This window comes from Podarcis muralis, chromosome 1 (assembly GCF_964188315.1).
Source record: "Podarcis muralis chromosome 1, rPodMur119.hap1.1, whole genome shotgun sequence".
NCBI lineage: Eukaryota > Metazoa > Chordata > Lepidosauria > Squamata > Lacertidae > Podarcis > Podarcis muralis.
In genome coordinates this window covers 19,899,959-20,188,316 of record NC_135655.1, presented here as the reverse complement: position 1 = coordinate 20,188,316, position 288,358 = coordinate 19,899,959, and the positions used below count along the sequence as shown (strand labels likewise).

Here is a 288,358-nt window from a genome sequence, read left to right as displayed (position 1 = left end):
AGTTTCTGGGAATCGCAAGTGCTGTTGTGCTCAGGTCCAGAATGCAGGCTTCCCCCAGACATCTGGTCAGTCACTGTGAGGACAGAATGCTTAACTGGATAGATCACTGGCCTGATCCAACAAGCTCATCCTATGTTTTAATATTCCATGAAGTCCTGTGCCATGGTAAATAAATGTGTTCATCTTTCAGGTGACGCAAGACTCTTGGTTGCTTTTGCTTCTTTATGCCTACTTCTCATTCCTTTATTATTATTTTGAAGGTCCAAAGTGCACAACACTGGCTACGATGAGATAATGTCTCATAGAAAATATTACCGCATCCGTTGTTGTTAGACAAATAGTGGTTGATATTCTACTAATAAGGCTTACTAACAATTGGGAAGTGTGTGTTAAGGACCAGTGCTGAAATGCATCTGACAGTCCATTGGATGTGCATTGCCGGATGTCCACAGATGTCCTTCGTGCCCCCAGGAGAATCCTAATAGCCCTATCAATATGGGACAAATGGACTCTGAAGTCGCCTGCCGTGTGTTCCCACACTTAATAAGCTGTGAAACCTACTTTCGCAATGCCAAAAGGAATTAATGGATCTGCCATGACAGCCTCTCGAAGCTCTTAAGAAGGCAAGCCCTTTTTATTTTTTTTAACTTGTGGAATGTAGAGAAAGATAGAACCAGTCAGAGGAGAGATGTGTCTGAGTAACTGAGATTGCAGTGATTGAGGGCCGGGGATTGCACAGTTGGCTTACCTTCCTGGCACGGAATGGAACAATTATCAAATTCCGAAAGGATTAGACCCTTTGGCTAAACAAGCAAGTGGGATATTCCAAAGGGGTGAGGGTGCAATTTCCCCATATATTTTTTGATACTTTATTTAGAAAGAAAGAAGAAAAAGAACAATACATCAGTACAGAGGTGCATCTGGTGCCTTCATTATACAGTTTTTAGCGAATGCTAAAAAATGCTTTTTATTCTGACTTTCAACACTTGAGGTTAAAACTTGATGTTTCTAAGACCCACCTGCCTCCTTTTTATGGTTGTGAGTTGCTTTGAATTGTTTTAAATATTATTTTTAATGCTGTATCCCACCCTGGGACCATACAGTGAAGGGCTGGTAATTAATTAATTAATTAATTAATTGCTGAGTAATAGATCTACAGATTATGATCTGTACAAATGAAGCTATTCAACAAGCTAAAGCAATTTGCACCAATCATTGATGAAAGATATCCACCAATTGTTTAATTATATATATTTTCGTATCCCACCTTTTCCTCCAAGGAGCTCCAAGGTGGCCTACATGGTTCTCCCTCTCCTTGTTCAGTCTCCACAACCCTGTGAGGTAGGTTAAGCTGAGAGATAGTGAATAGCCCAAGGTCACCCCATGAGCTTCATGACCGGGTGCAGATTTGAATCCTAGTCTCCTAGGTTCTAGTCCAACACTAACCACAATACCGCTCTTTCTCTCAGTGGCATCTTTCCACATTAACTTGAGACATTCCCAGAGTACTTTGGAGAGTCCTTACTCTTCTTGGCTCAGTTGTAAATGGATTCATCTAGTTTCTCCAGCTTAACCATAGGGATTCAGTCCACCATAATCAATAGCTGCCATTACCTTGTCTGAGATATAGCATAGGGCAAGTCTGGGATTGCTATAGAAGCAATGCACATCTAGGACGAGCCAAATATCTAGGAATGACAGCTGCATTCAGTTTTGCCCCTAGAACTGGACACCAGTTGGCCGACAAGAAAGACTGTATATCAGGTCCTCCCTTAAAGAGGGCATGTATTGCGGTGAGACCTGGACAACCGACACCCTGTGTTGTGGGTGGGAACATTTGGTAAGCCACAACACCCAGTTGGTAGGTCCCTCGAAGCTGGGTACAATCTGGCCAATGGGATGCAGTCCAAACGGTTCGATGCACGTGACCCAGAGCGTCCTCTTTCGGCACATGCATTCGGAACACCCACCCACCTCTCCCGACTTTTAGGGCTTGTTGCGCTTGACCTTGCTATGCTGTCATGTGTCGTCTGTCATTGGGACAGGGGCACGGCAGGAATTTTCCCCACTTGGCTGATTGGCTGTTGCCATTTGGGTTTCGCCTGCCACGTAGCAAATCGTCACAACTTGTAAGGTTGCAGATAGGCTCTGGTTCAGGTGACAGGGATGGGAGAACGCTCTCGCCATCCCTATGTGAAGGGTATTCCGTTAAAGGAATCCAGGGACTCAATGGTTTGGTCAACCCCTGAGAGGGGATTGTGCCCATGCCTGAGTCCAGGGGGACATTTGGGTGGTGGAGATAGCCCGTGCCCAGTTTTCCGCTTATCCAGGTGTTCACCCTTGGCTGACCTATGCTGGAACCCTGGGTCAGTGCTACCTGCATGGCAGGGAGCTAGTCGAACCAGAGCCTATGCAACCAGTCACTTTCTGTAATCAATAAAGTTGTGGCCTAAATTCTGCCAAAAACCAAACCAAAAATTTGAGTCAAGTGTGAATTTATTTGGGGGGGAGGTTTCTGGGTCTGAACATGCAATTAATTTTGGCAATTTAGCACAGACATTCCTATCTCTCATACAGGGCAACATTAATTTAGAGCTCCAGATGCACATAGCTGAATTGGGGCCTTTTGCTTGTTGCAGTCAGTAGTCCAAACTACTAATCTATTATGCTTCCACTCCACAAAGGTTGGTATTACCTTTCTCAATTATCAACATGTTTGAAACGTTTCTATGATGCTTGCCAGAGGAGTGGGAAGTTGAAGGCAACTTTGGCAAGAGTTTGTTTCCTATGGAGGAAAGCACTGTGGAGATGTTTGTTGTCTTTATAATAACCTGTCTATCTCTGCAAACGGACAGATTGAGAACAGAAACGTCAAGAGTCCAGTAGCAGACACAGCTGGCTCTGAAACAATTCAGGTTCCTTCAAATCCAATGGGCTTTTTGGAGTCTAGCAGGAAGTCTAGGTCTAGGTGTGCTGAAACAAGCACACGGGTGTTTTCCTATTTATAGGCAAAAGGTGGAAAGAGGAATTAACATTAAATAAGGGGAAATGGAGCTTGTTGCACCACTGCCCACCAGCTCTTAAGAATTTGTAAGTGTGGTGCATTTAGGTAATTTTAGACATGGTCTCATTGTGTGTAGTACTTCACTCACTTCAAGACAGCCATGCAGCACTGGGGGGGGGGGACCACTCCTGCTCAATCTGTTGAGTGTGGCCCTGGCCGTTCACCCAAAAGCCCTGCCCCAATGGCACTGCCATTGTAGTCCTCACCTCCAGGTGATGGACTACAGCTCCCATCATTCCCAGCATAGCCAATAGTCAGGAGCCGAAGTTTAAAAACAGCTACAGGACAGGATGGTGGCAACACCTGGTCTATAGCAAAGCCTAAAAGAAAACCCATTTCTACCATTTACGTAACACAGCAGCATGGCTCCCAAGACCGCCATATGCCATAAAGGATTTTTATGTCAACATCACATAATAATGCTTAGTTTTTTAAACTGAAGCTCAATTTTGTGAGGGTTATTTAAAAAAACAACGAAAACAAACTAGAAGTCCCATCCTCCTATCTACTAAGAAGTAAGTCCCACTATTTCAGCGGGGCTTAGCTAGTCAAAATTAGTTGACCTTACTTAAATATTGTTGAAATTAATGGAACAAGTCAGTCACAACTTAGGCTGAAGCAAAAGGGAACGGGAACACTTCCCTCTCCACAGGAAATAACGCCTCCCTTTCAGAATTCCCTCCCCGCAGACTGACTTATTTATTTATTAGATCTGTATACCACCCATCAGCAAAAGGCCTCAGGGCGATTCACAAGATAAAAACCACCAGATAAAAGCACAAATAAATAGTAACAGAAACAACGAAACAATAACCCAGGGCAGAAAGCTTTCATACCTTCAGCATGTTTTGCCCTCACTCTCAATGAGCTTTGCCTCGTCATAAAGCCAAATCTGATGCCATAGCAAGCTTATACTATTCATAGGATCCCCGGCAGGCTGGAAATACTATCTGTAGAAGGAAGATACAGTTTTTTAAACAAGCAAGCAAACAAACAAAACACAACAGTATCAAAGCAAGTACTGAGGGTTAGTGAACAGCATCTTAAAGTTAAGCAGTCAAGGGAGGGAATTGAACACCTGACCAGGGCCAGCCCTGTCATTAGATAATGTGAGGCAGCTGCTTCAAGGCAGCAAATGCTGGGGGTCAAGGAGCAGCAATGAGGTACTGAAGGATGGAGCCGTGTGTGCTGCGCAGTCTGCCCCCAGTTTCCTAAACCAGCTGCTGTTCACAGCTCACTGCCCTATTGCCAAAACTGAAGTGAGAATTAGCTGACTGTCCAATTGGCTTCTGTACATTTACCGATAGTGGCAGGGGGTATCTTGACCAAAATGCCTTAGGTTGGCCCTCCTCCTGGAAAGGTAAAAGGTAAAGGACCCCTGGACGGTTAAGTCCAGTCAAAGGCGACGATGGGGTGCGGCGCTCATCAGTCGTGCTGGCCACATGACCTGGAAAGGTGTCTGTGGACAAACTCCTAAAAATAAGCCCTCCCTTTAACAGACACACACACACACACACCAACTGCAAACTTTATATTGTTCCACTGACCTGGGTATCACTGGTTTTCTATGGGCATGGTCTAAAAAGCAAAATCGGCCACCTTTATGTTTCTCCTGAGAAAAGAAAGAGAGTTAGATTTAAGTCTGTCTGAAAAACCACAGTGAAAAAGATGCTTGCATAAATAAAGATTTTTATTATTATCTTCTGCTTTAATTTTTTTTTTACAAAAATCACATCAGAGCATACAGTACTTAGTCCAGCACAGTGAAGTGACCACACTGGGCTGCCAAATTAGTTTATCAATATCCTGGGAGTGATTTGGGTGTTATTTATTCCTGCTATGAAGTCAAATGTCAGTGACTTCATCATGCCAAAAGCAGCTGCGTTAAAAGGGGTGGGTGTGGAAGTGTGTAACAGTCTCAACGACAGAGGGAGGAGCTGCTTCAGTACTCTTCGGAAACCACAAGAAAACACCTCAGAAACATTCACAAAGGCACTCCGCAGCCAGCCCCAGTGCTCCCAGAGCTACCCAAGTCTTTGCTAGAAAGGTATGTACTTCTGCTTCTCTCTGACTTCATAACTTTGTTAACGGTGGAATTTCCCCAAAAGTTTTCTTAGCTCCCAGTTGCAGTTACTAATGAACTTTTCTTTTTCTGTGTTACAAAATTTTATTTAGAAACATTGGAAGCTGTCTCATCCCAAGTTAGACCACGGGTCCATGAAGGTTTTAGACAGGGAGCACTCTACATCTCTACCTGGAGATGGCAGGGATCAAACCGGAGACCTTGCGCATGCAAAGCAGATGCTGTACCACTGAGCTACAGCCTTTCCTCAGTGTGTCCCTTTGTTCCCAAAGGGCTTGTTATTTCTACTTACTGCATTGCAGTGACAGCTTTTATCGATGAATGCAATTACTTGTTGGGAGCCAACATGCACACAGACGCACACACAGTCCCTTTGCCTCTGACACAATGGATGTGCACACACAGCTGATTTTGATAGTATTAAAATTAGGGTGCCAAGGCAGGACTTGCCAGTGGGTTACATAAATGTCCGAGGCATGGGTCACTAAAGTTACAATTCTAAACGCGATTGTAAAAGGCAGTGAGGCCCACTGAACACAGGGGGACTTACTTCTGAGTAAGCAGGCACAGGATTGCTCTGCTAGCTACTAAGGGGTCATTGGCTGGTGATGGCAGCCAGTTTCAAGGAGTTGTGGACCCTTCATGTTTGGGATGATGCATGTAGAATGATGATCTTTAACTGCTGGATCAGGACCCATATGGGTTGTCCCTGCAGCATTGCCAGGACCATTTCCTTTTGTTGTGCTTTTGTTTTTTGTTTTTTCAAATGAGAGAGACAAGAGGAGGAAAACAGAGAGATAAAAGTGTAAAAATAATTGAAATGGCTCCCAAGTTGCAGGCTGCAAAGATGGATCCTAGCTTTGAAAAGGCTGCAGAAGGCAGTTATGGTTATGAAAAGAAACAACAGTTATCTGGTTCCTAGTGCAATTGCCTTGTTGTAGGAAATGTGACATAGGGAATAGACATGAGCAGAAATACCCTAGCATGCGTACTTGGGAGTAAGTCTCATTGACCTCACTGGAACTTAGCTCTGAATAAAAATGCAAAAGAACATGTTATGAAACAAAGTGACAACTAGGTAGAGAACTTTATTTCTCTGTATATGCATATATAAATGTCTCTGGGTTGGTGGACTAATATGTTTTATTAATATATTTGCAAGTTGGCAATAGCACTAGTACATGCGTCTGAGCAGGTGAGCAACTAAATTTCATGAATATATTTGCAAGTTTGTAGTAGTAACAGCAGTACTACTAGTAGTAGATGTATCTGGGCAGGTGGGCTAATAAATTTTATGAAGTTTGCAGTTGTAGTAGTATTAATGGCAGGGGCAGAAGCAATAGCGCTGGAACTCCAGACCATCACTTCATTTGCCTGCAACATACGTGTTTCGTGTAGGGCAGCTGTGTGACAAATTACAGTGGTGCTTGCTCCCCAATGCAATCTACAGAAACTAGTCCTACCTGGTCTCAGAACATTAGGTGTCCTGTGAGCTTTCCCCAAGTCCCATTCCTTAACTCATAATTCCCCTTCCCTGAATTGCACTCATCTTGCTTTATTGGCCGAGGGAGCCGGCGTACAGCTTCCAGGTCATGTGGCCAGCATGACTAAGCCGTTTCTGGCGAACCAGAGCAGCGCACGGAAACGCCGTTTACCTTCCCACCGGAGCAGTACCTCTTTATCTACTTGCACTTTGATGTGCTTTTGAACTGCTAGGTTGGCAGGAGCAGGGACAGAGCAATGGGAGCTCACCCTGTCGCGGGGATTCGAACTGCCAACCTTCTGATCGGCAAGTCGTAGGCTCTGTGGTTTAACCCACAGCGCCACCCGCGTCCCATGCAAAGTAGCATTTACTTAAAAGATGAAGAACCTGTGGCCCTCCAGATGTTGTTGAACTCCAGCTCCAACCAGCATGGTCAATTGTCAGGATAGTAGGCATTGTAGCACAGCAGAGGGCCACAGGTTCTCTACTCCAATTTTTAATTGCTAGAAGGAAAAACAAAATCAAATGAACAAAAATCCCACACTGATATAAAGAAATGGAAGGAGGGGGACACAGGGCCCATGAGACAAGATGAAGCAACCACCTCAGGCAACAGGGTCCACTGTGGGCAGCAGATCCTGATGTCAATCTCTTCTCTGTTCCTGATGTAGATCTTCCCTACACCCCATGTTCTTTGGTGGGGAGGCATCATTTTGGAGGTCCGCCTCAGGTACTGAAATGTCTTTGGCTGGCCTGGTGGGAGTGGGCATAAATACTCCATTAAATCTGTAATGCATGTTCAGCTGCAAAGAACCTATTAAGCTGCAGATAACCTTTTATGTAAGGAAAAAACTCCTACGTAAAAGCTTCTCTTTCCTGAGGGAATCTGCAGGAAGAAATAGATAGGGTTTGTTTTCCTGGCAGCTTTGTCTTCTATTGGGAGTATGGGACATGTGCTCAAGCTTGATTACGAAAAGGATCATAGAACTGTAGAGTTAGTACAATTCCCTGAAAAGCAACAATCATAGCTAAAGAATTCCGTTTAAAATCCAATCTCTGCTGAAAAACCTCCAGTGGTGGAGGGTTCACCACCTTTCAAGGTGGTCCATTCTACTGGTCCCAGCTGGGAGATTCTGGAATCAGACAGTTGATGAGAAGAAGGACAGTTTCAATTGACCTCAAATCTCACTGGAATTCAAGAGGCAGCCTTATATCAGGCCAGAACATTGTTGCACCTAACTCAACACTGTCTGCATTGACTGGCAGTGGTTCTCCAGGGCTTCAGAAGGGACTTTCACTGTCCTAGTTGAAGATGCCAGGGCAGTGAAGTTAGGAGGTTAGGTGTTATCCACCTAAGTCATTCCATCAATGCAAGCATTTCAACTTGCACAACAGAGCAACATTTGTTCTGCAAGTTCCTCCAACCTTCTACAGCAGAGGGCAAGGAGACGAGTGGGGGAAGTTCCATTGTAGAAGTGGAAACTCTTCCATTGATTGAATGAGTTAGCTGGATACTGCTCTCTGTCTGCAAAACATGTGAGATATGGTCCATGCCGCTGAGATATGGTCCTTATATTTAGTTATCTCTTCCCAAAGGTTTTATTTTTTTAAGTTGCAAAAACCCACTTTTATTCAAATTTCCAAAAGGTGTGTTTTAAACACAAAGGTATTTTTTAAACCACATGGAAACTGTGGACACGGGTAGGAGGAAAATTGTTTCACTTCACCCTTAAAGGCAAAGCTACTTAATTTGCACATTCCAAACCAATACATTGAAACACAACCATCTTTCAAAATTTCCACATCGGTGAATTTTGCAGTGCAGGTCTCCAGCCAAGTAGTGTGTATAAAAATGCATATACTAAGATAAAATGTGCATAAAAATAAAAATAGTAGGGAAAATATTAATATACAAAAGTACATTATATTAGTGAAAATTTCTTTGCAAAAATGTATATAGGGCAAAATTTAATTTTAAAATTTATATATTGTGAGAAACTTTCATTGAAATGTCAATGAAGAGAGAGAGAGCTGTACACTGCCCTGAGATCTTTTGATAAAGGGTGGTATATAAATTGAATAAATTGTGTGTTTTCAGTTCTCCACATTTCTGCATCAGTTTGTAATATATCACAAACAGATGTAGAAATGTGGAGCACTGAATAGTGGAAAAATGAGAAACTGAGAGCAACTGAAATTGACAGATTTGCCCAGTCCTAATGGTGGATGTGTTCTGTTTTGTTAGTTCCCAAAGACTGCAGAGGTACCTGCCATTAGGCCTTGCTTCCACTTCCTGTAGGTGGGCTCACTTGGGCTGTGTTCATCTTATTTCAGTCCCATTTGTATACTACCCATACAAATGTATCCCAGAGCAGTTCACAATGAGAATTTACAAGTAAAGGTAAAGGTAAAGGGATCCCTGACCATTAGGTCCAGTCGTGGCCGACTCTGGGGTTGCGGCGCTCATCTCGCTTTATTGGCCAAGGGAGCCGGCGTACAGCTTCCGGGTCATGTGGCCAGCATGACTAAGCTGCTTCTGGTGAACCAGAGCAGCGCACGGAAACACTGTTTACCTTCCCGCCGGAGCGGTATCTATTTATCTACTTGCACTTTGACATGCTTTCAAACTGCTAAGTTGGCAAGGGCAGGGACCCAGCAAGGGGAGCTCACCCCATCGTGGGGATTCGAACCACCAACCTTCTGATCTGCAAGACCTAGGCTTTGTGGTTTAACCCACAGCGCTACCCGCGTACTACAATGCAATTAAACAACTGCATTCAGCAGTGGGCTGGTCCACTGTCCTTCAGACCTTGTGGGGGACCGGAAATTATTTTTTTGGGGGGGAATGAATGAATTCCTATGCCCCACAAATAATCCAGAGATGCATTTTAAATAAAGCACACATTCTACTCATGTAAAAACACCAGGCAGGCCCCACAAATAACCCAGAGATGCATTTTAAATAAAAGGACACATTCTACTCATGTAAAAACATGCTGATTCCTGGACGGTCCGCGGGCTGGATTTAGAAGGCGATTGGGCCGGATCCGCCCCCGGGCTTTAGTTTGCCTACCCGTGGCATAAAGCACAGTTAAAATTAAAGCACTTTCCAAAGTCATCACAAGCCTCAGACCACAGAATGGGCAACTCGGTTACTGCCCTTTAAATATAATTTCCTTTCCCCTCGGATCTTAAACGCCTGCAGCAGAAACACTTGACGCAATCAGCAAAAACATGTTTCATAAACACAGGAGGCAAAAAGTGCTGTTTTGGAAACCTCGGGTTGTACCTTGGAAGCCTCTTCTCCTAATTCCAGATGTGAAGATGTAATGATAAGGAAGAGCACTTCCTATGTTCTCAAGTATGGAAATGCCAGCAGGCCTAAGAGCATTCAGTGAAATTAGTACCAACAAGCCCTACTTTAACATCCCAGCAATGCAAGATACAGTGGTACCTCGAGTTAAGGACTTAATTCCTTCTGGAGGTCCGTTCTTAACCTGAACCTGTTCTTAACCTGAGGTACCACTTTAGCTAATGGGGCCTTCCGCTGCCGCCGTGCCAACAGAGCACGATTTCTGTTCTCATCCTGAAGCAAAGTTCTTAACCTGAGGTACTATTTCTGGGTTAGCAGACTCTGTAACCTGAAGCATCTGTAACCTGAGGTACCACTGTATTGAGACAGGTGGTAGGGATTATGCAAACTCAAGGACATTGTCTCCTGCCAAAGTAGCTCATTCACTTCAGTTGGCTGATCAATGAGCAGGCTGGGTGCTGCTGAGCTGACTTAGCTCCTTGATGTGAGTGATCTTAGAATAATCATAGAATCATAGAATCATAGAGTTGGAAGAGACCACAAGGGCCATCGAGTCCAACCCCCTGCCAAGCAGGAAACACCATCAGAGCACTCCTGACATATGGTTGTCAAGCTTCTGCTTAAAGACCTCCAAAGACGGAGACTCCACCACACTCCTTGGCAGCAAATTCCACTGTTGAACAGCTCTTACTGTCAGGAAGTTCTTCCTAATGTTTAGGTGGAATCTTCTTTCTTGTAGTTTGGATACATTGCTCCGTGTCCGCTTCTCTGGAGCAGCAGAAAACAACCTTTCTCCCTCCTCTATGTGACATCCTTTTATATATTTGAACATGGCTATCATATCACCCCTTAACCTCCTCTTCTCCAGGCTAAACATGCCCAGCTCCCTTAGCCGTTCCTCATAAGGCATCGTTTCCAGGCCTTTGACCATTTTGGTTGCCCTCCTCTGGACACGTTCCAGTTTGTCAGTGTCCTTCTTGAACTGTGGTGCCCAGAACTGGACACATTACTCCAGGTGAGGTCTGACCAGAGCAGAATACAGTGGCACTATTACTTCCCTTGATCTAGATGCTATACTCCTATAGCACCAGGTGTTTCACTCTGTAAAATAATAATAAAAAGTTGGATTTTCTGAGCCTGGGGATCAACAGGAACCCAGAAGTTGAGCAGGGAAAACATGGGAGCAGAATGTTTTGTTATGATGTTATGCAATTGCCTCGTGAAAAGTATGTGAATCTAGCATGGTTCTTGCCCCGGCCGCCGCCCCTGTCGCTGCCACCCCAAATAGCCAGTTTGGAAACAGCATCCAAGAAGTCTCTCCAAAGAAACTTGTTGATGAGACATCTCCATTCCTTTCTCCTCCATGCCAGACAAATGATGTCATGGTGACTTATAGCACCTTCAATCAAATGTTTGCATTCTGGAAGTGAATGCAAATATAATCAATTATGCTTACAAGTGAGCCAGTCTTTCACCTGTCCTAGGTAGCATTCACCAGTGGAAAAAAGAAAATTTGGTACTCCGCTCTTGTGCCCTTAACAGCAGCTTGACATGCAGAAATCAGCACAGGAAGCTTTTAAATGCATGGACATAAACATTCTCACTTGGCAATATGTGCACACCAAGCAGCTATTAAAGACACAGGAACAATACAAAAAATGGTCAACACCACCCCTTGGCAGATGTGTCCAAATACTTTCCCTAGATTCCAACTTTAGGCTCTTTAGGGAGTGTAGATTGCTAATGGGAGGCAATGTAATATTATCTGAGTGTAGAACCCAAACCGTTGTCTTGGCTCTTTAGCAGAAAATATTGGGAGTCTTGCTCAGAAAGTTTGTTTTGGAGTTGAGGTGCTTCCAGGGCTGAAGGCTCTGAGCCATAACCAGGCTTCACACCTGTGCAAACCAATGAACGTAACTTTCTCCTTGAGATTACTAATGGGAGCTGAATACAATAGAGACCCTCTGGTTAATGCTGGCCAGTGGAAGATGTCAAAGGACAGACAACATTCTTTCGCTTAGAGACTCTAACAGGCTGGCGTGTGTGACTTTAGGCAGGAAACAAGAGGCAGATGTTTGTTCTGCTTTTTGCCACAAGCTGAATCTCTCTGGCAGAAGAATGCAAGTTGTAACCGGGAAATTCTGCTTCGTCTACCTGACCACTCCATTCTCCACCTCCTGAAGGAGGGTTTTCTATCTCTGGCTTTTAATTTCATGTGATGACTTATCAAGTAGCACTTATTTGGGGAGGGGCAGCCTGCCGCACAGGGGAAAATGCTCACAAAACTGCACTGAGAAGGGGCATGCTCCCTGCCAATTTCAGGCAATAAAGTGGCGTAGGTCATATCCTGCAAAAGAGAAAATGATGAGTTCCCCTTAACCTCGGCATAGCTCATTCCCCCTATGAAGCTGGTGATTAAGAGCTTAGCTTGTGATGAGAAGCCTAATATGTGAAGCACCATCCATAAGTTGCTTCACTCAGTTCTGGCACCTCTCAGGTGGGCACCATTGCCATTCTAGGAGAATGATGGAGGTGTTCATGGTGAGTTCCGGCACCTCTTTTTCTAGAAAAATAGCACTGGTTCTAAGTATTAAAAAGCAAAGCCCCAAGTTGCTTTGTTCCATTCTTTTTTACTCAGCTCACTCTTGAAAAGCATGTTTTTTTAAAACTTCAGAACATGTCTTTTTATCATGGACTATTTCTAAAGCATGTTTTACAGTACAAAGTGCTTTACAGTCCTTGTTTCCATTCGGCCTCCTTTACAGGAAAGCCACTCCCGAAATACGGAGGGGGGGTTGCGGGCTCACGCCCCATTCTCACCCTCGCGGGGCTGGCTGCAGCCCCGCAAGACTTGGGGAATCCCAGGATTCATTAGCATTCATCATTCACCGTGCCAGCCAATCGGCTGGTGGCGGGGGCGGGACTAGTAGGGGGCATTTAAGGTCGGGGGAACCCCATGCTCACCCCTTTCTTTTCTTTCAGCAGCTGCGGTTTCCCACCCTCCTGCCCTTTAGGTTTTCATTTGGACTTTGCTATGGGCTTTGGCTGGTCGCCGCAAGGGGCCTGGTAGGAGTTCTTCCATTTGGCTAATTGGCATTATTTTGGAAGCCACTTGGTTTTTTCGCCTACCTCGTAGCAAAACGTCACAACACCTTTGGTTTTGGCGGTTAGGCATTGGCAGGGGTATTATTATGCAAATGAGTTGGGGGGGAGGAACGCCATCACCTCCCCCAAATGCTGAAGGGTAGTTCGTTAAAGGACTCCGGGGGGTGTCACCTTGTCGGAAACCTATGGAGGCTAGGGCCTAAAGCGCGCTCCCGAGCGGTAACCCCTCGGGGAGCGCCTAGGGATGTGCATCTCGGGGGCTCTCCCTGTTGGTGCTTAACCCTTCCCGGTTATACCGGTTAGTCTGATAGGGCCAATGCCTAAAGCCAATACCGCTCTTACCTGTAATCAATAAAGTTGTGGCCATTTTTCGCCCATTAACCTAAATTCTGGTGTCCTGTGTCTTTATTTATTCCATCTGTGGGAGGGGGCGGGAATCGCCACGCAATGATGCTTTGTATTTACTCCCAATGCAATCAGAGAAGGGGTTTTCCTCAGGAGGAAAGAGGTAACTCTCACTCCTCAACTGCTATAGTCTTGATAATTATCTGCCCCTCCTGTTGATTAAAAAAATCTGCAGGGTAACTATAATAGGCCCTGACATTTGAGAAAAATTGAGACTTAAGGAAAATGGCAGTGGCTTTGCTTAGTGTTACATGCAGTCAGGACACATATGTGTATCTATCCATGTATAAAACTTGGAGCTCATTCCAACTCTCCTGCCACTCCCCCCCCCCCATTAAATCCCTAGAACTTTCCCTTCCCATCCAACTAAGTTCACTTTTCAGCTTGCCAGCCTGATTTCTTCATGCAAATCCAGGATTGTGATGTGGCACTACAAAGCCTCCAATGGGGCATGCGTGATGACAGCCTTACATTTTTATGTATATAGGAAGATACACACACACATACTCATTCATTCATTCATTCATTCATTCTCATTTGTATTAGGGCAGGGGTCAAATCCAGCCCTATCAAGTGAAGCCACCAAGTTACCGTATTTTTCCGTGTATAAGACTAGGTTTTCCCCCTAAAAATAATGTCAAAAATTAGGGGGCATTTTATACTCTGTGCCACCTCCCCCCATTTTCTTAAATCTGAGTCCCCCAAAATAGGGGGTGTCATAGATGGAAAAATATGGTATATGGCTTCACTAGGCGATGAAACAAATGTATGGAGGGCAAGGTTATAAGGATGACTATGTACTTCCTGAAGTATCAGAGGCAGCCTGCTGGGGAACAACAGCAGGAGAGGGCTGTTGTCTTCCCATCGTCTTTGTGGGCTTCCCAGAAGCATCTAGTTGGCCAATGCAGGAAAGAGGATGCTGGGCAGGCCTTTGGTCTAATCCAACAGGGCTCTCCTTATTTCCTTATCCTTGGTATCTGCAAAGGGTGAGTGAACTGCCTCTGCCTTTGGACACTCCCCGCTCCTCCAGACATTAGAAATACATTAAACTGGATGACGTGAAGGGAAGCAAAATGGCAGGCAGACAAGTCCTACAAGTCACAGGGGAAATTGCCCTCTTTGATAAAGATCTCCGGCGCAGACAGACATTTTTCTGGCACGCTGTCAGAAAGGTACGTTATGTGGTCATTTGGATGGCCACATAATTGTATTGTACAAGAAACCCACTGCCTACAGTATTCAATTTATCTTTTGAGCTAGTTGCATGGCAGCTTCATCAGACGATGCCAGTGGCATCTCTGCAGTTTACTGCTTCTTTCCTGACGCAGGCAAAAACTATTCTGCTTGTTAAAAAGAGATCAGGAATTATTTTCATCAGATGAAGCTGACGTTGCTTTCCATTAGGATCAAGACTGTTTTATTCTTTTAAAAAAACAACCCCAGAAAAGACCCAGAAACATAAACAACCTAGTTGTTTAAAGGAGCACAGGCTCCTTTATTTTTATTTTATTTTTCTTAGAGGTTTCTGAAATCCTTGCTGCAAAATAGTGAATGGTGTTGCGTTCTGACCTACAGGCCTTCAATAACCTGATTGTACGATTGCCTTTATACTGAATAAATCCAGTGGTACATGTAGTCCAATATTGTCTACATCAGGACTGCAGAGCCTTAAAAAGCGTGGCCAGTGGCCAGGGATGATGGCAGGTGTTGTCCAACAATAACTGGCAAGCATTGTGCTAAGAAAGGGCAGCTTAGGAGGACTATGAATCTCGTCAACCCTTAAGATTATCTAAACCAGGCATAGGCAAACTCAGCCCTCCAGATGTTTTGGGACTACAATTCCCATCATCCCTGAACACTGGTCCTGTTAGCTAGGGATCATGGGAGTTGTAGTCCCAAAACATCTGGAGTGCCGAGTTTGCCTATGCCTGATCCAAACCATGATTCAACATCATGAGAATGAGCTCATATGCTTTCCCCTACCCTCTCCCCTGACATGGACATGAGGCCAAGTTTGGATGCTTTTGTTTCTCTTTTAGATCAACTGCAGCTTGTTGTGTTGTCCAAACATGGACAATGTGGTTAAACCTTAACTACAACTCATCTTCAAACCACTGTTGAACTCACCAAATATAAATAAGCACAGGCATTTATACATTTACAAGCATAGGAAAGCCTTGTCCATACATAGTTATACTTCCTTCTGCTAGCTTCTACTTTCTTTCTTTTTAAAACATTTTTATTTGGTTTTACAAATATAATTTTATAACAATCCATATACATATCCATATATGGAGATTCTCTGAATCTCGAGACTTCCCCCATCCCCTTCATGGGTCCTATTGCCAACATTTGAAACTGCATATTATTCCTTAATCTATATTTTATATCAATCCATTGTCAGGAGCTTGTCCTACACTTCGAGTAGGACCCTGGCAGAGACACATGCCCTACTGGCATGTTCTCTCCCTCCTAGTCAATCGTTCGGGAGCTTCAAAAGCTATCTTCAGCCCGGACATCACAGCGACCAATGCCAACAGACATCGGCACACTTAAGGATCCGCAGAGTCTTCACAGCTTGTGTGACAGACCTCAGCAACTCAGCATTTTGGCTAATCTACTTTATTTACATATAAACACACACGGAGCACTGCAACATGGCTCCCTCTCTCTCTAGCATCAGACAGCAAAGAGAAAAAGAACAAAGGACAATAGTCCCACTTCACAGTAACACACTAACACAAACATCCTGTCTCCGTCACTTCCCACTTTGTGGAGTCAAAATATACGCCGTCATGTGATAGACAAAAATCCCATGACTGCAATCACGGAGCAGGAATTCTAACATCCATATCATCCATAACATTTGTTACATTACAAATGAGATTAAAATCCTGCTAATGTTTCCATCTGCGTGCAATGGTGTCCTAAGTATATTATGAATTTTTCCCATTCTTTTTAAAAGTTTTTGTCCTCTTGGTTCCTGAGCTTTCCAGTCAGCTTTGCCATTTCGGCATAGTCCATCAGCTTAGTTTGCCATTCCTCTCTGGTAGGGACTCTTTCTTCTTTCCATCTCTGGGCTAGTAATATCCGTGGGCTGTTGTCCCATACATAAATAATTCCTAAAAGAAAAGCTTCTGGGTTTTTTTTAACAAAAGTGATTTTAAACATTTTTTCATTTCATTATATATCATTTCCCAGAAAGCTTTCATTACCTTACACAACAATCACATATGATAAAAAGTATCTTCTCTTTTTTTACATTTCTAGCAAGTATTTGTACTAGTTCTATACATTCTTGCTAACTTACTAGGAGTCAAATACCACCGGTACATCATTTTCATATAGTTTTCTTTCAGCGTACAACATGCCGTAAATTTCAAATCTGTTTTCCATATCCTTTCCCAGTCTGCCATCTGGATATTATGTCCCAAATCCTTTGCCCAGTGTATCATTACAGATTTAACCTGTTCATCTTTTGTATGCCACTCAAAGAGCAAACTGTACATTTTCGACAACAATTTAATGTTATTTTCTAACCGCTCTTTTTGAAATCTTGATATCTCGTAACTAAAGCCTTTCTGGTTATCCATCTTAAAAATATCATTTAATTGGTGAAACTGTAACCACTCTGTTAATAACTCCCTTATCTCCTCATAACTAGCTAGCTTCTACTTTCTTATCTTTACTGCCTTCCCTCGCCCTTAACCCTTAAAGCAATCGCAACTGCACACATGTTGTTCGGTCCTTTTCTCACAGTTATCTTGCAAACACAATCTTCAGATTCCAACCTTCACTTGCTCATTCTTTCTCACGCCCATTTCAACTTTCTTTAATTCCTTCATAATTTTATTCTTCTGCAGTCAAGGCCTGCCACAGCTTTAATGTTTCAACTGCAACATCAGTTCTTATCCACCTAGGACATATGATCCAATCCTGTTTTCTCCCCGTTCAGTGAGTCCCAGATGTTTTCCCCACAGTAGCTATGCTCTGCCTTCCTTATTTTGCCTAAATAATGCTCTTAAGGTTCAATCAGGGCCGGATGTAGGTTTGATGAGGCCCTAAGCTACTGAAGGTAATGGGGCCCTTTATATGTCCAGCTGTCCTTTGTCAACAACAAATTGTCGCTGTTTTTTTGTGTTTGAATATATGCTGTATGCTAATTTATGGACCTAATAGGTATCTAAAGCCATTTGCACATAACAAAATATGTATTTTATCAAAGTAATTGTTGAACTGATATACAATTAAGAAGTATATTAATAGTGAAATACAATTAAGAAGAAGTATATTAATAGTGAAATAATTACCAGTGATATTTTAGGGATCAGGCTAGCAGGCAGGGCTCATTACTTACACCATAGGAGCCTACACAACACAAAACACTGTTGTTGTATGTAGGTTTTATTTGTTTTTTATCTTATATTTTGGAAATGTACATCCGGCGGTTTTTTCCTTTAATTTTTTTCGGAGGCCCCCAAGAGAGTGGGGCCCTAAGCTATAGCTTGTTTAGCTTATACGCAAATCTAGCACTGGGTTCAATTCAGTAGCATAGTAACATTTTTGGTATCCCAAGTTCTCTGTGTGTCAGACATGTATGTTGTGGGTCAATAAAGAGGTATCCTAATCAAGTAATAATAGATAAGGCCAGGCTTTTACTGCCAAACTTTATCTGAGTTACTTACTTGATGCTTCCTGTGACGCCATCTTACCTTAGGGATACCTGCTGTGGATTAATCCCCTGGACCAGCCTGAACTATGGGGAATTACACAGCTCCTAGGAATACGTTGCTAAATTGAATGGAATTGGCATGAGAAGATTTGGCCTGTTCTCAGACAGGTATTGGGTAATCTGATCGTCACGATGCTTCCGATTCCTTGTGAACCTTTTGTAAGTGAGGTGGGAGGAAGAAGAGTGATACATCTCACACTGTGGTGTTTATAGTTATATCCACATTACTTAGCCCCCAAAGAATGACCATCAACGAGTGCTGATATCTATCATTCGAAAAGCCCTGTGGCTTCACATCTGTGCCCGTGGCTGAGAGAAAAGCACAGGCAATGGAGCTGAAAACTTGAAGCACCAAATCATGAGATTGCTCCCAGAAAAATGCACTGAAAGAAAGTCATCAAAATCCATTCCATTCCTATACTGGCTTGATTAGAATGAACAAAATTGCATCGTTATTTTTTTGAGAAGGTGAGGGGGATCTGATTCCACACCATAATAACACTCGTCAGAAAATAAACAACAGGTAGCATTTAACAGGAAGCCACAGTGCAGCGGCAAAGCTATGCAAGGAATCCAGAGCATGCCTGGTTCAGCCCCTGGCATTTCCAGCTGAAAAGTAGCTGGGAAAGGACTCTGCTCAGTTCCCTGGAGAGCTGCTGCCAGTCAGAGCAGACAGAACTGGGAGAGATGGGTCAGCACAAATCTCCTTTTAAGTTGTAATATTCCAAGCTTGTGATACCACCCTCCCCCACCTTGCTGTGGCAAAGCACCATAGCAAGTGTGCCAACATCACCTCATTACTCCCACTTCATCCAAAGCTCTTGCACTCCTCTAATACAGTGGTACCTCAGGTTACATACGCTTCAGGTTACATACGCTTCAGGTTACACACTCCGCTAACCTAGAAATAGTGCTTCAGGTTAAGAACGTTGCTTCAGGGTAAGAACAGAAATCGGGCTCCGGCGGCGCGGCGGCAGCAGGAGGCCCCATTAGCTAAAGTGGTGCTTCAGGTTAAGAACAGTTTCAGGTTAAGTACGGACTTCCGGAACGAATTAAGTACTTAACCCGAGGTACCACTGTAAATTTAACCTCCTCCTTCCTCTAGCCTGCTATTTGCCCTGGAAAGGAGGCTATTGTGGGTGCAAGTAGCAGATTTCTTCTTGGCTTTATAGCAGCTTAGGTGGTAACTTCTTAGGGGAAGTGGCAAGCGGGGAAAGGGATTAGATCCATTTTCTCCTGTGTTATGGTCTTATTTCAGAATTGGGGTGACCTTTTGCTGTTACTCCTTTTAAAAAAAATATCAATGTAACTACTATCAGATATATCCCATAATGTCCAGTTTGGCCTGAATGCTTTGATCAGTTTTTAAATCTTGCTTCCTTTCTGGGGATCCGGGCCAAAAAAATTTGTAGGTGGACAGAAAGAAATCCCCTCCACAGTTAGCTGATGCCAGGAAGTGCAGCGTATTGATGGGCTGAGCTGCCGTCGGCACGCAATTGTGCACTGACCTTTGCCTCCCCCACAACAGCTTTCAGAACTGTTGTGATGATAAATGGGACTCCCATATGGCTAGGCATGGCTCCAGGAAACAAAAAACAAACAGAACAGTGAGGCGAAGCCTGTTAATTACATACACTGGATCTGTGCTAGCAAGGTCTGTGAAGGCACGATGAAAGGCATGCATGCAGCCTTTAAGGAACTACTAGGATTAAATCTTATGACATGTTTAGGGACCTTTGGCCCTCCAGATATTGCTGAACTACAACTCCCATCAGCCCCAGCAAGCATGGCGAATGGCCAGGGATGACGGGACGAGGAGCTGCGCAAGGAGGTGGAAACTGGCCTGATTTAAATACTCAAGAGTGGACCAGAGTGAGACCTACAGCTCAGTCTGGTCCACCCCCAGGGGCAGAGCCAGTCAAGTAGCCCTCCCACAATTGGCCAATTTGGGGGCAGGCTGCAATCCACTTCCCCGGCTAGCGTGAGGATCATTTTAAGTGTCACACCATCCCACAATGCCGGGTCGGTTAAGCAGACATCTGAACAAGACTTTATCCGTCAGTTTGATTCCATGGGTTTAAGACTCAGTCCCATTCCTAGCCTAAAGTTAGCAAAGCAAAGCTGGATTTGTACAATGGGGCAGGTGGGAGTTGGGAATTCAGCAAGATCTTAAGGGTCGTGTGTTAGCTACCTCTGGTCTAAGTGATTCATGTATAATCATACAAATAAATCACGGGCTGTACTTTGGCATTAACTCTCACCCTTGTTTAGGAGCTAGCCATTTTTGTGCATATATTCATCATGAAGAAGTAGCCGGTGCCAGTGGCGTAGCGTAGGGGGTGCAGGGGGGGCCAGCCGCACCGGGCGCAACATCTGGGGGTTAGGGTTAGGGGGCGCAAATCCACGGGTTAGGGGGCGCAAATTCACGGGTTAGGGGGTGCAAATTACTTGCGTTGCTCTGGGTGCTGACAACCCACGCTACGCCACTGGCCGGTGCATCCTTGAGAAAGCAAGAGAAAACAACTGCTCTGACATCCTCCCACACTTGCCAGGTGTCTTCTTTCTAAGCAGGTGAAGTTTCTGCTTCTCATTAAACCCGCAATAGTATTCATTTTCACAAGGAATCGCCATGATGAGATGAGATGAGAAAGAGCAAAGAGGGCTACTGGATAAGTGCATCACACAGGGTCAGAGGCATTCTTTTCATGCAACCCTCTAGTTTTATTGGGATTCTTTGCTAAATATTTATAAGAATATCATAAGAGCCTTGTGAGATTAGGCCAAAAGCCCACCTATTCCGACATCCTGCTTTCAAAGTGGCCAGCCCACCAGCAGAATTTGTCATTCCCAGATGGAGATACAGTGGTACCTCTGGTTAAGAACTTAATTCCTTCTGGAGGTCCGTTCTTAACCTGAACCTGTTCTTAACCTGAGGTACCACTTTAGCTAATGGGGCCTCTTCCTGCCGCCACACGATTTCTGTTCTCATCCTGAAGCAAAGTTCTTAACCTGAGGTACTATTTCTGGGTTAGCCGAGTCTGTAACCTGAAGCGTCTGTAACCCGAGGTACCACAGCTATCTTGGCAAGCAGCCATCTCCTTATCCTCCATGAATCTGTCTAACCCCCTCCTATAGGCACCCATAGGTGCCAACTCCCAGGAGCCCAGCTCATTCCCCACCTCCTAATGTACAGAACGATCAGGGGTCAGAGAAAGCTGAGCATGGAGGGGCTTCAGTGGCCAGCGCCTCCTCCTTTTGCCGTGGAGGAGAAAGAGCGAGGAAGCAGCCTCCAGCCAGTAGCAGCAACAGTAGGAACAAGAGGAGGCCAAGCGTGGAACCGGGTGTGGCTTCAACAGTCAGCGGTTCCTCCTCCTGCTGCTGTTGCATAAGGGAAAGATGGGAGAAGCATCCACTGGCTGGTGGCAGTGGCAGGAGGAGGAGGAGGCCAAGTGCAAGAAAGGAGGAGCTGTTAGCCATTTAAGCTGCACTCCTGCCACGTTCAACTCCACCACCTTGCTATGGTTTTGCCTGTCACTGTATTCTGGGCTGATGAGGAATTTATCCTTCAGACTAATTGAGCCTGTCTGTGGGTTTTGCCCTCCTCATAGTAATTGTCACACCATGGGCAGATTAGGCATTGGGTGTAGCCTTAGTCATGATCAGAGGGGAGGTTGTAGGCCTCTGCCTGCCCCTCCAAGGGAACGGGGTATCCTGTTAAAGGGACCCAGGAGAAGGTGCTTCTGTCCAAGAAGGTCTTCTGCCCAGGCAGGTGCTAGGGCCACAGGGTCCCAGCGATCCTGATGAGGTCACTCCTATTTGTTGTATGTATGTCGTAGGACCCCCTTCCCTCAGAATCAATAAAATGGTGGCCTAATTTGAACCAAAGAACGTTGTCTTGTGTGGTCTTGTCAGGGTGGCAGGCCCTCGGCGCCTGGGCACACAAAACTTGTTACTATAAGCAGCCAGTAACTGCCCCTGCTAAAAGGTTGAAAGGACAGGCTTTTTATAGACTCAGTACACTTAAATGATGTAATGGCAGGAACACTCCACTTAACATTGTCGGCACCTTTTTTTGGTTGCCCTGAACAAAACTAACCTCACAACTCAGCTGGAGTTGAGTAAACATACAGGGGTTAGCCTGGGAGTCCTTCCCTCTCAGCTTGTTTTGTTTTGCTTTTTTATATTCTAACTGCTTCTTTTGGGGTTGTGTTTGTCAATTTTAATATAAACACATACAGGGAAAAGGCATAATGACACGAGAGAAGACAAGTATCGAATGAGAAAAGCAATATCTGTTTGCTGGTGTGGAAACTGGTTACTCCTGAATTCACTTCAGCCATCCTCATGTTGAAACAACAGATAATAGAAACTGAGAGGTGATTTGTCATCTATATTAGTAACAAAATGGAGGACATGTGGTTGATCCTATACTTATGAATTAAAAACTCATTCTTGGGGCACCAATCCTTACATTCCCAAAACCTTGGGTTGTATCCCATGTACATGAATGTTCAATCAGTGCAAGGATTTCAGCTTGTGCAACAAGATGTTGGTCCCCCCCTCTTCTCCCCCCACATGTCCCCTAAATCTGTTGCTCCAACTCTCTGGAGCAGATTTAGGGAGGGAGGGAGCATGGGGGAGGGAGAGACCCAGGGGAAGAGGAAGGGGTGGGGGCAGTCTGCCCTGGGTGCCATCACTGAGGGAGGCGACATTTGGTGTGCTGCCCACCCACGACTCCCAAGCCTACCCCGAGCCATTGAGGGAAGGGCCAGAGCTGCGCCACTTTGCCAGCGTCCTTCCCCCCTTCCCCCTTCTTTTTGACAGCTCAGAGGAGGCTTGGGAGTCACGGGGGGCGGCGCACCGTTGCCCCCCGCTCCTGGGCTGCTTCCGGGGGGAAGCCTCCCCCGAGCTGTCAAAAGGAAGAGGGAATGAGCGTCTCCACCCCCATCTTTCTGCCTGGACACTGAGGTCCAGTGCCGAGGGCCTTCTGGTGGTTCCCTCACTGCGAGAAGCAAAGCTACAGGGAACCAGGCAGAGGGCCTTCTCGGTAGTGGCACCCGCCCTGTGGAACACCCTCCCACAAGATGTCAAAGAGAAAAACAACTACCAGACTTTTAGAAGACATCTGAAGGCAGCCCTGTTTAGGTAAGCTTTTAATGTTTAATAGACTATTGTATTTTAGTGTTCTGTTGGAAGCTGCCCAGAGTGGCTGGGGAAACCCAGCCATATGGGCGGCGTATAAATAAATTATGATGATGATGATGATGAAGGAAGGCTGCTGGGAAAGCGGTGCAGCTCCCTCCCACTCCCCCCCCCCCAGGAAGCAGCCCGCCATGGGCAGCTCGCTCCACCACCCACGGGTGGCTCTCTCTGCCCCCATGGGTGTCTTGCCCCCAGGACACTTGCCACGGTGTCCCCCTTGGATGCTCCCCTCCCCCATGGTCCCACCCCTGGGTGCACAGCGGCTAGCTCCGCCTCTGGAGAGACCACCATTATGCAAGCTGAAATCTTTGCACTGACGGGACACATTTGTTGAACCCAACACACTTTGCACACAAATAAGCTATCGGGTATCTTAGGGGAACCCCGAGGTATGCAGAAGAACTAAAGGTATTTAGGGGAGAAAATCCCCCAGCTACCAAAAACAGTGAAGAGTTTTCAGTTGTCTGTGCAGGAACGTCCAGGCAAACCTGCCCTTTTCCAGAATGCTGGACTGCATCCCACACCCAATTCTTGGTGTGTGAAAGCATCCTGCCATTATGTGGTCGATGCAGTTGGGCTGCATGGAACTGCCAAAGGAGCCTCCTTCCATTTCCTTTGTCCTTGTTATGTTGCCATAAATAGGTGAGAGAGGAGAGCATCTCGTGCACACGACAGCTGTCTTTGTTTTGCTACTAATAAATTTGTCCACTGTTAGTTGCCCCCAAATCAACAGAGATCGCATGCAATGTGTTTCTTTGGCTTTAGTTTTAGTAAGCAGCATTAAAAAAAAGAAAAAAGTATGTGCCGCTTAGTTTTATGTACTGTTTAAAAATCCACAAAGTTTTTCCAGTTACCAAAAGGAATTAAATTGAAATATTTGACTAGGGGGGGGGGAGGGGGGTTGCAAGCTGCTGGGACTGTTTAAATGCTTGGGTAAATCTGTTTGTTTTAGAAGGAGACAAGATGCAAAGGGATCCTGGGATCCTGTGCATTTAATATTTGTGCAGAAGACAGAATTTCAGCAGGTGAAACTTGTCAAATAAGGGCAAGGAATGCTGCAATTATTGTAATTTTCTCTTCCATGCAATAATGAACAGCAGCAGAGTAACCCTGCCTGCTTTGCATCCATCCTCTCTGGTTACTTTTATAGCCTGTGTGATTCCCTAAAACCTCTCTCTCTGCCTGCCTGTTTTTAACTGTCTGCTTGTACTTTCTTTTCTGTCTGGTTAATGGCAGAGACAGACTTATATCGACAATCGGTTCAAGGTGCTGTTAACACCCTTTGATACCACTTTTTAAGGCACATGTGACTGCAGCATGGTAGCAAATAGAAACTTGCTTTACTATTTTGACCAGGAGCACTTTTTCGGAGTGAGAGTGCAACCCAAAATCGTGGCACCCAAAATGGCTGCAGTGATCCTTTGTGAAAAAACAGGATGTCCCATTTTTTTCTGGGGCACTTTGCAGGTATGAAATTATTTACATTGTCAGCTCTGGGCAGCTGTGAAGTGGAGAGACTTCTAAATGCCACAATCGAAGGCGCAAACCAGAAGTCCATTGGAAAGGAATTATGTGTCTTTGGGGCCACCATCAATAAGGTCCTGCCTATTTTGTGCTCCAACCTAACTGATGGTGGACACTCAAGAAGAGCATATGGGCAGGATTAAATGGGTGAAGTTGGCCCACTGCTAATCTGGACCCCAGTTGTTTGGGGCTTTAAAGCTTAAGGCCAGAACTCTGAATTGCACCCAAAATTGGGCAAAAAACTTGGCTGCCTGCTATTCACTTTTCCTGGCAATGCCTCTCTCTTTCCAGCTTCTGGGAAAGGAAGTGCCCTCAAGGCCACTTAACATTCTCCCACCTAAAGCAAGCATCCAAGGGATGTTTCACTCCCCAAAAGAAGGAAGAAGTAGTGACAGCATTGTTAGCTAAATGGCTGTAGCACAGCAGCTTTTGATTCACAGCTATGTGCAAGCGTGCCTTCCTGAAAATGGTGTCTTCCGTATGTTTTGTTCTACAAATCCCATCTACAGGCATATCTAGGGTCCCTTGTGCCCTTGGCAAGGAGCTGTATTGCTGCCCTGCCCCTGGAAAAAAATCACTTTACCACACATCTTTACCATAATAAATTATAATAATTGTTGTTTAGTCATTTAGTCATGTCCGACTCTTCGTGACCCCATGGACCAGAGCACTCCAGGCACTCCTGTCTTCCACTGCCTCCCGCAGTTTGGTCAAACTCATGTTGGTAGCTTCGAGAACACTATCCAACCATCTCGTCCTCTGTCGTCCCCTTCTCCTTGTGCCCTCCATCTTTCCCAACATCAGGGTCTTTTCCAGGCAGTCTTCTCTTCTCATGAGGTGGCCAAAGTATTGGAGCCTCAGCTTCAGGATCTGTCCTTCCAGTGAGCACTCAGGGCTGATTTCCTTAAGAATGGATACGTTTGATCTTCTTGCAGTCCATGGGACTCTCAAGAGTCTTCTCCAGCACCATAATTCAAAAGCATCAATTCTTCGGTGATCAGCCTTCTTTATGGTCCAGCTCTCACATAAAGAAGGCTGATTAGTATAATAATAATAAATTTTTATTTATACCCCGCCCTTCTCGGTTCAGAAAATCGGGCTCAGGGCGGCTAGCAACAAATTTAAAACACTTAACTGATGCAACAGAAAACAGCATAAAATACAGTATAAAACATGAATAACAATAAATTCAGAATTCAAAAATCAATTTAGGGGGGAAATCCATCCAATAAACATTAGATAATCACCAGGGCTAGCTGGCTAAATTAGTCCTATTTGGGCCAGCGAGGAGACCAGGGGTGAATTAACTGTGGGATCCCAGAGCGGGTAATCTTCATAAAAAGGGGAGGGGAGAGAAGGAAGGGGAGTAAAAGATCAGGCTAAGTTCAAATTGAAAGCCACTTCTCCTGTGTTTGATCTCGTTGTGGCAGTGGTGGTGTGTCACCACACATCACACACCCCATTAGTCTCATAAGTGATTTTTCTGCCTTGCCCCCCCCCCCAGGCCTGCACTGCCAGCAGGGGCTAGTTTCTCCCACCCCTCGGTTAGCCGCTGCTTCCATCAGCCCCAGCCAGCCTGCTTAGGGAAGGCCATTGCAGTACATTTAAAAAGGTTGTCTCAAGGCTTGATCACAGTGTTCTCTTTTTGATAGATGCCTGTCCCTTTCCGACGTTGACTGCTGGCTGGGAGTGTGTCACCTATGCACAACACATCGCCGTGTGGGGACCTAGCCTACAAACCCTGATCAATCTCAAATGTCTCGGCGCTAGCAGTCCCGCAACAAAATGCATCTTTCATCTTAGCAGCAGTTTTTCATCTTTTTAATGAGCTGCCCAGCCTGGCTGTAACGCAGCGCTTTCCTCAATCTGTTCTGATGGGGTCCCCTAGCCTTCCACAGCAGATTGGGGGTGGTGCAAGGTGTCTGCAGCGGGGTGTGTGTGTGGAGGACTCCTGTTGCACTGGTGGAAATCCTTGCACTGGCTTCTGCTAGTTGATTATGCACCCCAAAAGCCAGCTTGGTGTAGTGATTAAGAGAGGTAGTCTCGTAATCTGGTGAACTGGGTTCGCTTCCCCGCTCCTCCACATGCAGCTGCTGGGTGACCTTGGGCCAGTCACACTTCTTTGAAGTCTCTCAGCCCCATTCACCTCACAGAGTGTTTGTTGTGTGGGGGGGAGGAGAATGTTAGCCGCTTTGAGACTCCTTAGGGTAGTGATAAAGCGGGATATCAAATCCAAACTCTTCTTCTCCTCTTCTTCAAAAATCTGGCCCTTGGTTTTTAATTGCATATTGAGCTTCTGCATATTGCGCCAAAGACTGGTCTAAATTTACCTCCTTGTTTTCCAGCCCCCACGTGGACCACTGTCATGGCCGAAAACAACACAGCTCTTTATGGTGTCACAACTGCCTGGAACTCTGGGGTGAGCCAGTCTGCTTGGCACAACACGACAAACAACTCCTCCTGCGGCTGGCCGCAGGAATGGAACTGGCTGCTCGAAATCCAGCCAGTGTTCCTCTGGTTTCTTGCCACCGTGGGAATTGTGGAGAACATCTTTGTCCTCAGTGTCTTTTGCTTCCACAAGAGCCGCTGCACGGTGGCCGAAGTTTACTTGGCAAACTTAGCAGCCGCTGACCTCCTCCTCCTCTGTGGTTTGCCTTTCTGGGCAATCACGATAAGCAATAACTTCCATTGGGTGTTTGGGCTGCCCCTCTGCAAAGCCGTCAATGCCATCGTTTCTATGAACTTCTACTCCAGCATTTACTTCCTGGTGATGGTGAGCATTGATCGCTACCTGGCCTTGGTGAAAACAATGTCTCTGGGACGCCTGCGCCGGCCTTCTTGTGCAAAGTGGAACTGCCTCGCCATTTGGGTCTCTGCGCTGTTCTTGAGCTTTCCTGCTCTCCTCTTTTGATCGTTCAACTATGACGAAGAAAACAATGTCACCGCCTGCGTTCTGAAATATCCATCAGTTGTGCAATGGACAGTGATCACAAACACTTTGCTGAACACAGTGGGCTTTTTGATGCCTCTCTGCATCATAACCTACTGCACATCGCAAATCATCCATGCTTTACAAAACAGCACGTTTCAAAAGATCAGAGCTATCCAGACAGAGAAGAAAGCCACTACCTTGGTTCTCTTTGTCCTTCTTCTCTTCATTGTCTGCTGGCTTCCTTTCCAGATCACCACGTTCTTGGATACATTGGTTCACACTGGGGTTATTCTTGATTGTGGGGCTGAACAAGCCAATGACGTGGCTAGCCAGATCGCCGCCTACTGCAGCTTCAGCAACAGCTGCCTTAACCCAATTTTGTTTGTCCTGGTAGGCAAACACTTCCGAAGGAAATCCAAGGAGGTCTACTGTGGAATGCTCCAGAGAAGACCTAGTGCAGCACCATCCATCCAGACAGTGACAACCCTGGAAACTCTCCGAACATCCTTTTCAGTCGAAAACCACCGGAAAAAGTCTGCTGTTAATTTGCGATAGCGCCACTTGCTTGTTACCATAAGGAAAAAACACACATAAAATGTTGAATGTAGCAGGCTTAAACAGAGAGTTTGATATGGTGCCCACATTTTGAACCAGGTGGATTAATTCATTGCTGAGGAAACTTTGGAGAAAACAGATATCAGATGTAAAGTTTGCATTGACACCTGCTCCAGCCAATGAATGAATGCTATTTTTATTTCTAGGACTGAATTCTGTATACATATACATTTGCACTTCCAGGAGCGATCTGTCTTGGGCCTTCTTCTATCATTTGAACTTGTGCAATTGCACAAGGGAGTGATTTTGGTGTGTCATTGATCCAAATCTTGGTCCTTGGTGCTATCCTGCTTCTCTTGGTACCTACACTATTCAGATCTGCAACACAGAGACCTCATTCAGATGTGATATTTGTGCAGGGGAAAATATGCATGGCTATTATTGAAATGAGATTCTAGGGCTCATTCAAAGAACAGCACCCCATTGCTCCTGGCTGGGAGAGTTATAGACAGCAAAAAGCCCCAGAAGTGTATCTTGGTGCAAAGTTAGGACATTCTGTCCTGATACACCCCATGCTTTTGTCCTGGGACATTTGCACATTTGTGCCATGGACACGGCAGCCATTGACTGCTGCAGGAGTGGGGGGACCTGTAGCACTTATTATATTGTTGGATTCAAAATCCCCTTAGTCCCAGCTAGATTAGGCAATGGTCACGGGTGTTGTAGTTCAACAACCACAAAAGATTGCCTCCTCTATACAGATGAAAAGCTGAGTTCACAGAAATGCACCAGTGCATCAAGACCAGTTTCTCCTCCGTAAGTTCCTTGTAACATGGGGGAAAGGATATAGAGTAGGGGATAAGAGAGTCAACTGATTAAAATATTGCACCCACTGACCACGTGGAATTAGGCAAGCCACAATTCTCTTCATCATAGTCCTGTCCCCCATTCACCCCATCTAAAATATGAGGATAATAAGCTGCCCTGTCTTACAGGGTTGATCTGAGAGAATGTATGGGAAATGCTTTGCCGTTTCTGAAGTGCTATGTAGATGGCAATTGTCACATGCCACCCCAGTCTCTGTGAGAAATCCCACAGGTTCCAGGCGAGGGATTAGCCAAAGTTGAGTTTCCTTGTAATGAGGGATTACACACATTGTGGTGTATTTAGGATATAGGATTTATTTGCACACATGTATAACCTGAGCCTAAGGTGGAGGGGCTCACAGCATTAACTCCCCAAAAGGTTTTGCTTCTCCCATAGTCAAAGCCTAGGAATTAAACACAAATCAAGCATGGCTCTGGCTCAGCTTCTCAGGCTGCAGCCTGCTCTCAGCTCAGCTCAGCCACAACTCTGGCTCTTCAAAACAAAACAAAACAGGGCAAGTGCATTTTAAAATCGCATAGGATTTTAGACACAAGCTGAACTTCAAAATAAATGAGAATGTTCTCCAAAATGTGCATATGTACGATTATATCATCAGGACATTTGCTGTGTGGTATTGTAAAATGCGTTCTTCTACAAAATAAAACCTTTGTGCAGCTTAAACTGGAAGTCCATCATTTATTTTGTTACTGCAGCAGATTGGAGAAAAGGGTGATTAGTTCAGCAGTGAAATGCAAAGGGACAGCAGAGTGTTGCTGTTTTTCCTCATTTCCTCGCAGTTGTGCTCTTGTTCAGGAACCACCAGCCACACCCTATTCTAGGAATTTTCACCTCACTTCAGATTTCCATCTTTCTGCTCACAACTGACAACCATCACTACTGAGCATGCTCAGTCCTCACTGGGATGAGAGAGGGAGGCATTGCTCACTTAGGGTGTTCTTTACATGATTTATTGCAAACCTCAGGTTGAGCATGATGGGACAAAAAATTGGGCATTGAGGAGTGAGAAATGTCCCTATTTTCATCTGGGGAATGCTGGAGGTTTAGGCCATTGGCACTCACCACTTGAGTTTGTTGGGAATTCCATTCCACCCTTGCTGCAGATATGTGGGATTGTTACATTTCACATGTTTGTTCACATTCCAGCACGGAGTGTTGGAGTCCCATGAGCAGAACATCCGTTCTGTATTGCTTTTGTTTTCTCTCTCCCCGAGAAGAACGACAAGGAGAGAGGCCATGTTTTCTTTGTCATGATTTATGTATAATAAATGCATAGTTTAGTATCGTATCCACGGCTCAAGCCTGACCTGTTGTGTGTTTACTCTGCTGAGTAATGTGTGCTCTTGCATGCACAGCAGCTTGAGTTGCGGACACATGTCGGAGGAGGATAACTCATGGATCTCCACAGTGGCAAGGCTGAGAAGGAAGATACTCTGGCTGGGGCCAAGCCAGCAGGCTTTCCATCCCATGGTTCCGACAGAGTTTGCTATTATCGAGATAGAGGTTGTGCTGCTATAGGGAACAATGTTACACACTAATAGCTTGAATTTGTTATTAGGGGGAATGATGTTCAGACTGTGCCTCAACAGTGGGAGTCAGTAATGCTCCTGAATACCAGTTGCTGCAAACTGCAGAATGGGATGTCTGGATCCTGCCTTTGGGCTTCCCTGGCAGCTGGTTAGCCACTGTGACAACAGGAGGTTGGATAACATGGACCATTGGCCTGATCCAGCAGTGTTCTTCTTAGGTTTTCAGGACTTGGCTTTGTTAATCTCATGCACTACCTGAGGACCAAATGAGACAGGACAGCAGCAGCTGCATGAGTGTAAATACAGAGCTGACCTAGTCACGTAAAACGAGAAGGATAGGAGTCTCTGCACCATAGCACCATAGAAGGACAGATTTTGCACCCGTTGTTTCTTTGGCCCAGCATCAGGCATTATGTGAGTTTTATAGTGGGAAAATATTCCCAGTAATTCTCCCCTTCCCTCGTGAAAACCCCAGGCACAGCTGAAACATTTCAGCCATGATTCTTATGCAGTGAATGTTCCCGGCTAGGAATGCTTTATTCCAAAGGAGGCCAGAAGTCTTCTCAACTAAGACAGGTTGTTTTTCTGCAAATATCTTTGAACCTGGAATAATTGCTAAGCGCAAGAATGTTAACAGTCAGTGTTGGTGATGGGGAGACATGGCAAGCCTTCTCACGAAGGCCTCCTCTTCAGCCAGGCTTGCCTTGTATGAGTTGTTAAGTGGGATGAAGCGATTGCATCAATCACGAATCCATCCTGCAGCCAGAAGACTTACGACTAGAACACGGTGGTATTGCCACCATAGCTCTTAAGGATAAGCATCATTCTGAGAACTGAAAAGGTGAGTTGGATTTTTCCCATAGTCAAAGCTGTTGCTTGTGCAGTGGTAGTCAGTCACCTTGTGCTGGAGGTTTCCATGATGCACGACAGAAATCGCTTCAAAACAAGTGTTTTTCCAAAGTTTTAAAGGAACCTGTCCCAGATCCATGTGACTGCATGACTTCTATGGGACATGTTCTAGGCTGCACACATTTCATGTAGAGGCCTTTTGCTCTGTGTGAACTGAGACTACATTCAAGAGCACATCCAGTGCTTACCGGAAGCTGGAAGCTGGATGAGCACACAATTTGCAAGCAGAAGGTCCGAGATTCAGCCCCTGTCATCACCACGTAAGACTGGGAAGGACTCCTTTGCTTTTATCCCTTCAGGCAGAAGAAAAAGATTCTAACAATCCTTAAAGAGGACTTTATTGATAACCTCCAGTCACACTCCTGTTTTCAGGCTCTCTTCCTCCTTCTACCTCTTTCTTCAGTTATTGGTTACCACTAAGGACAAACTTCTCAACACTCAATGCACCACTGTATGTAGGGAAACTGAGAAGGAAGCTCCTTTCTCTGCTCTCCATCACTTTAAGTGCTGCCACAATTCTGCAGGTGGGATTTAATTACGTGCCAGCAAATTCAGGTTGGGCAATTATTGTTGGTTGGGAAGCCTTGTGCTTCTCCTGCAAAACTCCTCTTCCTTAGGACTTCAGACTTTATGCTATAAGAAAAATTACAGGTAAATGTGTGGGTTAACACTTGTTTTGACATGGTGTCACCTAAACTCCCAGCAAACAGATCAGGATGAATGCTCAATAAACAGGTTGTCTGGAAGTGCCCTGCGTGTGGATGGGCTATGTGACTGGAGCTCTCCTTTGCACAGGAAATCATCCCTAACTGGGGCTACAAGGGTAGTAACTCAGAGTAAACTTTCCTTCCAACCTGTAGAAGACCTGTCAAACTTGCATCTCTTTCCTTGCATACAAGCTTGCTCCCCACGAACTCAGCAGAGGACCAATGACCTCCCATTCAGCATCACCAGATTCAGCATTTGCCATCTGCGGGAGTTGTCATCTTTCATGGTTGCACCATTCAGTCTCTCAGAGTTCAAGTAAAGTTGAAGTGCTCAGAAGTCACACAAGCCCAGAGCCTGGTGCCACTTCGCTGTTTATCGCCTTCATTGAGTTGCTTACATTCCTGCCGTGCTGAGATCCCTCCCGTCTGTTCTTTCCCCTGGATTTCTTGTTCTGTATGAAAGCTGCTGAGGGACTTTCATGGGGGAAGTTGCTCATTTTTGCAACCAGGTTTTCTGCATGCTTGGCTTTTACAAACGGCTGTCTCAATAGGGTGGCCATTGAAGGAGATTAACAAAATGGAGAACGGCACTTTGTCATAAGCCCCTAGAGCAGGGTTCAGCAAACGTTTTCAGCAGGGTGCCGGTCCACTGTCCCTCAGACCTTGTGAAGGACTGGACTATACTTTGGGCAGGGTGAATGAACTATTTTCGCCCACCCGCAAAGAGGCCTGAAGATGCTTCTCTTCACGTGTCCCAGTTGTCGTCCCAATAGCCTCAGTTGGGCTTCTCCAGCCAGCCAGCCGCCGTTGCGGGGTAGGAGGCTTGGTTGGCTGGCAAAGACAGAAGTAGCAGCCCTGGCGGAGGAGCTGTGGTCGGAGGTTAGGATATTGTTCTGTTCCACCTTTAGAACACGCATGTGGAGTTGTTGTATGTCACATGTCTGTTTACTTCCAGCACAGCCTGCTAGGAACTTCCGTTGTATATAGCTTTTGCTTATGCTGTTTGCTTGGACACGAAGGGAAGCAGTCATGTTTTTCCTTTGTCCTGTTGCTGAATAAAATCCTTGTAAATATGCTTACATATGCCTCTGTCTGCCCTTGCAAAGTGTTCTTATCTCTGCTGGCTTGATTGCTCAGTCTCTAAAGGTCTCTGAGGCTTGAGTCGCAGTGTTGATGATGTTCTGAGAACTGGAGTTCGCCCGGCTGCTGGTCAGTGGGCTGGAGCCAGCTGGGGGCCCACCAATTGCCCCTGTCTCCCCGGCGCATCCCAACAGGGGAACCGGGGCGTCGCATGAGCTTTTACCCACCACCTGCTGCTGCTGCTGCTGCCCCATAGGCACCACAGAGAAGAAGACAGAGCCGCCCACCAACCTGCAAGTGGTGGCCGGAGCCACCGCAACAACCAGCCTGAATGCCATGGGAGGAATGAAGGAGGGAGGGAGAGAGACAGGCAGGAGGTGACAAAGAAAGTGTGCGAGGAAGTGGTGTGGAGAAGGGGCACGGAGAAGGAAGGAAGGAAGGAAGGAAGGAAGGAAGGAAGGAAGGAAGGAAGGAAGGAAGGAAGGGCGAACTGAGGGAAGAGGAGGAGGAGGAGGAGGAGGAGGAAAACGCAGCAGCAGCCAGCAACTGGCATCACACGCCCCCTTCACCGCCCTGCTGAGGCAGGCAGGCGGGCAAGCCGACTCCCGCCTTCGATGGCGCCCGGGGTGGGACAAGATTGCTCCGTCCCTGAGGAGAAAAGCACCGCCGTGTGAGGGAGAGGGAAAGAACATGTACGCTGGCGATCCATGTGGCAATTCCCAGACCATCTGCGGGCTGGATCTAGAAGGCAATTGGGCCTGATCCAGCCCGTGAGCCTTAGTTTGCCTACCCATGTCCTTGAGCATAAACCAAGGTGGAAATGTTTCTATGATGGCTTTTCAGACAACTTCCTTCCTTCCTCTCTTCCTTCCTGATCACCCCCTCATAGCTTCAGCAAGCGCAGGTCTGAAGCAGCAGTCAGTCATGGCTTCCATTCTCTCAGTGCATCCTCCTCCAGCCAGCACCAAGATGGTTCTGCCTCTCATGGCCTCCACCAGGGGTTCTATCTATTTCCTCCATCATCTTCCCAGCAGCCTTTGCAGAAAAACAACCCTTTCGCATCCAGCATCCCCCCTGTCTCTCTGTGGCCTCTATTTCAAAAGCCTCCTGGAAAAGGCACTTTTTTCACACACCCTGCAATCTTGGCAGCCTCCCCTTTTCTTGTCTGATGCTGAATGTTTCACCTTTTGTCCAGGTAATGACTCTGCTATCGCTTGTATTTGTTCTTGGATGGGACCTCTCAAAGTCTAGCTCTTGGGGAAGCTGGCTTGACTTCAAACCCCATGTTCACTAGTTTCAGAAATTATGAGCAGAATCTGGCACCTAAGAATTTTAGGAGATCCTGGCTCCCTGCAAACCCATAGCAGTACCTATATGCTTTCCATCAAAAGGTACCATTTTTTTCGCCCTATAGGACGCACTGGCCCATAGGACACACCTCATTTTTTGGGGGGGGGGGGTGAATTTAAAAAAATTATTCCCCCCCAGCCCCCAGAACAGGCTGCCGCCCGCAAGACTTGCGAGCCCGCGGGAACTCCCCCGGGGCGTGCAAGGCTTGCGGAGACCTGTGCGAAGCACGGGGCGTCCTCCGGAGGGCGCCCCGTGCTCCGGGCTGCAGGCTGCTGCCCGCAAGCCTTGCGAGCCTGCGGGAACTCCCACCGGGCTTGCAAGGCTTGCGGATAGCTTCCTGAAGCCTGGAGAGCGAGAGGGGTCGGTGCGCACTGACGCCTCTCGCTCTCCAGGCTTCAGCGAAAGCCTGCATTCGCCCCATAGGACGCACACACATTTCCCCTTCATTTTTGGAGGGGAAAAAGTGCGTCCTATAGGGCAAAAAATACGGTAAATAGCGACTACAGGGGGTGACATTTTGGTCATCTAGCACTGTGGTTCTGATATGATTCAGCAGACACGTATACTGCTGTCCCACCTGCAGAATATTGAACGCTAGATCTCCTGTTGTTATGCCTGAATTTTTTTTGCCCTAAGACCAGAATCACTGAGACATGGAGGAAATGAGGCACAGAGTGCTGAAGTTAAAGCCTTTTGCAACTTGCACATGGAAAACCCTTTTGGACGGAATTGAGGAATGTGAGCAGAAAATCCCTCTGATGTGCGATACTCATTCTCAGTGAGTCATCTGTGAGCAACAAGCTGCCCTGCTCAGCTAGAATGCTTCTGTCTGTGACCATGATGAATGAATCCACAATTCTCATTCCATTTCTTTAAAAATAAAATAAAAAAGCACAAAGACAGAAGGAAAAGGAGTTGCAATACTGGAATAATATTTTTTTTTATGGACTAGATAAATGAATCCTCCTCCAGTTTCTGGCATTCTTCTGAACTGGGATCTGAAAATCAACTCTCGCTCAGGCTGACTGAATAGTCTTTCCTTATATAGCTGCAATGGGAAAACCTGCAACCACGATCAGGCTATCCTGAACCTTCTTTCCTCTCTGGACCCCTTGTCTGTGTTGCTGCTCATTTCCCTCTTTCTCTCTGACCTTAAGGCACACATACGGGAACAATAAACTTCAAAGGGAGACTGTAACATGAAACTGCTGCATTACAATTCATCAAAGGACTCAGTGTTATTACTGACAGACTGAAACAGCTCAAAGCTTTCATTTAAATGTTAAAATAACACTTCATGTGCTCATTGGCTCTCCAATGCCAGAATGTCTGTGTTATCAACAACTGTGTTTTGTTTTGGTGAATAGCAATTGCTACTAATATAATTATCACTGTCTGTGCTTTTTTTTGCATTTTGTTTCCTTCTGACCTCAGTATTTCCAGCCCCAGCCCCATGTATGTATGCCTACAGCTCAGGATAATGTGTCATTGATGAAGTGGACCATAGTACACTAAGAAATGCGTCAATCTATTATTATCAAATGACTAACAAAATAATTGTTAGTTTTTTGATAATCAAAGACTAACAATAGAATCCTTAGTCTTTTAATAACCAAAGACTAACAAAAGGGGTTATTAGTTAGACTAATATTATTTTGCTGCTTTCCCATGCATACTTGTGTTTCTGTGTCTGAGACGAGGGGGGAATGCCGGTAAGTTGGCGGCCTCCATTTAGTGAGCGCCGAAAGATTAAGAAAAAGTTTCCTTGCCCTGAAAAACCAAGAAGCAGGCAAGATCATTACGCCATCTGGTTTGATAAGGAAAAATGATAAACAGAAAAGTTTGAGTGGATTTCGTAGCCCGCAATCACCATCTTAGATTCTCTCTGCTTTTCCCATCCCCTTTTAAAAATTTTGTGTTGTGTCTTTTACATTGCAATTCCATGGGTAGGAACTACCTTTTTATTTTTTTTACAGATAGATATTTATTGATTTTTCAAAAAAAGAAAACACAAAGTAACAAAGGAGAAGAGCCACACGCCACAAACAGAAAAAGAAGAAACTACAACAGAACACAAAAAAGATAAACAATATTCACAATAAAGAAGTTTTCACCTACAGTTTTACATTGTCGTCTTTTTCTGGGCTTCCTTCAGCTCGTCCGTAAATCTTCCGTGATAAAAATCATAATTACGCATTACCTAGTTTGTATTGTCATTAAACATTTCTCTTCCTCCCTTTTCATTAAACAATAACTCTTAGTCTTTCACAGTGCTTCTCTGAATCCCCTTAGCGTTATTTGTCCTTTGCTAATATGTTCCAGGTAGTCTACATATTTTCCCCATTCCTTGATAAACTTTTGGTCTCTTAGGTGTCTAATCTTTCCCGTCAATCTGTCCAGATCCGCGTAGTCTAATAACTTTATTCTCCACTCCTCTATTGTTGGCATCTCCTGTTTTTTCCACTTTTTGGCTAGGGTTATCCTTGCTGCTGTGACTGCGTAATATACAAATTTGTGGTCTTTCTTTTTTATTTCACTCCCTAATATCCCTAACAAGAAAATTTCAGGTTTTTTAATAAACGTATACTTTAACACCTTCTTTAACTCGTTATATACTTTCCCCCAAAATTCTCTCACTCTCCCACACTCCCACCACATGTGGTAAAAGGAGCCCTCCTTCTCTTGGCATTTCCAGCATTTGCTATCTACTTTGTACATTTTCGATAGTTTCACAGGTGTTATATACCACCTGTAGAACATCTTCATAATGTTCTCTTTCACCGTTATACATGCCGTAAAGTCCAGACCTTCCTTCCACAGCTTCTCCCAATCCTCAAATTGTATGTTATGGCCCACGTCTTTAGCCCATCGAATCATCACTGTTTTAACTTCCTCATCTCCCACATTCCAATCCAACAGCATCTTATACATTTTAGATATTATTTTCACATCATTGTTTATAATTTCCATCTGGAATTTTGATTCTTTATCTGCATACCCTCTGTCTTTAATCTCTTTTCTAAATATCTCATTAACTTGGAAGTGATGGAGCCAATCATATACGTACTCCTTGACCTGCTCATATGGCTTTAGTTTCCATTTCCCATCTTCTTTCATCAACAATTGACCATATGTTGCCCAGTCAGTTCTCATATTAATTTTCTTAACACTCATCACTTCTAGGGGTGAGAGCCAGTGCGGGATTTTAGGTTCTAATATGTTTTTATACCTTTCCCATGTTTCAATAAGTGGCCCTCTAAAGATATGGTTCTCGAACCCCTTATGTACTTTCCTCTTGCCACACCATAAGTAGGCATGCCAGCCGAACCTATTGTTGAAGCCCTCTAAATCGAGTAGCTCCTTATTCACTACCTTTTTAATCTTTGTGCAGCTGCTTAGAAACATGTAGATGGATTTATAAATGAATAACAATTCTCACGCTCATTTATAAGTACTGCTCCTAGTTTCCTTTCTCCACTTTACAACTGTAAAAAAAGGTAAAGGGACCTCTGACCATTAGGTCTAGTCGCTGACGACTCTGGGGTTGCGGCGCTCATATTGCTTTATTGGCCGAGGGAGCCGGCGTACAGCTTCCGGGAAATGTGGCCAGCATGACTAAGCTGCTTCTGTCAAACCAGAGCAGCCCATGGAAACAGCGTTTACCTTCCCACCAGAGCGGTACCTATTTATCTACTTGCACTTTGATGTGCTTTTGAACTGCTAGGTTGGCAGGAGCAGGGACTGAGCAACGGGAGCTCACCCTGTTGCGGGGATTCGAACCGCCGACCTTCTGATCTGTAAGCCCTAGGCTCTGTGTTTTAAACCACAGAGCCCTTAACATCCAATACAAGATGAGAGGGCTTTCAGCCATGTTCTCTGGGATGCAGTGCATAGCTGTCAACTTACAGATTTGAAAATAAGGGACCAGCAGCCAAAATAAGGGACCTGCAGCCTCACCTGTTCCAGGCACTCCAGTCTTCCTGTCCTCCTGCAGTCTGGTCAAACTCATGCTGGGTAGCTTCGAGAACACTGTCCAACCAACTTTGTAACCAGAGGTTCAACTGAATAGAATCTGAATCACATGCACCACAAGGCCTATGCAGCCTCAACTTAAGATGGCTCCCTGGCCTGGCTTTGCACTGCAAAGTTTGCAGCAGCACGAGCAACAAAATGGCGTCCAGCATTCAAAAAACTCCTCAGCTTGCATTAACTAGCCACACACAAGGCATGCAAGCTCCACCCCCAGCCGTTCTTAGACTTCTTATTGGGTGAGCAGCACAGCCAAGCAACACAGTTGGAGCCTCCCTCCTCCCTGGCCGGCAGGGAGGGAGGGAGAGGAGCTGCTTCCTTTGAAATTTAAGGGACATCATTTAAGGGACATTTAAGGGACATCCTTCAATAAGGGACAGCAGCGGGACATGGCACTGGAATAAGGGACTGCCCCTTCAAATAAGGGACACTTGACAGCTATGATGCAGTGGGAAAGCAGCTGGCCAGCAAACCTACTTTAATGTGCCTCTGTCCAAAAGTAAATGCAAATACTCTCCCCAGCCTCGTTACATTATCACTCTAAGATTTTGGCGCTCTTCCTAGTGTGCAGAGTGGTCCTGCCGGCACCACGGCTTGTGAGCGCCTGTTTCCAAGCTAGTGGGTCACCTGCTCCTCTCGCTGCCACAAATCCTCAGATAATAAAAGGTTTAGCTTTGGCATGTCAGTCACTGTAAGTTCACACAAATTGAAGTCGGCGGAGCTAGGCTTGCTTGTACCGGCAGAGTCTCTGTCAAAGAACAGAGGCAGCAATGCACTTTATACCGTAGTTCATTAGTGTTTTAAGGCAGCCGTCTGATTTGAAAAGGGCTAGTTAGACCAAGCATGAAATCAGTATGGAAAGAGTGGGAAAGGAGCCCAGATTACCTAGCATTTTCCATCATTGCTTTGGCTTCTTGTTGTGTTCTGGACACACTGTGTCTTTCTGAGAAAAGACCATTGAAGCTGAATAAAGAAGCAATGGGTGTTGACTGTTGTGAGGAACTATAATTTGAGCCTCCCCCACCTCCCGGAGTCAAATCAAAAGTGACTGTGGTGAAATAGAAAAAGAGGCAGAGATCATTTCTTTGCAGAGCTCGCAATGCCAGTGTTGGTAAAGTGTTAAGAGAGTCTCATTTAGACCAGGGTGGAATCTACACACATATAAAAAACGCTTTGAAAATGCCTTTGTTTAAAAAAAAAAAAACTGTTTTGAAAAATACACTGAATTTGCCATAGCGCACCATTGCCATCTAGTGTCATGTTTGTAGACTGCATTTTACAACACATTTGTAAACATTTTATTTGCAGCTGTATAGCTGAGTCTCAGGTGTGGGGAAACCTTTGGTACTCCAGATTGTTGCTGAACTACAACCCCCATCATCCCTAGCCATGAGCTATGTGGCTGATGGGAGTTGTAGTTCAGCTCCCCATGCTTGATATAAATAGTGGGGCACTAATCCGTAGTAGATGGCATGATGGGGTGCAGCCTCTCACCGGACCAACAGGCCTGTAACTTTCAGGAATCTCTTGGGATCACTTTTTAAAAATTGTGTTACACAGACTATTTTCCAGTTCTGAAGCTCATGGACAAGTTACGTTTTTTGTTTTTGTTTGTTCACGTTTCAGTTCTTTGAGAACTCTCACAGGGAGGTAATCTGCTAACATCTGCAGATCAAACTGAGTCAAGAAAGTTGGCCCACTATGCACGACTCGTCCCATTTCATGATTCACAGCAGAATATGGATTGGAAAGGAAGAATAAGATGTTATTGTAACAGGGAAGCAAGCCAGCCCTGTTTTGCCAAACATAATTAAAAATGCTCTGTACACGTAGCTGTCATTTCACTCTGCAGACTCCTGCTTTGACATAGCCATTCATATAGCAGACTAAAATAAATAAGCAAATGTCCTTTGCCCAAAAGTGTATGGAAGTAAGTGTCCCAACATATTTAAGTCAATGAAATAAATCTATACAAGGTTGGTTCATCAGCAGGAATGCCAAGCACAGAATGACTGGCTCACTACAAGAAGTGCTCACAGAATGAATTACTCATGAGCAGGCTCATGCATTGTTGCAATGCAAGCAGAGACTCATGGGAAAACAGCGAAGAGGCTCCATCCAGAATAAAGCCAATCTGGAGGAACTGCAGTGAGGAATGGACTGCTCTGCAAATGCAAACAACAGCTCAGATCAAGGGAAGTAATAGTACCACTCTATTCTGCCTTGGTCAGACCACACCTGGAATCCTGTGTCCAATTCTGGGCACCACAATTTAAGAAGGATATTGACAAGCTGGAACGTGTGCAGAGGAGGGCAGCCAAATTGATCAAGGGTCTGGAAAGTGGAAACTAAGCCTTACAAGGAATGCTTGAAGGAGCTGGGTATGTTTAGCCTGGAAAAGAGGATATGTAATAGCCATCTTCCAATATCTTAAGGGCTGTCACATGGAAGAAGGAGCATGCTTGTTGTTCGACAGTGGAACAGACTCCCACGAGAGGTGGTGGATTAGCCAGTGTGGTGTAGTGCTTAAGAGCAGTAGATTCGTAATCTGGTGAACTGGGTTTGCATCTCCGCTCCTCCACATGCAGCTGCTGGGTGACCTTGGGCTAGTCACACTTTTCTCTCAGTCTCTCAGCCTCACTCACCTCAGACTGTTTGTTGTGGGGGAGGAAGGGAAAGGAGATTGTTAGCCGCTTTGAGACTCCTCAGGGTAGTGATGAAGTGGGATATCAAATCCAAACTCTTCTTCTTCTTCTTCCAACCTTGGAGGTTTTTAGCAGAGGTTGGATGGTCCCCTGTCATGGATGCTTTAGCTGAGATTCCTGCATTGCAGGGGTTGGACTAGATGGCCCTTGGGTCCCTTCTATGATTCTATGAGTTCAGCAACCATGACCTTTGGAGATTCAGAGTTAACGCTTTTCGTATGCTTATCACTGCTGTGTGAGGGAGATCATTTTCATTTAACTTTAATATGTTTCTTCATATTGTTGTTGGAGAGGGTTCCAGAAGTCGGTTTGAGTATAGGGAGGCTTGAGCCAAGGAAACGGTTACTGAGCGCCCTCTACTGACTAGAACCATTAGCTGTCAAGGGAAAAAATGGAAATCAAAGTTTCTTAGCGGCACGACGGGTGCCAGATCTGAGGGCTGTTTGCTGTAGAAACCTTGCCACTTTAGGGTTGTGGAAATTGTAGGGATTCCACAGGGAAACTGTTGTGTAAGACACGTACAAGAGCGACAAAGAACTCCTCAAAATTAGGATACAAATATTGGTACAGTATTTTCATTTCATTTCCTCATTTGAACTTCCAGCCTGCTCTTTGTACACGTGATCAGGGTGGGTTACGGAAGTGTATTGAAAGCATCGTAAAATAGCTTGTACAGTGGTACCTCAGGTTACATACGCTTCAGGTTACATATGCTTCAGGTTACAGACTCCGCCAACCCAGAAATATTACCTCAGGTTAAGAACTTTGCTTCAGGATGAGAACAGAAATCGTGTTCCGGCGGCGCGGCGGCAGCAGGAGGCCCCATTAGCTAAAGTGGTGCTTCAGGTTAAGAACAGTTTCAGGTTAAGAACGGACCTCCGGAACGAATTAAGTACTTAACCTGAAGTACCACTGTACATTAAAGGTAAAGGTACCCCTGCCCATACGGGCCAGTCTTGACAGACTCTAGGGTTGTGCGCCCATCTCACTCAAGAGGCCGAGGGCCAGCGCTGTCCGAAGACACTTCCGGGTCACGTGGCCAGCGTGACAAAGCTGCATCTGGCAACTCCGTTTACCTTCCCGCCAGTAAGCGGTCCCTATTTATCTACTTGCACCCGGGGGTGCTTTCGAACTGCTAGGTTGGCAGGCGCTGGGACCGAGTGACGGGAGCACACCCTGCCGCGGGGATTCGAACCACCGACCTTTCGATCAGCAAGCCCTAGGCGCTGAGGCTTTTACCCACAGCGCCACCCACGTCCCTACCACTGTACATTAAAGAACAACAAAAAACAGCAAATTGAGAAGAGTTGGAAAGGTCCACAAAAGCAATCTAATATAACTCCCTGCAATGCAGGAATCTTTTGCCCAACATGGGGCTCAAATCCACAACCCTGAGAGTAAGAGTTTCCTGCTGTAGTGACTGAGCTATGGATCAAATAGCACAGACAAGAGAGGGAAGTGGGGTGTGGGGTGTGGGGCTCTTTAGCTAAATGAACCGGTCTTTCTGCTTCCAGCCCCCAATGTGCTTCTACAGCAATTCTGAGGCGTTTGGAGCTTACACTTCACAAGAAGCAGCATCGACGAACAAACCTCGGCTCGGATGACGACGTGAACGATTCTGAAGCAAATTGCCTTTGAAGGCCCACTCTCTGGATGTCAGCACGGATCGTCATATTAAATGGTACACGGAGCTTGAGGATATGCTGTGCGGACTGCACTAGGGGATGCAGGGAAACACGATCCACCACAATTGCCTCCTGTCAACCCAGCAGTTGGGTTAGGCCAAACAGACAGGGCCCAGTTCAAGCTTCAATGCCGAGGAAACGTCGTCCCCCCCCCAAAAAAAAATGACTGTTTTTTGCAATCCTTGTGGCTTGCATTGCCCTTTTTAAAACAAATAAAGTTGGAATCTGCCACCTCGGTGGTCCCATTCTCGGGGAAGAAGTTGCAGGATACAAATTTAGGAATTGTTTTGGTTTGGATCAGTTGCCCGAGCAAAAGTTAGTCAGCTCACACCAATGAGGCATACACACCAACTCCTCTTTATTGTAGACTCCCACCATTTAAATGAAAAGTGTCTCCTGATTTTCACAGATTTCCCCATCATATCCCAGGCCTTTACTGAAGGTTCCCCAAGAAAGGCTTTTGGGGTACATGGGCGCTTTCATGGAGAGTAAAATAAAAAGCCCAACTCTAATCTATCATCATCATCATCATCATCATCATCATTATACCACCCTCAGGTGGCATATAAATTTAATAAATACCCACAGGTCTCAGGGCAGTTCACAGCATAAAACCACAATATAAAAACACAAAATATATAATCAAAATCAAAACAGTATCTATCAACACACTTTAACTTACCCTGAAGTTCAGCACTCTGGATAACTGCTTTAGCATTTTAGTGGCTGTCTTCAGGCAATGAAAACTGGTTATTCCTGAAAGGTGTAAATTTGTAGTGCCTGTTTTTAAGCGCAAGACATGGGAGGCCATAAGTAAGCGCAGCGATGAAGCTTTACTCTCTCTGTTAATCATATCCCCATGTTGTGTGCATTCCCCCCCCCAAAAAATGTAAAAAAATCAAATGACTTATGGGTGATCACCTCAGACGCTTGAGTGCAATTAACTGGATCAGACATGTCTACCTTAATTTCTCATTGATAACTAGCAGCTGTGTGATCACAAGGGGATGTGGAAACTCAGTGGTGTCTTACAGTGTCTTGTTTACACATTCCTGCCACCATCTGACGGTGCAGTCATGGGCCAAGGCACACATGTGGGATCCAGCCAATACTGCAATGTGCTAGTCCTTTGGGCACATTGTGGGCCTGGACTTCACAGTATACAGTGGTGCCTCGCAAGACGAAAATAATCAGTTCCGCGAGTCTCTTCGTCTAGCGGTTTTTTCGTCTTGCGAAGCAACCCTATTAGCGGCTTAGCGCTATTAGCAGTTTAGCGGCTTAGCGGCTATTAAAGGCTTAGCGGCTTAGAAAAAGGGGGGGAGCGAAAAAAATCGCAAGACTCATAGGGAAAGCAACTCAAAAACGGAAAACCCTTTCGTCTAGCGGGTTTTTCGTCTTGCGAGGCATTCGTCTTGCAGGGCACCACTGTATTTGGGAATCTGGTATTTGGGGTGACTTTTGCTAAGAGTCAAAGGGCTGGTTTTGGTTTCCTTATCATAAAATCGTAGCATTCCTGCTGATTTGGATGCTACCAAAGGGGGGGGGGGAGATTGGCCATGCGCATCAGACCTTTTTACAGTTCCAATGATAAGTCGACACAAGAAAACCCACACAAAACATCAGTTTAGACTGTTTATTTTGATGACAGCAGCTGACAAAAATCATGAATTAATTGCATCGAACAGAACACCGTATTTGTGTAAGGCCTTTACTAATCGATATACATCAAAATTGGTACCAAGAAACTATGCTGGAAGCATAGCTGGGGGTGGGGGGAACTACAGTGTTTGAAGCCAAAGAAAAAGAAAAAGAGGAAAAAGGACTACAACAGCTCTCTTCCAGAGTAGCTTCTAGTTTTCATGATTCTACTGTTTGGTTTTGCATTATTATTATTATTTTTACAATATCAGGCTATATACAAAATTATACCACACAAAGAGAAGTACATGTGTACTAATGAGTTCAACTTGATTTCAAAATGTAAACATAAACCAGCATTTGCAAAAAGTTCCATTTCCTGTCAGAATCATAAGCTGTAGAAGGCTGGTGATGGACGAGGCATGGTTATAAACAACAGCAATCCAAGAGAACGTATACCCGCATGTTTGTCACTGTTGAAAAATACTCTATTGCTATGAGGCCTGGCATGTTTCACATGTAAAACAGATTTCTACTAACTTAACTGCATCTTGCTATTTTACAAATACAGTACGTAGAAAAAGAATGAGGCATCCCATTGGCAGGCTGTCTAGCTCAAGTCCGTTTCCAAGAGATTCGGCTACTTTACATCAGTTGCTGCTGATATATGGAGCTTCAACGATGCAGCTTACGGTTTCTAAAGTTCACTAAATGGTGGTTAATGCAACGTAATATTAACCCAAAATCAAAAGAACACCAGCTCACAGCAAAGCGTTAGGGACAGGCAAGCAAGATAGCATATGACACAGAGAGGGAGGGAAAATAGCAAAGAACTAGCCTGTGAAGTAGTTGAAGAAGCTGAAGGGATGGTTGACTGAAAGTGTCAAAGGCAGGAAGCAAACAAGAGCGTCATGATAGTGGCCCACTTTCAAAGTGTTAATTCCTGCCTTGAGCTGAACGTGGTGCCGTAACCCATTCTACCAGCCCTGCAAGCCAAAGGGAAACCTTTTCTGTGGCACCTTTCTCATAGTCATGGAAGACTGTGGTGGCAGTTGGGTTTTAGAAGGAAAAGTGGGATTTCTAGCTAGGAAAGCATGTTCACAGGATACCACAACTGTGTGCAAACGATGCCTGAGCAAAACTGGGACGACTGTGCAAGACTTTTGATGTGAACTCATTGGAGAAGAGCCATAGCTCAGCAAAAGGACATCTGCTTTGAATGCAGAAGGTCCCAGTTATTGGCATCTCCACTCTTTGAAAGCTAGATGGACTTGGTATGAGGCAGCTTCCTATGTTCCTCTGCCATTGCGATACAGACGCTCCCACAGATCATCTATGTGAAGCAACTAGGTTTAATTGTACATATTATTTTACACCGACATAGAACACCTTGCCTTCTGCAAAGTAGCAAGTTGCAAAACGTTAGTAATTTGGTTCTTAAATGTTCCAGAAAAAAATATGTTCTTGACACTTCCTTCTGTTGATCAAGGGAAACAGACAGGGTATCAGCTGTGATCAGCATCTGTCAGAAGGGCGTAGACACGTATTGCAACCTGCCTGAATCAGGACACTGAATACACAACAATGGTTGCACGAGTTAACCACTCCAAACCAGCTGCATTGGGATCTAAATGCAAGGGCTTGCTTGTAGCTTCTTTTCCTCTAGAGAAGTTTTCAAAAGTTGGTTCAAAATCTGTTTCTACAACTAGATCGGCACCCAGTGGGCCACTACCATGCTAAAATCTCATTGACTCATTACCAGTTTTCCTTCTCATCTTGCAGACATTAGACTACCACGAAGACTTTGGCACAGTTGGCTAGAGGCTAACAACGGAGCTCCGATGGAAAGCTTATCGAGTTGAATCAGCACAAATTAGGTTTCAACCATGGTCCTTCTGCATTTGACCATTTGTGTCACACAGTCAAGAGATCAAGGACAGATCTAGACCAAGTGGCACCACTTATTTAAAATGTGTACTTTACAGCCAGCGTAGATTAATGCATCTTCTTTTGCCTTTTCTGCACAGCACTGTATTGAGAAATGTGGGGTATTCTTATTGGCTGGACATGTTAAAGTAGGTTTATGACGGGATGATTTGGTAAGCCTGTTTACTGCACGAGAAGCCTGTAAGTGCCACTGTTCCTTTATCTTCTGTGCATGTGATGGAAGAGCAGATAAAGCACCTGCAAGGGTCAGCAAACTTTTTCAGCCGGGGGGGCCAGTCCACTGTCCCTTAGACCTTGTGGGGGGCCAGACTATTTTTTTTTGGGGGGGGGGAATGAACAAATTCCTATGCCCCACAGATAACCCAGAGATGCATTTTAAATAAAAGGACACATTCTACTCATGTAAAAACACACTGATTCCTGAACCATCTGCGGGCCGGATTTGGAAGGTGACTGGGCCGGATCCGGCCCCCGGGCCTTAGTTTGCCTACCCATGACCTAAAGGGAAACTGGCAAATAAGAAACAGCATTGCTTTGCCTTTGCAAAAAAGGCATCACAATACACAAAGCGCAACAGGCTGAATAATAATAACTGTAAACATTGTATTGGTTATTTCCTAACGCAAAGGTCTAGCCCAGTATGTGCAATATATACAGTTCATATGTACGGTACAGACAATAAAATGTTTACAGTTATTATTGTTCAGCCTCTTGCGCTTTGTGTATTGTGATAAGTGTATTTGCATAGCAAGGTATTGAATTTGTTTTGCAAAAAAGGCAGCAACACACCAACATGCTATTTCTGCAATAAATATCAATTAGCATTTTGATTTAAGTCCTTCGTAGTAATGTCTGCTTGTTAATGGAAGTACTCCCAACAAAGCAGGCAGTCTGATTCTTCTTATGCACTGTGGGTCTAATCTTTAAGTTGTTCTAGGTCCAGCCATCTATATCAATTACTACCATTCTTTAAGCTGCAAAATACTGCCAACAGTGCACTCAGGACAAGTGAAACTGTGTTTATTCCCAGCACATCAGTAAATGTATTGACTTTACTTCTTCTCAACTCATTGTCATCATGTTAACATAGCAATCAGCAATGTGAAGTGGAGAAAGATTACTTTGCATTAAGTGCTGTTAGACAAGGTGCTCAGAACATCCATCCTAATAGCTTGGTGAAGTTCTTAAGTATCTTAGGTTAGGGATGGGCAATATTTTGAACCAAAAATAAATAATCCAGGGTCATAGTGTCAAATGGCATGCATACAGAGCCATGAATGCAGGGGAAAATACTGCAGGAAGCCGTGGCTGTTATATTGGCCACGGTATCCCAAAGGAAAGAAAGATGGGGAATGAATGCTTTAAACACTTGTAGGCCAATGTCAGAAATAAAAATACTAGCCTCAGAAGGGTGGGGTAGATTGCAATTTCCCTTGTGCACTAGAGCAGGGGTGAGGAACCAAAATATCTGGAGGGTCAAAGATTTCCTACCCCTGGTTTAGAGACAGCTGATTGTAATGTTACTGATTAGCTTACTGGTGGTTGTTCTTTGCTCTATTAGCACCTATCTCCAAATATCTCACTCATTCACTCAAACACTAGCTGGCTACCTCTGCCCAGAGGACCTTTATTCAAAGGTATACATTGCTTCTAAACTATGTTAAGAAAGCAGCTTTTAAATGACAGCAATTTATTTCATTGCTGAATGTCTCCATGAAGAACCCCAAAATGCAGAGTTTATTTTGAAGAAACTGCAGTTGCCACTGTGTGTCAGAAAGAAGCTTAATATGAATCTGCATACCCTTCTCAGGGCACAATATTTCTGAGCTCTGTTTCCAATGAAAAAGTGTACACAAATTAGGATTTGGAATCAATTAAGAAAATTAGGATAACAGTAGAACAGCAGCTTGTCAAATCAATCAAAAAATATTCTGATATCTGAACAAGTTTTAAATAACTTTGCTGTGAAAATTGGAAAAAATGACTACCAAGATGTAACTTGCATAGCATTTAAACTGAATGATGAACTCGTGTCAACATATACAAGTCCCAATATTCCTTTCACAGGACACCTTTCCCCACAAACTGTATTGTCTCTGTGTGTATTCAGAACCAACCGCTCACTAGACCCCTTTCTCCTATGCAGCAATCTGAATAACTGCAAGCATTGCAATCCATTTTTAATGTCATTGATGATCTTGTAGTGTTCTGCCCCTTTAAGTGATTTGCATAAGTTTTAAAACTACGTAAGGACAAAATGCACATTTATTAACAACTATTTTAAAAAGGCAATGTACAGGCAAAATTCTTTAAAGTGCAACACAACAGAACATGTCTGCAACATTCAGATTGCTCAAATCTCCACAAAAGGAGGAATTCATTATGAAGGGGAAACAATTAGTGTCCACAGTTGTCTGAAAACAATTTTATGACCAGGCATCAAGACAGATTGTCCTTGTTGCTAAGTGCCACATGTGAGACACTCACAATTAGCAAAATAATTGAAATCCCCTTTTCCTTTTAGTATCCTGTAGTGTCCATGTCTCACGCCAGACATCAACCCTGTTACAGAAGGGCACTAATGTAACCCTTTGCTTTTTTAAACATATTTCAACCATGGTTGGGGAAGCCCTCTATATACATGTAGACTGATAAGTATGGGAAGTGTGGTTGCTTCAAAAGAAGGACAAAAATACCCTGCCAACAACAAATATCAAGATACCGAGGAGGACATAGCGCCCAGTCTAAAGCCAGCATTTTCCTGGATTTGGCCGTAATATTTTTTTTTGAAGGTGCCACTCCATTTGGCACTGACCAAACTTGCTTTCAGGTTTTGCCATCAAATTGCTTTCCAATCTCTTGTGTTCCTGAGATAAGCATAGTAAAAGGATACGTCCCATCTAAAGCTGCCATGAGGATAAACGATTTACGCTTCCAGTTTCCCAGTGTCTGTACGTCAAACACACTTAAAGCTATCAGTCCTCTCCAAGCCGCCACTTCTGGGACTCTTCCTGGCGCACGTCGGGCCTGATTTGGTTTCTCATGCCGCCCAACACATTGGACGTTGCCTCCGTTGCCATTATGAGAGGTTTCACCACAGTTGGCGGGATCTGGCGGAGGACACCTCCCACTGCTCCAGTGACTCCTCTGTTCTCATGTTCTCGAGCAGCAGTTTCATAGATGGTATGCGCCGTATCTGTAATCCCCTTAAGAGAGTCCCAGACACACAAAACAGAGTGTTAAGAACTGCATCATCTCCCTTTAGTGAAGTAAACTGCTTGGGGGAGGAGGGGCGGTGGGTTGGGTCATCAGTCTTTATAAGCCCCAGAATCCCTCTCAATTACATCCCATTATTCTCCGCAATGAAACAGGGAAGCCCTTCCCACAGAGCAGCAAAACGGTGAATTCAGTTCTTGCAGACCCACACTGGCTAAGTAGCTTGATGCCCACGTGAGTCAACTAAGCTCCAGAAGCTGGTTTCAAAGCGAGTGGATACAACCAGCGGTGAAATGCAGTGTGTGGCCTGCTGGGCTGCACATTGGGCAGAGAAACAAAATGTCAAGCATGGATTTAAATCTGTTCCTAGTTGGATTACCAAAACTTGACCAGGAAAAGAGAGCAATCCTGAATCACAAAATAACACTACAAGAAATTGAGGGTGCCATTCAGAACATGCAACTAGGCAAATCTCCAGGCCCAGATGGGCTTACCTCCAAGTATTATAAGATACTGAAAGACTTTTTGACACAACCACTAATGGAGGTATGCAACCAGATTTTGGAGGGGAAAAAGGCACCGGAATCGTGGAAAGAAGCTTTCATCACATTGATTCCTAAAGTGGAAACTGAAAAGACTCAACTTAAGAACTACCGTCCCATCTCACTTCTAAATGTGGATTACAAAATTTTTGCAGACATTTTGGCAAGCAGATTTAAAAAAGTACTAAATGAAGTTATTCACAAGGATCAGGCAGGCTTCCTCCCAGGAAGACATTTGTTTGATAATACTAGGAATATTATTGACATTTTGGAACTATTGCAAACTAATATTAATACTAAAGCAGTGTTAATTTTTATAGATGCAGAGAAGGCCTTTGACAACATTTCTTGGAAGTTCATGAAGAAAAATTTGGAAGGGATGGGAGTGGGACGGGGGTTTGAAAATGGAATACAGGCAATTTACTCAGAGCAGAAAGCTAAATTGATAGTTAATAATGTGGTGACAGAAGAGTTTAAAATTGAAAAAGGAACACGACAAGGTTGCCCTCTATCCCCTCTGTTATTTATTTCTGTCCTGGAGGTGCTTTTGAACATGATTAGGGAAGACCGGTTGGTACAAGGAATACAGGTCGGAGTGAAACAATTTAAACTGAAGGCCTTTGCAGATGATTTGGTTTTAACATTACAGGAGCCAGAATCTAGTACGAAGAGAGTGTTAGAATTAATCCATGAATTTGGTTGGGTGGCGGGGTTTAAATTGAACAAGCAGAAAACTAAGGTTTTGGAGAAAAATTTGACACCCCTGGAAACAGAGAGGTTTCAGAAAGAGACAGAACTAAATGTGGTTAAAAAGGTGAAATACCTAGGGGTAAATTTGTCTGCTAAAAATTTGAATTTATTTAAAGACAACTATGAAAAATGTTGGTCAGAAATTAAAAAAGATTTAGAGATTTGGTCAAGATTGAAACTTTCCTTGTTGGGAAGAATTGCAGCTATAAAAATGAATGTATTGCCAAAGATGTTATTTTTGTTTCAGACCCTACAGATCGTGGACAGAGTGGAATGTTTTGGAAAGTGGTAGAAGGATATTTCTAAGTTTGTCTGGCAGGGCAAAAAGCCCCAAATAAAATTTAAAATACTAACCGATGCAAAAGAAAGAGGGGGGGGTGTTTGCCCTGCCAGATTTAAGGTTATATTATGAAGCTGCGGCTTTCTGCTGGATGAAAGATTGGTTATTACTTGAGAACACTGATGTCCTAGATCTGGAAGGGTTTAATAATGCGTTTGGATGGCATGCATATCTGTGGTACGACAAGGTAAAGGTTCATAAAATGTTTAAAAACCATATTGTCAGGAAAGCAATATTTATGGTCTGGACAAAATACAAGGACTTACTAGAAGGTAAGACTCCGAGGTGGTTATCACCAGCGGAGGCCAAGGTCCGAAAGAGACCCAATATGGAGGCTGGTTGGCCTAAATATTGGGAAATAATAGAAAAAATTGGAGACAACTGGAGGTTGCAGAGCTTTGAAAAACTAAAGAATAAGGTGCAAGATTGGCTTCATTATGCTCAAATCCAAGAGGTTTTAAAGTTGGATAAAAAAATAGGATTCCAGGTGGAAAAATCGAAATTAGAGACAGAACTGTTGGAACCTAAGACTAAGGTACTTTCGAAAATGTATAACTTGCTGCTTAAATGGAACACTCAGGATGAGACAGTGAAATCAGCCATGATAAAATGGGCTCAGGATATTGGGTACAACATTATGTTTGAAGACTGGGAAAGGTTATGGACCACTGGAATAAAATTCACGGCATGTAGTGCCCTGAAAGAAAACATTATGAAAATGATATATAGGTGGTACATGACCCCAGTCAAACTTGCTAAGATATATCATCTGTCTGATAACAAATGTTGGAAATGTAAGGAGGCTGAAGGGACATTCTTTCACCTCTGGTGGACTTGTCCAAAAGTGAAGGCCTTCTGGGAAATGATATATAATGAGCTAAAAAAGGTATTTAGGTATACCTTTCCCAAGAAACCAGAGGCCTTCCTACTGGGCATTGTCGGCCAGAAGGTGTTAAAGAAGGATAGAACATTTTTTATGTACGCAACTACAGCAGCAAGAATACTTATTGCAAAGCACTGGAAGACACAAGATCTACCCACGTTGGAAGAGTGGCAGATGCAATTGATGGACTACATGGAACTGGCTGAAATGACTGGCAGAATCCGAGACTTGGGAGAAGAGGCGGTGGAGGAGGACTGGAAAAAATTTAAGGACTATTTACAAAAATACTATAAGTTGTATGAATGTTAAAAACTGCACGATTTGGAAGTTTGGGCTTCAGCGATTAGATTTTTGAAACAGGAAATTAAGTTAAAAGCAAGAAAAGGATGAAATTTAAAGTATTACTAAGGGTGATTTAAGGTACAAGTAACTGACAAAGAGTATTTTAAATTTAAAACATTTGAAAGGTACAAATTAAGATGTGAAAAAAGGTAATAATTTGCTGACATTTTTATGGTAAAGAATGCATGGTAGGGGAGATGTGAGGAAGTCCGATTGGTTATGTAAAAATATTTCTGAAATTGGAATTTTTTCTTTTTTCTGTATTTGTTTTCTTTATTTCTTCTTTGTGAAATCTATATTCTTGTTTGTGTATTTGAAAATGTAATAAAATTTTTTTTTTTAAAAAAAATAAATAAATCTGTTCCTAGTCATTGGAAAGAAACCAACGACAGAGCAATCAGAGCCAGCAGTGGTTAGGGGTTCCAGCACGCCACAAAGGGCAGCTGAAATGCCACATTCCACAGGTGCCAAGCAACTGCAACCCTCTCTTGGGTGTCCACCTGAGAAACCAACATGGAGAAAATACCAGTCCCCTAAGGAGAATTAAAATTATTGTGCAGAAAAATGAGGGATATACAGCCTCATTAAAGCCATACCAATATCCTAAAAATAGCACTCAATACCCATTCCGAAGGCATCTCTCCCTGCCTCTGTGAATGCAATGCAGACGGCAAGAAGGCAATGGTAACGCTCCTTACCTCTTTTACAACGCTGTATGCTTTGGCCACACCTTCACGAAGGTCCACAGGTTGATGAGCCAGGCGGTAGCGAGAAAGTCGTTTGATCTTCTTTGTCTCAATTAAACTAGGCCCGGGGGAAACCATGTCATAAGCTGTTTCTGCAGCTGCCTAAGTATCAATTTCAATAAATAAATCAAAAACACATTCTCTAACCACGTGTGGCGAGCCAGTAAAAACCTAGATATGGCCATAATATCCAATTATCTGTACATTATGATAAGCCTCCTAGCTTTTTAAAACACAAGCCAATGCTAAATATTAAGAATACATTCTCATCTCCCAGGGCTCCTTGTAATCTATCTATCCACTCCTTCTGGTTCCCAACATACACTAGGGCATGGTCCAAAAAAGAGCAAATTATGGCGTTCAAAGGGACCAATTAGAGCACACCTTCATTTTCTCCCAACTAAGTTAATTATTGACATTCATTTCTGTAGGGATATAATATTTCTTGGGGGTATTACTGTGGTGTGGATAAAATCAGTATTTTATTTCCAACCCTACGCTACCTGGGCTCTGCTGACACGATTCCCACGGAGAGCTGCAATACACAATCCCAGAGTCTCCTTACAGTATATAACCCCTCCTCTCTCACACAATGCCTGCTCCATCTACAGATATTTTGCCAACAATGAATAGACATGACTTCCAAAAGCAAATAAAACAGATTTCAGCATTCAGGCCTAACTCTTTAAAATGCTATTCCAAATACCAAGCTACCGAAACATCACAGGCCACACCTTCCCTCCTCTTAATTAAGGATGAAACAAGAGAGATCTCAGTTGGCTATGTATTTGTAGGCTTTAGTTGACTTCTGAAACCATTTCCCAAAATCTTGTTTGCTTCAAATAAAATTAGACCTCCTTTGCCTATCCCCATCGATAAAGGGAAAACATACCTGTATGGTCTGAACCATTCTGTTTGTCAGTTCCAATGCTGCCATTGCAGTAGATGTACCAAAAGAAGCTGCACCTCTCTGAAAGCCTCTTACAATGCGGCCGTCTTTTCGGTATTGTTCTATTGGTAACCACACCAAGTCTTTTAGACCCTGCACTGTAATTAAAGATAGCATGCCATGGATAGTCGCTAAGGAAAAATATTCATTCATATGAATGTATGTGCATAGAATAAAAAACAGAGAGGCTTAAAAAATACTGCAGGAACGTACCTAATTGAACTAATGAATGCATTGGCCCGACTCCTCCTAGAATACCCGGTAGCTGGTTTTTCTTGATGTCGTTAATCCATTCTGAGATGGCGTAAGAAAAAAGCTTATCCACACCTAGCAACCTGTGTGCGCACAAAAGTAACATTTTGTTACCTAAAGAATGATAGGAAGGTATGACGGAGAGACTACGTCACTTTTTGCTATTAAGATCTGTGAATTACTTTGGCCAGTTACCAACCAAATAGTTCTGCTAGAGCAAGCACCGTTGGCTGCACTACAGAACTTCCTTCCCTCTCCATGTGCACCTCTAAATATGTTTTGGGGTTCCCCCAGCTCTCTGGGGCAATTTAGGGGGCACACAGGGGTTTCACAGAGACAGGAGAGGGAAAGTTCAGCTTTGCAGCCCAATGTGCTTGAACTAGTGAGATTGTTGTTTGTCTTTCCTTCACAGTAAACACAGGGCAGGAGCCACCTTACCAGCCCCGTCAGCAGAAGTCCTGCACAAAGACTTCCACCCTCTTGCTTTCCTCCCTCTGTGCACCCCGCCCCCATTGTCTTAGTGGTTTCAAGAGAACCCGCAGAACGGTGCACAGGGGGAGGAGAGGGGGGATAGTTCTGTATAGCAAGTTGTAATGCTTGTACAGATAGAACCATTGGAAGAGTGCAACACTGAACTTCACCCACCATTACAATGCTCGGTGTTGGTTTTCCTGGAACGGACAGCCTAACACACAGCAACTCCATTAGAACAACTGGAGAAACTTACCCATGTCTATAGCAAAGCCTCTTCAGTTTCAATTCTGAGCAGTTTAACTGAGCAAGCCCAATCAGAATCCCAGCTAATGTACCCTGAAAGTTAAAAGCGTCAAACAGTTCATAAGCAGCAAATAAACACCAAAGTATTCTTGACTGCTAACTGTATTTATAAGTTGCCTCCCAAAATAAAGTCCCTGGGTGTTGTATAGAAACGGAAAGGAAATGCTAGAATAAGAATTCACAATAAGCTTCAGAAAGTTGATTGGAGCAAAAGTCAAACACAAAATATAATAAAAACGGAATAAAATACAACCAAAAGAATAGAAGCTGGCATCACCATCAAGTTACATGAGGTTAGAAGCCCCCAACCATAACAACAGGGACTAAAGTACATCTTAAATGGCCTGGGATAACAAAGGCAGTCTAGGCCTGGCATTGAAAGGACAACTTTAGCTTTCCTAGAGTAAGTATTCCACAGCCATCACTATGAGCGGCCACCAATAAAATTATGCCTTTTTTGCAGTTAGGTATGTAAGTTTTACCAAAAGGTCTTTCACTACTACCTACTGCAGAATGCCATCTGAAATTTGATGGCATATTGGGTTCTGTATGCTTTAATGAAAGTTAAACATTAATGCAAGTTGCCTGCAGTGAACAAGAATCTCCTCCAGGTGACAAAGCAGAAAGTTGGTGATTTTTTCTTTTAAACCACAAATGACCCTCAAAATGGATGTGTGGGCGAATGGACTGGTAAGAATCTTTGCAGGCTACCAGCTCTTCTGGACTTATTTGCAAGACCGTAAGTTTAGCAATCTTTTGATTTATTTGAAGATTTTGAGCATAAATGTATCATCTTTCCAAAATAAAGAACTACTGAATGTGACACTCCAAAAGGCTAATTTTATCAACAAAAGTCAACAAACCTGATCCATAGAAACATGCTTGCCATGGTAATCAAGACGTATTGGAACTTCTGATGTAAATCGAAATTCTCTAAAAGGAAAAATACGTTGATAACATGCTACACAGAAACAAAAACACATTTGGAAGATTGGGATCAACAGATAAAACCTAAGATGGTAAAAAGTAAAACTAACATCCCTGGGCTCCATATTTTTTTTTAGGATCACTAAATTTGCTAAATCCCCAACTTTCTAGGGGATTTAAAAGTTGCCAGACGTACTGGTCATCTTAATCTCACAAGATCCAGTCTCATACTTCTATTCTTTTTGATAATGTTTATACTCAGAAAAGTCACCTTTGGGAAAATTAAAGTGCAGTTCTACCATGCAGCATTTTTAAGAATGCAGTCATACCTTGGATCTTGAATGACTTAGTTGCTGAACGTTTGGCTCCCAAACTACTGAAAACCGGAGGTGTGTTCTGGTTTCTGAACTTTTTTAGGAAGCCAAACGTCCAACGGGGCTTCTGAGGCTTCCAATTGGCTGCAGGAGATTCCTGCAGCCAATCAGAAGCCGCGCTTTGGTTTCTGAACACTTTGGAAGTCAAACAAACTTCCGAAACCGATTCTGTTCGACTTCCAAGGTACGACGGTACTACATGCAAGCAAGGCTTGGTCCTGTGAAGGAAACTTTCCTACTATCTTTTTAGTTTAGCATCAGATGAAAACAGTCACATAATATACACTGTGGGGGAAGTATGACTATGATGAGCTTAAACATCAGGTGGGCAACCTTTTTACCCCCAGGAGCTACTTTCCAGTGGATGGGACCAGACTCAGTAGTGAGTGTGGCTTAGGCTGAAATCCCCCGCGCCCCTTTTTACGTTAATGAGTGTTTCTTTAATACACACATCCTTCCCAACCTTACACAGAAGGCACAAAGACAAACAACTACCCCCTTACATGCAGGTGCATTTACGTGCGCACACGCAGTCTTCCCACTTCTCTCTTTTTCACCCACTAATCACTCACTATCAATGCAGGCAAGATCAGGGATGCTATTAACAGGGCAAGGACCGTGATCTTTACCCCACTTCCCATGGATAGCCTTACATATGCAGGAGGTTCCTTATATATACATGCATATATGCTTTGCTACACATATAGGGTTCTGGACTGGGGCTACAGATGGAAGAAGTCCACTGATTATAAAATAGATGCTTCTGGACTGCAGAAATTAAGAGTTTACCAAATGAGTGAAATAAGAGGTAACTGTAACTTCTCTAGACTAGAGCATCTCATGGATCTAAGGTGGTGGTAGGGGGGGAATCTGTGGTCCTCCAGATGTTGCTCAACTACAGCTCCCATCATTATTGCCCATTGGTCATGCATGCTGTGGCTGATGGGAGCCGGAGTCCAACAACACCTGAAGCCGCCTGTGATCTACCTCTCAAGGTACCTGAAAAAGATTGGCTGGTCACTGAATGGTGCCTCTTCGTGTGCAAAATTATGGTCATCCCCATTGAGCATATCCACAGAATCGACACTTCCGTTCTGGCTCGCTCGCTTGTGTAAGGAGAAAGAAATGACTGGACTTGGCTCTTTGAAACTGCTGTGGTGCCTGGGCAAGGTACATGTCACTTCTGCACCAGGAGGCTTCTTAACTGCAAACAGATAAATAAATGAATGCTGAAATCTAAGGCTGCCTGCCAATGAAAGAGTTATTTGTTTGTAGCTCTGCTGTCCATGTATATGTTTCTATGAATTCAATACCAAAAAAAAAAAAAAGGACAAATTATTTACCCTCGGGATCTGGAGTCATTAGGACTTCTACTTCTGTAGACAGGCTAGTGAAAAAATCCTTCAAGAAAAACAGGGCATCCTGAAACATAAAAGTAGCATATAAATCACAAAGAACTGAAACCGCCTTATATACCAGGGGTGGATAAATTGTGGCCCTCCAGATGTTACTGAAATACAACTCCCATTGCCTTTTGGTGATTGGCTATGCTGCCTGTGACTGATGGGAGTTGTAGTTCAGCAACGTCAGGATAGACACAGCTTGACCATCCCTGTTAAGACACTTCTTTGAGTTCAACAGAAGGAAGGGTTTAGAGAAAGTGTTTTCGCATTTTTATATATATCACACATGCCTATAATAAGCCAGCCATGATAAAAAGGGGAATGCAGAGAAAAGGAATGGATGATTCTGACACAGGCTGGCTCGATTCTCAATGGCTCCCATCAACATCTATGGGTGAGAGTAAATGAGCTGCCAGCCAGGCAAGTTGAGAAAGAGCAAAACAGGCCCTCACGCAGCTGCTGTCTCCATGAGTGGCAGGGTTAAGTCGAGTTGCAGTGGTTTCCCATGAGCCCCTTTTACTTTCTCCTATGCTTTCCATTCATATTGAGGAAAATAAAAGTGCTGCATGTAGAAGCACTGTTGCAATGAAGGCAAAAGATCCTTACCGCCTGTCAGTGAGTGGACCACACAAGCAGGTGCAAAGATACACTGTGCACAAGGCGCAAAAATACACACTGAACATACATACATCCCTGGAGGAACCTCCATCCATAAATACCCTGCCCACCATGATTATGAGATTTTCTCCAATGATTAACAAAAACATTTTGGCTAGAAGTTGTTTTGGGTTACCTTTGGCAAAAGAAAACAACCAATAAATTCAATAAATAGCAACAACAACCATCTGTACTTCATAAATGGTTCTCTTTCTTCCACCGAAGCAAGCTACTTATGCAATAACGGTAACTTTGCACAACTATAGTTGCAAACTTAATCAAATCACAACTTTGCAATTCACACCCAAAAAATGTTTACAACAGATTATAGGAACGAGTGATTAAGGAATCATTACACTGCATAAATTCTCTCTATATATATTTTCCTAAGAAGTGTTGCTTGCTAAACCAACCTGGTCAATGTTGAGACGAAGTGGCATTAATGACACTCGCAAACAACACTCCTGGGGCGATCTGCCCGACTCTGGACGAACATGCAAAGCTTTGACCGTCAACTGAAATAACAAGTGAAGAGAGAAAGAAAAGCTGAATAAAAATGAACGTATATTTGTGAATTGTTCTGAGAGCATACATAAAAGATAAAGAATCTTTACAGCAGAATCATTACTGATATGTTTATAACTGGGTGTTTTGAACTTGTGTCAAAATTGCTGTCACTCAAATTCAATGCAACATGTAGTAAAAGTTGTGTATGCGAATTTTTATGGACTGTTTTTCAAGCCCCAGTGGAGGTCAGACACAACTTTAGTGGAACACATACTTCTACACTACATGTGGACGCCGCATCTATTCTCAGCCCCATCATTTCCACATTTAGCAAGTTGTTACACGGCCTTACCATATTAGAATGTGCCTTCCTAGGCATCTCCTTACTGCAGTAGAGGTAGAGAAATTTATTCATCTGTGATGTAGCCAAGCGATCTCTGATCTCAAGATCTTGAACCACAAACACTTGACGAGACACGGGTTGCTCCAGCAGGTTGACCTCACACTCTGCTTCGCCAGATGGATATACCTCATGCTGGAATTTGACCTTATAACCAGGAAAGGGAAAAGGCAAGAACTCTATTAAGACGCCCCCCTGTAGCATTTGCAATGCTTCTTGATACAGAGTTGTCACTTATAAGTTCAGGTGGCTTCAGTGGCAAGGAGTGCCTGTTTCCAGCTGTGGCCCATTCACCAGCTTATGGCCATTCTACTCTCTGCCCTTTCTATGTTCAAAAGGTCCAAGTATATACTGCTATGGCTCACAAAAAGGTCCTCAGATTTTAGAGCCTGAGGAAAAGGTCACATTGCCTCTGTATTTTTGTAATGCTTCATATCCTATGCATGCCAAACAAATGGGCAAATACGGTCCCCAACAGTTGTATTGGTCCCAGCAATAAAGAACAACTGTCGCCATTTCAGTTATTCTTACCTTACTTAACTGTATTTCCATCAAGAAATCTGGGTTCCTTCCTCTTCCACCACAGACTGTGTTGCGCCCATGCCTTGTTGGTGTGTGAGAAGGAGAGCTCTGAGGACTACTGGAATAGGAGAAAGGGTATTATTTTTCCATTTAAACGCTAAGTTTGGCTTGCAACAACTGTTTCAGTGCTCAACTGGTCATCTTTTGGTGCTGTATTACAGTGGTACCTTGGAAGTCGAACAGAATCCGTTCTGGAAGTCCGTTCAGCTTCTGAAATGTTTCGACTTCCAAAGCACGGCTTCTGATTGGCTGCAGGAATCTGCTGCAGCCAATCGGAAGCCTCAGAAGCCCCATCCGACGTTCGGCTTCCAAAAGAAAAACTTCCGGTTTTTGATCGTTTGGAAGCCGGAACGTTCGACTCCCACAGCGTTTGGGAGCCGAGGTACGACTGTATTATTATAACTTTTATTCTCAGTGTATTCTCAACACTACTCTGACATTTTGTAAGGCGAGGATTTTTATAAATGTTTCTATAAATAGTAAACAAACTGAAGAGTAAAAAAAAGAAAAGAAAATCAACTTACTGCCACTGTTAACCAGATTGAATTTTCCTCTTCAAAATAACTCAATAGACAAGCATTCTATAAGTATTAGGAAAATGTAAAGTGGCTTTTAAAAAAACTAACCTTTCAGAATACACTCACTGAAAGTACATTGCCTGCTTTCACCACCTTAGATTTGACCAACAATTAATCACATGATTCAAGGGAATGGCAGCCAGGAAGAAAAAAACACACACATTTGAGTGCATACTTTTAAGCTGCCATTTCCACTTGCTCAGATGGAGCTCCAGGGGAAACTGAATAAGATGGTGTCCTGACACAGATAAATAATAGCCATTTTATTTATTACAATTATTAATATCCTGCTTTTAGGATACAAGATCTCCCAAGACAGCATATAGGAAATCGTAAACCATGTTGGGGGGGGGGGGGATAAAAGCTGCAATAAACGGTATCATTTTTTAAAAAAACCCAGTTCCTCGCAGAACACCCTGTCTGAAGGTGTGGAGGAGGGGAAAGTCTACCTGGAACTAAGCTAAAGCAGTCCCCCCCCCCTTTATGCACTAGCTTAGCGAGTTTCATGTTCTGAAGACAAATGCATCTTTTTCCTATGTAAGAAGGTAATAAACAATTTTCTGCCATGTTTAGGAAATGGAAAGCAGAGAAAAGCAATGGAGTATTCTGAGGGAGAGTAAATGAGAAAGGGCAAAACAACCCCTCACTTAGACACGGGGTTCAGATTTATGTTTTGAAGACAAATGCATCTTTTCCCTATGGTATGAATTTAATAAACTAATACCAGAAGTACTTACATGTAACTCTTAGCTGGAGATGTAGGGGGTGCATTTCCAAAGTCCTTTCCCCCATAAAGGTGCCAAATGAGTGAGATTTCTTTCACAACGTAGCGCACCAAGGGGATAGGAAATCTCAACGGACCTTTGTTTGTGTCTGCCTTCTTTACTGGCAGACTGAAATGGTTCTCTTTTATCAGGATCGCATCATCAACCATCGTTTTCACTACTGGCTCTTCTACTTTATCCTAAAAAGTTACAGGATATTAAGTGCATGCACATTAAATGCTATTTTTTTAAAAAAATAATAATCATCCATTTGTTGTTGTTTTTCTGTGGCAAAACTATAAATATTGCTTGGCTCCGAGTTGTTAGGTTTACTGCAGGTTTGTAAATAGGCACTTGCCTGTGGCCAGTGGCAAGAAAGAACGGCTTTCAAAATGACCAATTCTGCTAATTAAAAGGTAGCTGGAGACTAACACAGGTAAAATTTGGGGGCTAGCATTTTCTATTGATTTAGCTTGACTCTGCTTTAATCAAACAGAAGGGCTCCTTTCCTTTGCCCAAAGATAACTTCTAATTCTAACATTAAAAATACTGAAAACAGCACTTCTAATGCATATATAATACATAGGAGCAGACCTCATGCTATATTTTGCACAAAATGGCAACTACCCATTTCTCTATATACAGTGGTGCCCCGCAAGACGAATGCCTCTCAAGACGAAAAACCCGCTAGACGAAAGGGTTTTCCGTTTTTTGATGCGCTTCGCAAGACGATTTTCCCTATGGGCTTGCTTCGCAAGATGTTTCCGTCTTGCGAGTCTTGCGATTTTTTTCGCTCCCCCCCCCTTTTCTAAGCCGCTAATAGCCTTTTAGCCGCTAATCCGCTAAGCCTTTAATAGCCGCTAAGCCGCTAATAGCGCTAATCCGCTAATAGGGTTGCTTCGCAAGACGAAAAAACCGCTAGATGAAGAGACTCGCGGAACGGATTATTTTCGTCTTGCGAGGCACCACTGTATACAGCATGCTGGAGTTATTGCCCAATTTCAGCAACTGCCTTTAAGGTTGTTTAGCAATTACGTTATCAACCTGCTCTGCATGGATTTGTCATGTCACATTCCAAAAGGCTGACCCAGTGAGAAGCTCTCCAGATCCAACACAGACTGTCTTCATGCAACAGCTGTTAACCAAATCAGTTAACCTATGAGTTTTAAAAGGTCCCCCCCCCCCCCACTTTGATTTCTTATTAACATTAGGTTTTTCTTACAGAGACAACAGCTTTCGGTGCAAAAAGAATACAGAAGTCATCGTTTTCGGAAGGTACATCTCCTATCGCTTCATTAATCATATGGGGAGTGAATGAAGCATAAGTAGGACTTGGCTGCTGAGAGAGGTTCCCACTTTCATCAGGAAACAGGAAGAGATCTGAGCAAGTTGGTGCTGGCGTTTGTGCCTTTTCATCCAAAACTCCTGGGAGAAGAGAAACAAGACACTTCTATCAAGATTAAGCAGGTGAAGTACGAGAAGAAGGCATTTAACATAGGGTTGCCAGATTTCAAAAAGTGAAAGTCTGGACAGAAAAAGTTTTGCCCAAAGTTGTTCAGCTTTTCTTTGGGCAAATCTGCAAAAACCGTTTTTGAGCTACTTTTAGGAAAAATCAGCAAAAACAGCACTGCCCACAGATTTTCATGGACATATTTCTGACTTCCACCCAGACACTGCTAGAGATAGCAATATTCCGCATATGTCTGGGAAATTCCAGATGTATGGCAACCCTAATTTAACAGGATTGATTTGAAATACTGTATTTAAACGGCATCTCTTTAAAAACAGAAAAAACCTGGAAAGATCTACCATTAGCTTGTGGCTTAGAGGGGGAAGTAAATTGCTGGGTTTCAATCTCTTCCATAGCATCACTCATTAAATCCCGTAAAATCTGTTGGTCAGCTTCTGCCAGGATTGGACCTTGGGATGATGGCCGGCTAGAGAAATCTGCCTGGAAGATAAGAAATACACCAATCTAAACTGATAAAGGAAATACAGTGCAGTTCTTGATAAATATCTGTAGCTAAGATGCATGCTAGCTTAGTTTGTTACAAGAGTGTTGTTTCTCAACTTTGCAAAAGTGATCTAGACCAGTGATGGTGAACCTTTTAGAGACCGAGTGCCCAAACTGCCTGTATATCTCACTTTTTTCTGTGTTTCGCGTTTCTTCTTTATGACTGCTGTTGTAATAAATAATCCTTCATAAAAGTTATTGCATTACATTCTTCATTAAATTATCTTTCCGTTGATATATAATTTTATGATATAACTCAGTGCTTTTTTTCCTAAAAAATGTTTAGGGGTAGTCTCATTTTGACTCAATAAAATCATCACCGGGGGGGAAATAAATACAGTTCAAATCAGGAAAAATAAATACAGTGGTACTTCAGTTTTCAAACAGCTTAGTTCTCGAACTACTTGGAACCTGTACACTTCAAACCCAGAAATGAGTGTTCTGGTTTTGGAACTTTTTTCAGAAGCCAAACGTGCTCTGTTCTGAGTATAACTTCCATTTTGAGTGCCACACTTCTGTTCTCCTAGTGAGGGAAGGCAGGCTGGGTGGCAAAGTGAGCAGGCACATGTCGCCCTCCAGCGCTGGGTCCCTCTGCCGCCGCCACAACAGCAACCACCCCCTCCTCCAGCTCTGGCGGCCCCGGCACTGTGGGGGGGAAGGCTGGGTCAGTGTGGCAAGCGAGCAGGCAAGGGATGTTGCCGTCACCCTCCCCACCCCCCCAGCCTGCTCCTGCTTGCAGGCAAGTAGGAGTGGGATTGGGCTGCTCCACTAGGCAGCGTTGCTGCTTGCACGGGAACAGGAGCTGATCGGGGCTGCTCAGCTGGGGAGGTGCAGGCTCTGTCACACTTTGTTGAGGGGTTCACGGCTGCACTCCCCTCAAGGGAGAAGTTTAAAGGTGCCCCCACCTCCGCATTAGATCCCCTGCAACCCCATGAAGCCAGCCAGGTTGAATAGTTGCTGGGGTTGGGGAAGATGGAGGCAGCCTGGAAGCTGCATCTGAGAGCCCCTGCACCACCTGAAGGCAACCAGGCGCTTCTCAGCTGAGCTGCCCAATCCTGCTCCTACTTGCGTGCAAGCAGGTGTGGAGGCGGGGATCTCTCAGTGTGAAGCCTCCACTCGACTTCTGAAAGATCCCTGCCTCCACTCCCCATGAGCCCTCTCCTCCTCCCCCCTACCCCCAGCACGGAAGCTACGGCCCTGCTGGGATGATGGCGCGCGTGCCCAATGAGATGGCTCTGAGTGCCCTCTCTGGCACGCGTGCCATACTTTCGCCACCACTGATCTAGACAGTAAAAACATTGATTCAATGCTCCGGGTCCAGAGGTTAGCTATTAATAATCAACCCTCGTAGTAGCCAGTGCCCTCAGTGCACCAACCCATCCACATGGGAACCAATGTTAGGTTATTTCTTTTCAAGCGAAACAAATTAACTGAAATTGTGATTGCTACCCCTATATGACAGATTTCAGAATATTTGCAAAACCACTGCTGGCTACCAATACAAGTTTGGTGAGGGCATAATGACACCTGAAAGCTAGCCCAGTCCATGCAAGGTAAGACATAGCCTATTGTGAATTAGTAGGGATAATAATCTTTTTCTTCTTCTCCAAAAGCTCTGTGTAATTAACAGTTTTCACAACTGTGGACAAAGCTAAGCCATAAAAAGTTATGGTGAATGGAAACAGGAGAGAGAGAGAGAGATGCCTTTTCATACCTTAACATTTTGCTTGGTCACTCCACAAGTATTCTCCATATTCGCAGGCGGATTCAGATCACCGTAACTTGCAATATACTGGATAAGATTCATTAACGCAGCACAGGAATCTGAGCACGTTCTAATGTGGATCACATCACTGGAACAATGGAGTTCAAAACGTGGCTTACTCTAAACAGACAATAATTCAAAATCATGTCCGACACCAGCAGAAGATGCACTTTTCTTAAGTCAGTCCTGAATGTACGATCAAGGAACCAGACATATGTGTTTAGAAAATGACCCAGTATGTTTAAGAGCCAAAGTCAATTTCAATCACACTTTTTTGAACAAGTATCTCAAAGGCCAAAGCTTTATTATACTATTACTTAAAAAAACACACACACACTCCAAAACTTAAACCAGACATAATTTAGCTTTTATATTTTAACTCAATTCCTTACTCTCTCTCCATCAGATCCAGGTTTCACTGCCCTTATAGTCAGTTCTAAGAGTCCCATGTCCATAACTCGAACATAATCTGAAGAAAACAAAATAATTATCTGCTAAACTCCTGAATTGCTGCTTATGCCTCATATTTAAGCCCTCAAATGCCTTCATGATGATGGATTGTTTTACGACTGAAACTCAAGCCCTTTCTAAACTACAGAAAATGAGTAGACAGCGCCCCCACCCTAGCTATGATTCTATCTGTTGTTTTTGTTTTTTTGTCTTATGAATGGGAATGATTTTAGAATGACTATTTTAGTGGCCAATTTTGGCTTGTGCTTCCATGGACAACTTTACAGTTGTCCAGCAATAAATCCAGAATTCATTAATATACTGGGATGCAGTTTGGCTATTTTATTCTAATATGTTGACCATAACTAGACAAGAAGCACATGCATGGGAAATTCAAAATGACAAAGCTTCTTTCCTCCATCATGCTACATCAGACAATCATGTCCAGCTCAGCTAACAGTTGCTTAACATAAAAACACCTTTTAATATCCTTACTAGATACTTGGAATTGTATGAATCCCTTTAAAAGCTGAAATGCACTTACCTCTTTGGAGGTTCACTGCAACATTACACTTGTCAGACAGATGCAAAGCAGCCTCATCCAAGATTATCCTATAACAAAAAGGATGTTTTTTAAAGGAATTACATTTTCCAACAATTTTGTAAGTGTTGAAAGAAATATAAGTTAAATGTGGGATTTGTTAAAGTTCTTAACAAACTTTACCTGAGAGTAGAAGATGATTTATCCAGTGCCACACTACTTGAAATGCTAAATGTTTCAACGGTAAGAAGTGATCTAGTTGGCAAAAACAGAGGCCTACCCAAAAATAAAAATAAATAAATTATTTGAAACATATTTGGAAAGCAAGTAGTTCAGAAATTCAAGTGACCATAAATAAACTTGACAAACTGAATATTAAAGCAACTGGTTCAGGACAACAGTTGACTTAATAGGCTGATTCAAACACTTCATTTGTTTAGCTTACCTATAATTCAGGGCACAACTCCAGAGATGGACGTGGAAAGTTGTAACAGAAGCTGGAGGATTATATCCCAACACAGGCTCATCAGAAATGTTCAAAAAATACAAAATCTACAATTACAAAAGTGTAAAGATAGGCCCACTGTATTCTAATCAAGTAAGGTAACATCAGCTGTCACTGAAAGATTTTGCAGACTATATAAAAAGGAGAAGTGATGGATAATATATTTATTGTAAAGGCATATTTTACTCAGAAGGATGGGGATTCCCAGTTATACAGGACTGAGCCACACAAAGCAAGCCTACAGCAACTGCAATACTCAGTAGGAATACTCTACGTTAGAACATATAGCCCCCCCCCCCCAAGAATGATCTCCAGATAGACCATAGAACATTTAGCAAATTAACATACCTGTTCATGCCAGCTTAAACCTGAAGGAAGTACTCTGTGTTGAAGAGTGGCTCCTCTTAGTCCAACAGCAACTAAAAGCTCCTACAAAAACAAGTTCATCCAAAGTATTCATGTAAATACTTTCAGAGTATATACAGATATAGATATATAGATATTAATTTCTAAATACAAACCTTTGTATTGGTCTCCAACTTATTTGATTGTATCTTAACTGCAACAGACAACATGCTTAAGCAGTCGACTCCCACACCATCTGAGGAAGCCCTACTGAGACCTTCTTCTTCCGAAAAGTAAATAGTAGGCTCTAACCAATGGGGTGGCGTTGCACTTGGCAGCCTTACTTCAGATGGACAGACAACTCCATCCACCACACCTGCAGAAAGACGGCTTTGTGGTTAGATGGTCCTTCAAAGACATTTTGAATTGAGATACAAAAAAATCCACATATTTTACTCTAAAACTTGCTAACATCTGGCTGATGCTCTAAACACCCAAACTTCGTTACGTAAAACTGCAGGGAAGATTTCTAAAATCTTGTCAGCAATTTCTTCTGTTCTGTATATTGACAAACAGAAATACTATACTTATTTTAAAAACAGAACAATGCATTTTGGAGTAGTTCTCTTCTAGGAAAGGCAGCCTTCAGAAATACCTGCAGACATCCAACACAATTTTCTTACTGTACAAATAGAAGGTTTCGCAACCATAGGTGTACTTAGAAAAAACTTTCTATATGTCAGCTCTGATTTGGTTGTTATTAGCAATTCACCCTCCTGTGTTTCACATAAGCACCATGACTAGCTCCTTAGACATATTATGAGTACATTTCTTTCCATATGCTTAAGGAATGCAGTTGTGGTGGATAAATTGGACTGCAGTAGACTTACATTTGTAAAGAAGTAATAATTCCCAATTTGGATTCATATATTTGTACTGGGGGGGGGGGGGGCAGAACGGGACTGAAAGGCAAGTGCTCTAGAATATTAAATCAAATCAAATCAAATCAAAATTGAGGAACATATATTGGAAGGAGAAGTTGCTTCTCACTGATCTTCAAACTGTAAGGCCCACAAACCCTAGCTGTCAAGGTTTTGTATAACTTGCTAGATGACAATCAGTCATTTTCAACCCCATACTCAACCCCTCACCTTTTTATAGTTTGGAACACAAACATTATTTCTACACTGCCATTTCATACCTTGATGATATAAGCTGAGGCTACTGGAATGGAGACAGATGTAATGCTGGTCTTCAAAGCCTTCATACTTTGTCACACAGAACAGCGACCCACTACTGAACTCAAACCAAAATTCCCCATGTTTGTCTTCACATACACTCCCATCGTCCTGCTGGAGAAAGAATCAGAGAATTATAGGTTGTCTGAAAAGACTCTTCTGCTTAGTCCACACTTTATCTGAAGCAATCCCATCCTTTAAAACAAAAACCAACATCATCCTTAACATACTATGAACGATCAACATGCTACCATAGTGGTTTATGCAGTATAGTCAAAATAACAACTCTAGTCAAGCTATTATGGGTTCTCTCACCCTAGAAGTCATACCTTGACATCAGTGAATATTGACACTAATCCATGGTTAATGTTCAAAAGAACTGACAGAAAACTCTGCGTGTTCCTGTTCTGGGATTCAGTTTTTTTCTTTCTCCTGGAACAGTAGTTTGGATCAACGGTGGAAAAATATTGGAGTGTTTCCTCCTCAGACCCACTATCATCATCTGCAAAAGGCAAAGCAAAAAACAAGTGAATCTTTAACCATGCACAATAAACAGCTTATCATAGAAAGTGAAACCACATTTTTTTTAAAAAATAAGGATGCTAAAAAATAAGCAGATTTTAAATTTTCCCTCAGGAACAGCAAGTAACCCCTTTATGTATAGTTTCTCCCTCTATCAATTGAGTAGCTTCAGCTGTATTAGAGATACACTTGGACTTTTATATGTTTAAACATAATAATTTAGTAAGATGCGTATATTACCATAGTGAATAGTAGATTTGAACTGACTGTCTTTACTGAATGTGTTGATCAGCTGGCTGGCCACTGAAAGTCCAACACCGTAAGAAATATTTTCAAATGTTTCTACAGGAGATGGAGCTGTGGGTTCCCACAGTAATAAATCATTACTGATCCTAGAAAGGGGGAAAATACAGGCATATATTAATCTGAACCTGGAAGAACTTGAACAAAGGCAGGTCTGTGATCTGGAAAAATGAATTGATAATGGGTTTATTTTATTTAACTTAACGAAATGCATATGACGCTTGATTACAGTAAAACACCTAGTGGTTTACAAGCAATATTTAAATTACCTATGCAAAGCTGAAAACAAATACTTAAAAACATTTAAGAGAGAATTAAAAGTAACAGGAAAAGATTGAAGCACATCAACTACTATGTATCTGGAAGAACTTGCCTAAGCAAAAATGTCTTAAGCAGGCACCCAAAAGACTACATTGAAAGCACCTGCCTGATGTCAACAGGCTGAGCAGACTAGAATACAGTCAAATCTTGGTTCTTGAACGGCTCCTTTCTCGAACGTTTTGGCTCCCGAATGCCAAAAACCCGGAAGTAAATGATCCGGTTTTCAAACATTTTTCAGAACCCGAACACCCGACGTGGCTTCTGCTTGAGTGCAAGAAGCTCTTGCAACTAATCAGAAGCCATGCCTCGATTGTCAAAGGTTTCAGAAGTCGAGCGATCTTCGGGAACGGATTACATTTGACAACCGAGGTTTGACTGTCTGGATTTATTACAACTATGGAACAGGCATTACAGTGGTACCTCGGGTTACATACGCTTCAGGTTACAGACTCCGCTAACCAAGAAATAGTACCTCGGGTTAAGAACTTTGCTCCCGGATGAGAACAGAAATCGTGCTCCGGTGGTGCGGCAGCAGCAGGAGGCCCCATTAGCTAAAGTGGTGCTTCGGGTTAAGAACAGTTTCAGGTTAAGAACGGACCTCCAGAACGAATTAAGTACTTAACCCGGGGTACCACTGTATGTGGAACCTGTAAAGGGGCTAGGAAAGGTGATCCTAGCCCAAAGCAGGAAAGGGAAGTGAGAGGTGGCATTAGCTGTAGGGTGGAAGTGGTGGAAAGAGCTTTCCCCTGCCTTCTGCTCAAAAAAGGCCTCCTCTGGATCCAAATCATGGGTCATGCAAACCATGAAAGCCAGCGCTTATACTTACCGATTATATAGCTTTTCATAAAAGGTCTTGTTTGGGAATGTTAAATACACATTTGGTAACATGAGCTCCAGTACATAATGAGAATTGCTGATTGCTTTATCCTGAAACTCAGTCATCTCCAGTGCGTCTCCTGGCATCACCATCTAGAAATAAAAACATCATCTCAGGTATAATCTGTGGTTATTATTAGCCTTCCTCAAATATGTCTCAGTGCAATGTACAAAATGCAATGACAGAGCAGCTAAAAACAACACAGGAAATAACAACAGAGTAAATAACAGCATATTACTTCATATTGTTTTTAGATGCTCATGTAAGTTACACAGGCTTGCCTTGGGGAAATGGTTTGCCGTGATTTGTTGAGACCATGCCAACTAACCAAACAGTGTAAGTTGAGCAATTTACGATGGTTAATTATTTGTTGAAACTGAATACAGCAGCGGGATGCAAAAAATGCCATATGGATAAGCCCTTTGTGCTTACTTCTTCATTCTCAAACATGACTCGACGAGAGGAAAAGGGAGATGGCTTTGGTCTTCTAAGATCACACACATCCTTCAGGGAGTGAGATCCTCCTTCTTCCTCTTCTTGAAAATGACCATCAACCTCCTCTTCATCCTCAGGAGCTATCCTTTCCAGAATGGAGTGCACAGCCAGTGGGTTTATTTTAAGTACAATCCTAACAGTCAAAGAAGAAGAGGAAACTGTGACTAATTCCAGAAATAGTTACGCGTTTTGTGGCAATGAAAAGGTTCTCATAAAAGTTTCTACAGATATTTCCGACACACACAAAATCTATTTCTATGTTAATACTATGTATGTTTATATAAATGTACGGTACTTTCCCAAAGTAAGTGGAATATGTTTCAAGCATGAATAGTTTCTCAGCTTTCTGAAGTTCCAAACCCTGTGTATTAAGAGTGAGGAAGACCAGTCTCCTGGGCAGCACTGAAACATTAGAAGTGACTATATAACTGATATTAAGAAACTGGACATGCTTATAATGGTGGAAATAAGAGTACCTTTAGTAACCCTTAGTACTACAGTAGAAAGAGACAAGAATGGGTTTATGCTGGATTAATAAAACCTCCTCCTTTGTTACTGCTGAGTGTTCTCATTTTATCTCAGACATTTAATATATTTTCCAAATGAGACCCACACTACCATCTTTTGATTATAGTTCTGTTATTTCTGCTGTTTCGCTAAGTACTGTCAAAAATAGTTTTTTAAATGTCTAAATATTATAGATGTTTTTAGTAGTGGTTATGATGGCCTTGGGTCTATGGAAGAGCAAGAGTGGTCATATTCAAGCCATAATCATTGATAGGAGGGAAACACCATTCCAACATCAAGAGTACTTAATTACCAGACCAACACAACCTAGATTTGATTTAACTCTGCTCTAAACAGTTACAGTTTTTCAGCAGCAGCACATCATAAGCAGTTAGGATTTACACAGAGAACAAATAGTATTTTGTTTTACCGTGGCCAGTCAAAGTTGTCTGATGAGATCATCTCTCCAACTACACCACTGGAAACTTGAAAAAACTGTACAGCTGATTCCTCTTTGCCTTCTTCAAATGATGCTATGGTGAAACCGGAGAAGATTATGTTGTGCATGCCTAGGACTAACTGCGTAGCCATTTAATCATGAAGAGATTAGCTTCTTCATTTAGCAGTGACACAAAATCAGCCTTTTTGAAACAATTTTTCCTTTTCCATCACAAAGAATGGAAAAGTAGCTCCTTGTTAGCTCTGAAAATAATTTAGATAGTGAACTCCTCAGGCATCAAAAGAGGATTGCAGGCTACTATGATTACTCAAGACCAAATATCTCTAACTATCATGTAACAGTTGTGTCTCAAATGCCAAAGATTTATTGGGCTAAAGTTGCAAAAAAGGAAGTAACAAGCGAATTTCCCTGTAATCTCATATGCTATATATATGAAAACTGTCTTCCTTTCCATTCTCTCTGAAGAAAGTCTGTATATTCCTATAACAATAGAAACTGGAACAATAAATAAGTATCATCTTACTAATAGGTCCCTCATATTGCCCAGGAACAACGTAGCTACAACCAGGATTTTGGGTGGGTGGGTGCAACAGTACTAAGTGGTGCTGAGTACCAGCAACCCTTTTTTTCACTTCCTATGCCAGCCATTTGGGGCTGGCCTCCACTGCACTTTTACCAATATATGGCACCTCAAACGAAAAGCACTGGCTACAACCATCTATTGCAACCAACAGAGATCCCTTCGCTTACCAGTTAGCTCTTTAAAAGTGAGCTCTAATTTAACTTGCTCTGGACTTGGTCCTCCTGTAAACTCGGTTTTGAGTTCCATATCTGCAAATTCTAAATGAAGAATTTCTTTCTGAAGCGACTTCTTGAACCAAGGTCCTCGTTCTGGGTCGGACCGCAGGTCAGGAATTGGGAAGCGAACTGAGAGCTTCAAAGCTGGTGCAGTCACTTGTACCGACATTTTGCAATTTGCAGGAGTACGGGAATCGTCCAGGAAAACTTCAGCAAATGCCTTGTGCTGAAACAATTGCAAAATAAGGGGAGGGCAAACAAATATTTAAAGAACAATTCTGAGGGGCAAAAGACACAATTTAAGGGGCAACATCCAATGTCACAGGAGCAACCCCTTCCAAATTTTCTTTGGAGCACACACACCAAACTTTCTGGAGTGGATTTTGGAGGTGTGCAGGGAAAGGAAGATTCTATTCCGGCAATGGTGTCCATTCTGCTGGCTAACAGACACAGCTGAATTTCACATCTCACAAGGTTTTGGATCGCCTCCCACCTTCAAGAGAAGCTTTGGTGGGGATTCAAGCACGGCAGTCAAAAGCAGTTATGTCCACAGTCCATTGCATGACAACAAACATGTATAATTTAGTCGAAATTATAGAAAGTTGTTGTTTAATGTGGAAGCATTGGCTAAAGCCAATTAACAAAGGTCTAAGCCAAAAAGCTGTTCTACTGCAAAAAAATGGTTCATCATAGATCAAATACCATTGGTATAACTTTTTTTCCATCTGGCCTCCCTAAACTTTTCAATGAAGTTCACACACTGAGTTGCAATTAATCAACTTCTGAGTGGGACAAAACCATGCACTGTAAAATTATTTATTAAATTATTTACATGGAAGTGTGAACCTGACAGATAAAAGCTGCCACATGCCATCTTGTCATTTCCCTTTTATCAGTGATAAAATTACAATTACTTTACCAGGCTAATGTGTTTGTTGTAGGAGGTGTACATGTGTGATGCCATCATCTCCACTGTGGTTAACTTCTGCGGCTGAAGCAGTGAATTTAGTCTGTCCACAATGCTGATATCTAATTCACAGAAAGCTGGACTCAACTTGATTTGTAAATCTGCTTTCTGGGGGACAGAGCTCAATCTTCCTTGGCTACCCTGTCACAAAGAAAGTAAAATAAATAGTCAGTGGCAAAATACAGAATTTTCTACAGAGCTACATACACACAACTTGGAATAAAGATTTCAATTGTTTTTCTTCAAAAGATAAGAGGAAATAATATTTTCTAATCTACCTGAGGCCCTCTGTTATCCGAGTGCTTGTAATGGAGCTGAAGGCAGGAGAGAGGGTGCAGCTTGTTTCCTTGTCTTTCAGAGTTAAACATTAGCAGCTATAGCAAAATAAAAGGCAGTGATGAAATGCAAGTATATTTCACAAGTAATTAAAATTCCTGCATTGCAGGGGGTTGGACTAGATGACCATTAGGGTCCCTTCCAACTCTACAGTTCTACGGAAAGCAAATACATTGATTAGGGAGGAAGATAAAAATATCTACTAGAAGGTGACCTCATTCAATTTGTTTCTCTACCAGATGATCTGCTGTGGTCTAATCCATCACAGACCTTCGGTATTTTTTGACATTTTATGAGTCGTCTAGAAAAACTTGCAGTGACGCAACAATTGTATTGCCAAGATGCCATCTCTCTTTACACTACAAGTTGGATGTGTAAAGAGAAAATATGGAGCTTTGGGGAATTTAAAAGACAAAGGAGAAGTAGTCCAGCAGAACCAGGGGTCTTCTTATCATGCTCTGGTCAGTGATGTCAAGAGCGTCCAGGAAGGGATGGAGTAATTCTGGAGTATTATGCACCAGGGCATCCCTAAACCCCATCTCCGGGGTCAACAAAAATGACCTTTACCTGGAGCCAACTTTTCTATATACTAGTAGCTGTAGCCTTGAACTGACAGCAGGCCCATTGACCCAACGGAGGCTTCTGCCAGCAGAAATAGGAGGTTAATTATTATTTTTTGCGGATTCCCTCTTCACCTGCAGTGCTGTGCCACCTGTCACACTGTTCTAAATAGTCCCCAACACTCAGATTTTGGGGACATGCAGAGGGGGCGGGCGAGCGGAGGATAGCTCAGCAAAAATCACCTCTCTCCATTCTGTTGACAGCAGCCTCTGCCGGAGCAAAGAACCTTCTGTCAGCACAGGCGAGAACACTGGACATAGCCCTCGGGATGAAAAGATATCATTTGCAGCTGACAAGAGAAACTCTACAGTGCTGATAAAACATGCACTCAGGCTATCCAACTGCTCCTTTAATACCAGAATGTGGAGTGACCCCAATTCCACAAACAGTACCTACGGCACATAGTACAAAAGCTTGCAATATGTGAGATCCTTCCCACATAGCCTGAAGTAAGAGATATTTAATCTCCGAGCCTAATTTAAAGTGAAATTTCCAATCGAACGGCTCAAGTTACTGAAAAATTCCAGTTGTAGCACAAAGCGCCAGGTTCAACTAACTGGTCCCACTAGCGGAAGCCCATGCAAGGATTGCCACTAGTGCAATGTGGTCCGCCCCCCCGCCCCCCGCAAAATTGGCCCAGTGTGGAGGTGTCAGAAGAACCTCCAGAACAGCATGAGAGGGGAGGAGAGGGGGATTCATTCTGCCAGTCAAGCTGAAATGCTTGTGCTGATTGAACATCTGATTGAAAAGTTGAAAAGTGAAAAGTGTGACATTGAATTACTCCCCAAATAAGCATTCCTATGGAACACTTGGCCACTGAACTCAGTTTACTTGAAAGCAAATATTCATAGGACAGTACTAATGGAGCATTAAGAGTTTTTGCAATGCATTTCAATAGCTTGTGTTAAGTCATACGGATTTCTACCTCTGTATAGTGAGGTATGTCAGAATGAGAGTCCATGGAAAAGAGGCACTCCAGAAGTTCCATCTGTCCAATATATAAATCTGTACTCAAGCAACGGGAAGCCGACCTCTGTCTTTGTTCATAGGACACTTTGATGTCTGTGCCTATAAACCTATGGCGAGAAACAACGGTATAAAACTGCATAAACTGAACGCCTATAGTCATTCTGCATTGAAAATTATTTAAAATATCATAAAAATACATCAGTCATTAAATTGCCAATGTCACTGAAATAAAATAAGGAGAAAGATGCAATTTTGCAACCTTATTCCAACACATGCTAATGCTTAATTCCTTGCAAAACATACAAAGAAGTGTTAAAACTGCAAGGCAGAAGATAAATAATGAAAAGAATTTATTTATGTAATACCCCCCCCCCCACTAGTGACATCTTAATTCACATTGCCAAACAAACATCCATGTCCTTCCTCCACTGTAGGAGACTTTTGAAATTAAATACAGTGATTTCCAATACAACATTGCCCTAAACCAACTTTCTGGCAGCTGATGCACACACAAAGGTTATTCATTAATTTCACTCAAGAAAGAAGTTCTGCGAATGCTACAGGATGCTGAACCCTCTACTAAAGTCAAGGGCAAACCTCACTTCTTGTAGGACTTGTGTGCACATTGGAGGGCAAATGAATTTCTGAATCTGAAATTATTCAAGAGATCTGCTCGTGATCACACCAATCTATATTTTTCATGGTTCAGTATGAATCTTCTAATGCCTATATAGAAGCCTATACAGTCGTACCTTGGTTCTTGAACAGAATGTGTTCCGGTTCGACTCCCGGAACTGTTCGAAAACCAAGACACGGCTTCTGATTGGCTACAGGAGCGTCCTGCAGCCAACTGGAAGCTGTGGGAGCCGTGCTGGACGTTCAGCTTCCGAAAATCGTTCGAAAACTGGAACACTCACTTCTGGTTTTCGATCGCTTGGGAGCCGAAACGTACGAGTTCCAAGGTGTTCGGCAGCCAAGGTACGACTCTATAGCGAAATAACAGCTGTGCTTACACAAAGCAGCAACCATCAGTTAACTCAGACATCTTGCAAAGACTCATCCTTTCCCTGATCCATAAGATCGGGATCTGTTTAATGTGTGTAAATTTCCTGAATTCTCATATTATTAGATTTCATTTGCTTTTCTGCTGCTCTTATTGGCTTTAGGTTGTATTTGTGTTTGAATGACACTAATTGTCCTTATACTGTACGCTGCTTAGAGATCTTACAAATATTAAGCGCTTTATAAATGCTTTTAAATAAATAATTAATCCTGCACACACACAGAGAGAGAAAAAGAATTCTAACTTACTTTGTGGTGGTGACTTGATGTGTAGAAGAAGAAGAGGAGTTTGGATTTGATATCCCGCCTTTCACTCCCTTTAAGGAGTCTCAAAGCGGCTAACATTCTCCTTTCCCTTCCTCCCCCACAACAAACACTCTGTGAGGTGAGTGGGGCTGAGAGACTTCAAAGAAGTGTGACTGGCCCAAGGTCACCCAGTAGCTGCATGTGGAGGAGCGGAGACGCAAACCCGGTTCCCCAGATTAGCAGACTACCGCTCTTAACCACTACACCACACTGGCTCTCTGGTTGTGTACCAGGCACAACCCCAGCAACCTACAGTGTCTACTGCTGCAATAATTAAGGGGTGGTGGGAACTATCCCTTTATCTACCAGGTATACCTTAGCCTCTCAAGTATGTTCCAACAACACTCATATCAAATATTTACTGAGCAAGCTCAAGTTGTCACAGAATTTATGCATTTCGTTTCCTATGTTAGCAGATGAATAAGCAAAGTTGTACCTAAGGTGATCATGTGAACAAGCCTTTGCAAATACTTCTCGGAGGGACAGAAAATCTTCTCTTGGAAACTTAACTGGATCAACCTTTTCTATGCGGGTAAAAAAATCCTGTGCCATTGGTGTAAGTGGACTGGCGTTCAGTGACGTTTCAGGGGGTGGCAAAGGATCAATATGAAGTACCGATACAGAGAAAGCGCCCACTGCTAGTCGAAAAAGAAGTTCAGGCCTGGATTCATCCACTGAGACAGATCTGGATGGAAGAGCTAAAGGGAAGGAATAAAATGTTTAATGTTACAGTAGGTCTCAGTGTATGTGTTGTGTATATATGTGTATAAACACACTTTTTTATATATAGTGCAGTCTCAATGAGTTCAACAGGAATAATTTTCAGGTAAGTGTATGAAGGATTGTATCTCTGACTATTACAAAAGTTGTTAAGTATTAAATTTGCGACAAAGATACATTTTTTTTAAAAAAAAAACCCTCTCCATTTAAAATAATAAGTTGCTCTGATTTGCAGAAATGTATTTTGGCACAAATTACAAATAAAAACAACACTTTCAAGCATATGGTGGATTTCAATATGCTCAGATCTCCTTACAGATTACAGATAATAAAACGTGCAAAATTAACACCGACTTCTTGCTTAATGTTCTGTTCTGAATGTATTCCCACAAAAGTAATACTCTCCTTTTAAAGCAAAGCCACTACAGAAAGTAGTGGAGACTTTCAGGCCCAGGGGCCAAAAATGGGCCTCTCTTTCTGGCCCTTGGGTCTGCCACACCCTTATTGGTCCTGCAGACTTTTGCCAGGCAGGAAGAAAGCTGGAGACGTGACCCTCACCCCACCCGGGACATGGACCAGTCATTGGTTTCATTGTTTGGTTGTCTTTGCTTTTGAGGAACCATTGGAACCCTTGCCTTCCTTGAAAACATTGGCAAAAGGGCTGGGATTGGAATCTAAAGTCCCCTTGCCTATTTTGGATTTGAAAGGGGCAAAAGGACTGAGATTGAGAAGCGTCTGGTGAAAAACGACTGGCTAGTTGTTTGTCATCTCTCTGGGTTAGCAAAACTTTCCTTTTATTCAGTAAGGACATCTTTCCTGCTCTACATCTTCCTGAAGTGCTTCTGCTTGGCTGAAGTGTGTCCTTGAACTGATGTCTCTTGGTTGCCCGGAGTGAGTGGTAACCACTGACTTACTCATTCCTGGAAAGCAGTCTTATTATACTAAGGTAAAAGGGGGTGGCGCTGTGGGTTAAACCACAGAGCTGAGGACTTGCCGATCAGAAGGTCGGCAGTTCAAATCCCCGTGATGGGGTGAGCTCCCGTTGCTCGGTCCCTGCTCCTACCAACCTAGCAGTTCGAAAGCACGTCAAAGTGCAAGCAGATACCGGTACATAGGTACCGCTCCAGCGGGAAGGTAAACGGCGTTTCCGTGCGCTGCTCTGGTTCGCCAGAAGCGGCTTAGTCATGCTGGCCACATGACCCGGAAGCTGTACGCCGGCTCCCTTGGCCAATAAAGCGAGATGAGAGCCGCAACCCCAGAGTCGGTCACGACTGGACCTAATGGTCAGGGGTCCCTTTACCTTTACGTAAAAGTCACATTTGCTTCTGGCAACAACCACCTTGACTTATTTACTTACAAGTCCTTCGCAGTGGAGCTGAGTGGATGACACTAGGTGTAAAGGATGAACCTCTTATGTGTGGCGGTTCCTGTTTGTTTTGATCAAAACAGTCTCCCCAGGCTGGCTGCTGCTAAAAGGAAAAAGAGAGAGCTGGTTGTTACACCTGTACATCACCTCAACTTAACTAATGTAACAGAAAATGAACCTCAACATATAGTGGTACCTCTGGATATGAACGCTTCTGGTTGCGCATGCGTCAGGTTATGAGCTGTGCTAACCTGGTAGTAATAGCTCCCGGATGTGAACTTTGCCCCGGGATGCGAGCAGAAATCGTGCGCAGGAGGCACGCTTTCACTTAATGGCACCTCATGTTAACAACAGTTTCAGGATAAGAACGGACCTCCGGAATGAATTAAGTTCGTAACCAGAGGTACCACTGCATATTATCGTAATGACATGTCATTTTGTAGTTCTGCTGTTTCCATACTTTAAAAAAACCCACTCAAAGGTTGCTACATGTTGCCTACAGGGAAAGATCAGTGGTCCTCTTTACCTAGTGCCATAGATGTGCACAGCAATTTGCAGAGGACAAGTTTTTGCCATGAGAAGCTTGTACCCTAACATGGCTTTCCCTTGGGTCTAGAGAAAGGAAAGCAGGGGAAGAATATTTAGTTAATTCAGCAATATGTACTTAGAAATAGTTTCAGTAGGTCATGGGAATTGGGAAGCTGTGCCAAAGGCTTCATAGGAAAAATAGCTTTGTAACTGTGGGGGGACGTAGGATACTAGTTGCCACCGTGAGATCAAATATGTACATCTAAAGGGGAAGGGTCAAAACTCAGTGGTAGAAAGCAGGCTCTGCATGCAAATGGTCCTAAATTTAATCCCTGATATCTCTCTATCAGGACTGGGAAAGATTCCTGCCTGACACATCCTACAGTCTCTGCCAGTCAGTGTGAACAATACTAAACTAAATGAGCCAATACCCTGACTTAGTGTGATGCTACTTTTCATTTTGTCAAATATAGTCAATACATCAAATTTCGCAGAGCTTTAAACTGAAGCATTTCTTGGTTGCATTGTCAAATTCTCTCACCCACCGGAACTGGACCTATTGACATCATAGCAAATGATGTCACACATGACATCATAGTGTCATGGTGAATTAGGGGAAAGATGTGAGGTTTCAATGTGGCTATAGTGCCTTCACTGAGATGCTGTTAAAAAAAAATCATCCTGTAGCAGACACTCTTTGGGATGATGGCTAAAAGGGTATGAAACTGGCAGGCAGCCAGCCATGCACAACAGAGATTAGTGTCACTGTTTTAAAAAGCACATGATAAAAATCATAGGAACGTAGAAAGCTACCTTATACAGAGCCTGGTCAGAAGTGCATCTAGCTCAGTACTATCTACACTGAGTGACAGCTGCTCTCCAGGGTTTCAGACACGACATATTCCCCTCCCTTCCTGCAGACCCTGGGGACTGAATCTGGGCCTTTCTGCAGACAAGCAAACTGCTCTACCACTGAGCTATGACCTTTCCCCTCTTCATTTGCTCAAAGACAAACAGTTAAAGACAACCTACCACCGCAGCGCCATGGGGAGATCCTGCGGGCGTATTAGTGTATGTACTAGTTAAAGAAAGGTCTAAATCCATAGTTGGTGGGTCTCCAAGCGGTGGCAGAGAGGAAAGACTGTGAGACATCTCCATGTCAGCCATCGAGAAAAACACTTCTTCTTCTAAAAGGAAAAGAAAAGATATCATCTTGCGTGATTTGTTCACAATGAAAAACATTTAGGTCAAGTACAGCACACCAAAGCATGAACGAGATGGTGATGCTTCTTTAGCCTATCCCACCTTTCCCTGGAAGGTGCCTGCATCACCTCTCATTCCGCCCCCCGACTCTCCAGAGCAAATTTACAGGGTGCTGCAGTGAGAAGGGAGAATCTGTGACCATCACCTACCTGCTCCATTCTCTAAGTTGAGCAGTACTGCAACCAAGAACAAGTCTTGCTCCAAAGCAAAGAGGAAACCAAAAAGCACCCTAAGATGTTCAATTGCTCACCCCGGCTTGAAGGAGTTCTGGCTGCCTCTGTCTCATAGAAACTCGGATCAGACTGTGCTCCTGTTGGCAATGTGTCTTTTCTTAAGTAGCGGTTGAGCTCCATCTGAATCCGATATTCATCTTCCTGCTGCATTGGCCGGTTTCTCCTATCTTTATTGCACAATTCTATTCTGCTAGGATTCTCTGTAATTGAAAACAGGGTGTGGCAACTTAACCTCCAATTCAATTCCCAAGCCCCAGAGATATCCAAACACCAAATAATTCCCCCCAAACAACACCTCGTTTAGCTGTGATAAAAATCACACTTTTAAAAAAATGTTACCTAAAAGAAAACTAACTCCAAGCAGCATTACCATTTCACAAAGAAAGGCACTCAACAGAATTTGTGTGAACATTTTGAGCACTTTAGGTTGAAATGTTTTTCTCTCAATTTCAGGTTTGCCTTAAATTAGCAGAAGGGCTATTTTGAGGTTTGTTTGGAATTTTTTTAGAAGACAGGAAGAAATATGTTAGAAATTTGTGTACAAAAGGAACAATCTTGCATATAAGGAGGGAATTAAAGTTTCCTGATTTGAGAATTTCTCTGTTTAAGAAAAATCTATCAAGCATTACTTTAAAATACACTATTTACTTTTGGGCCAGAGATCTTGAATCTTCTTTTGTTGCCTAAACAACTAGCCCTCTGCATGGAAGTGTATGAGGAAGGAGAAAGGGAAACAAACATTTATCATCCCTTACAGACTTTCAAAAAAATCACAACAACACTAACCGATGAAGACTAGATAAAACCTGCATGAGAAAAACATGTTACTAATATTAATCACAACTATGGAGCTACTAAACTGGTTTCAGATCCTTTTGGCTATTTCCAATTCTTATTACCTGCTTTCAGAAGGAGGAACAATACAAATCTACTTATGAGAAAGTTCTCCCCTAACGTAAGATTTTCTTTAGACTTTTTGAAATAAAAGTAAAGCTTCAGTAATTTAGGGCCAATCTAGTCAAAGCGTTTTAAAAACTCTTGGGTTTCAAAGGAAGAGTTCTAAGCGTGCGCTTTCCTCTGCAGTTCAACATATGGGATTTAAGAGTGTTTAACTTTAAACGTACACTTTTGATACTGCCCTTAGTCTAGAGATTATTCAAAACCTTGGAAATAGTGCAACGTGTTTAATGCAGTGCTCACACTCTTTCTAACCACACAAGGCAATGCAACTTTGGCTCACCTGGTCCAGCGATAGCTGCTAACATATCCAGCAGAAGATGTACCTGTCTGGGTGACAGGAATAGGTGTATCGAATCTATCTCTCCATCTACATCCAACTTAAGAAGAATAAAGAATATATTCAAGAAATACGGATTAATTCTCGGATTATGTACTGTCTAATCATTGAACCAAAGCAGACATTTCATCCCCAGCTTTAATTCCTTATTATTATTGGTCTGTATACACACTATATTCACTCAAAGACTGATAGGGTACCACAACACAGCATTTAAATTGTTCTGGATACCAGCATTAGGTCCACACTTGAATGCTTATAATGCTTACTTTGACATCTCTGCATTGAACAAGGGCCATTTGAATACTCAGAATCTATAAGGCAGCTTGTGCTTCTGGGCCTGTTTGTACAATTGCCTGACAATTTTAAATCTGCAGCTGAGGTTTTCAACATTGGACTGGACACATGTGAGACCTCTTTCCAGATCCTTGCCTATTACCACAAAAAGGTGAGCTTGAAAGGCCAATTCACACTGTAAGTTTTAAAATTCATCTCTTTTAAATGTTTACAACCTGCTATACAGATACAACACACGAAACAGGCTAGCCATACAATCATTAGTAATGAAATTAAAAACACAACTTTCAAAATAAACAAAGGCAGAATACTTGACTAACCCTGGTAGCTAAGATGGCACTGACAATGTTACAAAATGTACTGGACATGCTGAAAAGGCCTGGACTTTCAGTTCAACAGTAAAATATGCTCTATTTTACAACAGCATTGCAGCAGTTCCCAATTGCTGGCATATAAAACTTTTGGCAGTTGCAGTATATGTAAGTTGCCAGACATAGCACAAAATTGTATGAAGATGCTCAGAGGCAAACCATTGTTTCCTCTTTAGCTTTAGAATTCCATCTCTCATTCCCACTCTGTAGAAATCAGAACATATTCTAATACCAACTGACTTTTTACAATAAAAACTAACAATATCCTGGGTCTTTATGACAGGATAAATTCTCTGTCTCTCTTTTTCCCTTGACCCAGTAATTTCTTCTTTTACTGCCTGCTCCCGCGACAGATGCCACTGCCAGCATATCCTGCCAAAAGGAAGCCCAAAAGAAGCTCTAAAAAGTAACCAATTCCTTCCAAATGGCTTCCAAAACATTTCATCTCACCATCTTTAAGCAACAGGGATCACTTAACTGAGTGTATCTTAGAGACAGCATTAGTTGTCTGTGAGCAGCAATTCCTTAAAGAATTGCTTATGTTTACATCAGAAGCCTTATCGCTTTCCTGTTACATGTAGACTTATGTAATGATGCTTTCTTGTTTTGGTTGATTTACACGATGAGCTAAATCCTGACTTGTCTGTTCATCCAAACCTAATCAAGTTCATTATAACTGGTTAGGAGCAACAATTCTTCATGATCTATACTGTGCTTTGACACTGGTTTATGAATCTTGGCTTGCACTAACTCTGGTTTGTTATTATGCCTGAACTCTGCATCGAAATTTAATCCTATTTATTTACTCATTTATTTCTCACCTTTCCTCCAAAGAGCTCAAGGTGGTGTACATGGTTCTCTCCCTTTCCATTTTATCCTCATAACAGCCCTGTGAGGAACATTAGACTGAGAGATAGTGACTGGACAAGGTCACCAAGTGAGCTTCATGACTGTGTGGGGAATTGAACTCTGCCTGGCTACAGAAATGGAATGTGAGAGAGATGAGAAAATCAAACCCATCACATGGCTAAGAGATTCTTCCTTGGTTACATTTCCCCAACGGCCTCTTCACTCACAAGCTCTCTCTGCATCTTAGCTGCCTAGTTCCACAGTAGCCTTCTGAGGAAATTATTCTTATTTCTCTGAAAGGATGAAGGGCACTTACTCCCAATTCTAATAATGATATATATATTAACTGGGGTTTTTCCTCTCTCTTACCAAGCTGTTATCAGCAGCTCAACAGATACAATTACAGTTTCATCTAAAAGCTTCCCACTAAACACGAATGCCAACCCCATACCCATTTCCCACTAAAGTATTTCCGCAGCAACCCGTCTACCTCCTTTTAGATCCCAAGGACTCCAGTTATTGTTTTTCTGCTTGCTCACCAGTAATTTGACTACTGAAAAAAATTAACCATCATTGAAAGAGCAGGCACAAAATGAAGAAAATTTGTTCAGTACTGTTGGAGGGAAAGGACTAATACAAAAAGCTAGCAATCCTTCATAGGGAGGTACCTAGGAATGGGGAAGAGGGGGTCATTTTTTGACTTTGTTTTGGCTCAGGGTCATGCTGCAAGCCGCCAAGGATTTTGGAGGAGATGAGTTTTTTACTTCCCCGCCCTGTTTTTGCAGGTGGCCAACGGTTAGAGAACTGGCGATCCTTTGGACCCCATTAAATACTTTCATATAGCAGCTATCCATTCACAGAGGAAGTGCAGGGTTGGGTGGAAGACAACAAACCACCAAAGGCGACAGCTGTATATTAGGTTTGCTTCAATGTGAGCTGGATTCCAGCCTCTTCAATGTACAAAGTATGACTTAGCTTTCTATCAGAATGCAGCCACTGATGTATTAGGAAATCAAACAAAAACAAAGGTCACAGGGTGAATACAATCTGTGCCTGGCCATCAACTGACTAAAAGGAACATTCAGTAGCAGCAGGAGCACCTGCATAAAGAGTGGCAGAGTGCCAGCTTCCAGGTGCCCACACTACAGTTACCTTGCTTCTGTCCTGGGCTGGCCTTTATGCTGAATCCAGGAGAGAGGAAGCAAGAACTAGCATGCAGTAGTTGCTTGCATGCTCTGGAAATTTTCTAGATGCTTATAAATGTCAGTTGTGCAATTGCCTGGAGATCTAAACATGCCTACCCTTCTCCCTTTTTCAGGCCCACCAAGTTGGCAAGGAGAGTTCAGCTGTGTGCATCAATGAAAAAGAGGAATAGGGAATAAAGAAAGGTATCACCTCAAGCCTTGGAGTAAAGGGGGAAATGCATGACTGCAATTTTTGTCTACAACTGAACTCCTGCCCTGGCAATCTGAACACATGTCTTTTACCTGTAATGCATGAAGCTACAACTAACCTTTGCTCCTGGAAGCACTTCATTTTGCTTTAATGTAAGGCTTAGTTCCATCCTTCCAATCAGCTTACATATTTGCACAGGATCAGATGGAGAAACCTCTGGCAAGTTTCTTGCTAATTGTGGATGTGGTTCATACACAATTTTTGGGTTCCAGCTAGGTGAGAGCTTTGGTTCTGTTGCCTTTAAAAGAAATACAAGGAAAGGCATTAATTCCATAACACAAATTGACTATTTTATACTCTTAAATATGACACCTCATTTTAATGAACATACTGATTGTCAAACTGCACTTGATGAACTCCTAGCATTACTTTGTTACATCTGTATCTTCTTTCCTCTAAAGACCTCCAAGTAGCAATTTTAGATTAGCAGCAACTCTTGACTTAGGCTACACTGAAAAATGTTTCTCACTGAGCAGCCTTGAAAGACTAGGGATTTGAACCAGAATTCCCACAGACAAGAGAACATTCTAGCCACTAAAATCATGATGGGTATCCTCATTCAGAATTCATTTACTATAAAATTGTAGGGCATAATGTATAAATGGAATTAACCCAATGCTATAAACCTTGCTCAATTTAGCCCTCGCAGAAGCAGAGACATCAAACACTGCAAAGAGCGAGATAAATCTGAGAGTAAAGAACAGCTGGGCATAGGGTCACTTTCTGTGTTCATATGTCCAAGAGATAGCTAGAAGAAATGCATGGAAGCAACTCATCACATAGCAAAATATATTCTAGTAAAGGTAAAGGGACCCCTGACAGTTAAGTCCAGTCACAAACGAATCTGGGGTTGCGGCGCTCATCTCGCTTTACAGGCCGAGGGAGCCGGCGTTTGTCCGCTTCCACAGACAGTTTTTCTGGGTCATGTGGCCAGAATGACTAAGCTGCTTCTGGCAAAGCCAGAGCAGAGCACAGAAACGCCGTTTACCTTCCCGTCGGAGCAGTACCTATATATCTACTTGCACTGTGTGCTTTCGAACTGCTAGGTTGGCAGGAGCTAGGACAGAGCAACGGAAGCTGACCCCGTCGCGGGGCCTCAAATCGCCGACCTTCCGATCGGCAAGTCCAAGCAGCACAGTGGTTTAAACCACAGCGCCACCAGTGTCCCTTAAAATATATTCTACGTTTCATTAACTATACATATGCATATATGTAGATCTTTTTTTTTTTTACCAATTGTGTAGCTGAACACACTGGAGAGGATTTTGCTGATGCCAGAAATTCATCCCAGAAGAAAGAAACACCTGTGAGGTGTAACAATTTGTGAGCAAAAGCTGTGGGCTGATGCACATTAATTCCAGAGCATTCATCGGCGGTTTCATCGTAGTACATCGTTCTAGAAGGGTGGAAATAAAATAATGAAATACTTCTACAGTCATGTTGGACAGCGTTCCATTCTTGGTTTTCTTAAAAGAGGCACTAGTAAATCTAGAAGATTACTTTTCAATAATTTGGTTGCTGTTTACTTCAATTATTCAAAAGTAAATTTTTAATTTTAAAACCCACAGTGAGAGTATGTTCAGCATGATCCCAAGCCTGTTTACTTAAAAACAGGTTCACTGAGCCTTGCTCTCTAATTGGAATTGCAGTCTTAAAATCTATTGTAGCACCGTGACCCAAGCAGTCAGCACCCCCCATGGAGAATTGAGTGCTGGAAACCTATTTCACTCATGCTGTAGGTATTGTCCATTCAGAACCTGATCTGATGTGCACCCAAAAGCCCATTTCTTCACATGCATTCCCCAGTAGCAGCTCCTCATTTATGGAATGCCCTCCCTGGTGAGGTTACAAACATTCCTGTTCACCCACATATTTGGTGGCTGAAATATACTGCTCCTAGCAACCATGAATCAGGAGATTTGGCCGTTTTAAAATGCTTTACTGTTCCCCAGCTTAGACTCCTTGGGGAGAAAAGGCCAGACAGATATCAAATAAATAAAAAAATAAAACGAATTCTCACACACAAGGACAAGATAACATTCTAAACTCTACTTAGAAGAACAATACTACTTACTTTTCAATGCGGATTTCAAGTGCTGTCCCACTTTTTGAGTTATCTGGCACATGTTCAATTCGCAGAACAGTGTCTAAAAAGGTGACTTTCACTCTCCTTAAAACTATAGTGAAGAAAGCAAAATGGAGGGGGACGTGTCACTTAGAAACATGAATATAAAATATGATTTCAGCTATGCAGATATCTGTTGGCTATACCAATAAAGAGAAATTAACATAAAATACTATGAGCCCTCTTACCCTCCTCACGTATGCAAAAAATTATGTAGAAGGAGCAGCTGGTATGTACAGCCCTGAAACTACCCAGCTCTTCTTTTCCTCCCCAGGACAGGAGTAACTTGGGACTATGGTGCTGGGAAGAGAAAGAACTCTGAAACATTGCAGGGAACACACAAGCTGGTTTTCCTTTTTAGATAATGACTGATGCATTTTGGTCCATGCATGCAGACTTGGGGGAAGAGGGTTCACTTCCCCCAAGCAACTTCCACTGTGGACACAGCGAGATTTGCATATTGGTACATCATGGCCCAAAATTGAAAGCTGACTACTGTTACCATCAAACAGGGAACTTCTTCTAACCTGAGCAAACTGCTAGGTTTTACACATGAAATACATTATCAAGGTCAACTCAGTTGGCAAAAGATCTCTCAGCTTTACGTAGCGCATCTTGATATAGTGCTTTGTAAGCTCAAAGAGTCCATCGTACCTGTTTCAATTGTTTCAGCAAATTTTTCAAGCCCTTCAAAAGGCTGGGAACCTTCTCCTTGTTCATCTGTCAGTTTCTGGCTAAGACATTCTTTTGCAAGCTGCATACTACTAGTCATGAAGCTTGACCAATACATGGGCTCTGAACCAGAAGCTAGAAAAGAAGAGATAAGCCTCAGGTGCTTTGTCATAAATGGCCTTCAGCAAATGTTCAACCATAACCAAAGCACACACATACAGGGATAAATTAGAAGCCCAGCTTCTGTATACAAGAATGAGAAATTCTGTGAATGGTACCTCTGAGCTGTGGGCGACACTCACAACAGAAGTATCAGCCTCCCCAGGAAGAAAGTAGTATCTGCTTCTCTATAATGTGCTGAAGTTGGGGGTCACCCTGCTGCTTTGGAGAAATCAGTACTCACTGTGGGATGTCCCAATAGTCCACTATTCAGAAAATTAAATAGGCATGACTTGTTTTTGTCAATGATCCTTCTTAACTTACTTAGTCGGGGTCTTGGCTTGAAGACCATCTCTAAGCCCTTCACTTCAAGCGCACAGTTATCTTGAAGTAATGAACCCCAGGGCACAGAAAGAGAAATTGACTGAATAAATCCCTCAGTGACTTCCAGAGGAGCATCTGCTGATTCAAGAATCTCATTAAGACTCTGAAACAAAGAGAAAAAAGAATCAAGAATTGCTTTGCATATTACATAAGTAGCATATGATCAATTTTTGTTGATGCCCATGATATTTTATATCAAAAATAATGTGAGTTCCCTTCAGTATTAAATACTAAAGTGAATTGTGGACCCGTGGTTTTGGTGAAAATGGCTTATATGTCATATATATATTTGTGTGTTTGTGTTTGTGTGTGTGTGTGTGTGTGTGTGTGTGTGTGAGAGAGAGAGAGAGAGAGAGAGAGAGAGAGAGAGAAGGAATGTATTTTGAGTAATTAATGTGCATAATAACTGGCCAATGTGCATATTCCCCAGGCCTCATGGGAAATGTGCATATAAGCCTTCCATGAACTGCACACATTTCCCGGTCACTATACATAATCCCCAACAAGCCTTAGGGGAAGTGCATATTTCAGATGAACTTTGTACATTCTCCAGCCATTATGCATAATCCACAACAGGTTTGGGGGCATGTACATACCTTGGCTGCATTTTGTACATTCTCTGGCAATACGCACATTCTCCAGTCAGTATGCATACTCTCCAGGAAACACTACCTTTTCCCTATTTCTTGTTCAGAAGTGTGCAATCTGCACTCCCCAGGTTACTTCTGGCAGTTTTCTCCCATCTTTTCCTTCATCTGCATTCAAGTTACCACCTCAACTATTTCATCACTCCAAACTCCCTGAAATACTATGCTGCCAATTTATCCCTAGTCAGTGTAAAAGGACACCTGGAAGCAATGATATTTACACATGCAGTTGTCTTATTGCAGAGACACCAGGAAATCATCCAAAACCATAAGCCTCCCCAAGAGGACCAACTGAATTGCCCCCCACCAAGCATTAAGAGCTTCTAACAGCCTCAACTTTACCAGTAGTAATCTAGATCTATGGCAGACTCTATGGCATCAGACTGGGCATACACACAGCTACATGTGTTGGGTCCAAAATGTTTTGGGATAGCCTCATGGCAGCCATTAAGGCTTGAACTGCTCCCCTGTGGATGCTGGAATCTCTCAAGACCTAAAAATTTTGGAGTCATCAAGTCCAAGAAGAGGACTTGATTTATATATAGTGCCCTTAATTTTGGTGTAGCACAATGCAGAAAATACTAGATTTTAATTCAATTATATTTTTCTTAAAAAGGCCTTTCCCATTTAGTGCAGGCTGTAGATTTTCAAGAAAGAAACCAAGTAACATCTGTTAAAATACTGAATAGGGAGGTTCCAGTGTGTTGGTTTCCTAAGCACTGCTTTACACTACAGTGGAAAAAATGCTCAAGAGACAACCTATTGTTGGCTGATCCTACCAATGATCTCTTTGAGTAATCTGGGTCAAATGTGATCACAGTGAATAAACCTCAAATATCAACAACCAAGTGTGCCACATAATCCCCATACATTCCAGAAGACAAAACAAAACAATGGGTACACCTGGAGAGAAACATAATCGAAAATTCCCCCACCACAGCATACCAATTCCAGGACTGTAGCATTCAGGTGCAGCTCTCTATTATCACAATGAAATTATCCAGCTAAACTATCACAGCAGACATGACAGACAGTAACTGTAGAGAAACAGACAGAGATGCCCCAGATGATATGGAAGGTAACAGGTGAGTAATCTATTCTGCCCTGATTCACATGCCTCTACTTCAGTGGGGGGTTTTCCTCACAGTTGGAGGTGACTTCTGGTTTTTAAAACTTTATTAGATGCATTTATACATTATAAAGAGAAACATTTGTACTATTTAGAAAACAGGAGGCATGCAAAATAGTCAATTCAAAACTGAAGAATCAGCATATTTAAAAGGCAGTTACTAATTTACTTATTCTTTCTAGCATAGCTTGCTGAAGGGAGCAAAGGTCCTGGGGTGTCCACTAGAGGATATTTAAATCAAAACATTCAAAGCCTACCTACTGGCTATAAAAACTGAACTGTGCCACAGGGTCATATGAGAACAACCTTTATGCTTACGAAGTCAGTTACATCCAAACTCAAACTGTTTACACAAATGCTGAACATACCATATAAAAATTGTTTTCTGGATTCACAGCTAGCCAGTGTTTTTAAAATGTATGAACATAGAAAAATAGAACATCATAAAATTAAGCATCTTCAAATGGTAAAGGGGAAAAAAATGTTTTAAATTGGTCTCCAGATCACCTGAAGAGAAACAGAGTAGACTACACCCCCCCAAAGCATATATTTATACAAAAAAAAAAATTCCTTCCAGTAGCACCTTAGAGACCAGCTAAGTTTGTTATTGGTATGAGCTTTCGTGTGCATGCACTCTAAGTTGCTACTGGAAGGAATTTTTTTATTCTCTTTATTTTCTTTTCTTTCGACTACGAAAACTGAGTTGACCAATACCAAGATGAAAGCAACCACATAACCAAAATAATGTGCTTCCTGACACTTCAGTGCAGTAGACAAGCTAGTTTGTACAAATAGCACTCCATACCCCAATAGCCACTTAGCTAGAAGTTAACTGCTGACACATACAGACCCGAAATTTCTATAGTGTCAATGAATTAGTAACTTTAAGATTATGAGCATGTTTAAGATTACAGACTGAATAAGACACCTGTCTCCTGGCAAGAGGAGCAGTCTTTCCCCTTCTATCTTCTGATTTTCCCTTTCCCTCAAAAAAAAAAAAATCTGATCAAAGCCCTCCATGTGTTGTTTAACTCTCATAAGCTCCAGCAAGCATGGCCAATGGGCAGGGCTGATGGGATTTGACATGCAACAACAACCAGAGGACATCAGGATGGGGAATGCTGCCGCAGACTATTCACTTCAATGGGAATTTCATTATTGTTATTGGAGTTGGTAGGGAGAAGCATTTAGGTTACAAGTCCAAGTGCTTGGAAGTGAAATGCAGTCTTCACATAGAAAAAAAGATGACTGCTTGTCAGCTTTGGATCACCCCAAACCCTCATGCATTGAAAATTGCTCAATTATTGCAGCAGTAACCGTGACAGAATCAGGATACAGGAAGTTTAAACAGTTGGCTAGGGCATGTCTGTCAAAGTGAAAAGACAGCTCTTGACACTTGACAGATAGCAAGTTCCTCAGAGGAGATGTATGAGGGGTAGGCAGGAGGTGTTATGCCATGGGGGGGGGAGCTAATTCTATTCCAGGTTGCATCATCAGAAGTATAGTGTCCAGATCCATTCTATGCTGCTTTAGTCAGACCACACTTGGGAGTACTGTGTCCAGTTTTGGGCACCACAATTTAAGAATGATATTGACAAGCTGGGATGTGTACAGAGGAGGATGATCAAGGGTCTGGAAGCCAAGCCTTACAAGGCACACAACTGAGGGAGCTGGGCATGTTTAGTCAGGTTAAGAGAGGAGATATGATAGTCATCTTCAAATATCTCAAGAGCTGATGCATGGAAGACGGAGCAAGCTTCTTTTCTCCTGCTCTGGAGGGTGGGACTTGAACCAACGGATTCAAGATAGGAGAAAGGAGATTCCGACTAAACATATGGAAAAACTTTCTGACAGGAAGAGCTGTTGGGCAGTGCAACAGACTCCCACGAGAGGTGGTGGGCTCTCCTTCCTTGGAGGTTTTTAAGCAGAGGTTGGGTGGCCACCTGTCATGGATGCTTTAGCCGAGATTCCTGCATTGCAGGGGGTCAGACCAGGTGACCCTCGGGGTCCCTTCCAACTCCACGGGGGGTCGGACCAGGTGACCCTCGGGGTCCCTTCCAAGAGACGCGTGAAGCACCACTTACCCACTTGTCTAGGGGCACCTGTGCCAAGGAGCCAGTGCCTTGGTAGAGGTCCAGGGTGAGCTGCTCCAAGCTGAGCTTCTCCTGGAGGAAGTGGCCCAGGTACCTCTGCAGCAGGTACCTGCAGGCCCTCTTCTTGATGGACTCCGAGAAGGGCCAAGGCATGGCGGCTGCGATCCACGCACTGGCAGGCGAGGGGACGGAGCTGCGGGGTCCGCAGGGAAAGGAGCCACCGGCTGGGCGAAGACGAGGAAGGGGCTGCCCTCCTCCGAAAAGAAAAGGCTGGTTATGAGGGCTGGGAAGAATGAGGGGAGGCCCAGCCCGCGGTGAGCCCGGCTCCTCTCCCCACAATTCCTATTCAGCGCCGTCCAGGAAAGCGGCAAGTCCTGAGGGAATTCCCGCGCGGACGATAACAAGAGCCTCCATCGCCGCCGCCGCCTCCTCACGCAGCACTAGCAGCCGCCATCTTGTCAGCGCAACCCCGCCTTCCCGAGTGAGGGAGGGGAGGGGCGGGGCTTACGGCGGCACAACAGCCACGAGGGTCTCTTTCCCTTCTCATTCGCTGCCCTCACCGTCTCCTCCGACTGAGCTCGTCGCGGGGCCCGCTTCTCGCCCCGCCCACTCGCACTCCGCCTCGCTATCAGCGCGCAGATTGGAGCTTGGCTGGTTGTTGTGCTCATTTGGCCCCGCCCACGGGACCGTAACTACGCTCGGCTGGACGTCCCTCCCACGGGAGAGCGTCGTCATCAGTACCGGCGCTGGGGGGACGGAAACCGTAGGGAGGGCGGGGCGAAGGAGGAGGAAATGACTTAGGTTTCCTCCTCTGAGCGAAATTGGGGAGCCCGCGCGTGGGTCTCCCAACCTTTCTGTATAGAAACGTTTCCGCATTTCATTACATTCTGCTTGTCTCGCTGTGTGGCTTTTTTGTGGTTTGAAATAGATTTTTCAGACTTTTATCATGAAATCATTTGCATAAATAGCAGTAACTTAAATAACGTGCTATCATCATCATCAATATTTATTTGCCGCCTAACACAAAACCTATCCATTGGGCTTACATGCACAATAAAAAGTAATAAAATACAGTGGTAACTCGGATTACATACGCTTCAGGTTACATACTCCTCTAAGCCAGAAATAGTGCTTCAGGTTAAGAACTTTGCTTCAGGATGAGAACAGAAATAGTGCTCCCGCGGCGCGGCAGCAGCAGGAGGCCCCATTAGCTAAAGTGGTGCTTCAGGTTAAGAACAGTTTCAGGTTAAGTACGGACCTCCGGAACGAATTAAGTACTTAACCCGAGGTGCCCCTGTATAACAATACAACAATATCCATCGTCCTTCACATACACACGCAGAAGCACCGGTGTTAATATAATTCCTCAAAAACCCTAAATCTGGTGCTGAAAGGATGCTGCTGTTGGCACCGGGTGAGCTTGGTTGGGGAGAGCATTGGGACGGGGGGAAATCAAAAAAGCCCTCTCGTCATCTCCAAAGAGGAGGATACATGGCGGAAGATTTCAGAAGATAAACACAGCGTCCAGGCAAGTTCAAGTTGGGGGAGCCATGCCATTAGCTCTACATCGGGATCCTCTGCCCTGTGGATCCTCAATTTGTCTAATGCGTGGGCCGGGTCCTGCCTGTGTGAAACATGCAAGCAGCAGAACAGCACTTCCCGCCTGAAGTTTCCAGCAACCGGCATCCAGAAGCATCAGCGTATGTTGCAATGAGAAACATTTGTTTATTTGATCTCTGTAAAACAACAACAGTAAACGCGAGGGTTCCCCTACTCGCCCGCCGCCTCCCCCTGCGGCCGTGCGTCCCTCCACCTCGCCCCGCACGCTCAGTCGAGAGCCGGAAGTGTCGACGTCGCTTTCAACCGAGTCTCTCGGCGCTTTTGCCCCGGCGCCTGTCCCGCCGATCGTGGGCGGGGCCTCGGCACGTGACTGGGGAGAGAAAAGGCCGCGAGTGGGAGGAGGGAAAAGAGAGCGAGAGGGGCCGGGCGCAAAACAGCTGAGAGAGGGAGGAACAGGGCTGGCTGTTCAGCTTCTCGTCTCGCGAGAACTTAAGGACGGGATAGAGCGGCTCGCGGGTGGCGAGGAGCCGGAGAGTAGGGACGGGATGGAGTAGGGGTAGGTACGTCGTCGGCGTCCGTTGTTTCTCTCTCTTCCGTTTGTTAGACTGGCAGGTGGAGCTGTGTGCGCGCGCCTCGGGTTGTGTGGAAGAAAAGCTTCTGAAAGACTCCCGAGAAAGCGGGAGGGGGGGGCTGGGTGAAGGTTGCCAACTGACCCCCATACCAGCCTGTGCCTGTGCCTCTCAGGCGACAGCTTACTAAGGCGCAAAAATTAATAATAATTAAAACCAGCAGCGGGCGAAGTTCTTCTCCTCGTGGAAGTGAGCACGGTCCCCTTCCTTCTGTCTAAAAGAGGCCGGCTGGGAAGTTGGCAGCCCTTCCTCTCTCGGAACTAGGGCCTGCTCTTGTTTAACGGGGACGTGCTTCTCTGCATGTCGTGGGATTGCGGCATCCTCACGTGTAGGGAAGGGAGGGAGGGAGGGAAGCAAGCAGCGCGTGGGTGTTTTGACAGGGGCGATGAATCCTGGGTCTTGAATTTCTTTTTGGACAGTTCTGTGGGTGGGGGAGTAGGAGCCAACTCCTAAGGGCTGAGGTCCCTTCGGTTCTCCCCCCACCACAAATAAAATATTTGAGGGGACCGCACTTCCCACCCCAAAGTTGATAGGCATTGCCATTCGAATTGCCACATCTCGTGATCGGTTGTGTGGTGCTTCCCTGTCCCCGCACCTGATATTTTATTCAAGTTGGCACCCCTGGGTGCGTGGGTGGGTGCTTGCCTGAACCCATGAGAGTTGGCCTTGTTCCTGTCTACGGTCACTTGGGCAACTCATCAGGCATAAACTTGAACAAAATGAACAAAAATAATCCTGTTTTGAAATGGGGGCGGGCGGGCAGGAGATGTATGTCTTACGGGGTAAAGCTGGAGAGCAGGTGGAATGGATTGTACAAGGAATCTTCATCATCATATATTTATGCGCCACCCGAATCAGATGTCTGTCTTATCCAACCTAAGAAACGGTATGGCTAACAACATCTAGTGATTTTGTTTTGTGTGCGGGGGAGATGTTTCTGACATGCATAGGTGGAAATGCAGACTGATGGTAGAAGATAATTTTGAACAGGAGGAAGAGGCACTGAGTAGAGAGTTGGCAAATCAGCTTTCTCAGAATCAAAACAGATACCAAGCTGTTCCTTTCTTCAAGTAATGTTCCATTATGCTTTCTGGAGTGATGGTGGTTTGTAACTACCAATGCCAGGCAGAGTGACCCTAGCTGAAGAGGAGGGGGGAAAGCAAGGAGAAAGGGTATGGAGTTTAGTGGTACTGTAGAGATGTGTGAAATGGTGTAAGGCAGAAAGGGGAGAATTATAGCATGCATCGATGGCGCTGAGCATGACAGAGTGCAGAACTTCTGGGACTTTTGCTCTCTCATTTTAGGCAAAATGGCTAACAGAGATGTGTATTCATCTTCTAAGTTTTAAAAAAGTCGGTTTCTAGACCAAGGTATTGCAGCTTGTCAATACTGTTTGGATCAAAACTTTTTTCCTGCTGACATTGCTATACATTATATTTATTATGTGAAAGACATCCCAGAGGCAGAGGGTGATGATAATATTATTCTAACTTCTTAAGGTGCATATTGAAAGCACAGAATTTTTTATATAAAGAAAGCTAAATTGGCCTTTAAGAAGTACTAAGCATTATGCATTTGTATTAACTACTGCAATGCAGGCTGCAGGGGGCTTTAGCTAGTGCAGAATGCACCTGCTAGGCTGGTAAGTGGGGTAGCTCAATGGAACCATGTGTCACCAGAGCTGAAAGCTCTGCACTGGTCAAATTCAAGATGTTAGTACTAGCATCTAAAGCTCCTAATGGCTTGGAATCCAAGTATCTAAAAGAGCACCATCCTCATTATCAATAATCTTGCATTCTGTGATCTGCAAGTGATGCCTCCGCCACTGGGTATCAGTTGTGATAGGCCTTTTCAGTGTTGGATCCTCTTCATCATAGCAAGATGCTTCTTTCTCCCCCATTACTCTGACTTTCAGGGAAAAAATTAAAAACATTTCAGTTTGCCCAGGCATTTGATGGCTGAAAGACACTATTCTGGCAACCCTTAGATCACTGGTTGAGAATGCTTTTAAACCGTTTTTAGGTTTTTTAAAGTTTTTTTATCATTGCTGTGTCTGCTGTCCTGGACTATTTCTGGAGGAACAGCAGAATACAAATTGAATAAATGAATAAAATAAATTTCACTTTTCTGTTACCTAGCCCATTTTAATGATTGCTTGGGTTAATCCACATCTTATTAACACAAATCTACATGGGTGGGATTTACACACATAATTTTCGTGGTGTCACTAGTATCAGCAGCTGAGTGTGTCATTTACCAGAAACAGATAAGTTTTCAGTGTTTGCGTTTCTGCTATGGCACTCCCTCCCCAATGAGATCCAATAGGTCCCCAAATGAAGCATTTAAAATGATGTCTGAAAAGTTTTCTTTTCCCACTAGGACTTCTCGACTATGGAGTTTGCTGGTTTTAATTATATTAACTTGAAGAATTATATTGCAATTTGGTATTTTGTTACAAACTACTTTGCAGCCCTTCGGTTAAAGAAGAAAAACAGAGTATAAGTAAAATGACAGCTGCATGAAATGCAGTGTTAGCCATTTGTACTTCTTAGGCCTGATAATTGATTTGGATTATTAACACTGTATTTAAAGAACCCATGTTTTTGAGGGCTCTGTGTACTGATCTTCCAGATATATCTTGGAATTCCAGAATCCCATTGTCATTGCTGTATTGTAGAATCTTTTACCTTGCATTTTTTTAAAAAGCCTGATATGCAGAAGTTTCAGTGCCTTCACTTGGTAATGGTGGGGGTTTGTATTTTTATTTTTTTGCATTGATATACTACATTAGTGGGTTGCTATTCATAACAATTGATTGATGATTAAAACACAACAAACTTAAACTCCCAGTGTGTATGAGCATTTGTCTTGCTGAGCATAGTTCTGAATATATTTTGATTTTAAAAATTGTGTTGTGTGTGCAGAATGGAGATGGACTGCAATCCCATGGACCTATCCAATAACACAGGGGTTGAAGACAATTCTGAATTCAAGGATTTTGAAGGAACAGACGTGAAGGACATGAGATTAGAAGCGGAAGCTGTTGTGAATGATGTGTTGTTTGCTGTGAGCAACATGTTTGTCTCTAAAAGCCTCCCATGCGCAGAAGATGTGGCGTACATCAACGTGGAAACTAGGGAAAGGAACAGATATTGCCTAGAGCTCACAGAAGCGGGACTTAGGGTAATTCTTCCTTTTGTGAAGATTAGTTATAAAAGTAATGTTAGCCAAAGGCTATTTAGTAATCTACTTTATCACAAAAGCAGCCCTCTTCAATTTTTATTTTTTGTACCGAGTGTTTCAGAATGTTTATTTTTATATGGAAGATGCTAACAAACCTACTATAACAACAACAACAATTAATTACTTGCCCATCTGACTGGGTTTCCCCAGCTACTCTGGGCATCTTCCAACAGAATGTAAAGAACACACAGTGCTATTTCTAATTAAGAGAAAAGATGTTTGGAGTTACCAGTTTTGACCCTCTAGTCTTCTGCAATAGGGTTTCTATACAGTTTCTTTTTTAAACTTTGCAGGGATCCTGACTGGCAGAAATGCATCAGATAAGGTGTTCCATGTCACTTGGTTCATGGTAGGAAGGCCCTAAATCTTGAATTTCTGATTACTAGGCAGCTTTTTTGTCCCAGATGCCTTTTCACTAAAAGGTGCTATCTATCGTTTGCCTAAATAAAACTTCCGTTTTCTTTTCATGATTAATGTATTGAAAAATTCTGCATTTAATACTTTACTTCACCCTTTAATTATGGATAACAGTCTTTCAACATATAATTATACTGGAAGGGAAAATATTAGCAGGTGCAGCTTGTGATGTCATGGTTCTGCAAGGAGCATGGGCATCTGCATCTGCCAGAATACTTTTAAATGTACATGAACTTCCATGTTGAAAGCTATCCATCCATGAATTAAAGCAGGGGTGGTGAACTTGTGGCCCTGCAGATGTTGGTCTTCCAACACCATCAGGCCCTGACAACATAGCCAAAGACTGTACTCCAGCAGCATCTAGAGGACCACAGGAGGTAACCATCCTTGATTAAAGAAATGAAGTCTTCCTTCTCTGGTGATCCACAGCTTTAAACCATTGCAAACAATGCAAACCAATGCATAATGATCACCCGTGAAAGAAAACACATATTTTCCACACATATCCACCACTGTAGACAGCTTTTTCTCCATGAAGGTTTTTATTAGGAATACAACTGAAGTCTTGTCTCTGCCTGTTTGTGTACAGTAAGTATTAACTGTGAACTGCACGAATTGAACTTGCAGTCATAATACAAGTCTTTTTCCAACTAATCGCTCTGTAGTACTATAATCATATACAATTAGTGTGCATCTCAACTGTCATGGTTACTCTAGCTGAAATAACACACATGGAGTTCTTGTTCCTTTTTGACTCAGTTTCCCCCCCAATATTAATATCAAAATAGGGCTGGGAGATGTCAGCTTTTCAACATTGCAATGGATCACCAGCCGAACATCACGGTTAAGTGATACATTGTGATGTTGAAACAGAGGATGGAACAAGCTGTAAGGCGCTAGGGTGAAAACACTGCCACTCCTGCCAAGAGATGTGAGGCAGTTTCACCCCACGGGGCCAGGACCAAGATAGCTTGTTCCTTCTACCAAGCACTGGGGAGTCCCTTCGCCCCCAGTGCCCAGTGGAGGGATTCAGGAGTGGTGGTGGGTTTACTTGTGATATTTCTGTGAAAAACCACCATCACGCTCTGGCCCTCATACTGGTCCTGGGCAATATATCAGTATTACTACACCAGTTTTACTAGACAAGTTTTACTCGATAACTTTCAGGTATAATGTATTCAGTACCATTTGTAAATAGTTCTTGGGATTGTATGATCTTGATAAACTTTGCAAGCCCCATAAAAGGGCGACTCACTAGAACAGTTTTTCGCATAACAGCTGGTTTGGTTTCTTTATCAACCTTTTTGTTTGTGTGTGTGCACTTGGTCACTTAATTTCTTAAGTATGTTATTTTCTCTTTTTGCAGGTGGTTGGCTATGCTTTTGACCAGGTGGATGACAGCGTACAAAATCCCTATCACGAAACTGTCTACTCTCTGTTGGACTCTGTTAGCCCAGCGTATAGAGAAGCATTTGGAAATGCTTTGCTACAAAGACTAGAGGCTTTGAAAAGTGATGGGCAGTCGTGATTGAATTTGCAATCGAAGTGGGCTTCAACAAAAGTTGCTGCTGGATCTAAATAGTTTGTTCTGAGGCCTGATGGCAGAGGGGGGGAAATTATTCACCTGAACTCTTTGCTTTCAAAAAAATCCCTTGTTCCATGACTTGCAGTGACACCAACTTGTAAACTATGTCCTTGATACTGTTGTTCGGAGTTAGTTACCCAATTTATTTTTAAGGTAACATAGTCACATATATAGTTACTGTTCTTTGTTAAACTTTCCTTTAGATAGTTACAATGTAACACAGTATAGTTTTGGTCTCTGATAGTTAACTTTAAAATTCTTCTAACAACTTTTGTATTTGTTCAGTAGTGTGCTTCACAAATAACTTGGATTTAAGAAAACCAAATATTTGCCATAGCTAATTTAATGAAATGGGTTTTGTTTCATTGAAAAGTTTTGTATTTAGCTCAACTTCTTGTATGTGGATTTAGACATTATCTGGCTCATTCATTAGAGTGGTAAGACGAAACATTAAATAAAGCATCTCTTAGGATATGATCCACTAAAACGTTAGGCCAGTACTTTTCAGTAACCGAACAACAGTGTGCAGTATTTGGTGTAGTCTTGAGGGTAGCAAGCAGCAATGCTAAACAATAGATATATTGTTGGCATAATGAATGTATTCATCAGCTGAAATACAAATGGGATAAGCACAGTAATGAAAAAATAAAAAGCCACATTCTGCATAAAGCCCAATCCTTCATTGCTTTTGTTAAACTATTAATACTGTGTAAAGAGAACTATTCGCATTGCTTTGAATGTTTACATAATGTACAGTATATCTAAAAGTATTTTTTGAATCTTTATTTACTATATTACATGAGTATTTCTGCAAAGCCCCAACTATGCTGTAACTTACAATGGTTCATTGTATTGATTCAAAACCAAAGAAGGAAATTGGTATTTGAATTGGGAGAAGAATAGGTGGTCTTAAGTACAATACTAGTTACCTTCCAGTGCTGTAATCTCAGTATATTTTCTTGGGATAAAGGTGGTTTAAAAAAACAACCACCACCCACAAAGCTAGAGTAATTGTGCATTGTGATAGATAATACTAACAGATGTTTTAATTCTCAAAGTGAGTGAATTTACACAATCGTCAGCTCCTTGATGGATGTAAATTTATATTTTGCAAACCTGGTTCAACATGAGTGATGCTGTTAAACCTTGCTGAGAACCTGCTCTAGGAACTGAAGGAGTACCAGCTTAGTTGAAGCATTTATTACAGCTTTGTCTTATTTCAGCTAATTATAGGATAACTAAGAATCTATAGTAAAACCTGTTACGAAACATTGACTGTTTCTTACTGTTTTAAACGCTGAAATGTCTTGCTTTATCCATATATAGAAAATTAGACTAAAATGTGCATTTCATTTTCTAAGAAAACTGGGTACATGTGCACTTACAATCTGGATTTATAGCATGGAAGTTAAGAAAACGAGGAAAATACATGAAGAAAATGTGCTCTGTCCATTTTATCTGTACTTCCTTGAATAAGGCAGCCGTGTTTATTTTAGCAGTTATACGCTTGAAATAAAAGAAGCAAAGTGGTCTGCATAATGAGTTTGCTTTTTAAAATAAAGAATAAAACAAAACAATGTACAGAGGGGTTTTTGGGTTTCTGCACTAAACTCGCAGATTTTGCTGACTTAACTAAAACCTAAAGCAGCGTTATAGATAAATGGCTTGCAGCATTTATCTCTTGGGGAGGGGGAGAAAAAAAGTCAACGCGCAATCTCTTTGTTTTCACGTTATTCCATTGGCCACGCCCCCTCTCCTCGAGGAGGAAGCCACGCCCAGATTCCTCCCGCCCTCCTGTTCGTCTCCTGCGTTCTGTTTTCTCCCCAAGGCCCCGCCTCTTCCTCCTCCTCCTTCCTCTCCCGGCGCGCGCGCCCTGGTTGCCTAGCAACCCCTGCGCTTCCTTCTCAACCACAGCCATGTCGGAGGAAGAGGAGGCGGTGGCGGAGGCGGAGGAGATTATTCGGAGCCAGAGGATCTTCCTGAACCACTTGGACACCTACGGAGGCAGCAACATGGGGAGGGTGAGGGCCGGAGGCGGATGGTCGCGGAGCGTCGGTGGGTTGACGCGGCCCGGTAGCCAGGGCCGCCTCGCCCAGGAGGGAAGCTGAGGGCAACCGCTTCGGGCGTGCAGGACCCACAGGGGTAGCAGGTTCTCAGCAGTTCCTGATGCAGCTCTTTATTCCCCACCCTCTTTCCCTCATATATATCTTCACTCACCCCTTTCTTCTTAATGTTTTAATGTTGTATTTTAATCTTGTTTTTTAAATTGTATTTTTTTCCAAAAAAGTTTTTTATTTGTTTTCACAACATTATAAACAAACAAACACAAGACAAACAAACATAAATCATAGCCTTATTGAAAATTACACTTATTAACATTGTTAAGTGACTTCCTCGCTTCCCCTTGGTTGAATTTCATTGCATATCCTTTTAACGGTTTTCCAAATCACAGTTCTTATAAAATTTAACTTAAACATTTAACAACCTTAGATCTTCACATTATAAAATTAAACATATTAATTCATCACTTAACATAAATAAAATCCTAAGCCAATTAAGTATCTGCAAGCTGTTTTTAGTTAATTTAACTTAACATATTTAAGTAATCATTAAATTTAATCCACTCTTCCTGATACTCCTCCTCCTTCTGGTTAGGTCGGCTAGCTCCGAAAAATCCATCATCTTCATCTGCCATTCTTCTATCGTGTTTTTTAAAATGTATTTTAATCAAGTTGGCTGGGGAGGGCGGGGTATAAATAATTTATTATTATTATTCCCTGGAATGGCACCCTTTTGTGGTTTGCCTCTGGTGTCAAAATCTCTGGGGGCCAGCCCTGCCAGTGGCCCACCTGGTCCATCATCCTGTTCTCGCAGTGGCCAACATAGGTGCCAACTCCCTGGGTGAATGAGCATCCATGAAATTTCTGGGGCCAGGCACCCCCACATTTTGGTGCTTGCACGCCGCATGCACCCACAGCCCCCGGGGCACCGGCAGTTGTGGGGCCAAGTTGGCCAACCAGACGGAAGCAGGAGTGTTCTCGCCACCTGTGGTTTCCAGCAGCTGGTATTCATTCAGAGGCATTGGGGATTGTACTCCCAGCTACACTGCGGGGTGGGAAAGGTTGAGAAGGGCTGATCTGATGTGTGAAGAAACTACTTTTTATCTTTTAATACTTCCTCCCCTCCACACACTCAAAAAGTACCCGTGTGTGTTTTCCAACTGCTTTGGGGGAGGTAAGAAAAAGTGAACGTGAGGTGTTACGCCTGGCCGTTTAAAATAAAACGCAACACACGTGAAACATGTTGGTTCGTAAAAGAAAGGGGGTGGACAGATCCCAAAGCCCACAGCTGGAGAACATGAAACTGTGTGCAAGTTGGCGGTTCGAATCCGCACAATGGGGTGAGCTTCTGTTGCTCTGTCCCAGCTTCTGCCTACCTAGCAGTTCGAAAGTACGCCAGTGGAAGTAGATAAATAGGTATTGCTGTGGCGGGAAGGTAAACAGTGTTTCCGTGCGCTCTGATTTCTGTCACAGTGTTTTGTTGTGCCAGAAGCAGTTTAGTCATGGTGGCCACATGATCTGGAAAGCTGTCTGTGGACAAATGCTGGCTCCCTCAGCCTGAATGCGAGATGAGTGCCACAACCCCTTAGTTGCCTTTGACTGGATTTAACCGTCCAAGGGTCCTTTACCTTTTAGTCTTGTTAATGAAAATATTGTCCAGCTGTGGATGTTGGAGTTTCAAAATAAAATGTCTACCCTCAGATGACTTTAAAGGTTATTTAAAATATATACATTTATTACATTTCTATCCCAGCCTTCATTCTTCTACGGAGCTTCTAGCAACTTTCATGATTCTTCTCCCTTCCCTAATTTTGCCCTCACAGCCATCTTATGAGGAAGGTTGGACAGAGGTATAAATAATGGTTTATTGTTTCTAGAATGTGTCACAATATGCTTTGGGTTTGTCTGCTCCCATTTCCCCCTGCTTCATATGCATGGTAAGGAAACTGAAGCTCTGATCATCATTTAACAAGCTAAACTTTTGATTTGCAGTGTATTTGGACACAGCAAAAAGGATTCAGGTTCTCTCATTTTACACATGAAGGGGGAGTGGACAAGCCCATAGCTCACGGCAGCATGTTGTCATAGCAACACACCATGGTATGTTGTTATGTCCAAATGAGCACAATTATGAAACAGAAAACTGATTACCATATCACTATGAATGGAATTCTCTCACACTATCCCACTGGTCATTTCTTGTATACTTCAAGTATCTAGCGAGCTGTACTGTTGGAGCCTCTCTGGAAGAAGTAGCAGAGGAAGAGGAAGAAGAAGATGAAGGTAGATCAGCTGTTGAAATTTCACCTCTGAAACCAAAGGAAGGAATATACCAAGTAGTGGGAACTCTTTCACAGGAGACTAGTACAAAACCAGATTTTGCTGTGGAAGCATATGGAGTGAGTATTACACTTCTTTAATTTACTAAAATACTTGGGGATATAGGTGGTCACCTTTATTAAAGGGCAGGAAAAGAAATCAATAAATCAAAAGAAGGTAGTATAATGTATAGCCACATAAACATTTGATAACTCTAATTCTGTAAAACCTAAAAGCTACAGTCTACAGTAGCTAAAGTTTGTCAGGGCTAACCAATGAGACTTAAGGAAGTCATCATGACTGAGAGCCTGGCTTTGACATTTGCCATGTGAGAACAGCCTGAGTCTACCTTTTGAGAATTCCGAACATGGTTAAGCCAGCAGTCAGAACACTAGAGTGGATCACAATCTCTCACACTGTAAAAGAAGAACCTTCAGCCACCTCATCTATATCCATTGCTTCACCCTGCTTATCTCTCCCTCTTTATTCACTGCTTAAGTTTACCCAGTCAGTGCAATATCCAAGTGCCAGCAGTCAGGGAAGTTAGATGGGATGAAATGGCAATGGAGATAAAAGCCACAATGAGCTAATAAGAAATTGATTTTTTGACGGAATATATATGCTGGAGGGAATAAAAGCAGGCCCTATCTAATTATACTGTAAGGTCCCTTCAGGATCCTCCTGGAGTGAAAGGTAGTTATAAACCAACCCAGCAGTTCAAAAGCATGCCAGTACAAGTAGATAAATAGGTATTGCTGCAGTGGGAAGGTAAATGGCGTTTCCGTCCACTCTGGTTTCCATCATGATGTTCCATTGTGCCAGAAGTGATTTAATCTGTGGACAAACGCCAGCTTCCTTGGCCTGAAGCAAGATGAGTGCTGCACGCCATAGTCACCTTTGACTGGACTTAACTGTCCAGGTAGGGGTCCTTTACCTTTACCTTTTTTATAAATCAAATAAACAAAAATCCCCATCACCCAACCCCAGCTTCCACTCTTTTAAAATTGTTAGAGGATAAAAAAAATAGAGGATTTTCTTCTTCTTTAAAAACGAAGGATTGATTGCTAAAAGTTATTACTAAATAGAGGGAAATAATTCCTCCTTATAGCTTTTGTTTGTTTTTAGACATCTTCTCGAGAAGAGCTGCTAGCTCGCCTGTTAGAGTGTGACATTATTATTTATAACATCACTGAAGATGTAAAACAGATTGAGGAAGCAGTCTGGGCAGCTACTGGTTAGTACAATTTGTTCTTTATCTGAAATGGGCATGACACATTCATCAACTTTGGGAAGTGAAGCAGTAGATCTAGTGTGATTCAGCAGACTGAGACCTCAAATTGGCACTACCTGAGCTCAAATCCCTCAGCCTTGGACTTACCTGGTGGTATTGGGGGAATTCAGTTTCTTATCCTCTTGTTAGAAGAGCATAGTTTGGCTTAGCTCACACATACAAATTTAATCATGCATGTTGGGTGAATGTTTACTCAAATGACTGTGCTGGTTTAAATGGTGTCAAGTTGAATAGGTGCACAATATCTGAATTTGAAATTAGATGATTTGCCGATTTCTAATGTAGTTTATGCCCATCTCTGTGGCCTAATCCAAAAGACTCTGCCTGGGATTGACTGTGTATATCCCAGCAACCAAGGTGTAGAGCCCGGGAAAACATGGGCAATTGCCATTGGATGGGAAATGGCTGTGTGTGGACTAATCTCAGACTAAACCATTCCAAATGGCTGATCTGTGCTATCACTGGACTTCTTACAGGGCCACATGTATATAATCTTATTAGCTGAATCATAGGAGGAATCCTATACACAGCTTCCATTTGCACATCTGGTTTTTATTCATTTTATTTTGTTTTTTCATAAAAATTATATACGCTTGATTGTAAAAAAACCCTCAAAGTGGTTTACAAAGCAGGTTACTCATTTAGATAGTGATCCACATGCTGAACCATCTAGCTGGATCAAAATTGTGTGTAAAAGCACGATGTCTCCCATTCTGAGCCTCCTCCACCCACAGGCTTCTGAAATATCTTTGGATGCATAACAATGGTTTGCTATCAGGGGTGAAAGTGAGAAGTCTTGATATGTGTGTGCAAGTCTTTGTACAGCATTAACCTTAATTTGGGGAAAGAAAACATTTTTCTTGCAGAACGTTGTCATAAAATGTAAGTAGAGGATTTTTTTTTACAAAAAAACATTTAGTAACATATACACTATAATGTAATTACACAGCAATACAAGCGGAATCATCAAAGTTTGAGAAGCAGAAAGTGTTCATTCTGCTTTCAACAATAATGACCTGGGCAAGAAGCAAACCTCTTGATCCGGTGAGTGGTAGAAAAAGTCAAGAAACCTCTGACATTTATTGACCTCAGCAGATAAACCTGCACTTGAATTATTTGCCTTCCATAAATTTTAGTCAAAACAAAAAAAAAATTCCTTCCAGTAGCACCTTAAAGACCAACTAAGTTAGTTCTTGGTATGAGCTTTCGTGTGCATGCACACTTCTTCAGATACACTGAAACAGAAGTTGCCAGATCCTTCTATATAGTGAGAAGGTGGGGAGGGGTATTACTCAGAAGGGTGGTGGGAATGGGTGATTGGCAGATAGCTGTGATGAGCCTGTTGACGACTCTTAATGACTGCAATAGGTCTTACAGGAAAAAGCAAGGGGTGAGAAGGTGAAAAATGGCTTTGTCATGTATAATGAGATAAGAATCCAATGTCTTTGTTCAGACCAGGTCTCTCCATGGTTTTAAGTTTGGTAATGAGTTGCAATTCAGCAGCTTCTCTTTCCAGTCTATTTCTGAAATTCCTTTGTAGTAAAACAGCTACTTTGAGATCTTGTACAGAATGTCCTGGGAGGTTGAAGTGTTCTCCTACTGGTTTCTCTGTCTTGTGATTCTTGATGTCAGATTTATGTCCGTTTATTCTTTGGCGTAAGGTTTGGCCTGTTTGTCCAATATAGAGAGCCGAAGGACACTGTTGGCATTTGATGGCATACACAATGTTAGACGATGAGCAATTAAATAGTCCCGAGATGGTATGTGTGATGTTGTTGGGGCCAGTAATGGTGTTGTCCGGGTGTATGTGGCAGCAAAGTTGGCATCTGGGTTTATTGCAGGCTCTGGTGCCAGTGTCCGTGTTAAGTCTGGTTGTAGTATTATTGTGGGTTAGGAGTTGTTTAAGATTGGGTGGCTGTCTGTAGGCAATGAAAGGTCTTCCTCCCAGAGCTTGAGAAAGATAAATTTTAGTGACAGAATATATGGTACAGGCTCATTTCTCAAACTTGCCTGCCACAGTACCATTTGAACTGCATTTCCATTTTTTATTTTTTTTATAGTTTCTAGCACAAGAAGCAGGGATTAATTCTTACTATTCCATACAATGACTCTTCAATTAACTAATATTAGGAATGCAATTATTTACTTTAAAAAATCATTTTGCTTTGTCAAAATAAAAATTGAATGATACCAAAGGATACAGTTTTAGAAATCTTTATTTTTTCTGTTTACTCCTCTCCACCCAGGAAGATCCAGAAATACCTTTCACTGAAGAAGACTATCGTCGAAGAAAACCCCATCCTAATTTTATAGAACACACTAATGCTGAAAAAACTATTACCAAACTTGGCAAAATTGTAAGTGTTAATGGAAAATAAATTAAATATGGTTTTTAAAAAGAAAGATGGAGAGTGTATCTACACTACAAAATTATAACATCTAATCCTTGGCACCTAATCCTATTACCTGCAGTGTTAACAGTGGACTATTGCATGGTGGCTGAGCAGTTGTAACCTAGGTTTGTTGCCATCTGTCTGTCTTGAGAGACAATGGAGTATGCCCCAGGGTGATGTGAAACCGCTGTGTTAGCACTGAAGTTACCTTCCTGGGGCGCAAGCCTTGGCAGTGTTTATGGAGGTCCTGGGCTGCCCAGACGTCAAGCCCCCCCTCCCCCTCGGCCTCACTGATGTGGACCAAAGGAAAGCAGAGCAGTATTTTGATACCAGCTTGGTTGCAGGAGTTGCTGGAAGGAGGCGTACAAAATGCCTTCTAATAGCCTTAGTAACTCCATTCCAGATTTGTGTAGAGTTTACTCCTTTGCCTTTTCTTATGCTATTTGTCATCTTGGACTTGTTGCGGAAGGGCTGGGTATAAATGGTTTAAATAAATAAGAAAATGAATAACTTGTCTTAAATTAGGTTTGTAAAATGTTTTTCATTTTTTAACACAATAACTTTTACTCTTATCAACAGGCGAAAAGCAAATTTAATACGTATGTTGTTGCTTCTGGTGTTCAGTATGGAGCTGAAGAAAAGCTTTTACACTACTTCTTTAAGGTAGATATATTTCAAGGTAATTTAGATTATAGTTAATATTGCAGAACTCGTCAAAAAGTGGATTTAATACATTCTTAAATCTGTGAGCATGCAGAAAGATGTCCTCTATTGGAATTAGATGCTAGACTAGATGGATGTTTGATTTGATCAAGGAAAATTATTCTTATGTAGTAAAATGAAATGGCATTAGGTCTTTACAAGTTTAGCAGAGGATTTACCTCTGGTTCAGAAAACCATGTACTGATATGAAAATTTCTTAAAATATAACTAGCAGGGTGCAGACTTCCAGCTGCCTGGACACCAGTGTTGACCATATTGCATCTGGAAGAAAGAAAAGGAACTAGGAACTGTGGTTTACCCCTCACAGAGCTACAATTCCCAGTACTCATAACAAACCACAGTTCCCAGGATGCTGGGGTGAGGGAATGTGCTTTAAATGTGTGGTGTGTATGCAGCCACAGTGTTCTCTGTGTAACAGATGAAGGAACAGCATAAGAACTGAAATGGTTGAGCTGTAGATATCAGCTTTTCCTGATCGTGTTACTGGGTGCATTAAGGCTGTTCTCCAGCTTACTTATCAGTCACTAAAGAAGGCACAGTCAGCCTAGGAAGAAATAAAGGTAGACATGGAAATATGGAAAGAGATAAGAGGGAGAGGAGAATGTTATGGCAAGCACTGTGTTCGAGTTGGGAAATTTAAATGAGTTGCTGTATGGAATCTACGCTATTTTCATTGAGCATTTTAAATCTGCAGTTCTTACTGTGTTCCTCTGTCAGCAAATCTGATCAAGACCACCACTATTAGATATGTTCCAATTCTTCTTATACAGGAATAGTCCCTATTTTGTCTTCCAAGGGGACTTTTGAAGAACGCCTTTTAAGAACATCTTTAATTTGAGTTATTGGAATTGCCATTCTCAGAGATTTGGGTGCTAAGAGTGCCCCAAGAGTGTCCTATTTTCTTCTTTGAAATATTGGAGGTGTGCTGCTATTCCTAGTTTCTGAATGGAGGACTGCAATGGAGCACATGGGAGACTTGCCCTATGCCGCACAGTAGCTCCATGGTAGAGGCAGAACTTGTACCCATGTCTCACAAGTTGACTTTCTATGGCCAAGTATGGTATGGCCTAAATCTGTCTCCTTTAAAATATAAAATTTGGCAGGTGTGGAAAAAACACTAAACAGCATCGGAATGCTAAGTTACAATTTAATGAAGGAGCAATGAGTAGCCCTAAGCAAGGCCAGGACCCCAGCAGGAGCCATTACTGATTTCCCCCTTTAAAATATTCTAGCCTAATGCTTCAAGCACTGCTGGGCACCTGAGTCTAGCTGCCATTGTAATTTTCTATATTGCCCTTAAGTGACACTACACCAGAGGCACTGGAGGAATTATAATGGCAGCTAGACTCAAATAATTGGACTATTGCTGCTGTCACTACCAGGGCTTAGCAATTGAGGAAGGGTTCCATCAGGGCCCCCTCAAACTGGGTTTTAGGAGTTTTGCAAAATAATTTGTTCAGTGTTAATTAGCATATGTGTTCTGCGTCCTAAAAATGCAGTGAAATATGTGGTCTGTTGTGTTGGTGAAGATGCATCAATGGTGACAGGTCACAGGAACATGTGCTTTTTCATTAGGCACCAAGTTGAACTCTTTCTATATACCTGTTGTTTTTGTCCATGGAGTTTTCCTGGCAGGGATACTGGAGTGGCTTGCCGGTTCCTGCTCCAGGTGGATCACGTTTAGTCAAAACCCTCCACTATGACCTGTCCGTCTTGGGTGGCCCTGCACAGCATAGCTCATAGCTTCTCTGAGTTATTCAAGCCCCTTTGCCACGACAAGGCAGTTATCCACGAACTCTTTCACCTTCGTTTGCATTTTCTTTTGCAAGTATGTGAAAACTTGCAAAGCTGTAGAACTCAGATCCTATAAAACATGTTGTTAATTTGACTCCTCTAGCTGATGAGGTAGCAACTGGAGTGAGTGATTCCTCATTCACATATACTAAAGTTACCAACTCTGCAATTATTTTTCCAGTTATCTTGGCTTGGTGAGACTCCGGCAATACCAATTTTTGGAGATGGACGAAATGCTATTCCAACCATTCACATTGTTGACTTAGCAGCGTAAGTATACTTCTTAGCCATGCCTCACTTCAGGGTTAGAATCATAGTATCGTAGAGTTGGAAGAGACCCAGGGGTTGAGGGTTGTCTGGTCCAACCCCCTGCAAAGCAGGAATCTCAGCTTCCATCTTCTTCCTTAATGAGAATCAGTGTTACCCAAAGGTATGCTCATCTGTTCAGGGTTCCAGGAAGGATGACTTTTAAAAATTGCTTTCATTTTTTGAGACATCCTAAAAAGGAATCATGCCTAATATTGTAAAATAAACTAAGACTTCATTGTCCTTAGCAAGAGGCAAACTTTCATGAACTGTATTAGTACCTTTCTCATTTTATGTTTTTAATAATAAGTTCATGGAAGCTTCCATATACCTAGTCAGTCCCTTGGCCCCTCTTGTCAGTATTGTCAACACTGACTGGCAATGACTTTCCAGGGTTTCATGCTGGAGTTTTCCCCAGCCCTACCTGGAGATAATAGGTCTTGAATCAGGGGCATTTTGCCTGGAAAAAAGCATGTACACCATTGAACTACGGCTCTTCCATACACATTTAATAGTTGCAGTTAGTTACTATGGAGCAAGATAAATTTCTTAAAAATGAGATAGAAGCCATTAGTGGTACCTCTAGTTACGAACTTAATTCATTCCAGAGGTCCGTTCTTAACCTGAAACTATTCTTAACTAGAGGTGTGCTTTTGCTAATGAGGCCTTTTGCTTCTGCTGCACCACTGGCACACGATTTCTGTTCTCATCCTGGGGCAAAGTTCTCAACTTGAGGTAACTCTTCCAGGTTAGCGGAGTTTGTAACCTGAGGCGTTCGTAACTCGAGATACCACTGTATTGTTATTTATTAAATTTGTATACCACCCTTCATCTGAAGATTTTGGGGTGGTTCACAGCATAAAAATACAAGATAGAAACATGAAATACATAATAAAAACAAAACAATGCCCCACCTCCAGCTGCTATCTGACTACAACTACATCCACTGATTTTTGTTCCTGCCATATAATTTGTATTTTAAGTCTCCTGCCTTACATTTTGAGGAGGGCTCGGGGAAATACTTTTTTAGATTTGTGCTCCCTCCAAATCCTTTGCGGCAGAGTCCAACCAGATTCTCGGCAAACCTTCCATTTGAAAGGGTTGAGCCATCCTGATATTCCAGCTGCATGGGTATGTCTCAGCCGTGACATGTGAGCGACATCTTCATTTAATGCCAGCTAGTTTAGACTGACTGGGTTGGATCCAAAATGCCCTTCTGCAAATTGCATTAGTCATTCTGTTCACAGAATGGCGACGGAGGCTTCCAGAAATTTAAGGGAAAGGCAACTTTTACCAACTTTTTTCTCCTGTAGCTCCTCCCATGCTAACCCTCTGGAGCAGATTTTTAGGTAGTTGCAGAAGGAGGCATCATATAAACTTGTCTCCCTGAGTTTGAAGAATTATAGTACTTGTATTCTGTATATTTATTCTATATTGATGTTAAAGATTGAGTGACTGACAACTGTATCTTTTGTTTCCTCCCCTGCAGAGTGTTACAGAATATAGCAGATCATAGGCCAAGAACACATTACCTTATTGCAGTGGACGAATCAATACAAACTTTTAGTGAAATAGTGAAGGTAAAGCAGTTTAAGACTTTTGACTGTCATGTGTCTATTATTCTTTCTTAAAGACTTTGAACCTCTGCAACAAATCTTGAGGACTGCAGTCCTAAATCAGAGGCAGGGAACCTTTTTCAGACTAAAAGCCACATTCCCTTATGACCTACCTTCCAGGAACAACTGCTTGCCAATATGTGGCATATAATATATACTGAAGGAAGAACAGTTCTCACATCTACACTATCTGATTGTCTCCTTAACCTAGGGCTGCGACATATTTAGCAAATACATCCCTAGTCCTTGATCAGTCTGTATGCATAGGAGTGAGTGGTGGGTCGCATCCAGCCACATTAAGGCTAATCTGCTATGGATGCATAACAAAATTCAGCTGAGCCCTGTAGTCCTAGGGATAAACACTGATCACTAGAATATGTGTAACACCTTCATTATGGTATGAATTACTCAATTAACTAACGGTCTGTGATGAGCACCAAGCTTCCCAAACTATATTGAAATAATTTCTAAAAGCAGTTTTATATGAAAAAATTATTTGCAGGTCAATATTTGTGGGCAGTGAATACCCCTTATACAAAACTGCCAGAGAAGGGCTGTTGGAGATTATTCTAAAAAATGTTTCGTATTGGCCTTTGTAATATAAAGTTGACATGGAGTGCAATCTGAAAGGGAGGGGAAAGGAAAACTGAAGGTGGGTGAACAGTGTTTTCCTGTGCTTTGGCAGTTTCGTGTAGCAGAGTGAAAGGAGTGTCTGCATTTTTCCTCTTTCTATGTTTTTTTAAAAATTATTATTATTATTATTAGTTGTTGTTGTTGTACCTCCCACTGATGACCTTGGAGCCCTGATGTTAGAGAAGAACCACCTGCAAACCCTTCTGCAGCTTCCCATAAGATGCATTCTAAGTTAGATTTCTACTTAATGTGGGCCTCTTTCTCCACCTACAAAAAACGAGCTCCAGTGGATCCTCTTGCCCCCTCAGGGCCACAGCATTGCAGCAATGCTGAGCAGGAAAAATATGTTAACTGCAAAGCAGGTGGCTCAGTCCACTATGACAGCTTCCAAAATTTGCAGCAATTTTGCACAAAGAAATACGATGCAGTGTTGCAGGGATAGTTCTGAAGAAATATTAATTTTTGGTGTGCTGTGCTTTTTTTGTTGGCACCTGATTACTCGATCATTGGTTCTTATTGTTATGGCCTTATGGCTTAAAACAATTAATAATCTATTTTTATTCTTCTTTCTGTATGTGTGATATTTATTACTGCTGCATTTAAAACTTACCCAGTATTTTTCTTTAACAGTGCATCAGCAGAAATGTTGGTCCAGGAAAAACACAGAAGGTTCCAAGAGAAAATGCTTTCCTAAACAAAGATTTAACGGTATTTGTTTAATCTTCCAATATTTTCTGCCAGAGAAGATAGCAGCACTCTTTAATGCTAATGGATTAAAGAACCCTGACATGACTTTAGTGGCGACTGCCTTGTACTGCTTTTCTTTTTTACGGGGAGGTGTTTACAGGACTGGGTTAGGATTGGGAGTCACAGCAACTGCTAGTTACAGTTTTAAAAAGATATATGCAGTGCCAAATTATATGTTTAAAATCAGGTCAGTAGTCAAGCTTTTTAATCAACAGGGAGAATCCGAGAGAGAAGAAGTGGACTTACTGGAGAGAATGCGGGAGTCATAATAAATGAATGGCTTTCATACTTCATGAGCTTATTTTTCAGTCCAGTTAAAGGTCTTTTTTTAAATTTACGTTGTAAAGCCTTATAGAATCTGGGCCCTGATTATTTCAAGCAGCACCTTCCCACGTATTCTAGGTTTTATTCTCTTGTGAGGTTGGATTATCATCTACCAAGGACAGGGCCTTCTCGGATGTGGGCATGGAGATATGCTCACACTTGAGAAGCTCATTAACTTTTTCCCTGATTGTGTTTTGGAAACAGCTTAAAACAAATTTGTGGTGTTTTAATGATTCTATGTGCACTGCCATGATATTGTTCTTATGAGTTGGTGATGTAGAAATACTCTTATTTAGAAAAACTCATAAATATGTATTCTGCCAAGCAGTTCAAAACTGAGATTTTCCATTTCTCTTAATGTGTGTTTTACTATTTTTAATTAGTTTTACAATTGTGGTGTTATACTTTTTATTGTTTTCATCAATGCTGTGTTGAAAAGTCATTTGTAAGTACTGTTAATAAGAGTGCATCATTATAATAAATTATTGCATTTTCTTTAGCAAGAACAGTTGGATGAATTACTTGTGAACTTGCGAATGGAAGCTGTATATTTGAAGGAGAATTTCAACATTAAGTGGGTTGCTCAAGCAGGAATAGTGGAGCATATTGATCAAGTAGTGAAGGAATACAAGCAAAGTCGAGGCTTACTGGTAAATAAATAATATTTTATGTTATTTTATAATCCATAGGTGGTGCAATGTATGCTCTTACAAGAGGAAACGTGAACTATCCCAGGAAACCATAGTATTTGTTTTTTGGAGGGACTGCAGTCTAAGCCACTGAGTCTCTTTGGCTTAACAGTTGTTAGGTTGGCAGCTCGAATCTGTGTGACGGGGTGAGCTCCCGTTGCTTTGTCCCAGTTCCTGCCAACCTAGCAGTTTGAAAGCATACCAGCTTCAGTGGATAAATAGGTACCACTGTGGCAGGAAGTTAAACAACGTTTCTGTGTGCTCTGGCAATCGTCATGACCCAGAAAAGCCCTCTGCGGACAAACACTGGCTTCCTTGGCCTGAAAGCGGAGATGAGCGCCACACCCCCAGTCAAATTCTACTGGACTTAACCATCCAGGGTTCCTTTACCTTTACTATTTATTTATATATTGTAAGATGTTGCTAGCAGGGAGCAAGTTTCATTGGACTCAGTAGGGCTTGCTGAGCAGAGTGGCTATTTCCTTTCATTAAAATCGGGGGTGGGGGAGAGAGATACTTTGTGACAGGTCTGAGGCTAATGTAGTGCTGTTGATGGAAGGAAGGGTGGTTGTAGTCAAGGAGGATAAGGTACAACTTAGTGTCCCCTTTCCCTGTTCTTTAATCATTCTACCACCATATCTCCACTTGTGGAACAACACCACCAGCCTTGTTTTCCTTCAACAATTCCACTGGCATATTTGTTGTGGTGGCACTATATATTCTGTTTCACCAACTGGCCATATTTGAGTATAGGGTTGTACCCTTTGCCATTTGTTTTACTTCTTGCCATGGGATACAAAGACTAGCTATTTTAATAAACACATTTCCATGTCTTCTCTTTCAGCCCGTCAAGATTTGTATTCTTGGCCCTCCTGGGGTAGGAAAAACTTCCATTGCAGAAGAACTGTGTAAACATTACAAGGTGCACCATATTAAAATAAAGGACGTGATTGCTAAAGCCATAGAAAATTTGGTAAGCAGGTCACTGTTTCCTTGGAAATAAACTGAAAAGTTGTTAGCAAAATGTGGGCAGGAGACATAATTACCATTGGATGCTGTTAAAAATAAGTTGTTTACGGTTCATTACATAGCTCCAGACTGTGCATTTTATCTTTCTTGTTCTGATGTTTGATATAATCTCTTCCTCCAGTAAACAGCTCATTGGTATTCTGCTGCACTATTTCAGTAGAAATATTAGAATATTTACAGACCTATTTTCAAATAATAAACTTCACTATAGTGCCGTTGTTAGCCTTATCGATACAAGGATCATAAAGATAATATATTGATCCAATTTCAGATAGCTTATAGACATTTATGAACATGGTCCACCAAAAGTTAACTTAGTTGTGCTGAAACAGGCTTCATTTTGACTTGATTCTGTCATCAATTTCCAACTTAGGCTTAAACCCTTTGCACACTTACCGAAAGTAGTTGAATTTAGTGAGATGTGCTTTTGAGTATAAAATATGGATGATGGTGCTGTTACTGTACTGGGAAACTCCTCCTTTCTGCCTTGCCCCCCTAGGGCAAATCAAAGAAAGAAAGTTTGGGACATTGTGGATCCACTTGCAGTGACCCCACCCCAAGGAGTGAAAGCCTAGTTTAAAATTGGCCACAGCTTTACTGATTACAGGTGTAACTAGGATTTGGGTGCATCTGCCTTCTCAGCCTCCTGATGGAGGGCTGACGCTTGACAGGGTCAAGCCTGAGATTATAGGTCCTCCACAAGACATGGGTCCACTGGGATGGCCCTCCCAAGCCACTGCAGGAAGCAGAATGCATTTGAATAAGAAAGATGAAGTAAGATTGAAGTGGAACAAAAAACGAAAACGCAAAGGGGATATATTTTATTTTTTGCCAAGAACAACCAACAACAATGTCAGTTTAATGAAAAGGACAAGGACTATCAAATTAAAGAAATTATTTGTTGTGCTAGCGCATTATTTTTAATACATGGCAAGTGTCATAACAAAGACTTGTCCAGATTGCAGATCTACTTAAAGGGTAATTCCATATGGCTATTCAGTATTCATGGATTACATTCATTCAGTCATCATTGACTGGAAAGCTGATGCTCCAGTGAAAATGTGTATGAAGATCTTGTCACAATGCATTAAAATGATGTGGAAAGACTTTATTTATTATTTAAAAGCATTTCTAAACTGCTTAATATTCAGAAATCTCTTAAGTGGTATTTAAAACTACAACATAAAAACAATTAAACAGTATCATAAAAACAGAAACAAACAGTAAAACAATATTATAAAAAGAAGAATTAAGTAATAACAGGTTCCAGTCTACCCCCTTTTTGCTGTGCTCACTTGTCATCAAGTAGAGCGGGGGGGGGCAGCCCTTCTCCCAATTCTGAGTGGAATGAAAGTGGGGAAAGGTCTCCACTTTCTTTACCCATTATGCCCCTTTTTGGGGGAGGCAGGGTTGGTGGAGCGGAGAAGTTAAGGTACTGCCCCCCACCCTGCCTCTTCTCCCCATGGAAAACTTCAAAGCCCAGTTTGCTTTCTTAAAAGTGACTTTGAAGGATAAATTTTTTTTGAATATATATATATATATATATATATATATATATATATATATATATATATATATATATGCAGGTTTTGGTGTCCTCGGGTATCTTCCCGTGTAAAAGTTGGGGTGTCTAGGCGACGTTTCGACGAGGTCTCACTCGTCATCTTCAGGCTGGTGCTTTCGGCTTCTTGTTACTGGAACAGAGCAGGATCTCAGTGTTTGAGTTCCTATAAATACTGTTGAGGAGGTGTGGCCTCCAATGTTTTGGGCAGAGAGGAAGTTCCCAGGCTAGTGTGCCTTTTCTTCTTTTGTTCCTTAATTGCTTGAGGGATATCTTGAGTGATTTCTTGAGTGATATCCTGAGTACCACTTAGGTGGGTCATTAGGTGTGGATTAGTTGCTAAAGCCTTTGTGTCTTGACCTCTTGAACTTTGTGAAGAGTTTTTCTGAGAAGATGGGTGTACTACATTTAGTTGTGCTCTGGCTTGGCTTCGTGTATAGGGGCGAGCTGTGGTTTTGTGGCCTGTGCCAGCCAGATCTGTGTAGGGATTGCAGGGGGGTGCAGCATCCGGAGGTGCCACCATGGTTTGGCTACTGGATGGTGTCTGTAATTTATCTGTGGAGAGGGTCTGGGTTTGGGTCTGGTGTGGTTGATTGGTGATGGCGTTCTGTGTGCCTCTGGATCTGGTGTCAGTTTTTGTGGGGAGGGCTAATTTCCAGATGTCTGGCAAGCGGGATGTGTCGTCACGCTTGTTCATGTTGTGAGGGTGTTTCTCTATCTCGATGGCTTCCATGATTATTCTCTTGTGGTGATGTTCCATGTTAGAGAGCAATTTGGAATCTGCAAAATTAATTTCGTGTCCTGTTTCTTTCATGTGTTGGAAGAGAGAGGAAGTTTTTTCTTCTTTTTTGACGGCATTCTTGTGTTCTGCGATACGTGCATTTATTCGTCTGTTTGTTTGTCCAATGTACGTGGCTGGGCAGACTTTGCAGGGTATTTCATAGACCCCTTGGTTTTCCAACTGGATTTTATCCTTGGGGTTTCTGAGGATATTGGCTATTTTTTGGTTGGCGCAAAAGGCTGTTTTGATATTGTGTTTATGGAGGATTTTGCTAATTTTATCTGTAGTGCCCTTGATATAAGGAAGGAGGGCCATGCCATTGTTTTCTTCTGTGTCTTGGTTTTTGGGGGGTGTTTCTTTTTGGATTAGCTTCGTAACCCTGTTTTGCTGGTATCCATTGGCAATTAACACATTTGAGAGATTCTGTAACTCAGTTGTCAAATGGTCTTTGTCAGCCAGGCGTTTGGTTCTGGAGATGAGAGTCTTGGCTACGGAGTTTATTTGTGCAGGGTGGTGGTGTGATTGTGCATGTAAGTAGCGGTTGGTGTGTGTTTTTTTCCGGTAGATAGTGTGTCCTAGGGAGCCATCAGGTTTTTTGTAGATTAGGACGTCAAGAAAGGGAAGTTGGTTGTTGGCTTCTATTTCCATAGTGAATTGTATTTTGGGGTGTAGGCTGTTGAGATGTGTGAGGAAGCTGTCCAGTTTTTCCTTCCCGTGTGGCCAAATTACAAAGGTGTCGTCAACATATCTGAGCCAAAGTTTGGGTTTGTGTTCTGACTTGTCTAAAGCATTGGTTTCAAAGTGTTCCATGTACAGGTTTGCGATGACCGGTGAGAGGGGTGATCCCATAGGTGCTCCTTCTATCTGTTTGTATCTTTGTCCATTGTGGATGAAGTACGTGTTGGTTAGGCAGTGGTTGGTCAGGTCCAAGATGTATTCGGGGGGATTGTATTTGTTTTGAATGGCTGTCAAGGCTTCATTAATGGGCACTTGTGTGAAGAGAGATACAACATCGAAGCTCACAAGTAGGTCATCCCTCTCCACAGATAAATTACAGACACCATCCAGTAGCCAAACCATGGTGGCACCTCCGGATGCTGCACCCCCCTGCAATCCCTACACAGATCTGGCTGGCACAGGCCACAAAACCACAGCTCGCCCCTATACACGAAGCCAAGCCAGAGCACAACTAAATGTAGTACACCCATCTTCTCAGAAAAACTCTTCACAAAGTTCAAGAGGTCAAGACACAAAGGCTTTAGCAACTAATCCACACCTAATGACCCACCTAAGTGGTACTCAGGATATCACTCAAGAAATCACTCAAGATATCCCTCAAGCAATTAAGGAACAAAAGAAGAAAAGGCACACTAGCCTGGGAACTTCCTCTCTGCCCAAAACATTGGAGGCCACACCTCCTCAACAGTATTTATAGGAACTCAAACACTGAGATCCTGCTCTGTTCCAGTAACAAGAAGCCGAAAGCACCAGCCTGAAGATGACGAGTGAGACCTCGTCGAAACGTCGCCTAGACACCCCAACTTTTACACGGGAAGATACCCGAGGACACCAAAACCTGCATTCCTGTACCCGTGAAAATCTACGAAAGCATATATATATATATATATATATATATATATATATATATATATATTGTGATGAGGTCAGTCATTTATAATGCGATCTCTGGTTGACCAAAGTGGGGAGGGAGCTTTGAAGTGTGGTGGGTTTTAAAAAAAACACTTTCTCTCTCTACCTCTGTTCCTCTCAAAAACAAAACAAAAAACTGAAAAGAAAAATTTGAAATATTTCTTGACTTGACTTGGGGTGTGACCATGTCCAAAACATTTATCTCAAAAAGAGAAGGGGGGAAAAACAACCTTGTAAAAATAAAAATAAAAAATGCAAAAAAGTCGAGTCTTTATTCTGAGCATTCCAGTAACTCTCTTTCTCTTCTGCATATGTACTTTAGCTGTACCATAACTAGTGGGTTTGTATGAGATGGCAAAGTCAAAGATAAAAGGGTCTTTCTTTCCTTTTTTTCTTTTCCTTTTCCGTTCTTTTGTCTACAAAGCTGCTGTAAAAAAATTTATTTATTTATTTAGCCTGTTTGATGTATGTGTGAAAACAATGTTGTCCAACAATAAACTGGAATTTTATTTTGCTGAGTTGTTCTAACAGAAAAACAACAAGAACTGAGTTAAGGGCAGAACAATGAGAAACTGAGAGAAACTAGCATTGACAGATTTGCCCATTCCTATTTTTGTTTACAATAAGTACTAGGTTAATTCATTAACTCAAATACATAACCGAGTATAGAAATCATAAGCTAAAAAGCCAGTGTCATGCAGTGGGGTAGGAGGATAGAGAAACTGAAGCTGGAGTTGCTTTAGAGTAACTTTGGCAGGTTTGTGGTTCCATTCAGAGCGGTTCAGAGTGCTGTAATTTTTGTGTAATAGGCAAAATTTGTCCAGAATTTGAGTGGCATTTTCTTTCCTATTACATCCCTAGGAGAAAATTGTTGCTCCTAAAGAGATAGTAGAGCCTGAAGTGGTGGAAGAGGAGGAGGAAGAGGAGGAAGAGGCAGAAGAAGAAGGGGAGAACATAGAAGAAGCCCAGGAATTATTAGATTCAGTTAAAGAAAACATGGAGCAAAATGCAGGTGAATCTTGTTTGCGATTAAAAGATAGTCTAGTTATTTGCATGCAGCTTATGTGAAATGCATGTCTGCCTTCTGAATCTTGTTAAACCTAGTCCATGAGATTTCCAGTCCAATACTCAGCATGACATACAGTGTCCCGTTAGTGAGTTCGGGGAGAGAGGAGCAAAAAAACAGAATGTCTCACATCCCCAGTTATAAAAGATTATGCGAATTTAATAATGTTTCCCTATAAAACTAGGTCGTCTGGATGATAGCTTTGTGGTTAGGTTCATGAAAGAAAAGCTAATGTCTATGCCTTGTAAGAACCAAGGATATGTTTTGGATGGGTTTCCAAAGACCTACGACTTGGCAAAGGATCTTTTTAATCGTAAGTAAGAGTCCTCTACGGTACTTGTCGTTACTGTACATTGCACTATGTAACAAGTGCTAGTGGCCACATTTAAAATAAAGTAGTTTTATCATAACTGTGGAATTATGCTGAAACAAGTGTGTTCATGATTATAACTTGAAATATCTATTCTCCATTGAGGATTGCTAGTGTTGTTAAGTTCCTAGCAGGTCATATATGAGAGATACAGGGGTTAGGAAAATCCAGAAGATCAAGACGGACAACAAATTCTGCACTAAGGGCAACACTGGAAACACTGGAGAGTTGCAACTACGTTAACATCTTTTATTGTTTGCCTTTGTTTCCCTGTTCTCTGGCTTTAGTGTCATAGCTTGCAAGTGGATTTAGAAATCATGATATCTGATAATATAATGAAAAAGTGCAACTCTGGAGTGGGGAACGTAAACAATTTAAGACTATTTTGCTGTTCCCCCTCTCCAAAATTGATTATTTTGACTGTATCTTATACTGTGCTGCTGTTTCCCGCTCTGAGATAAATTATGAAAAATAAATAAAAGATTATTCCTAGGGGCAGGAAGGGTAAGAACAAATAAGAGATGACAGAGATCTGTGAGTACATTTTCCATCTCATTAAATTTTGGCAAATACAGTCAACTCACAACTTACTGTACATCCTACAATTTCTTTGCCAAAATTTAAAGAAGCAGGAGAGTCAGTCATGGATTTCCCTCATCCTATTTTGTTTTGCCCTCTGATAGAGATATTTTTTCCAGAAATGTATTACAATGCATTGAGGACACTATTGTGCCCTGTACACACAAACCCTAGTTGGGAGAATCTGCAGAGCCTCCTTGAGGATCTTGGATGGTTGAGTGTCTGCTTGTATGGGGAAAATCAACAGATCAGATCTCATTTAAAATAACTATATATGGTAGCAAACTGGTTGAGAGATATCTGTAACTTGTGAAAATGCCATGGTTTGTGAAAATGCCGTACATCATGGTTAGGTACAAAAATGAAAAGGAGAGGGAGGAGGAGCATGGAGGAAAGATCCCATGAGCCTGCAGGGTAGGATGTGTTTGGGGCATGGTTAGAGAACATAAGAGAAGAGTCCTATCTCTTCTGAGTGATACTAGACATTTTTAGTACTGTAATCTTTAGTGTGCAAGTTTCTGTTGATGACATTTTAATTACATTTTTTTTAAAGTTGAAGACGAGGAGGAAGAGGATGATCTAAAAGGCAAAATTCATCACTATGACAAAGTAATAATTTCTGGTAAGTTAGCTTTGCTTAAGGCCAAACTAGATGTGATGGTGGCAGCTCCAAGTATTTAAACCAAAATCTGCCCTGGTTATATAAGAGGGTGGTTGAAAGTATCCCATTTTTAACAACAAAAGAAGGTACACTGATGGAAAGTACAGCCCCCTTTCTGCAACTTCTCTACCTAACTTAACTAACCGTGTGGTATTCTCAGAAGATTAATTCTCATATATGTTTTCCTCCACAGACTATGTAATTTCCTTGAATGCTTCGGATGAATTCCTGAAAAATCGAATCATGAATCTCCCTGAATCTGTTGTTGCTGGAACTCATTATGCTCAGGACCGGTACTTGAGATCCCTGAACCTTTTCAGGGAGTTAAACACAGAAGACGAAACTGTTCTCAACTATTTTGATGAAATAGAAATACATCCACAGTATATTGGTATAGTTGAAAGTGCATTTAATTTCTTAATCTCCCTTTCTCTTTGAGAAACCAAGAGATGAGAGGCACAATAGCTCTCTCTCCTGAAATCCCCCAGTGAAAAAGGGAGGGGGAAAATCTCTGCAAAGGTAGCTTCAGTGAACCAAGAGGCCAAAGTACTGCAACTAACAATCAGGGCAATTTCTAACAACTCACACTGAAATCTATAGGAGCAATATTTATTTGAGATAGTAAAAAGAGCACCAGTTCAAAGATCCTGTAACCCAATGCAGATTTTTTTGATTTTTTTTAAGTCAATAATTTTAGCACACACCCCAAGATAACAAGAAAATAGTTCAGTTTAGGTTGGAATACTTTTTGCTCTTCAACCAATCTTAAGGTAAGGTTGTTGGAACTTTCCAGAAACTAATCAGGAGATGAACCCTTAGGACAGGCTCAGCCTCAAGGTGTTGTCTCTTGTGGCTTAAGAATGCACAGTGACCCTGGGACTTCAGTACCCACCTCAAGGTAAGGACTGTAAATCCCAAGGTGCTAGCAGTTAACTCAGGGTCCCAAACAGCCTCAATTTGCTGAAAAAATGCCCAGCTTTGAATCATCACAACTCCAATTATTGTCATGTTTAAGATAATAACGTAGGACAACGATTTTAACTGAGTAACCTTGTGCCTGTGGTGTAACTAATAAGTTTCCTCATTTTTCTCTCTCCATACTTGAAAGATGTATCAAAGTTTGAAGGTCTGGAGAACAGAGTTATAGCGAAAGAAATCATCAAAACTATTGGCGAGCCTCGAAATTATGGTTTGACAGATGAAGAGCTGGAAGAATTTGAACGAAAACAAGCTGAAGAACGCCTTGCAAGAGAAGCTAAAGAAAAGGCTGATTTGGAACAAAAAGAAGCTGAGGAAAGGGCTCAAAAATTGGCAAACTGGGAAGAATGGGTAAGTAAATCCCAAATGCTAGATAATTCTAATATAAAGAGATTGCCCCCCCACACACCAAAAAATGCTAGCATGGCACACACAAATGCCTATTCGCACATTGCAGGTGGGAAGAAAGGAGGAGAGGGAGAGAATTCTTTACATGAGGCACTGCCACTGCTTCTCTCATGTAACTTTACAGGCAAAGAGATACAGTAATAGATTACTGAAAGATTTTAGATGGCTTTCTTCTGTGTATCTAGTAAATATACTCAAGAGCAGAATTGGCAACGCAATTGTCAGGGGTTCAGGAGCAGAGGCGAGGGCAAGGGAGGAAACAGAGAGCGAGGGGGAGGAGTCCGAAGAAAGGATGAGTGATGACGACGACCCGAGATCTCCGAGTCTTTCCAGTGAATCGGAAGATTCACAGAAAGGGGCGCCAGTGGCCAGAGCAAAGGGGGGGCCTAGGGGGACACCCCAGGAGGAAGGGACCAGCGGGGGTTCAGAGGGCAGCAGTTGGAAATCGGGGCCAGCGTCCCCACCAGAGCGCAGTGGAGAGGAAGGACGTCAGGGATCGAGCCCTGGCAGCTCGCAGCAGGGAGGAGGGCATGAGTCAGGAGTGACCACGCCCCCATCGGGGAGCGAAGAAACGGTCAAGCGGAAAGTGGAAGGCTGGGCGCGCACGCCAAGTTCAAATGCACAGGAAGGCGGCGCAGTAAGCAGCCCGGAAAGGGAGCCAGGTCCTAAAGCCCGACGCAAGGAGACAGGAGGGTCCGGGGGGTCAGCGTCAGAGGAGTCCCGGAGGGAGGAGACCACGGGGAGCAGAGGGACCCAGAGAAGGACGGTCAGGCGGAAAAGGTGGAGTAAGGCGAGGATATTAAGTTGGTGTACGAGGGGCGGAGATTCAGACGGAGCTTCGCCGGTCTAGCCATAAGACGTAGAGTTGCACGCAGCAGCTTGGAAATGGAAACTGTAACTCAATAAAGACTTTTATAAAGCGAACGCTGGCTAGCGTGATCCTCTGTGAGCTGGGATCGGGGAGCAGCTCTGACAGCAATGAATAGGCTGCACTGGGATTGCATAACTATATTGATACTTCCTATTTAAAGTCAATGCAGAAGTTTATTTTGAGATGAATCTGTTTGGTCCAAATAGCCTCATATATAAGTATCCAATTCCTTCTCATGTACCCTTCAATTTTTGTTATAATTGATTGTATGTAAGTCACACTGGGAATGGCTGAATGGGGTATAAATGCTATAAATAAATTCTAAACTTCATGTCACATTTCTGCAGCAAAAAACTTAACAGCCCCCCCCTCCCCCATGGCTTAAAAAGTTCTTAATATTGTGTCTACTTACCTCAGTCTATGGTGTTTTTTGTACACCATAGTACTTGGAATATATTAAAGTTTTAGATTAAGGTACGAATAAATAATAGCTGAATAGGGGAAGGAACTATAGCTCAACGGTTGTGCATACAGAAGATCTTACACACACAACAAGTTCATATGCAGAACTCCATGCAAACTGTGTGTCCCATCGCATCACACATGAGGATTGATATACACTTATCTTTTTTTTTTTTTAACGAAGAACACAGAATACCACATACATGTGTGATTGCTACATGGAACAATCCGCTTACTGTTGGCATGGAATTCTCCACATGGAATGGCATTTGTGTAGAAAACATCACAGCAGACCTCAATCATTTGTTATTGTGTTAACATTTTCTTTGAGGCATGTGCATAATGGTTTAGGTATGCAGTGTTAAATTTCAGAAATGTGTATTTAGATCTATTTAGAATTTAAGAACTAAGAACCAGTAATACAAAATGGAATGCATTTTATAAAGTCAAATTTCCTGGACCTAAATTTGTTTTGGGTTTTGTATTCTGTCTAAGCATAGCCTAAATATATATTTATCTCTGCATTTTTTAAGAATAAACGTTTGGAGGAAGTGAAGCGGCAAGAACAAGAGCTCCTGGAAGCTCAGTCCATTCCATTGAGAAACTACTTAATGAAGCATGTCATGCCAACACTTATGCAAGGCTTGAATCACTGCTGCATGGTTAGGCCAGATGACCCTGTTGACTTTCTGGTAAGGAAATGCATTTTCCCTGTATTTGTCTGTCTGTCTTTTTCAATTATAGTTAAAAAAAAAAGTATGTCCCATTTTTTATTACATACTTGTGAATTCTAGACATGCTACATTGTTGTCATAAACCCAACAAAGATTTTTGTACTGTCCTGCCTTTATTCCATCAGTCACTGTGGGCAACCTACAGTTTCACCAGTAAAACTCATTTGAAGCCCAAATTTTGACATTTGCTTCATTTGTTCAACTGTGAAAAATCAAACTGTGCACTACAGTTGATTCCAAATTGCTTCTTTTTGGCTCACTCTCCAATCAGTTTTCTTTGCCCCCAATAGCGCTGTCACTTAGCCAAATCTAACTGGCTGCATAGTGTTGCAATATCATTCTAATTATGGGTTTTAGGTGAGGGGTAGTACTTTTGGTGAGAAACATGTTGTGCTCCTTCTGGGGTAGTTTGTTGACATCATCATTATTATTATTATTATTATTATTATTATTATTATTATTATTATTATTATTTTGGTCCCAACCCTGCACTCCACTCTGGCGGATTGAGTGGGTGAGACCAATAGTGAGTCCAGCGGTCAAGAAGCAGTGCACAGAAATGGAAAATGGTGAACAATCACACAATTTTGGAGGGTTTCAATAAGTACAATGATGTTAGTATAAGCCACTGTTCAGTGCTATATGTACGGAAACAAACCTATATTACGGTATGAAAAATTTGTGACTTTTTTTGGGTAAATTTTAAATCAACAGGCAGAATATCTCTTCAAGAATAATCCTGAATTTGACTAAGAAGTATGCAACCTCATCGCAATATCAGGTGTAGTTTCAGATTATTATGTTTCCTCTTTATCACTGTAAAATAATACTGGAATAAAAAGTTTCATGATTGTTCAAGATTTGTGGTTAGTTTCATATTATCCTCTTACCCTCAAAAGTGCTCTGACATAGCATAAGAAGGCCCACATTTGTATTTAGAGCAGATAAGCCACATGCAATAAAGTGTTAAGCACTGTCTCCACACCATTTTATTTGCTCTAAATCTGAAAGTCCCTTTTCCTGAAAAGATCAATGTTTGGTTGCACATGCTTATATGTAGCATGTACTTAAGCTCCAGAAGTAGTGGGTATGAAGACTTTGCAATTCCCTTTCATGTCGTACTACAAGTTCTTTTTACAGTGCAATCCCATGCAACTTTATTCAGCAGTAATTCTCACTGGTCAGAGGAACTTACTCAATTCAAGTGTACTTTGGATTGATAAAAGAAAAAAAATCAAGCTTAAACCATCTATGATCTTGGACAATTGCCACAGAGTCATACGAAAAGTAGACCCATTAATTTCAATGGTCATCAATTTTAGTGAGTCTAAGTATGATCTGGTTGCATACAGCTTCCCTCTTCTTTCCCTATTTGAGTAAGATATTGGAAAGGCTGGAGCCCTCTAACAGTGAGGGGGGCAAGTACCGTATTTTTCGCTATATAAGACGCACCAGACCACAAGACGCACCTAGTTTTTGGAGGAGGAAAACAAGAAAAAAAAATATTCTGAATCTCAGAAGCCAGAACAGCAAGAAGGATTGCTGCGCAGTGAAAGCAGCAATCCCTCTTGCTGTTCTGGCTTCTGGGATAGCTGTGCAGCCTGCATTTGCTCCATAAGACACACACACACATTTCCCCTTACTTTTTAGGAGGGAAAAAGTGAGTCTTATAGAGCAAAAAATACGGTATTTGATCCCCTGCTAAATTTTCCCATTTGCCCTCTGACGAAGAAATGACCAGTCCATAATTGTAATGGTAGGTTTATTGTAGCTGTGAGAGACAGAATAACAACAGGAAAACCTCCAGAAACCCAGAAGACAAAAGTCAGAGATTGATGTGCATTATAACGAGTGAAATAAGTGCAGTGGTACCTTAGGTTAAGTACTTAATTCGTTTTGGAGGTCTGTTCTTAACTTGAAGCACCACTTTAGCTAATGGGGCCTCCTGCTGCTGCCGCGCCACCGCTGCATGCTTTCTGTTCTCATCCTGAAGCAAAGTTCTTAATCCGAGGTAATATTTCTGGGTTAGCAGAGTCTGTAACCTGAAGCGTATGTAACCCGAGGTACCACTGTATTTGATCCCCTATCAACCAGCCAGGTGTCAGGCTACCTGGTATCTTCACTGTATGTAACGAGCTGAGATTAGAAGCACCTGCTATAAGGGAGAGGTCTTGCTTGTAATCCCAGCTTGTTACAGTACCTGTACAAAAGGCACCTGTCAACAGAAGCAATCAATCCAGCAGATTCCAAACTAGTCACCATGACCAAGACCAAAGAGCTGTCCAAGCATGTCAGGGACCAGAATGTAGACCTGCACAAGGCTGGAATGGGCTATTAGACTATTGCCAAGCACCTTGGTGAGAAGGTGACAACAGTTGATGCAATAATTCGCAAATGGAAGAAACACAAAAACAACTATCAACCTCCCTCGGTCTGGGGCTCCATGCAAGATCGCATCTTGTGGAATTGCAATGATCAGGAGAACGGTGATGAAGCAGCCCAGAACTACACGGGGGGAACTTGTCAATGATCTCAGAGCAGCTGGGACCATAGTCACCATGAAAACAGTTGGTAACACACTACGCCGTGAAGGACTGATATCTTGCAGAGCCCGCAAGGTCCCCTTCCTCAAGACAGCACATGTACAGGCCCGTCAGCAATTTGCCAATGCACATCTGAATGACCCAGAGAAGTGGGTGAAAGTGTTGTGGTCAGATGAGACCAAAATTGAGCTCTTTGGCACCAACTCAACTCGCCGTGTTTGGAGGAGGAGGAATGCTGCCTACGACCCCAAGAACACCATCCCCACCGTCAAACATGGAGGGGGACATATTATGCTTTGGGGGTGTTTTTCTGCTAAGGGGACAGGACACCTTCACTGCATCGAAGGGACGATGGACGGGACCATGTATCGTCAAATCTTGGGTGAGCACCTCCTTCCCTCAGCCAGGGCATTGAAAATGGGTCGAGGATGTGTATTCCAGCGTGACAATGACCCAAAACACCCGGCCAAGGTAACAAAGGAGTGGCTCAAGAAGAAGCACATTAAGGTCCTGGAGTGGCCTAGCCAGTCTCCAGACCTTAATCCCATAAAAAATCGGAGGGAGCTGAAGGTTTGAGTAGCTACACATCAGCCTCAAAACCTTTCTGACTTGGAGAAGATCTGCAAAGAGGAGTGGGACAAAATACCTCCTGAGGTGTGTGCAAACCTGGTGGCCACCTACAAGAAATGTCTCCTGGGAACTGTAGCTTAATGGTGCTGGGAACTGTCTCTGTGAGGGCTAAACTACAGTTCCCAGGAATCGGGGGGGGGGGGGCAGGGGAGCCAGGTGCTGTAAACGTAGAGTGGATGTGACCCTGTTTTTCATGGTTTTTGTCTTCATCAGGCAACAATCCAGGGCCGGATTTAGGCTTGATGAGGCCCTAAGCTACTGAAGGTAATGGGGCCCTTTATATGTCCAGCTGTCCTTTGTCAACAACAAATTGTCACTTTTTTGTGTTGAATATATGCTATATGGTAATTTATGGACCTAATAGGTATCTAAAGCCATTTGCACATAACAAATTATGTATTTTATCAAAGTAATTGTTGAACTGAAATACAATTAAGAAAAGTATATTAATAGTGAAATTGGGGGGGGGGGGCAAGAGAGAGGGGCCCTAATCTATAGCTTGTTTAGTTTATACGTAAATCCGGCACTGCAACAATCCTATCATTTACAAACTTTTAACGGTCCTCCTATAAAGTGGATTAAATGAGTGATAATTATGCGCTAAACCGGCGTAGTGGCTCGCAAGGAATTACACCAGAATGCAAACGTCTCCAAGCGCGTACTAGATGGATCTCCTCCTCGCGCCACCAAGCGAGTACTTTCCTCTGGCGCCTGCGCATCAGCCGCGCCAGCCGTTGGCAGCTTTCAAAAGTTCGAACTCGCCTGCCTGCAAGGACTACACTTCCCGCCAGCCAACGCAAAGGCCTGGCGCATGCGCGGGAGCGCACGTCTCGACGCAGGGCGGGCGCCGCCGTTGCGTCAGCGCGCCAACTGGCCCTGCACGCCTCTGCCCCCCTCCCCTCCCTCGCCCCAGAACGTTGCTGTGGTAGCGCCTGGGCGCCATGTTAGGAGGCCGGAGGGGAAGAGGAAGGACTAGAGGAAGCGGCGGCGGCAGCAGCAACAACAGCGGCGGCGGCGGCGGCCACCAGGCCTAGCAAGCGGCTCTCTCCCCTCGGCCGGAGGGCCCGAGCCAGGCCCGTATCATGCTCGCGTCGCCCGCTTCCCAGGGGCAGGAAGAGTGACTGTTCCGGGGAAGAGGTGGCGGCGCTTAACCCACAGCCGGAGAGACGATGCCGTTGTAAGTGGAGGCCGGGTCTGGCGTGAGGGGGGCGGGCGGGTGGAAGAAGCCCCGGGAAGCCTGGCAGGGGACTTCGGAGGCAACCTGAGCGAGCGCTTCCGGGACCCACGGCTTCCCCTCCTCGCCGTGTAGGCCCTCCGTTTGAACCCGCCTCGTCGTCCCTCATTTCCCTTGGCGCACGGGTGCTCTCCCTTCCCACGCTCGCTCTCTCTGTGTGTTTCGGCGCCTGAGGGCCTCGTTCCTCTCGCTCCCCCCCCCTTTTTTTTTGCCCTGGCGCAGAACTTCGCGGGAGGAGGGGGTGGCCTCGGCGGCGCCTACGACCCTCAGCCGTAGCCCCACAACAAGTGGCGGCGGGCATTTCACGCCTCGCCTCACACTCGGCCCTCTTGCCGCTTTCTCAGGCCTTGTGGGGGGGTGAGCGTTTTGTGGGGGAGAGAGAGGACGCATGTGCGGCGTCTCGCGGGCGCCGAGGCCTATCTGGGGAGGTGCGCAGGCCCCGCCGCGCGCCGGAATCAGCCGGATGGTGGCAAAAGTCTGCCAACCAACTGCTGGGAGCGCCATCGCCGCCTCCCTCCCGCCGGTGTTGCGAAATCCCTGCCCACCTTCCTCCCCGGATCCCCGCCACACGTTATTTGAGGGGGGGGGGCGCTGGCTGGCGGGAATTGCAACGCGAACGAAAAATCCAGTGCTGCTTAGGAGATCTTGCCTGGAGCACACCTGCAGCTTTTTAAAGTTGCACGCCTCTGTTGAGTAATACCTGGAGAGGGCCAGCTTATTTTGTGGCCTTAGCCCTCCTTTGTTTTGTTTTCTCTCCAACTAGAGGTTTTCTGTTGGCCGCTGAACATCTCGCTATACAGTTCTATGTAAATGTGTTGGCACTCGTTTGGTTGCACCGTGTTCCTTGTGAGGCATTGTCATGCTCGTGAACGCATTTTTTAAAAACAAATTGTATTTGGGGTAACTGGCACTTTGTGCACACCATATATTAAAAACCCATTCAAAGCACAACACACACCCCAGAAAAGAATTCTGGGAACTGCAGTTCTGCTCCCAGTCCCAGAGCTTCAATTCCCAGCATGCTGAACAAATTGCAGTTCCCAGGATGTAGGTGGGGGTGTATTTTTTTAAATGCATGGTATGTGCACAGCCCAAGTCTACATTTATAATTTTGTGTACAGTTCTTTTCTGATTCACAATGTTTGCTGGGGGTTGAACTGTGCGTTCTAGTTTCATTCTACTGCAGAAACCCCTGGAGAGTCTACAAAATAAATGTTTGTTTTCATTGTGTGAACTTTGCCATAGTTGTGTGCTGGGTATGTTAGGTAAATAATCCTTGGCAATTCTTAATAGTGGGTATATGTTTGTGAAATGTATGGTTTTTGGAAACAGTTGTTTCAGATTCCTTTCTGAATGTCTTGTAAAAACTAGTTTAACAAAGTTGTAAGATCCTGAATGAAAAACTAGTTGGTGACTTGAGGTGATGATAATGAGCACATTCCCTCTTTTCTAATATGGATTTGTTTCATGTATTTTTCATTAACATTTACTTTTGAAAAAATTAAGAGACTATCCCCTGCAGCCAGTGTTAGAAACTCAGGTATATAAGCTAGGCGCCAAATGGCTCTTTAAACCAAAATGGAATGTCTAGTTGCCATTGTGGGGTAAGGTGGCTCTAAAGTCTTATTTTTCAAATGATTGATTGACTGTGATTGATTATGAATTAAACATATGACAACCTTGAGCTAACTTACGAACTTTGAGAACTTTTAAGAAGAAAAATCACTTGATCAAGGGACAGTCCACGTACATATTGGCCTATTTCTACCTCTTTTTCTTAATTGTGGCTGCTCCTGCTCAGGCTGCACAGAAAAAGCATTTTGGTTCCTGGAATTCATTATGATTGTGCAGATAAAATATAACTGAATTCTGTAGGATGAGGTCTTAGTGTGTGAAAACAGTGATCCCCAGGCATGCACCTCCAGGTGGTGGAGGTGTGAGGCGCTATCCTGGTGCCCAGGCATCTTTACTTGGTCACAAGTGGTTGATAGCCAGCTGCAAAATATGCCTGGCTAATTTTGAACATTGCCTGCAGCAGATGAATAACTTACAATGAAATATTGTAAAGTTTTATCTGCCTGTTTGCCAACATCATAATTGTATTTGAGAGGACCACTTTAGAAAAATAAAGAGCTATACATACTTTTGAGGATCAGGCTATATCCAAACCCTTATGAGTTCATTTAAGTGAGAGAAATTGAGGGTTCTTTCCAAAACTTACCAGTTTAATACATGATATAAATGTGGAGACTGGTTTTTAATTTAAGATACAGTTTAAGAAATATACTCTTAATGTTTTTAAAAAGGTTGCTGAGCATCACATAATACTTCATTGGAATTTTTATTTCTCTTTTTTCCATTGTTTTTAAGCACTTTATATAATAAAGTGTCTTCCCGTGCCTTGTTTTTGCTGTGAAGGTAGTGTTCCCCAGCAGTCAATGTTGAATTTTCTTTGGAGTCAGGTTGAAGGCTCTTTGGGATGGAGCATAGTGGTGCTTTTCAATGTTTTATTTAGATCTTTGAGTGCCATAACAAGGCAACATGGGGTGAAGAAACTTTAAAACTTTTCCCAGTACTGACAGAATACATAAAAGGGAAATAGGATTGAAAGCTTTCATTATGGTTGTGTCCTTGATTAATAAAATCATAAGGATCAGAAAAGATAAACTAGTGCTGTCTGTTTCTTCTGCACTGGAACTGGAGGAAAGGTTGTTTGGGTTGTAATAGTGATTAGCTCCCTTCTCCCTCAGTAAGTAAGCATTGCACTTTGTGGAAGTGTATTGTGGACTTAGAATCTTTTGGGGAAATTTTAGTTTGTTTGGTTTGAATTTTAGAATCAAATGCAACTGATTAAAGGGGTAGTACACTATGTATTTTGAAGGGAGAATCCATAGTTTCTTCATGGTGCTTAAACATCTGATTTGAGTGTCTTTGTATTGTTTGTGGAATTGATCTAACCATATTATAATTAGTTTTACTGTAGCCTTAGCTGAGCTCAGCTTATATTGGGATGTGTAATGTATGGTCAGAGAGAAAAACCCTCCCTTTGTGGTAGGGTTGGGGGCTTGACAACCATAATTTTTTTGGTTCGCTACAAGTTGTAGACTTGAGTGGGGAAAAAATGGATCACTGATCCATTAATTTGCTTAATTTGTTTTCTACTATAAAACTTGTTGATGATTAAAGTGTGTTTAATTCATATTTAGTATGAAAGTATGGCCATATGTAGAATAGGGTTTTTCCATTGCCTTGTAACTCCCAAAGAGGTTGAAAGATTTTATTTCTGGAAGCTTTGAAAATATTAGTTGTAATAATGATTGGCTTTGGGGTTTTTTAAATGCATCATTGTTTTCCACCCTTTGCTTCTTTTAGAGACAGGGCTGGATGAAAATCATTTAATCTTCATAATAAAAGCCTCTCCTCTCAGGAAAGGCTTATTTAGAATGTGTTTGTTTGCTGAAAATGACAGAAATCAGGCTGGGCTCACTCAGTTTACATCTCTCTTCATAGCAGTATCATTTTAGTTCTAATGAAGATGATGCTTTGAAAATATATGATAGGTCAACTGGCTTATTTTTTGACTTGTCACACAAATACACAAGTCTAGTGAAGGTTATAGTGTTTTTTATTACTGCATTATATAGAAAAAAAAATTCTTCATTTGTAGCCTGTAATGGAATTTAAGCCATTTTGAATATATTGTGGGGCAGAGCTTCATAAGTACAATTCAAATCAACAATGTATGTGCATGTTATACAACTAACAATGATGTACAGAAAATTTCCCAGACCTTTTTTTTGGCAGTGTTTTTTTATTAGCATATGTTAATTAGTAATGAGTGGATGCTAGTTGCAGATGCAGTATTATACATGTTTGACAGTTTCAAAGTTTTTAGCTTTGTTTACTGACTGCAAGTAAAATAAACTTGCTAAATTAGATCACTTTGGGGGCATCACAAATACAAACTGGAAATTCCCCCCCAAATTCCCACAGTACTAGTAATTACAGTCATACCTCATGTTACGTTTGCTTCAGGTTATGTGTTTTCAGGTTGCAGACCGTGGGAAACCCGGAAGTACCGGAACAGTTTACTTCTTGGTTTCGCCGCCTGCGTAGAAGTGCTAAATCACACTTCGCGCATGCGCTGAAGCGCCAAATGGCGCCTGCGCAGACATGGCGCTTCAGTTTGCGAATGCTGTGGGTTGTGGACGTGCCTCTGTCACGGATTACATCTGCAACCCGAGGTTCCACTGTATATTATAATTATTTTTAAATGGTTGTTTCTCTTCTCCAGTTTAGTACACCGTAGACACATGAAGCTGAGGTTAGTTTAGTTCCTGGCTCCATATCCCTCTAGTTCCTATATTTTTGATCCAAGAGAATTATTATATGCAGTAGCCCATAATTTATTTTACACTATAGCTTCTTATTAAGGCTTCTCATATTGCTCTGTTTCAAACCTTTGTGGGAGCTGGGCAAAAAACTGGGAACTAGTAAGCAGGCACGATCATTAACTTGTGTAGAGACTATAGAGAAAAAAAGATATGGTAAATGCAGAACTATATTGAGTTGCAATGCGGAAAAAGGATTTGATTCCAAAAAAACTTTTACATTGAAATAATGGATCTAAGGCTGCAATCCTGAACACAGTTACTGGTGAGCAAATCTCATTGAAGTCAGTAGGATGTACTTCTAGGTTAAACTGGCTGTTGATTGTTATGTATTCAGTAGAGGTCTTTGAGCATTACAATGGTTAGCCAGTATTAGTGATCCCTGATGGTTTGGCATTTACCATGGCTAATCTGGATAACTGGCATTCAAAAAAAATGTAATCAGAATGAAAGTACTAAATGTCCAATATTTACTAAAGAGGTCACCATCTGAAATGAATCACCAGGACTAAGTTTCAGTGGGTTTACTCTGAGTAAAAATTAGTCAACTGTGTGTTGGTATGTTTGGTTTGATCACATAGCTAATACTCCTCATTATGGCCTGATGTCCAGATTGTTTTTATTTTTAATGGCCTATCAACTGCGGAATACATTGGTTTGCTGTGATACTTTTCTTGTGTTAACACTACACTGATAATGATGACTGAAGAAGGGTCATAGCCTTGCATGCAGGAGGTCCCAGGTTCAATCACCAGCACTTCCAGAAAGAGCTTAGAGCCCTCAGTTTGAAAACCTGGGAGCTGGTAGGGGTCATTGTAGACAGTACTGAGCTAGATAGACCAATGATCTGTCTCTGTATAAGGCAGCTTCCAGTATTTATATGGAGCATCAATGTTGGTAATTCAGGATATGGTAGCGAAGAACTTTAGATAATGCTTTCCAGAGGTGAGGCCATATTAGTCCCTTGAAGCAAAAACAAGTACAGGCAACTCCCCATTTATGCACAGTCTGTTTGTGTGTGACCGCACATACACACATGGTGCCTGGAACTCGAAAGTGGAACGTAGAAATGGAGAGCACCCTGGAGAGTCCTGGCTTGTGAGGTGACCCTCCTCAGAACCTGAGGGGAACCTCTGTGTGAGCCAGAGCATTGTTGAGGCTGCTCAGCTGACGCACAAGGAAGCAGCAACTGCTCCTCTACCCCACACATCAGCTATTAGGCAGGGAGGCTGAGCAGCCTCAACAAGCCCCACTGCCCCTTGGGCTCTGGGGTAGGTCTCTTTGCAGGCCACTAGGACTCTCCAGGGTGCTCCCAATATATGTGATTTCACTTAGACTCTGGCTGCTTGGCAAGAGTGCTGCAGAGATGTTGCTTTGAGCTGGATGTATCTAGATAAGTAAATAGTCCCTACTTTAGCACTAACACCTTTATAAATGATATAAATATAGAAACAATGAAAATCTCAGCTATTCTAGAATAGAAATAAAATGAGCTTGCGTTGCCTACGCTGGGATCCAGTGTTGTTAGAAATAGTGATGGGAAATCTCTGTTAAGAAGAAAGGAGAAGAAAGCAAGGAGTGATTATTCCTGAAGCCTGTTTCAGCTGAGCCCATTATTACAGTTGCACTGACTAATATCTACAGTGGACGCTTGGGTTGCGAACGTGATCCGTGCGCGTCTGCGCACACGTGGGTTGCGATTCGGCACTTTTGTGCATGTGCAAAGCGCGATTTGGCACTTCTGTGCATGCGCAACCACCAAAACCCGGAAGTAACCCGTTCCAGTACTTCTGGGTTTCGGTGGTCTGTAACCCAAAAAAACGCAACCTGAAGCATCTGTAACCTGAGGTATGACTGTATATGGTTTTCTTCAGAAAGTTCACAGATGGGGGTTTACCCTAGTAACCTTAAGTGATGTGTGCTAACTTTCTCTTTAAGTGTTTTTCTTTCAGTTGAATTATTTAAAATATTGTCTGCTAGGGATCATTGAGAAAGGGATGGAAATTACAACACATATGTATGCCTTTATACAAAATTATAGTGTAAGCATGTTTGGAATACTGTGTACAGTTCCGGTTGCCGCATTTCAAGAAGGTGTTGAAAGGAGCAGACAAAGTTATCAGCAGAGTGGAGCAACTAACCTATGGGACTTAATACTTTAGAGAAAGTGGGAATATGATTGAGATTTATAGAATTATGTATGGAATGGAGAAAGTGGATACAGTATTCATTACAATTCGTTATATGTTGCCTTTTAAGATACAGATCCTTCTAAGGGGACTTGTAAGTTACATTAAAGTACCTTTTTAGAAATCACAGAAAGCAATATCTGCATTTAAAAAGTTGTCGGAATCATTCTCACAGGGCAGGTAGACTAGCTGTATATGTGTAAAGGTGAGAGGGCGGTTCATAGCTAAGCTACCTTGAGCTCAGTCTTCTTTGCCTCTCCGCTGGTATCTATCACAGGGCAGTTGAAGTGCATGGTCCTGTGAGTAGTGGAGCAAAAGTCCCATCTTGTGTCATGCCTTAAGATAGTCTTCAGCTGCCTTCCTCTTTTACCTACAATATTTCCCACAGAGCAGTTGATACTAGAATTTTCTTCCTCTGTAAACACTGGTTCATCCAATGACTGACTGGTGAGAGAAGTGGGACATGCAAAAGTACCGTATTTTTTCTTGTATAACATGCCCCCATGTATAACCCTATTTTTTTCTTTTGGACTACAAAAAAGGGGGGGATTGTCCAAAGTTGTAGAGCTTGGGGGGGGTCACCGCCATAAATCGCTCTACAACCTGTCCGCCACTGCAAATAGTACACATCACCGACGACTCCTTCTCACTGCCCTTAAACCCTTTCATTTTATGTATCTTCACAGTTAGATATTCTAAGATTATAATATTTTTTTCATTTTTTTCCTCCATTGGTTCACCCCTAGCTCTTCTGCATTTTTCCAGTTACCCACTATTACCCATTTACATTCCTCTTTTGTTTCTAACTCAGTGCTTCTCAGGCTAATAAGAACCATTAATTTAAATATTTCCACCTTCCTACCCACAATTCCCGATATTTCTATACCAATCTGTTTCCAGAATTCATTAACTAACGGACAGTCCTACCACATATGACTGTACGTGCACATCACTCCACATTTCCTCCAACAATTCTTACTTCCAGATTTTGTAATATGATATAACCTTACAGGTGTGTAATACCATTTTTGTACCAACTTCAACCCTTGTTCCTGGATTATCCTAGAGGTCGCAACAAAGGGTGGTTGCCGAAAGATTCTTTCCCAATCTTCATCTAAAATCTGTTCCTGAATATCTAGTTTCCAATATTATTTCAAACTTTCCTTTCTCTTTGTCTAATAACACGTTATAAAATTTTGAAACTATTCTAGCCCTATCTGTCCTATATCCTTTCACTAATTCTTCAAAGGGTGTAATAATTCCTTTTCTGCGTTTTTTAACTTCTTCCTTTAGCAGAAATTTGTGTTTTCCGTAACCAATGAATCTTATTCCAAGTACCACAATCCTGTTCCATCGTACCTTCTGTTCCCCAGCTCTTCTCCATCTCCTCTGTTGTGATCTCCTTTAATTTATCCCCTACCTCCTTTGGGGTGAGCTCCCTTAACAGGGCCATTTTATCATAATACCACATTTTGGTAAGGGGAGAGAGGCCAGGAAAAAGCTCCCTTCTCCGCTTCTCCCATACCCAGATGGACCCCGTAAATGTTAATATTTTATCTACTTCCCTTTTCCTTTTCCTCCTATCGAATATTCTTATTTTCCCTCCTACTACTTCCAAATTCTCCTGCTCATCCTGCGGGATGACTACTAGTCATGAGAGTTAACTACTACCTCCAGGTTCAGAGGAAGCATGCCTCCTAATACCAGTTTTTGGGGAGCAGTGCAGGAGAGGATTACTGCCGTTGTGTTCTGTTTGTAGACAAGGCATATGGGTGATCTCTGGGGAACCAGGATTCAGGACTAGATAGGCTGAGTACCAGTTGCTGGAAACTAAGATGGGGGAAGTGTTCTTGTATTCAGTTCCTGCTTGCAGGTTTCCCACAGGCATCAGGTTGGCCACTGTGAGAACAGGATGCTGGACTACATGGGCCATTGGCCTGATCCAGCTTGGTACTCTGATGTGCTAAGGCTTCATGTTTTTCTAAACAGTTTGCAGTTACAGTGTGATCACAACTTACACAGGGGTTATGTTCTGGGGCTGACGTGTATACACAAAAATGGGTGTACTCAAACTGCCTCCTTGAAACCATCTCTGTGTGAACACAGAAAGGGCCTTGTCCCCCAAGTGGAAATGACACAGAAAGTGCTTTTAAGCTCTCTGTCTTGTTTGCATTTAACTTACAGAATTTCAACCAGATGACCTTCAATTACATATGGTTGAAATTGCATGAGTGAAATGCATACAACATGCAGTGGTACTGTATGCCTAAGTCTGCAGTCACTGTACAAAGTTGTTGTTGTTGTTGTTGTTTAGTCGTTTAGTCATGTCCGACTCTTTGTGACCCCATGGACCAGAGCACGCCAGGCACTTCTGTCTTCCACTGCCTCCCGCAGTTTGGTCAAACTCATGCTAGTAGCTTCGAAGACACTGTCCATCCACCTCGCCCTCTGTCGTCCCCTTCTCCTTGTGCCCTCCATCGTTCCCAACATCAGGGTCTTTTCCAGGGAGTCTTCTCTTCTCATGAGGTGGCCAAAGTATTGGAGCCTCAGCTTCAGGATCTGTCCTTCCAGTGAGCACTCAGGGCTGATTTCCTTCAGAATGGAGAGGTTTGATCTTCTTGCAGTCCATGGGACTCTCAAGAGTCTCCTCCAGCACCATAATTCAAAAGCATCAATTCTTCGGCGGTCAGCCTTCTTTATGTTCCAGCTCTCACTTCCATACATCACTACTGGGAAAACCATGGCTTTTACTATACGGACCTTTGTTGGCAAGGTGATGTCTCTACTTTTTAAGATGCTGTCTAGGTTTGTCATTGCTTTTCTCACAAGAAGCAGGCGTCTCTTAATTTCGTGGCTGCTGTCACCATCTGCAGTGATCATGGAGCCCAAGAAAGTAAAATCTCCCACTGCCTCCATTTCTTCCCCTTCTGTTTGCCAGGAGGTGATGGGACCAGTGGCCATGATCTTCGTTTTTTTGATGTTGAGCTTCAGACCATATTTTGCGCTCTCCTCTTTCACCCTCATTCAAAGGTTCTTTAATTCCTCCTCACTTTCTGCCATCAAGGTTGTGTCATCTGCATATCTGAGGTTGTTGATATTTCTTCCGGCAATCTTAATTCCAGCTTGGGATTCATCCAGCCCAGCCTTTCGCATGATGTATTCTGCATATAAGTTAAATAAGCAAGGAGACAAAATACAGCCTTGTCGTACTCCTTTCCCAATTTTGAACCAATCAGTTGTTCCATATCCAGTTCTAACTGTAGCTTCTTGTCCCACATAGAGATTTCTCAGGAGACAGATGAGGTGATCAGGCACTCCCATTTCTTTAAGAACTTGCCATAGTTTGCTGTGGTCGACACAGTCAAAGGCTTTTGCATAATCAATGAAGCAGAAGTAGATGTCTTTCTGGAACTCTAGCTTTCTCCATAATCCAGCGCATGTTTGCAATTTGGTCTCTGGTTCCTCTGCCTCTTCTAAATCCAGCTTGCACTTCTGGGAGTTCTCGGTCCACATACTGCTTGAGCCTTCCTTGTAGAATTTTAAGCATAACCTTGCTAGCGTGTGAAATGAGTGCAATTGTGCAGTAGTTGGAGCATTCTTTGGCACTGCCCTTCTTTGGGATTGGGATGTAGACTGATCTTCTCCAATCCTCTGGCCACTGCTGAGTTTTCCAAACTTGCTGGCATATTGAGTGTAGCACCTTAACAGCATCATCTTTTAAAATTTTAAATAGTTCAGCTGGAATACCATCACTTCCACTGGCCTTGTTATTTGCAGGTGCTTTCTAAGGCCCATTTGACTTCACTCTCCAGGATGTCTGGCTCAAGGTCAGCAACTACACTACCTGGGGTGTACGAGACATCCATATCTTTCTGGTATAATTCCTCTGTGTATTCTTGCCACCTCTTCTTGATGTCTTCTGCTTCTGTTAGGTCCTTACCACTTTTGTCCTTTATTATGGTAATCTTTGAACGAAATGTCCCTTTCATATCTCCAATTTCCTTGAACAGATCTCGGGTTCTTCCCATTCTGTTGTTTTCCTCTATTTCTTTGCATTTCTCGTTTAAGAAGACCTTCTTGTCTCTCCTTGCTATTTTTTGGAAATCTGCATTCAATTTCCTGTATCTTTCTCTATCTCCCTCGCATTTTGCTTGCCTTCTCTCCCCTGCTATTTGTAAGGCCTCATTGGACAGCCACTTGGCTTTCTTGCATTTCCTTTTCATTGGGATGGTTTTAGTTGCTGCCTCCTGTATAATGTTGCGAGCCTCCATCCATAGTTCTTCAGGCACTCTGTCCACCAAATCTAAATCCTTAAACCTGTTCCTCACTTCCACTGTGTATTCATAAGGGATTTGATTTAGATTGTATCTTACCGGCCCAGTGGTTTTTCCTACTTTCTTCAGTTTAAGCTTGAATTTTGCTATAAGAAGCTGATGATCTGAGCCACAGTCAGCTCCAGGTCTTGTTTTTGCTGACTGTATAGAGCTTCTCCATCTTTGGCTGCAGAGAATATAATCAATCTGATTTCGATGCTGCCCATCTGGTGATGTCCATGTGTAGAGTCGTCTCTTGTGTTGTTGGAAAAGCGTGTTTGTGATGACCAGCTTGTTCTCTTGACAGAACTCTATTAGCCTTTGCCCTGCTTCGTTTTGCTCTCCAAGGCCAAACTTGCCAGTTGTTCCTTTTATCTCTTGATTCCCTACTTTAGCATTCCAATCCCCTATAATGAGAAGAACATCCTTCTTTGGTGTCACTTCTATAAGGTGTTGTAAGTCTTCATAGAACTGGTCAATTTCAGTTTCTTCAGCACCAGTAGTTGGTGCATAAACTTTGATTACTGTGATGTTAAAAGGTCTGCCTTGGAGTCGTATCGAGGTCATTCTATCATTTTTGAGATTGCATCCCAGTACAGCTTTCGCCACTCTTTTGTTGACTATGAGGGCCACTCCACTTCTTTTGCGGGTTTCTTGCCCACAGTAGTAGGTATGATGGTCATCCGAACTGAATTCACCCATTCCCGTCCATTTTAGTTCACTGATGCCCAGGATGTCAATATTTATTCTTGCCATCTCATTTTTGACCACATCCAACTTACCCAGGTTCATGGTTCTTACATTCCAGGTTCCTATGCAATATTTTTCTTTACAGCATTGGACTTTCCTTTCGCTTCTAGGCATATCCGCAACTGAGCGTCCTTTCGGCTTTAGCCCAGCCGCTTCATCAGCTCTGGATCTACTTGTACTTGTCCTCCGCTCTTCCCCAGTAGCATGTTGGATGCCTTCCGACCTGAGGGGCTCATCTTCCAGCATCATAACTTTTATATGCCTGCTGTCTTTGTCCATGGAGTTTTCTTGGCAGGGGTACTGGAGTGGCTTGCCGGTTCCTCTTCCAGGTGGATCACGTTTGGTCAAACTCTCCACTATGACCTGTTCATCTTGGGTGCCCTGCTCGGCATAGTTCATAGCTTCTCTGAGTTCTTCAAGCCCCTTCGCCACGGCAAGGCAGGGCTGTACAAAGTAGGTCAGTTTAATTCCATATAGTCGTCAAAGAGCTCAATATAAAGGACTACACTCTTGTACTGTGTTCAGTAATCTGGAAGGTTTGCTTATTTACCATATTTTAACTACCCTGATTAGGAACAAAGCAGAGTTGTTGAATATTGTTAAGAGGTTGTTAAACCAATTTAAGTAACTATGTTTTTATAGTATAGAAACAGCCGAACATGTGCCCAAGTAAACACTTTGATTTTTTTGTATTTTTTACTGCAGTGAATGGATTTGTTGATGTTGCATCTCTCTTAATTTTGTCTTACTTACCTTTATTAGTCCAGTTACAACCCAGGGATCACAACAGACACAGCAACCACAGAAGCATTATGGCATTACCTCACCTATCAGTTTAGCTGCCCCCAAGGAGATTGACTGTGTTCTTACTCAGAAATTAATTGAAACCCTAAAACCCTTTGGTGTCTTCGAAGAGGAGGAGGAACTGCAACGCAGGTAAATAAGACATTTATTGATACATAATATACTGTGGAGAGGTGACAATCCATACTGGGGTTATGGAATCACAATACATTGAAAATAGATCTTCAAATTATTTCAGGTCCCAGTAATAGAAATGCTATACAATTCTGAACAATAGCTCGATATTCCATTAAAGTGTGTCTTTTAATTTGTGCATGAATCCAAGTTTCTGGAATGTCTAGTGTTCATTGATGGGTTATTGTTGCAGCATAGTTGTTTCTGCACAGCCAGCTCCCATGTCATGCTGGTAACATCCAGGAATTGCATAGCACAGGTGAATGACATGATTACCTTCTGTGTCAGCAATGTGTCAATAACACAATAATCTATTCTAAGCTGTATGCAGTGTGAAGTGGGAATTGCATTAATTTTTGTAAACCACTCCTGAAATGTTTTAGTTTTACTTACTGCTTGGAACCTCCCTTTCCTTCCTGTGGAAATCCCTAAGGCACTAACAAAACGGAGGGGGGATTTGTACTCACAAATATTTGTGTGAGAGGGTATCATAGAAATAGTAGTACATAATATTTTCAACAAGTGGGACTGCAACAGAATGATGCAGCATATCGTCCCTCCTGAAAGCAGTGCTCCTGTTCTGAGTTCCAGTCAACCATTACCCCTAAGCCAAGGACATTCCACCTTTCTTCTCCACATGCCCCCCCTTCTCTCTCTCCCTCCCATTTACTGTTCCATGTTTAATTTCCCTCAGACACTCTACATTCTGTGATGACAGCATGTTTAGTCCTCATTGGGTTGTTGAAAAAGGGTGGCCCTGTCATTTCCCCCCATATATATTGTACTTCCAAAAGTCTCAAATACAAAATTGTGCTTTTATTTCCCTCTTGTTTCTCAGTGTCACATTTTAGTTACAATTCTAACAGTGTTCACCACCTGAGTTTACTAGTAAAAGAAATAATAGACAACTATGGACTTTGGTATGGGAAAGAATAGAGCATTAAAAAATGATGCAGTTGTGTGAAATTTTATAAATGAAATCTTAACTGTATCCAGTAATTTTGGTTTTGGGGTTCTTGTAGGCTCTTCTCACTCAGTAGCAGTTTAAAAATTGGGGAAATGCTGAGTATTTATCAAAATTCCAGACAGGTGTTTTATCTTTATAGTAAAGATAAAATACTGCAAGACTTTGAGCTGTATATGGTTCTGAATTTTGCTGCTTAATGTTTGAAGGAAGGCATTATTTTGTGAACAGACCATATCAGGTATGTCCCGTCTCCATCGTCGTCCCCCGCCTGCCCACTCTGCCAGCATATGGTGGGGGAGACAAGGAAGCCTTAGTAATTTGGAACCCTTGTCTTCCAAATACTATTTGGCCAGTATTGTAGCTTACTCTAACCACTAAGCTTGTGTAGGCAAGACCTTTAGCTTCTTGGATTAGTGCATGGAACCCAGCTATAAAAGTAGGTGCCAAATATTCCACGGATGAAAATACTTTCCTCCAAATATCTATTAAATTATAATTTGAAATAGTGGTTTAATTGATAAAGTTTTGAAAGACCTGGTTCAAATACTAGCTCAACTATGACACACTTTTGTTGACCTTGGGCCACTTATCTCGGCTAATCTGCTTTGCAAGTGCAATGCCCAAAGGCCCCTGTTATTGTGTCTTTAACTCAGTTTGTTCTGCATCTGTTAGCTGCTGGTGGTTATCTCCATTTCTTGGAAAGCTTCACTGGTGGGTTTCTGCAGCTCAAGCTGCTGTGAAAGGCACAAGAGCAGGTTAGGCCATTTTTTTTCTGGTTGCCATCCTTGTTGGGCAGCTGCTGTGAGGAATATATGTGATCATGTATGCCTCACCCTATTCCTTTGAGAAATGGTGGGGTATAAATTAAATAAAATCAATAATTTCTGGACTAGCTTTGACAAATTACTTGAAACATTCTCCAGCTCCTCTGCTACACTCTTAGTTCTCTTTTCCGTGATAGGGAGTTTTAAGTGCCTTAACCCAATTTCTTCATTGTGTGTAATTTATTAATGTGTTCCATCAACAGAATTCTAATTTTGGGGAAACTAAATAACCTAGTAAAGGAATGGATACGGGAAATCAGTGAAATTAAGGTATGAATTTCTTTATTCATGTAGATGTACATTAAGACTTGTATCTTTAGCTGCAGCAGAATGTTAAAGCCACTGCCTTTGGCATTTAGCAATTGACATCAGTGGGAGAAAGATTATTTTATTTGTGATCCTTTAACACAGTCTTGCATACATCGATACTTAGCTGTTAAGCAGCCAAATATGATGTTTAATTAGATTTGTAGAATATGCAGTTTAATGAGTGTCTGCTGCATCAAGCTTAAGCAACTGACTGTTTCTGTTGATAAAACTAGCAGGATGCTATAGTGTGACAGCAAATTCTCATAGTGGCTTAGCAATGATAACTAGCTAACTTTCTGCCCTTACCTCTTATCAGTGTGCCACAACTGAAATAAGCTCCTATCAGTAAGCTTGAAGCCAGCGTCTAGGGTTTGAAGTGTGCTGATATTTCACTGGTTCTGCATTGCTTATAAAAATTCAAATCCTGTGTTTGCTCCCTTTTAGAATCTTCCACAGTCTGTAATAGAAAACGTTGGAGGGAAAATTTTTACATTTGGATCATACAGATTAGGTGTACATACAAAAGGTAATGTGTCCCTGATATGTACCTAATATTTTATACATTTATAAAATATGTTTGCTTAGTGCTTAGTTGGTAGCCAATAGAAGTATAAAAATTCACTAAAGAGCCTATAAAAACTTTTACGATTCTGCTGCAAGTGACATCAATGACTGGCTTGGACAGGAGACTTGCCCTCACACAAACATGTGATTAGGAAAGGATGATCACTAAGGGCTGTACCATAGCAATCATAGCAACAGCTGGTTTCTGTGACTAGCCATACTTCCAAAGCACAATGGTCTCATAGGTAGTTCTGTCTACATCATTTAATGTGATTCTATTAAAATTAATTATTTTAATGTTATTACATTGAAATAAATTACGGTTTTTGCACCACCACAGTTCAGTAGAATGCTACTCCTGAAATGCAGTCCTAGGACAGCAAAAGGAGCTCATCTTAAGATGAGGGAATGTCCCTCCACAGTTGGACACATTTTGATAGCAACTCATTTGTGTTTGTGGGGGGCTACTATAGGTGCTGGTATAATATTAGATACATTTTTAAAATGAACTTAGAATGAATTAAATTCTGATTAAATATTAAAAGCCTCTGCAGACACACAGAAACTGCTAGGATCTGATGCTAAAATAAAAGTGCCGGGACCTGACACTTGATGGTGGCAGGGTAGGTGTTGGTATTAATGCAACAGAGCTCTCTGCCCTTCCACAGCACACCTGTGCCTTGCAAGGCAATGAGATTAAAAGAATATTTCTGCCTTGTGTAGTTCAGGCCAGTCAGAACTAGAGAGGATGGTACTGTCCTTCAGTATATATTATTGTTTGTCAGGAGTAGAGTTGGGGCTGCCTTTTCTTGGTGGCCATTGTATACTTTATGTAATCTTTAGTTGTCTGGTGCACTAATGAATTTATTTGCATTCATGTTTAATGCAATATGGCCTAATTGCCACTCCATAATAAAAATATCCTCAACCAGTGTCTGCTGCAGGCAGGTAATAAATTAAGAGTGAGGAGATATGAGAGTTTTTAACTTGCATGCTGTGCTACCTCTGGTATAGATAAGAAGCCTAGCATTGAAGCTCCATTTTAGTTTCATATAAACTATTGAAAATTGTGAACTATATTTGCTTATATTAAAAAAACACTGCTGCTTTCCAAAAGTAGCTTCAGTGCAAAACAATAAGTCAACTAAGTTAAATTGAGCCTTGTTTTAACTTATATTTCCATTATCAATTATATCTTTGTAAGTTGAGGATCTTACTTTTGGTGGTTGATTTCAAATGGTAGATTTCTTGAAGTGGAAGTTGCTGTACATACTGAGTGAAAGAATGTACAGTCGCACCTTGGTTGATGAACGGAATCCATTCTGGAAGTCTGTTTGACTTCTGAAACCATTCAAAACCAAGGTGCGGCTTCTAATTGGCTGCAGGAGCTTCCTGCACTCAATCGGAAGCTGCATCGGAAGTTGGGTTCCAAAGAATGTTTGCAAACCGGAACACTCACTCCCAGGTTTGCAGCATTCAGGAGCCAAAATGTTTGAGTCGCAAGGCGTTCCTCAACCAAGGTATGACTGTATTTCAATATGATATTACCATTTTTAAGCGCAGTATTTAAAAGAATCCTGTGCTGCAATAATTTCTGTTCAAAACGATACCATTGCACTGTTGCCTCTTTTCTGGTAGGCTTTATGTGGTAACTAACTCTGTTTATTCACGCTTCTTTTAGGTGCTGATATTGATGCATTGTGTGTTGCACCAAGGCATGTTGACAGGAGTGATTTTTTCACCTCGTTTTATGAAAAACTGAAACTACAGGAAGAAGTAAAAGACCTACGGGTATGTGAATTACTCTATCTAAAGAAAGACATAAGTCCCCAAAGCGTTACGATAATTGTACATTAAGAACTGAGTTGATTATAGGCTGTTTTAAATAAGCATAATGTTTCAGTGATGTTGGAAGGGTTATTGTAATATCTATTTCTATATTGGAATCCAATTTCTGATAGAATTGCTTGCTGTTGTAAATTCTGGTTGACGTAGAATTAGAGTTGAATGGAATAAAAAAGCTATCCTAGCCAGGCCCTTAAATAGTTCCTGTTGAAGATCTGGTATGAGTACTAGTCATTGTAAAATATTTATTTTTCAGGCTGTTGAAGAAGCATTTGTTCCTGTTATCAAACTATGTTTTGATGGAATAGAGGTAAGAGTAATTAAGACAGCTTTTGCACCACCATCTGTTCACATAGTCCACCATCTAGTCACATAGTCCACACTGAGGCCATCCTCACATGGAAGTTATTTGTATGAACAGTTGCTTCCTTTTAAGGGACATATACCATGCAACGGTAACTTGCTTTTTAGTGACTGCTCAAAAAATGCTACTTTAGTCATGGAAATTGTGGCATCCATTTAAGATTCTATTTCAGATATTAATATTGTGCAGCTTGAAGCAGTAGGGTGTATAAAAATTGACCCCACTTGGAATAAAGTATCCAGACCCATCCACACATACAGTCCCCAGCACACACAGAAAGATGTGTGTAGTAGCTCATTCACAATTCATTGCAGTCCCAAAATGTTTGCATGTGGTCTATTGCCAAGTGTGAAGTGAGACAATGTTACTGATTAAATGCATTCTTCCCGTTGCTGCACACTAAAATGCTTCCCCAATTTGTCAACAATATGTCTTACATGCAATGTAATACCTTTGTAAGAAAAAGATCATGCTGCAATTAGCTGCTGTCTTTTGTGTTGCTGCTGCTGCTGCTGCTGCCCCCCACCATTAGTCTCATGCATGCACAACAGGTCAAGGGAACTCCAGGGTTCAAGTGGGCAGCCTAGCCAAGTGAGCCGACAGGCAGGTGGTCAAGTAGAGCAAGTGAGCAGACCGGCTTTCACACACTCCCTGTTGTCACTGTTACCGTGATAGAGGGTGAAAGTCTTTCTCCACTTAGTCCACCACCACCAGTAGGGAGCATGCATTTCAAAATGCATGACTGTTGGTGGCAGAGCATGGTGAAGGAGCAAAAGACTTTCCTCTTTCCCCTTTTTTCTCTGAGTGATGACAGCAGCAGGATCTTAGGATTTGGGTGAGCTGCTAGAGAAGGTGAAGTTTGGGGCAAGCAGTGAAGGAATGGGGATTGGGCAATGGTGGGAGTAAAGGGTAGGCACGGGTGGGGTTTGAAGGAGCTGGCAGCTTGACAGGTGAAATGTAATTGGAAGGAGGGCAGCAGTCCCGAGTTCATTAATATGATCACTGGCTATACAAACTGAGAAACTAAGTAGCGCTGTCTCTACAAAGTACATTTTGTGGACTTTTTTTTTAAAAAAAACAACAGTTCATAGACTTAATTATTAGCATAACAATGGAATGATAACATACTTCCCTTCTTTGTTCTTGCTTGTTTTAGATTGATATATTGTTTGCCCGATTAGCACTTCAGACTATTCCTGAAGACCTAGACCTTCGAGATGATAGTCTTCTTAAAAATTTAGACATTAGATGCATACGAAGTCTTAATGGTAAGTTATGTTATAATTTCATTTGGTATTCTTTTTTATAATTGAGAAGACAGCTTTTTGAAACTTCATACAAATATCTTCTGTGGCAACAGAAGATACTGCATATTTCAGTATTGCATAATAGTTGTTCAGTATACATTGATTAAAAGTGTAATAATTGTTAAAGTGGCTGTCAAAACACTGTTTAGAGGTAGTTTTAATGACATTATTGCACACTGCAAGAATCTGAATTCTGCTGACCTTCCTTTGCAAAGATAATTAGTCTGTTCAGTGTTAACCATAGACAGAATTAAGGTTGATTGATGTTAAAGTGTGTATGTTTTCCCATTCCTTAATATGGCTTGAGGCAAACATACATATCAATCTATGCAATTTCAGCTCTTAATTTTGTTCAGTTACAAAGTATCTGAATTTGTTCTTAAATCAGATAGTTCATTTAATCTGTTTGGGTTGTATCTAAGAGTTGTCACTCAGCTGTCATAGAAATTGAGAGGAAAGCAATCTTGGGGATCCCCTGCACCCCTCTCTTCTTATATCTGTGTCCCTCCCAGTTCCACTGATGGAAGCCTTACTGTCAGCTAAGCAAAACGGCTAGATATAACCCTGTGTATCCCAGTCCCACAAACAATTTGAGATAACAGAAAGTAGTGCAATAATTTGCAATGAGAGTCAAGCAAGGGCTTAACAAAGGCATAAATTCTCATTGATGTGGAATGGTGGAGGTGCTCGATGTGACACAGAAATGCAGAATTGGCTGTAACTCTGCCTTACTGTGACAATTGTATATGCTGAACTACCATCTTTCAGGTTATAGTATAGCACAATATTATATTGTGATCTTAGGTTTTTGTTGTGCTTGTTGAAGAGAGAACCTTTATTGTGCATAGCTTTGTATTGGTTAGGCTAAAAAATAATTAGGCTAAAAAAAAACCCTCTTCTGAAAAAAAGCAAAGTAATCCCAAAACTCTCCAGTTTTGTCTAATGTCTTTTCTTTAATATTCATGATGGGAAAATGGTTTCTGTTTTCTAGGTTGCAGAGTAACCGATGAAATTCTCCATCTAGTACCAAATATTGACAATTTCAGATTAACACTGAGAGCTATCAAACTATGGGCTAAACGTAAGTGGGGTTTTACAAAATGGATTTTTAAAAAATGCTTATATCCAGTTGAATGAAAGTGACTAAAGTTGTCTTGTCTTTTATCTCTACAACAACAGGGCACAACATCTATTCCAATATACTAGGTTTCCTTGGTGGAGTTTCCTGGGCTATGCTAGTAGCAAGAACTTGCCAGCTTTATCCAAATGCAATAGCATCAACTCTTGTACATAAATTTTTCTTGGTATTTTCTAAATGGTATGTCTTTTTAGATTACACTAAAATAAAATTTATTATAGACCCTGAATTTTAGTGTTGTTTCTATGACATTCCTTCAGATGGTGTCAGGTTAACAAGTGTACTCATAGGAATATTAATCACCCTTCCGAGAAATTGCAAGACACTTGTCAGGTTTTATTTTATAGTCCTCGGTGCAAAACATCTACTTACATTATGTGAGGCACTTAAACACATGAGCTCTTGTGGAGCTCTGGCCTTTTTGTGTGGCTCTATCCATTTTAGGGCTAATTGAGCAAAGGGTCACAGACGGCATTCATACCTAGTCTGAACGGGTTGGTGTGTTAAAATGGGGACTCTTTAAGGTGAACAGCATTTGCCAGTTCATATTTGATATGATTGTGCTACATGTTTAGGGGAATATCTGGGATAAGTGAACTACCTGTCTTCTAAAGCACAAAAAATATTTTGCATAACTGGAATTATTTCCATATACAAGAATTAACAAATTTCTGCATGTGCTCTCATATAGAGATGAGATTTCAAATTAAAAGTGCAGAGTTCATTGCACAACACATGCTAGCTGCCCATCATCTGAAACCTTCTTGGAACCTTTGAAGATTTGATTTTTCTAATGTTAATTTGCTGAATTGGATTGATAGTAGCACCTTGGCTGATGTGCTGCTGCATGGTTTCTCTAGGAAAAACTGATATGTTTGGGGGAGCTGTGCCTGTAAGAATACTAAATTTAAAATGTACATTGCACCGATGCACTATTGGTACACAAGGTTTCAATAAATAATCTGGTTGTTTAACCTGTTCCAAATACTTCTAAGGCCTAAGACAAATGGGTAGCATAGTGTGTGTGGAGTATAATCTAGAGTGGCACTTCAAACTTGCAATAAGGTTAGCTTCTTAAAAAGCATAACTTTTTATGGACAGAATAGCTGACGCATTGAAGATACCATTTTTTAAAAAATTAATACTTCCTATCAGTCCTAGGATCAGTTTGCACATAACACCAGTGTCCAAGTGGCAGGGGGTCTCTTAAGCAAAGACACAATTTATAGGGAGACGTTCTACATGCATTTGCCAAATTATGTGGAGTGTCCATACTATTGGTATCTTGCTGCTGTCTGTTGTTACCCATCGTGGACATGAGGAATGAGGTGGATTCCAAATGTTAAAATAATGTTCCCCATAAATATTTCTAGCATAACAATAGCCCTAAAGAAGTATGCCCTAAAGGTGTATCCATTTGAAGATGAATGGCTAAAAACCAAACCTTAAGCATTTGTCAGTTAAGTGCTATGAAAGTTGTTTGGATTGAAGGGAATAAAACAAAATTCATTCCTTAAGAAAGCTGGTTAGGCAGTTTTCTTTGAAAGAAGCTTCGTCTGATGCTGCGTCTGGTGTATAAAATGAAGGCTCACATTCAAACATGCTTGCTTGTTGTTATAAATAAGTGCTTTTCTTACTCAGTGCTACAATCTCTCTAAACAGGGAATGGCCAAATCCAGTGCTATTGAAACAGCCAGAAGAATGCAATCTTAATTTGCCTGTATGGGACCCAAGGGTTAGTGTATTATTTTTTCCCCCTATAAGATCAATCTGCTTAAAACAAATTGCTTAAGCCCTAAGGAATCTACCTTTGTTACAAATACAAATACTGGTTAGTTTTACAGCACTTCTATACTTTCTCTGTAAAATGTAGGCTGTCACTTAATTTTGTCCCAAGTTTTTACTTGAAGCCTTCTCCTCCCCCCCACCCCCCTTTTTGGCCTCAGGATCTCTTTTTTTGCTGTAAAATTCCCCAAATGCACAGTCTTAAAAATGTGAATACAGTGGTAACTCCGGTTGCGGAAGGGATTCATTCCGGAGGTCCGGTCGGATCCCGAGGTGTCCGCAACCTGGGGACCGCTTCTGCGCATGCGCAGACTGCTTCTGCACATGTGCGTGGGGCAAAACCCAGTAAAATATTTCCAGGTTTTCTGTGCACGCATCCCGAAGTTTATGTAACCAGAGGGTTACATAAACGGAGATTCGACTGTATACTTAAATTGGGTATTGCATCCATTTATTCACTCTATGATTTCTGTGATGACCATAGAAAGTTGGGCCAGTACTGTACACTTATGCCATAGGTGACTACTCTGTAGGCAGGTGTTTATACTAAACTAAGAATAGTAAGTAGCTTTTTGCCATGAGTTTTTTCCATTTTTCCTTTAGAAAACTCAAGTTACTTTCACGGGATTCCCAGTAATCTTCTATCTGGCACTGATTAGGGCCACATCTCCTTAATTTCAGCAGTACTATAGGATTACTTGCTCCTGGGCTCCTGCAAGAATTACACGTCATGTATTATAAAATAGGGTATTTTTCTCCCTATTCAATGTGGCTATCACAATCGAGTTCTGGGCTTGCTGAAACCCAGTTGGATATCAGAATTGTGACTACACAGTGCGTGGAATCGGAGCCTGTTGGTTGACCAACACAAGCAAAAATTGGTGTATATGAAGACTGTACAGTTCATTTTCAATAAAAAGTTTACTTTAATAAAAGCCCACATCAGATGTTATGATTGTTTTTTGCCTTGTTATCCTTTGGCATATGAGCAGTATGTAATACAAGTCCTTTGTACTCCAGTAGCTAAAGAAAACCATGTAAGGAAATGGTAAGGGTTCAACTTAAAATAATTACAACTTTAAAAGTATTGACATGCATCTGCACGTTTCCTTCCTTCATCAAACATACTGTTCTAAATAAAGGATATGTTAAACACATTTGATCCTGTTGGGTGCTTAGTTTTTTGTTTTACTTTTTTGAATTGGCCTCTTCTGACAATTAATATACAACAGGGGGAAAATGCACTACATATTTCAAAAGGGTTGCAGACCGTAGTGTGCCTGGTAATAAAGTTATTCATGTATCAGTTAGGTATCACTCCAGTTTCATAATTATAGACAGGCTAGCATTCAGTACAGGTGCAATTGGAAAACAGATAATTAAGTTTAATCTGCTCTTAGAAATATGTCACTTTTCCTGAGTTTGAAGTAGGCTGCCAGTATTAATTACCTCACTGACGTCACTAGTGGTATATAACATAGGGATTTTTTTTTCAATGGACAGATCCACATTTTTTAACTTAAATGTGATTGAAGAAAACTGATTGGCTGTTATTATATGTAGGTAAACCCCAGTGATAGGTACCATCTTATGCCTATAATTACACCAGCATACCCCCAGCAGAACTCTACCTACAATGTGTCCGTTTCTACACGTATGGTGATGGTTGAAGAATTTAAGCAAGGTAAGGAATTCTGAACATCTATTCCCAAAAGAATGAAAATAACCCTCCTCAGATTGTGTGTGTTGATAGTTTGGATCCAGGCATTGTGCTAATGCTTATCTAGTAGCTTTTTCTAATTTGTAAAGGCTTTTAGAAATAGCATTTCCAAACTAATTGGAAAGCAGCAATTCTTAAGTGTGGCTTCTTATCCAGCTTCAGCTTTTCTGTGTATTGCAGTAGCCCAGTACTCTCTTTGCTTACAGCAGCTGGGAATAAATATATGGTAGTTTGGATATACTGGGGGGGAAATGGGTTCTTGGAAACTTGTTCCACTGGTAAAATGCTGGTCAGAAAGGACGCTTAAGACAGTTTTAGTACCTGGAAAGATGGTGGTGTATCGTAATTATTTTAGCCACAATTGAACACGAGATGCACAACTTGTTGTTTAAACACCACTTGTACATAGCCCGTATAAATGAGGTGTTGTTTTTTTAAAAAAAGTATTTGTTTGTTTGCTTCCCTGGACTCCTTTGGATGGAAGGGCTGGTAATAATTTGAATAAATAAGTAAATAGTTCAGTGATACTATTCATAATGTCCCGGGTTCAATTCCCACCACTTCCTATTTAATTTTTTTTCCCCATTTGGAAAGATCAAGGCAGAGAAAGACGCTTCGGTCTGAAACTTTAAATAAACTGTAGTTGGTTATTTCTTAGTGCAGAGTTGTACACCACCATCTAACTTAAATTATGAACAAACTTTCAAAATTATCTCCTTATGGGTCAGGTTGATAGCTCAGGGATACAGCACTTTCTTTGCATGTAAAAGGTTCCAGGTTCAGGATCTATCATTTCCAGGTAGGGTTGGAAAGCTTTGAGGGCTACTAGGCAGTGACATTGCTGACCTAGGTAGGCTAATGGTCTGACTCATTTGGCTTTCATTGGGTAGCTATATTTTCATTTATATGCTCTTAACTCCTTGTGTTCAGTAAACTGTTCCGATGAAGAAGATAATATATGAAAAGACTGAAATGTGTTTTTATAATTCAGGTCTTGCTATCACAGATGAAATTTTGCTGAGTAAGGCAGAGTGGTCCAAACTTTTTGAAGCTCCAAACTTCTTTCAAAAATACAAGTATGTATTTTATGGCATGAAAGATGTTTTATGAGTATCTATTTTAACACTTTCACACTAATTTAAGCTGGCTAACTTGACTAGCAATAGTTATAGTGGACAGATGTGATGACCCTGTTTTGCACGACATTGATCAAATTTTACCTAAATATGATGGGACATGTATGCATTTCATTTGAATGTAAGATATTTGTGGCTTCTAATCATTTACTAGTAAAACACTTTTTAAAAGTTACCCACTAAATGCAAGCAATGCAAGCACTCTCTTCTGGAGGATTTCTTGAGACTTGCCAGGTATTTTAAGGGTTCCTAATAAGAAGAAAGCTTCTTGACTGTTTCTTGTATTTGGGTGAAAGTTGTAACATAGTTTATTTTATTTATTTTTAAACTCACCTTATTTGCCCTTGGTTAAAACTGGTCAGATGCCCACACCAAGCTGAAACTTAAACATTTTTTGTATTGGGTGGTTATGTATTAAACTAAACAAAATGACAATGCAGCTTTTCACCCATTAAAAGAAGACTGATGATCATGATAATGCGTCTGTGTTTTGATTCCTCTAACTTTGCATTACAAATGCTAGAATCTTATACAGATTTTGGAAGGCTAATCCACTTTGTGTCAAAATGGAAAATGAGCGTGCACACCTCTGGTATTTCAAAGAATATTGAAGATGTTTCTCTTAACACCTCATTTTGACAAAGTGGAAGGAATGCTAGGACTAATTTATCATGAAGTAAACCTTTCTTATCCATCAGTTATAAATGATATGAGCGTCTCAATTGTCATAGGTTTCTTAATTCAGGTGCTGCATAGATTAAAAAAAACAAAAACTAATTGCAGTAGGTTTTCTGACCATCAAGGAAGAAAAATGGATTTGGTATACATTTAGTGTTGTCCAGATTTTGAAATTGAAAGGTTGGATAACTAGGTCATGAATACTTTGCCCGAAACATAATATTCAGTCTTCTCCCTGTCTGGTTCCTATATGTGTTGTCACTTATATAGCAATATAAGCAGAAATTTCATTACAGTACAGGTATACGTGAAAGAAGTTATGTTAAAATCCATGATATTAATTTGAGAAGATGTTTTAGGATCCTCCTGCCAGTGCCAAATCACCTTTTTGTCTTCCAGTCGATGCATGAAAGATTAGCATACACACATTATTAAATATTAATTTCCTTTGGTAAAAAAACCATATTGTGAGAAAATGAAATAAAGTAGCCTCTAAGTATGTTTGGGGGTTAAAAACAGAGATCTAGTTGCCAGACCAGTATGATCAGTGGCTGTAAAAAGAAGGCTAATGAGTCAAATGCAAAATGTCCAGAGTGCCACTGGTATAGACAAGCTCTTGGGCATTGCTAAAGGAACTCTCTGGATTCCGACCTTTTGAATGGTGTCAAGAGTCAGGGGCATGGATTTATCATATATCATAGCATATCATGTCATTACAAATATTCTCTAGGCATTCAGTCAGGAAAGGGAAGCCTGTGGCATTCCAGAGATTGCTAGAGTATAGCTCCCATCATCCCTGATCATTAGCATTGGAGGCTGGAACTAATGGGAATTGCTGTCTAAGAACATCTGGAGGACCAGTGGTTTCCCATCCCATCTATCCATTAAATTAAGGCAGCAAATAGCAGGCCAGCTAACAATTTCCATCAAGGAGAATATTTGTAATGACATGATATGCTATGATATATGATAAATCCATGTCCCTGACTCTTGACACCATTCAAAAGGTCGGAATCCAGAGAGTTCCTTTAGCAATGCCCAAGAGCTTGTCTATACCAGTGGCACTCTGGACAACAGCTCCCCTTGCAGTAAGGGATGAACACGAAGTAGTCGGCTTTTCCTCAATTGATTCACCAAAAAATTCAGAATAGGAATTTCTAGATGTCGCCATATGATCACTTTAGAAAGGTCTGCTTAAAACAAAACAAAAAAACCTTTGGGTTCGTAATTACTCTAGTAATTATTCTGTAGACTTATTAAGACATTTATATACTGCTTAATTATTCACATTTCTAAGCTGTGTACATAAAACCAATCCACAGAAAATGGGTCAATAAAGCAGTACAAATTAATCAAAGAACCAAGTACAATCCTAAAATGCCTGCTGGAACAAGAAAGTCTTAAGCCTTGCGCTCTCAAGTTCAGCAAGGAGGGTAGCCTGTCTAATCTCAGTTCAGAGGGAGTTCCACATTCTTGGATAATGGTTTGATAAATCTTGCGTTGTAGAGTTGGAAGGAGACCCTGAGGTCATCAAGTCCAACCCCCTGCAATGCAGGAATCTCAACTAGATCATACATGGCAGGTGACCATCCAACCTCTGCTTTAAAACATCCAAGGAAGGAGAGTCCTCCACCTCTCGTGGGAGTCTAGTTATAAAAATTTGAAGCCCCAGCCCTGGCTACACTGTTGGACTCCAGCTGAAAAACCTACATGCCAACTAATAAGAAATCCAACTGTATTGCTTGTCAGAGTTGTCTGCACTTCTACAGATTATGCTGACTGCAATCTAATCATCAATAAACTGTTGTGCACACTAGATCCATAATTTATCTAGATCAGATTTTTTTGATCAAGGTGTTTGGTAGCTACACATGGAGCTAAGTAAACCATGTTTGTTCTCCAAATGCCAATTTCTCATCTGTGTGCTCACAGAAACCAGCTAAAGCTTAACTCCAAATGTTTTTGGTTACAACAGAAACAGTTTGATTGGCATATTTAGGAGACTGGTGTTTAAAGTTGCAGTCATATGGCATCTCAAACAAAAAACACACTCTTAAGAATCACCAGTATTCATATTGTAAAATGGTTTTCAGAAAGTGTCCTTTGCCCTTCAGATATCATTGCAAATTATTTCATACTGTGACATACCTTAAAAAAAAACTACTTCTAGCATTTAAAAAATTATATTTATATTATATTCTGTTGGTATATTATGAGTTGTTATATATTCTTCCTGTAAAAACAAACAAACTAGACTGCTACTGTGGGAGGAAGAGCCACTTAATAATGACATCCACTCACTCAGAAAATAACCTGTACATATTGGCACCAAGATGCTCAAGCCTCTTCATTATATTTAATTTGTCTGTGTGAAAAGATTCCAGACCATTGGCAATTTCTCCCCATTTTTATTTTAATACTATAAGAGCTGTAAACTGGGACTTGCTTAAATTGCTACTTATAACAATCAGTTGTTAACGTGCATGTTTTTGCACCAGTTTCTAAGAATGGAGTTACAGGTTCTGATAAGATTCTGCTTTCTTACAAAGAACCTTTCTGAAAAACACAAGTCTTATTCTTTTTAACATGTCCAACAGGCCCACATTTGCAAATCAATATTCCCAGTCCTGGGGTGTGTTCAGGATTGGCATGGAGCAGAACTCTACAAAAATGAGTGCTCCTGCAGGAGGAAGAAAGACAGTACTCTCAGGGATCAAGTAAATCGTGTTTGCTCAATAGAGGCCAGTTCCCCCTTCATTCCTATAGCCCTCTGTCCACAAAAATCTGCTCCCAAGTATTGCAGCACCCTCTGTAACAGCTGAGGGCCTCATGGAAAAAGGCAAAAACTGCCACCTTCTGCCCATGGGAACATCCAGTTTGTGGAACAGGAGCCTCTGCTGGATCCAACTCACAAAAGTGAATGCAACAGCAGCTCTAGATCCAACTGCCTGTTTGCTTTGTAATGCTGATGTGGGGGCAGTATATGTTGGGGCAGTTGGTGATGTTGAATTCTTCCACCTGATTCTCCCCTGAAAATCTCCCTTGGTCTTGCAGTTTTGCAAGGGAGGAAGGGTGTTATATAAATTGGATAGAAAAATAAATACTGAGCTGCGGCTCTCCTGTCTATATTAAAGTCTAATCGGCACATGCAGAGAGTTTGCTAAATTCTGCTTTCTGCATTGCACTACTGCATCCTGCCACAGGTGTTCTCATAGACCACGTAGAAATCATGTGCCCACAAATGCAGTATTTTATTTCAATAGTAAAGGGATAGCGTTGTTGGCACACAACTGAACTTTACTGCCGCTGCCTACACAGCAAAACACATTTGGTATTTCGGATTAGAATCTGTATTTAGGATTGAGGTGTCACTTGAGCCTTGCAAAGGCTCTGCTCTTTCATGTAGTATTCCAGAACTATTTTGATTCTTTACCAGTCTTGTCACAGTTCTTGGTATGGATCATGGGGATGTCTAATATTTAGAAGAGCATTTCTTAACAGTGCACTGTAAAAATAACACCTGCCTGCTTCCTTTGATTAAAAATACATTTATGTTACCCTTCCCAATAAAGTCCTCCCCCATTACGATTTATCCCTGTTTGCTCTCAGTTACAGTTATGTGGCTGGTGGGTGTATTTCTGCTGATTCTACTAATGTTATTAGTTAATACATTTTTGACAAATACAACTCTTTCAGATAAATGTTAACAACTTAATAACTTCTAAAGGTCACCTGAATTTTAATTGTAGCTTAGACATAATGAATATTCACTTCTCATTGACTGAAGCTATGAAGGCATTGTTAATCTTACAATGAGATTTCGTTTATTGGAAATTCATGAGGTGTTGAAAATATACCAGTTATAATCTGAACTTTCAAAATCAAGATCGTATAGTATGTTTGTTTTTTTTATCTTCAAAGGCATTATATTGTACTTCTAGCAAGTGCACCAACAGAAAAACAGCGACTAGAGTGGTGAGTACATGACCACTCCCTATGCCTCCTTCCCCTTTTAAAGTTAACATTTCATCTGGATCATTGTTCTTGCTTTTTTTTTGATTATATGTTTTGTGTTTCTATATTGTGATTTTATCCTATGAACTGCCCTGAGACCTGTGGTCCTTAGGGCGGTATATAAATTTAAATAATATAATTAGTGCATATTCTAAGGATGTGAAGATGTTTCAGGCTGCACAAGTCACTCTGAAGGAGCAGTTGGGTACAGGACCACCTGTCTTAACACAGATGCTAATTAGAGCTATCAGGAACTCCTGCCTTAAAATACAATGGAAGGGGAAGGGCTGAGCTTGATGAAGCGCTTTTTCTGAGTTACTCATAGTTCAGGCTAGCAATTAAGTGTTTTCTCAATCTAATCTGTGACTTGAAAGCCTTGCAAACCAGGGAATGAGGGAACGTGCCATGAAGGCCATGATATTTTCACTCTCTTTTTCTTGAATGCTATTTTACTGCAAAAAAGTATTATAAAACTTTTAAGTAGAGCAAATATTTTAGAATGATAATGCACCTTAGGGTTTGATTTGTAGCTCACTAGAAATGCAAAAGCTGTGTTATAGTTTACAGCCTTTGCTAAGCCACTGTTGAACCTTCTGCTACTGCACAGGCTTCCTTAAAATTAAGGGAGAATTAAGAGCTCAATGCCTATAACCTTAATTTAACTCCTTGATACCTGTGTATAGTATTGCATAGCTGTCAACTTTTCCCTTTCCTTGCTAGGAATCCTATTCGGAATAAGGGCATTTCCCTTAAAAAGGGGGCAATGTTGACAGCTATCGTATTGTAGTATTAGGATTATGGGGAAGAGTCTATGTTGCAGCATTCCCCCTCTTTTCTTTCTAGTATAAGCAGTTCATTCAGTTTTTAAGAGCACTTTTGGGGCTACAGTGCTACCTCGGGATGCGAACGGGATCCGTTCCGGAGTCCCGTTCGCATCCCAAAGTGAATGTAACCCGTGTGTGCGCGGGTCGCGTTTCGGCTCTTCCGCGCATGCGCGTGACGGCATTTTGAGCGTCTGCGCGTAGCGAAACCCGGAAGTAACGCACTCCGTTACTTCCGTTACTTCCGGGTCGCCGCGAAGCGCAACCCAAAAATATTCATCCCAAAGCGTATTTATCCCGAGGTATGACTGTATTCTGAGAATTCTCAGTTCTGCATGCCAAAGTGTTTAATATTAATGGGATGGCTTGCAGTGGGATGGGGGTCAAAATCCAGAAACAAATTGTAGGTGTTAAGTTTTATTTAGGAGTATAAAAGCAAAAAGGACAAAAGTTTACAGAAGGTCTTTTGATCCTTTTAACAGAATGAGAAAGAAGCATTTTTTGCCCATTCCCCCTACATCCTTTTTGCCACCTCCCACACTGTTTGAAGGGCTTCCCCAACCTCCTTCAGTTGTGAACGGAACTGTGTTCATGGCATCTCTGGATACTAACCCATAGTACACATAGTAAAAATGATTTCATTACAAGTGTACTTACCTTCCAGTTTTTGTGTGTGTTTCCAGTACTAGTTGAATTGGAGCTTCCTTTTCTCAACTAAAAAAAGAGTATCTTTACTTGCAGTATTCAGTATTAACAAGTTTATTTGTATTCAGGGTTGGCTTGGTAGAGTCAAAAATCCGTATTTTGGTTGGAAGCTTGGAGAAGAATGAATTCATCACACTGGCTCATGTAAATCCTCAGTCATTCCCAGCACCCAAGGAAAATCCTGACAAGTAAGGCTCTTAATGAGACTGTTGGCAGAAACTTCTTACTGAAAGTGAAGGGGTGGGAATCAGGTTTACTGTTAGTATTGTCAAATGCTTTACCAAGATTTACGCTTCTTTCTAATATAAAAACATCATTCGGAAGAGGAACTCTCTTGTTCTTTGTCAATACATACAGGAAATGGAAACCATTACTACCTCTCCTGTGTTACAAGTGCTGGTTTAGATCCAGAAATGTACTAGCAGAAAAAATATATAACATTTGTGCTGTTACATGAACTGTTGCACAAGAGCTAGCTTGAAGACACTAGCCACATTTGCACATAATGGGAAACTAAACTTTCTAGGCCTTGTTTGCAAAAGGGCACCTCTGGTTCTGTCTTCCTGTTATAGATCAGGCACCAGACAGTCCCAGCTGAAAACATTTATTGTCATCAAAACAGTCAAATGCTGTTGTGTATCTATTTTTGGAGAGGCGTTGCTTGTTGCAAATTACTTAAGACCAAAATCAGTGGTGCAGTTTATGCATCTGAAAGGTAAAAATAAAAATAAATATGTGTGGGTTTTTTTGCATCACATTGAAGAAAATCACACTAATGAGCTGGAATTCTAATGTGGATCTAGAACTCAGATTGCCAAACTTGGCCTTCTATTTGAACATTACATTTAGCATATTCTCTTTTGTAAATCAGAAGTAGATCTATTATGACTTAAAGTGAAATATTCCTAAGACCATGACGTTTCTCAAGTTATTCAGGTTTTTTGTGACTGTATTATAGCATCCAATATGATTTTTTCTGTGGTTGGCCACTGAAGAGTAGCAGTAATAAATTAATACTAGTTGGAAATGGTTGGTTACTGAAAGGTGTATTTTTAGAATTTTCTGCTGTTTTCATTTGTGATGGTAGTTTTTACTTTATTTTCATTTTTTTTGCAGGGAAGAGTTTCGTACAATGTGGGTGATTGGGTTAGTGTTTAAGAAAACTGAGAACTCTGAAAATCTGAGTGTTGATCTTACATATGACATTCAGTCTTTTACTGACACTGGTAAGCTTGACTCATGGAAATCGTTCTATCTCTAAAAATATGACAGCTAAGTTAATTGTGATTTGCCTTGGATCACAGATGTCCTTGCAGTTACTGACAACTGGTAGCAAAACATTTTCCTTCATAACAATAATTTCAACATTTGTTGGTATAAATAGTCTGATCCTGTGACCAGGGCCAGTAAGTAACCATTGTAGCAAAGTTGGTCTCGCCCTGTGCTGCAGCTTCCACAGTGGACCAGTTGTCTGTATCCCATCTGAATCATAACATGCAAAATAGTCACATAGCAATATTAAAACTTGTTGGTTCTCTGTGATCATCATAGTGGCAGTTAGTGAGGTCTGAAAAGGCAGAATGCTCTCCACTTTTCGACACTGCAAAAAAGTGTTAACTTGCGAAGAAGCTTTTCTTTAAAAGATAGAAATGGAGAATTGTGAAGCAAAAAGAGACAATTAAGAGGCAGCCTGGATAGAAAGAGCTCTAAAGTTCAGGCTTCTCTTGAGAGAGATTCCACTTCTGAAGCATTGTTTATCATAGCAAGGCAGTACAGGAATTTCCATTCTTACACGAACATCCCTTTGTTAAGGTTCACTGACACTGAACTTACTTCTTTCCAACTTCCATATTGCATTGGAGTTATAGGAAGGTGTCATGTTTTCATAGTGGAACACTAGTCTCTCATCTTGCTGTTAATACCAACTCCCACTTCCAGTGCCAGTTTACACTGCAAACATGAATTCCCAAAGAGGAGTTTGCAGCTCCCCCACAGTCCTTATAGTTGCCAAACTAAGCCATGGTTTGTTCTTGGCTACAACTTGTGGTTAGTGAGGAGAGATCGTAACCACAAGACCAAATTCAGACAACATGCCAAGCCAAACCTTGGCTTAGTGTGACAGTAAAAAGGTCTGGCAGGGAGTAGCAAAGTGGCTAAGAGCAGCTCTTTGGGAGTGTTCTTCTTTGGACTGCCTTGCTAAGCCATAAGTTGTTGGATCAGGCCCATAATTTTGCAGAAAAAAATGTGTTTATGATGATTTTGTATTGCATAAAGCCCTTGTGAAATGCTGCTGCAGAGCATTTCAGGTGGTATTCAGGGCCAGGTTTTCGGGGGACCAGAGAGGGGGCTTAGAAAGAGCAGGGGGAGCTGCAATGTATCCTGTGACTTGGTGGTGCTAAGAGAGGAAAACAGATTTGCAGGAGCAACCACATTGCTAGTAGCAGTGTTGACGTTTAAAGAAGGCAAGAAGGAAGAGAGGCTTCATGCAACTTTTCTGCAGAATTACTTACACCACCTTGGCTATTATCTCTGTTCCCCCAGTTGTGATTGGGTAGGTGCAGCTTTTTGAACCTGAACTATGAGCTACAGCAAAATCCTGTTAACTTGCCTTAGCATCTGAGCAATGTGACCCTGCCTACAGCCAAGAGGAGGTGCTATACAAGATGTAACAACTCTTTTTCTTTGCCACCTTGGGAGAAACTTTGAGGCAAAAATAGTAAAAATCACATAATGCCTTTTGAAAAGTTAGGAGAAAGGCATTTGGCATGATGATGCGGCACTGTGCATATTCCTTTTTCTCAGGATTGAAGAAAGTACCGTTTTTCATTCCAAAAGCAGAATTCTCAGGAATGCAAATTTCTTTCAGGGCAGGCAAGTAATGGGCTTTCTCCAACTGTAAAACATCTTAATGGTCTTCTCGTTATATAGTTTATAGGCAAGCAATAAACAGCAAGATGTTTGAGATGGAAATGAAAATTGCTGCAATGCATGTTAAAAGGAAGCAACTTCATCAATTGCTACCTAGTCATGTGCTTCAGAAAAAGAAAAAGGTAAAGCTTCAAATGAACTGGCAAATATATGTGTGTATACTCTTAATACAAGCATATTCTAGTATCCCAGATTTCTGATGATACTAACTTGTCATAAAATATTTGTAGTCATAATTATAGGATGCCCAAATTCTCTGTAGGCAACCCACTCTTCTTGTCTTCTCTGACATGATTCTAGGATTATCTTTGACTTGTAGTTTGGGTGGTAACTGCTCAGAATTCCTGAAGCATTTCAAGTTAGTGAAACTTGCTTATTTTTAACAGTGGACGAGGATTAAAAGGAACAATGTTAAAAAAAATCCTCAGAGGCATTCGCAGAGATACTGCTTTGACATCTGTCAACAGTGATTTCAGCCTTATGCAGCAATTCTCAGACTTGCTGTAGCAGGTCTGTTGAACTTGTGAGAAAATGAAGTTACCCCAAGTACCGTATTTTTCGCTCTATAGGATGCACTTTCCCCCCTCCAAAAATGAAGGGGAAATGTGTGTGCGTCCTATGGAGTGAATGCAGGCTTTCGCTGAAGCCTGGAGAGCAAGAGGGGTCGGTGCGCACCGACCCCTCTCACTCTCCAGGCTTCATGCAGCTATCTGCAAGCCTTCAGAGCGCAGCGGGAGTTCCCGCTGCGCTCGGAAGGCTTGCGGATAGCTGCCTGTTCTGGGGACTGGGGTCGGGGGAAGCTCGGGCTTCCCAGTCCCGCAAGCTCCGGGAGCAGCGGGGAGGTTGCGTGCAATCTTGCCGCCGCTCCTGGACCTGGGGGGGGGATAAATCCCCCCCTTTATTTCCCCCCTTAAAAACTAGGTGCGCCCTATGGTCCGGTGCATCATATGGAGCAAAAAATACGGTATTTATTTTTTTTAAGTACCAGCTCATCTGGAATACCCTTTCACATAAAGTCCAGAGATGGGCATTGCATAAGAAAAGGCAAAGAGGAGGGATCACTGACTTCCTGCAAAGTTGGGTGTACGGAAGCATCTGTGTCCCTATTCAAATGTTGCTTATGGAGCAATCTCAACTTTGTAATAAGACACTTGGTCTTTTCTACTCCCCCTCATAGTGATAAGAAAGCAGCATCTGATCCAGTTTGTGCAATGTTGCTTGCTTGCTTTTTGGCCCCCCAAAAAGGTCAGTTTTAGGAAATAATGGAGAATTTTCTGATGTGGTGTCAGTTAGACATGCCTCACTCAAGCCCACATCAGGCATTACTCTTGTCAGTGAGGGGAAGGATTTGCACATGTACAAAACTTTCGTGTTGATAAATAGGAGAGAGTGAATTAAAGATAACAGGCATGGTATGAGCAGACTTCTCTTTCTCTGTAACCCATCCCCTTCCCAAATCTGCCCTGGAGGATCTCCCACTTCCAGGGCAGATTTTGGCAGTGCGGGGGGAATTCCTTCTGCACCATCGTAAGTCTGTCCTGATGACAGGTGGCCATATAGGATGTCACTATTTTTCTGCCAAATGACAGTAGACTTTCTTACTGCTCCTGAATAGCATTTTGTGATTTATGGTCTCACCGATTTCAGCATTCGACAGAAGGGGTCAAGTTGACAGCGCTGAACGACAGCAGCCTAGACTTATCTATGGATAGTGATAACAGCACATCTGTGCCTTCTCCTACTAGTGCTATGAAGACAAGTCCATTGAACAGTTCTGGAAGCTCTCAGGGGTAAGAATTCGGCTATCTGATGACAACATTCTCTAAACCACATTTATCTCAAAGTAAAAGGAAACAAATGTTTGCTGGGTTTGTTTTTCTTGTCTCGGCACATTTCCACATAGGGGTTCTGCATCTATGCAGAACATCCATCCCTACCTACTTTCAAGGTGTACTAATTAAGCATCATTGCTCCTTCTTCCCATGCCATAGTGCTTTTACAAGAACTTCCTGGTGCTAGAGTAGTATTTTATTCAGACAAAAGCAAGCATTATTTCTCTTTATGTTTTGTCTCCTATCATTGATGGCCTGTCTCTTCTAACACTCTGTGCGGAATTGCCAATGAGGGTGTTGCTTTCCAAGTTGATGGCTTTCTGATGGATTGAAACTTATAGGCTGATAATTGTGATTTGAGCACGTACAGATTGTGGCCCACCAAGCTGAATGCAGCCCCTCAGCCATGTATTCTGGCTTGCCAGGTTCAGCTATCCTGTTTGTACACCCCTAGGGAGTTAGTAATTCCAGGAGGCTTATCAAGCCTCTCTAGATGCTGGTGAACTATTTGACTTGGTGAGTTGCAAGTTGTGTGGGCTTGCTTTAATTCATGAATGTGTTGTGTTTTTTCAAAAAAATTATTTTAGCAGAAGCAGTCCTCCTCCAGCTGTGACAGCAGCATCTGTGACCAACATACAGGCTTCTGAAGTCACTGTGCCACAAACAAATTCCAGTGAAAGCTCAGGGGGTAGGAACATAATAATATTATGCAAATACTACCTTTCTAAGTTGGTTGTCCATTAAGTCATTTTTTTTCTCTCTTTAAAATTGTTGGTGATTTGCCACTTGGCAGAAACATATTTGCAGTACAAATATTGCCATATACTTTGCAACTTGTATTGTGAAATTACATGCTGATAAAGCAGCCAAAATGCAAACAGCAGAATTACTTTTGGAAATTCAGAATCTTTTAAAATGGTCTTTGTGCTCTTCACAATATGGTTACACAATGATTGCACTGCAGCTAAGCAACATTGTTCCTCTGACAAAATTGAAGTTATTTCCCAGCTTTTTTGTCCTTGTCACCCACCCCTAAAATAGTTTGGCAATATGGAAACAGAAAATCTTAACCTGCCCTAGAGTGTGCATGTAATAAAACATGTGAATAATAATCCATTATTTAACCAGTTGTCAGTATCTTAATGCTAGGGAATGTGATACGATGGTTGTCTTTAGACAATAACATAAACAAAGTTACACTTTTGCTAATGTCAGGTCGTCAATATTAGGAATTCTCTGTCATGGCATTGAAAGTGCTTCCAAGGAGCCCCAGATTTGAAACTCAGCATAAATACTGTGAATTATAAATTTGATGTATTGTATGCCTTCAGATGGCAGTATTTCCTGCTGTGGAGCTCTGAGCACTGAAAAACAGAACTCATGGCCGTTGAGCCTTCAGTCATTGCTTAAAGCTCAGTAACAACAAGGTTTAGAACCTTTTTAATGCAATACCAGATTTCCCAAGGGCAAGATTAAGTACTGAAACCCATGTTTTGTAGTATGATGTATTACATAAACGCTTGATTCCTCCACCCCACCAAGTAGCCATTTAATGTTCGTGTTGAATGCAGTTTGACCTTGAAAACTGAAATGTCTTTGAGCAGAGCTGTACATATGTTGTGATTCTGTGGGAGTGCAAAAGGAGTATAAAGTGTTGATTCCTGAGAAACTGGGCTCTTTTTTGTTTTTAAAGAGAACGTAGCCTTTTGAGACATAAATATATGTTTTAAAGTGTGCGAACAATGCTTGTTGAACTCTCAGGTGCCAGAGAGGTGTGTTGAATAAGTTTATCAGTGATTGAGGATGGCCCATAGTGTCCCTCAGCCACATGATTTGGAAAGCTGGAATAAATTGTATAAAATTGCAAATTTGGGTAACAAATAACATACAATATGAAAACACTGGAGATTTGCACCATTTGAGAAAATTATCCAGGCCACAAAATTCCTCAGTGTAGGACTTGGATTGCTTAGGCACAGAACTCTTGATTTATTTATTTTTTAGTTCTAAATGTACAGCCTTGCTCGTGGGATTACATGCTGAATATTTGATTTCATGGTAATCGTTCCAATATATTTCCCAAGGTTCTTCAAGTGAAAGCATTCCTCAGACTGCCACACAGCCAGCCATCTCTCCACCACCAAAGCCTACCATCTCTAGAGTAGTTTCTTCAACCCGTCTTGTCAACCAACCACAGAGACCTTCAGGAAACGCCACACCGAAAGTAACTAGCCCTGTAGCAGGTGTGAAGAGGACATCATCCCCTCATAAAGAAGAGTCTCCCAAAAAAATAAAGACTGAAGAGGTAATTTTATTTACTATTGATTTGAGTTTTTTTGTGTATGCTGCCAGGAAGTGGTACCAGAACTATAGGATTAATTCCTCAGTCCTGGGAACAGAGTTTTTAAATAGGTGGTGAATTCATTGATTTCCTATGACAGCCAATGAGATTTCTTTGAACAATTCAATACAAGTGAAAATAACATCAGGAATTAGCATGCAATGCAAGCAAAAGGTTTTACACAGTTCAGCCTTCTCACTACAAGTTGCTTTTTCCAGTTATTTTAGACATCCTGTGGAAGATTCCTAGGTGATTCCAGAGTTAGCAGGGTTAGTGAGAGGGATGTATGTGTTATCTGCACACAACATGTTTTGGGAGATACCCATGTAGCAAAAGTTGCTCCTGGTTCCAGTCAACACACAGCTTAAGGTCTGAATAGTTTCATCTCTTGCTGAGATGAAAGAACTTGCTTGGCTTTAGTCTGGATTTAGGGCAGGGGTGGGGAACCTTTTGGGTGGCAGATCCTAATCAGGACCAGCCTTGCAGGCTGAATCCTACAGGTGTGTGGGATCATGTACCTGTCACTCGAATGCCATCATTAAGATGCTGAATGATTGACAGCGGCGGGGCTGCCCATCTGTCAAAATCCTTCTTTGCAAGCCTTCCCTTTGTGAAACATTGCTACCAACTATTTTCCTTCAGCATATTGTTCTTGGACTCCAACGAAATATTTGAATCTACTTGTGTTCAATTCATTCTCAATATGTAAAGCTACCGTATTTTTCTCTCTATAGGACGCACTTTTTCCCCTTAAAAAATGAAGGGGAAATGTGTGTGCGTCCTATGGAGCGAAGACGCCATAGCCCCGCGACCCTCTCCAGCCGGGAGAGCGCGCGCGGGGCAAAAGAAGCCCCCCGCGACCCTCTCCAGCTGGGAGAGCGCGTGCGGATAGCCCCGCGCCCCTCTCCCAGCTGGAGAGGTGACGCGCGACTATGGCAGCAGCCTCTCCGCTGCGCCTTTCCGCTGCTCCCTGACCTGCTCTTTGGGGCTGGTGGTGGGCTTCCTTTCAGGTCGAAAGGAACCTGAAGCCTGGATAGCGAGAGGGGTCGGTGCACCCCGACCCCTCTTGCTCTCCAGGCTTCCAAGGTAGCCGCCTGAACGCACCTTAAATGGCACCTTGTTTTAGAGCAGGAAAACAAGAGGGGGAAATTCTCCCCCTCTCTGCGCAGCGCCTCCTGCCGCTTCACTGAAGGGGCGCTGGGCAGAGTGGGGGAGAATTTTTTTTTTTCTTGTTCTCCCCCCTCTAAAACAAGGTGCGTCCTATCGTCCGGTGCGTCCTATGGTGCGAAAATACGGTATATTTTGACAAAGTTCAAGTCAGCAGTGGAATAAGGTTGGCAGAGGGGTACTTTACTGCCACCAGCTGTTCTTGGGAAGCCTCTCCCAAGAGTCAGAGGGTGCACACTGGCACAGGGAGCAGTGAGAGATCAAAGAAAAATCAGACGAAGGCACTTCCCACAGCTTAGTTTATGGAGAGCGCTTCTCCCAGATTTTTATCAGTTAACACCAGAAATACTTTCCCTCCGATTCAGGGAATCCACATCCTTGTGCCTTGGGAGAGGCTTTTCAGGAGGAGGGGACAGGAAAGTTGCCTCCCATTCATCCTCTTCAGTTGACATTCCTCTAATTCCAACCGTCATCTTGCATCATGGCCCGCTGTCCTTTTTAAGATTTTAATTTTTGTTCTGTTTTGTGACAGGAGGAAGTGAATGAAGATGCTAGCTGTCTTGATACAAGTGATCACGATAAAACAGAAACTAAGGTAAACTTCTCATACAACTGTAGTACAGTGGTACCTTGGTTTACGAACTTAATCCGTTCTGGAAGTCTGTTCTTAAACCAAAGCGTTCTTCAATCAAGCCGTGCTTTCCCATAGCAGCGGGGGACTCAAATTACACTCAACAGGAAGTGGAACATGTTCTGCTCCTAAGGCAAGGTTCACAAAGCAAGATACCTACTTCTGGGTTCTCAGCGTTCTGAATCCAAGTTGTTCATAAACTAAGCTGTTCTTAAACCAAGGTACCACTGTACTCTGATTCCCACGGCTTCTGAAACATGATGCTTGTACGTTCAAGTTTTTGGATTACTTTGTTTTCTTGTTCCTCATGGAGATACTTCGCATAATGCAGAGAGGCATATGTGAGAAAAAAGATTGGTTTGGGAGCAAAAAAATAGGCTTGAAATTGCATTGATAAATCCATGTTTACTTTGAAAACAGCAGCTAAAAATTAGCATTTTCCATTTCTGACAGCTTCAGCATATTAAGAACAAAAGATACCTGCTAGATGAGATCAAAGATCCATCCAGTCCACTATAGCCAATCAAATGCAACAACAGAATTACAATTCATCAATCACTTAAGTGGCATCACATCTAGGTTAAACTGAGACAAAAGATTTTTATCACATTACATGGGTTAATTAGCTTACCAATGCCATGGTTCCTGTGCTATCTCTGACTGTTTCTTACAAATGGTTCCCTCCCCCTCCAGGTATTAATACAGTCATCTCAGCAATTATCACCAATCTTGTGCTGTTAAAGGTGTGCCTGTTTAATATAAATTTAAGCTGTAATCATTTTTGTCATCCAACTCCCACCGTACAATTTTCTTCTTTATATACCTGCCAACTAAGATTTCACTTCATGCATCTGTCAACGTGAAATCTTGTGCCATGATAATTTTGTTGGTCATTAAGATGCAACGAGACTCTCTTGATTGTTTGGAGCACCCGTGTTGTGTAGATACTGACATTTTACTGCTGAATATTTGCCTGTTGTTTTGCACTTGGCCAGCAATAGGTTGTTGAACCTAATCCGGGAAGACCTCTAAGAGGCAGGAGTTTACAGTACTTACCCCAGAATGCTTAAAATAGGTGGTATGGAAAAATTTCAGGAATAGTGTGTAACTATTTCTATCCTCCTTGACATTAATAGCTCATATAGTGGTACCTCGGGTTAAGAACTTAATTCGTTCCAGAGGTCCGTTCTTAACCTGAAACTATTCTTAACCTAAGGTACCACTTTAGCTAATGGGGCCTGCTGTGCCGCCAGCACGCGATTTCTGTTCTCATCCTGGGGCAAAGTTCTTAGCTCGAAGTACTACTTCTGGGTTAGCGGAGTCTGTAACCCGAAGTGTTTGTAACCCGAGGTACCACTGCATTGCCATTTTCAAAGGCGCTATCCTCCCCACACACAGTGCCAGGGAATATGAGAGAATCGCTGTTTTCCCCTTCACCCTGCAGATTAAACAGGGAGAAATAGCAGTGTATAAACAGGACATGGGGTAAAATACGTTACCACAGCAGTAAGTGTAGGGGGGAAATACTATTACTTCCAAACTTAGGTTTCAGCATGCTCTGCATTTTAAGTGAATAATAGAATCGTAGAGTTGGAAGATACCCCTAGGGTCATGTAGTCCAACTACTTGCAATGCAGGAATCTGAAATAAAAAATCTGTTATAGACGGCCCTCCAACTTCTGCTTAAAAGCCTCTAATGAAGGAGGGTGCTTGTGGAAGATGCTGCAGCACCATTGTTGTTATTATAAAGGTAAAGGGACCCCTGACCCCGACTCTGGGGTTGCGACGCTCATCTCACTTTATTGGCCAAGGGAGCCGGCGTACAGCTTCCGCGTCATGTGACCAGCATGACTAAGCTGCTTCTGGCGCACGGAAACGCCGTTTACCTTCCCGCCGGAGCGATACCTATTTATTTACTTGCACTTTGACGTGTGTTCGAACTGCTAGGTTGGCAGGAGCAGGGACTGAGCAACGGGAGCTCACCCCATCGTAGGGATTCGAACCACCGACCTTCTGATCGGCAAGTCCTAGGCTCTGTGGTTTAACCCACAGCGCCACCCACTGTGTGATAATTAAGCTGTGCTGTAGCATCAACTCTTAAACGTCTGGTGCTAAAGTTATGTTGGATCTTGCTCATACCATTTTTGTTTCTGCCTTTTCAGGAAGCACTTGATACAGATTCAGAGATGGCCTCTCAACCAGAAACCCTTCCAACAACAGTATCACTGCAAGCTCCTCAGGTACTCGAGTTTCGTTTCATAGTAATAAATCGCACAAGGCACCAATAACTCCATGATAGGTAGAGTTTTGGGGATGCTACAAGTGCTCCAGAGACCTCTTCCACACAGCCATGGATGAGAAGCTGTTGTTTGCTATCTTCCTGGATAGCTCAGTTGGTAGAGCACGAGACTCTTAATCTCAGGGTCATGAGTTCAAGCAGAAGATTCCTGCATTGCAGGGGATTCGACTAGATGACCCTCATGGTCCCTTCCAACCCTACAGTTCTATGACTCCACCTGCAAGCATTCATGTATTCCCCATAGCATGTCACTTAATTTCTCAAGCCTTTGTAGACATCCTAGCAGAAGGGTAGATTGACTGCATTTCTCATTGTGCCAGGATCCCCTGCCCACCCAAATGGCAAAGAGAGGAAGGGTGAAGGACCACGAGTTTAAGACCCAGACATTGACTTATGTAAATTTTATGTAATCCTCCTTATTTTCATTACCTACAAGGCCAAAATAAAGAGGTTGGGTGTATTGCATGACTGAAACCATTATGGCAGGGGGAGAATTTAATAATGCAACACACTTGGCATTGTTGGACATGTTCCTAATTCCATTTGTGCTTGAAATTATGTGTCCTAACACTTTTTTCTCACTTTTCCACTCCATCAGAAAATGCCCAGTACAGACCTTTCAGATATTCCTGCTCTCCCTGCAAACCCTATTCCGGTTATCAAAAATTCAATAAAACTAAGATTGAATCGATAAAACCAACCTCAGGGGTCCATAAACAGTATCTGCCAATTCAACCTATTGTCTTCTAAATGCTGAAATGGAGAACCGAGAGTGCAAGACGAGAATGTGAATGCAGATGGATTTAGGTGTGTTTTCTGCACTTCCCTTGCTGGGCTATAATCACTTGATCTGGAAGTCCAGGTTAGTATGTGAAGTCAGGAGTACTATTAAATGTGTTAGCAACAGTTTTACATTGAATACTTCAAAGGATTACTGCCTTTCAAAAGGAACGGGAATACTATTTCTAGCCATATTTGACACTGATTGGATTTATGTTGATGCATTGTTTGGAACACACATACACAAAAATAGAGCTTAAACTGGCAAAAGAATCCCTTAAAATGCACTTTTATGTACTTTTTTATTGAAATATGACTAATTTTAGCGTTTCGGCTTGATAGGTTTTTTTTATTTTTTTATTGGAGATATTCTTCAATATCTGCAACCTTCAAATTAGAGAATGGTCTGATACATTGTGTACTGCAGTATGCGCTGTATCTAGCTCTGTTACCAATAACCCAGAGTAAAACTTTAAAAGAAAATGTCAAATCTTGAGGTTATAAGTTTGAGAAAACAAGTATTGGGTATTTGGCGGGGCATGATTAAGAAGTGGTCTATTTTTTATTTATAGGATTATTTTATGGTGCATACAAATCAGCTATCAAAAAGCAAATAATTTTTCATTCAGCTAATCAGATCCCCTCCCATTCCCTTCCTGTAGCTGTCATCATATTTCTTGGAGGGGGGGAGAAAAGCTTTTGCATTTAACTTGTGTTTCAGTTTGTATGCCTAAATTTGGACTAATGTCGTCCGTCAAATGCTGGTATTTCTTTTAACTGGTCATGATGGTGGTTACAAAAGCTCTATTACTCTGTGGCCCTTCAGGCACGAGTGCCACGCCCCCCCCCCCCCCCGCCCCATGACTGAAATGGAGTAAATAAAGTGTGCCTGTGAAGCATTTAACTCTGTCTTGATGGCCTTTTCATCACTAAATATAAGAGTTTTGTACACTCCATAAAAGTCCTGTCTGCATTACAAACATCTCAAATTTTAAATATATATATATATGAAGGCAGATCTTTCTTACCCTATAGGATTTTAAGTTTATTTTATTTTATTTTTAGGTAGCTCACCTGAAAGTAGTTTTTACATTCTGAGCGTTTTCTTTTAAATCACAATTCTAGCAGACACTTGAAAACCTGATTAGCTCTCCTTGCCCAGTTGTCTTCGTTTTGTTCTGTAGAGCTAAAAAAATGACTAGCGGCAACTTTGTTTAAAGAGGTATGAAAATCTCACGTGACTAAGCAGCAGAAAGTGAGGAATGCCAGTGATTATCAGATGGAGATAACAAGCTATATATAACTTTTGATTCAATCAAAATTAAGTGGGGATGGTTAAATTGCTCTTCCCATATTTTCTGATCAGCATGTTTAATGACTTCCTTCCCTGCATTGTGCTCAATCCTCCTACATGTGCATTTCCATGTTAAAGTAAAATTACTTGCTCTTCCCCTTCCCCCCCCCCATAAGTTAATTTTCCAAAGCCAAGAGATTGCAGCTTACTCTCCCGACCTCCCCAGTTGTGCAGTAACCAAGATTTTATTTTCTGCCCTTTTGTCTACGATGCTTAGTATACAAAATTCTTGCCCTCGCCCTGTACAGCCTCCTGTGACCCAACCTTCGCTCCCGTAATATTACCTTGCACCCTCCCTCTCCCCCAGGACCCAGTCCAAAAGGTTTAACTAACAGTTGAAGTGTACAAACTGTCTGTGTATTTTGTGTAGCTATGGAGTTTAGATCGAACTTGCCAGGCACAAATTTAGTCTCGTTTTGTTTACACATGAGGATTTTATTTTATTTTTTCATTTTATTAAACGTTTCATGTATCTGCACCCAAGTTTTGCCAAGCTGGGAACTTGGAATCTTTTCTGTATAGTGACTTTTTAATTCTAGTTTTCATAACCTGGAGATCAGACTGTTGCTTTCGCATGATGTACGTAGGTGTCTCATGACTGGAGTTGCTTTGTTTTATAGTATCTGTACTCCTTGTATTTTTCAAGAGCTATTTTGTAAACAGATGATGTATTTCTCCATGGAAAACAATAAAAAAACAGCACAATCCCACCGTGGCTTGGTTTCTTTCGAACGTGTAAAATAGTGGTGTCTCAAAATGGTCAAATTGACTTAATTGTCTCTTGCTAGTTGGAAAACTATGTGAAAAGAACGATGCCGAGAAAAGTATTCAGTAAATAGAAGCTGGTTTTAAAACCATCAATTAACAGTGTGCTCAGTTTGAGTCTGTTAAAAGGGGGGAGTAAATTGCTATTTTCCGGCCCCTACTTTGTTTTTCAAAAGACAAACAATAGGGTACTTATTACATATTATCACATAGTGTCCAACTTAACCTTGCATGGTAGAGTAGGGGGAAAGCACATGAATACAAACAATTGAAGGGGGGGGGATTTAATTTTAAGCTTGAAGAAGCTTCTTCTTTTTTTTGTATTTGAACCAATCAGTCGTGTGGCTTTGTAAGTACATAGCTCTGTGGGAGAAGCATTGTTAATTGCTTTATTACCAGCAGATGGCAGTGTTTTCTTTGGTTTCAGTGGTTCAAAACTCAAAATGATAACAAAGAACTGCTACAAACAGTGCCTCGCTTAACTTAAATTGCCCATTGGCCTCTAGACCAGAATAAAACAGGTGATTTTTTTTTAATTGTTGTGCAATCTCTTTAAGTAACAAGCTGTGTTAATGTAAGCCTCAAACAGTATTTCATTGAAATATCCCATCAACTGTCTGGTTGCACCTGAAATTAGCTGGCCATTCTTGGGTCAATTTATAAAAGCTGCACAGAACCGAGTTGCCCTGTTCCAGGATTTCCCCCAAATTTAGCTCTTTTGTGCAGCATCAGAAGCTACACGGGAGTGTCTCTGAAAGCTGGGTGAATGGGAGTTGAGATTGATCGCCTTGAGAAACCTATGAACACAGTTGCACAAGAAAGCACCGCCTGTAGTTCTTTGTATCTGATTAAATTTTGATTTTAAATATATTTATTTAGGGGAACTACCAAGTTCCAGTGCATTTTCATTTACTCCTGACTAGTACCATTTGCACATCTCATCTTTTACACTGGGTGTATATATTTTAAAACACATACCTCTCTTGTAAGTGCACATTTGGAGAGTTTATATGTGTAAAAACCTCCAAAAACCGAATCGCCTTGAAGCATGCTTCTTTCTTGGCTTTCTTACCAAATCAGGCAAATTATTCAAAGATTTAAAGTCACTCTGTTCTTCCGGTTATAGAATACCTCCTCTATTAACAATTATTTTAGTTTTGCTTTAATCATCTTTAAAGCATTAGTTTGGTATTCAGCAGAAACAACATTATCACAAGTTTGTTGATTGAAGCAGATGCAATTTGAGAAGGTTCAAACTAGCATTTGAAATCTATACGCATCAAACATCTGTCACTATCATCACCAAAAGAATAGTGCCAACTTTGATATCAAACTTCAGAGTCTATGCCTTGTTATAAAAAGATAACACAGTGAACCACTGCTGGATGTCCCATCTGTTTTGGTTGATATTTAAACCCTTAATGACTTTTAAATGAAGTTTAGGCATGTCAGTTTGTTGATACTAAATTCCGCCATGTTTGGTGCTCACACTTAGATGAAGGTTAGGTCGTGGCAGAGCTGGCTGCTTTCCTTTTTCTATCCGTGCATCATACTATCCAAGCACTCAGTACTACAGGGAAATGATTTTAATTTGCTTTTAAGTACATTAGGAATTCCCTGTCTGTTTCAATAAATATATAACAAAATGAACTTTAAAGGCAAAGTGAGGAGAAGCTGAATTCAAGTAAAATTGTTTTGTGACGGATGCAAAAGCTGCGCATTAATTAGTCTGTGGAGACATAACATCTAGCAAATTGCTGTTCAAAAAAAAAAATGAAAGAATTTGTACCGGGAGAAGAGTTTTTAGCTATAATTAGGAAAGAGAAAAATTAAGGAATGGTAAAGATGTGGAACTTTACACCACGTACACTTTGCAAACAGATATTAAAGGGCTGATGGAAGGGGAGAGGTCAAAAGGGGTATTTAGGCAGTTTACTAACTAAATGTAGCTTCTTCCCAGTGCATCTGTGCACATACATCCAGAGATGTAGCTGGGGTGGTGGTGGTGCAGAGTTGTGGCCCCTTCCAACTTTGCATTTATGAATCCGGGAGTAGGGGGTAAATGGGTAGCAAAACAGCCCAACTGCCCTCCTCTATTTTGTACTAACCGCTCTACAGTAGCAGCATGACACCGTCATTCATTTCAGCCTATGGAAAGCGTTACAGCAGCAACTTGAGGTTGGAAGGAAAGTTTTTCTAACACAACAGTGCTGTGATAATGTTTTACCAGGGCTGCTCTGCTGGGGCTGGGCGATATATCATCCCAAACCAGTCCATATCATGAAATTGGTTTCATAATTTTTGACCTGGCAATATATCGCAAATTGGGGTGGGTTGTGTGTGTGCTATGCAAAGATCACAATGTGTGAAAAACTGTGAAGCCAGCCAGTGTTTCTCCCGATTCCTGCAGCGCCTGTTAACTGCCAGCTCAGCTCTCCGCTGCCTCCTGCAACAGGCAGCAAATCACAAGAGCAGGCACTGGCAAAAATCACGATGCAAGAAAAACCGTGAAGCCAGCCAATGCCTCTACATAGCTCCATCCTTATTCTAGATATCGTGTTATATTGCAATGTTTAGCTGGTGATATATTGCGATGTTGAAAAAAAGACATCGCCGAGCTCTATTCGCCACAAAGTTGATCTGCTGAAGGTTTGGGTGGTCACGAATCCCACCCTCTTGCAGGTCTAGAAGAAAATAACACCCTTTCTCAAGTTGGGGTGATGGTGTGGGCCAGCCTAGAAATCTGCCAGAAAGCTATACTATACACGCATGTAAAAGTGCTACGGTAATTGGCCCAGTTACAAATGACTTGCATATATCTGGTAAAAGGCAGTTTGGGAAACAATGTGCTTGGACATACGACTGCCTTTCTGTGTTGGGGGCGGGGGGAACCACTGGCCTGCAAATTTACATTTGCAAAAGCAAAGACAAAAGTATTGCCATGGTTGGGTCAAAAAGTGCTCTTCATTGCTTATAGGTCAGGTCTTGTTTTTGCTCTCTTATCCTTACTATGCTCTACCCATTGGGTTCTGGAATAATGCACACTTCCTGGAGACTTTGGCAAGAGCCTTGATAAACTTTGCATTCTGTCTGCAGCAAAGTTGTTAGTTAAGAGACTGATGATGAATTTGTCTGAAAGAGACAGTTTGGACGGGCTGTTAGTTCCCCACGAGTGGAGAGAGAGAGAGAGGCCACGTTTTGTTATCACTGGCAAGAGAAGACCCGGCAGAGAAATGTCCCTGCTTAGACATGGTGTCAAGGTTGCAGCCTTTAGTGGATCCATGGTATTATTAATAATCGTGCCTTTTGCTGTTTTCGGCACTCCCTTTTAATGTGAGATAGCTCTCCCACTCAGTTTATTATTAGCTGCTTCCACATATTGGACAAAAAGTTTCAATTCTAGAGGTTAACAGACCCACATACTTTCTGTTTACTATTAGAGTTGTAGCAATCTTTTGGTTGATGTCTTGTTTTATGGGAAAATGCATTCTTTTCAATTAATGAAGTTTGGATGTAATAAGTTTTTGGTCCAGACTATTGGAGAAGACACTTGAAACAGCTTTTAAAAATACCTTTTGTTGCTTTCCATAGGAGATCTTTAAGGGCTAACCCCCCCCCCCCCAAAAAAAGCACCTTTTGAGAAACTCAGGCTAGCTTTCCAATTCAAGAAGCAGATTTAAATTGTGTTTCTAAATACATTTGCAAATTACATCAGTGGCAGGCACCTTGAAGAGAAGGACTTCCTTCTGACAGAGTGCATACTTTTGACATGTGCAACATCTAAAACAAAAACATTTTTTTGTCTTGACTGATTGATATTGTGGGGGGAATTTTGCTTGCTTTTGAAAACGCCTGCAGACAAAAATCTCTCCAAGTAGCTAATCGGTTTAAATCAGGGGTGGTGAACCTGTGGCTCACCAGATGATTTGAGCTACGATTCCTTAACAACCCCCCCCCCCCCCGCTTGGCCATTGGCCATGCTGCCTGGGCCTGATGGGAGCTGGGCGTCCAGCAACAGGGAGGGCCACCCAGGTTCCCCACCCCTGATTTGAAAGAACAGGGATATAGCTCAGTCCAGGAGAGCATGGGACTGTTAATTAATCTCAGGGTTGTGGGTTCGAGACCACATTGGGCAAAAGATTCCTGCATTGCAGTGGGTTGTACCAGATGACCCTCTTGGTACCTTGCAACTACAATTTTATGATTCTATGAGATATGCAGGTTAAAAGGCAGCACAGGTGTATTGACCAAGTTGAAATCATTTGCAACAAGGATTAGGAATCTGGGTTCCCAATTCCCATTATTATTATTATTTTATTGATCACATTTGTAGCGCTCGTTTCGACAGCACATATACTAAAAATTGGAACAATACAGAGAAGGTTAGCATTTATTAAATTTGTTTACTGCCCTTTATCTGTAGATGTTAGGGTGGTTCACAGCGTAAGAATACAAAATAAAAACACAAAATTCACAATAAAATTATCAAAACAAGCCAATAACCCCCTGCACCCCTCCCACAAACACATTTTAATTAGCCAAAGGCCTGGTTGAAGAGGAACATTTTTGCCTGGCACATAAAGGTATATACTGAAGGTGCCAGCTGAACCTCATTGCAGAGAGCATTTCACAAACGGTGAGCCACTGCAGAAAAGGTCTGTTCTTGTGTTGCCACTCTCCAGACTTCTCATGGAGGAGGCACACGAAGAAGGCCCTTAGAAGATGAACACAGAGATCTGGTAAGTTCATATGGGGAGAGGCAGTCCTTGAAGTATTGCGGCTCTGAGCCGTTTAAGGCTTTATAGATCAAAACCAGCACTTTGAATTGGGCAGCCAATGCAGTGCATCTCCAGCCAGCATGCCCAATGGTCACAACATCTGGAAATGAACAGGTTCCTCACCACTGAGGTAAGTCGTGAATTTTCAAAGATGCATACGCCAGGGCATTGTAATACATATTTACATTTTTGCTACCTTTTACAAAGTGCTTCTCTATCCCAAGTCTATCCCAAGTTTCTGCTATAGAAGAGATGAGATCAAGCAATGAAGATTCAGTCTGTTGCCATTAACTCTTTGGAACCTCATTTCCCTCCTTGACATTTTACACATTTGCTGGTATTTGCAACTAGGTTTGTCCTCAGCAACATATGGCAACTACAGAAGGTGGGTTTTATTTATGACAAGGCACTCAGAGGTCCAGTAACTGCCTTTCCCCAGCTTCTTCCCGTATCTTCCTGTCCCAAAATCTATAAATGCCTGGTTCTGTACACAGCTGAATATGTATGAGTCTTTATTTAAACAACTTTGTATATGTTTTACTGATAAAACTAGGTGCCGAAATATGGACGACCCTGATATGAGCAGCGGTTTTGTCCAAGCGACTGTTCTGGCACTTCGCCATTCCTACTCGGCTGCCCTCACACTGGTACACATACACAAACCCCTCCATTGTCTTTGTCATATTTTGAACTTTATATAAGCACCTTCCATCATCTGATCTCAAAGCTTTCAGCAAACATTAATTAAGCTTCACAACAGCCCCAGGAGCTAAACAAATATTGGACCATTGGAGTTAGATGCATATTAGATGGGTAAAGGAAGATACGAGAGGTTGCAATTTGACCAAGGTCACCCAGGGAGTCAGCAGCAGGGCTGGAATGTGCACCGAAATGGACGTGGAATCCCTAATTCTCTCGCTTCCTTCCCTCTGTCCCTCCCTTCTTCCCGGATTCTTGAAAGTTGCCAGTTTATCTCTCCGTGCATATGAATGAGGTGGTCTCTGTGCATGCAGAAAGCCAAGGGCAACATGGAATTCGGCTTCCTGATATTGTGGTTGCATGATCACCGTGCGCTTTACGGTGTAAACGTGGACAGGGCCCCGCCCCCTAGGAGCTTACAATCTAAAATTCAACACGAGGGAAATAACGGAAGAAGTGGAGGGGAAAGGAGGCAAGAGCAAGCGGAGAAGCAATATGGAGCTGTTTTCGTTACACGAGCTTAGCCTTTGCACAGGCTGAGTTGCAATAGAATTTGGGGACTGAGCAAAAGATTTCACAAATATAAGTGGGTTTTGAAGTGAGAGAGGTGGCATTCCCCAGGTGTTCTGCAAAACACTTCCAAGCCTGAGATCATTATTATCCAGTTTCTATCTCTCATGAGTGCACCAGACACTCAAAAGTCCGGGTGTTTTATCAGATTGTATATACTAATTCCTATCCTCACGTTTAGAGGGATGCGGGTGGCGCTGTGGTCTAAACCACAGAGCCTAGGGCTTGCCGATCAGAAGGTCGGCGGTTCGAATCCCCATGACGGGGTGAGCTCCCATAGCTCGGTCCCTGATCCTGCCAACCTAGCAGTTTGAAAGCACGTCAAAATGCAAGTAGATAAATAGGTATCGCTGCGGCGGAAAGGTAAATGGTGTTTCCGTGCGCTTCTCTGGTTCGCCAGAAGCGGCTTGGTCATGCTGGCCACATGACCCAGAAGCTGTCTGCAGACAAACACCGGCTCCCTCGGCCTATAGTGCCAAAATATGAGTGCCGCAACCCCAGAGTTGTCTGCAACTGGACCTAACGGTCAGGGGTACCTTTACTTTTACCTTTATCCTCACATTTTGTAGCCAGAACCACATCACCTCTGCCCAACAGATTCTAGGCAAACCTGGTGTTTTCAGAATACCAAAAAAAAACAACAACAAAAAACAACTGTGACCCTCCAGATGTTGCTGGACTCCAACTCCCATCAGCCCCTGCTAGCATGGGTCAATGGTAAAGGGATGGTGGGAGTTGTAGTCTGACCACATTTGGGGGGGGGGTGTCACAAAGAAGTTACCCAAATCCCCTGTGAGGAAAGAGTGCAGCATTTGGGAGTTTTTACTATAGAGAAAAGGTGAACAAGAGCAGACACAATGGAAGTTTATAAAAAGTATGCATGGAGAAAGCAGAAAAATAAAGATTTTCTCCCTCATAGCTCTAGAACCCATGGATATCCAATGAGGCCAGATGTTGGAAGATTCAGGACTGATAAAAGAAAGTAATAAAAATTATTATAAAACGAAACAAAACTGTGAGAGCAGAATGCTGGACCAGATGGGCCATTGGTCTGATTCCACAGGCTGTTGCGTTAATGAGCAACATAGGTCTAAACTGAGTGCATACCTGTCAAGAGCCCTGGGGGAAAAGGGACACCCTGGTTTTTCATGCAAGATTGCGGTGGCCATTTTGGGTGCAGCAATGTCGCGCTGCTCTCTTGTTTCAAAAGAAAGCTTTTGGGGAGGGGGAGCGGGAGTGAGACATGGATCCCACGACTTGCTCAGGAGCGTGTGTCAGAAAACACACATCCCAGTTTGTGGTTTCCAAAGTTGGATGGTATGTGAGTGCTTCATAGGGCAGCATTCACTTTCCAGGCGACGAGGGGGCATCTCTCTTCACTTCTGAAAGCTGAGAATGAGTACTAAGAAGGATCCCAAAGTGCAACCGAGGGACAGGAGGTGGGTTGTGGCTCAGTAAGAGCAGATCACCTGCCTTGCATGCAGAAGGTCCTTGGTTCAATCTCTGGTGTCTCCGGGTTTTGTCAGAAATCCTGGAGAGTCTCTGCTCAGTGTAGGCAAAATGGCGCCGTATGAAGAAGAAGAAGAAGAGGAGGAGGAGGAGTTTGGATTTGATACCCCACTTTATCACTACCCTAAGGAGTCTCAAAGCGGCTAACATTCTCCTTTCCCTTCCTCCCCCACAACAAACACTCTGTGAGGTGAGTGAGGCTGAGAGACTTCAGAGAAATGTGACTAGCCCAAGGTCACCCAGCAGCTGCATGTGGAGGAGCGGGGAAGCGAACCCCGTTCACCAGATTACAAGTCTACCGCTCTTAAGCACTACACCACGCTGGTATGAGGGGACTTCCTACTCTTTTCCACCATCTAGAAATAAAAGCGAATCTTGTGGTCTTTCTTGTCTGGGGTGGCCTGCAGAAATTGCTTGACCCGCTGTCTGTGAGGACTATTTTGTGTTTTGTAGATGAGGCTCCGCTCACCCAGCTGATGGGGACACTGTGTGTGCATGCGTGCGAGAGGCGCACTGGCGCTTATCTGTAATTACTCCACACATAATCAACTCCGACACCCTTCTCTCTTCAATACGCCACGTCTAATTATCGAAGGCTTCCCGCGGAATGTGTGAAACTTTTTGACCAGGCCACCGCAATGCAAGTAAACACTCTTTGGTCTCGAGCTGGCGCACCGCCGCGAAAGCTATGTGGTCAGAGCTGGAAGTTGGCCACAAATGGCTGCTCAACGTTTGGCACGATCAAGCCTTCAAAAGAAAGCAGGTGCCCTTCTGGCATTTCATAAAGAGAGTCATTTCTGAATTGCAAGAGACTTGTATTTTGCATATTAGCACAAGTGCCAATATAAACCCAGCTGTGTGCGACATAAAGTGAAATATATATTTCAAAAACTAGGACACAGCTTTTCTATGGAGTAATCGCAAAACATTTGCATATGGATAAGCTGCTTCTTTTAAAATGTTGGCTTTTCTTTGTTTGGGGAGGGGAATTTCCCCCCTCCCCTTCCCCTCGTAAACACGGCACATTTTAAAAATGTTTATCCAAGGTGACAATACAATAGCCCAGGCGCAAGCCAGCATAATGTGGGCAGGTGTGCGGCAGGTTTCGTTGCTAAACGCTGAAACCTGCACCTTTGTGCAGTCTTTGCTAACCTCCATCTTCTTTGCTCATGAGAACATAGGAACAGCCTTCTGGATGAGGCCAGTGACCCATATAATCCCGCATCCTGTTCTCAAAATTCCCAACCAGATGCCTGTAGGAAGGCTACAAGCAGGATCTGAGCACAACCGCACTCTCCCTGTAGTTTCAAGCAAATGGGTTTCAAAAGCGTGTTGCCTCCAGCCATGGAGGTAGAACACCCTGGCTGAGAGCGTACTTCTCCATGAATTTGTCCAATCCTCTTTTGTCCACGAATTTGTCCAATCCCAAGTTGCTGGCTATCACTACCTCCTGTGGTGCAGAATTCCATTCCAGTCTGAAGGAAGGTCTCCTCTTGAGTAGAATGCAATTCAGTTCAGGATTCACTTCATTATGTCCCCGTTGCTCATCCTTGACATGGCGGTCCAGGTGATAACAAAGAGGAACTTCATAGGTTGCAGCCTTGTAGAGATAAAAATAAGGACCCTGGCACATGTGTCATAAAGGTAAAGGTAAAGGGACCCTTGACCGTTAGGTCCAGTCGTGGCCGACTCTGGAGTTGCGGCGCTCATCTCGCTTTACAGGCTGAGGGAGCCGGCGTACAGCTTCCGGGTCATGTGGCCAGCATGACTAAGCCGCTTCTGGCGAACCAGAGCAGCGCACGGAAATGCCGTTTATCTTCCCGCTGGAGTGGTACCTATTTATCTACTTGCAGTTTGACGTGCTTTCGAACTGCTAGGTTGGCAGGAGCAGGGACCGAGCTATGGGAGCTCACCCCGTCGCGGGGATTCGAAGTACACATACGGTTTTTGTTCCAGTTTCGAATACTTCCCTAATGCTCCAGAAATTAGTGAATGGCAAGACAGAGCATGGTAGGTTGAGAAAACACCCATTGCTTTCTCCTCTGTCTAGGGCAGCCTGGTGACTTGAATTCTGACATTCTGGACAGCTGCTTTGCTCTCCTCCTTGGCCACCCTGCAGGGAAGGGGGATGCCTCTGCTGTTTTCCTACCTTCTCGGGTGCAGCTTTGTGGAGCTCATTTCCGTGCGCTGCTCTGGTTCGCCAGAAGCGGCTTAGTCATGCTGGCCACATGACCCAGAAGCTGTACGCCGGCTCCCTCAGCCAATAAAGCAAGATGAGCACCGCAACCCCAGAGTTGGCCACGACTGGACCTAATGGTCAGGGGTCCCCTTTACCTTTACCTATTACTTTGCTATAATAATAATAAATAAGACTTTGCCTCCTTATTGACAGCTGGTGTTTCTGCAGCTTTTCCTTTTCCTCTTCTTTCCTGAGTAGGTTAATTCTTGTTCTCAGATTCATCTTGTCCATGGATTCTAACAAATAATAATAATAATAATAATAATAATAATAATTTTAAAATAAGCATAATCTTTAATATCTGAAAGAAAAGTGGAATATAAATGAAAGCAATTAATGAGGAAAGTGATTTTAATAACAATGTTTAGGGCTGCATTCTTGCTTGCGATGGCTCCAGAGGGAAGTGGAGAGGGAGAGAGATTAGTGTGCATGTGCTTTGGGGGAACCTAAAACTGAGGTGAGGACACATAGCTCCTTCCAGAGGATATCTGTGGAAATTTGAACTGGGTTTCTAAGTAAAGGAAATAGCAGTAGTAAAAGGATTCCTAATCAGAAATGAAAGAGTATAAGACCAAAGTGCTGGCTTGTGGGCCATCAACCCTCTCTCTCTTAATTAAAAAAATATCCATGTGTTTATACTTTCTGAACCCAACAGTTATGAGAAGGAACTGGCCTTTCACTGTCGCATCTCAGCATTTTTAATTTTTTTTTATAGAATATTTTCTTGGGTTACAAAAGTACATACATCGTCTCTGTTTTCAGGTCATAAAGACATCTCAGCATATTACAAACCATCGCTCAGCAGTAAAAGCACACGGCTTCCAAACAGAAGCTCCCAGGTTCTTCAGATCTTGTGGGGCTCCAGCTTCCACCAGGCCCAGCCAGCATAGCCAACGGATAGAGATGAGGTGGGAGATGGGAGTCCAATAACATCTGCAGAGCCACAAGTTCCCCACGCCTGGTCCAGACAATATTCTGTGGAACAATGGCCTTCTATTAGTATAAGGCAACTAGCTTTCTCTGTCTCTTGGCTGCCCAGAGAGCGGTCCCCATCTTTTCTGGAACATGCACCTCCACCCACTGGTTGGTCAGTATCCTGGAATATCCTGGAGTGTTACAGGGGAATTTCTGAAGATGTGTGAAGGTACCACTTTGCTGAACCTCAGCTGGTTTGAGTCTCATCAGTGTCTGGAGAGCTAGGTACCCCTGCCCATACAGGCCAGTCTTGACAGACTCTAGGGTTGTGCGCTCATCTCACTCTATAGGCCGGGGGCCAGCGCTGTCCGGAGACACTTCCGGGTCACGTGGCCAGCATGACAAGCTGCATCTGGCGAGCCAGCGCAGCACACGGAACACCATTTACCTTCCCGCTGGTAAGCGGTCCCTATTTATCTACTTGCACCCGAAGGTGCTTTCGAACTGCTAGGTTGGCAGGCGCTGGGACCGAACGACGGGAGCGCACCCCGCCGTGGGGATTCGAACCGCCGACCTTTCGATCGGCAAGTCCTAGGCGCTGAGGCTTTAACCCACAGCGCCACCCGCGTCCCTGTCTGGAGAGCTACATGAGTGTCAAACTGGACGTGCATTCAGACATGGGGATTGGTGCTTTAGTTTAATTCTTTAGGAAAGAACTGCATGCCCAAATTTTGTCACTGTACTCCCATGATTTTCCATCTTAAGGGGCCTGCGAATGGGGTTCCTCCCCCTCCTGGTATCAAATAACGTGAAAATGAGTGCTGTATTTCATAATCATAGAGTTGTAGAACCGGATAGGTCATTTAGTCCAACCCCTTGCAGTTGCAGGAGCCACAGCTAAATTAGCTTCCCAGAGGTTTATTTTATTTCCATGTGGAAGCTCAAATATAATGCGGAAACAAAGCGCCGGGAAAATGCCGACAAAGTGGAAGAGGTTGCCTTATGAAATGCAGCCTAGGTTCCATTATAAAAGGAAAGCGGAATTGTGGGTGTAAGGAAATAAATAATACACATTGACGACTGGGCAAGTACAGTACCTATCGTGAATGACACTTTCTCAAGATTTGTTAAGGGAATAGGAATGCAGCTTTGATTTATCCTGAGTGTATCGGTTCCATCCACTGTTCTGGGCTGCAAACAAACTGTTCTAGAACTGTTCTAGGATCTCACAATGGGTCAATGAGCCTCATTCCTGCGCTTGGAAAGGCAAGCCTGCGTTCACTCTCCATTAGCTGAAGTGCAAAACGTGCCCACAGAGCATCAACAATCCTATCTGCATTGACTTCTGTTCTTTTAAATAATTTTGATTTGTTGGCATTGTTTTTGGGTTGGGTTTTTTTGTTTTTGTTTTCTGTATTTGGAGGATATATTTTTTTTAAATGCTTTTCTGCTAACAGGTGCTTGGTTTAACAATATTCGTTCTCTTTTCAGTTCTGGTAGATTTAATAGCATAGTAGCTAAATGGAGTTTATATAGCTTATCTTGTATATATTTAGAGATAAGAAGTTCATTTAGGGATTAGGGAATGCTTCTTGTCTATGCACCATTAAGCACAGCACATCTGCTACTGAGCTGGCAATCAGCAGAATATTGAGAAAAGTTATAAAGAAATCTTTTTGTACATTCTAACTCTCTCTCTCTCTCTCTCTCTCTCTCTCTCTCTCTCTCACACACACACACACACACACACACACACACACACACACACACGGAGCGGGGGACATTTGCATACAGGAGGAATCAGATCAGAGCACTGCAGCTCAAATCCACAAGGAGAGCACCAAATTCATAAAGTTTTCAGGAGAAGAAGCGTGCAAGGGGGGGGGCAGGTTGTGGTAGAGGGAGGGGAGAGAGAGAGATTATATTTGAACTTTCTTTTCAGGAAAGTGGGTCAGTAAGATGGATGGCAACAACAACAACAGCAGCAATGCAATAATATGCATATTTCTTGGAGGGTGGGGGAATCTAGGGTTTCCTTTGTAATACCATGACAGGCGGCTTATTCTGTTTTGCAGGCTGTGTGATGAAGCAGAATAGTAATAGGGGAAGGGGAAAACAAATAATAGATCAAGGTTCCCCCCGCCCCTCTCTTCCCTGGTTAGTTCGTATTCAGATGATGCAGAGGGCCCCCTAGCAATGGCCTTTATAGTAATGCAGAAAGGGAAAGAGCTACAATAAACCCTTTGGTCCTGGACTCCCGAGAGCCACTTTGTACAAGCCATTTTGCACTAGGTGTTCCAATACCTGAGTACAAAATCCATGCATAGCATCTTTCATGAATACAACCACCAGCTGACCAGGAAAACAACAACAACAAAATAATAATAAAATTTTATTTATATCCCGCCCTCCCCAGCCAAAGCCTGGCTCAGAGCGGCTAACAACAGTAAAATAATACAGCATTCTAAAATCAATTCATTATAAAATCAGTTCAGATCAAATTGATGGCAACCATTGGACTAGGGTTCTGTGGACTAGGGTTGCCCTGGCCAAAGGCCGGGTGGAACAGCTCTGTCTTGCAGGCCCTGCAGAAAGATGTCAAGTCCCACAGGGCCCTAGTCTCTTGTGACAGAGCATTCTCAACAACAACTACAACAACTGGCCTGGTTTTCTCCTGCGCTGTTAACTGCCCACTGTTGTGGGACAGGCTCTTTTGCTGAAATGCTGTTCGCAGCCTGCCGATGAACATTATCACCAGCAAACGGTTGTAGCCTGAGCAGCTGAGAATGGCGCAGTCCAAAAGTTGGCAGATCTGGTAGCAAAAGGGGGCGTTGGTATATAAATCATGGCTTTCCCCTTTGAAAATGCGAGACGTTTTCTAGCCGTTCACCCTGTGTGCATTTTGAAGGGGAAAGCTGCGATTCATACACACACACAGAGAGAAAGTTTGTCAACCAGTTAATGGGCTTTCATTTGATGAATCATCTGTTCCTTAGTTAGTTAACCAATTAAATTTAAATAAATTTAAAAAGTTGCGAAAACTTCGCAGGTGCATTTCTGAGATGCTGGAGGACGTTTCCGAAAACTAAACATTTATTAGACAAAAGTCCTTATTAGAAGGAAAGGCTATGTCCAGTACTCTCTCATTCCTCCTGTAGTTCTGAGGAATTGCCTCCACATACTGAATCCATTTCATGCAGAACATCACGAGATCGTATCAGCAAAATATACGCAAACAATTAAAAACAAAATCTTTCCCACCCCATCAATTGCAGCAAATGAAAGAGTTACATACTTGCCAGAATAACACCAAGAAACATGCATTACCCCAAATGCCAAAACAAGAACTATCTCTCCATCGATGTCCTAATATTTATACTCTAGCTCAGGTGGGGGGGGGGCTATTTCAGGATTTGAATTTGATGGGTCTACTGGATGGGGGTCGCATTCCAATGGGGCATGGGGCAAGATGGAATAAAACAAAACAAAAAGCCACACAGCATTTCTCCCCTCCAGCACTGTGGCTCTGCCTACTCTTTAGAAGGAATCCCTAAAGAACAGGCAGAGGGGTTTAATCTCCTGATCTTAGTGCAAAGCCCCACAGCGCTAAGACTGGAGGTAAGAGTAAAAGGCTGCATTTCCCCCTATCCCCACTCCAGCATTGGAGAAGGTGGAGCCGCTGCCTCTTGCTCTTATCTCCCATCTTAGTAATGTCCTGCTTAGAGCTAAGACCAGAGATAAAGAGATCCCTCCACCTGGTTTTCAAGGTCTTATCCCCAGTCCCCATAAAAACGATGTGGAATGATTGGCAAGCGGGTGGGGCTCACCGAGACAGGCCTGGCCAGTCATTTGAGGGATGCAACGGGCTGGATTAGGCCTGCCGCCTGCAGGTTCCCCACCAATGCTCTGCTCTGCTGAGTCGTGCCATCTACACTAGTCCTTTTTTTAACTCAACTTGGTAGAAGCTCACCAAGTTCTTAGGCCATGCCCAGCCTTGCTGCCTGAGATCCTTTGAGCTGGAGGACCCAGGAACTGGAACCTGAGTCCTTCTGAGTGCAAATCCTATGTCCTGCCTCTGTGGGCCAAAACTAGATGTGATGCCATTCACGCAATCAGCAATTTTGTCAATTGCTTTTTACAAGTAATCTGCAGGTGCAGGAGCCCTGGGACTCATCTACATTAATAAAGAAACAATGATTTGAATGCATGATAAACGTGTGATGCCAGATGGCGCTAGAGAGCAGGAAATTTTTCTATGTGTTTTTCCATAGGGGTTTTTGTTGTTGTTATAGCGATCTAATTTCTGACTTATTTATAGGGTGGTTTTTTTCTCCTCTGTGTAGATCCTGCCCTGGTCCACACGGGGACCACAGCAAAGGGATCAAGTCCCTCTAGAGCCTCTCCCTACCATGCCAGGGTTCTGAGCTGAAGCAACTCCTGCAAATGCAGTTTACTTTAAACAAACACACACACATTTACAGAATTGCCAATTGTCCAGACTGGTCCTGATCTATGGAGCATTGTGTTTGGGCAGTGTAGGTAAAATGGGTTTTGTAAGAAGAGGCTGCTGGTCTTCCACCATCGGTGGCGACCCTCTCATTTTCTGATACCACCAGTTTTATGTTTTAAGAAAACCACCCTACAGCCTGCGCCTTTCTAGAAACAACTTGAGAAAGTTTGGGCAGCGAGTAGATCAAACTGAGGCATTGATGCAGGGAATATGTTCACACCTTGCCCACAGAGTTTAGGAACCTCGATGTTTCAGCACAATCCTCCGTGCAGCAGTGTACTGTTGAATGCAATATTCAGCATCAATATCCGAGCATCAATGAATATGATTCGACTGCAGGTGTCACTGTTACATCTGAAATCAGAGCTTGCTTTCTGGCGGCTGCTATCATTTGGAGTAATTTTTTTGTTCCCTTCCTCACATCACAACTGTGAAAGCATTGGAAAAAGGGGGGGAGGAAGGGGCAGTGTGGTTTTTTTGTGTGTGTGTGTGTGTGTCCTCCTCTCCCCGTATAGGTGTACGCATGCATGATATACATACATAAAAACATCTCGGTCACTACGTCAGTGCTTCTACATTCACAATTTCTATACCAGAGTGGGGGAAACGAAGGTGCTGATGCTACTTTTAGGATGGATTTTTAAAATTATTATTATTTCAAAATACTGTTTAAGGAGTGGTACCTGATCTCCCCCCCTCCCCCCCAAACCCCCCAGTTTGTAAAATGATGATATTGTGGGATTAAGAAAAAGCAATTTAAAAAAATGCATATTCGATGCTGTAGCACAGGGGGGGGGGGGAATTCTGGTCTGTAAGAAACCCAGAATTTGCAGACACAGTGTGTACAAATCCATTTTTATTCTTTACTGAAGTCTCCTCTCTCCTCTTCTTTTTTATAGCATACACCAAAAAGACACCTGTGTAAGAAATAGATCGAATAGACAGGCAGAGGGTGAAATCCCTCTAGGGCTGCTCAGCTTGGGCTGGCTTTTCTTGTGTGGGGCTAAGCCAGTGTGGAGAAATCTGAGATTAAAAAGAGAGGGTTGGGAAGGGAATATTTTACTTTATTTTCTCCAGAAGTGAGTTGAAAAGGTATGTCGTTCTCCAGAAAAACCTGTAAATAAATCTTCTAATTCTTTACATAAAATCTCACATCCACGATGCTTGCTTATTTTCTGGCAGTGTGGCTGCGATGTAGCAAGCAGTCGTACGGTGCAATCCTGTACATGTCTACTTGGAATGAAACCCCACTGAGCTGAACTTACTCCTAGTAAAGATGGCACAGTGGACTGCAGCCTAACAGTTTTAATAGGCATACTTCCACATGATGAAATAAAGGCTTAAATGCTAGATTATTTTTTGTTAATAATACTGGGTGGAGCCTGTGTAATCCCCTTTCTCCGAACATGCCAACCTGGAAAACTCTTCCAATTATTCTGTGACTATTATATGACGGATCAGTATTTGGCCTTAACGTTTTTAAGACTGTAGTTTGTTCCCCTGCCTTCCCAGTTTGTGGCACTGCTCCCAGCATACTTACTGGTGTGGTGTTGTTGTTGTTTTAAAAAAATGACGTCTTTTCAATTGATTTCTATTAGTTCCTCCCGAGTGCCAAAGAATTATTTATTTTTACACTGTGGCCGACTTTCACGCCTGCGTTCCAGGATCTTAGTGGCATATTCGTTTGACACACCGCGAATTTTCTCATTTCGAGTGAACAATGCAATATACATTATGCTGGCATGTAACAGTTACATCCCGTCTGTGAATAATTGTTCTGTGCCCTCCTAACTGAATGCAGGAGGTACTGTAGGACAGTCTTCCTCCTGTTTCGTTCTGGGTTTGTGTTTTGTTTTTTAACCCACAAAGCAAGAAAATATTTCGAAGGGGGTTAGAGAGGGCCAAAGGGGATGGGAAGAGCAGGCCTGTAAATTTTTGACTCTGAATGGCCTGTGTTCTGTGACCGCAGGGTAAATGCAAATCTCTGTTTTCAAAACACAGGCTTGTGAATTCTTATTAGGGGTTTGTGACTTTGCCTCCTAGCGCATCATTCCATATTTATAAGTGTCGAAGGAAATAGACTCCTTCCTCGTTCAGGTGTGTTCAGCTAAACGCTGCCCCTTTAATCTTAAAGAACGGCTCATCTGCTACGTTTTCTTCAATTCCCAAATTGTTAAGGGAATAGAAGATAAAAGATGCACGCTCACAAAAAAGAGAGAGAGAGGGAAAGCTGTACTCTTCCACAAAGATCTTTTTAGTGTCAACTTAAATGCACACAAATAGCAGATGATGATCTCTTTTATTGGGCTAACATTTATCCAGTAATATCCACACACTTTTAAAACCATTTGAGACCTTCTCTTCAGGTGTTCATTTGAATAGAAATAGCTGAACGAGTGTTTTTATAATTGATCCCCTGAGTACGGAATGTCTAGTGCAGCATAACCAATACCACCCCCTCCCCAATTGCTGATTTCCCCCCCTCTCCAAATTGCTACTATGCAGAATTAGGATTTTTGTACACTTTAAATATGAAAAATTAACCTCCCAAATGCCAAAATCCCCCACAGCGCAATCTACTCAGAAGTAAGCCCCATTGTTTTTCAGCGGGAATCGTCACTCAGGTGAATGAATACAGCATTGCAAAATTGGTGTTATTTACTAAAACGCTTGGCTCTTGTAAGTCCTTTCTTAATTGGCAAAAAAACAACACCAAAATTTAGTTTTCTCTTCAAATCATTAAATGAATAGAGAGGTGGCCCTAAAGGTTAAAACATATTTTTTTGTGTTTGTGCAGAATTTCCATGTTCAAGAATCCTTAACTTGCTTCATGCCGGGTGGGGCGGGGTGGTGGTGGAGAGAAACAACCCTTTATTTATAGCAAAGGATATGGTGTCAACAACACTAGTAAGGAGGCAACATTTTTTAAAAATCTTTCTTTTAGCTTGCATTATGTGGCAGGTAGTTTCAATTGCCTTTCTAAACTTTCACTTGTGCCTGGCATTACCTTCCAATCTGTTGTGCTGTTAAAAAGGGATGTCAATACCTTCTCTTTTTTTAAAAAATGTTTGCTTCTTTTTTATTTCATTTTTTTAAAAAGAATCTCGATATTCTATAGAACGCAGTATCAAAAGTTGAACAGGCGCTTTCAGAAAGCGCCGTCCCCTTTGAAGGCAACGCGCAGTCGTTAGGTGACGCTTGAATTATCCTCTTCTAGCAAGGCTTACCTGAATAGCATTTAAAAAGTAACAGAGGAAGATATGGTAATGAGCATGTGATAAAAACCAGTTAACATTTGTGTGCCATAGTAAACGCTTGAGTATAAAGAAAATACTAGCTGGCCACTAGAGAGATCCACTTATGTTCATGATACAAGCACTACAAACCCTGGTTCTATCAAACTATCATCAAGCACAAGATCCATCTTTAATTTAATCCTGCCAAGTCAAGACTCATTTTATTTGCGACTGTGCAGGGAGAAATTACTCTACTCCGTTCTTGCCTTGAACTTCACCCTCGCCCTTCTTTTTCTCTCTGAGCTTTTGAATAGCACAAGAGCTTACGCTCCCCTAGTACCGATTCTCTATTTTGTCTTTGAGTGAGATTATTCAGATCAACCTTCACAAGGTTCCTCAATGCGTTTTTTTCGGCAAGGAAGAAATTATGCATTCCTTTCTCTCTTGAATACGTGTCAGCATGCTGCTCGGACACAGATCTAGATTAATGAGCATGAAGAAAAGGCAGCATTTTGATCCTTGGTCCCCCTCCACCTCCTTGAGCCATATATCACCACCACCACCACTATTTCTATTTTTCCAAAATAGAAACTCAAAGCAACTTACACCAGTGACAGAACCTCCCTAAAATCACCCAGCCACACAGCTACAGTCGCCTTTTCCTTGCCTCGGTATTTCAGTACTTGAAACCTGAAATGATCAATGAATATCTCAGCATTGCTTCCCTCTCTCTCTCTCTTAAAAACCTATGTGGCTGCAGTGACAGGTTTGAAAGTGAGTCTACAAATATCTGGTGAGATTCTCTAAGTTCTAGAGGTGCCTTGGCAAGAGCATCTCTTGGCAGCTTGAGGGATGGAGCAGGACAGCAAGAGGAAATGTATTTATTTATTTGTGTATTTAAATCACTCATATGTCACCTTTCTGGACAAAACCTTCCAAAGGTGGCTTACAAAATATAACTAAAACCGGAAAGCAATATTTTTTTTTCTTTTTTGAAAGACAGTAAAAAAACACACACAACCCCCGCCCCAGTCACAAAAGCAAAAACGGCAGCAATTTAAAGCTGCTTAAAAACACAAGCCACATCACTTTTAATAGAACACAGTTTGAAGGAAATTCATTGTTAATGAACAAAGGTGTACACTTCTTCTCCGGGAGAGTTCCAAAGAAATGGGGCCACTATTGAAAAGGCCCTTTCTCTATTGCCAGCCAGTCTGACAGATCTTAGAATTATAGAGTTGGAAGGGACCCCAAGGGTAATCTAGTCCAATTCTCTGTGATGCAGGTATCTCAGCTAAAGCATCTAGGACAGAGGGCCATCAACCTCTGCTTGAAAACCTCCAGTGAAGGAGAGTCCACAACCTCCCGAAAGAGACCGTTCCACTGTCAAACAGCTCTTCCTGTCAAAAAGTTCTTCCTGATGTTTAGTTAGAATCTCCTTTCTTGTAACTTGAAGTCATTGGTTTGAGTCTTACCATCCAGATTCTCTGATGCTGATCTTAAGGTAAGCTTACTGGATTTTTTTCAATGAATCCAGGGACACTTTTCAACTTCAGTAGGAATGATAGGATTTTGTATGGGAACTGATTTGTAATAATAATTTATTATTTATACCCCGCCCCTCTGGCTGAGCTTCCCCAGCCACTCTGGGCGGCTCCCAATCAAGTGTTAAAAACAGTACAGTGTTAAATATTAAAAACTTCCCTGAACAGGGCTGCCTTAAGATGTCTTCTGAATGTCAGGTAGTTGTTCATCTCTTTGACATCTGATGGGAGGGTTGTAAACCCGGGGACTGTCCAGGGACATCTGGTAACCTTATCTTAAGGCCCAGGCAGGTTTGTATGGGTGCAGGTTGTCCTTCAGACAGATAAGCTGCCCTCAAACCATTTAGAGCTTTAAAGGTTAGCACCTACACCGTAAATTGAGCATGGAAATGAACATGCAACCAATGTAGCCGATAACAGTACAGTCATACCTCGGGTTACAGACACTTCAGGTTGCGTTTTTTTGGGTTGTGGACCACCGAAACCCGGAAGTACCGGAATGGGTTACTTCCGGGTTTCAGCAGTCGCGCATGTGCAGAAGCGCTAAATCGCACTTTGCTCATGAGCAGAAGCACTGAATTGCAACCCGCATCTGTGCAGACGCGGGTGGTGAATGCTCCAGGTTGTGAACGTGTATCCCGCATGGATCATGTTCACAACCTGAGCGTCCACTGTGTGTGGCTTGCATGCTCTGAATGCCTGGATCTCACAAGCACCCTGCTGTCTATATTCTGTATCAGATGAAGGCTGGTATGCAACTAAACTGTTGTACCAGTGCAAGGATTAGCACTAGTGCAACACAGTTCCTTCCCTGCTCATCCCTCATGATGTTCCTAAATCTGCTTGGCGGGTTGGGGAAAACCTGAGAACAGATTTAAGGAATGTGCAGGATGGAGGAGAGGGAGAGAATATTCCATTCAGCAAGGAGAAATCCATGTGCCAGTGAAATATTCCTTTTAGCCCTACTTTGCATGTGGCCAAAGGTCTCAAGCCATTATGATGGGCAGCTGCAAAGCATTTTTAAAAGGACACACAGATTTGCACATGCTGATTTGTATGTACAGATGCAAATTTAGAAATAATCACTGTAATGTAAATAGGATTACCGCACATCTCATCATAATGGGGAGTATGGGGGAAGAAGCACTGTGAACTCTGTTCATCCATAATACGCCGAACAAACCCCTGGGCTCGGAAGTCTTTGATTACAGGTACATGTCTTTTGCAAGAGGCCCTGGTTGGTGGATCTTGCAGTTCTTGTGAGTAGTCTGCCTATCTCTGAAATAGAGGACTATCCTCTGTAAAGTAGGACACATGGCTGAAAATGCTGCTAGATCAGGGGCAGTGTGGGAAGTTAAAAACCTTCCTAAATCTAGCCACCTGGAGCTGCTCAGTGTGCTGGACCAATTCTCTCTCCCCCCCCCCCAGTTGGGAGCCAAGGGCAGCATCCAACTGTGGGCTCTGCTAGGACACAGCCCCCCCCCCCCAGCGAATTCCCCTTGGCCTTGAGCCAAACGGGCAAATCTGTGATTCACAGGATTTGGAACACCCTAAAGCCGAATTCCATTTTTTATTGTATTCCTCATTTACTCTTTCTCATGCAGAATAAATACGCAGACCTGCTTTCATGTGATCTGAAATGCAGCCTGTCTCGCTAAATAAATTATGGCGCGAGGCACAAAAATAGCTTCCTGCCTAACCTCCGCTTCTTTGGCAGCCCGGCCAGTTCATGCAAAGTTTATCATTTAGAGGAGTGGCACACGTTTGTCTTTGCTCACAAGCAGGCCCCTGGCATGCCTTGGGTTTGGCCCCCATCCTTTTATTTAAAAAGTTTGCAAATATTGAAGCTCATCAAAACATTGCACAACACCAGCCCCTACTATTTGCCGTCCGTTTTGTGCTATTGGCTGCCTGAAGCTGGTTTAATTTTAACAGAACCCAGTTCCTAATGCTGAAGAGACAAGCTGTTTTTAAAATAAGAAGAAGAAGAAGAAGAAGAAGAAGAAGAAGAAGAAGAAGAAGAAGAAGAAGAAGAAGAAGAAGAAGAAGAAGAAGTGGCCTGTCTCTTCAGCAGCCAACACTGCCACAGCATTGGTGTCAAATTAAGTTCTGGTCTAGTTCTTGCACATATTGCTTCCCTAGATTACTGAAATATGTTGACATCAAAGCATGTTCCCTTCAGGGAATTTTAGGGTGTCTGATGGATCTGTCTGAAGTCTTCAGCAGATATCAGCAATGGATATACTTACATTTTCCAGAATGCATTGGGGGGGGGGGGGAATATATTTTCCTTTATGTTGTAAGAATGCAAGAAATGCTCTGCTGGATCAGATCAAAGGACCATATACAGTGGTACCTAGGTTTACGAACTTAATCCGTTCCGGAAGTCCGTTCTTAAAACCGAAACCGTTCTTAAACTGAGGCATGCTTTCCCTAATGAGGCCTCCTGCCACCGGTGCCCTTCCACCGTTTGGCTTCTGTTCTTAGACCAAGGTAAAGTTCACAAACCGGGACACTACTTCCGGTTTTTCGGAGTTTGTAACCCGAATAGTTCGTAAACAGGGCTGTTCTTAAACCGAGGTACCACTGTAGCTAAGAAATTGGTTGCCAATGGCAGTGGCAGATTTGGGGCTCTCAAATTTCAGCGGCACCCTATGAGATGCTAAATTTGGTGCCCCCCACCTCTCATGCTCCATTCTACATCATTGTTGCAGTGTCCTCCTAAAACCACCTCTGCCATTTCCAGGATTGTATGGGTTCCATTTTACCATGTTCTAGAGGGTGTCCCCTGGCTCTTAGTCCCAAGATGTTAAAGCCTTTTAGCAAAGCACTTGCCCAAGAGAGCAGGGTTCAAGGTGCAGCGTAGTCTCAGCAAGCCAAGATCAAGGAGAGGTCCAAGGTCAATAGTGTTGGGTGCTCAGGGAAGACACATCACAGCAAGGAGTCGTAGGGAGGAGCCAGAGGTCAGCTGTTAGCAGACTGCTTCCTGGTGGTCTCTTTCCTATGCCAATGCAGTCCCTACTCAGTGGGCAGTGGGCTGCTGTTCACATTTCCAATGATGCTCCTAACTCCAGGGCATTGTGGGAAATTTAAATGGTAGCTTCCACTGGGGAACATGGAACCTATCCAAGAAACCTTCAAGTTTCGTAGCGAGGAAGTGAAGATCTTGCTTCTATTATGGGAATAGCAACCGCAGCAGGAGATTTTAAAAATATTTTTTAAATAGTGTGTAGGGCAGTATACAGAACAATCACAGTGCATGAGCAGGGGATATTTAACCCTTCCCTCCCAGTAAAATAAATTACCCGTAGAATTAGCCTTAAGGCTTGTCCACAATGGAGCAAAATGTGGATTCACACTGGGATGTCTCCTTATTAATATAGGGGTTCCCAGACACCACCCTCCCCATCTCAGACCTTTCTGGTCCCTGTCCCCACCCCACCCCGCCAAATCAGACTGGTTCTGGTGCAAACAAAGCCTTAGAAAATAGCAAATTATTTCCAGTGGGTGCCAATAAACGGAACTGGCTGGCTGGTAATGTTCGAAATAATATTTTAATATATTGATGTCTTCATTGTATATTATTTCAAACTCAGTGCGAACAGCCCGGAAGACTTTAATTAACTGGGAGGTCAATAAATGTACACAAGACCAGCCAGATGGGAAACCAGCAAGCAGGACCCAAGGACGAGAGCAACCCTCCATCCCCAATGGCTTCCAGCAGCTGGTAGAAGAGTTTGGATTTGATATCCCACTTTATGACTACCCGAAGGAGTCTCAAAGCGGCTCACATTCTCCTTTCCCTTCCTCCCCCACAACAAACACTCTGTGAGGTGAGTGAAGCTGAGAGGCTTCAGAGAAGTGTGACTGGCCCAAGGTCACCCAGCAGCTGCGTGTGGAGGAGCAGGGAAGCGAACCCAGTTCACCAGATTACGAGTCTACTGCTCTTAACCACTAGAGCACAGCCACAATGAGCAGCAGCCATTGATAGCTTTTCCCTCCATGAATTTGTCCAGTCTTCTTTTAAAGCCCTCCACGTTGGTGGTTATCCTGTGGCCATGAGTTCCATAGTTTAGCTGTGAGATGTGCCGACGAGCAGCCCTTTCCCTTTCCCAGTTTGATGTATTATAGTATTTTAATATTTTTTTGGAAGCCGCCCAGAGTGGCTGGTGAAGCACAGCCAGATGGGCGGGGTATAAATAAATAAATAAATAAATAAATAAATAAATAAATAATATTCATTTTGCTCGTTTCAGATGCTTCCAGTGTAATAAATGGAGTTTCTTCCAACACAAGTTTTTTTTAAAGAAGAAGAAGAAGAAGAAGAAGAAGAAGAAGAAGAAGAAGAAGAAGAGGAGAAGAAGAAGGTAGCCACATCCATATAAATGCATGTGTAATAAATGTGTAATAACTCTTTAGGAATTGTGTGTGTCTTTTGAGAGATGCGTTGTCAGATCAGACCAAAGCGATGCTGGCTGAGCTTGAAGTGTGTGTATATGTGGAGCCATATTTGATCTTTTCTGCTGATTGAGCTGTCCAGTTGACTGGAAAGGGCTGACAGCAGAGAGGGCCCTGGCCTGAGCAGAGCAGCTCCCCGGCCAGCTGGTGAGGCTATGGGCTGGAGCCAGGTAATTATCGCCTGGTGCAGAGATCGGAAGCCTCCGAGAGACTGATGCACTAATGAAACACAAATGGGACATCTGTGTTCAGGAGTTCAGCAAAGCATAGAGAGCAGAAGTTTGCCAACAGAAACCAACTGAGGAACTAAAAAAGTTAAAGAAAGAGAGGGTTGGGTTTTTTGGCCACCTATTGTAGTTTACTTTCACAGGCACGGTCAGTTTTAACACTTCATTGGTTTTTATCCAGACTCTCTCTCTCTCTCTCTCTCTCTCTCTCTCTCTCTCTCTCTCTCTCTCTCTGTGTGTGTGTGTGTGTCTAATATGGTACTGCAGACCCTGCAAGTGTCTGGGACAGTCCCAGTTTTACAGATGCCACCCCAGTTTCTGATTTGATCCCGGAATGTCCTGTTTTTCCATAGGACATCCCTGTTTAGGGAAGCTTTTAATATCTGAAGGACTATTGTATTTTAATATTTTGTTGGAAGCCGCCCTGAGTGGCTGGGGAAACCCAGCCAGATGGGTGGGGCATTAATAATAATAATAATAATAATAATAATAATAATAATAATAATAATTGTTATTATTTATCCAGGCAAGTTGTGTGCAAAAATCATATGCTAGGTTATAGCATGCATAGAAATGCACAGAAACGTGGGCACAAACTTCCTCTTGGTTTAATAATAAAATTTTATTTATACCCCGCCCTCCCTGGCCAGAGCCAGGCTCAGGATGGCTAACACCAATTAAATTACAATAAAACATAATGGGGGGGGGGGCAAGAAAGAAACAAACAAACAAACAAACAAACAGGTTTATTAAAATACGTGTTAAAATACAATTTAAAATGCAGCCTCATTTTAATAGTAGCCCATAAATCAAAACCATAAGGGGAGGGAAACATAAGGGTCAGACTGAGTCCAAACCAAAGGCCTGGTGGAACAGCTCTGTCTTGCAGGCCCTGCGGAAAGATGTCAAGTCCCGCAGGGCCCTAGTCTCTTGTGACAGAGCATTCCACCAAGTCGGGGCCAGTACTGAAAAGGCCCTGGCCCTAGCTGAGACCAATCTAACCACTTTGTGACCTGGGACCTCCAAAATGTTGTTATTTGTGGACCTTAAGGTCCTCCGCCAGGCATACCAGGAGAGGCAGTCCCGTAGGTACGAGGGTCCTAGGCCGCATAGGGTTTTGACTGAGGTCGCTTAACTCAGGCCCACAGAGACTTTCTGGGTGGTGTGGTGGACTATTACTGAAAGCAGAATGCTGGAAACCCCTCTTTGGCTCCCTGACCCTGTGCAATATTTTATGCATTTATTTATTTTAACCTTTATATTACCTCCCTTCACCGTCTTGCTCCAGGAAGCATCCTGACTGCTGGATTCTGCACCCAGCTGATGTTTCAAAACAGTCTTCAGAGCCAGCTCTACATGTTAACACATTGTAGTAATATGACCTAGAGGTCACCAGAGCTCCTCTTCCTCTCTTTGTTTTCAATTGCACCAATATAACATTTCCTCTTTTGATGCCCTCTCTATTTCCCTCTTGTCTCCTTAGCTCCCCTGTGCATAGGCGCCGACTCCATGGGGCTTGAGGGGGCCCGAGCCCCCTCAAAAATTCGTTTGGGGGGGCTCTGCCCCCCCAATAATCTCCGGCGCCCCTCCAGCAGAGCGCCATCGCCGCCCCTCCCCCAGCCCAAAATGCACAGGGAGGGGCGGGCTGCATGCCTCCTGCCCTCCCTCCCGAGCAAAAGCTCCACCCAATTTCCTTTGGAGCTGATTAATAGGCGCAGCACGCTCTCCCCTATTCGCTCACGAGGAGGCGGCGCCACTTTATTTGCATATTCATGAGCTTATTTATTATTCATGAGCTTTCCCGGGCCCCCCCAATATTTTTTATAAGTCCGCGTCCCTGCCCCTGTGTCATGGACTCTGCTACCCTCCCATGTCCAAAACTACATGTGCACAGAGGCCACCCAGTCCCAAGTCCCATGTGTGATTTCCCCACCTCCATTCCCACCAACCTCACCTTTCACTTCAGCTCCTATCAGTTGTACTGTCTGTTAACATTGGTTGACTGCCCCTGTCCTCTCAGCGGTTCGAACGCTGGTGAATGTTTGATGGTGTTGGAGCTGCGCAGAGGCAAAGGCTAAATTTGGCTCAGACAGGCGATGGACATACCACTCAGCAGCACTCCCCAAACTCTCCTATGAAGGTCACGCACATGGAGTGCTTCTGACGATCAGGAGTGGATATTTAATTAACAAGTCTACAAGGGGAACTGAGTCTATAATTATGGAGAAGTCACTGAGGTTGTCTTTGTACTGCTCAGTTTAGGAACTCCCCTCTAGGACTAAATGGCAACAATTTATTGTCAATTAAAGGCCAGCCCGAATGTACATTTTAGGTTTGGTGCTCTTTCTTTGAAAAATAATAATCAGTCATCATTCCACTCTGCAAGATGACCCCTGTATAACAAAAAAATAATAATGTAATGAAATAATGAGGTGAAATAAGACATCTTATCAAAGGAATGGAACAGCCTTTGCAATCTGGAAGCTTATCATATTTTTGACGGTTATCATTTGTCGTGGTCAGAATTTCATACACAGTATAGTTTTTAGTTGTCCATTGGTAAATTTAACTTGAGAGAATCTTCCCTCCCCATTCCATACAGGGCAAATGGGACTCACTCATTTAAGAGACACTGGCTGCTTCACATTTAAGATTCACTCTGTGCTAACCGTATCCCAGCTGTACACAAGGATGCATTGGAGAAGAGAAAGTAGCCTGTGTCTTGTCCCTTCCATGGATGATTAGGAGAATATTGACATACATGATATCATTAATCCTTACAATGGGATTCTGAGGCAGGCCAGTATATTACCTCCATATGTCAGATGCGGTGGCTTGCCAAAAATGCCTTGAGGAGCCAATAGGTGCCATTCCTCCAAAGGGCACATACAGTTCTTTTTCCTCCTGTTTTTTATTCTCACAACAACCCTGTGAGGTGGATTAGGAAGAGAGGGGGAGGGAGCGAAGGAGCAGTCAGCTTCAGAGCTGAGTTTGGATTTGATTCTGGGTGTCTCTGGGTTGTCCTACCCCAATACTCTAACCACTACACCACTCAAGTCACTACAATGTGCCCCCCAAAGACCAAGCTTCATAGGAGTGGATTTTCTTCAATATGGTAGCTCCCTTTTCAGCTGCCATGAAATTGCTGCCAAGATGCTCTGCATTCTTGGAGGAACCAGCAATACAGTAGGTTGGATTTCCATATTAATGCACCTCCAGTGACTGAATATATTGTCACAAAAGTCCGGTGCCTCCCTCTCTCTCTCTCTCTGCCAAGCGGTAGCAAGATTTCAGGAAGTTACAGGCACTCACCCAGGATCTGTGTTCCTTTGGAGAGCTGTCATACCTTTAAGAAATATGGTTTATTCACCTATTTACACCCTCCGTGTGCATGGAGGGAGTCCAGATCTTACAGCATGGCCATTTCAAAAGGGGCTTGTACCCCATGGCAATGCAGCTATGGAGTCCAAGGTATCTCTCCCAGCCAGCCTTCAGCCAGCCTGCCCAAGATGGATCCTAGTCTTTCTTCTCACTTCTTCCCAGCAACCCTTGCTCAAAAAACTCTCTTTTCCTGTCATTTCAAACACACACACACCCATCACCTTGGCAACATCTGTCTCCGCAGGCTAAAGGATTTCTCTCAGATGACCCATCACCCCTTTTTGTCTTGTCAACAGATTTGCTCTATGCTAGGCCAGCCAGACTGGTTTGCATAAGGCAGCCCAGGGATTCCTTTTCCGGGACAGTTCTGCAGCTTGTACAGTCGTACTTTGGCTCTCGAATGGCTTAGTTGCTGAACAAATTGACTCCCGAACACCTCAAACTTGGAAGTAAGTGTTTGGATTTGATATCCCGCCTTTCACTCCCTTTAAGGAGTCTCAAAGTGGCTAACATTCTCCTTTCCCTTCCTCCCCCACAACAGACACCCTGTGAGGTGAGTGGGGCTGAGAGACTTCAAAGAAGTGTGACTAGCCCAAGGTCACCCAGCAGCTGCATGTGGAGGAGCGGAGACGCGAACCCGGTTCCCCAGATTAGGAGACTACCTTTCTTAACCACTACACCACGTTTGCAAACGTTTTTTGGAAGCCGAATATCCAACACAGCTTCCACTTGAGTGCAGGAAGCTCCTGCAGCCAATTGGAAGTCACACCTTGGTTTCTAAACAGTTTTGGGAGTTGAACGGACTCCTGGAACGGATTAAGTTCGAGAACCAAGGTACCACTGTACTTTCATCCATATCCCAGTTAATCAAAATCCTACCATTTATCAATTTCTAGGGTTTAAGGGGGTCCCCTCCAAATCTATATCACCTGGAGCAGGGGTGTGGGCAACCCTTTTTCTGCTAAGGGTCACATTTCCTCGGGATAATCTGTCAGAGGCCACATACTGAATGCGTGCAGGACAAAAGCCAGCAGCAGGCAAGATGAGGATTAAAAGTAGATGGCACTCTATTTTTTTTTCTCTCTGTCCCCCTCTCACTGCTTCCTATTTCTCCCAGCAAAAGGACAGGTTCCTCTTACCAGAAATCTGAACTTGCAGAGTGATTTTGAAGTTAGGATGAAGGCCACGCACAAACAAGAAAAATATGCTAAGGACCACCCTGGCACAGAGAAAACTACAGACATCTGAAATGACACCAACCAGTTTATACTGTAGCATGAGCTCCCAAACTATTGTCTGCCGACACAAGTGGTCGACAAGATTCATTAAGTGGCACATGGCATGTCCACATTAAATATTGTTGTTGATTTTCAATTGCACCCTTATTTCTTCTTTTCTTTAGTTTATTTCTTCCTTTATTTTCAGCCATCTTCAAATATCTGAAAGGCTGTTACTCAGAAGGAGGAGCAGGCTCGTTTTCTGCAGCTCTGGAGGGTAGGACTCGAACCAAGGGCTTCAAGTTACAAGAAAGGAGGTTCCAAATAAACTTTAGGAAGAACTTTCAGACAGGAAGAGCTGTTTGACAGTGGAATGGGCTCTCTTGGAAGGTGTGGGACTCTCTTCCACTGGAGGTTTTTAAACAGAGGCTGGACAGCCATCTGTCAGGGATGCTTCGGCTGCGATTCTGCACTGCAGGTTGTTGGACTAAATGACCAACCCTGCATTTCTACGATTCTGTTATTTGTTACATTGTATTTTATTCCATTACGATTTGAATTCTACAGCATGCAGATTGTAATACCATAAAATGCAATGTAGGAAATAAAAGAGGCAATAAAAATATAATTAAAAACCATACAGCACCCAGCAAAGTGCATTACAGTTGCTACAGCAGGCTGAAAAATCATGAAGGGGGTCTGCCAATACTCTCAGCAATTTTCAAGTGGTCCATGGGAAAAAAGTTTGAGAACCGCTGTACTAAGGAACTTTGACTAAAACGCTGCCTACTTACACAGTGGAACCTCGGTTTTTGAACGCCTCCATTGAAGAACGTTTCGGTTTTTGGACGCTGTAAACCCGGAAGTAAATGCTTTGGTTTTCGAACACTTTTCAGAAGTCAAACATGCCATGCAGCTTCTGTATTGAGTTTTCTGTATTGAGACTTCTGTATTGAGGCTTCTCAATACAGTAAAAGCCATGGTTTTCCCAGTAGTGATGTATGGAAGTGAGAGCTGGACCATCAAGAAGGCTGATCGCCGAAGAATTGATGCTTTTGAATTATGGTGCTGGAGGAGACTCTTGAGAGTCCCATGGACTGCAAGAAGATCAAACCTATCCATTCTTAAGGAAATCAGCCCTGAGTGCTCACTGGAAGGACAGGTCCTGAAGCTGAGGCTCCAGTACTTTGGCCACCTCATGAGAAGAGAAGACTCCCTGGAAAAGACCTTGATGCTGGGAAAGATGGAGGGCACAAGGAGAAGGGGACGACAGAGGACGAGATGGTTGGATAGTGTTCTCGAAGCTACTAGCATGAGTTTGACCAAACTGCGGGAGGCAGTGGAAGACAGGAGTGCCTGGCGTGCTCTGGTCCATGGGGTCACGAAGAGTCGGACATGACTAAACGACTAAACAACAACATTGAGGCTTCTGTATTGAGTTTTCGGTTTTCAAACGTTTCAGAACTCGAACGGTCTTCTGGAATGGATTACGTTCGAAAACTGAGGTATGACTGTACCTGGAACTATTGACAAGCCAATTAGATTGGCTTGTATGTAGGCTCAGAATCTCGTCTGAGAAGGTAGCACCCTCCAGTGCTTTTTAGGATGCCCTGTGAAAGAAAAGAGTTCAAAAAGACAACTTTCTCCCACGCCCAACTAAAAAGAGAGAAAAAGGTCTCTCTTTGTGTCTTTTCATTCTTGAGGCAGCCATTCTAATAGTGATTCTTCAGCGATTCCTGCCCATCAGGAGCAAACTGTGTAGGCTTGAGGCATGCCAGTCTCGTTCTGGACTCAAACCGCTTGCTTCTGCAGAGAGGGCACGCAGGCCATGCTGCTAGGGCTGCCTTGCCAGCTCTCTGGTGCTACAGACGCTAGGCCAACACAGAAGGCCAGGGAAGATTTTGGCTGGTTTCTGCAGAACTGCTGAAAGCAAAGGAAACAAAAGGCATACATGGCTGGTTAGCAGTCTTATTCCTCGTGTGTTCAGAAGTATTCTGTACAATTGAGAAGGCTTGTGTGATGTCTTGGAGAGGGGGAAAAGGGTCCCTGTAGCGACTCTGCGGAGAAGGCAATGGAGGGGAGGCCAGCCATATGGTTTCAAAGAAGATGAATGTATCTTAAAAGGGGTTCCTTCTACCATCTTGGGCTGGTGACTGAAAATGAGCCCAACCAAGAGAAAGTTAGCTATCTTCAGTCCCATTGAAGCCAATGGAACAAGTCTGATATGTATTGTTATAGGCTGGGGAGGATCCCTAAACCCTGGAAATTAATAAATAGTAGGATATTGCTTGTTTGGAGTATTGGAGGAAAGATTGCAGGTCGGTGGAAAAATACAAGCTAAGCTTTCTTTCCAAACCAGGGCTTCGCCTGGGATAACATGACAAAAGGTGTTGATGGCCCATTTAAGAGGAATCTTGAGCCTGGACAGGCAGAAGGTTGCCAGGGTAATTGGGTGTGAGGTGACAGGAAAAAAAATGTCTTTAGCAAGGTGTGCTGGGGAGAAGAAGGGAGAGAAAAAAGACTGAGATCCATCTTGGGCAGTCTGGCTGAAGGCTGGCTGGGAGAGAGTCCTTGGACTCCAGTGCTGCACTGCTGTGTGGAACAAGCTCTGATTGATATGACCATGCTGTAAGATCTGGACTGCCTCTGTGCAGGTTGAAGGTGTAAATATGTGAATCATTAATGTTTCTTAAAGGTACAATACTCTCCAGCATGTCTTGATTCCAAAGGAACACAGACCCTGGGTGTGTCACTGGAACCACCTGGAATCTTGCCATGACGTGGAAGAAATTGTAGGTGGTATCCAACTTTTGTAACGGTATTTTGGAAAGCTGTTCACTATGCATTTCGACTCCTCTTAAGATATCATAACCAAATTTGGTGTGGTGGTTCTTGAGATCAAGGAACAGGTTTTGGATGCAATTAGGCATGATTTTGAATCAAGATGGGAGACTGATCCTTTCAAAACTGACTGGTTTTAAGCAGCGCAGTTTTGAAAGATTCAGTCTGTCAACTTGGTTAAAAATGACACACGGTTCTATCCAAATATAGGAAGAAAAATGTGCTTCTTGATATCAGGACTGCCATGCAGAATTTGGTTGCAATATCATATAAGATGTTCAAACACATAGGGACCAAAATATATAGCTGAATGATGGACTGGAAATAGGCAAATACCTTCAACAGGACTTCTCAGGTAGCTCTTTTGGGTGCTGACTTGTTGATTCTCAATTAGGCAGCCAAGAAATGTTATCTACATTTCGTATTTCCCCTTTCCTTTTTTCTGAATTTTTCATTGCCCTAGTGTAGGAATGTACAGCAAGAGCCAGTCAGCCTTGGCAAGCAAATCATTTCCCTGTTTGCTGGCTCAAATGCTTTCTTACAGGGGCTTGATGAAAAAGGGACGTGCCATATATTTAATCCCTTTTGCACAAGTCCCTCTAACCAAAACACAAAGCTGGCCCAAGATATTTGCTTGCCTGGGGTGAAGGAAAAGATGGTGTTCCCACCATTCTACGTACAAAAGCCAACTTGACTGGCTCTTGAACCCTATTAGAATACTGGCAATGGGATCACGTCCTGTGCCATGCCTGAGGGCAGTAGGCTAAGGGATGAAAGGATCTGTCCATTTCTGTCCTCTTAGTTTCTCGTTTCTCCAACCTTAAAGGAGAGCCAGTGTGGTGTAGTGGTTAAGAGCAATAGACACGTAATCTGGGGAACCGGGTTCGCATCTCCGCTCCTCCACATGCAGCTGCTGGGTGACCTTGGGCCAGTCACACTTCTTTGAAGTCTCTCAGCCCCACTCACCTCACAGAGTGTTTGTTGTGGGGGAGGAAGGGAAAAGAGAATGTTAGCCGCTTTGAGACTCCTTAAAGGGAGTGAAAGGCGGGATATCAAATCCAAACTCCTCCTCCTCTTCTTCTTCTTCTTCTTCTTCTTCTTCTTCTTCTTCTTCTTCTTCTTCTTAAATTCAGCTCTCGACATTTCTGTAGCAATCTGTGATTTTTTTTTAAGTCCTCATGAAAATTTATGAGCATTTTAGTACAAATTTCTCCCAATTTGCATGCAGTTTTGACTACACATTTTTGCAAGCGATTTTTCTAAAATAACACATTTCTGCATGTTATTTTCACTAATCTGTTCATTTTTGTGTGCACTTTCCCCTAATATATGCACTTTTATAAATGGAGAACTGCATTGCAAAATTTGGGTGAGTGGAAATCTGAAGGGTGGCTGTGTTTCAGTTCTCATATTGTTCTGGAAAGTGTTTCTATGATAGATTTGCCTTTAAATGCAAACCGAATCAAATTGATCCACCAACCCTCAGTGGAGAGCAGACCACAAGACACACACTGCTCTTCCATCCAACAGAAAGGTCTAGCTAGGCACTCAGGAGCAACTGACAGGATCTGCTGCTGCCTTCCCACTGCATATCCTGTTTGAGGTGGTTGCCCCACAGTGCCTAATAATAGGGCTGGTTCTGTCAAAGTTCCCACTAAACAGATTTGGTCAGTTGTTGATAAGAGATGGTTTGGTTGTCAGTTGTCAGAGCTGTCAGAGCTGTGCAGTGGTCATCTGATTTTCTGTTCTCAGTAGTGTCAGTGAGGTAGAGTGAATGCCAGAGTGGGGAGCAGGAGGCAAGTATGGTCCATTGCAACTGACAGATAAAGCTTGTAATCAGAGGAGATTTTTTTACCTGGGTTCTCCAGTCCAGAAAAGCAAGCACCTTTTAGTTCTTTCCTGTTCCCAATCAACTTTAAAAGTTCCTAACCCAAAACCTCCTAGACCAATTTTTCTGAAATTTTGCTTTCTTCTTACTAAGGAACACCTCTCTCATGCCTGCTTTTTACAGACCAATCATCCTCAAAACACTAGGTGAGATGAAGTGACTCCTCCTTTACCCACCGCAAACTATCCTTGCAGAAAAGTCACTGCAACTATCCTTCTGAAATATGGAAGGGGTCATCCTCTCAGATGAGCCCACCATGCCTGCAAATTTCATTCACTTCTGTGAAAAAAAATCAAGAAATTAGACTCGTATGTGTGTGTGTGTGTGTGTGTGTGTGTATAATTACATGCAAATATGTTGAACTAATTGCCTGTAATTTAGCAAGCTACAATCACTCTAGAGAGCTCATCTTGTCTGAAAATTTCACCCACTTCTGTAAAAAAGAAAACAAGTCATAGTCATTATTAGATTTTCTACTTGTGACTGTGGTAGGGAAATGAATTGTCATCCCCCCCCCCAATGTGGGCTTGACCTCAGACCCCAAGCCAAACCAGAGAGCCTCTGAAGCACAAAAGCGGACTCTTTTATTTTTTGCAAAACTTCAAATCAAAGTCTAAATTGAATCTTCTGGTTGGTACACAATCCAAATATAAACCCCTCTTGAAATTGTCATTATACTCATCATCTGAGGTCATGTTCTTCATGTTGCCATCTTCAGACCTATGACTGCCTGGGATGCCCCTTTGGTTGTGGTGCAAAGGCTGTGGAATTTATTCCCTAGCAAGGTTCATTCAGACCCTTCGCTTGTGGTTTCAAGATGAATGGGAAAACCTTTTTTATTTCACTAGACATTTGATGTTGTTGAACCTCTCCAAGGGTTTGGGGCTTTAGGATTACCTCTCTCCTTCCTTCCCCAACTGGTCTCTTCCAGATCACTTGCTTATTGAGCATTTGTTCCGATTTTCTTGCACAAAGCTTATGTGGAGGTTAGACTATGTCCCGCCTTTGTTGTTTGTTAATTCTGATTGGTTTGCTGGGAAGTTAAATAAAAATGAGCATTCACCTGGATTTGTTTGCATGTTGGTTATAGGCCTTCCCAGTAATTATTCAGCCATCCCACACTTTTCAGTACATTTCTCTGTCACTCCAAACTACAAAAAGTTACACACATTCACACCCGCCTCCGCCTACCCACACCCATACATACACATATATGAGGATTTGTTACAGTAGGGCAACAGAGTGCTTTAATCTACTTTAATTGCACAAAGCTAAATATCTGGTATGTGCTTGAATTTCTCCTTCAAAATACTGACATCTGAAGGCAACCTTTGACTGAGAAAAAGTTGTTATCGTGTGATACAAATCTATAAATTTAACACACAACTTAATTGCATGTACTAGTAGGGAGCCCTCTACCTAACAGCAGCACTGGTTCCCTAAAACAACAGCAGTACCCATGATTAGTTCTTGCTACTCAGCTACAACATATTTCCCATCCCTTGTGCCCCAAGTTGCCTCTCCTTCCCTCTGTTTTTCTGCCTCCCAGGTAGAACACCAATCTCAATTAGTGTTACCTACATTTCCAGCTGACCTTTATTAATCAGTAACCTATATGGGTGGCCGAGCTGGCATTGACACCATGTATTAGCAAGGCCAGCCCCACCATTAGACAGAGTGAAGCAGAGGTCTCAGGCAGCAGATTTTTGGTGTCATGAAAGGGCAGCAAATTGCTAGTATATTATTATTGTATTTCAGTTCCCAGAAAAAGGTGGGATTTTGTGCTTCAGCTGTCAAAATAACTTGACAAGCCTTAGGTATTATGCCTTGGGCTGGTCCTGTGACTCAGAACCAGTGTTGCACATGTCCCTTGTCTGGATTGGAACTCAATCTGGCAAATAGGTTTGGTATTTGCCGTTGTTGCTTTCCCTCCACAGATGATACGTAATTGATTACATTCCGACTCCCTCCATTTGCATTGAATTTCCTTGGCACTGACTTGGATAGAGTTGAATAACGTAATGAAATTGTATTTATGGCACCTAAAGATATATAATGAAGGTACCAGAAGAACCTCCTTGGGGAGAGCATTCCACAAACAGGAAGCCATTACAGAGAAAGCCCGTTCTTGTGTTGCCACCCTGTGGACCTCACATGGAGGAGGGCCTCAGAGGATGATCTCAGGGTCCAGGTAGGTTCATATGGAAAGAGGTACTCCTTGAGGTATTGGTCTCCTTAGACATTTACTTCCTTTTGCATTACACAAGTGGTGTTTTACATGAAGGCTTTTCTGCTTTCTCCTTCTGGTAGCAACCTCTGGTCCCCCCCCACCCCCTCAGAATCAAGTGATCCTTTCAAATATAGGTGCCAACTCCCTGGGGCTCTGGGTGCCCGAGCACCCACAAAATTCCCCATGAAGGGGCCGGGCACCCACAAATTTTGGTGCCAGGGCCATGTATGCTGCATGGCGCCCATGGTCCCAGACGTCCACAGTTGTGGGGCCAAGCTGGCATTCCTGCTCTCAAACATGTTGCATAAGGGGCTGCCATTGGAAAGGAAAAGAAGGTCACTCCCGTTCTTCCCCACTCTTTCCTCTGTGTGCACAGAGAAGTACATTATGACCACGCACAGACCGCTCTGAATCCTGGTCCAGAACTCATAACACCACAGTCTATAAAACGGGAACAAGAGGAATCCACCGTTTCAGAGGTGTTTTGTGAGGATAGGTGGAGTATTCTTAACCCACTCAAATCATTATCGTTAAGACTCTGTGCATGTGGAATATATTAAAATGTTCAGGTAACAGCTTTCTTTTCTGTACTCTTTTCTGGGGGTGGGGGTGGGGAAATGATAAAACCACAAGCTGGCTTTTAAATCTTTCTTAAGTGCAGATGATCTGTAAATTCCATATGAGAAAACACACACACATACACGCATAGAGAGAAACACACACCTTTTAACTAGTGAGCAATTTAAAGACTAATAGGATTCATCCATAATTACATAGTTAAGTAAAATTTATGTATGGAGGAATTAACTGATTTCCCTCAGGGCAATATAAACCATAGAGACAGCACTCTGGTTACTGAATGCTGGGCGGTTGGGGGGGGGGGGAGGACGAGGAGAGGAGGAAGGAAGTACAGTCTCAATGTTTAAAATACTTTGTCATCCTGCGGAGTGCTGTTAGGTGCCTGGGAACTGAGAGGCGCACGCATGGAAGTTTATTTACTGATCCTCAAATGACTGATATAACAGATCTTTGCTTTGTTTGGAATGGAAAACTTGAACAGCTTGTCCGCACCTCTCCGCTCGGACATTAAATCAACATGGCTCTATTAGTGTCCGTAGGATGCCAGCTGAGGCATCTCTAAGCCTGTCACCGTGATGTCTTCATCTGTAACCAGAGCAGACGTGAGCTCCTGGCAGCTTCGGGAGGTGACAACAAATCCAATTAGCTCCTCTCCATGGCGCCACAATGCTACTGTGAAACGGCCTGACAGGGAGGGTGGCTGCAATACCCTGCACAGTGGGGCATATCCTTCATAAAGGGGGAGAAGAAGGGGGGGGGGAATCGCTACCAACACTTAATTGCTGGAATGACTTTCTAGGCGCCTGTTGGAACCTTTACGCACAATCTGGTCAGAAATGTGAGCTATCCTTGGGGGTTGATTGTTGCTGTTGTTGTTGCAAAGTGGGGCGTGGAGAGGGCAAAGGGTTTGTGTGAAGAGGAGCGCCACAGGCCCTGTGCAGATAGTTCTGTCAGCGCATATGCATCCCTCCCTCTCTCTTTCTTTTTTAAAGTAAGGGGTGGGGGACGTGTGTGATCTCTTAAAAAACCGTAGGAAGAAGCCCAAGTGCCTTTTTGTTCCCGTTTGGTCTCAATCCACACGGAGATGACACCTAGCGATGCTGTCTGCGGCAGGAGCTCCACATTATCTGGGGTTGAAGCCAAAAGACAGACGCAAACCCACCGCTCCAGATTTTGTCTCTCTTGGAAGTGGGGCGGGGTGGAGGAGTGAGAAAAAGGAGTTGGAAAGAAGACTAGGCCTAGCGAAAGCTTTTAAATGTGGCACGCGAGAGGAGGGTGGTACCGTTCCAAAGATGAAACTTGGCTGTCGGCGCTTGGACAATTGCTTGAATGCAGGCCTCTCTTTCAAACAAATTAGCTAGCAGGAGAAGACACTCTGCACATTACTTGAAAAAGTTGCAATTTCCCCTTGAGGCACAAGAGATTAACGTTTTGTGATATCATTTATTTCTCCCAAAGTCCACTATGCACCAGTAAACTTACCAGTGTGTTCCTCAAGTATGCTGCATACTTGAGTTTTATATTTTTAACAGATATGGTTTCCCTCAAAGAATGTTGGGGGATTGTAGCATGACAATTTCTTTTAAAGAATCAAAATTAATTCCTCATCCAGCTAATAGAACTACGGCATCCAGAATTCCTGAAGAGAGCGAACAGCTGTTAAACAGGTTTGTGAAGATATGCCCCTCAACAATATTTTCTCCTACTTGAGTCTTCAAGGTCTGATTTTCATGCTCTTTTTTATATGCTAAGGCCTCTGTGTGGTAAGTTTAGCATCTTATTTGAATGTGACTTCATCTGATGAAATTAGGTATTTATAACTGGAGAAGCAACACTTATCCCGAGGTAGTAATCACATCACAAAAGACCTCAACATATAAGGTCTTATTAAAATGAAATATTCAGTACACTTACTGTTGTGCTAAACAACAACAACAACAACCCAGTAACCTTGTGGGTGGTCTTAAAATCTCATAAATTAACATAAAAACCGGTCTGTGCTGGGAACTGGGAAAGAAAATGGACAAAAAAGTAATCTTTTTAATGTCAGAAAGGTCTACTCCTCATAACTATTTAGTCTGCCAGTTGTGTGTATCTGAGAACTCTTACTGAAAAACCTTCCGCTTTGGACATTTTCTGCCTACCTCCCAGCAGGCTTCTTTATAAAGGAATGATTTCAGGAAAGTAACATTGGGAATGGCTCTGTCTCTCAAACATTAAGTCCAGAAGCAAGAAGCATATTAGAGAAGGTTATTATGAGAATCTTATTGTGGCAGCCTAGTCAACTACAATGACCATAATTTGGGGACAAACACAAAGAGTAACACTGGAAAGTGCTTTTTCAAGAAGTGTTTCGGCAAAACCTTATTTCCTCCAGCATGTATTATCTCTTAAATATACATTTCTTGCCTCACAGGTATAACATCTTATTGTTTGATTCTATTTAGAGTTTTAAATTGCAATTATGATGCATTGATGTACGATAGTGTGCCTCCGACGTATTTTATTCTGTACTTACCATTTTCTGTATCCTACTTGGCAAATCTATGCTTTTTTTGTATGGCGTCTCCGACAATATTTTAGAAGGTATCGACCAGATGGTAAGACTCGTTTTCAATCCACAGTAGGAAGACAATCCTTAGTAGGTCTGTCACAGCCTCAGCATATCTCAAGCTCGCCAAACTCTGCTCATCAACCTGGGAAGGTAGCCCACCTAGGAGAAGGAAAACTCTGGTTCCCTACCCATGGCTTAGTGGACATACCAGTCAGGAGACTAAACAAGAACTTGAATGCCTCTCTCCAAGAAGACCAGACCCAGCAGACTCCGCCTACATACATACATGTCCAGGGTCACCTAGTGGCTAAACAATATAATGACATAATCCCCATAGGAATGGTGTAAGCCAGTCTTTGCCAACCTGATCTTCTCCAGATGTTTGGAAGTACAACTCCTACCAGCCCCAGTCAGCACACACTGTTTGGGGTGGATGGGGATTGTAGTCTGGAGGACAACATGCGTAGGGTAACGTAGATTGGGCTTGCCTAGGCAACAAATGGTGTTAATTTTGTTGTTGTTTAGTTGTTTAGTCGTGTCCGAGTCTTCGTGACCCCATGGACCAGAGCACGCCAGGCACTCCTGTCTTCTACTGCCTCCCACAGTTTGGTCAAACTCATGCTGGTAGCTTCGAGAACACTGTCCAGCCATCTCGTCCTCTGTCATCCCCTTCTCCTTGTGCCCTCCATCTTTCCCGACATCAGGGTCTTTTCCAGGGAGTCTTTTCTTCTCATGAGGTGGCCAAAGTATTGGAGTCTCAGCTTCACGATAAATACCTAATAAAATAAAGGCTAGAATAATTAATAATAATAATAATAATAATAATAATAATAATGCACCTTGCTGCAGTAATATATTATTACACAGACAGAAATCTCGTCCCAGATTTACTGGGCACAAGATCCAGGCATGTGACTGGTTTACTGAGCAACCAAATATTCAGTGAGTCTTGGAACTACTGGTTTTATTTTTGGAAACAAACGCAAAGCTGCCAGGCCCAATTATTTTCAGCAAACATCTTTCCCCCGCTACTGAAATGCAGAACAGTTGAGTTCTGGCCTGCTTGGTAAAGTATGGCATGGCTTTCAAAGCTTGCTAAAATTGTCATGGTTCCTAATGTAAGCTGCTGAGCCAGGGTCCCAAAGCACAAGAGATAAAAGATGCCCTGCCTATTACTCTCCGAGACACCTTCTTAACCTGTACTTAGCAGCTGCAGCAATTTTAAAGCCCAGCGCACAATGTAGCACAACTGGTTGCTTCCACTCCAGAGAATGAGAGTGAAAGAGAAGCTGTCAGTTCTACAAAGATTAAAAGCCGCAGCGGAAAAATACTACAGCGTAATGATGCATCGTAGTCTGTATTCTCTTCAGTTCTTACATCTGTGTGGGTGACTCCATTGGGAGTTAATGGAATGACAGTAGATTTATGCCAACAAATCTGAGAGGAAGAATCTAGCTTACGAGGTACAATGCAGTTGCCCCAGAGTAAGATGCTGCCAAAACACGATGGTGGGGTTTCAGGGAATGCTTGAACACACAAAAAAATGTGGAATAATTTGGCTGAGTAACTTGTGCGGATAAGAGTAGCTGGCTTCTTGCAGCTGAATATGTGAACTGAGGCCATTGGAAAAAGCACCTGCGCCATCTGATGATCTGCAGCGACTCATTCGCATGACATGAATAAGGAGCCATACATTTGGGAAGAAGCGCATAGGAGCAAATGAATTATTGGAGATGTATGATTTGATTTATTTAATTTTGGCAGAGGGGGGGCAGACACAAGAAGGTGAGAGGTTTGGACTGCAGGGCTGACCCAAGGCATTTTGGTACCTGAGGTGAACCGCAAAATGGCACCTCCACCTCTCTCTCCCCGCCCCCCACCTGCAGCCAGGGAAGAAGGGATGAGCGAAGAGCTACGTCAGGAACAAGGGATGAATAAAGATCTAGGGGGTCAGTGAATATCTGCATCAGGGATAAAGGGAGGGGAATCAAATCAACCTTACCTAGTGGTTGAAGTGGGAATGAAAGACCAGTGGGGGGCTTGCTCTAAACCATGGCCGGTTAAAGACTCCTGGAGACCCCAGAGGGCAGGCACTGCCATCTCCTCCCTAGGGATGGGAGGAGACCTGCAGCCCCTGCTATTCGTCCAGAGTCCACTGTCGAGGTGCCATTGTGTGTGTGTGTGTGTGTGTGTGTGTGTGTGCAGAGGAGGCAGCAGATCTGGCTTCCAAGTAGCATGCCATAGTTTAACTATGTGTGAAGAAATACTTCCTTTTTCAACTGCTTGCTACTTTTGCCCTATGAATCATTTCTCAGTTGGTGACACCGCTGATACCTAGGCTGATACCTGATATCTTTCCACAAGGGCCAACACTGATGCCGATATCCAGCATCGCCTGAGCTCTGCGAGTGCGGCTTTCTTCTGACTGAAGTGCAGAGTGTTTGAGGACTGGGACATTCGCAGGGAAACCAAAATGCTTGTTTACAAAGCTATGTACTACCAACCTTACTGTATGCTTGTGAAACATGGACCAGTTATAAACGCCTTCTCCAACTCCTCAAAAGATTCCATCAACGGTGTCTCCGAAAATTTTTACACATCACTTGGGAAGACAGGTGAACTAATATCAGTGTACTGGAAGAAGCAAAGATCACCAGTGTTGAAGCAATGATTCTTCAACATCAACTTCGTTGGACAGGTCATGTTGTGCGGATGCCTGATGATCATCTTCCAAAGCAACTACTCTATTCCGATCTTAAAAATGGAAAGCGTAATGCTGGTGGTCAACAAAAGAGGTTTAAAGACTGTCTCAAGGCAAATCTTAAAAAAATGTAGTATAAACACTGACAACTGGGAAACACTGGCCTGTGAGCGCTCCAGTTGGAGAACAGCCTTTACCAAAGGTGTCATGGGCTTTGAAGACTCTCAAACTCAGGACGCAAGGCAGAAACGTGCTAAGAGGAAGGCACGCTTGGCAAGTCCACACCGTGATCAACTCCCGCCCGGAAACCAATGTCCCCACTGTGGAAGTATGTGTGGATGCAGAACTGGCCTCCACAGTCACTTACGGACTCATTGTTAAAACCGTGTTTATGGAAGACAATCTTATTCGGCTACGAGTGATCTCCAAAAAAGAAGACTTTTGCCCTATGTATCGTTTCTCAGTTGGTGACGCTGCTGATATATTAATATTAGTTTATTATATTTGGCAAGTTGGGCTGAGAAGCAGGGTGTGGGTTTTTGCATTTCATGTTGCAGTCCTTGAAGGCTCCCCATTGAGTTTTGTGGAACAAGGTATATTGCTCCCTCAGGTGCTCTTGCCTCAGTGTTGGATAGGTGTGCAGATGAGGAAAGAATAAGAAAACACCATCCCTCCCAAATCTCTCAAACCTGACAGTCCACCAGCTGATTTGTTACAAAGCAGACTTCTCTTTCTGCTTCAGTTTGATTGCTAATCTCATGTTTCTGGAGGAACACCTTACTTTTTCAAGAACTGTTTTAGCTGAGGCCCTCGTTTTGCCAGAAAGCCTCCCTCCCATGGTGCTAATATCACAACAGCAGGACTTTGTGCCCTGCAGTATGTCCGCCCGATCTCAAAACACTTTCATTTCCCCGGAAGCACCTTTAGGAGTATTCGCAGGCAGACTGTCTCTCCCTGGATCCTCTTTGCAGACGTCTAGGTAACATGCTGGAATCCCCAGGGAAGACTTCTTGGAAAGAGCAACACGAGAGTGTGAGTCAGAAAGGAGCTGGCAAAGATGGAGTGGGAGCCAAGACAATTCCCTTCCCAGTTTTTGGCCAACCCCCAGAAGTGCCTCCATAGCTGCCATCTGGCATTTCCCTCTATGGTACCCCCTCCCTCCCCAAGGCTCTGTGGCCCCTTCAGGCAATGTCTTAATTGCACCAAGAAATCAGCAGCTTGCAGAAGGTAAAAGGGAGTAAGGTGCAGGACGACAACTTAATGAAACCTTTGTATACACTTTTGAGGTCAGCTCTTGAGATTGCCATGGAAAGGTCAAAGGAGCTGACATTCCAAGGAAGTCGGATGTGCCATTTAACTCAGCCATTGCTAGTAAGTGTTGGCTATCTAGGGTCACAAGCGGGCAGTGAGAGCTCCAAGGCTTGTGTGTGTGTGTGTGTGTGTGTGTGTGTGTGTGTGTGTATGTATACAAGTTGCACTCAGCGGGCCTTCCTTCTCTTGAAGGTGCCACTATTCACTTGCTTTCCCTCTTCCTCTGGGCCCAATCCATATAACTGTCCAACGGTATGTGGCCTACACACCCACTGCTCAGATGTATCATGCATTGATGTATAATACATTGCTAGTCTAGTTGCTAGGGTGCTTGGGGAGAGCAGGTAAACAGGCAGTGACAACAAGGAGGATGAGCAGCAGCAGGAGGAAGAGTCTCCAGAGAATGGCCATGGATCCCTTGCAGGGTGATGGGGTCTGTGCTAGGTCCCTTTCCATGCCTGACACCAGTTTTGCAAGCAGGAGTTTTGCACAGATCTGTTACCTGAGAACTTTAATAAGAGATACTGGAAATCAGGGCTTTTCCCCCAGGTGGAACTCACAGGAACTCAGTTCTGGCACCTCTCAGGTGGGTGCCCTTGCCATTCTAAGAGAAGGAGGGAGGTGTCAGTTCCAGCACCTCTTTGTCTAGAAAAATAGCACTGCCGAGAACCATATCAAGGACTTTATATACTGTATGTTCAAAGCATGGTTTCCATTTTGTTGTGCTCTAGGGGTTCCTCTCAGTGGTCAGGGTCTCGGTTCCAAGAGGTAAAAGCCTCTTAGCAAAACACTTACTGCTTCCAGCTGTGGAGGCAGAGCACAACCATAGTGGCTAGCAGCCATTGATAGCCTTCCCCTCCGTGCAAATTTTTCTAATCCTCTCCGAAGCCACCACTGCCAGCTGTGGGAGTGAGTTCCATACTTTGACTATGTCTTGTGTGAAAAGGTACGTTGTGTGAAGTCTCTCAGCTTCCGTCCCTTCTTCCTATCTACAGGCAAGCAAACACTTAGGGCTGGGGATATGTCTGGCAGGTTCTCAGAGACTGTCCTTTTCTTAGCATTCACAAAAGCCATCTAGCATGAACGCTAGTAACATCCAGATGTCGCTTCTGAGAAAGATCGCAGAAACTGCCGTCGCCAAGATCAGCTCACATTTTACATGATGCTCTAAGGTTACATCTCACACCTTCCAAAAAAGAAAAACATGGATCCATGATAGCATCTGAATGGTTTTTAGGAGTGCAGTCAAAATGTCGTATCAGGGAGCTATCTAATAAAAGGAAGCAAAAGTCACCAGCATCTCACTTCAGTGTTGACTGCATCAATTTTCCCAATGGTCCAAGAGGCCACTGTGGATTGGGGCCAACATTGTGGTTTCTAAGTTGATGTGCAAGGACAATCAAACTATCCTCAAAATAAGCTAGGGATAACCTTAGCAAGAATGCAGGTGGCACTGTGGTCTAAACCAATGAGCCTCTTGGGCTTGCCGATCAGAAGGTGAGTGGTTTGAATCCCCGCGACGGGGTGAGCTCCCGTTGGTTGGTCCCAGCTCCTGCCAACATAGCAGTTTGAAAGTATGCCAAAAAGTGCAAGTAGATAAATAGGTACCGCTCTGGCAGGAAGGTAAATGGTGTTTCCGTGTGCTGCTCTGGTTTCAGTGTTCCATTGTGCTGGCCACATGGCCCAAAAAAACTGTCTGTGGACAAACGCTTGCTTCCTCAGCCTGTAAAGCGAGATGAGTGCCGCAACCCCAGAGTTGTCTGTGACTGGTCTTAACTGTCAGGGGTCCTTTACCTTTTTTTAACCTTAGCAAGAAGAATAGTTGAGAAGATGAAGTTATTGCCCCCTATAGCCACACACGCACACATTAATGAATGCTGTATCAAAACTGGGAGAGGGATATCCAATGAGCATTGGATTGGACAGGTGGGAGGGAGTTTCAACTGCTCCCATTGGCCAATGGCTGTTTCCTTCGCTCTGCAGTTCTCACGCGTCTGAGTCAATGGAGAATGTGTGTGTATGTGTCGGACTGACAGACAAGCCAACAGATCAAACACGACACATCAAAGGGAAGAAGAAAGACAAGAATGAAGCAATCCGGCATTACACTCCCTCAATGCTGGAAAACAAAGCTGACAACCCCCTACACACGGCCATTACTACCATCCAGAGACCGAGGCTGTGTATACATGAGTTTGTCCCAAAAGAACAGGGAGAAGGAGGAGGGGAGTTTCAGGGAGGGGGGTGGAGAAAAGGTGGTCTCTAGTGACTACATGACCAGTTATTGCACTATTCGTGCTCAGACACTCTGAGGGGCTAATTAGTGCTTTTAATATGCAAATCAGAGCCTGAGCAGATTAAATCTAGGGGAAAAAACCAGCTGGTGAATATGTTATTTTAATTATTGCTCCAAAGAAAATATGGACATATTAAGATGACGACAGAGTCGGCCCTCCGTTCTACCTGCAGTTGCAAAGTTATACCATAGTAGTTTTCTGGCAATGCCAACAACAGGAAACCAGTGCCACTTAAGAGGCAAGGAACAGTGAACCCAGCAGGAAATATACAATGTACCATGAATCCAGTTAGAATAGCTTGCAAGTTTGGCAATGGAGTTTCTAAACATAACCTTTTCCTAGGGATGTGGGAGAAATTGGATTCCGTTTGCAATTAAAGGTGGACCTATCCAAATCCGCACTTTCTGAAATGATATGCAAACTGAGATGCAGCAATGGTGCAAAATTTGCATTTCTCCGAATTCTGCAATGCAGCTCTCCAGCCAAGTCATGTGTATAAAAAGATGGGGAAATAGAATGCAAACATGCATTATATTGAGGGAAATTGCTGGCAAAACTGTGTCTATTTGTCAAAACTGCAGACAAAAATGTGTTTAGTAGGAGAAACCTTCGCTGAAATGTTGGTGAAATTTCAGGAGGAGTTTTACAAAAAGAAAATGAGTGTGCAGAAATATGGATAACAGAATTTAAGACTGGGAAAAAAAATGAGAGAACTGAAGTAGACATTTTTGTCTACCCCTGTCCTTTCCTGGTTACTTTTAATCTCAAGGACCCTGGGGCCATTTGGGATTCCCTTGTAACGATGAGCACTATTTTTAAAAAATGCAAAGCAGAAAACAAAACAACAATTCCTGCCTTGTTTTTATCTGTTCTAGAATAATTTAAGTGTGATCAAGGTGCATTGTATATCAATTCATGTTCTGATCAGCCCCGTCTTCACTTTTTCAGGGTACAAGGAATGAAAAATTCATTTCCCCCCTACCTCTGCCAGCTTTCTCTGAAGGCAAAAAAGGGGATATTTGCATGTGATCAAGAGAAAAGAGGCATTTGATGACTGGGGATGGTGGGGGGGGGGAGAAAATGTGGAGAAGAATAAAAAATATACGTTTAATATGAAAGATGTGGGTGGCGGGAAGTATTAAACACTGCATGGGAGGACAGAATCATATATGCTGGTAGCAAACTCAGTCCTCTAAGTGCTGGTCCTTATATAGTCCAATCAGAGCCACCCTACACATGACAATATTATTATTATTATTATTATTATTATTATTATTATTATTATTAATGATGTCCCATCCATTTTGGGCTGCTTCCAGCAAAATATAAAAACATCAGTAAAATATCAAACATTAAGAACTTCCCTGCCTTCAGGTGTCTTCTAAAAGTTGTGTTGTTCTTTATCTCTTAGACATCTGATGTTCCACAGGGCGGGTGCCACTACCAAGAAGGCCCTCTGCCTGGTTCCCTGTAATTTCACTTCTCACAGTGAAGGAACCACCAGAAGGCCCTCAGAGGTGGACCTCAATGTCTGGGCTGGGCAATGGGGATGGAGATGCTCCTTCAGGTATACAGGGCTGAGGCAGTTGAGTACTTTAAAGGTCAGCACCAACACTGCAAATTGTGCTTGGAAACATGTTGTTGTTTAGTCGTTTAGTCGTGTCCGACTCTTCGTGACCCCATGGACCACAGCACGCCAGGCACTCCTGTCTTCCACTGCCTCCCGCAGTTTGGTAACTTTTATATGCCTGTTGTCTTTGTCCATGGAGTTTTCTTGGCAGGGATACTGGAGTGGTTTGCCGGTTCCTCCTCCAGGTGGATCACGTTTGGTCAAACTCTCCACTATGACCTGTTCATCTTGGGTGCCCTGCTCGGCATAGTTCATAGCTTCTCTGAGTTATTCAAGCCCCTTCGCCACGGCAAGGCAGCGATCCATGAAGGGGGCTTGGAAACATACCTGGAGCTAATGTAGAATCTTTAGGACCAGTGTTATATGGTCCCGACAGCCATTTCCAGTCACCAGTCTTGTTGCCACATCGCCAGTCTACTGGTGCAAGCAGGCTTGAGTGAACTCCAAGCCTTGCAGAAACCCAAGAAATATCTGGTAAAAGAGACACTCTCAGCATGGAAGAAGCCCACCCCACCCCCAGCAAAAGCAACAACAGCCAGTGAAGACTGAGGATCAGTGATCATGGAATGAAGGCTGAGTATTGTTGGGGCGGGAAGCAAGGGGAGTGACAATGAAATGGCATTCTGGAAGAGGGCATGGCTGGCTGTGCTGGAATCTTGAACAGGGTCTTCACACAGCAACATTTGGTTGGAGGCCCCACTTGCAACAAACAATTTCATTCCCATGCATGGGAAATTTATAAATCTCCATTCCTACAAATGAACCGAAAAAGTCTGTACAGTCATACCTCAGGTTACAGCTGCTTCAGGTTGCGTTTTTTTGGGTTACGGACCGCCGAAACCCGGAAGAACTGGAACAGGTTACTTCTGGGTTTTGGCAGTTGCGCATGCGCAGAAGCGCTAAATTGTGCTTTGTGCATGCACAGAAGCACCAAATCGCAACCCGCACGTACACAGACGCGGGTTGAGAATGCTCGGGTTGCGAACATGCATCCCGCACGGATCACGTTCGCAACCCGAGCATCCACTATACTGGAATGCCTAGATTCTGGTCCTACTTGCAAAATCCAGGTTGGGAAGGTAAAGTTAGATTTCCAAGAAATATGTTTCCACAAAAGAAGGCATATGTATGCTCCGCAGGCCCCTCACATAATTCAAATCAGCACAGCTTTCCAACATGCCTGAAGGAATTCAGAGCAACTTTCTTGTGTGTCAGAAGCTGAGAGTCTCCTGTAGCCTCCAGTGAAGTTAAACTATATATATGTATATACACACACAGCAGATCAATTCTGTCGGTTGTGAAACTCTGAACTTTTCAGAGACTGAGGGAATAACAGCTAATTATGCTCACTTTCAACACACACACACACACCTCTTTGATCTCCCTCTCTCTGTTCTCTGTCTTGTTTGTCCACTTCATCCTGAATTGTAATAAATTATTAGGACTTGTATAAAGGGCTGGTTGCCTTCAGCTGTCCTCTGGTGGTGGAGGAATGTTAGGTTGCTGGAATAAAGCATGTTCTGAGCCTTTTCCCTCCACCCCTATAAACATATAATGTTCAGGCTTTCAGAAAATAGATTGCTACCGTTACCAACTTTGCTTTCCAATTATGGAAGGTCTGCTTAGACATAGCACGGAATAGCCGCTAAGCACCAGTGGGCAATTTAAGCATCTTTTGGTTAAAGGACCTGGAATATGAGTCTCAGCTACTCAGAGTTCCCAGGATTCTTTGGAGGAGGGGGAGGGAGTCAGGTGTTTTAAATGTACTTTAAAGATACGGTGAATTTGCAGCCAATATTATGTTCTTTTTAAAATGCTCCCTCTTTTTTTTTTTTAAAAAAAAACAACAACCCCAGAAAACATCAGGTAGAAAACTAACACATTTAAAGCAATCTTATTCCACTTTATCAGCCAGGACCCTCTTCCCCTCCACCAGAATCCTGGGAACTCAGTGCTGGAAGAAACCAGCACTGGGTTGTCCAATCCGAAGGCGGGATGTGTTGTGCCAGTGCTCACCTTGCTATGGGATTCTCTGACCACATTCCCCTGTGCCACCTTTTCACCTTATTCAAGGTGTACAACTCTGAGCTGGATTTCTGCTGGTTATTTTACTAAACACCCCCTTTATTCCTGTCACCGCGCCCAGCCAATATTTTATCTGGACGCTGCACCCCTAACGTAGTCAAGAATGAGGCGTGGGCTGTCATACAACTCATTTATTAGCTATAAATAAGACAGGGTTTCAAGATAACTGTGTGTGCACACATACACATCTTGTGAAACGCCCCAAGACCTTTTGATGAAGGGTGGTATAGAAATTTAACAAATAGTGATATAATAATAATAATAATAATAATAATAATACAGTGGTACCTCGGGTTACATACGCTTCAGGTTAAAGACGCTTCAGGTTACAGACTCCCGGAACCCAGAAATATTACCTCAGGTTAAGAACTTTGCTTCAGGATGAGAACAGAATTTGTGCAGCAGCGGCGCAGCAGCAGGAGGCCCCATTAGCTAAAGTGGTGCTTCAGGTTAAGAACAGTTTCAGGTTAAGAACAGACCTCCAGAATGCATTAAATTCTTAACCTGAGGTACCACTGTAATAATAAATTTTATTTATACCCCGCCCTCCCCAGCTCAGGGTGGCTAACACCAATAAAATCACAGTAAAAAACATAAGGGGGGTGATTAAAATACAAGTTAAAAGGCAATTTAAAATGCAGCCTCATTTTAAAAGTAGCCGATAAATCAAGACCATAAGGGGATGGAAACATAAGGGTCAAACTGAGTTTAACCAAAGGCCAGGCGGAACAGCTCTGTCTTGCAGGCCCTGCAGAAAGATGTCAAGTCCCGCAGGGCCCTAGTCTCTTGTGACAGAGCGTTCCACCAAGATGGGTCCAGTACTAAAAAGGCCCTGGCCCTAGCTGAGACCAATCTAACCACTTTGTGACCTGGGACCTCCAAAATGTTGTCATTTGTGGACCTTAAGGTCCTCCGCGGGGCATACCAGGAGAAGCGGTCCCATAGGTAATAAATAAATAATGTGGGTTTCTGTCTTCTTGTATCTTGTTGGTTGTTTTATAGAATCGCAGAGTTGGAAGGTTCTCCAAGGGTCATCTAGTCCAACCCCCAGCATTGCAGGAATCCTTTGACCAACTTCCTGGTTAATAACCAGATGCACCGATCCATCATTCTAATTATAACAATGGCTACTATACTGTTGCTCCTACAGTACTATTCTAACTACTATTTCACAATTGCCCCACCTGCACACTCCACAACGCTCCCCCCCCCTGGATTGCAGCAGAAGAACCCGCTGGGTCAATTGCACCAGCGCAAAGGCATTCTGTCTACTGAGTTTCTTAATCCTTATATATATGTGTACGAGAATTACAAGGCAGATTGCCTCAGTTTTATAGCAGCAAATGATTTCTTGTCACCGATGAACACGCAACCTTTCTTTCCTATAACTCTATTCTCTGTAGAACAATACCCACAGGGTCAAAAGTGATAGACTAACGCTCAGAGCCCCACGCTGAGCAGTGTGGAGAGGGCAGGTTACCACGCTGAAATACTAGCCTACAGAATCCATTACCTTGGCTCTTGAGAAGTATCCCTTACAAAGGGAAAGGGGGAACTGACTGCCCCCTGATCCTTTAGTGATTATCTTTTGGCACTCTACATCTCCTTAGAGCTCTGTTTCCTCACATGCTTTTCACAGGGTCTTGCCAGAGAGGTCTGCTTGGACTTGGCCCTGTTGCTTGAGGAACAAACGGAAGTGAGGTCATCGGGGACTTCCCTCTAACGGGAATACAAAGACATGAACTGGATCTCACACATGATGTAGGTCATTTGTCTGCCCTTCATTCTCAGACTCTTCATCTCACTTGCAGGACCTACACACACACACACAAAATAGCACAAAAGATCTAGAGATACTGATAAAAGGCCTTGTTCTCTAGCACTGCCACGGTCTTCCATTTCTCCGAGAGCTGTCAAAGGAAAAGATGCTGCTTCAGAAAATTACTGAGATAGCAAGGGTTTCCAAAGTTGTTTGGCACAGGAAGGAATGCTTCGGAGGTGCTATGTTTTAGGGAAACCAACAAAACTTTAATGGTCTATGTAAATAAGCACACAAGAAGGAAAAAAGGGATGCTTCTGGATAGTTCCACCCACCCTCCCCCTAGGGATGGACTGAGTTGAACAAGGTCCATTTCACTCACCTCAAAATCATTTATTTTGCTTCCACTGCATTTCAGGAGTGAGGTGAACATATCTGGAGAGGAAAAGCCGCCGCCATTTTGTCACCCTCCCTCACCTCCTACAAAGCCTTCTTCTGAGGTGCTTTTTTTATCATGGCAGCCATGATAAAAGCAACAACAGCAGTTGCTTCTCTTGCCACTCACAAGGAACCACCATTATAGTGGATAGCTGAATATCGACAGAGAAGCACACACTTCTACAGAATAGGCAGATTGTTCCTCTGGCAAGACATCTTCTTTAGGAGATGCACTTTTAAATACTCTTCCAAAGAAAAGGCAGTGGTTGAAGGATACTTGTTGAAAATAAAGAAAGCTGTAGTGTGGTTTTCCATGCTATTCTTATGACAGAACTGTTAGGAAATCTTTTTAATGTTTGCATTCCCTTCTCTGATTTCTGTTCCTGACCACAGAGGAACATGCAAACAGCAGCAATTTTCGCTTCCTTCTCCATTTTCATCGGAAATCTCCAACATCCCTAGTTGGGAGGGGGCCATTTCAACAAATGTTTTTTTTTTTAAAAAAAGAGGAATGCAAAGAGCTTCAAATAGGACCTTTCCAAACTGAGTAAATGGGGAGTAAGATGGCTAATAAGATTCATTGTAAGGAATGATGCAAGCCAGGGCAAAATCAAAAAATCATAATTTCACATATATGCTCATGGGGTCTGAACTGGCAATGACTGACCAGGAATGCAACCTTGTGTTTGTTGTGGAAAGCTAGATGAAGATGTCAACAATTTCCGGGTTAAAGGTAATTTTGATTGAATTGAAAAGGAAACTGCCAATACAGTGGTACCTCGGGTTAAGTACTTAATTCGTTCCGGAGGTCCGTTCTTAACCTGAAACTGTTCTTAACCTGAAACACCACTTTAGCTAATGGGGCCTCATAGAATCATAGAATCATAGAGTTGGAATAGACCACAAGGGCCATCGAGTCCAACCCCCTGCCAAGCAGGAAACACCATCAGAGCACTCCTGACATATGGTTGTCAAGCCTCTGCTTAAAGACCTCCAAAGAAGGAGACTCCACCACACTCCTTGGCAGCAAATTCCACTGTCGAACAGCTCTTACTGTCAGGAAGTTCTTCCTAATGTTTTGTCAGGAAGTTCTTCCTAATGTTTAGGTGGAATCTTCTTTCTTGTAGTTTGGATCCATTGCTCCATGTCCGCTTCTCTGGAGCAGCAGAAAACAACCTTTCTCCCTCCTCTATGTGACATCCTTTTATATATTTGAACATGGCTATCATATCACCCCACTGTGCCGCTGGAGCACGATTTCTGTTCTCATCCTGAAGCAAAGTTCTTAACCTGAGGTACTATTTCTGGGTTAGCGGAGTCTGTAACCTGAAGCATATGTAACCCGAGGTACCACTGTATCCGAATGCTGTTAAATAAATCTATGGTGTGGCCACATTTGGGATGTTGTGTACAGTTCTGGTTGGCTCACCTCAAAAAGGATATTGTAGAGCTGGAAAGGTTTTCAGAAAAGGGCAACTAAACTGTGCAAGAGGATGGACTGAAACGGCAGGATGAGAGTGTGCTGTTGTTTTCAGGTCCTGCTTGTACGCTTCCCATAATCATCTGGTTAGCCTCTGTAAGAAAAGGATGCTGGACCATTGGTGTGATCCAGCAGGCTTATCTTATGTTCTTGTGCCTGAATACTGCTTCATATAAAAACCTCCTTGCACATAGAAAACAGCTCTGTCAAGGGAATAGATATACTTGTTTTCTAAGTACAGGGACTTTAAAAGAAAACCCATAAGGTGTGGGGTTTTTTGTTTGTTTTTTGTCTTGTTTTGTCCCATAAGGGACAATAGAGACTTTAAAAAAACACTAGGAGCCCTTTATGTTGTATCTACAGAAACAATGTAAAAACATGGACTCACTAGCAGGGTTTGAGTAAACACATACAATTATCAAAACGAATATAGAAACATCAAAGATGATATGATGATAAGAGCAAAACAACACTGAATCTAACGAACTTTATATTAAGAGATAACAAAACAAGCAGGAAAAGTTGATATGTAAAAAAAACAACAGAGGAGGAAGTTGAGGGGAGTTGTGGGGGGAAGGGAAAATTGGGGAATTGTTTTACTTTGGTTATTTGATATGATGTTATTATGATAAAATGTAAAATTCAATAAAAATTATTTTTTTTAAAAAAACCCCATAAGGGATGCATTCAGATGTGTGATCCTTCCATCACCTGGGATCAGAAGTGAAACAGTCCAGCCACAGCTACAGCGGATGGTTCTGCTAATCTTGTCGCTTGGCTTGCAGTGCTGTGTTGCCATATGAAGTGGCAAAAGTAATCATGGCCACTTCAAATTAATAAAGAACACCTGCCTAGCAACCACAAGGGACAAAAAAACCGTATGGAAATCACCCATTCAATTATTATTATTATTTTCAGGAGGCAAGAGAACTCAGAATACATTATGCACCTTCAAAATATGCTGTCCCCCCACTTTGCAGCAAAGAGCTGAACTTACTAGCAGGCTGGTGAAATCAGAATGTACCTTTTTGCCTTTTAGAGGCTCTCTCTCTCCCCCCCCCCCCCCCCGTTCTTGCCACTGAATACATGGCAGCATACATCTACAAGCACAAGCATTTTCTCTGATAAGACCTCTGTTTCCTCTCACGCTAAGGGATATATAATACTTCCTGGGAATTGTATTGTTATTATTATTATTGCCTCATATTACAAAACTATAGAAAGCATCACTGTATCTCCAACTGTGAACTATTTCATGCTCTAGCATAGCAAAGTGTCTGCAGACAGAGATAAGGCACCGTTTCCTATTTTCCTCTACAAAATTAATGATCTAAAAGTACAATAAAACTATCATCTCATGTCACCAGTGGGGATACTGGAACTGACTTTAGCTTTCTTTGTTGGGGGGGGGGTGGGAGGAATAGAGTAATGTGAATGTGCTTGAACTTGCAAATAGTTATGGGAGGAAAGAGATAGATCTGAAATTAAGGAGAAAGGACTGACAAAAAGCATTGCTGTGAAGGAGGAGGGAGCAAGTCGTTTTCTCCCGGTAAAACTCACCTTATGAAGGATGAGGATGCTTCCAAAAAATGTCATTCCCATGTCACATTCTTTCCCTCTCTCCCTAGAACATGTAGGGCGATTTACCCTCTGTTGTGACCTCATTGCACACTGCATTTCTTCCAGAGATGGCCCACCCATGAGGCAAGCTGAGGCCACCATCTTGGTGGCAGGATCCACAGGGGAAGCGGACCCAGCCTCCAAGGAACGCATCACCCACTAATGCTGTTGTGGTGGCAGTGACAGCTATGAGGCGCTCCTTGGAGAACAGATCTGCTGCCTCCTTGGTAGCAGTGGTGATCACACAGGGTCCCCGGACATTTAACGGTCTATTGATCCCTGTGCCACCACTGTGCTCACTTCCCCGCTGCCACCAACCAGTTACTCCCTGGTAAAACACTGAGTCCAGTCAGTTGTTAAAAGTGAACCAAAAAAGCCAAGTTTACTTTACAAACATTAAAAAACATTTATGGTTTCTCAGATGATATTCCTGTCAGTATCTTAACTTTAGTTTCTTTACCGGCCTATACCTTCCTAATACCTTCTGACTGATTATCTCGACTGTTTGATTGACTCCTCTTGGTGTAGTGGTTAGGAGTGGTAGACTCGTAATCTGGGGAACCGGGTTCGCTTCCCCGCTCCTCCACATGCGGCTGCTGGGTGACCTTGGGCCAGTCACACTTCTTTGAAGTCTCTCAGCCCCACTCACCTCGCAGAGTGTTTGTTGTGGGGGAGGAAGGGAAAGGAGAATGTTAGCCGCTTTGAGACTCCTTCAGGTAGTGATAAAGCGGGATATCAAATCCAAACTCCTCCTCCTAACAAATTCTCTCACTTTCTTACACCAGACTAGCCCAACCCACAGACCTATCTCCTCTGTCTCTTCTAACTCCAGACTGTCTTCTCAACCACCCTAACTCTAACTCCTCCAAAAAAAACCCCCAACTCTATTCTTAAACCTTATACACAGTTAACTCTGCCCCCTTGGGTTCCCATTGGTTAGTCATTTTACAATAAGTTAACCATTTCCTTATGAACCCAGTATGATTTCACACACCTAGGAGGGCAAACGCCACAGTAGCTCCCCCCCCCCCCGCCACCTAGTCTACAGCAGCATCTTGCAGGTGGGAGCTAAAAGAGGGATGGGGAACCTCAAGCCCAGGGGCCAGATGTGGCCTCACACGCCCCTCTACCTGCCCTCTTGGGACTCTCTCCATCTCCTTCCCAGTTACAACCTCTATCAGACCTGCTAGTGTCCCCCCCCCACTCCTTGCTGCCTCTTGCTTGTATGAGAGGACAGAAATGTCTGAGTGCATGTAGGCTGTCTGAGTGCATGTAGAAACTAGCCTGCTGTAGAAAGCTAAAAATTGCACTTGCTGCTCTGGTCACTTTTGCATCAGGCCCAGCCGACCGCAGGTGTGTGGCCCCTGCAGGGTTTCACAGAAGGCAATGTGGCCCTCAGGCTGAGAAAGGTGCCCCAAGCCTGAGCTACACCTGCTAGAAGTCTTCATTCTATGTTACTATCAAAGGTGCAGAAGCCATGTTTTCTTTCTCAGTGGGCCACTCCTCATGCCCCAAACTGTCTACCATGGGCCTTGGCTGCAGGGTGGATAGATCTTATCTTCAACACACTGTTTCGTTTATATCTTGGGAACAAAGGGAGTGCTGGAAACAAAGAATTACAGAGCTAGTCCAATGCCCTGCAATGCCGGTATCCTGTCCACCAGTTAGGGGAACAGTTGGGGTCAGAGGCGCCAGCTTGCGAGGGCAAGGGGGAGGACAGGTTGCACGTGTGTTGTTGAGCGCTTGAGCATTGTGCCTCCCACCCTAAGCCAGGCAGAAGCTTCCCGGGCTTTGAGAAAGAGGCACTGGGGGAACATTTAGGGAGTGAGCCTAGTCCCCCCAGTGCACTGACCACACAACACGGTGGCTCACCGCGATCCCTGGGTGGGCTTGAACCACCAACCTTCTGGTTAACAGCCAGCACACAGACTCATTGCGCCACTGGGTAGACAGCAAGAGAATAGCTAAAAGGATGCTAAGGAGGGGAAGAGAGAGAAGAAAGGGGAACCCAGAAAATGGATCTGTTTCCAGTCACCTTTTCCTCACAGTTTCTAAAAAGTCATAATTCGCCTGACCCAGCACTGCTGAACATTTGATCTTCACCTCGGCCCTGGAAGGTGTCACGTTCGTAATGCTGGAAGGTGATCAGGTGTCTACTGCACTGGGGTGCTGCCCTGTTAATCCGAAACCTGCAGCTGCCCCGTTTCCTCCCAGATGTGACATTCCTGTCCAAATGCACTTAACAACAACAGCCACAACCCCACCGTACAGTACCAATGCAAAAGTTTCATTTGAAAGATGCCAGCTGTGGTCCTGCCCCAGGTTTATTCGCGTGGGACCTTTACTAGGTCAACTTAATACTTGACTACTGCTTATTATCCCATCAGTCTTCAGGGACAACACATGATCTAATTGCCCAGCATTTATGTTGCCTGGCAACCATAAATACAGAGTAATAATCCTTAAAGGGACAGTGTAGAATTTCATGCCCCCGCAGTGAAGTACACTTCATTTCCCAGAGCACCCTGTGTTTTTTAATTCAGTGAATAAAAATGTGTAATGAATAATTAATTATGTGCTTGGAGGCACAATAGCTGCCTACTTTTGAATATTCATCAGCAGCATTATTAATTCACTAGGAATCCCAAGGAGCAGTGGGATAGGCTTTTAGCCTAGCTGGAGGACTTAACAGATAGTGCTTTGCAACACGAGCAAACTTTTATTTTTTTAAAAGCAGACTTTTCTGGGGAGAGATTTTTTTAAAAGTTTAATTTACATCTTTTGGAGGGGGAAGAAAAACCCCATACACTACCACTAGTTGGTGAAACGAAGAAACAATAGCTGACTCTGATGCTCAAGATGGACTTTGTCATTAGGTGTATATTGACAAAGCTTAAATCATGAGGTGCGAGGATTGCCTATTTCAGGGAGGGGTAGGATTCAAGTAACTAAAGCAGCAAGCAGAAATTTAGCAGGTGAATCCTTGCCTACCATTTCATCTCCGTTCTGAAAGTTTTATCTGCTGAATTTCTGCCTGCTGAAGCACAGAAGCCCTGTCAAAAGACAGCACTGGTAATTCTACAGGGTGCATATGAAGATGAAGGTAGATTTTTAAAAAACAACAACAACGAAAATCCCCCAGCTTTGCAAAAGTGTTAATCTCATGCAGAAGAGTCTGCTCATCTTCCTTTCAGTGTGGGTATTCATCCTGACTACCCAATCCGGCAGAATATTCATTTAAGGCATGATCAATATAGTCCAATGAGGGTTGTATGTCCAAGGGTGCTGAGCAACATTTGGAAGGGAAACGCCGCTTGCCTCTAATCAGGGTCACCGACTTGCGATTTTAAAAATACCTGGTCAGTGGGCAAAATTGGGTGGGCCAGTGGGTGGGGCCATGTGGATTTTGATTGGCCAGAGGAAGAGTATGATGATTTCTTTGCAGGTCAGAAGGTGGAGCCCCATGGAGTTTTGAGGGCGGTGCCTAGTAAATGAAGGTGTAGTGGTAGCAGAAAAAGAAATAATTGGCCTATTTTTCAAAATAAAGCGATACCAAAGTTGAAGGGAAAATAAATACATCTGGATAGGTAAAGAGCCTGACAGCTGGGTCTCCCCCATCACAATGAGGAACATATGAAGATCATACAAAAGACAGATCTAATCCAACATCCTCCTTTCATAGTGGTCAACCCAGGCCTGGTGCTATCATTAGGCTGCCTATGGGGCAGACCTTTGAGAGGCAGTTTTATACAGTTTTATATAGATTATTCAAAATCAGGGCTTTTCCCCCAGCTGAAATTCACAGGAACTCAGTTCTGGCACCTCTCAAGTGGGCGCCGTTGCCATTATAAGAGAACAAAGGAGGTGTTCATGGTGAGTTCCAGCACCTCTTTTTCTAGAAAAGTAGCACTGTTCAAAATAGGTTGCGTGCTAAAACGTTTCCTTTTGCATTTGAGAAAGATAATCAAAGATGGTTGTATTACTTATTCTTGAATAAATTTAGCAGCCTTGAGGTTTTTTGCTTTGCTTTTCTTTTTTTCTGCAAGGCATCTGTTTTTGATATTCAGGTTTTTTTAAAAAATCAGGGGTGCAAGTAGGTAGCCCTGCCTAGGGCACAAAATAGCCTGGCACCAGCACTGGGACAACTAGATACCCGTGGGATCCCACAAGCAAAATGAGAGTGCTCGTGGTTGCCAGAAATTGGTGTTTGGAGACATGATGTATCTAATCCCAGAGGCAGTACAGGCAACGACCCATTTACTCACATCCGAATGACGTGGGACCGTGCATGCACTCATGGCGCCGAACCTGGAAGTGCCATGAAATCGTCACCAAAATGTTACTGAAAAAGGTGGAAAGGGGGGAGGGTGGAACACTTTACGTGGGCCCCACTGATGAGAGCAGGGGTTTGGAATGTAACCACCACACAAAACAAGGATTGCCTGTATAGCTGTCATGACTAATAGCCACTGACTAATAGGCGCTGTGGGATAAACCACAGAGCCTAGGACTTGCCGATCAGAAGGTCGGCAGTTCGAATCCCCATGACGGGGTGAGCTCCCGTTGCTTTGTCCCTGCTCCTGCCAACCTAGCAGTTTCAAAGCACATCAAAGTGCAAGTAGATAAATAGGTACCGCTCAGGCGGGAAGGTAAACGCCGTTTCCGTGCGCTGCTCTGGTTCACCAGAAGTGGCTTAGTCATGCTGGCCACAAGCTGTACTCCGCCTCCCTCAGCCAATAAAGCGAGATGAGCGCCGCAACCCCAGAGTCGGTCATGACTGGACCTAATGTTCAGGGGTCCCTTTACCTTTAATAGCCTCATCCTCTATGAATGTTATTTATTTATTTCATTTATATACCACCTTTATCTTCCAAGATGGTTTACATCAGGGGTCAGCAAACTAAGGCCCAGGGGCCGGATGTGGCCCACCAGGCTCGTTAATTGGGCCTGAGAACCTTGCGGACCCTGCCACCCACTCGGTCAGTCCCTGTGTTAAACTGGCGCGGTGTGGAGGCCTCGCCGGATGGGGACTGACTTCCGCGATGCTGGCGCGGCTTTGGATTGGTTGCAGGAAGCTCCTGCGGCCAATCTGAAGCCGTGGGTGCCTCTGGGCAACACCCCTTCCTTCCTGCTGAGGCAACCGCGTATGGCCAAGAGCTGAGCGGGAAGAAGCGGCAGCAGCAGCGGGGAGGCTGCCTCCGCCGCCCAGGCCAGTGGCATGAGCTCTGTGTCCCACGGACCCCTGGATGAGGCAGAGGACACAGGCAATGCTGCTGAAGACGAGGCGGCGGTGGTGGTGGTGTGAGTGACGGCGGGGGTGGGGGTCCTTTCGAGAGATGGAGGTGCTTTCAGGAGGGGGTGGGTCCAGCCCCCCACAACGTCTGAGGAACAGTGGACCAGCCCCCTCCTGAAAAAGTTTGCTGACCCCTGGTGTACATGGTTCTTATCCTCCCCATTACATTTCATCCTCACAACAACCCTGTGAGGTAGGTTAGGCTAAGAGATGGTGACTGGCCCAAGGTCACCCGGTGAGCATGACAGCCAAGTGGGGATTTGAACCCTGCTCTCCCAGGTCCCTGTCCAACACTCTAACCATTATGCCGCACTGGCTAATCCTCTTGTATAGCCGTGCAAGCTGACAGCCATCACTGCACCTTGTAGTGGCCCTCACACAGGTACCCCTTGGGCTTTGTATTCTGAGATCAGTGGTGGGTCAGATTCACCTTGACATAGAGTTGGAAAGTACCCTCGAGAGTCCATCTGGTCCAGCCCTTTCAACGCAGGAATCTCAACACGTGGTCTCCCATCCAATTTGAAACCATGCTGGATCCTGCTTAGCTTGGCAAATGGGCTAGCAGTTTTATTGCTTCACCACTGGTCATCTACAGACAAAGGTGGTCAACACTGATGAGGAGACTGAATCTGGAATGAACACACACACCTCTAAGAAGTCAGATGGTTGCTGTCAACACACACATCTCTAAGAAGTCAGATGCTGACTGTTTGATGCTTTGAACAATGATGGTATAGGCTGATGCCAATATTTCTATATTTGTTTACCTGGCATCCTGATATTTTCATGCGGGCTTCTCAGGATGTAAATACTTTATCAGCTCCATCAAGTGTCCCCTTTCTACATTTGATTCCAGCACTTAAGGAACTTGAAGTATTTTTTCAGCCCTGCATGGACAGCTTTTGCTCTGAAGAGGGTTATTATTACTGTATATCAGCACTATTTTTCTAGAAAAAGAGGTGCTGGAACTCACCATGGACACCTCCCTCATTCTCTTAGAATTGCAATGGCGCTCTCTTGAGAGGTGCCGGAACTGACTTCCCTCTGAAAAAGGCCCTGCTGTACAGCGGTACCTCGGGTTACAGATGCTTCAGGTTACAGATTCCGCTAACCCAGAAATAGTACCTCGAGTTAAGAACTTTGCTTCAGGATGAGAACAGAAATCGTGCAGCGGCGGTGCAGCGGCAGCAGGAGGCCCCATTAGCTAAAGTGGTGCTTCAGGTTAAGAACAGCTTCAGGTTAAGAACGGACCTCCGGAATGAATTAAGTTCTTAAACCGAGGTACCACTGTATATTATATCGTCTTCATTCTAGTCTTTGACAGTTAAATTGTATGTGACCTCTATTGCTCGATGTACAGAAGGCCTGCAACACATGCTCACATTTCTTACGCGATCGTGCAACCTTATGCAGGCAGTGGAAAAATAAATATATAAATTGGGGAGAAATGGAGGAAATCCAAATATGCAGTGGAAGAATGCAAGAAGGAGAAGGGAGAGAGGGAAACCATGGTTGGCAATCCTGTCAGCCATTGTACTCACCCTGGGAGGGTGTTTAGGCAGTGCCAGAGAGTTGGAGATTTGGAGACTGAGATACAGCATAGAGTGCAAGGGGAGGTGATCAGGAAGATAGTCAGAAAGTAAGGGGAAGGTGATCGGAACAAGTGGAGGTGGTCTGAGAGTGAGGTGAACAGCTTTGTGGGGTTTTTTTACAGATTGTTTAAGGAGCCTTCCTGACTTTGTGCATTTTTGCATGATTTCCTGAACCTTCCCATTAAATGTGGACTCACTGGATATTATTTGGTTTGTTTTAGATTGTTTTATTGGATTTTAATGTTGTAATGATTATATGGTTGTATATGGACATCCTGGGACCTTATGGTGAAGGGGACATAATAAATCTCATCAATCAATCAATCAATCAATCAATCAATCAATCAACTAATGCCCTGCTTTTCAGCCATGATTGGCACCAAAAGCAACTTTCAATTTAAATCCAGACAAAGTTACAATTTACCGGTATTTTAATTTTATTTACACAAACTGTTTCTATACTAACTTTCCTCTCACCCCACAACAAAAAAGGCCCTTGGTTGTTTGCAACACATTAAATTTCAGTACAATGACAGAGTAGAGACATGCCATAGCTAGCAACGTTACCGTTATCAAGACTGAAATACCTTAACAGCTTGAAAGAATTTTTTTAAAATGTCTTAGCCACCTGCCTAAATAACATCAGAGAAGGGAAGGGTCTAACCTCTCTTGAGAGGTAGTTTCACACTTTGGGCTGCTGTCACCCAAAAGTCCCTGTCCTGCCTTCATTTAGTAGGGGATCATGCAGGTGTTTCTGGCAATCTGTTTTTGTGCCTGCCAAGTGCTGCCATTGTCCAGCTTCAAAGCTCTTCCCTCTAGCTGTGGGAAGCTAGAGAAATGTTTCTGACAAAGGGATAACTGCATCGACCCTAATGCACCAATGCCCAGCTGAAATGAGCCTTCACCACAGCAAGCTCATCAGATCTGGTAGAAATGCAAAGCCTAGGGAGTTGAAATTGCAAGAAATCAGATTTGGGCAAAACCTTAGAAATGTGATAAGTTTTTACGTGTCATGCTTGTTGTTGTTGTTTAGTCGTTTAGTCGTGTCTGACTCTTCGTGACCCCATGGACCACAGCACGCCAGGCACTCCTGTCTTCCACTGCCTCCCGCAGTTTGGTCAGACTCATGTTTGTAGCTTCGAGAATGCTGTCCAACCATCTCGTTCTCAGTCGTCCCCTTCTCCTTGTGCCCTCCATCTTTCCCAACATCAGGGTCTTTTCCAGGGAGTCCTCTCTTCTCATGAGGTGGCCAAAGTATTGGAGCCTCAGCTTCACGATCTGTCCTTCCAGTGAGCACTCAGGGCTGATTTCCTTAAGAAACGTGTCATGCTAAGACCTTTTAATTCAGTAGCACCTTTGTTAACTAAGCTGGCCTCTTGGGTGGGGCTTATCTTTTATTTATTTATTTTTTTAAATAATTTTTATTAATTTTCCAGACATGTAATAAAAACAAACAATAAAACAAAACAAAACATACAAACAAATAAACATGTATAATTTCATAAATTCATTTTCCTTCACCTTATTTCCCAGACTTCCCCATACCTCCCTTTTTCTGCATCCTTATTTTTCCCTTTTGACAGCAACCCTCCATTTAATTAATTAACTCATCTTCATTATAATTCCCTTAAATTTATGATTTACAGCTGCAATTCTCTGTTTCTTAACACCATAACATCTCAGCACTCCTCAATGTTACAACAATTTTTAAGGTATATTTTAAATTTCTTCCAATCTTCTTCCACTGTCTCACTCCCCTGGTCACGGATTCTGCCGGTCATCTCTGCCATTCCCATGTAGTCAATCACCTTCGCTTGCCATTCTTCCAGAGTGGGTAGCTGCTGCGTCTTCCAATACTTTGCCAGAAGAATTCTTGCTGCTGTGGTAGCATACATGAAAAAAGTTCTGTCCTTCCTTGGCACCAATTGGCCAACCATGCCCAGGAGAAAAGCCTCTGGTTTTTTTAGAAAATGTCCATTTAAGGACCTTTTTAATTTCATTATAGATCATTTCCCAGTAGGCTTTAATCTTCGGGCAGGTCCACCAAAGGTGATAGAAAGTACCTTCAGTCTCATTACATTTCCAACATTTATTATTGGGCAAATGGTAAATTTTTGCAAGTTTGACTGGGGTCATGTACCACCTATAGATCATTTTCATTATGTTTTCTCTCAAAGCATTACAAGCCGTAAACCTAACACCAGTATTCCATAACCTTTCCCAGTCGTCAAACATAATGTCATGACCTATGTCTTGTGCCCATTTGATCATAGCTGATTTTACTGTTTCATCTTGTGTATTCCATTTCAGCAGCAAATTATACATTCTTGACAAGTTCTTAGTATTGGGTTCTAACAATTCTGTTTCTAATTTCGACCTCTCCATCTGAAAACCTATTTTCCTGTCCTGTTTGAATACCTCGTTTATCTGAAGGTAGTGCAACCAATCTCGTACTTTAGACTTTAATTTGTCATAACTCTGTAATTTAACCCTTTCACCATCTTGCTCTAAGATTTCATAATATTTTGGCCATTTGGACTCCATATTAAGTTTTTTTGTCTCTTTAGCTTCCATTGGTGATAGCCACCTGGGAGTTTTACTTTCCAGTAGATCTTTGTATCTTATCCAAACATTGTATAGTGCTTTCCTGACAATATGGTTTTTAAAACCTTTATGTATTTTTACCTTGTCATACCATATATATGCATGCCAACCAAATCTATTGTCATACCCTTCCAGATCCAAAATGTCTGTGTTCTCAAGAAGCAGCCATTGTTTCAGCCAGCAGAACGCTGCCGATTCATAATAAAGTCTCAGGTCCGGCAGGGCAAACCCCCCTCTATCTTTTGCATCAGTTAAGATCTTAAAGTTTATTCTGGGCTTTTTGCCCTGCCAGACAAATTTTGATATGTCTTTTTGCCACCTCTTGAAACAGTCCATTTTGTCCAGGATCTGGAGTGTCTGAAATAAGAACAACATTCTAGGCAATACATTCATCTTGATGACAGCAATTTGGCCTAACAAGGAAAGTCTCAACCTTGACCATATTTCTAGATCTTTCTTCACCTCTGTCCAACATTTGTCATAATTGTCTTTAAATAAATTCACATTTTTAGAAGTCAGGTTCACACCCAGGTACTTCACCTTTTTTGTTATTACTAAACCTGTTTCACTCTGAAACTTCTCTTTTTCTGCCATTGTTAGATTTTTCTCCAACACTTTAGTTTTTTGCTTGTTCAGTTTAAATCCTGCTACTTGACCAAATATCTCAATTAGTTCTAATACTCTTTTGGTACTAGTATCTGGCTGTTGCAAAGTCAATACTAGGTCATCTGCGAATGCCCTTAGTTTGTAATTTCTGGCTCCGACCTGAACTCCTTTAACCAATTGGTCCCCTCTAATCATGTTTAACAAGACCTCCAGGACTGTTATAAAAAGTAAAGGGGATATTGGGCATCCCTGTCGTGTGCCTTTTTCTATAGGTATTTCTTCCGTAACCACATTGTTCACAATCAACTTTGCTTTTTGCTTAGAATATATAGCACCTATACCGTTTTCAAAACCTTGGCCTACCCCCATCCCTTGGAGATTCTTCTTCATAAAGGTCCAACAAATATTATCAAAGGCTTTCTCCGCATCCACAAAAATCAAAACCGCCTTTCTATTAATGTTCACTTCCAGCAGTTCCAAAATGTCTATAATGTTCCTCACATTGTCCGACATATGTCTCCCTGGGAGAAAGCCTGTTTGGTCCTTGTGAATCTCCCCTATCAACACTCTCTTCAGTCTTTTTGCTAAAATGTCTGCAAAGATTTTATAATCCACATTAAGTAATGATATAGGGCGGTAGTTTTTAACCTGGTTCTTTTCAGTCTCTGTTTTCGGTATAAGTGAAATAAAAGCTTCTTTCCACGATTCAGGTGCCTTTTTCCCTTCCAAAATTTCATTACAGACCTCCTTCAATGGTTGTATTATCCATTCCTTCAATGCCTTGTAGTATCTAGCCGTTAAGCCATCTGGTCCTGGAGATTTTCCCAACTGCATATTCTGAATGGCACCCTCTATTTCTTGTCCTGTTATTTTCTCATTCAGTATCATTTTACTTTGATCTGAGATCTTTGGTAGTCCATACTTCTTAATAAATTCTTCTATTTCCTGCTCATCAACTGGCCCTTGTGCATATAGTTTCCTAAAGAAACTTTGAAAGCAATTGCTTATCTCATTTGGTCTGTGGATAATTTTTCCATCCATTTCCAAACTTGTCACAGTGTTCAGTTTTTGTCTCTTTTTCAATTGCCATGACAGAAGTTTCCCACATTTGTCTGCCGATTCAAATGTTCTTTGTCTCATTTGCTTTATTTTCCATTCTATCTCTTGATTCATCAATTCCATATATTGCGTCTGGTAATACTTTATTTCTCTCAAAGGTGGGGCTTATCTTTTAGTGGAGTGCATATGACTTATCTTTATGATGCTATTGGTTGACCATTTTAGATATTTTGTACTATACATTGTTTTAAATGTTCTGGTTTACCTGAAAATTGGGTCACCTGGAGACTCTTTTTTTGGTATAAAGTGACTACAAATGCAATGAATAAGTGATTGCAACTTGCACTGAGCAGGGCTTGTCTTTATGACTTTCAAGGTGCTCTTGAATGGTGATGACAACTTTTACTTGTCGGGATGGAGAATGAATGCAGCCTATTGTGCAAACATTCCTTTCATCCTTGGTCTTGCTCATATTTTGCCTTTGCTGGCACATAGACCCTGGCAGGTTGCTCCCAAGGGAATGCAGCCCTTAGGCTTAAAACTTTCCCCTGCTCTTAGAATCCTAGAATTATAAAGCTGGAAGTGACCCCTGAAATTCAAGAATCTCAGCTAAAGCACCTATGACTGATGGCCATCTACCCTCCGCTTAAAAACCTCCAAGGAAGGAGAGTCCACAACCTCCCGAGGGAGACCATTCCACTGTTGAACAGTTATTACTGTCAGAAAGTTCTTCCTGAAGTTTAGCTGGAATCTCCTTTCTTGTAACTTGAAGCCATGGTTTGCGTCCTGCCCTCCAGAGCAGGAGGAAAGTCCATCTTCCACGTGATAGCCCTTGAGATATTTGGATATGGCTATCATATTTCCCCTTTTCCAGGCTAAACATACCCAGATCCTTCAAGTGCTCCTCATAAGGCTTGGTTTCCAGACCCTCAGTCATCTTGGTTGCCCTCCTCTGCACATGTTTCAGCTTTTCAATATCCTTCTTAAATTGTGGCACCCAGAACTGGACACAGCAAAAACCTTAAAGCTTGTTATCTGCCCACTTGAACCCAGCCAGGTTCAAATGCACTCACCACATATCCTCTGACATTCCTTTAGTGGAGACACTATCCTTTGTAAAACCAGACATGTGGCCACTCTATCTCCCTTAGACATCCTATAGAAAAGCAGATAAGCAACACACACACACACACACACACACACACACACACACACACACACAAACACCCCTGTATACACAGCCCAGTATTTTACCATAACAATTGTAGGTTCACGGATTGTTTCTTTCTCTGCAGCACTGATGTATATACACCTTGAGCAACAGTACTAATAATATCCAGCTTGTTCACAGGTTAAACAACAGTCATTTTGCTCAGCAATTCAAACTTCCATTGCAATTTGCCAGGCAGCCAAGTGCATGGGCTACAAAGCCATTTATTGCAGCGATTTGCATTAAAAGAGGGTGTCATTGTATTACCTCGTAGCTTTGGCTGAAATTAGAAGTAATATCTACATTTATCTTTCATTCCTAGGAGTATAAAATTGTGCTAATAATAACAATAATAAAGCTAGTTCCTAAAAGCTTAGCAAACTCTGTGCCGATTTCCTCCCTCCACCCCCTCCACCCACCTCATTTCCCCCCTTCTGCTCAAGTAGGGGAGTAGAGAGATCATGAATAATAAATACGGAGATAAGAGAACTGAAACTGGGAAATCAATTTACTGCAAAATATTTGCATATTTTATTAAAAGAAACTCTGCATAAACCACAACAGGGTGGAATGATTTATATTTTGATTTGATTTGTATACATTATACCTCTGGGAGAACGGATGCAACTTAGTCATCCCTGCAAGACTTTCCCCCCTCCCTCTAGAAGATTTGTTGTTATGGCAAGGATGTTTCTGCTTAGAAGAGGGGTGGGGAGGGAAGATAACTAAAAAAAGGAGAAGAAGAAGCTTCCAACATGGGAGTTGTCAGATTTCCTGATGGAGGCAATTTGAAGTTTTGTAACATTTTGGCTCCTCGCACATATGGAACACCTAAGAGGAGGAGTACCAGGGCATGTGGTTTCGCCTTCAAGTAACAACAATGCCCTGTTCTGTCATTTGATTGTTCTCCCCAAGGCTGGCCTGCCCATGAGGTGTCAGGTGGCAGAGAAACCAACCCCCATGGCAGGTTGCCACGAATGGACAAGGCAAGGAAACGTTCTTACCATCTGCTTTTATTCAGTATTCACAGAGAGAGGCTTGGGAATGCGGCCTCTCAGAATAATGGTGTTGCTCTGAGCGAAACCCCACCCCCTCTGTCCCTCCCACTTCCTCATTCATCATTCTCATCGTCTCCTCTATGGGTGCTGCTACGTGCCCTCTGCCTTTGAGCTCTTTGCTCTCCTACTTTCAAGGCTCGCTGTCTTCTGGGAGAGTGGGGTGTTCTGGAATGCTTTCTAAAGACACTGTGTCCATCAGTTGTCCTCCTCCTCCTCCTCCTCCTCCTCCTCCTCCTCCTCCTCCTTCCTCCTCCTCTCCCATTATTTCCTAGCTTTCCCCCTCATCTGCCTCTGAGCTGTGAACTCCCTCAACCCCCTGTTGTAATTCTGAACTGCCTCCTTCTATGGAATGGTCCTCTGCTCAGTCGCTGACATCAGGTGAGATGGTCACCTCAGAGGGCAGACCCAGCCTCTGAGGAGTACACCACCTGCTCATAGCCACCTGCACCCGCTGCTGCCCACTGCTCTCCAGCCTCCTTTCCCTCCCCACCCCACCCCTTTAGCTGATGGGGTATGTGTTTGGAGGGCAGCATTTTCTGTATTACCTCAAACAGCAAAATGGCCCAGCTCTGATTCCCCTCCATGTCGCTACAGATGTTAGTGCACCAGCCCTGTCCAGTTCTTCAGAAACTTGACCGTGCAGCATCCGCCTGCATTGTAAAATCAGGATCCGGGAAAACTGTGCACAGTGTGCACAAAAAGGAGTGTCCATTTCACAGAAAGACAGATGAACACACAGAAGCAGTTCTTCTAGGGGTACAGTTCTCCTGTTCATAAAGTGACAAAGTTGGATGCAACAAGGGTTTTGTTTTCAGCTGGAACTCACTGGAACTCAGTTCTGGCACCTCTCAGGTGGGCGCCATTGCCATTCTAAGGAAACAAGGGAGATGTTCATGGTGAGTTCTGGCACCTCTTTTTCTAGAAAAAAAATAGCACTGGATGCAATCCATGAAGGCTGCAGTGCTATGTACACTTTCTTGGGAGTAAGCCCTACTGATGTCTGTGTAGGATTTTGAGGTAAGATGCCTTAGACTCAGTCAGGCCACTGGTCTACCAAACCAGACATTGTCTACTGGCAGTGGTTTCCCAAGTTCTCAACAGGGTAGGTGAATCTGTCAATTTTGGCTTCTCTCAAGTTCTCCCTCTCTCTCTTTTTTTCAGTCTTCAAGTTCTCTGCATTTCCACGTCCATTTGTGATTTTCAAGTCCTCATGAAAATCCATCACATTTTAGTGCAAATTTCTCATGTCACATCCATTTTTGGACACAGTTTTATCTCATGTACAGAAGAGTGACTGTGCCACCACTTTCCCCCGCTCTGCAATTCTGAGCTGAAAGTTCCTGTCAGAGAATGTTTGACCCTACACTGTTGGATTATTTTTTAATTTACTTAGCTATTCCGTAGATTTATACACCGCTGGATTGTTTTTAAAATGCCCTCAAAGCAGTTTACAAAGAGAAAATAATAATATTGAATGAAAACAGTTAGAAACAACCATTTAAAACATTTTTAAAATAATAAGATAAGCAGTGAACGAAAAGCAGTTCAAAACACATAACAACGTTCTACATATTGGGATCGGATGACTAATGACTCATGAAAGCAATAGCCTTTTCCTATAATTGCTCCCGGGCACCTGGAACTCAAACTGCTTCTGAACCCGGAAGTTGTCAAACCTAATTTGTTCTGCAAGCTCACAGGACCACCTCTGCTCACTAAGAACTTCCACCCTTCCTTCCTTCAAAGAGTTTATCAGTGCTTCTCAAACTTGGGTCCCCAGCTGTTGCTGGACTGACTACAACGCCCATCATCTCTAGCTTGCAGGACCAGTGATCAAGGATGATGGGCCTTGTACCTGGGGACTCAAGTTTGAGTTGGAGTTGGGTGTCCTTTCTGGGCAGCGCTACAAACAGCCGTTATATTGGAACTGTCCTAGCCCTGCCTGGAGGCAGAACGGCCTCCTCAGAGGCTTACCTGTCGTCCCCTCTTCCAGCTGTAGTGCAGGAATGGCTAACCTGTGGTCTTCCAGATGTTGTTGGACCCATATTGGCCCCAGCCAGCATGGTCAATGGGATGATGGGAGTTGTCATTCAGCAACACCTAGAGGACTGCAGATTCTTCGCCTTTGCTTTAGCGGAGCAGAATCTGGTTCCTAGCCACGTAGCCACTGGCAGTCTACCCCATACTAGGCTCATGAAATGAATGCGTACGGGAGGAGAAAGTTGTTTTTGGGGAATGGTTTTGGGCTTCGGCAAAAAAAACCCCTTAATAACCTTTCCGTGCTGATACATACCAGTAAGTCTCACAACTGTGTGTAAGCCAAGAAGAAGGTTAGAGACGGCAGTAGCCTGCCAAACGCTGGGTGCATGATTATTTCATCATTTGTATTTTGGCCCAAATACTGTAGCAGCCATTCTGTGTCCCCCTCCCCCCTTCCCTCCACTTCTGACTCAGTGCCTTGCAGCCATGCAGACCTCCTCTAGTATTAATGAGTCGGTGACTTGAAAACTTACTTCAAGTTATAGCACAGCCTTTGATTTTCACAAAGCTCCTCGGAGTGCCTGCAGCTAATTGTGTTTTCAATAATAAACTGTTGAAGAAACCTTGGCTTAGTTGGGTTTACTTCGATCTGACTTAATTAGGGAATTTTAAAAGTGCTATTCTCTGCCACGCGCGTTATTGGCTCTCTCACGTTATTTACAAGAGGACGTTGCCGCGCAGGCCTGACCTACGATTTATGGCTTCCCCACATGCTGTACATCATGCTGTCAGGCCGTAATGGAGGAGAAGAGCATTTCCATGCTTTCGTGCCAAAAGATTTCTACCCATGCAAGAGAGACTCTTCTAGCGTATCAAAAGCATCCCTGGGTGCAGAAAGGGCCTCTTAATTTGTAGTGGTGAGCTACCAAATCCTGATTTACAGAGACTGAGGTTACCTACCAGTGGATTTACCAAAGGAATATAGATGTGCTACAATGATTTATGACTGAGATTTTGAAATCATTTGCTCTCTCTCTCTCTCTCTTGGCTGCATTGTTTTGTGGTCATAGCGTGTGTTGGTGGTCTCTCCTACTCCACAACCTTTTAAAGCCCATATAAAATGATTGGTTGGTTGATCTATGGCCACGGCAGTGTGATTTGAAATCATGTTTAGACATAAGAGCCTGCTGGGTCAGGCCAATGGCCGATCTAGTCCAGCATCCTGTTCTCACAGTGGCCAACTAAATGCCTGTGGGAAAATTGCGCACAGAACCAGAGCACAAGGGCGCTCTTGTTTTCCAGCAGCTGGTATTCAGTAGCATTTCTATAGAGGCAGAACATAGCCATCCTGGCTAGTAGCCATTGATAGCGTTCTCCTCCATGAATTTGGCTAATCTTTTAACGCTGTCTATGTTGGAGAACTTTTATATGCCTGTTGTCTTTGTCCATGGAGTTTTCTTGGCAGGGATACTGGAGTGGCTTGCCAGTTCCTCCACCAGGTGGATCACGTTTGGTCAAAACTCTCCACTATGACCTGTCCATCTTGGATGCCCTGCTTGGCATAGTTCATAGCTTCTCTGAGTTATTCAAGCCCCTTTGCCATGGCAAGGCAGTGTTCTCGAAGCTACTAACATGAGTTTGACCAAATTACGGGAGGCAGTGGAAGACAGGAGTGCCTGGCGTACTCTGGTCCATGGGGTCATGAAGAGTTGGACATGACTAAACGACTAAAGAACAACGACATGTTGGCGAACATCACTGCCTCATGTGGGAGCGACTTCCATATTCTAACTATGCACTGCAGGAAGAAGTACTTCATATTATCTGTCCTGAACCTTCAGCTTCATTGAATGCCCATGAGTTCTAGTGTCCTGAGAGAGAAAGAGAACATTCATTTATCCACTTTCCCCATGCCATGCCCAATCATGTCTTGCTCATCTTTTTTCCTAACCTAAAAAGTCCCAAATGATGAAACCTTTCCTTATAGGGGAATAACTCCAATTCCCTCGATCATTTCAGTTGCCTTTTACCCAGTGCTTTTTTCTGGTGGGACGCAGAGGTACACATACCCCTAAACATTTTGTGAATCTAAGAGAAAAAAATTAGTTTCTTTTCTAGCACAGTGAATCGTCAGTTCCGTTGCTACCCCCGATGGTGGCCTCATTTCCTGTCATGGCGTTTCCTGGGTCTCAGACGGAAGTGAGCGTTTAATGTGTGAAGTAGGAGTTGGAATCTAGCACAGTAATTGGTCAGTTTTGCTGCATCTACTGTATTTATTTTTCCAGATCTGAACTATAAAATGGTGATTTTCTTGAGTCAAAATGAGAGTACCCCTAAACATTTTTTTTAGAAAAAAAGCACTGCCTTTACCGAACCTTCTCAAATTCTAAGATATCATTTTTGAGGTGACACAACCAGAACTCTATAAAGTATCACTGCCGATTTGTATATTGGCATTGTGATTATTGGGCATTTTAATTTATAATTCATTTCCTAATGATCCCTAGAATGCGCTCCCCACATCAAATGGGGGCGCCTTTTGCATGATCACGCACAGCCCCCTGGATCCCAGTGCAACTTCTGGTAGTTTGGGCTGGCTTCCTCCTCCCCAGGCTGGATACCTGCAGGTCTCTGCCTACCTCAGCCAATCCCCCAATCCCACCTGGGAAGGCGTTGCCAGGGGATTGGCCAGGTAAGGGGAGGGACAGTCCTGCCCACACAACAAAAGGTGAATCTTACCTGCAAAGCAGTAGTCGGCTCCAGAGCTTCTCCCACCCTGCCCTCCCTCAGTTAAGTCTTCTCTTGCAGGTTAACCTCTTCTCCACAGGTACGCAGGCGCTGCTACATCAGGGTCACTGTTGAAGGGCTGGCAAGGAATTTTCCTGCATTGGCAGGTTTTGCCTTTCCCGTAGCAAAACGTCACAACTTTGGCGGTTTCAGGCCTTGGGCGGAATCCTTTAGTCTATCTTCCTAAATGGGGGGAGGGCGTGAAGCGGTGAACCACGCCCACCTTGCGGTGGTGATCCCAGGGTTCCCGTTAAAGGGTCCTGAGGGGAGGCATTGGCCATACGCCGAGAGGTTGTCATTGCTCTCCCCTCCCACGGCAGTGAAACAGGGGGCGGGCTCTCTGCTTGAACATATGTTCTCCAGAACCAGCCCAACCCCCCCACATTCTGGATAACCCTGAAGTCTCCCAGATCCCCGGTTGGGGACTGAGAAGGATAAACATCCAATGCCTGAGCCAAGGTTTCTCTACATCTGAAACTTAATAAAGTTGTGGCCAATTTTAATCCCATAGCACGTTGTCTTGAGTCATTATTCCACTCAGGGGTCGCCTAGGGGTTGGGGGGACTCCGCCTGTCCATGCAATGGAATTTGCCTTGTTTACAACTGACCCACACTGGGTCAACAATCAACCCCTCTTCCCTGGCAAACCTTAGAGCTCTGGGAGGCGAACGGGGTCTTCTAAGAATTCTCAGCACCTTTAACAAACTACAGTGCCCATGATTCTGTATGTATGATCTAGCTGAGATTCCTGCATTGCAGGGGGTTGGAATAGATGACTCTTGGCATCCCTTCAAACTCTACGATTCTAAAGTGGTTTCATCGGCCTTTAAATGTGCAGTTTAGCTGGGGCCAAAACCACAACATCAGCTTTGCAGTTTTGATTTTAACAGAACTGTTCTGAGGGATGCTCCCCTTGTTATCATTGAGATCCTTTCTTGGGATGGCCTTTCTGGTAATCTGATTTGAGATGTGTCAAAAGTAGCCACTGCCAGGGATATACCAAGACCCCTTCCCCTTATTGCCACATTCAATTAATATAATAATGTGAAAGAGATTAGTTGTATCCTTCCCAATTTCAAAGATATTTGGGCTATGTGGGCTTTTCAAAGATATCTTTTATAGCTACCCTTTCCTCCAAGGAATTCAGGGCATATGTTTTTTTCCTCCCTGCAACCCTGTGAGGTAGATAAAGCCAAGAGATTGTGACTGGGCCCAAGGTTAACAGCAATCTCCATGGCTGAGAAGGGATTTGAACCCAAGTTTTTTCCACTGTGAGCTTGACACCCTAACCCATACATAGGCAAACTAAGGCCTGGGGGTCGGATCCAGCCCAATCGCCTTCTAAATCCAGCCCGCAGATGGTCCGGGAATCAGCGTGTTTTTACATGAGTGGAATGTGTGCTTTTATTTAAAATGCATCTCTGGGTTATTTGTGGGGCATAGGAATTCGTTCACCCCCCCCCTCAATATAGTCCAGCCCCCCACAAGGTCTGAGGGACAGTGGACCGGCCCCCTGCTGAAAAAGTTTGCTGACCCCTGCCCTAACCATTATACCACACTTATTCTTTTTTCCTGAACCCTATGGCAGTCATTTCCATTTTGGCACTGAAAATCTGGCACGGAAGTCCAACCAACCTCTGATGAGTCTAATTATATATGTGGGTTTTTAAAAATTATTATTGTTATGTAAAAATGTGTTTATCTCAATTATCACTGTGCATTCTGAGGCACACATTTAAAATAAAATCGCAGGCACACATGCAATTGCTATATTTGTCCCCAATAACTTCCTTGCTCATTGCGAGTCTAAAAGTCCTGCTTCTGGGACACAGGTCTGTTTTTCAGAGCTAACATTTAAAGAGAAGGAAGAATTGTGTCAGTTCTCTTAATTACCAACAGTTGCAGAAATCTTAATAAAAAGAATGCTTTATAAGAACTGCCCAGATGTCTTATCTTAAATAAACATCTGCTTGAAAGCGAAAATTCATCTCCTGCCCTTAAAGTATTAGAGAGGAGGCTGGGCTCCCCCCCCCCTTAAAAAAAATAACCATGGCTATAAGTTGCATTTAGCTCTCTTGAAGCTCCTGTCCGTAGTGTCAAAAAACACACCAAAAAAATAACCCTTGGAAAGGTTAATGATGGCCTTTCTAGTGTCATATTCTACACTTTATGTGTTGTGGTAATTATTATCATTATAGCTGTAAGGATGTCTAGTTATCTTTCTTAATCACATGCTATAAAGAAGTGCCTCAGAACACATATCTATTATTTAATCAAAATTTCACAGTTATTGGCATTTACGCTTCTGGAAGGGCTGTGTTTATTTTCTGTTTGCAGGGGGGAAGAGAGACTCCCAGGAGAAAGGGAGACCTCCGTCCATGCCCACTTTAATCACTGTCGCATCATGTGACAACCTGCGCTATTAATATCAGAGACTGCTAATACATGTTATTAGGTCCCAGTGCCTTATACTTTCTTCTTGTTCTTCTTCTTTTTTTTGCACTCGAGGAAAAGCACTTTTGTTCACAGATGAGGGCCAAGTGTGCGGAACAGTGCGATAGCTCGGCTGCCTCTGCGAGGAAGAAAAGTTTGGCAAGAGCTAGGGCCCAAAAATATATATATAGCCATGGCTGAGATACAAGACTTGAAGCTGATGGAGCATAAGAACTTCAGAAGAACTCTGCTGAATCGGGCCAAAGGCCCATCTTGTCCAACAACCTGACAGATGCATAATGCCTCCGAAAGTGGAGGCGGAACATACCATACAATGGCTAGCAGCCATTAATACCCTTGTTCTCCAGGCTACCATTTAGCCCAGGGATGGGGGACCTGTGGCCTTCAGATGTGGTCGCCTTCCAACTCTTATCAACCCCATCCAACATACCCAAAGGTCCTAGATTGTGGTCCAGCAATATCTGAAGGTACATCAAACTCAACTCAAACTCTGCCAAGAATGTAAGGTCCAACAAATTCCTCCATTGCCTCGCTGACAATTTCATTTCCCAGAATATAGAAGAAGCAATAAGGGGACCTGGTCCTCACCAACATGGAAGAACTGGTTGAAGAAGTGAAAGTGCAGGGAACCTTGGGAGGAAGTGATCATGTCCTCTTGGGTTTCATGATACAGAGGCAAGGGAAAGCTGTGTGTAGTTGGACATGCACCCTGGCTTTTAATAAGGCTGGTTTCAAAAAGCTTAAGGAACTACTGGGTGTTGTTCTGTTTGGTTGGAGGAATGTATCACAAATCTAGAGAAGTACAAATCTCAAAGGATAGCAGAGTTGTGGTTCACATATTATTTTGGGAAAAGCAAATTAGATAGGTTCACATTAAAATTTGAACCCTATCCCTACACTTACATACCCAGCAACAGAAGGGTAAACGAAATGTTGGGGTATAAAACGATGGGATATTAAAATCAGGATATCCAGAGGCATTAAATAAATAAATAAATCCTTCACATACATTATTTCTAATATCTTATAAGCATCCTGCAAAGCTGGCCAATGTGATGACCATCTCCATATGACAGATGGAAGGCTGCACTGAGAGGTGGTGGTATGACAGTAAACTCAGCGCTAAAGTGAATTTTGAATCAAAACTTTAGGCTGCAATCCTGAAAATAAGCCCCCATTGCGCTCAGCATGGCCTATTTCTGAACTGGTTGAGTTGCACTGTAATTCTTTTAATTGTTATGCTACATTTCAGATTTTCCATTATGGTATTGTAAGACTGGGCATGAAGATTCCAGCTGATCCCTGGATTACATTGAAATAACACTTTCCCTTTATTATATCTGGCTTTGGTTTCCCACTTTTCATGTATGCAGCCTTCAGGGGTAGCCAATATTTTTATTTTTTTTTCCCCTTCTCGAGTCAACGGAATGGCACACATTCCTCCTTTGTCAGCCACTTGGCTTCTCTCGGAAGTTCTTTGAGATGTTTCTGCTCAGCTGCCTAGACAAACACCCCACATTCCAACTTCTTGTTCCAAAGCTGATCTCTTTCGGCAGCAGCTTTAAAGAGTATCACTCAGGCTGAAAAGCCAAGAGAAAAGGTGCTTGGATGATGATGGTGTTGGTGTGAACAAACAATCAACATAGGCTTGTCACGCGACACCCATTGGCTTTTCTGCATTCAGCACCTGCCAGTACATGTCCATTGGGGACGAGAAGAGGGAGAACAGAAGACTTAGGAAATCGACAGCAAATTTGGTGGCATGTACTTGTCCAGGAGGCTTCAATGAAAGAAGGAGTAAGGAGAAGTGGAAGTATCAAAGCTCAGTGGTAGAACACATGATCTGCATGCTAAAAGCCCCAGCTTAAAAAAAAAGGTCAAACAAGGTCAAAAGTTGCTTCCTTGCTTTTTCTTGCACTTTGGTTTCCCATCTTAAATGTGTAGTAGTTTTCCTTGAACTTCTGGGAGAGCCTTCAACAACCTGGTGGCCCCAGATGTTTTTGTCATTTCCCCTCTGAAGGAGTCTTCTTCGGAGAATGACCTGGAGCTCCCTGAGCCAAGCATCACAATATCTGTTGCGGGACCATGAGGCAGATCAAGGGTATCTCTGGGACTCAGGCGACCCAACTTCCCACTCAAGATATAGACGGTCCCCTTGTGGAAATGGCCACTGAGTCCTTGGTAGCACAGATGCTTGAAGGTACAGGCTCAGGCCACATTGCACCCTACTTTTAAAGTGCCATGACACCCCTTTTAAAACAGGTGTGCCTTACACCCCCCCCAATTCTAGGAGGCATAGTTTGATTTTAAAAAAAATTAAAAGTGCTGAGAGTTGTTAGGAGCTCCCTTTTCCCTTCCCAGAGCTATGATCCCCACAGTTCCCTTTGAAGAGGGATTGATTGCCAAACCATTGTCATCCTGGGAGAGGAATAGGGGTCTCCTAGCAATTCTCACCACCCTTAACAAACGACAGCTCCCAGAATTCTTTGGGGGAAACCTGTTTAAAGTGCTTTAATGTGAATGTGGCTCCAGTCAGTCACCAGTTGCTGACTTGCCTGCCTGAGGAACAAGGACTTCTCAGAATTAAGGGATACCAAATCCTCAGGCACCATGGATGGTCTGCAGCTGTGCTGTCTTGCAAAAGCCCTCTGTTCCAGGCACAGGGTACTGGGGTGCCTTAGTACCAGCCACCTGATTTGTGCATCATTGCGTACCTAACCCCCTCCCAGTTTGACCTTTGGAGTCTGCATTGAGTGCTGCTGCTGCTGCTGAGTTGGCTGATGGACTGTCTTCTGATACAGGTCCTTGTCAAATGAAGCAGGACATTTTTGAACCACAACTCCCAATGTCCCCAGTTTGAGTGAAGGCTTCTGGAGTAGTTGTGTCAGGGTCCTTGACTGTTTGCGTCCACTGCTGGATCCATGTGATTCCTTCATCCAAGTGTTCCTAGAATTGTGTCAGACCCAACCAAATCCATGCAGCTCACTTGCAGGTGGATGGCAATCCCTGAATTTTCATGTGGCCCTAAATGGCATCTGGAAATGCACCAATCTCACCTTCCATCACTACATCTGGCCATGTGGCTAGATATTTAATGAAAGCAATTAGGGGTGTGTTTGCAGGCACAGAAAATATGTGAATCGTCCTACTTCAGTGCCCAAGTTCTATACAGAGGAGAGTGTAAGTAAGCAAATGAATGCATGCAAATAAATTATACCTGTGGGTTGAACAAACTCTGTAGAGTATGACCCACTACAAGCCAACCCGGCATCCTGTCTTCCTCCCATCCCTAAATGTTTTTAACTGTATGCCTCCATAGCCAACCGGAAATTAAGTAACATAAACAGGGTGGGTTTAGTCTTTACATTAAAATTTAGATTATACATTTGTTGGTCAACTAATGAACACACTCTTGGAAAGCATTAATTAGCACATCAGTGATAAATACACTGGGGAAACCAACCAGGCTTGGCGTGAGCGTGCATAATATATGCATACATGCTCAGATCAATGCTCAGGAGCGTCTACTGCAGCAGTTAGGCTTAGATTGAGAGGTCTCTGCTATGAAGGGTTGGCGGGACAGCCTGGACATCTTTCAACCAGTTAAGTGGACAGAGGAGAGACCATCTCTCAGCAAGACCATTGGGCCAAGCGGCTCTCCTTTGGCTCTCCATGCTCTGCATGATAAAATAATGTGTCTGAAGGCCAGTAATATGCACTCCACTGACCTTCATGCAGACATACCTTTCACTGGAGAACTGGCATTACTTCTCAGGAGAAGCCATGGGAATGAAGGTTCCAAGTCAGCAATGGCGGCACATTGATCCATTATAGTGACAGTGAGGGATAGAGAATTATAGAGTCATAGTTGTAGCCTTGAGTTTCAATGGCACAGACTCCATGTGTCTATTCCAGTGAGCAGAGAAATCCAGGACTGAGGTCTGGAGGGGAGTCGATAGGTTACTGGGCTACAACTGCTCTCCCCCACACTTGTTACTAATGACCAGATCACTTTCTCCAAATTCCAAAGGTGCCCCCTATCTCTGAAAGGTTGACAACCCCTGCTGCCTGAGGCCACCTTCGTACCATACCTTTAAAGCACTATCATACCACTGTAAATAGTTACAATTCCCTCAAAGGTATGGAAGGCATGGTTTGCTAAGGGTGCTGAGAGTTATCAGGAGGTCCCTATTCCCCTCAGAGATGCATTTCTCAGAGTGGTATAACACCCAATCCCTCTTCATTGGGAACTTGGGAACTGTAGCTCTCTGAGGCAGAATAGGGGCCTTCCTTGACAAGCCACATCTCCCATAATTCTTTGCAAGAAGCCATGACTGTTTGAAGTGGTGTCGTGGTGCTTAAAATGCATGGAGTGAGCTTGGTCTTAGAAACACTGGCCAGCTTCTTATGAACTTGTTTACCTTCATGAATGCAAAAAGAAAGAAAGAAAGAAAGAAAGAAAGAAAGAAAGAAAGAAAGAAAGAAAGAAAGAACAAGCCAGCTTGTTTTGCTTCTCATCCATTTGCTTCAGTAATTCTCAGAGAGAAAGGCTCTTAATGTCTAGGCTGTCCCATTTCCCCAGATTGTTTCCCAATCCAATCTTCTGCATTACGGAAAGCACTCAACCTTTTGATTGCTTCTCCTTATGCTTCTCTCAAGCCTTCCTTTCTCCTGCTCCTCTTCCCCATGTTTCAAGCTGCCCATTCCAACACTCACCATTTTATTTTATTTTATTTTATTTTAAAAACCCACAAAAAAACCCCTGATGGACCTTCAGGGTTACTATAGCAACTCATCTCATTGCCTAGGTGGTGCAGTGATCATATCATGTAGGCTTCCATGGCTGCTTAGAATAATTTCCCTTCACTTCCTGACCTCTCTGGGCCAGGCAGAGCATTCTGCTCTTCTCCTATTCTGGCTGTTAAAGAAACAAAGCGAGTGCTGAAATCAGTTGATAATGCCTGCGTTTAAAGGGCTTTATAAAGTACAGGTCCGCTGTAGCTTTACAGAGCACCGTTTTTTCTAAATTTATGACTATGAGGCTGTTTCCACATGGATGTTCATTAGACTCTGCTTACGCCAGGGCAGACATTTGTTGATCTAACCCAGAGTTTCCCAAACTTGGGTCTTCAGCTGTTTTTGGACTACAATTCCCATCATCCCTGACCACTGGGTCCTGCTAGCTAGGGATGAGTTGTATACCAAAAAACAGCTGGAGACCCAAGTTTGGGAAACCCTAATCTAAGCCAATATTGTCTGCTCCAGATGTAGCCAACATAGTGTCTTCCAGATGTTGACGGACTCCAACTCCCATCAGCCACATGCCTGGCATACACTGACTGCCAGGAGTTTGCTAGTTTTTCAGACGGGAGTTTCTTAGCCCTAACTGGAAAAGCTGGGGATTGAACCTGGGAACATTTGTGTGCAAGGCAGATGCCCCAGCATGGAGCTCTTCATGATCCAAAAGAAGCCCGTCTCTGACTCTCCACTATTGTAGGTAGCCTCGCCCGCCTGACGGAATTCCTTTCCAAAGCAAGCATGCCTGGTGTGTAGGCTGATGTGTTTTGGAACAAAGTAAAGAACTTTTTATTGGATAGGATTCAACTAATGAGTCCTGTCAGTGGAACCTGCCATTATTATTATTATTATTATTATTATTATTATTATTATTATTATTAAAAAAGGTAAAGGGACCCCTGACCATTAGGTCCAGTCGTGACCGACTCTGGGGTTGTGGCGCTCATCTCACTCTATAGGCCTGGAGCTGGAGTTTGTCCGCAGACAGCTTCCGGGTCATGTGGCCAGCATGACAAAGCCGCTTCTGGCGAACCAGAGCAGCACACGGAAATGCCGTTTACCTTCCCGCCGGAGTGGTACCTATTTATCTACTTGCACTTTGATGTGCTTTCGAACTGCTAGGTTGGCAGGAGCAGGGACTGAGCAACGGGAGCTCACCCCGTCACGGGGATTCGAACCACCGACCTTCTGATCGGCAATCCTAGGCTCTGTGGTTTAACCCACATGCATCCTATTATTATTATTATTATTATTATTATTATTATTATTATTATTATTATCCCACCTTTTCCCCAGTCTGGGACTCAAGGCAGATTTCTGCTTGTACAGTGGGGCTTTCCCCCATCTCTTCCCCCCCAACATGGCCCCCAAATGGGCTAGTCAGGAGAACCTTCAAAGCAGCACACGGAGGGGAGAGGAGAGGGGAAACATTCCATCTGGCAAGCTAAAGGAACGATCGTGATGGAACGATCCACAAAGCACAACAATGAATTCCTTTCATTATTTCAGGCTCCTGAAAATTGTTTAAAGCGGCTGATCTGCTTTCAATTGCTGCTTTATTGGTTGTTAAAACATTTCATTTATCTCTACGCTGCTGTGGTATTTTCAATCCTGTAGAGAACAAACACAACACAACACACCCTAGAATCTTGTGATAAAGGGCAGTAAATCAATTCATCAATCCCTAACGTGGAGAAAATAATGCACATTCCTGCACTAGACACCCAGCATGCCAGGAAATAGGCCACTGCGGAATCCTGGTCCCTGACTTTTAAGTTTTCTATGCGCAGGGAATGTTTTTTTGGGAGAATGTTAAATCACACAATCACCAAGAGCTCTAAGCAATCTGTGGACTGCAGCCACTACCGGCGCTCTTTATTCAAAGTGAGAAAGAAGCTGGACTTGCTCTTCAAGAGCCTCTTCCCATGGCTTCTGACTCCATTTTCTTGACAGAAATAAGAAGCAATTAAAATCTGAATTTAACCAGTGGAGAAGTGACTTTGGAAAAGAAAAAAAAGCAGCTGAGGAGCAGACCTATTGAGTAGGAAGGTGCTGTTATTATAGTCATGCTTTAGAATAGCTATGCGATCGCTAAAACATATCATTAGGCCCTCCATTTTCCACTGGCTTTGTAGAAATCCAGAGCTCTTTGCTGTAGGAGGATGGGTGGCTTGGTACATGAAATTATAACTGTTATTTCTCTCTCTGTGAATTGTGCTTGCTACTTCAGAACCTTTCCTTTGTGTGCAGCCGCGTCTATTAAAAGCAATTAGTCATTAATGGGAATATGCTATAGAGCTGAAGGGGACAGTCATTTGCTGCAAGGAAAAGGTGTAAGGATGTTGCCGCTCGGGCTTTCATACCTGCGAGGTTATTCACAGTGAATGAAATGGCCACCTGTGCACCTCTTCCCCCCCGATATTGTAAAATGTACGAAATGAGCTGGGTGCATCGTTGGCACAAATCTTGCTGGAATGAATGGAGGTTCAAAATGTCAGCAGTCCCGTTGGGCTAACAGAGTTTGAGGCATAGGAGAGAACCAGCGCTCTGCCAAAAGAATTCACTCCTCTCTTTTTTCACCTCCCTTTTCAGCTTTTCCCTGTTTTGCCATTCGCCGTCAATGCACGAGAAAAGAAACTGCCTTTGAAAACTATCAAAGGGGAGATAAAATTTCTTATGGGTGATGTGTGTGTTTTTTGGGTATTTTTTCTTCTTAAAAAAGAGCAGTCCTGCCAGATCAGGTCGAAAGCTCATCGAGTTCAGCGGATGGCGCTGTGGGTTAAACCACAGAGCCTAGGACTTGCTGATCAGAAGGTTGGCGGTTCGAATCCCCACAACGGGGTGAGCTCCTGTTGCACGGTCCCTGCTCCTTCCAACCTAGCAGTTCGAAAGCACGTCAAAGTGCAAGTAGATAAATAGGTACCGCTCCAGCAGGAAGGTAAACGGCGTTTCCGTGTGCTGCTGTGGTTCACCAGAAGCGGCTTAGTCATGCTGGCCACATGACCCGGAAGCTGTCTGCAGACAAATGCCAGCTCCCTCAGCCTATAGAGCAAGATGAGTGCCGCAACCCCAGAGTCGGCCACGACTGGACCTAATGGTCAGGGGTCCCTTTACCTTTACCTTACTCACAGTGGCCAAGCAGATGCCTACGTGTAGTCCGCAAGCAGAACCCATTTGCACTGCTGAAAGGCTGGTTAAATCTTGTGCTCTTTATATCATGCATTCCCTGCACAGAGGCGGATTTATGGGAGCATGACTGGTTTAGTTGCACTGAATGTGGAGCCTCGGGCGTGCCACAGTAGACACTGCGACTATGACTTAGAATGGAGTGTGAGAGGTGGCCAGGGCCACTGAATTTTGTCACTGCACGGGGCACTGCTGAAATTTGAGGCCCCAAGGTCCGTCAGTACTATGGGAACATCTTGAAGGCAGTGGTCTGGTGGGGAGTGGAAAGACATTGGGGATTTGGTTGGAGTCTGACCCTCGAAAGGGACCCAGCAGATCATGATGTATAGATGGTATTTGACTCCTGTAAAATTAGCAAAGATGTATCATAATTGTGATAATACATGTTGGAAATGTAAAGAAAAGGAAGGAACATTCTTTCATATGTGGTGGACCTGTTCCAAGGTGAAAGACTTCTGGGAAAAGATTTATAATGAATTGAAAAAAATGTTGAAATATACATTTATAAAGAAACCAGAGGCCTTTCTTCTTGGAATAACAGGTTCGGAATTGCCCAAGAAAGATGTTAATCTATTTTTGTATGCCACAACTGCAGCTCGTATTTTGTTAGCTAAAAAGTGGAAAACTCAAGAATTACCAACAGTAGAAGAATGGCAGATGAAGATGATGGATTTTATGGAGCTAGCTGATCTAACCGGAAGAGTCCGCGACCAGAAGGAGGAGGAACATCACGAAGAATGAAAGAAATTTAATGATTATTTAGCTAAATTTGTTAAGCTAAAATAACTGGAAATAGCGTCCAGATACTTAATGGGCTTAGGATTGTATTTATGTTAACTGATAAAATAATATGTTTAATACAAGAAGGAGAAGACTTAAAGATGTTAATGTTTAATTTAAAGGGTATTAAAATTGGGATTTGGAAAACCGTTATAAGGATATGCAATGAAATTCAACTAAGGGGAAACGAGGAACTCGTTTTACAAAGTAAATAACTGTTATTTTCAATAAGGTTATGATTTATGTTTGTTATGTTTTGTTTGTTTTATGTTTTTGTTTGTTGTTGATATTGTAAAAACCAATAAAATTTTTGCAAAAAAAAGAAGAAAGGGATCCAGCAGATCAGGAACCAGTGATCTGGACCCAAGGGAAGGAGAACAACCTGCTTCAATGTCAATGGGATCAAATACCCTTAGTGCCCCCTTCTAGCAAAGAGCCATCTACTTGAGAGGAAGCACAGAAGGATAAATATGACACCAATCTGACTCCGTCGTCTTCGCCTCTGTTCCCAAAGATGTGGAGGTGACTTTGCTGGCATGGACAGACTTCAGATGCTCATCCTACTCAGAGGAGTGCTTGCTTGCCCAGTCCTGAGCTTCGGGACACTAGCTGTGTACATGAGGTTGCCTGGTCTTCAAAAGGAGAGTTGATGGGGTGTGTTCATTGTTGGGTCAATGTCTTAGCTGAAGCCTAGCCCTGTCCTTAGAGCTTTGCCATGCTTCCTGCTTCTGTAACCTGTAACCTGTAACCCAACTTATATTTGGATGCTGCACTGAACTTTGGAATAAGTTGGAGTAGGTAGGACCTGGGAGACCAGGGTTCAAATCCCCACACAGCCACAGAGCTCCGTAGGTGACCTTGGGCCAGTCACTGTCTCTCAGCCTAGCCTACCTCACAGGCTCCTTGGAATCAAAAGGTGGTCTCTAAATGTAATAAATAAAAATAAAATAAAGGGTGTGTGTGCATGATGTGAGAATGTTAGGCATATGTTTTGTATTCAGCAGCCCAGATCCCTTTCCATTTGAAAACGTGGGCCAAAGATTCCCTGGGAATCACCAAGCCCCAGCATCACCAAGCTGATTAATGTTTTCCTAAAGTATTAAGATTACTGTCACCATCATTTTTTTTAAAAAACCCCTCAGCCAATTCATTGAAAAATACATCCACTCCACCCCTGAAAAATGCTCCTACTTCCAACCACCCCCTAATAGTTGCAACATTCTTCCTCCCTTCATATTTTTTTTTGGGGGGGAGGGTGGTTGTACACTTTCAGCACCCAGCCCTCTTAGAAACATGTATTTGTTTATTAAAATGGACAAGCCACTTAATTAAAAAACAAACTCACCTCTAAGCAAGGCACATAAAGAAATATAAAGCAATTATCAATAAATCACAGATAAAATCAGCAAATGTTAAGAAAGGGTATACATAACTAAGTTATCTATTTTAGAACACATTTACTTACTTAGAACATTTCGACCAAAGGTCTCAGGGCAAATAAAACATACATATTAAAGCAAAACAATACCCTAAAAGGAATATAAATCACAGAGCAGTAAATGAATAAAATTAATACATTTATTTGGAACTGTTGTAATCCCTCCCCCTTCACCTGGGGGTCCGATGGTGGAGTATACATACACATTAAAACAAAACAACCACCAAAACAAAACACCATTACACTGATTATGTGTCTGGATGTTGTTGCTTAGTTGTTTAGTCATGTCCGACTTCGTGACCCCATGGACCAGAGCACGCCAGGCACTCCTGTCTTCCACTGCCTCCCGCAGCCTGGTCAAACTCATGTTAGTAGCTTTGAGAACACTGTCCAACCATCTCGTCCTCTGTCGTCCCCTTCTCCTTCTGCCCTCAATCTTTCCCAACATCAGGGTCTTTTCCAGGGAGTCTTCTCTTCTCATGATTACGTAATCTGGGGAACTGGGTTCGCATCTCCGCTCCTCCACATGCAGCTGCTGGGTGACCTTGGGCCAGTCACACTTCTTTGAAGTCTCTCAGCCCCACTCACCTCACAGAGTGTTTGTTGTGGGGGAGGAAGGGAAAGGAGAATGTTAGCCGCTTTGAGACTTCTGAAGGGGAGTGAAAGGCGGGATATCAAATCCAAACTCTTCTTCTTCTTCTTCATGAGGTGGCCAAAATATTGGAGCCTCAGCTTCACGATCTGTCCTTCCAGTGAGCACTCAGGGCTGATTTCCTTCAGAATGGATAGGTTTGTTCTTCTTGCAGTCCATGGGACTCTCAAGAGTCTCCTCCAGCACCATAATTCAAAAGCACCAATTCTTTGGCGATCAGCCTTCTTTATGGTGTAGCTCTCACTTCCATACATCACTACTGATGTGTCTGGATAGGTTTGCTGATATACATACATACATACATACATACATACATACATACATATGTATATGGTTTTTTTTAGCATCAAAAACAGTATAGTGAGGATACCAGCAGTCAAGATACCTGGATAAGGGCCTCTGATGGTGATCTCAGCAAACAGGCAGATAGATATATACAAGAGAAGACATGCTGAGTCCTATGGCAGAGCTCTCAGCCACAGCTCCCAGAATGCACCATGCAATGATGATAAATATCACAATCAGAAATAGGGAGCTGCCTTATAGTCAAACTGTTGGTCCATCAAGCCCAGAACTGTCTGACAGTGGTTCTCCTAGGTATCAGCCAGGAAGACCCACCTAGCCCTACCTGGATGGACCTGAGACCTTCTGCGTGCCAAGCAGATACCCCCACCAATAAGCTATGGCCCATTCCCCTTGATATATCGGGTCCAACATACTGACTATGCTATAGTGCCTTCCATATGTGGCTGCATTGGCCAACTTGAAGCAGGCAAATTTAACACACCCACGGAGGATTTTTGCGACAAAGCTCCCCAAAACAATGTTCCAAATCCATTCAGATTCAAGCGCCACTTAATTCCACAAACCTTCCACTTCCTCTCCGTTTATTGAAGGATAAAAAAGGGGAAAATAAACTCCCAGAAATGTGTCTCGAGGGCTTTCCCTCCCCTCCACCCATCCCCTCGAAGCCTTTTCTCTCCCCCCCCCCAAACTCCCATGCCTGAAAAGATGTATCAAACATTATCCGAGACAGAGATCTGACTTGAATAGGAACGGAATGTATACCTATTCATGTCGAGTGTGCACTCTCCAGTTCTTCCACATTAGGCATCCGTAATGCCTGCAGACAATAAACACAATTGCAAGAGTCTGTGTAGCATCAAAGCAAGAGGCAAAGTGATTTACAGCGTGTCAAGGTCTCCCTGTGATGGCGTGAGAACGCGTTGATAATGATGATATAGCACTTAGAAGTAATGATGTACTTATAAGTACACACGAAACACCTTTAATTTATTTGATAAAGGGAAAACTGAAGTGGGCAGCTTCAGAGAAACGCACACCTCTGTACCTGACTCGCTCAGAGTGTTTACTCTCAGAACATATGCACTGGCACCAAAGGCTTTGCCATTAACAAAGGATCCTTTTAAAATACGGCAGATACAGAGGAATAAAGGGCTTTTGAGACGGGGAGAGAGAGGCTTGTGGCTAGCACAATATGTACATTATCTAGAGGTGGACTGTGGCTCTCAGCATCAAGAGGTCACCCAGTACCCTTCGAGCACACCTCTCTGTGCTACCTAAACAGCTCACATCCCGCCCCCAACTCTGCTCTTAGGAAATGGTGTTGTTCCAAGTTGGCATGATGACACAGGCTTAGAGATGGATTCACATTGGAAGCCGTTCCCGTGGGGGCGAGCTGTGTTATTAGCCCAAAATGCATTTAAAATAACAATTGTGCATAATATATACCAGCCTTCCCCATCTCGTTTGGATAACATCGCCAACGTTTTGGATAACATCGCCTATCAACTGTATGGTCAGTGGTGATGCGAATTGCAATCCAACAATATCTGGAGGGCAACAGATTGGGGGAAGCTGGTGCATACAAAGGTTTTTGTAAATGCATTTTTGGATAACAGGGAGGACCTACCTTGAGTCCCATCTGGTTCATAAGACCATAAGAAAAGCCTCCTGGATCAGGCCAATGGCCCATCTAGTCCGACATCCTGTACTCACAGTGACCAACCAGATGCATGTGAGAAACCTGCAAGCAGGTTTTGAGCACAAAAACATTCTCCCTTCCCATGGCTTCCAGCAACTGGTATTCAAAGCATTTACGGCCTTTGACCATGGAGATGGAACATAGCCCATGTGGCTAGTAGCCATTGGTAGACTTGTCTTTCATAAATTTCCCTTCCTTTAACGCCTTCCTCAAAATCCACCTTCACCACGAAGCTTTGGGGACAAGCTTGTCCCCAGGTCCCTCCTGTAACCCAGTGTGTAGAACCAAACGGTGCAAGTGTCCTGGAAGTAAACACTACCTTGGTTGTCAAGATATTCCCTGGGCTAATTGGTATTTGCTGCGATAATGAATTCAGATGTGTTTATCTGATTGCTTTGAAGCTTTTAAGATATAGTTTTGGTTCAGTTGGAGAGGGGCAGCTCCTCACACCTTCTGTGTGTCAGCTACTCACTTACCTGAGAGTTGGATGAGAGTTCGCTTGTTTTTTTGTATAAGTAACACTTAACATATGGGATTAGCCTCTCACAGACAAAGTCATGGTGCTTTGGTGTGTGGCAGCAAGGGATCCTGCATTGCATTGCTGTATGTAAATCTCTTGATATATCTCTATAATACAACACTGATCACTCAGGAGTTGTTGTTTTTTTAATTTAGAATCCCTGCAATTGGGTCCTTCAGGGCATCAGTCAATCCTTCGTCCAGCCTGTATTTGAACCCGTGGGACAGAACACCCAGCCTGTAGCTAGACTTAAATACAAGCTTTTTTGCTGTCTCTGTTATGATTGATTTGTTCTGGGGCATTGTGGGAAATTAAAACAGCAGCCTTAAGACCCCCTCCTTTGAGGGGGGTCACCATTTAACCTTCCTCAAGAGAAACTTAGAAATTGACACAGGAATATTTCAGATGTTCCTTTTATTGTGCATTCATGGTGATTTTTTGCTCATCATCATCATCACTTTATTATTATTCATATGCCACCCATCTGACTGGGTTGCCCCAGCCACTCCGTGTAGCTTCCAACAAAATATGAAAACACAAAAAAACACCAAACATTAACTTCCCTATACAGGGCTTCCTTCAGGTGTCTTCTTAAAGTCATGAAATTGTTTATGTGTTTGACATCTGATAGGCGGGCGTTCCACCACTATGGAGAAGGCCCTCTGCCTGGTTCCAGTTCTTGGAGCTGGACCTCAGTGTCCAGGCTGAACAATGGGGGTGGAGACACTCCTTCAGGTATACAGGGCCAAAGCCACCTAGAGCTTTAAAAGTCAGCCCCAACACTTTGAATTGCACTTGGAAATGTGGTGGGAGCCAGTGTAGATCTCTTAGGACCAATGTCATATGGTCCCAGCAGCCGCTCTTAGTCACTAGTTTAGCTGCTGCATTCTGGATTAGGGTTTGTTGTTGTTGTTGTTTAGTCGTTTAGTTGTGTCCGACTCTTCGTGGTAGGTACCTTCAAAAGCAGCTCCGTGTAGAGCACATTGCAGTAGCAGGTGGTAGCATAGAAATCCTTCATCTTTGAATACCATAAATGTTCTGGCTTATATATCCCCCACCCACCCACCCACCCACCCACCCACTTTTGTTGTGCTGTAGTGCATGAGTGTCTGTCTCGATGGTAATAAAACAATAGGGTTGCAGTCACATGGCAGTTTATTCCATTTTCATGATGCTTCCTTAATTGTTAATTCCCACATTATATTTGAGCTTTCACATGAAGTGTAAATGCCGCTTTCAGAACTATCGTGGAATATAGTGCAAGCTTAGTTTGATATTACTTGCAAATGGATTTTTTTTCTGGAAGCAAATAACATTGCAAGGAGCACTAAACTTGCACCATATTCCACTATAGTTCCTGAAGCAGCTTTTACGTTGTATAGAAGATCAAATATAATGCAGAACTTAACAGTTATGGAAAGGCCATGCAAACAGAATAAACTGCCTTGTGAATGCAACCTATATATTTTTTCTTTAAAAAATCCCAGTGTGTTAAAAGAAGCAGTAGCCCCAAACAAAGATTCAGTTGGAAATTTGTTTTTCTAGATGTTGTTGGATGTCTCAAACACTTTTTGAAAGAAAATTACAGGAAAACCAACCAACCTGTGACAAGAAAGTTGCTGGAATTTGGAGACATTAAAGGACTGTTTTGTAGCTTTCCTTCTGTGCAGATTCTGCTGTAAAAGTGCAGTCATTGTGCATTGTATGTGACTTGGGCCACTTTCACACTATACCTTTTAAGAACTACAATACAACTTTAACAGCCATGGCTTCCCCCAAAGAATCCTGGGAGCTGTAGTTTAGGAGAGCCCTATATCCTTCACAAAAGGGACGCGGGTGGCGCTGTGCGTAAAAGCCTCAGCGCCTAGGGCTTGCCAATCGAAAGGTCGGCGGTTCGAATCCCCGCTGCGGGGTGCGCTCCCGTTGCTCGGTCCCAGCGCCTGCCAACCTAGCAGTTCGAAAGCACCCCCGGGTGCAAGTAGATAAATAGGGACCGCTTACTAGCGGGAAGGTAAACAGCGTTTCCGTGTGCGGCTCTGGCTTGCCAGAGCAGCGATGTCACGCTGGCCACGTGACCTGGAAGTGTCTCCAGACAGCGCTGGCCCCCGGCCTCTTGAGTGAGATGGGCGCACAACCCTAGAGTCTGTCAAGACTGGCCCGTACGGGCAGGGGTACCTTTACCTTTACCTTTATATCCTTCACAGGGCTACAAATCTCAGAGTGGTTTAACAATCCATTCCTCTTCCTTGGGGCGGCACAGAATGGATTGACCTCATCTGGGAGTGGGGGCAATTTGGGACAATGGGGAAAAATCCAGGGTTGGCAGGAAGATTCTGTGGGTCTGTACACCGCCATACTTTTTAGTTAGGTCACACTTCAGTCCCATTGATACCTATGAGTCTTACTGTATGTTGGTGCCCAGAACAACCCAAGGGCACAGAAGGGATACTGAAGATGATTAAGAGATTATGGGTAAAATTCTAAGTATCTTCTTTTCTTTTATGTTTGCTCCATTGATCATTAAGCCAGCTTTAAGTTTGGTTCAGTAACCAAAATGCTTTAAAATGAAAAGCTAAACAAAAACAAGCCATCTTGCTTTGTCTATCTGCAACCTCAGTCTCACTCAGCTAGGTTTTGTTTGTTTTTTTTGTCTAGGGATATAAGATCATTATCTTATTTGAATTTATATATCGCCTGCACTTGCCAGTGAATTATCCTTTAACATGCAGATATGCATGTGCAACATCCTGACACATCTTTATAATTGGAGTCTTCAGCAGAAAGAGATTCATTGGCTTCCTTTCAAAGGGGATACCTTTTAATAATTTTTTTAATGGACGTTTCCTCCATTTTTCTCTTTTGGTCAAAGACTGGCAGAGTTGTTAGAAACACGCATGGAGCTCTTCTGTTGGGAGCGTATTATCTGGCTTGTTAATGAAAGTTAAATATTCTATAGCAAACAATGCAAACTGTACTTAAAAACATCTGCTTACAAAGAACTTAACTCTGGGTGTTGAGCACTTGCAAGCAAAAAGGGCATTTTTAAATGGGTACTACAAACAAAGAAAGCAGGTTTCTTTCTTTTTTTGCTGGTGCTTGAGATAAATGGATGTAGCCATTGTTTGTCACATATGTAAATAGAAGCGAGATTGATTCATCTAAGCATAGTTTTGTCTACACTGTCTGACAGCAGATCTCCAGGGTTTTGCACATAGTCTTTCCCCATCCTACCTAGAAATGCTGGGAAAGAAAATCAGGAAGAATTTTCTGATGGCAAGAGCTGTTTGACAGTGGAATGGACTCCCTTGTAAGGTGGTGGACTCTCCGTCAATGAACGTTTTCAAGCAGAAGTCAGATGGCCAACTGTCATTGATGCTTGAGCTGAGATTCCTGCAATGCATAGACAATTTTGTGATTCTATTGTTCTACTCATAAATAAATTAAACACATTAAAAAAAACACAACCCAGCCAAACTGAACAATTTTCACATATGTCATAAAAAGGTCTAAGAATAAGCAAACATTTAATATCAAGAACAGCTCAACCTCCCTGCTCCCTAAACAATAGCCCAGCTCAAGTGTCTGTTCAGCAGCATCAACATTTGTAGCTGGAGTCAGTTCAGGCCCATGCACTGTGGGGTGTGGCATGATACATGATACCATTATGGTTCTGCATGGCTTAAGAAAGTCAAAAAAATGTTTCACAACTGAAAGTATTGTTTCTCTTCAAGAGGCAGTTGGGTCACTTTTTCTTCTATTTTCATACACTGTGTTTTGTTACTATGTTTAGAAACCATTTTATCACTTTATCTCATTGTTTGGCAACTGGCAGATGCATTAGGCTGTTGTGCTGCATTTAGAAGGGTGTGTAGTATTTTATTATTTTGCCCAGAAGCTGTTATATCACTGCTGTTTTTCACAAATAACAATATCCCGAGTGAAATGTACAGATTCCTTGGTGCGCCTGACGTTTTTTCATGTTGCACCTTTGCAGGCTAAAGCAGAGATAGGGTAGCGGTGGCCCTCCAGACTCCAACCCCATCAGCCCAAGCCAGCATGGACAATCATCAGGGATGATGGGAACTGTTGTCTAACAGCATGGAGGACCACAGGCTCCCCATCCCTGGGTTTAAGGAATAATACGGAGGAGAGGTGGTGCTCAATAAAAGAGGAACCTTCTCCTCTGGGGAAATCAGCTAAAGGGCCTCAAAAGATTGCAGGTCTTTCTTTCATACACCAGTGGCAGACTTTGGGCATTAAAATTCCAATGGCGCTCTGTGCAATGCCAAAATTCGCCCCCCTTCTGTTGTTTGTCATGGTTGCATCACCCCTGCAGCATCCCCTTGGTTCGGCACCCCGTGTGGGCGAACCCGTCACACTCCCCATAATCTACCTCTAAATATGCACTGCATGAGGCAGGGGATGAGGGCAGCAGAAGGAAGAACAAGAAGCACCAGCTTATGAGAGCAATTGGGAGGCCAACACCATGCACAATAATGTCCTGGCGTCCCGATGTCCCACACGTGATGACAGAATGTTGGGAGGAGCCGAGACAGAGCTGAACATTGCGGCCACACGGCTTCAATAACCGGTAGTTCATCCTCCTCCTCCTCCTGGCATTGCCACCGGCAGGATGCTGCTTTGACCCTCCTTCCTCTCCACGACCGCACCACGCTTGGCTCTGCACTTCACCTTCATGCTTTTGGAACATGGGGGCGGGGGCAAAATGGCTCAACTCCCTGGATCTGGGGGTACAAGCTTGGTTATTTCCCTGAGTTATTTCCTTTTGTTATTGCCCTGAGTACAACAAAGCTTAGAAGGCTGATCGCCGAAGAATTGATGCTTTTAAATTATGGTGCTGGAGGAGACTCTTGAGAGTCCCATGAAGATCAAACCCCTCCATTCTGAAGGAAATCAGCCCTGAGTGCTCACTGGAAGGACAGATCCTGAAGCTGAGGCTCCAGTACTTTGGCCACCTCATGAGAAGAGAAGACTCCCTGGAAAAGATCCTGATGTTGGGAAAGATGGAGGGCACAAGGAGAAGGGGACGACAGAGGACGAGATGGTTAGACAGTGTTCTCAAAGCTACCAGCATGAGTTTGACCAAACTGCGGGAGGCAGTGGAAGACAGGAGTGCCTGGTGTGCTCTGGTCCATGGGGTCATGAAGAGTTGGACACGACTAAACAACAACAACAACAACAACAACAAAGCTCCAGCCGGTATAGGGCTGTTTTGCTCATCAGGACTTGACTGAGCTCTAAAACAGCCCTTCGCAGAAATTACCTGTGTTCTTTGAGCACCTGAATGGAGGCCCCATAGGACCATAGGAATCTCATCCCTTCCGTTCTGAAAACATATGAACGCGGCAGACTTTTTGCTGGGATCTCTGCGAGTCAGAGAAAGCAATTCAGGGGGCCCTATCTGGCCTGCAAGATGCTCGTTGGGCATCCTTGCGTTAAGCAAAAAAGCACCTGATAATAATGACTCAGCATTTAAAGTAGGAGCTAGTGTCTTTTTAAAAAGTATATAGGATGGGATGGGAAACGCTGTCCTTGACCATAGTTCCAAAGACTGCATCCACTTCTCATTCGACTAATTGGAAAACCCCCAAGGATGAGTGGCTAATGTGCTTCATTGTATGGAGAAGCAGAGGAGGATAGAACTTAATTCACATAGCTTTATCTATGGAAATAAGCCTTCCTTCCAGGTGTGCAATAGTTTTAACCCTTACATACTCCAGTCTACTTCATCTAGAGGTAGAGGGGATTCAATTTAATTCCTTTCCCTATCGATGGAAACACTTATTAGTAAAGGGGCCGCCGTGAAGAGCTATTTTACGGGAGCTCCCAAATCTGCAGATCAAATTTCCGTGCTTTCGAACTCCCCGTAGAGTGAGTCCACCCTGCTGGGATAAACTCCTTGTAAAAAGATACTTGAGGGATAATACATCCTCTGCCGTCGGTGATACATTAGGGGTAAGATGTCTATCATTTCTCTTTGTGAACATTGTAGCGCAGAGAAACATTCCTACTTTCCCTCCATCGCTGCTGCCACCACCGCCATTATCATCCTCACCACAATCCACAGCAAATATCAGAGGAAAAAACAGGGGAATAGATAAGGCAGGAAGTATTAAGGTTTTCCCTGTGAAAATCACTTTTCAGCATGTCTAGAAAAACTTCTATCATTACTGAATCTTCTCAAGGGAGTTCAAGTCTTAGATCATCACTTGGCCTTAAGTCCTCAGCTTGCCTGAACTGTTCCAGTCCACCAGGCACTTTTTGTGGTCCTCAACTCTGCTCTCCCTGTCAAGATGGTGACAGCTAGTATTGTGGCACTCAGTGGAGAGGTTCAAAACTCACAGGACCTGTACTAATTTCCTAACCAAAGCTTGGAAAGTTCATTTTAAAAAGGAACTCATTCTAGCTTGACATGTCCAAAAAGGAACTAATTCCGGCTCACATTTGCCCATTTGCAAAGCAAATGAGTTCAGTTCACGTTCATCCCAATGACACATCGTGGTTTCTTTTCAGCATTCAGAATGTTACAAGCAGCTATGCTTGAATAAGAAAATGGACATAAGAAGATGAAGAAATGTCTGAATGCACACACACATACATGCGGAGTGGAATGTGAATTGTTTTGTTTGCTTTTTCCCCAGCAATTAAATTCCTTAAGCTTGAAGGCTGAAAGAGTCAAAAACACTTGTAAGAGAATATATGTGAAGATGCACTAGAAATAGTTCAAAGTTCTACCAGAAAAGGAATTTAATTCATGTTCAGTTCACCAGGCGGCTATATGAACTGCTTTCAGGGATTTTTGAAGGAATTCAGTGAACTTAGTTGAACCAAACTAGTTCATTCCAAGCACTGGTCCTAATGGTAAGACCTAGTGGACAATGGAACAGTCTGCCTTGGGAGATGATGGAGTCTTCTTCATTGGAGAGTTTTAAACAGAGGCTGCATAGCCAACCATCAGAGATGCCATAATTGCATCTTGCATTACAGAGCGTACATTGAGAAAGGAGTTAGACTAGATGACATCCAAGATCACTTCCAATTCTTACAAGATGATCAAGGGCAACCAAGCCCTTATGAGGAACGGTTGAAGGATTTGGGTATGTTTAGGCTGGAAAAGAGAGTGAGAGGTGATATGATAAAGGTAAAGGTACCCCTGCCCGTACGGGCCAGTCTTGACAGACTCTAGGGTTGTGCGCCCATCTCACTCAAGAGGCCGGGGGCCAGCGCTGTCCGGAGACACTTCCGGGTCACGTGGCCAGCGTGACATCGCTGCTCTGGCGAGCCAGAGCCGCACACGGAAACGCCGTTTACCTTCCCGCTAGAAAGCGGTCCCTATTTATCTACTTGCACCCGGAGGTGCTTTCGAACTGCTAGGTTGGCAGGCGCTGGGACCGAGCAACGGGAGCGCACCCCGCCACGGGGATTCGAACCGCCGACCTTTCGATATGATAGCCATCTTCAAATATCTTAAGGGCTGTCACATGGAAGATGGAGCGAGCTTATTTTCTCCTGCTCTGGAGGGTAGGACTCGAACCAATGGCTTCAAGTTACAGGAAGGAGATCCCAACTAAACATCTGGAAGAACTTTCTGACAGTAAGAGCTGTTTGAATGGTCTTCCTCAGGAGGTTGTGAACTCTCCTTCCTTGGATGGCCATCTGTCATGGATGCTTCAGCTGAGATTCCTGCTTTAGTTATGCTTCTACACTTCTATACACCTGAGCTATTTCAACTGATCTATTGCTCTATGAAAGTCTCCTTTGTTACTGGACTGTAATGTAACTGGGATCCCTGGGTATGATGTGTGAGGCACAGGAAGAAGACAGAAGCAGGCGTGTTGTGGAGGTGTGCCATTGCTCCATAGTGGGCCTTCTGCTTCTCCTGTGGCCGTGTAGTTATGCTGTTGATCTCGGGAGCAGGACCCCCCTGTTCTGTTGCATCAGGGATGGGGAATATATCCCTCCTAAAGGCTGCATTATTTTCTATGCAACCTTCCAGGAGCTAAATTCCCATGGCCAGAAGCAACAGTGGGTAGAGCACCTAATGTTAACCTTGCCTTTGTTTAGGAGGCTTGTTTCTATAGACACTCAAACATCCCTGCCCCAGGCAAGCCAGATTTCAAGGACCCATTCTAGCCAGGCCAAAACACTCAAAGAAGGTGCAAAGGAACAGGGTGGGATGGCCTGGGAAGAGTCCCAAGAGCTAGACAGGAAGCCTTGGAGGGCCATATTCAGCCACTGGACCTGATGCTCTCCCACTTCTTTTGTTATAACCTCTAATTTGCACCAAAAAATGTTGTCCCCTTTCTATCTAGAATCACTGTTGTCATCAGAGAATTTAGGGCACTGCCACTGAGAACATTCTCTTCCACCAGAGCATCCAGTGAAGGCAAAATATTTGCTGAAGAGAACATAACACCAAGCATATGCATCAAACTGGAAACTTACCTAACTGTGAAAAACTATTCTAATGAGTTGAAGAAGAACAGTTGAAGAACAGTCTAATGAGTTGAAGAACAGCGGAGAGGAACAAATACCCTTTCTTAAGTCTTTCACCAAATTCAGGTGGGCTTCAATATTTCCAGAAGGCTGAGCAAGGTTCTGAACTCTGCGTGGGTATTTTTCGGTTCTAAATTCTGCAGCATGGGTGTTTGTTTGTTTTTTTGACTCTTAAGTTCTTTGCCTTCCTTATTTAAGAAATAACCCATGACCACACTTCTGTTGGTCTTCAGTGGATAAAACCTTCCACAGTTTAAACTACAAATTGAGAATAATTTGACCTGACAGATTCAACTGACCATGCAGCTTCCTGGCACCTTCTATTGCCTCCTTATTAAGCAAAATCTATGTTTATAAGCAGCAGTCATTACTATTCGCTAATATTAAACTGAAAGTAGCAACTCGGCAGAAGCAGAGGCCCTGAAAAACTTTTTAGTTCCAAGCCAAATGTTGGCTCTGTTACTTATTTCTAGGGTTGGGGTGGGGAAATCAATTTTGTTTGCATTTTAACGAGGAACTATGTAATTTGCATTCACAAACTAATGCTCAAACTCAGCTATCCTTGGACATCTGTGCTTCTCCAAATTTTTCAGTGCAGTTCTCCAATCAAACAGTGTATAGAAAAATGTATACATTCCTGAAAAGAACATAAAAATGCATCACTTCAGGGGAAATTCCTTGCAAAAATTGTGAATAATCAAAATTGAATACAAAAATGTACAGTACAGTGGTACCTCTGGTTACGTACTTAATTCGTTCCGGAGGTCTGTTCTTAACCTGAAACTGTTCTTAACCTGAAGCACCACTTTAGCTAATGGGGCCTGCCGCTGCTGCCGCACTGCCGGAGCACAATTTCTGTTCTCATCCTGATGCAAAGTTCTTAACCTGAGGTACTATTTCTGAGTTAGCGGAGTCTGTAACCTGAAGCGTATGTAACCTGAGGTACCACTGTATTTGTTAGGAGAAATTTGCAGGCAAATGCTAATACAATCTTCATAGGAATTCTTTTTTAAATTGCTACAGAAATGTGGGGAAACTGAATTTAAGATTGGAAAAATGCGAAACGGAAGGAAGCAAAAAAATAAGAATAATGAGATTCCATCTCCACTTATTTCCTATGAAGGACCCAAGTATGAGGGCTGTTTAATGCACCACCCAGCAAGAAAACTGGGTTTGTTGCTGGATATACACTCACCACGGAACTACATTTACTTTTTTATGTACAATAAAACGTGTATAACACACGGCTGCTGGGGTTTTTTTGGGAACAGCTGTTTGCCACATTTTCATTTTGTATTCTCAGAGGCACATAGTAAACAAAGTTGGGTGCATGTTAAAAAGTGTAATAAATGGAGAATTCTTCTGGGTAAGCCCTTCCCCCAGCAAAGTGGGGTTCACACCTTGAAGCCTGCTTGAGTGTATTACCCTTTCTAGAGTCAGGGATGATGCAGGAGTGTGGGGGAAAACATTTTTCCTGCTGTCTCATTGTGCTAACATGAATAGCAAGATATATCCCTTCCAATATTGACTCAATTGTGTTGGCAAATAGGGGATAACAGGCTATGCACAACACTCCTTCTTAGCAGGAATTGAAAGAATGTGATATTTAGCATTTTTACACAGGGGTAAAGCACCTGCTTTCTGTCTCAGCTTCAGTCTATGGCCATACTACGCTGAACATGCCCACTCATGTCTGATCTTGTGGTGTGGTGGTGTGTGTGTGGTTTGGGAGCTGCATGGTCAGGGAAAAAACAATGTTGTCCAGGGTTGTAAAGACTGCAGAGAGGATAATTGGGTGCACTCTCCCCACCTTGGATCAAATCTATGCTTCCAGGTGTCATAAGAAAGTTGCAGAGATAGCGCAGGATAGTGCGCACCCCAGAAATGATCTCTTTCAGCTTCTGCCTTCTGGTGTAAGGTAGTCTCGATGGGAATATATTGTATTTAATTACGGGGTATCAGAGTTTTTAGGGGGCTAACCAGGCTGGGATAGCTGGGATAGCATGCTTGTTGGTTTCTGAATGGCTGATGTAGATTTTCAATTTCGTTGTTCTGTATGGGACAATGACAATAAAGATTATCGTATTGTATTGATCTTGGAAGCTAAGCAGGATCAGGCCTGGTTTGTAGTTGGATGGGAGACTGCCTGAGAATACTGGGTGCTGTGGATCTCAGCTTCAATCCCTGTTATCTCCAGCTAGGGCTGGGAGAGATCCCTGTCTGAAATGCTGGAGAGCCACTGCCTGTCGGCATAGCCATCTCTGAGCAAGATGGGCCAACTTCAGACTGCTCAACCAACTGGCCTCAATGGGCCTTGCCTTCCGCTCCACAATCTGACTCCAGCTCTGTGTTGTGTTGTGTTGTGTTGTGTTGTGTTGTGTTGTGTGTGTAAGGAGGAACATTTAGTCCTATGAACTCCTCCTGAAGTCAGAATTGGTAGAGCACAGGTTTGCTACCTCTCTGAGAACTAAGCTTCTGTGGATGGAGAACAGAATGATCTCCCCCTCCCAGAATACAGAAACTGGCCATCTGTGGCTGAGCTCATGCGTTATTTTTAGTAGTACTGGCAGAGTTTCAGTACAGTTTATGTAACTTTTATCCAAGTGCAGTTTATACAAGACTCAGGAACTAAATAATTACATGTTCTGATGGTTCCCTCCCCCTCCCCTTCTTTATGGAGGCTGTAATGGGCCAAAAAGGCTTAGTTTCATCCTTTGCCTTTGTTGCATTACTCTGTTGAGTAGTATCTAATCCCTTCATTAATTATCTCCTTATCTTGTTTCTACAGGAAGGCTTGTAGTTATTTTACTTTTAAATGTGTTATTTAAATATTTGGGTTGTCGGGCGGGGTGGGGGTGCGGGGAGAGGAGATAAACTAATGAATAATATGGAGAACGCTGTTCCTTCCTTCTTAGAGACAGGTCTGTAATGTCTGTGTTGGACTGGTATCATCCCATTGATATCAGGGAACTCAAAATGGGCAATGAGAATGAGGTAGGTGAGGGAGAAGAGAGGTATGGGTGTTCTCTTGGTCCCCTAATCTTCTTAGCAGCATTGCTCCACAACAAGGGTTTGGTAGAATTTAAACCATGTTCGGCACTGGGTGGGCTTTAATCTTAATTCTTTACACATCCTGATTTTAGAGCATACTTTCAGGGCATTTGATTTTCCAAAATAGATGGTGATGATCTATTTTTCTTCTATCTATCCAAATGTCTGTCGATCTGTCACTGGTGTATGTATATATATAGGGAATGTCTATGTAACAGCTTCTTGAATGCTCAAGTGAGCCAAACTGATCTTAGTACATGTTAGTTGACATTTTGAAACAGTTGATTTTGGACAAACTTTGTCCCAAATATACAGTCTGTGGGTCTTTGTCCCACAAGCTGCAGTTTTCTGGAGTTGTTAGGAGAGTGTGGCCCTATTCAAGCAGGCTGGGAACTGGATACAAACTTTGCTGTCTATTAACCGAACTCATTTCTTGTGTGGTTTGAGCTTTGGTTTATCAGTCCTCATGGAACCCAACATTGAGTCCAGAACAGACTCCTGTTAAAAAATGGCATGTGATTGTATTAATTAATTGACTCGTTGATAATATCCTAGAACTAACAACTCATTCTATAACATGCCCCCATTCTGTTTTATAAAACAGTTTCCTCTGCCCACTCATTGTGGGGTGATTGGCATAAAGGTCTAAGCAGAGCTGTCTTGTGGAGGTTGGAGAAAGTCTGTGTTAGGGGAGCCAGATAACAAGAGTGTTCTTGTGGCTATAAAGGCTCACCCATTCCATGTTAAGTATAATTGATTTAATTAACACTGAAATGAAAATGTATGTGTATTAATTAAGGTTTAAAATGGAAAATGGCTAAATGTGTGTTGCTAACATTGTGTCTTGCTGATTTGATGATTAACTAATTGTTGCTTTCTGCAAGCTAACATGTTAGTGTTGTAACCTTAGATCAGGTGACAAAAGTATTGAGTTGCAAAATCGCCATCTTGAAAGGGTGTGGCTATTAATCTTTCTCAGAGCAGAGAGCAAAGCATCTAAATGGCTCTCCAAAAGCGGCATGGCCTTTGGCAGGCAAAAGAAGGCTGAATTAGGGGAGAGAGGTATAGTTTGGATTTTTGGAATTATCTTTTATTTCTAAGGTAATTAGCCGGTTCTGGACAGTACCAAGCATTGTATGGATATTTTAGATGTATCATTTGATGTTTCAGTTTTGTTTTGAAGAGTTCTGCAAGTAAAAGTTTGAATAATATGTTTATTATCATTATCATTATCATTATCATTATCATTATTATTTATACCCCACCCATCTGGCTGAGTTTCCCTGGCATACCCCAAGAATACTCCTTTTTTACTCTTAATGAACTTGGCATACCAAGGGTGGTTTAGCGATGGTGGCGAGTTTTAGCCACCATGGTAGGAAGGCCTTTGACAGTGGACCTTCCCTTTCTACCGATGGATAGGAGGTCCACACTACCCTACAGCTTCCCAGCCACTCTTCTTGGAAGTTTAGGGTTGCTCCAGAAATGCCCTTTCACATTAATTAATTTAGCTTGAGGGAGGGAGGGAGGGAGGGAGAGAGAGAGAGAGAGAGAATGTCAGTATTTAAAATGTTCAGTCCATATTTTTTTGTTCAAATCAACCCCAACACCAAGCAATTGTGCATGTTCCTTAGGATCTCCATTGCTGAACATCTCACGGGTGTCCTTGGATGCAAATTTTATTATGCTAAATATTCATGTATGAATAGTCTGGAATACATTCCCTTGCAAATTGACAGAGGGCAAGTGAGAACTGTCCTTGAGCCTCTCCTCTGCCTCCTCACTTTTGAAAAACTGTCTAGCACATGCATGCTTCTGCTGCTGGCAACAAGATATATTTGGCTAATGGAGGAGGCTCTGTGCAATGGCCAGAAAACTTCCTTCGCATCCCAGTTACTTACATCTAAGCATCTGCATGCATGCACGTACTTAAAATACAAATAGAAACACACCAATCAAATTTATTGCCATGTCTTGGGAGCATCTCTTAAGAGCCTGTGCTGAATTTAGAGATGAAACTTGACATTCAGAAGTGACGATTGCATTCAAAGCATTTCACCTATGCTGGGTTTTTTTGAAAAATTGCAGGTCTTACCTTTCAAATTGCCACACTCTGTATGCATAACAGCATGACTCAACAGCATCCCAAATACGAGTCCTGGGGAACGTAAATTCCAGGGTTCCCAAAGTCCACAGTTTGGACTCTGGTGCCTTGGAATACTACGTTTCCCAGGCTCCCAAAAACATCAGGGAGGAAAGGAAGCATACTGGGTCTAGTTTTAACCCAAGACATAGAAAAGGAGGATTGCATGCACTTTATAACATATCCAATCATTATGAGATGGACAAATTCATATTCTGAATCAGGTAAGTCTGGACTCTGGTGATACGAATAGTGATACTGAGCCTTGGATTTAGACCACAGAGAACTCGGTAACCTTTGCTCAACCAGGAAGCTCCCTGGGTGACTTTGAGCTAGTCACAATCTCTTAGCATAATTAGCCTCACGGAGTTGCGAGGATAATACATAGGTCTGTCACCCAATTAAAGAAATGAATAAAGCTGCAATTCTGGGAGCATATCTTGTGTCCCCCCCCCCTCTCTCTCTCCAGTGGTTTTCCTTGGCAAAGGAATGGGCAAAAGTGGAGAGGAGGGGGTGAACGTACTTAGGCAGGGCTCCTATTTCACATCAACTTGCCCAGGAGTCAGCAAACTTTTTCAGCAGGGGGCCAGTCCACTGTCCCTCAGACTTTGTGGGGGGCCGGACTATACGTTGCCATGATTATGACCCTCATTTGTGGCAAAAACCCTTACTGGGACCAACCCCAAGGTTGCCCAAATGTGATATTTTTTTGGGGGGGGGGTGTTCCCTCATACACCCACACTGCTTCCTTTGTGTTTTACGCATTGACAGTTATTATTTCTCTTGTAAGGTGGGGTGGGGGCTGAGGTAAGTGCACCATTCCTGGCAGCCCTGGAGAGTGTGTGCGCATGCGTGGGTGAAGGGAAAGGCCGTTGGCTACGCTAAGTCAGGCCGGCACCGCTCAAGTAAAAATGTTCTTTTCCCCAAGTGAGGGAAGACGAGGCAGCGGCAGCTATTTACCTTTCCATGGCTTGCACCGTGTAGCTAACAAGCGGCCTCCCCAGCAAAGCACAGAATTGCTTCTGAGTGCAGCCACCCAGGCGCTCCTCGCTTCCTGGAGGAGGAGCACCAGTGTGGTGTAGTGGTTAAGAGTGGTAGATTCATAATCTGGGGAACCGGGTTCGTATCTCCGCTCCTCCACATGCAGCTGCTGGGTGACCTTGGGCTAGTCACACTTCTTTGAAGTCTCTCAGCCCCACTCACCTCACAGAGTGTTTGCTGTGGGGGAGGAGGGGAAAGGAGATTGTTAGCCGCTTTGAGACTCCTTAGGGTAGTGATAAAGCGGGATATCAAATCCAAACTCCTCCTCCTCCTCCTCCTCTTCTTCTTCTTCTTCTTCTTCCTCCGGCGGGGAGCACCGGCACCACAGACACCGACGGGCATCACTCCCAAGGCGCCTCCGAGCCCCTGCCTCCGCAACTGCCCTTCCTGAGGTCAGTCACCAGCAGCTCCATGGTGGAAATCCGAACTGTGGCTCCTTTTCCCTCCCCCCCACCCCCACCCTGGAAGAAAAGATTGCTGTACCCGCTTGTCTTGAGCAGCCGCTTGCCTCACTTTTGACCCCCAAGCCTGGCTGAGTCCCAAAAACCGTCGCATACACGCACTATGCTGGCTGCCTGGATTCCTGGACCGTCCGTGGGCCAGATCTAGAAGGCAATTGTGCCTGATCCGGCCTGCGGCCCTTAGTTTGCCGACCCATGATCTTGACCATCCCCTAAAAAGGAAAAAGAGAGAGAGAGAACTGGCACTATTTGTGAGTGGAAGTACACTTCAAAATCCTATTCGGGCACAGAAGAATAGAAGTGGGAGCATGGAACCTGAGACTCCTAAGCATTAATCAGAAGACTCTGGATTCACCCAGCCTACAAAAAATCAATATTAGGAGTAGGGTAGTCATGTTTACATAGGACAGTCACTGCACAGTCCTTTATTAGAAACCTCCCCTGGGAGGTTTACCTGGCGCCTTCATTATACACCTTTAGGTGCCAGGCAAAAACATCCCTCTTTAACCAGGCCTTTGGCTGATTGACTTCCAGTGCCCTTTTAGAATGTGTTGGAGAGAGGGGGTTTACTGGGTTGTTTTTATTTTTATTATGTACAGTGGTACCTTGGGTTAAATACTTAATTCCTTCCATTCTTAACCTGAAGCTGTTCTTAACCTGAAGGACCACTTTAGCTAATGGGGCCTCCCGCTGCCGCTGCGCCGCTGCTGCACGATTTCTGTTCTCATCCTGAAGCAAAGTTCTTAACCCGAGATACTATTTCTGGGTTAGCGGAGTCTGTAACCTGAAGCGTCTGTAACCTGAAGTGTCTGTAACCCGAGGTACCACTGTATTTTGTGTTCTTATATTGTGATTTTATGTTGTCACAACCCTGAGACCTGCGGGTATAGGACGTTATAAAAATGTAATAAATAATAATAACATCCCTGTGTGAGGGGAACAGGAACCTCCCAACATCTCTCAGCACCCTTAACGAAGCAACAGCTCCCAGAATTCTTTGGGGGGAGCCATGACAGTTTCAAGAGGCACCATAGTGCTTTAAATCTATGGCGTGAATATGGCCACAGACCGAGCCAGCTCTCAGAGCTGGGACGGCAAAGCTTGAGTGCAAGGCCAGGGGGAAATACAAGAGGCATGTGGACCTTTGCCAGACCTGAGCCTGCATTCAGCAAGGGTAAACAAAGTTGGCTTTTGAGGCGAGGGGCCAAGATATATATTTTTAATTATTGAGCTGTGTGCACATTATAAAACCATTACAGAACCAAAGCATATAACATTCCAAATTACAAACAGGCAGTTGATACAAAGGGGTAATAAAATAAATAATACATTAACTAGCTACAATGCTCCGTATTCATAGACAGTAATGGAACCATATACATCAGAGGCCATAAAATGCATACATTAAAAGCGAGAGCACCGCGGTTTACAGAGTCTTTGTCTTGTTCCTTCCTGGCTCTGCGAAGTTCTATTAGTGTGAGGGGAGGGAGGGGGGGGATGAGGGCCATGTTTGCTACTTAAGTCATTATTGATTGAGAAAGAGAAATGTGAACCTCAGAGGCCAGGGCGGCAGGAAAAGGGTGAGAACCTAATTTCACGCAGCACATTTAGCACGACAGCGCTGGAGGTCATTATGCATGCCCACTGCAACAGGGGTGTAAGCTGCGCCTTCCTAATGTTCGGACTTGAACTGCAAACGGCGCTGACACCGTGTGAACATCATGCTCAGTGTTGGTTGAATGCACATGGATGGGGGGGCGGGGGGGGGGGCAGTGGAGAGCCTTGTGCCCTCCTTAAGCATGTTCAGCATAGCTTTCCGAAGAGGTTTTGGTGTTTTGCATTGTTTGACTAGGATTCTGCCTCATACAGTGGTGCCTCGCAAGACGAAATTAATCCGTTCCGCAAGTCTCTTCGTCTTGCGGTTTTTTCGTCTTGCGATGCACGGCTATTAGCGGTTTAGCGGCTATTAGCGGCTTAGCGGCTTAGCGGCTATTAACGGCTTAGCGGCTTTAAGAAAAAGGAAACAAACTCGCAAGAACTCGCAAGACGTTTCGTCTTGCAAAGCAAGCCCATAGGGAAATTCGTCTTGCGGAACGACTCAAAAAACGGAAAACCCTTTCGTCTAGCGAGTTTTTCGTCTTGCGAGGCACCACTGTACTTAGGTCACATCCACAATATGCATTTAAACCACTGTTGTACCGCCTTAAACAGGCTTCTTCCACAGAATTCTGGGAACTGTAATTTCGTAAGGGTGGTGAGAGTTGTTAGGAGACCTCGCTCCTCCTCACAAAGATACAATTTCCAGAGATCCCTGGGAAGAGAGGTTGATGGTTAAACACTTTATTTAGTTATCACTGAAATAAAAACAATTTGGGAGGGCTGGAAAGATGCAATTCCCTCTTCAGGTGCACTGGATAAAACACTTCTGCTCTACTTAAACCTTTTTCCTACTTAACTAATCAGAACAGTTTGGAAAGTGTTTTACCCTTGACAGTGACCTACATTACAATTAAAGCTCATGATCTAGGCTTCTTATTTGCCCAAGGAGACAACAAGATTTGCTATGTAATTTGAGAAGCACTTACGCCACTGCTACCCGTGATGTAAGCTGATTATAAATAAAGTTCAGCACAATTGCTTCCATCAGGAAAAAACCCCAAACAGAATTCACAGTCAGATAAAGTGTACAACCCAGATGTGCTGTTGTTTCATATGGCCCGTGTACATAAATCAAATTCTGCTTAGCAACTGCTGCATATCATGTTTATTAAATAACTTCTGGATGTTTAGCAGCATGTAAAAGTGAGTGGTCTTTCTAATTCTAATATTTCACATGTCCAATACTTCGGCTTATCAATTCTTACCATGGAGTAGAGTATTTTGAGTGCTCTGAAGAAGACGTACTTTGCTTCTCCTGTTCATTTTTTGATGGATGAAGTAAGCTTTCAAAATGCCATTTCATTTCACTTTTAATTTTTATATTGCCTTTCTATTTTACTATACATGAGGCGCTTTACATCAACAAAATATACAACAAAGAACACACACCTTATCATAAACTTATCCAATACAAAAAGTCACGATAAACAGCATAACTGTAAAATGGAATGCCTTATTTAAAGTAATATTCAATAATCTATTTGAATATAATAGTGCGCAATAAAATTAACTCTCAAAACATTAGCAAATAATAATCAAACAGAAATTCACTCATAACAATTACAATAAATATTTACTAAACTATGATCAATAAAAATAACTGCAGGTTACAATGCATAAAATACCATAATACATACAAAACCATATAAAAGGATCAATTTGAGAAACAAAGACACACACCTTATAAAACATTCTTTTTTTAAAAAAACCTAAACTGCTAAAAATCATTCTGCAGCACAGAGAGATCTGAGATTTCCCCTGTCCCAAAGATCCACCATTACAGAAAGTTCTGCAAGATGAGATGATCACAAGTTAAATATTCTTAGGATAAAAACAGCAGCTGAATGCATAGTGAGGTAAAAAATGCAGTTGAGAATCCTGTCCAAGCCACACAGAAATATTTACTTGGGTGCCTCCATATATTTAAGGACACTTAGGAATGCAAAAGCAGCTTTGATCACAACCAAACCCAATAGCTGCTGTGGAACTATTAAGACAGAGACTCCACCACCATTGCCAGTGCATGAATTTCAACAGGGACAAATGTCAGGTTCTGCATGTAGGCAGGAAGAACCAGCTGCACAAATATAAGATGAAGGACACTTAGCTTGCTTGTGAAATGGCACACGCCTCAAATGTCCCGTGAAAACCGGGACATCCCATTTTTAATTGCAAGAGCATGGCTACCTTTCTGGGCACCACAATCTTGGCGCCCTCAAAGTGCTTCTTTGTGGTTCACTCGCCCAGGAGTGCAGCCCACAAGACATGTGTCCCAGTTTTTCTCCTGGACACGCTGGAGGTTATGAAATGGATCTGGGGGGCTTAGTAGACCACAAGCTTAACATGTGTCAATGGTGTGATGCAGCTTGGTCTGGAAACCAAGTCTTATGAGGAACAGTTGAGGGAACTGGGTATGCTTAGCATGGAAAAGAGGAGAGGAGATATGATAGCCCTCTTCAAATATCAAAGGGCTGAACCATGGAAGATGGAGAAAAGTTGTTTCCTCATGCACCTGAGGGCAGGACCCAAACTAATGGTTTCAGTTTATAAGAAAGGAGGTTCTGACTAAACATCAGGAATAACTTTCTGACGGTAAGAGCTGTTTGGCCGTGGAATGGACTCCCTCAGAAGGTGTACTTTGAAGGTGCACTTTCAGGCAAGGGCATTGCAAGCACTGACAAGCAGCTGATCAGAGGTTACAGTGAACTTCTCTGAAGGCATGCTGTCCTCGTTACAGTCATACCTCTTGTTACGTTCGGTTCAGGTTACGTCCCACGGCGACCCGGAAGTACCGGAAAGGGTTACTTCCGGGTTTTGCTGCTCACGCAGACGCTCAGAATGATGCCACGTGCATGCACAGAAGCGGTGAATTGTGACCCGCGCATGCGCAGACGCCGGTTGCATTCTGCTCATTTTGCAAATGGGGCTCCAGAACGGATCCCGTTTGCAACCAGAGGTACCACTGTATTGGAGATCTTCTTTGGGGTCTCCTACCTTCTGAGGTTAGGTGGATGGGGATCCAAAGTTGGGCTTTTTTAGCGGTACTGCCATGATTGTGGAATACTGTCCCCAGCCACACTCAGTTAGTGCCTCCTTTCAGGTGCCAGGTGTGCAGGGGACCAATTCCTCTGCTGCAAGCTTTTAGTTTGACAATTTATTCGCTGCCGTGCTATTTTCACTTTTGCTTCACCTCTGGCTTTTTTTGCTGAAATGCTCGCATATTCTTTTACTGTTTACCTTGCCTTCATTTCCCTTTCCCTTCCTCTGTCGTCTCAGCCGTGTTGAATTACAGACTGTAAATTCCTAAGGAAAAATCCGTCCACCTGTACATTGTAGCATGCAATGGACAGGGCAATCGTGGTTTTCCTCTTTGTGCTTCAGATTTTACTTCAGTTTCATTGTACTTTCATTGTTTTTCTCATAAATGGGTGATTTCAGATTTTTTTTTGTCCGATTATGACTTTTATGTTGGAAGATAGGATTTAATAAATAATAATAAATAATATTTACCAGGGATGGATGGATGGGTTTGTTTCCAGCCCATTCAAGTTTTGTGTGCATGTTCATTCATAAATCCATTCTATCCAATCCCATTTTGGCATCAATTTGCATTTCTTCTATTAAAATAACGGTATGAAAATTTGTATTTAATATAAATTGTATCCCCAAACCCATCTTTAAATAGGTGACCACCTATTTCCCTCAGTGAGCTACAATTTTCATAGTTGTTAACTGATCAATACCTCTTCCCATGGAACTCTGGGAATTGAAGTTCTGTGAGCAAAACAGGGGTGTCCTAACCAGACTCAGCAGAACCCTTAACAGACTACAGTTCCCAGGATTCTTTGTGGGAAGCCATGACAGTTAGAAATGGTGAGAACTGCTTTAAATGTATAGTGCAGATGCAGCCCTGGGCTCAGATTTCATTGGGGCTTGGCTCTGGTGCATAGGGGAGTGATCTCATATTACAATTATGAGACTCTTATTTATGAACTTCAACACTATCTCTAATTGTGGGTCAAGCTCCAGGAATATGAGCGTTCTGTTAAAAATATGAAATATTGGCCATTGTATAATTTTGATTACCAAACGCTTCTGGAATTTCTTCCCATCTTCAGAAATGCCACCTTCCTGCATCAAATGATGCAAAAATGAAGCCAGAAAAACAGGTTATGATTTTCCCCTTTTTAAAAAGAGAAATAAAGGGGGGGGGGGACAGACAGTGGTATCTACAACGCCTTAACATCAATAGAAATGATGTGCTTTTATAGACTTAAGCTAACATGAATGGATGTTTTACGGAAAGACTTCCATAAATCAGAAAGGAACCAAGTTCTTGACAGCCTCTATAGATGTACAACATTTACAACATTATGAAAAAGTCAATATCTGCTGTATCCAAGTAACCGGTTTGTGTGTGCGAGAGTGAAATTCAACTCCTCAACAACGACAATTCATTTTCTCGCAATCCTCAGTTTGACATTAAAAATCTCTCCCTCTTTATCAAATTGTGACTGTGGTAAACTAATTAGTTTTCAAACGTCCTAGTTGTCCCCTCCCTGCCCCCCCCCAATCCAGTGCCATTTAGTTTGCTGTAAATTTGTATGCATGAAACGCAATTAAAGTGCTATGTTAATCTGGATGACCCTAAATGGACAAATTCAAATTGGAGGGGGAGAGACACAGATGAAGGAGCAAAGGGGAAAAATCTATAAATTTAGGGAATAACCTAATAAACAAGAGAGATATAATTCTCATCTACACCTGGCATAACGATGGGGAATAATATTTAATTGCTTTTATTTCTTGCACTGTTTTGTGGTGGTGGCGGGAACTAAGAAGCATTTTTTTGAAAACAACAACAGTCATAGTTGTAAAAGCAACTAATAGCAGAACCTCTTTTTGCAAAAATGTTGTTGGTTATACACTGGGAGAAATTAAATCAGAGCCATTTTGCTTCATACAGTGGGCAGTATGTGTGTGCATTTAATATAGGCAGGAAATAAAAAGGATATAGATCAATTTACCCAGGGTTAAAAATAAATAAATCCTCTAGTCCTTTTTCTTGCTTCCAACCATTTCAAAAATGGTTGCAGCTGAGGTAAATTGTAAGATCCAGCAGCCACAGCAGGAGGGGCTTCGTTCTTCACTAAAAAAATAATTCTCATTGCTGGAGATGCCTCAGGAAGGGTCTCAATATAGCCACCTGTCTGCTAAAAGTTATATAAGTCATGTGGCTTCTACCGGACACACTGCCCTCCCAGCTTATGGATACTATTACTCTGTTGGGCCTTAAGCGGTGGTTGGGCCCTATGCTGTTGAGAACCAATCAGAGGCAAACCGTGGACCCATTGCCCCCTTGACAAAGAACTGCATTGGTGCCCACCCCCGAAAAAATCACTTTACCACAATAGCCACGTTAGAAATGACATTTTATGCATGCTTCTCCCGCATTTGATCTTGCCACAACAGAAGCCATTCATCACCACACCCTTATATGTCATTTCTGGGGTGTTTTTTGTGTCCCCCCTGGGCCTGGGCCCCCAGCAGGGGCTGGTTCGCCAACCCCTAGGTACTCCTCTGGAGCTAACATGGTATAAATTCATGGAAAAGGTCATCATAACTGACTGATAAGGTGGAACATCAGGTTACAAGGAAAATTGAGGCGCTACCTAAAATGGCAGCCTTAGGTTGAAGGCCCTCTGAATAAAGTCTAGTTCAGGAATGGGAACCTGTGACCCAGATGTAGTAGGACCAGGGCTTTTTTCCAGCCAGAACTTTCCAGAACTCAGTTCCGGCAGCTCTCAGGTGGGCGCCATTGCCATTCTAAGAGAATGAGGAAGGTGTTCGTGGTGAATTCCAGCACCTCTTTTTCTAGAAAAAATAGCACTGGGTAAAACTACTACTCCCAATGTCCTATTGGCTGTGCTGGCTGGGGTTGATAGAAGTTGGAGTATAGCAATATATGGAGGGCCACAAGTTCCTGGTCTAGTTCAACATATCCCTTCCCCACTTCCCTGATATTATTATGATAACCATTTCCCTGTCTTTACAAATGACATCCTATATGGAGTAAAGTTTCACCTCACATAACAAGAAGGAGGTAGAGGATCTGACATAAGTCTTGCCACTAGTGGAAGATGGGAAATGGGCACTGCAGCTACACAAGGGAAACCGAACTAGAAGTTAATTCAAAAAGAGTCTTGTGGCACCTCAACGACTAGCAAATTAATAATGGCACAAGCTTTCAGGGACTGGAGTCCTACGTCATCAGTGTATGAAGTGTATACTTAACCTGTAGGTAAAAACACATTGGATGGGGAGAAGGGGTTGTAAGCAGTGAGATCAGTCAATGGTGATGATGATCATTAATTTATTAACTTCCTTCTAAACAACCAGCTCAAACTGTTTACACACAAGACTATTAAAAACAGATGGAAATCAAATGTACAAAGTGCAGGCAGAGACAGTTCCAGTGGACCTTAAATATTTGTAAAAGAAGGGCTGTGACCCTTAACAACAGTAGCAGTCCAGACCTTGACAAGGGGCTGCCATTTTGGTACGTCATCTCCAACTCCTCAAAAGATTCCATCAACGGTGTTTCCAAAAAATTTTACACATCACTTGGGAAGACAGGCGAACTAATACCAGTGTACTGGAAGAAGCAAAGATCACCAGTGTTAAAGCAATGATTCTTCAACATCAACTTCGTTGGACTGGTCATGTTGTGCAGATGCCTGATTATCATCTTCCAAAGCAACTACTCTATTCCGAACTTAAAAATGAAAAGCGTAATGCTGGTGGTCAACAAAAGAGGTTTAAAGACTCTCTCAAGGCAAATTTTAAAATGGGAAACACTTGCCTGCGTGTGCTCCAGTTGGAGAACAACCTTTACCAAAGGTGTCATGGGCTTTGAAGACACTCAAACTCAGGACACAACGGAGAAATGTGCTAAGAGGAAGGCACGCTTGGCAAATACACACAGTGATCAACTCCTGCCCAGAAACCAATGTCCCCACTGTGGAAGGATGTGTGGATCCAGAATTGGCCTCCACAGTCACTTATGGAGTCATTGTTAAAACCGTGTTTATGGAAGACAATCTTACTCAGCTACGAGAAGAAGACTTTGCGTACTCTCACTCTGAGG

The 288,358-nt window shown here is 43.0% G+C and overlaps 5 protein-coding genes across 11 annotated transcripts; 4 read left to right on the top strand and 1 right to left on the bottom strand.

Moving 5' to 3' along the window:
* Positions 1–4,954: 4,954 nt before the first annotated feature.
* On the top strand, positions 4,955–29,946 carry LOC114590485 (B2 bradykinin receptor). Its single transcript, XM_028716756.2, is given in 2 exon segments — positions 4,955–5,111; positions 27,257–29,946. A coding segment is annotated over 1 exon segment (1,122 nt). The 5' UTR covers positions 4,955–5,111; positions 27,257–27,276; the 3' UTR covers positions 28,399–29,946.
* Positions 29,947–49,109: 19,163 nt separating this feature from the next.
* On the bottom strand, positions 49,110–93,488 carry ATG2B (autophagy related 2B). 3 transcript variants are annotated; one of them, XM_028716696.2, is made up of 42 exons: positions 92,833–93,488; positions 88,913–89,075; positions 88,412–88,564; positions 87,707–87,809; positions 86,866–87,028; positions 85,691–85,870; positions 82,604–82,700; positions 81,381–81,563; positions 80,900–81,054; positions 79,331–79,442; positions 77,690–77,951; positions 75,842–75,992; positions 74,238–74,333; positions 73,912–74,100; positions 72,945–73,218; positions 72,165–72,267; positions 71,165–71,360; positions 70,682–70,824; positions 69,472–69,623; positions 69,039–69,211; positions 68,673–68,820; positions 67,648–67,847; positions 67,475–67,555; positions 67,067–67,173; positions 66,805–66,897; positions 66,625–66,692; positions 66,023–66,099; positions 65,580–65,750; positions 63,661–63,802; positions 63,074–63,276; positions 61,825–62,051; positions 60,459–60,567; positions 59,880–60,074; positions 59,434–59,535; positions 58,304–58,382; positions 57,960–58,164; positions 56,523–56,592; positions 55,610–55,692; positions 54,844–54,965; positions 54,574–54,728; positions 53,634–53,783; positions 49,110–50,068 (listed from the first exon to the last, which is right to left on the bottom strand). In XM_028716696.2, the coding sequence occupies exons 1-42, from the start codon at positions 92,992–92,994 to the stop codon at positions 49,838–49,840; spliced, it is 6,228 nt and encodes a 2,075-aa protein (XP_028572529.2). In that variant the 5' UTR covers positions 92,995–93,488; the 3' UTR covers positions 49,110–49,837. The 3 variants fall into 3 exon arrangements, with proteins under 3 accessions (XP_028572529.2, XP_028572480.2, XP_028572436.2); XM_028716647.2 differs by having other exon boundaries at positions 68,673–68,823; positions 79,331–79,439; positions 92,833–93,487; XM_028716603.2 differs by having other exon boundaries at positions 68,673–68,823; positions 92,833–93,486.
* A 1,323-nt stretch (positions 93,489–94,811) lies between these two features.
* GSKIP (GSK3B interacting protein) lies at positions 94,812–101,814 on the top strand. Of its 2 annotated transcripts, none has more exons than XM_028716452.2 (3): positions 94,812–94,961; positions 97,955–98,213; positions 100,057–101,814. In XM_028716452.2, exons 2-3 carry the CDS (start codon positions 97,956–97,958, stop codon positions 100,216–100,218), a joined length of 420 nt encoding a protein of 139 aa, XP_028572285.1. In that variant the 5' UTR covers positions 94,812–94,961; position 97,955; the 3' UTR covers positions 100,219–101,814. The 2 variants fall into 2 exon arrangements, with proteins under 2 accessions (XP_028572285.1, XP_028572239.2); XM_028716406.2 differs by lacking the exon at positions 94,812–94,961 and adding an exon at positions 95,017–95,916.
* A 326-nt stretch (positions 101,815–102,140) lies between these two features.
* On the top strand, positions 102,141–127,178 carry AK7 (adenylate kinase 7). Of its 3 annotated transcripts, none has more exons than XM_028716182.2 (19): positions 102,141–102,296; positions 104,159–104,185; positions 104,549–104,734; positions 105,780–105,888; positions 106,895–106,989; positions 108,192–108,302; positions 108,918–109,001; positions 111,037–111,125; positions 112,651–112,741; positions 114,041–114,118; positions 114,982–115,131; positions 116,015–116,143; positions 121,053–121,203; positions 121,442–121,570; positions 122,760–122,828; positions 123,061–123,258; positions 123,976–124,196; positions 126,120–126,278; positions 127,035–127,178. In XM_028716182.2, the coding sequence occupies exons 1-19, from the start codon at positions 102,192–102,194 to the stop codon at positions 127,071–127,073; spliced, it is 2,220 nt and encodes a 739-aa protein (XP_028572015.2). In that variant the 5' UTR covers positions 102,141–102,191; the 3' UTR covers positions 127,074–127,178. The 3 variants fall into 3 exon arrangements, with proteins under 3 accessions (XP_028572015.2, XP_028572170.2, XP_028572070.2); XM_028716237.2 differs by lacking the exon at positions 104,159–104,185 and adding an exon at positions 104,328–104,435 and having other exon boundaries at positions 102,191–102,296; XM_028716337.2 differs by lacking the exon at positions 104,159–104,185 and having other exon boundaries at positions 102,143–102,296.
* Positions 127,179–130,394: 3,216 nt separating this feature from the next.
* PAPOLA (poly(A) polymerase alpha) lies at positions 130,395–175,567 on the top strand. Of its 2 annotated transcripts, none has more exons than XM_028716117.2 (22): positions 130,395–130,670; positions 143,133–143,306; positions 145,343–145,409; positions 145,893–145,974; positions 147,694–147,803; positions 148,114–148,167; positions 149,378–149,489; positions 150,520–150,609; positions 150,708–150,846; positions 152,329–152,401; positions 154,015–154,135; positions 155,163–155,247; positions 159,907–159,960; positions 161,594–161,713; positions 162,642–162,751; positions 164,454–164,575; positions 166,101–166,243; positions 166,876–166,973; positions 168,370–168,590; positions 170,326–170,388; positions 172,587–172,664; positions 173,322–175,567. In XM_028716117.2, the coding sequence occupies exons 1-22, from the start codon at positions 130,663–130,665 to the stop codon at positions 173,415–173,417; spliced, it is 2,220 nt and encodes a 739-aa protein (XP_028571950.1). In that variant the 5' UTR covers positions 130,395–130,662; the 3' UTR covers positions 173,418–175,567. The 2 variants fall into 2 exon arrangements, with proteins under 2 accessions (XP_028571950.1, XP_028571903.1); XM_028716070.2 differs by having other exon boundaries at positions 130,396–130,670; positions 166,873–166,973.
* The last annotated feature ends 112,791 nt before the right edge of the window (positions 175,568–288,358 follow it).

Bases quoted from the DNA above. Each gene is read 5' to 3' on its own strand.
- ATG2B (XM_028716603.2), bottom strand. From the start codon at position 92,994: ATGCCTTGGCCCTTCTCGGAGTCCATCAAGAAGAGGGCCTGCAGGTAC. The intron at 85,871-86,865 runs GTAAAAAAAAAA...TTTCTTTTAAAG, and splicing joins TGTGTTCAGCTACACAATTG to GCAACAGAACCAAAGCTCTC. The intron at 72,268-72,944 runs GTAAGCGAAGGG...GTTTCACCATAG, and splicing joins CACTTTTAAAGAGCTAACTG to CATCATTTGAAGAAGGCAAA.
- GSKIP (XM_028716406.2), top strand. From the start codon at position 95,684: ATGAGAGTTGGCCTTGTTCCTGTCTACGGTCACTTGGGCAACTCATCA. The intron at 95,917-97,954 runs GTATGGCTAACA...TTGTGTGTGCAG, and splicing joins CTTATCCAACCTAAGAAACG to AATGGAGATGGACTGCAATC. The intron at 98,214-100,056 runs GTAATTCTTCCT...CTCTTTTTGCAG, and splicing joins TCACAGAAGCGGGACTTAGG to GTGGTTGGCTATGCTTTTGA.
- AK7 (XM_028716182.2), top strand. From the start codon at position 102,192: ATGTCGGAGGAAGAGGAGGCGGTGGCGGAGGCGGAGGAGATTATTCGG. The intron at 108,303-108,917 runs GTAAGTGTTAAT...TCTTATCAACAG, and splicing joins TTACCAAACTTGGCAAAATT to GCGAAAAGCAAATTTAATAC. The intron at 126,279-127,034 runs GTAAGGAAATGC...TTAAATCAACAG, and splicing joins ATGACCCTGTTGACTTTCTG to GCAGAATATCTCTTCAAGAA.
- PAPOLA (XM_028716070.2), top strand. The intron at 150,610-150,707 runs GTAAGTGGGGTT...CTACAACAACAG, and splicing joins TATCAAACTATGGGCTAAAC to GGCACAACATCTATTCCAAT. The intron at 170,389-172,586 runs GTAAACTTCTCA...CTGCCTTTTCAG, and splicing joins ACGATAAAACAGAAACTAAG to GAAGCACTTGATACAGATTC.